General features: G+C 37.8%; 3 protein-coding genes and 1 long non-coding RNA gene across 12 annotated transcripts; 2 read left to right on the forward strand and 2 right to left on the reverse strand.

The window, feature by feature from the left end:
• Nucleotides 1-432: 432 nt before the first annotated feature.
• On the reverse strand, nucleotides 433-92042 carry LOC105463133 (zinc finger protein 475). Of its 5 annotated transcripts, none has more exons than XM_071098553.1 (4): nucleotides 91885-92042; nucleotides 72430-72610; nucleotides 69556-69684; nucleotides 433-452 (listed from the first exon to the last, which is right to left on the reverse strand). In XM_071098553.1, the coding sequence occupies exons 1-4, from the start codon at nucleotides 92020-92022 to the stop codon at nucleotides 448-450; spliced, it is 453 nt and encodes a 150-aa protein (XP_070954654.1). In that variant the 5' UTR covers nucleotides 92023-92042; the 3' UTR covers nucleotides 433-447. The 5 variants fall into 5 exon arrangements, with proteins under 5 accessions (XP_070954654.1, XP_070954653.1, XP_011708378.2 ...); XM_071098552.1 differs by lacking the exon at nucleotides 433-452 and adding an exon at nucleotides 23631-23701; XM_011710076.3 differs by lacking the exon at nucleotides 433-452 and adding an exon at nucleotides 60082-60152.
• A 47-nt stretch (nucleotides 92043-92089) lies between these two features.
• On the forward strand, nucleotides 92090-148328 carry LOC105463132 (uncharacterized). Of its 2 annotated transcripts, XR_011624728.1 has the most exons (6): nucleotides 92090-92260; nucleotides 96144-96224; nucleotides 121014-121122; nucleotides 137068-138869; nucleotides 145791-145869; nucleotides 147017-148328. It is a non-coding gene; the product is annotated as an uncharacterized lncRNA (long non-coding RNA). The 2 variants fall into 2 exon arrangements; XR_011624729.1 differs by lacking the exons at nucleotides 121014-121122; nucleotides 137068-138869; nucleotides 145791-145869; nucleotides 147017-148328 and adding exons at nucleotides 97325-97491; nucleotides 98883-98979.
• On the reverse strand, nucleotides 97363-122626 carry LOC105463131 (zinc finger protein 474). 4 transcript variants are annotated; one of them, XR_011624727.1, is made up of 3 exons: nucleotides 122442-122626; nucleotides 100331-100423; nucleotides 97363-97599 (listed from the first exon to the last, which is right to left on the reverse strand). XR_011624727.1 is itself a non-coding variant. In XM_011710071.2 (2 exons), the coding sequence occupies exon 2, from the start codon at nucleotides 100234-100236 to the stop codon at nucleotides 99142-99144; it is 1095 nt and encodes a 364-aa protein (XP_011708373.2). In that variant the 5' UTR covers nucleotides 100237-100423; nucleotides 122442-122603; the 3' UTR covers nucleotides 99077-99141. The 4 variants fall into 4 exon arrangements, 3 of the variants coding, with proteins under 3 accessions (XP_011708373.2, XP_011708374.2, XP_011708376.2); XM_011710071.2 differs by lacking the exon at nucleotides 97363-97599 and having other exon boundaries at nucleotides 99077-100423; nucleotides 122442-122603; XM_011710072.2 differs by lacking the exon at nucleotides 97363-97599 and having other exon boundaries at nucleotides 99077-100423; nucleotides 122421-122603.
• A 24501-nt stretch (nucleotides 148329-172829) lies between the features above and the next one.
• LOC105500045 (lysyl oxidase) lies at nucleotides 172830-188052 on the forward strand. Its single transcript, XM_011772944.3, has 7 exons — nucleotides 172830-173787; nucleotides 174142-174250; nucleotides 175611-175748; nucleotides 176970-177126; nucleotides 180639-180734; nucleotides 181078-181193; nucleotides 184490-188052. Exons 1-7 carry the CDS (start codon nucleotides 173157-173159, stop codon nucleotides 184494-184496), a joined length of 1254 nt encoding a protein of 417 aa, XP_011771246.1. The 5' UTR covers nucleotides 172830-173156; the 3' UTR covers nucleotides 184497-188052.
• The last annotated feature ends 31589 nt before the right edge of the window (nucleotides 188053-219641 follow it).

Consider the following 219641-nt stretch of genomic DNA (forward strand, 5'->3'; position numbering starts at 1 on the left):
GTCAGGGAGGAGAAGGTGTATGGAAAATCTCTGTGCCTTCTGCTCAATTTTGCTGTTACCCTAAAACTGCTCTTAAAAATGGTCTATTAAAAAAAGAACATCTGTCCTACATTTTTAGTGTAAATAATTAAAATAAAAAGGACAACACTATTGCATACCACAGTGCAGGACCTTGCTACTTGAAGTGTGTCTGTGGACCAGCTGTTAGGACAGCACCTGGGAGCCTGTTGTAAATGTAGAAGCCCAGGTTCCCCCCCCTAAGACCAACTGAATCACAGGTTGTGTTTTGAAAAGTTCCCCAGGTTATTTGTATGCACATCAGAGCTTGAGAAGCACTGGTGTGGAAAATCAGCAATTAAACTGAGTGCAAGAAGAACCAGGTTCTTTTCTTACCTCATCCATTCAAAAGTTGTTTAGCATTGGACAATGTACTGAAACTGTAGGTTTCTAGTCTGTAAAACAAGAGGGTTGAACCAGGTCAAAGTTCTTCACAGTGTGGCTTGTAGAATAGCAACATCAGCATCACCTGGGACATATTGGAAATGCAAATTCTATGGACTCAGAAACAATATGGGTGAGCCCATGATCTGTTATTTAACAAACCCTGCAGGTGCTTCTGAGGCAAACTGAAATTGAGAACCATTATTATGGCCTCTAAAGTTAGTTCTTTCCAATATAAACTTTTTATGATCGTTTGGACAAATGTAAATGTCACAAGATCATATATATATATATATACACACACACATATATATATATTACTTGAAACTGAATACTTAACACGCTTTAAACAATAAACTGGCATTGTTTCATTTTCAGATCATGCCTTTACCTATTTAAAATATTTCTTATATTTTTCAAAATATAAATCTCTATTTATATATAAATATATAAGTTTCTGTTGAAATTTTCAGGTACGAAATCAGATTCCCTGGACTCTGATGCAGAACAATTGATTTGAAGACACCCTTCAGACAAAGAAACTCTGAGCTTGCTGCTCGTTAAGGGATAAAGAGTTTAATCTGACATAATAGAGGTTTTTTTTTTTCCTTTTGTAATTAGCAAACCACACATATTTAGTGCCAGGATGGCTGGCTAGGGTCATTTTCATTAACATAGTTCCCACTGAATGCTAAGGATGTCTCTTTCATCCAATAAGAAAATCTAAAAAAGAGGACAAGGTAAACTTTAATTTGGGTTAATCACAGATAAGAATGTCATGATCACATACTAAATTGTGAATCAGGAAACAGCTGATAGGATTCAGTAAGAGCACATGAAAGCAATAATTTTTTGTCTGATTCAAGTAGGATGAGAGACTGGTTGCATTTGAAATTCTGTTAAGAACGACACAGACAAGTACTATTTTTAACTCCTACTTCTATTGTAAAATAATTCACAGTGTAAGAAACAAACAAAATTTTAAAAGAGGGGAACTGTGGGTATATAATCCAGCAGCTCAGTTTTCTTTTTCAGACAGTTGTTAGTGTTACTATGGGGGAAAACATTTGCGTTCCAAGGTTGTGAATTCATAGGGCCATGTTTGCATTCACTTTATGAACAAAGCACCCACAAACACAGATCCAAAGGGCTTTTTCTCCTAGAGTCTGACTGTGGACTATTTACTAATATAATTAAACAGTAATGGGGGATGATGTATTTGCATGCCTTAAACATAATTTACTTTAACCATTTCATCTCTGATATATAAGCCCTGGTAATTCATCGATGCTGTCAGTTGCTGGCTCTAACATCTATCTAAACCATTAGAGACAGTAGACACAGCATTGCATTTGTTGTTGTTGTTGTTTTCTCCTAAAGATTTTCATTCTCTTGATCTTTAGAGTCTTGACGAATAGAACAATTCCACCAACATCTCTGGCAAGAGTTTCAAAGAAACAGCGTTCAATTTTATGAGAGCAGATTGGCTTTTTACCTTTTTGCAGGAAACAATTACTTGACTTTAAGCATAAATCAAGCAGGAACCTTAAAAATGGGAGGCTGTGAAAAGGGAGGGCTTTTGAAAATCTGGCCTAAACGTGTTTCTGATGACAATAAATAAATAGGATTTTGATTTCTAATAACGTGTTTATCTCTCTAACCACTCTACATCCTCAAAGGGAATTGTGTTTGGACTACAAAGGGTCAGCATGAACCAAAGATGAAGCCTGTGGTAGGGCAAAGGATGTGACCCCTGTGAAGAGCTGGTGAAATAGGCTCTGCAGAAAATATGCTTGGAGACACATCCATCCCCAAAGTATCCATCCTAAGGAATCTCAAATGACTAACCCAAGCAGATGAGAGAGGGACAAGAGGAATAGAGAGAAGGGAAGCTATGACAAAAGAAGGGTCAGGGGATGAGGAAATAGAGAAGGTGGAGGAAGAAATAGAGAAAAAGAGGAAGAAAACATGGGGAGGAGAACAAGAGATAGAAAAAAAATTAAAAGGAAGTGAGAGAAAGGAAACAGAAGTCTGAGGAAGGGCCCCAGATGAAGAGGAGGCAGAGAAGGAGAAATAGTAAAAGAGAGAGGGCTGAGGTGGGGGTGTTTTTATATGGGGAGGGTCCTCATGGGTGTGGTTCTGGAGATTTTTCCAAATGAGGTTATGATAATTGCACATTAGACAACATACAGAAGCTTTTCCCCAGCATTTATCAGCAAATGCCTCAATGGTATGGAAGAAATTAGCAGAAAGTCAGGGTTATTCTCCTGAGATATACTGTTTTCCTAGGTCACAAGGTGAAATTTTTTTTTTTTTTTGCTGTAGTCATTGGAAACTAGTAAGTATAGTCGGAGGGAGGATTCTGCTATAGCAATGTCACATCCCAATTAACCTAGAAAAATGTCTCAGCCACTGTATAATTGTTTTCCCTATTACTCTTCCCATAATGGATTTTTGGTCACTGATGGAGTCAAGCTTTCCCGTCGTTTAGGGTTTACAGTGTTGCTTGTGATGGAACACAAAGACACTATCAAAGCCTTACTCATAGCTTTATGGATTCTAATTTAAATTTTTTAATTAACATTTTTAAAATTTAAAATATTTGAATGGTACAACATAATGATTTAAATACATATACATTGTATAATGATGATCAATCAGCTTTGTGTTCGCTACATATATATGTAAACTGTATTTTTCTGTTATTTGTTTTTAGGACACAGAATGAATGACACGTTTTGGGAAAGAAGTCCAGATATTTTCTTAGGTTTACTTATGGTCCAATAAAATTGAATTTACTTCTGTTCAACCTGACTATAAAGTTGACATCCTATATATATTAATCACTGTTACATTTGGGCTACATCTAAGTTTACTAAAAAATGGGGTTTGTGACTCATATATTTTATGATATTATCAAATTTCTTTCCCCAGCTATTTCATACCTGTTTTCTCCAACAGAAAGTCTTTTATTGCGATGAGCTGACTATTATCTCATCTAATAAGGATTAAGTGTTCTATAAATAAAAATATTTCCTACTAAATTTTCTTTAATATCACTGATTACTTCTTAATAATAATATTCCTAGTATATTTTAACTTGTTTTCAGGGAGTTCTCCTGAAATGCTAGAAAAGAAATGTCTCTCAATAAAACACCAGTTACATAAACCCTCAAAAGCCTTTGTTTGATTTTTGTTAGAAGGTACGTACTCCTACTTAGGATATTTGGAATGTGTTCAACACAAGTGTGAATCATTGGTATGTCATCTTGAGAATATATTGAAAGAAAAGTCCTTACAGAAAAGAAAATACTTTAAAATAATCTTGTAGCATCTGGTTTATACCTGGAAAAGTAAATTTTATAGTTTAGCATTGTGATGATTTTAGAAATCTAACGTGAACTGTCCTTGGATTTTTTGTTTTCTTGTTTCAGACTATTTCCATGAACAAAACTAGTTTGACTATTTTGAGCCTTTTTGTCCACAACTGAACACCTGAAGTAAAAGTAGCAGAGAGTAATGAATTAAATTACCCTGTGGCATTCATATTACCCTGTAGCCAGAGTTAGTGTGTATGACTGTGCAAGTATTTATTTGTAGTACTACAAACTCAAAAGTTTATAATCTTCACTCTCTTTAGCCTATAAAGTCTTTAGCCTAAAAGTGTGAACACACCTACACTCAAAATTTGTATGTAAAGCCTACTTATTCAGAGGAGTAACATATGAGGTACTTTCTAAATAATGCCAAAATATTACTGAAGTTCAGTATAGTATGACTTTTTATTCTTTTTCTTTTTTGTACTGGCATGGTTCCTGAATACAATCCTAATTCATTCTTTCATAATCTCAATTAAGGTATATAGGAAGGCATTCAGGAGTCTTTTTTTTCTTTTGAACTATCAGTTCTTAAGTTTTGTGAATACAGTCTTTTTTTGAAAAGTGAGAACTTTCTAAATAACAGCTAATATTTTTCAGATCATGTCACACAAAGTTGCATATATAATTTCCACATTATCTTTATTGATGGATCCTCTTCTCTCTGTCTCTCCCTTCAGAATCCCTTGCTTACGTTTGTCCCATCCACTTAATTCCCTCATGTGTGTTTGTTTACTCATGTGAACTCATAAACAGGTCTATAAACATGTGTTTTCTACACACACACATGACTAGATATTTCACAACCAGCTTGGAAGGTCTGTGTGCTGAGCCTTTATATCAAAACTGTGTGCCCAAAATTTAGGTATAAAGCCTGTGTGTGTATATTGAGCCTATGTACCCAAAGCTTATATGTATAACCTGTATATCCAAGGCCTGTGTTTCCCTTGGCCTAGGGCGTACAGTGTAAGGTATATGGATGTGCTGTGGTCAACAATAGGCCGAGGCCGACATCAGGGCCAGAGTGACTCAGCCAGTTCAGAGTGCAGGCATAAAACTCCACTTGTAATATAATCACTGCTATGTAGCCATAACATGGGAAGGTGCATCACCCAACTTTGAGCCACTATTGTTTGTAAAAGGTATAACTGCCCTACTGATGCTGTACATACAGCACAGCTTGGCTTGTGCTGAGAGAGAGAATGTGAAGCTGCTCACCCTGTAAGGGAAAGCCGGCCTTGCAGGCCAGGGAATGTAGCTGCAGGAGTGGAAGCAGAAGGAGCTGCAGAGTCAGAGCAGGCAGCTGAGACAAAGGCAGACAGTATAAGAGAGCTGCTGAATAAAACCATCTTTCACCTGTCTATGCGCCCCCCCGCCCAAGTGTTATGTCAGCTATCTGCCACCTGTCCACCCACTCCCTTTAGACTTTGACATGGACGGGAAACTGAGGCTTGGCATGACACAGGTTCAGATCCTTTCTTCTCTTCTAGTCATTTTTTTACTGATATTTCTTGCCCATATCCTACCACCTAATGGCTGGGATAAAGCTAGGTGATGTGGTGAGGAGGCCAAGATTGAATTGAATATTCCCCTTTCTTTGTCATCTCTCCCATCTTTCACTTCTCTCACTTAGGGCTCTCAAACTGTACCTTAGGGGTCTCTCTTCCTAGCTATGTCTCCCTACACATGCACACACTCTGGGAAGCACCTCATATTTCTTTTTTCTTTTATAAATTATTTTTATGGAATATAGAATATATTACTTTGAGAGAAAATTTTATGTCTTTACAATGAGAGCTCAATGTTTCAAATAATGTCAATGTAGTTACAATATATTTCAGATTAATATGTTATTTTGCTTAACATGGTTGACTAGGGATGTCAGATGGCGGTTGTCTTTAGAAAGATCAAAGTTACAGGTGAATAACTAATCCAAATGGAAAGTTGAGGCAAGGCAGCCAGGACCTATTGGAGAGCCAATGGGAAGAAGCTGGGATGCAGAAAAGTAAAGCAGCAAGAGTTGGCAGAGATTAACCCTTGAGGAACTCAGAATCACACAGAAATGGTAGGTGGAGGTACCTCCCTGCTCCCCTCACTCTTGAGACACACTGCTGATTGCTTTGCTTTCAGGGAGTCCCTCTACGCTTGCAACCCCAGGCAAGCTGTTGGTGGCAATTTAGGAACTTCCCAGGGGCAGAGCACCATGTGGCCAGCTCATGCTGGTGCACTCACATTCTGCTCAGGCCCTAACAGAGACAGTAGGTGCTGTACTGGTTGTGCACCTCTGTGGGCCACTCCTCTGCTGGGGGAACCTTAGCCCTTGTGTTGCCACATTACCAAATGCCCTGCAAATATATTTCACAACCTGCTCTGACATTAGCAACCACAGGGGACCAGTTGCTCCCCAGGAAGCTACAGGATTCCCAAACATCTAGCCTACAGCACTGGGTACTCCTAGAAGAGGGAGTAGTGCAGTCCACCAAAGTCTCCCTTTGGGACAAAGGAAATTCAGGTGTGGTGCTGATTGCTGAAGGTGGTTGGGAATAAATATGGAATAGGGGTCACCTCTTGCTTCTCCAACCACTGTTGCAGACACATAGAGGCTTTCCCCTCTCAGGGTCAGCTTAAGTGCACTTAGATATGAACTTTCCAGTGATTTTCATGGTGGCTACACCCGCTGTTGAAAAATCCCACTCTGCCTAGGCTTGCATGAAGGGCAGGGCCCCACTCTCCCTCCCTACACAGAGAAGCAGCATTCCAGCAATAGAGGGCATACAAGCTGCAGAACTGTCTGTTCTAGACTGAGGGAAGAGACTCTGCCCTGAGGCTATTTTGGTGGTTGCCACCAGAAGAGTATTTCCACAGGGATGCAAGGATAGTTCAAAATATGCAAATAAATAAATGTGTTTCACCACATAAACAGAATTATAAACAAAAACCATATGATCATCTGCATCTCAATCAATGCAGAAAAGGCATTTGATAAAATTCAATATTCCTTCATGATGAAAACCCTCAACAACCTAGGCATTGAAGGAATATATCCCAAAATAATAAAAGCTATATATGACGAACTCACAGCCAACATCAAACTGAATGTGATCATGTTGGAAGCAATTCCTCTAAGAACTGGAAGAGGCAAGGATGTCCACTCTCACTGCTCCTATTCAACTGAAAGTTCTAGCCAGAGCAATCAGGCAAGAGAAAGAAATAAAAGCATCCAAATTGGAAAAGATGAAGTCAAATTATCTCTGTTTCCTGATGATGCAATCTTATATCTAGAAAACCCTAAAAATTCCTCCATAGAACTCCTAGATTTGATGAATGACTTCAGTGAAGTCTCAGGCTTCAAAATTAATGTACAAAAATCACTTGCACTTCTATGTACCAACAATACTCAAGCTGAGAACAAAATCAAGAACTCAATTCCATCTGCAATAGTCATAAAAAATTAAAATACCCAGGAATACATTTAACCAGGCAGGTGAAACACCTCTATAAGGAGAACAAAACACTGATGAAAAATCACAAATGACAAAAAACATTCCATGTTCATGTAGGGAAAGAATAAATATTGTTAAAATGCCCATATTGCCCAAAGAAATCCACAGATTTAACACTATTCCTATCAAGTTGCCAATGTCATTTTTTACACAACTAGAAAAACACTACTCTAAAATTCGTATGGAAACACAAAAACAGTCCAAATAGCCAAAGTAACCCTAAGTACAAGGAAAAATCCAGAAGCATCACATTACTTGACTTCAAACTATACAAGTCAGTAGTAATCAAAACAGCATGGTACTGGTACAAAAATAGACACAGATATCAGTGGAACAGAATGGAGAATCCAGAAATAAATTCACATACCTACAACCAACTGATCTTTGACAAAATTGATGTAAATAAGCAATGGGGAAAGGACACCCTTATTCAAAGAATGGTTCTGGGAAAACTGGCTAGCTATACGCAGAAGAATGAAACTGAGCCCCTACTTATCACCATATACAAAAATTAACTAAAGATGGATTAAAGACTTAGATGTGGAAGGAGATTCAAGATGGCCAAATAGGAACAACACCGGTCTGCAGCTCCCAGCAAGATCAATGCAGTAGGTGGGTGATTTCTGAATTTCCAACTGAGGTATCCAGTTTATCTCACTGGGACTGGTTGGACAGTGGGTGCAGCCCACAGAGGGTGAGCCAAAGCAAGGTGGGACATCACCTCACCTGAGAAGCACAAGGGGTCAGGGAATCTTCCCCACTACCCAAGGAAAGCCATGAGGGTCTGAGCCTGAGGAACTCTGGCACAGATACTGTGCTTGTCCCATGGTCTTCACAACCTGTAACCAGGAGATTCTTTCCAGTGACTACTCCGCCAAGGCCCTGGGTTTCAAGCACAAAACTGGGCGAGCAATTAGGCAGACACTGAACTAGCTTCAGGAGTTTATTTTTTATTTTTTATTATTTTTCTATCCATACCCAAGTGGTGACTGGAACACCAGCAAGACAGAACCGTTCACTCCCCTGGAAAGGGGGGCTGAAGCCAGGGAGCCAAGTGATCTGGGTCGGCGGGTCCCACCCCTATGGAGCCCAGGAAACTAAGATCCACTGGCTTGAAATTCTCACTGCCAGCACAGCAGTAACCTGAGATCCACGTGGGATGGTGGAGCTTGGTGTGGGGAGGGGCGTCTGCCATTGCTGAGGCTTGAGTAGGCGGTTTTACAGCCACAGTGTAAACAAAGCCACCGGGAAGTTCAAACCGGGTGGAACTCACTGCCACTCAACAAGGCTGCTGTGGCCAGACTGCCAGACTGTTCCTCTCTGGGCAGGGCATCTCTGTAAAAAAGACAACAGCCCCAGTCAGGGACTTATAGCAGACTTAAATGTCCTTGCCTGACGGCTCTGAAGAGAGCAGCAGACATCCTAGCACAGCATATGAGCTCTGCTAAGGGTCAGTCTGCCTCCTCAAGTGGGTCAGTAACTCCTGTGTATACTGACTGAGAGACACCTCCCATTTGGGGCCAACAGACACCTCATACATGAGAGCTCTGGCTGGCATCTGGCAGGTGCCCTGCTGGGCCGAAGCTTCCAGAGGAAAGAACAGGCAGCAATCTTTGCTGCTCTGCAGCCTCCACTGGTAATACTTGGGCAAACAGGGTTGGGAGTGGACCTCCAGCAAACTCCAGCAGAGTGGCAGCAGAGGGGCCTGACTGTTGGAAAAAAAACAAACAGAAAGGATTAGCACATCCACTCAAAGACCCCATCCAAAGGTCACAAACATCAAAGACCAAAGGTAGATAAATGCACAAAGATGGGGAAAAACCAGCGCAAAAAGGCTGAAAATTCCAAAAACCTGAACGTCTCTCCTCTTCCAAAGGATCACAACTCCTTGCCAGCAAGGGAACAAAACTGGACGGAGAATAAGTTTGACAAACTGACAGAAGTAGGCTTCAGAAGGTGGGTAATAACTAACAACTCTGAGCTAAGGAACACGTTCTAACCCAATGCAAGGAAGCTAAGAACCTTGAAAAAAGGTTAGTTGAATTGCTAACCAGAATAACCAATGTAGAGAAGAACATAAATGACCTGATGGAGCTGAAAAACACAGCATGAGAAGTTTGTGCAGAATATACAAGTATCAATAGCCAATTCGATCAAGTGGAAGAAAGGATATCAGTGATTGAAGGTCAAGTTAATGAAATAAAGAAAGACAGGATTAGAGAAAAAATAACGAAAAGGAATGAACAAAGCCTCTAAGAAATATGGGATTATGTGAAAAGACCAAATCTACATTTGATTGGTGTACCTGAAAGTGACAATGAGAAAGGAACAAAGTTGGAAAACACTCTTCAGGATATTATCCAGGAGAACTTCCCCAACCTAGCAAGACAGGCCAACATTCAAATTCAGGAAATACAGAGAAAACCACAAAGATACTCCTTGAGAAGAGCAACCCCAAGACACACAAGCGTCAGATTCACCAAGGTTGAAATTAAGGAAAAAATGTTAAGGGCAGACAGAGAGAAAGGTCGGGTTACCTATAAAGGGAAACCCCGCAGATTAACAGCAGATCTCTCTGAAGAAACCCTACAAGCCAGAAGAGAGTGGGGGCCAATATTCGACGTTCTTAAAGAAAAGAATTTTCAACTGAGAATTTCATATCCAGCCAAACTAAGCTTCATAACTGAAGGAGAAATAAAATTCTTTACAGATAAGCAAATGCTGAGGGATTTTGTCACCACCAGACCTCCCTTACAAGAACTCCTAAAGGAAGCACTAAACATGGAAAGGAACAACTGGTACCAGTCACTGCCAAAACATACCAAATTGTAAAGAACATCGACACTATGAAGAAACTGCATTAATTAATGGGCAAAACAACCAGCTAGCGTCATAATGACAGGATCAAAATCACACGTAACAATATTAACCTTAAATGTAAACTGGCTAAATGCCCCAATTAAAAGACAGAGACTGGCAAATTGGATAAAGAGTCAACACCCATCAGTGTGCTGTATTCAGGAGACCCATCTCACGTGTAAAGACACACATAGGCTCAAAATAAAGGGATGGAGGAATATTTAGCAAGCAAATGGAAAGAAAAAAAAAACAGCAGGAGTTGCAATCCTAATCTCTGATAAAATAGATTATAAACCAACAAAGATCAAAAGAGACAAAGAAGGGCATTATATAATGGTAAAGGGAACAATGCAGCAAGAAGAGCTACTATCCTAGGTATATATGCACCCAATATAGGAGCATCCAGATTCATAAAGCAAGTTCTTAGAGACCTACAAAGATACTTAGACTCTCAAACAATAATAGTGGGAGACTTTAACACCTCACTGTCAGTATTAGACAGATCAACAAGACAGAAAATTAACAAGGATATTCAGGACTTGAACTCAGCTCTGGACCAAGTGGACCTAATAGACCTCTACAGAACTCTCCACCCCATATCAACAGAATATAGATTCTTCTCAGCACCTCAGTGCACTTATTCTAAAATTGACCACATAATTGAAAATAAAACACTCCTCAGCAAATGCAAAAGAATGGAAATCATAACAAACCGTCTCTCACACCACAGTGCAATAAAATTAGAACTCAGGATTAAGAAACTCATTCAAAACCATACAACTACATGGAAACTGAACAACCTGATCCTGAATGAGTACTGGGTAAATAATGAAATGAAGGCAGAAATAAAGATGTTCTTTGAAACCAATGAGAACAAAGACACAATGTACCAGAATCTTTGGGACACATTTAAAGCAGTATTTAGAGGGAAATTTATAGCACTAAATGCCCACAAGAGAAAGCAGGAAAGATCTAAAATTGACACCCTAACATCACAATTAAGAAAACTAGAGAAACAATGCAAACAAATTCAAAAGCCAGCAGAAGACATGAAATAACTAAGATCAGAGCAGAACTGAAGGAGACAGAGACACGAAAAGCACTTCAATATATCAATGAATCCAGGAACTGATTTTTTGAAGAAAAAAAAAAAAGATAGACTGCTAGCCAGACTAATAAAGAAGAAAAGAGAGAAGAATGAAATAGATGCATTAAACAGTAATATGGGAGATATCACCACTGATCCACAGAAATACAAACTACCACCTGAGAAAACTATAAACACATTTACGCAAATAAACTAGAAAATCTAGAAGAAGTGGATAAATTCCTGGGCACATACACCCTCCCAAGTCTAACCCAGGAAGAAGTCAAATTCCTGAACAGACCAATAGCAAGTTCTGAAATTGAGGCAGTAATTAATAGCCTACCAACCCAGAAAAGTACAGGACCAGACTGATTCACAGCCTAATTTTACCAGCGGTACAAAGAAGAGCTGGTTCCATTCCTTTGGAACTATTCCAAACAATAGAAAAAGAGGGAATCCTCCCTAACTCATTTTATGAGGCCAGTGTCATTCTGATACCAAAACCTGACAGAGACACAACAAAAAAAGAAAATTTTAGGCCAATATCTCTAATGAACATTGATGTGAAAATACTCAATAAAATATTGGCAAATTGAATCCAGCAGCACATCAAAAAGCTTATCCAACATGATCAAGTTGGCTTCATCCCTGGGAGGCAAGGCTGTTTCAACATACACAAATCAATAAATGTAATCCATCACATAAACAGAACCAATGACAAAATACACATGATTATCTCAATAGATGCAGAAAAGGCCTTCGATAAAATTCAACACTCCTTCATGCTGAAAACTCTCAATAAACAATCGATGGAACATGTCTCAAAATAATAAGAGCTATTTATGACAAACCCACAGCCAAGATCATACTGAATGGGCAAAAACTGGAAGCTTTCCCAAGAGGAATGCCCTCTCTCACCACTCCTATTCAACATAATATTAGAAGTCCTGGCCAGGGCAATCAGGCAAGAGAAAGCAATAAAGAGTATTTAAATAGAAAGAGATGAAGCAAATTGACTCTGTTTGCAGATGACATGATTGTATATTTAGAAAACCCCATTGTCTCAGCCCAAAACCTCCTTAAGCAACTTCAGCAAAGTCTCAGGATACAAAATCAATGTGCAAAAATCCCAAGCATTCCTATATACCAATAACAGACAGAGGGCCAAATTATTAGTGAACTCCTATTCACAATTGCTACTAAGAGAATACAATACCTAGAAATACAACTTACAAGGGACGTGAAGAACCTTTTCAAGGAGAACTGCAAACCACTGATCAAGGAAATAAGAGAGGACACAAACAAATGCAAAAATATTCCATGCTCATAGATAGGAAGAATCAATATCGTGAAAATGGCCTTACTGCCCAAAGTAATTTACAGATTCAATGCTATCACCATCAAGCTACCACTGATTTTCTTCACAGAATTAGAAAAAACTACTTTAAACTTCATATGGAACCAAAGAAGAACCCGCATTGCCAAGAAAATCCTGGGCAAGAAGAACAAAGCTGGAGGCATCACGCTACTTGACATCAAAGTATACTACAAGGCTACTGCAACCAAAACATCATGGTACAGGTACCAAAACAGATATATAGACCAATGGAACAGAATGGAGGCCTCAGAAATAATGCCACACAGCTACAACCATCTGATCTTTGACAAACCTGAAACACAAAAGCAATGTGGAAATGATTCCCTATTTAATAAATGGTGATGGGAAAACTGGCTGCCATATGCAGAAAACTGAAACTGGACCCTTCCTTATACCTTTTACAAAAATCAACTCAAGATAGATCAAAGACTTAAATATAAGACCTAGGACCATAAAAATCCTAGAAGAAAACCTGGGCAATACCATTCAGGACACAGGCATGGGCAAAGACTTCATGTCTAAAACACCAAAAGCAATGGCATCAAAAGCCAAAATTGACAAATGGGATCTCATTAAACTAAAGAGCTGGGGCCCAGCAAAAGAAACTATCATCAGAGTGAACAGGCAACCTACAGAATGGGAGAAAATATTTGCAATCTATCCATCTGACAAAGGGCTAATATCCAGAATCTACAAAGAACTTAAACAAATTTACAAGAAGAAAACAAACAACCCCATGAAAAAATGGGCAAAGGATATGAACAGACACTTCTCGAAAGAAGACACTTATGCAGCCAACAGATATATGAAAAAAAGCTTATCATCACTGGTCATTAGATAAATACAAATCGAAACCATAATGAGATACCATCGCACACCAGTTAGAATGGTGATCATTAAAAAGTCAAGAAACAACAGACACTGGAGAGGATGTGGAGAAACAGAAACGTTTTTACGCTGTTGGTGGGAGTGTAAATTAGTTCAACTATTGTGGAAGACAGTGTGAGGATTCCTCAAGGATCTAGAACCAGAAATACCATTTTACTCAGCAACCCCATTACTGGGTATATACCCAAAGGATTGTAAATCATTCTATGATAAAGACACATGCACATGTATGCTTATTGCAGCAATATGCACAATAGCAAAGGCTTGGAACCAATCCAAATGTCCATCAATGATAGACTGGATTAAGAAAATGTGGCACATATATACCGTGGAACACTATGCAGCCATAAAAAAGGATGAGTTCATGTCCTTTGCAGGGACATGGATGAAGCTGGGAACCATCATTCTCAGCAAACTGTCACAAGATCAGAAAACCAAACACCACGTGTTCTCACTCATAAGTGGGAGTTGAACAACGAGAACACATGGACATAGGGAGGGGAACATTGCATACCAAGGCCTGTCCAGGGTAGGGGGCTAGGGGAAAGGTCACATTAGGGGAAATACCTAATGTAGGTGACGGATTGATGGGTGCAGCAAACCACCATGGCACGTGAATACCTATGTAACACAATGGCACGTTCTGCACATGTAACCCAGACCTTAAAGTGTGTGTGTATATATATATATGCTTTATATATATATACTTTATAGTATATATATACTATATAAATGTATATACTATATAAATATATATATTTAAAGTATATATACTTTATATATACTTTATAGCATATATACTTATGTATACACTTTATAGTATATATACTTTATATACACTTTATAGTATATCTATAATTTATATATTTTATAGTATATATATACTATATAAAGTGTATATATATACACTTTAAGTTCTGGGTTACATGTGCAGAACGTGCAGTTGTGTTACAAATATATACATATATATATATTTAAATACTTAGATGTAAGACCTGAAACTATCAAAATCTTAGAAGAAAACAGGAAAAACTCTTCTGGATGTTGGCCTAGGCAAGGAATTATGACTAAGACCTCAAAAACAAATGCAACAAAACCAAAAATTGACAAATGGAACTTAATTAAACTAAAGAGCTTCTGCACAGTAAAAGAGCAACCAGTAGTGTAAACAGACAATTTAGAGAATGTAGGAAATATTTGCAAACTATGCATCTGACAAAGGACTAATATCTTGAGTCTATAAGGAACTCTAGTCAACAAGAAAAAAACCGACCCTCTTAAAAAGTGGGCAAAAGACACAAATAGACATTTCTCAAAAGAAGACATAAAAGTGGCCAAAAAAAAAAAATTAAAAATACTCAACATCACTAATCATCAGAAGAATGCAAGTGAAAATCACAATGAGATGCCATCTCACAGTCAGAATGCCTATTAGTAAAAAAAAAAAAAAAAAAAAAAAAAATACCGAAAAACAAAAACCAAAAACCAACCAAACAAAAAAACAAGTCCCCAACAGATATTGGTGAGGAAGCAGAAAAAGAGGGATGCTTGTACGCGGTTGGTGGGAATAAAAATTAGTTCAAATGCTATGCAAGACCATATGGAGATTTCTCAAATAACTAAAAATACAACTACCAATTAACTCAGCAACCTCACTACTGGGTATCCACCCAAAGGAAAATAAATCATTTTATCAAAAAGACACTACACTCATATGTTTAGCTCAATACTAGTCACAATAGTGAAGTCATGGAATCAACATAAGTGTCCATTGATTGGATAAAGAACATTTGGTACGTATATACCATGGAATACTATGCAGCCATAAAAAGAATATAATCATGTCCTTTGCAGCAATATGGATGGAGCTGGAGGCCATTATCCTAAGTGAAATAACTCAGAAACAGGAAATCAAATACCACATGTTCTCACTTACAAGCGGGATCTAAACAATGGGTACACATGGACATAAAGATAGAGATAATAGATACTGGGGGACTCCAGAAGGAGGAAGTCTGGGAGAGGGGTGAGAATTGAAAAATTGCTTCTTGGGTACAATGTTTACTCTTTGGGTGATAGATTCACTAGAAGTTCAAACCTCACCATTACACAATATATCCATGTAACAAACCTGCGCATGTACCTCCTGAATCTAAAATAATGGAAAATAAGAAAAATACATTATTTTACTATAATTGAAATATTGGTATCAGTTCTGGGAGGCTATATTTTTTATATTTAAATTTGGGGCTGGATATGAAAAGTACATTATGTGAAAGGTATCTGATTAGACTTCAGTTTACTAGTATTAATTAGTTTTACTTTGGCACTTGGACAACTTGTAAAACTTTAGTGTCATTTTTTCACTCTGTTTTCTTATCTGTAGGGCCAGAATCTAATTAATCTTACTATTAGTGATTTTAAAATTTTAGCTATTCTGTTTTATAGACAAGAGGTTTCATAACTCTATAAGAAAAGAAGAAAAGTTATCAATGGAACAGAATAGAGAGCTCCAAAATAAATCCAATCAATTAATTTTCAAGAAGGACGTTAAGAAGGCACAATGGGGAAGGGATAGTCTCTTTAATAAATGGTGTCAGGAAGACTGGATATTCACATGCAAAAGAATGAAATTGTATCTCTTATGCCACACAGAAACGTCAACTCATCAAAATGGATTAAAGACCTAAACATAAGACCAAAACTGTAAAACTCCTAGAAAAAAACATAGAGGAAAAGTTCCTTGACATTACCTTAGCAATAATATTTTGGATATGACATAAAAGCACAGGCAGCAAAAGCAAAAATAAACAAATGGGACAACATCAAACTAAAAATCTTCTGCGCAGCAAAAAATTATACACATATATCAACAAAAATGAAAAGGAAGACTACAAACGGGGAGAAAGTATTCATAAAACATGTATCTGACAAGAGTCTAATCTCCAAAATACGTAAGGATCTTACAAATAATCCAATTTAAAAAAGGACAAAGGACCTGAATAGATATTTCTCCAAAAGAGACACAAAAGTGCCCAAAATGTCTATGAAAAGGCGCTCAACATTACTAATCGTCAGGAAAATGTAAATTAAAACCATAATCAGATATCGCCTCATATTTGTTAGAATGGCTATTATCAAAAAGAAAAGACATAGGTGTGGTGAGAGTGTGAAGAAAAGAGAGCCCCTTGTCTACTCTTGGTGGTCATGTAAATTGGTACAGACATTATGCAAAACAGTATAAATATTTGTCAAAAAATTAAAAATAGAACTACAATTTGACCTAGAAATCTCTGTTATGGATATATACCCAAAGTAAATGAAATCAGCATCTTGTAGAGATATCTATAGTCCCATGTTCATTGCAACATTGTTCACAATAGTCAGAATATGGAAACAACCAAAGTGTCTGTTGGCCAATAAATGCATCATCAGATGAATGGATAAAGAAACTACAGTATACGTACGATGGAGTATTATTTAGCCTTAAAAAGAAGGAGATCCTGTCATTTATAACAATATGGGTGAAACAGGAGGAAATTATATTAAGTGAAATAAGCCAGATACAGAAAGATCAATATTTAATGATCTCACTCATACATGGACTTTAAAAAAAGTCAAGTACATAGAAATAGAGTGTAAAATGGTGGTGGCTGGAGTTTGGGGTGGGGAATAGGGAGATGTAGAGAATCTCATGTTTCTGAATATTCCTTAGTCCTGCAGTCCAACCAAATGCATCTACTTTGTGTCAGAGAGTCTTGGTTTTTGGTAAATAATGAGCAGCAATGACTTAATTATAAAACTACACCATCAGTGTGAAAGTGAGGTAGTACATTCCCCTTTGCAGAGAGCATAATGTTTTCCCAAGCTGTGTGCCTCTTTCTTAGGTGTCACCTCCTCAAGAAGACTTCCCCTTACCTCCCTCCTCTAAACTATTCTCTATTCCATCACCAGATTTTTTCCTTCACAGCATTTAAAAATTTTCTTCAAAGTATTTAATGTTTACAGAAAAGTATATAAATCTTAACTGTATAGCTTAATAGACTTCTACACAGTAACACACTCCTGTTACTTCCAGGCAGATCCAGAAGTAGAACATTGCCAGTATCCCAGAAACCCACCTCATTGCCCCTTTGGGCCATTCCTCCTCTTCTACTTCAAAGGTAGCCGCTATCATGACATCTGCACCGTAGACACTTTGCATGCTTTTGAACTTCATGAAATAAAATGTGCTTTTTGCGTCTTAACTTTTTTCACTTAACATAGTGTTTATGAGATTTACCCATGTTGTTGCATGTTGTTGAGCTACAGTTTGTTCATTTTCATTGCTGAACATCCTTTCACTATAAAAATACACCACAATGTATTTATTTATTTTACTATAGACAGATAATTTTATTGCTTCCAATTTGGGACTATTACAAATAATACTGTAAAGAACATTTTTATTCATGTGTTTTGATACATCCATGTGTGCATTTCTGTAGGTTTATATATACCTAGAAGTGAAATTGCTAGTTCGTAGAATGAAAAATTGTTCATTTTAATTTATACTGCAGACAAGTTTTCCGAAGTGGTTGTATCAGTTTAAATTTGTACCACGAAAGTATGAGAGCTTCACATTCACATCAACACTCATAATCATTTAAAAAGTGTTAGTCACTCTAGTGAATATTTTGGATATTCTCTTTCACGAAATGCCTGCTCAAATGCCTTGTCCATTTTTCTACTGTATGGCTGTCTTTTTTTCTTGCTGATATGAATTCTTGTAAGATATACCTATTGCAAATATCTGCCACATTCTGGATTAACTTTCCACTCAATTACTGATGTCTTTTGATAGACAGAACTAAATTTTGATGTGTTCCAATTGATAAATCTTTTTCTTTATTGTAAATATTTTATATTCTGTTTAAAAAATATCTATTCATTTCTCCAAGTCAGAAAGGTATGTTCCCATATTATCTTCTAAAAGCACTGAGGCTTTGCCTTTCACATTTAGGCCTACAATCTACCTGGAATTGATGTTTGGGTTAGATATGAGGTGAGAATCAAATTTCCCTTATTTTTATATATGTAGATATCCATTTGACTCATTGTTTTCTGAAAAGACTGCCCTTTCTCCACTTCTGAGAGAGAACATTTTTGTCGTAAATCGAAAGGTCTTTTGGGTGTGGGCTTGTTTCTAAATTCTCTACGATGTTCTCTTGATTTATCCTTTTTTCAAATACCATATTTTTTAAATAATTGTAGATTTATGGAATGTCTTGAGATCCACTGGTGTAAATCTCCCGACTTTGTTCTTCTGCAATATTGGTGTGGCCATTCTTGGCCTTTGGCATTACCATATACATTTTAGACTTAGCTTCTTCATTGACAAACATGCACGCACACACACACACACACGCACGCACGCACACACACAGCTCCTGAAGAATTTTAAAATTGAGAATTCAAAACCTGACAAGAGCATGTCAATAATGAAAAAATTCCTTTCATGAGCATATAGTAAAAACATCTAACATAAAATTTGACAAACCACTATATATAGCAGACTTCTACATAAAAATGTGGTCTCTGACTGGCACTCACATACTTGGGCAAGCTGCCTAAGATTTCTGTGCCTCTATTCTGTATTTTCCAATTCTCACTCGTTATTGTTTTGTGAGATTCAAATGAAATAATGTATAGAAATCACTTGTAATACTGGCATATAGGGAGCCAATAAAAGTTGGATATTATTATTGTGCTTCTATCACAGCACTCCTTCATTTAATCTCCCACTAAAATTCATGATTTATATGTCTGTTTCCCTTGCTAAATTACAAGCTCTGTGGTGGTACCATCCTTGCCCTAAGCAAAAGGGGCCCACGACCTAGGATCCATGCTTTAGTGAGCCCTATATATTGCAAACATCAAAAAGAATTTGAGATTCGACTCTGAACCCTGGCACGATGTCGCCTATAATCCTAAAACAACAGCTCCCCTGACACAGCTGTTCTGGTCCGGGGAAAGACTTGCCCACATTTTTTTGTCCTGTGTCCTCAAAATAAAGTTGATTGCTTGAATGTTATGAAGGTTTGTTGTCTGTGCTACTGCCCATGTGAGAAGCAAATGCTCCTTTGAAGTAGGAGCAGAGCACTTAGGGAAGAGAAAAGCCAAAGTTATTAGCTGTCAAATTCTTCCTTTTCTATAGCATGAATGTAATATAGTTTTGCATAACAGAGAATCATTTCTCTCTAGTGCCAAGAGTCTCTTTTTTCTACTATGTGCTCCAATAAATGGCTCTGGTGGCATGATATTCACAACAGGTGCCTGTGGTGACTGAGGGACATTTTGAAATATTAATTCACGTATGCAGGTCTAGACATAACATGCGTGGAGCAGGTTACTAATTCTTTACATTGGCAATGAAAGAGATAATTCTAGAAATGCAGATATTTTATTTTTATAAAAATATTTAGGGACATTCCATTGTTTTCAAAATTCAAACTTTTTCAGCTTTACTTAAATAATTTTGATTTCAAAAGTTAACTTATAGTTTTAGATATTTTGACATGTGGTGTGTGGACTTCCATCTGTACCCTTGACAGGGCCTGGCAATGTGAGATAGGTCTCTTCCTGAACTCAAAGACTATGTCTTGTTCTCCCCTGTTATCATTCATAAATGCCAAACACAAAATTTGCTCCCCACCCCAAATGTTTAATTAATAAATATATTCTTGTTGGGTGAATTTATGGTGGGACTATCAGGTATTTCAGAGCTGATAAACCTTTTGGCACATCTAAATTATACTTTTAGATGTCAGGATTTTTAGGCACTATCTATGAGGAAGGTGACTGCATACTCAGACACTCTGCCAAGAAGTGTGCTTCTTCCTTCTTAACCGCTTCCTTCCCCAACGGCTCGGGCACTCCTCAGAATCCATCTCCTGGGGCTATCAGATTAAACCAAGCAGGAAAGCTGGTAGAAAGGTTAATATGATTCGATCCAAAACTTGGAATGGTCTAAATTCAAGGGTTTAGTTGCTAATTTTAGTTCCAGGGTAGGATATTCAAAAAGTAGACTGTGCCTCTGTTTAAATAATCTTCCTTAATGATGATGGAAAGTGAAATAAATTGGTTTTAAAATGTCCTGGAGACAGACAAATTTTTTTTTTTTTTACTTTTTTGGTTTGTGCTTATGCCCACTCAGACTGGGTATAAATGAACATAGCCACATAGAGTTGCCGTTTAGGAAAAATTGACAAATACGGTTTTGGATTTATTATAAAAGGTAAAAAATATGATCTAGACCTCCCACTGAGTCGCTCTGAATCAACTTAGCCATTTTTTGCTTACCCACAGTGGCCCTTCTTTTTCTATAACTCTTTTCCTGCCTCCTCCCCTCTTAACCTCCTCTATCTCTCACGCAGAAAAATGTATATAAAATAAGAGTAATAATAGTTTTGATTCTAAATCTCTTAATTTGTTTTACTGCTTTAGCATAAGTTATTTATTCAGGATCAACATATTATTCCCATCCTGGCCCATGGTATAGCATTTATTTTGCAATTATCATCCTTATTTAGTTAAATGCTTTCAAACACATAGCTCTATGTATGATACCTTCTTTTCTGAAGTAATTGAAAAATACTCTGTGCATGGCTTCAGCTCTCAGAACATCTCTATTTTGGAGTTTTAATAGTCTTTCTGCTTTTCAGCAGCACAGTATTTTGTATTAGGCAAGATATGCTTTAGAAGCCAATAAATAAGAACAACAATTGTCTTCATGTTTATCAACTCAGACTCTTTCACTCTTGTCTTCATCATGCATTTTGCCACTTAAGGCAAAATCAAGGACTTGCAGTTTGCTTATATTTATCTATTGCCTGCCAAATGGTCCTCCGCTCTCCTACTCCCCAGCCTCCCGCCAACCAGGATAACAAAATAAGTTTAAGCTCTTCTTACTTGATGGCTTTATTTGGTTCTTTTGTATTTCTGAAGCTTACTTTTTATGCATAAAATTTTAAATCGAAGTGAATGCCACCTTTGTTTTTTATAATTAAACCCTCATTTAATTAAATTGAATTTCACCAGCAGGACTTCAAGGCATAACCTTCCACTTATTATCACCATCTTTTGTGATTCCTGCAGTCATTACTTCTGTGGCAGATGATTGTGATTTATGTTTTTTGTTGTCGTTTTTTAAATATATGTCCCTTACTGTTCTTTGGAAAGTGGCCATTGTTAAGATGGAGGTTCTTCCATACTTCCAAGTTTACGCTTGTCAGACGCTCTAGAATAAATGATTATTCAAAACATATTTGAAACATTTTTCTTTTCTTCTATAGCTTAAGTTTGGTATCCAAAAAAATCAATAAATTAAAACAGTTTTCTTCTTACATATTTAAAAAATAGTCACATGCATAAGTGCAAGGCTCTTCTTTTTCTATCTGTAGGCAATGCTATTGGCATTAACTCTACAACTCCAGTAGGGTCTCCAGTATGCTGATGAGGAACTGGTGTGTCATCAAAGTGCCTGAGGGAAAGAGAAGGAATATAGGGGAATTTCCAAGCCACAGGAGGGCAATGTAAGAGTCTGTTTCTGTCATCAGTACAGCAAGGCTAATGGCAAAACCTATACTTTAGGATTTTGGCTGCCATCACCAATGGTCAACCCAATGTCCAATGTTAAACAAATGTAACTATTTTATAGAAAAAAGGACTTGTTTACCTTGTAAATGTGTTTAAAAGGAGAATTTTGGGCTACTAAAGCACTGTCTCTGGCAAACATAAATGTAGGCTGTAGTGATTCTTTTCTTCATTAACACTTTTTTGGTCTCATCCATTTCTTGTTATTATGTCACTCTGTCTTCTCAAGTGCCAGTAACTTTCACAGAGGCATAGACAAACAAGTAGAAATGTGAACAATGCCTAGCCAGTGGATCTCAATAGGAGCCAGAGAAGAGTTGTGGGTGCTAAGTAAAGCCTGAAAGTTCGATTAAGCAAGCTCCTATAAGATAAGGAACTGAAGTATGCAGTTGGGGTCATAACAAGGGCCCAAAGAAGATAACATGGTAGCCCCCACATCATATTAAAAAATACAGGTGGTGGCCAGGCATGGTGGCTCATGCTTGTAATCCCAGCACTTTGGGAGGCTGAGGCAGGTGGATTACATGAGGTCAGGAGTTCAAGACCAGCCTGGCCAATGTGGTACTTGGGAGGCTGAGGCATGAGAATTACTTGAACCCAGGAGGTTCCAGTGAGCCCTAGATTGCACCACTGCATTCCAGCCTGCGCAACAGAGTGAGACTGTCAAAAAAAAAAAAAAAAAAAAAGAAAGAACAAAAAAGAAAACAAACAAACAAACCAACCCATAGGTGGAAACTCAAGACTCAAGACAACTGAGATGCTTCTACATAGGTAAAAACGATAGCAGAGTGTGATGGTTAATACTGAGTGTCAAGTTGATTGGATTGAAGGATGCAAAATATTGCTCCAGGGTGTGTCTGTGAGGGTATTGCCAAAGGAGATTAACATTTGAGTCAGTGGACTGGGAGAGGCAGACCTACCCTCAATCCGGGTGGGCACCATCTAATCAGCTGCCAGTGCAGTCAGAATGAAAAGCAGGCAGAAGAACGTGGAGAGATTACACTGGCTTAGCCTCCCAGCCTATATCTTTCTCCTGTGCTGAATGCTTCCTGCCCTCAAACATCAGACTCCAAGTTCTTCAGCTTTGCGACTTGGAATAGCTTCTTTGCTCCTCAGCTTGCAGACGGCCTATTGTGGGACCTTGTGATCATTTGAGTAAATACTCCTTAATAAACTACCCTTTACATACACATCTATCCTATTAGTTCTGTCCGTCTAGAGAACCCTGACTAATACACCAGAGCTACCACTTTGGAATTACCTGCTAGTGCTAGAGTCCCCAGAAACAATTCTGGTTCCTGGGGTAAACTGAAAGGAATGTCCCAAACCAATTGAGGCAAAGAGAAAGGTGCTTCTATTTTATGCTTGCACATGTGCGCTTGCTCTCTCTCTCTCTCTCTCTCTCTCTCTCTCTCTCTCTCTCACCTTAAACAAAGCAGACTTTTGCTCTTGATCTTGGTTCCCAGATTCCATTCTTCTTAGCAGGGTGGAGAGGAACTGATAAAGGGCCTGGAGTTGGAGAGGGCATATGAAGCTTAAAAACAAACAAATCATTAGAAATGTTTGTAACCCAGAGTGAATTCATATCCAAGCACAAAAATTGGCCTTGGACAGGTGAAATGGCTTGGGTCTTCAGACGTTATTGGTGTTGAAAGCTGGGGCTGGGCTGTAGCTGCTGTTCAAGGTCATATAGACCCACAGTGAGGAGGAAGAGCCACCATTTTGCACAAGTGGGAATCTAAATTTTAAAACACACTTTCTTCAAGAGACATTCTTAGTGCCTTTCTCCTTTTGCTCTACAAATTATACTAGTTGACAGCAATAAAGCAAAAACTCATGGCTCTTGAGTTTGCCCTTGACAGAGCACACTATCAAATCTCAAACAAGAAAAAATGTTCAACACAATTCCAGTGTAATTCAAAGTTGAATTGAGTAATCTTTCGTTCCAGAACAAGAAAAATAGCATTTAAGACAGCAAGAGAGCATTTTCTTTCTTATGGCATAATATAAAAACATATTTAACATTATATATTAGATGGTGGGAAAGAAAGTTGGAATATCTTCTTTCTTTTAAGATGAGGTAATACAGAATCAACTGTTCTTAATTTTGTTTTACTTAGCCCTAAATAGAAAAATAGTAGCATATACAAATAAGCCCAGAATAATTGAAAACATTTTAATATATTTCTAGTTTTAATAAAATATGCAGAAAATGGTTGATTTAATTCTTGACTTGTCAGGAAAATGTTATACAGATACTTGTTTTTCAACATATGATCTGTGGAACTGCAGCATTAATATCACCTGGGAGCTTGTGAGAAATTACAAGCCTTGGGTCCCAACATGGACATAGTGGGTCGGAATCTGCATTTTATCAGATGTCTAGGTGACTCATATGCACATGAAAGTTTTCTAGGCACCGATCTAAATAAAACTATTCATCAAAGGCAACATCTCATAGGCTTTGGAAAGCTGCTCTTCCTTCCAACAATTTGCCATCAAAGTAAAAATTGTGTTTGCTCTACAAATATAACTCAAGACCAGTCCCCTAAAACTCTCTTCAGACATTCTGGAGCCACTACATATTTCTTTACTTCTCCACTTCCTTCTCTGAAATGCTTCCTAGGATAAACATTTTCACTTCACACGTTCTTTTACCTGTGACTTTGAAAGTCTGAATAACTATGGAAACACAACAAAAAGAAGTGATACTGAGAGGTTTGTATGAAAAAAATATGTAAGTGAAAGACAAGGTAGAAACATAAAAGAATAAAAATAGCGTGAAATGAAGAATAAATATCTATATATTTTATTTTATTTATGTTGGAAATAGATTATTTGTTTACATATAAAATGCTGCATGGTAATGGTTTTTCATAGTTTTCACTAGTTAAAAAATGGTAGATTCCCAAATAATACATTTAAAAAAATTTGTTAAGAAACAACATCATGAAGGGAAATTTTTCTTCTGTTGTTTTAGTGGCCCGGCATACATTTACTCTTCTACAATTTTCCTTTAGAAATACTCCTCCTAGGGGAACATCACATACCGGGGCCTGTCAGGCAGTAGGGGGCAAGGGGACAGAGAGCATTAGGACAAATACTTAATGCATGTGGGGCTTAAAACCTAGATGATGGGTTGATAGGTGCAGCAAACCACCATGGCACATGTATACCTATGTAACAAACCTGCACATTCTACGCATGTATCCCAGAACTTAAAATAATATTTTTAAAAAGGCATATGGTAAAAAAAAACCAAAAAAATAAAAAAAGGAAATACTCTTCCTCTCCCTCACCCACCCAACTCTCAGGCCACATGCCATAGGGGTAGGGCATGTGACATGGCACACAAAGCCTAAACCCATCCACAGTGTTGATTTGAGTGTAAGCACACGTCCCAGGTTAAGCTAGCCAATGACCAATGAATCTAAAGCTTTCAAATGAATAATCAGGAAAATATTTTTCTCTTTCACGCTGGTACTAACATGGAAAGGAGGAGAGGTAAGGACTATAACAGCCATCTTGTCACCATGAGGAGATATCCTGTTCTGGAGACAGAGCCCCCAGAGAAAACAGGCAGAGACTTGGGAACAAAGTGGGAAACTGACTCCTCTTGATGACCTCTTTGAAGCCTTGAAAAAGATGGGCCTGAAGATATACTTTTCAGCTATCTGAGCCAAAATGGTACTCTCTTGCTTGAACTAGTTTAAATTGAGTTTCTGTCTATTGCAAGGGAGACATAACTTATATATGATTATAAAAGTTTGTATATTTCCATGTGTACATATCCATACATGGATCTTATTGTGTACAATTTCATAATCATTATTCTTTACTCACACTTTTTAAAGATAATTTTTTTAGAGCAGATTTAGGTTCACAGCAAAATTGAGAGGAAAGTACAGAGATTTCCTATATACCCCGTGTTCCCACACAAGCATAGGCTCCCTCATCATCAGCATGTCTGTAAACCAAAATAAAATTCAAAGGCCCCGAATCATTTGAACGGACCCCTCCTCTTGGCCAAGGGCATTCTGAAGTTAACCTGAAAATCTAGTTCAGGCCATGATGGAAGAGGGGTCAGACACGTCTCATTATACCCCTCCAGAATTAACATCAACACGGACCTTAAGTTGGTAAGAAATGTTTACAGTCTATTCTCTTGGAAGCCTGCTACTTGGAAGCTTCATCTGCATGTTAAAACCTAGAACTCCACAACCCCTTATATAACCAAGACATTTCTTTCCACTGATAATAACTCTCAATGAATTGTCAATCAGAAAATTGTTAAATCTACCTATGACCTGAAAGCCCCAGCTTTGAGTTGTCCCACCCTTCCAGATTGAACCAAAGTAAAATGTGCATGTATTGATTGATGTATTATGCCTCCCTAAAATGTATAAAAGCAAGCTGTACCCGGACCAACTTGGGCACATGTTGTCAGGACCTCCTGAGGCTATGTTACAGGTGTATCCTTAATCTTGGCAAAACAAACTTCCTAAATTGACTGAGAACTGACTCAGATATTTTGGGTTCACATATCCTACCAGAGTGGTACATTCGTTGTTACAACTGATGAACATACAATGACATATCATTATTATCCAAAGTCCATAGTCTGCATTAGGGTTTACTCTTGGTGTTGCATATTATATGAGTCTGGACAAACGTATGATGACAAGTATCCACCATTTTAGCAAAATACAGAATAGTTTTATTGCTCTTAAAAAAAAAAAAGCCTTGCACTCTGTCCTTTTTCTCTCTCCTAACCTGTGGCTTCCACTTATCTTTTTTTCATATGTAAAGTTTTGTCTTTTTCCAGACTGTCATATAGTTGGACTCATAGAATACATAGCCTTTTCAGATTGGCTTCTTTTACTTAGCAATGTGCATTTAAGATTCCTCTAAGTCTTTTGACAGCTTAATAGCTTATTTCTTTTCAGCATTGAATAATATTGTATGGACATGTAATAGTTTATTCATCTATTCACCTACTGAAGGATATGTTAGTTACTTTCAACCAAGATGGTTGCTTGGTTGCTTTAGGGTTGTTTTCATAACTCAAAATAAAGCTGTTATAAGCATCTGTGTTTAGGTTTTTGTGTGCATTTAAGTTTTCAATTTGTTTGCATAAATAGCAAGAAACACAATTTCTAAATTGTATGGCAAGAGTTTTGTAAGAAACCTCCATGCTGTCTTCCAAAGTGGCTGTACCTCTTTGCATTCCCAACAGTAATAAGTAAGAGCTCCTGTTGCTCCACAACCTCACCAGCATTTGCTGTTCTCAGTGTTCTGGATTTTTGGCATTCTAATAGGTGTGTGGTGGTATCTCATTCTAATTTGCATTTCCCTAATGATATATGATGTGCAGCATCTTTTCATATGTTTGCTTGATATTTGTATATACATTTTTTGAGGTATTTGTTAAGGTCTGATCCATTTTTAAAAATCAAATTGTTTGCTTATTATTGAGTTTTGAGAGTTCTTCGTATACTTTAGATTACAGTCCTTTATCACAGGGATCCCCAATCCCCGGGGCTGTGTACTGGTCCCGGGTCTGTTAGGAACTGGGCTGCACAGCAGGAGGTAAGCAGCTGGAGAGCAAGCATTACCACCCTAGCTCCACCCCCTGTCAGATAGCAGTGGCATTAGAATCTCAGAGGAGCGCAAACCCTATTTGAACTGCGCATGCAAGGGATGTAGGTTACACATTGCTTAGGAGAATCTAATGCCTGATGATCTGATGAGGAAGAGTTTCATCCTGATACCATCTCCCCTACCCCCCATCTGTGGAAAATTTGTCTTTCACTAAGCCAGCCCTTGGTGTGAAAATGGTTAGGGACTGCTGCTTTATCAGACACAGCTCTTGCAAATATTTTCTCCTAATCTGTAGCTTCTCTTTTCATTCTCTTGACAGTGTCTTTCAAAAAGCAGAAAATTTTAATGTAATGCAATCCATCTTATCAATTCTTTTATGGATTGTGCCTTTGGTGTCACATCTAAAATTTCATCATCAAATCCAGGGTAATCTAGGTTTTCTCCTATTTTATCTCCCAGGAGTTTTATAGTTGTGCATTTTATATTTAGTTCTGTGATCCATTTTGAGTTAATTTTTGTTGAAGCTGTAAGGTCTGTGTCTAGATTAATTTTAGTGCATGTGGATATCCAAGTTGTTCCAGTAGCATTAGTCGAAAAGAAGATGTTTGCTCCAATGTATTGCCTTTACTCCTTTGTAAAAGATCAATTGACTGTAGTTATGTGGGGTACCTACTATTCTTTAATCTGCTTTTCTCAACCAAATATATGTCAAGAGATCTATATTGTTATTTTATTGAATACATGGTTTGGACGATAATTTATTGAATCAGTTCCATACTGAGAGACATTTATAGATTGTTTAAATACACTAAAGAAAATTCTCATACACATATTTTAATTTAACCTACACAATTATCTCCTCCAGTTAAATTTCTAAAAGTAGAGTTATTAGGCCAAAAGTTATCTAACTTAAGATTTGATACACACTCCCACACTACCCTTCAGAAATCTTCTATATAATTGCATTCCTGCCAATAGGACTTATCTCGACAAAAAGAGTCAAACTCTGTAAAACGTTCTAAGAGATTCATTCTGAACCAAATATGAGTGACCATGGCCTGTGACACAGCCCTCAGAAGGTCCTGAGAACATGTACCCAAGGTGGTTGGGGTGCAGCTTGGTTTTATACAGTTTAGGGAGGCATGAGACATCAGTAAAATACATTTAAGAAATACATTGGATACATTGGTTTGGTCCAGAAAGGTGGGACAACTCAAAGGGGTTGGGGGTGCAGGGGTGGGGAGGGGGATTCCAGGCTATAGGTAAATTTAAACATTTTCTGGTTGACAGTTGGTTGAGTTTGTCTAAGGACCTGGGATCCATAGAAAAGAAATGTTCAGGTTAAGATCAAAGATTGTGAAGAACAAGGTTCTTTGGAAGTCTTATAGTGGCTGCCCTTAGAGACAATAGATGCCAAAAGTTTCCCATTCAGATCTTTAAAAGGTGCTAGATTCTTAATCTCTTTGGGATTGGGAGGGTCTGGAAGAAAATATCTAGCTATGTTAGTAGAGATTCTTTACAGATCTAAATTTTTCCCCACAAAGGACAGCTTTCCAGGGACATTTCAAGTATGGCAAAGACACATGTTTTGGGGTAAGGCATTTTGATTTTCCTGTTTGTCTTGTAATATTATGCCAGAGTCAGGTTGGAAAGTAAGTCACAATATATAGGGTTAAGTAAAACCCATCTGATGAGAATTTGTGGTTTGTGGGGCATGACTCCCCAGACCCCTTAGATAGGAATTTTGGCAAGGTTAAAAAACAACAGAGCTTAGTCCTCACTTAGATGTTTCAGTGACTGCTACAATCACATAAACATCTACTAATTTAATGAGTAAAAAATAATAGATCATGTCTTTTCTATTTATTTGTGAGAGTAACTATCTTGTAGATGTTTTTCAGCCCTTTTTATTTCACCTTCTTTGTACTGTCTGTTGTTTTCTTTACCCATTTTTCTGTTGTAATGGTTGAGTTTGTCTCACTGATTAGCTAGAACTCTTTACGTATTAAGTGTATTAACTCTTCCTTACATATATCCCAGTTTGTATTTTGTTTTTGGACTTACTTCAAAAGCTAATATCATGGTTATAAATGTTACATTATTATGTAATGAAACTTACCAAAATGTTATTATGGACCCTGAATTTCTTACACTGCTTAGACTTAGTTTTAAGATTATAAAATTATTCACCCATTTTTCTAGTATTTTTTAATTTCTTTTTGTCCTTTCCTTTTTTCCTCGTACACATTTAAACCTTTAATCCATCTGGAAGCTATTTTCCCATAAAAGAGTCAACTTTCTTTTCCCAAATATCTGACCAATAATCCCAGCATTATTTATTAAAAATTCAATTCATCTTCTCACCAATGTGAAATGCCATCTTTATCATATACTTAACTACCACATATCCTTGAGTGTATTTCTGGCTCCTTTATTCAATTTCAATTTAGTCTATTTCTGTGCCTCTGTGGCGGTTCTGTTTTAGATATTGTAATTTATAAGTTTGAAGTTTGGAAGTAGTTACAAACTCAATATTGTAGGTTAAAAGTTTATATTTCCTTTTACAGAAAATTCTTCCAATTTTTTTGACTTTTTTATAGATCTGTTTAAAAAATAATTTTAGAATAATAATAGTTTTATAAGTTTCTAAAACATATTTTGCTTCACTTTTGAATAAAAATGCATAGATATTATAGGTTATTTTGAGAAAAATAAATAGACAATTGTCTTAAATATTGAGATTTTGTAATCAAGAACATGACATATGTTTTCATTTATTAAATTATATTTGGTTAATGCTCTTTAGGTTTAAAATTGTTTTTAAGTCAGGAATGTCTGAATTTAATCAAATACCTTTTATATCTACTGTAATATGACTGTAAGAATCTAATGGATTTCCCAATTTTGAATTTGATATATTCTTGGAGTTAAACCTGGTTATGCTGTATTATTCTTTTAATGCATTGCTGAATTACCTTTTCTAATATATCATTTAGATCTTTGAGAGAGAGAAATGTGACAGAGAGAGATAAAGAGAGAGAGAGAGAGAGAGAATCTGTTAGATATTGCTACCACACATATGCTCTGTCATAAAATAATTTCAGATAATTTTTTCTTTTGTGTTGCTCTGGAAAAAATTTAAGTCATATTGGAGTCATCTGTTTCTTGGAATAATGGAAAAACTACCAAAGACACCTTTTAGATCTGAAGCCTTTTGAGAACTTTGACAACATTGACAATTTCTTCCACAATTTGTAGTCTATTTCTTCTTGGAAAAAAAAAGAAAGTTTTAAAAGTTATTAATATAAGTTGTAGAGTGTATTTTTTATGATAATTTTCTCATCATCTGCATTCATTTCCTCTTTATGTTGCTTATTTTATACATTTGCGTATTTATTAACTATAATATTATTACAAACATTGTTATTGAAATCTTCTGTATTTTGAGCTACAAAAAACTGAAAGTGAGGTATCATTTTTCACTATAATTGTATTCTTGTAAATATATTCTTTATCTTCTGTTATTTCTGTTATTTATGTTTTATTCATAGTATTTTTTACTAATGAAGAATTACACTAATTATAACTTTTTATAGATTTTAACTTGCATCAATAACTGATTTAAGATTTTTGACTTGCATTCAACTCTGCTTGGTATTAGTATAAAGCCTCCTGCTACCATTTTGTTTACTTAGTTGATTATTATGTCATTTGTCATTTACTTTTATCATCAAGCCAACATCTTAGGATATTAAGATGTTTCCATATCTTGGCTACTGTGAATAAGGCTGCAATGAACATGAGAACACAGATATATTTATAAGGTGATGATTTTATTTCCTTTTGGTATATGCCCAGAAGAGGGATTGCATGGTAGTTATATGTTTAATTTCTTTAGAAACTTCCATACTGTTTTTCCATAATGGCTATATTGATCTATATTTCCATCAACAATGTATAAGAATTCCCTTTTCTCCAGACACTAACCAACATTTATCTTTGGACTTTTTGACAATAGCCATCCTAACGGGTGTGAGGTGGTATCTCACAGTGATTTTGATTTGCATTTATTTGATGATTAGTGAGATTGGCCACGTTTTCATGTACATGTTGGCAACTTTTATGTCTTCTTTGGAGAAATGCCTATACTTTTTTTTTTTTGCCAATTTTCTAATTGTGTTTTTTGTTTTTCCACTGTTGAGTTGTATGTGTTCTTTATAAATTTTGGAGATTAATTCCTTATCAGATATATGGCTTACAAATATTTTTTCCCAATCCACAGTCTGCCATTTCATTTTGTTGATTACTTTCTTTGCTATACAGAAGACTTTCAGTTTGATGTAGTTCCATTCACTTATTTTTTACTTTTGTGGTCTGGGCTTTTGGTGTAGTATCCAAAAAATCATTACCAAGGCCAAAGTCCAAGAGATTTCCTCCTATGTTCTCTTTTAGAAGTTTTATAGCTTCTGGTATTATATTTAGGTCTTTTTTTTAATCAATTTTAAGTTGACTTTCTTGTATGGTGATCTTTTGAGCATGGAAATCTAGTTTTCCCAGAACCACTTATGAAGAGACTATCATTTTTCCATTGTGTCATCTTAGTGTTCTCATAAAAAATTAGTTAACCATATACGTTTGGACTTATTTCTGGACTCTCTAGCCTGATCCAATGGTCTATGTGTCTGATTTTATGCCAGAACCATACTGTTTTGATTATTATGGCTTTATAATATAATTTTAAATCAGAAAGTATAATGCCTGAAACCTTGTTTTTCTTTTCAAAAGTTGTTTTGGCCATTTGGCGTCTCATGGTTTTATATAAATTTTAGATTTGTTTTTTTCTATTTCTGTGAAGAATGCCATTAGGATTTTGATAGGTATTGTTTTGAATCTGGATATTTGGGAAGTATAAGCATTTTAATGATGTTAATTCTTCTAATCCATGAGCATGGGATATATTTTCATTTATTTGTGTCTTCTTTAATTTCTTTCATTAACATTTTATAGTTTTCAGTATGAAGATCTTTCATTTCTTTGGTTAAATTCCTAGGTATTTTATTTTATTTTTTGATGCTATTGAAAATGGCATTTTTAAAATTTCTTGAGTTAGGTTGTTATTTGTGTATAAAATGCTACTGATGTTTGTATGTTGATTTTGTATCCTGCAACGTTATTGAATTCATTTATTAGTTCTAAAAATTTTCTGTAGAATCTTTGGGTTTTTTAATATATAAGATCATGTCAACTGCAAATAGAGATAATTTTACTTTTTCCTTTCTGATTTGTGTGCCTTTTGTTTCTTTTTCTTTACGATTACTCTTGCTAGTACTTTCAGCATTATGTTGAAAAGAAGTGTTGAGTGTTGAGAGTGGTATGCTACTCTAGGTATACCTCTGGCAGAAGATGCCTTCAACCAAATCTTAGTGGAAAAACTTTCAGTTCTTTTTTTTCCATTGATTATAATGTTAGCTGTGGGTTTTTCATAAATGGCTAATGCCTTTTATTTTGTTGAGAAACTTTCCTTCTATACTGAAACTGTTGAGTTCTTATTGAGAAAACATGTTGGAGTCTGTCGAATGCTTTTTTCACATTAATTGAGATGATAATGTCAATTTTATTTTTCATGCTGTTAATATGATGTATCACAGTGATTGATTTACATATGTTAAGTCAGCCTTGCATGCCAGGGGCAGATCTCATTTGGCATGATGTATAATCTTTCTGATGTGTTTTGGATTTGGTTTACTACTATTTTATTGAGGATTATAGAATCAATGTTATTCAGATAAATTGGCCTGTCACTTCTTTTCTTGAGATTTATTTGTCTCATTTAGGTGTTAAGGTGATGCTGACCTCATAAAATGTGTTTAGAAGTATTCCCTATAGCTCTACTTTCTGATAGAATTGAAGTATTAGTATTAATTCTTCGAATGTTTGGTAGAATTCAGTGAAGTCATCTGGTCCTGGGATTTTCTTTGTTGAAAGGTTTTTGGTTACTCCTTCAATATATTTGCTATTGTTCTGTTTGGGCTTTTTATTTCTTCCTGGTTCAATTTTGGTAGGCTGTATTTTTTTAGGAATTTATTCATTTCCTCTAGGTTATCCATTTTGTTGGCATGCTTTGGCATTCAGTTGTTCATAATAGTCACTTATGGTCCTTTTTATTTCTGAGGTATCTCTTGTAATTTCTTCATTTTCATTTTTATCTTGTTGGTGTCTTCTCTTTTTTCTTTAATTAAAGTTTTGTAAATTTAGTAAATTTTGTGTATTTTTTTGCAAAAATCAACTTTTATTGATTATATAGTTTTCTGTTCTTCATTTGATTCATTTCTGTTTCAGTTTTATTTCCTTCTCTCTACTAATTTTGAGTTTAGTTGTTCTTTTTTTCCTAGTTTCTTGAGGCATAATGTTAGACTATTTATTTGCAATCTTTCTTCTGTTTTGTCAAGTAGGCATTTATTGCTATAAAGTTCCCTCTGAGAACTGCTTTTGCTGCATCACATAGTTTTGGTGTGTTGTGCTTCCATTGTCATCTCTCAATATATTTTTAAATTTCCCTTTTGATTTCTTCTTTGACCCGTTGGTTATTCAGGAACATGTTGTTTAACTTTACATACTTGTAAATTTTCAAGATTTCTCCTGTTATTGACTTCTATTTTCATACCATCATTGTCTGAAACAATGCTAGGAGTCTGTTGCTCTGAGGCACACTGGTTCAAGGGGCTGAGATACAGCTGTGGTTCTTCTGACCCTTATAGGCAGGGCACAGTACTGATACAGCTCTGGGGAAGAAGGAATGCCCTGGGGAGCAGGGCACAACTGCAATTCAGGACCTGGAGCCAACAGGGCGTAACAGCAGATCAGGCTCTGGGGCATGAAGTACCAGGCGGTGGTGACTCTGAAGCCTGGGATGGTGGAACAAGGCAGTAGCCCAGGCTCTGTGAGGCCAGGTGCAGCAGCAGCAGCAAGGTCCCAAGAATGGCCAGATGCTGCCAGGGTTTGGGCCCTGGAGGGTGAGAAATGGTGCTGTGATGATTGCATCCCAGAGAGGTGGGGTGTCTCAGCAGCTCAAACTGTGAGGGCTAGTCCAGTTCCAAGTCAGTGGGGCATTGTAGCTCTTTGGCCTAGAAGTCAAGGTGGCATGGCTCGGCCATATCTGCTCAGCTCCAAAAAGCACAACAACACATCAGTGTAGTGGGGTGAGTCTACATATCAGTATATTTTCAGTGGAGTCTCTGGATTCCAGAGGGTGGGATCAGTGGAGCCTCTGGATTCTCGGGTGGTGGGGTGCCATATCAGTTGTGGTGCTGGAAGGCACAGTTTCTCTGGTGTGCAAGAGACTCAGCTCCTTCAGGTGGCGGGGTGCTGCCTCCGCTATAAAACGGGGTGAGTGGCAATTGCTTTGGGGTGCTGGAGGTGCCTAGGGGCCAGGATGCTGCCTCAGTTATAGTGCTGGGGCATGACTGCTTCAATAGTTTGAGGCCTCAGCTCTCTGTGGCCAGGGCACCAATTTAGCTCAGCCCTAAAGGGAGGGTGCACCAGAAACTAGGATGGGGGAAATGGAGCGGCTCTGCAGTAGCTTGGTCTACACAGGTAGGGCATAGCAGGAGCTTGGCTGGGGGTGTGGAGTTGGGAAGGGATGGTAGCTACTGGCAGTAATAGCTGAACCTTAGGGATGGAGGAATGCAAAGGGCTACTCGCCCCCAGCAGGACACTCTAGGTAGCTTTGGTTCCCATTTGTTACAGAGCAGCACAAGCCAGGTGGAGGTGGAGTGGCAGGGTAGGGCACAGCATCTACTCCTTTTCGGAGTGTAACTCAGGGTATGGATTGCAGGGAGCTCCCTCAGCAGGGCTCAGAGCCTATGAGGACTGCAGAGTCTCCAGTAGCAAAGACGGCAGTTGTCCACAGTGGCAGTAGGAGCTGCTGGGATCCTCTTGCTTACCTTTTTTCTACAGGGAGAAGCCCCTCCTGGTTCCTAACTGACCCTGCCTGGGGGATGGGGTGGTAAGGATGAACCCTTTCCTTCTCTTATCTGTGTGGCCATCTTGAATTTCTGTGCTCTCCAAGATTTCTGCTGTACAGTTGTTTTGCTGTTCACTGGCGCTCTCCTTTAGTTATGTTGGTTGTAATGTAAATTGTTTGTTATTTCGAGGCATTTTTGTGTGTGGCTGGGAGGAAAGTTCTAGGAGCTTCTAGTCGGCCATTTTGCTGATGTCTCCTATAGTTCTTAATGTATCAATTTTAACTTAAAATACTGCAACGGCTCCTCACTTTGAGAAACTAGAGAATAAATGTTAATTTTGGCAATTATAATTTTAGTATCTAACTGCATCCTCTTATTTTCATTGTTTCAAACCTAGAAAGACTGACGCACAATTTTTTTTTGTTGTTGTTATTTTGTGCTATAACTATACTCCTAAGTTCATTGTCTGAAGATACATTGGTTACACTGCTAAAAATGCAACCAAGGAACTAGCAACCCATAGTTACTGGTCAAGAACACAAATGTAAACATTTAAGTTTCTAGTAGACCACTTTATTTCCTTATCTTGAATGACAAAAAGGAAATTTTGCTTCAAAGCTGAAAATTATTAAAATGAAAGAGCGGATCACGAGGTCAGGAGATTGAGACCATCCTGGCTAACACGGTGAAACCCCGTCTCTACTAAAAAATACAAAAAACTAGCCAGGCGAGGTGGCGGGCACCTGTAGTCCCAGCTACTCGGGAGGCTGAGGCAGGAGAATGGCCTAAACCCGGGAGGCGGAGCTTGCAGTGAGCTGAGATCCGGCCACTGCACTCCAGCCTGGGCGACAGAGCGAGACTCTGTCCCAAAAAAAAAAAAAAAAAAAAAAGAAATATGTATTCTTGCTTTGTTCCACTTCACCTTCAGGGAGCATCAACCACTATATTTTAATTTCCAATCCCTCTTCTCATTAAAATGCAAAGAAAGGAATAAAGGTAGTCAGTCTAACTGCTGTACATACAAACAACAGGAAAACAAATCCACTAGAGGGTGATGCTCCTTTCCACTTTGACAGTGGAAACCTATCTTATATTGATTAAACAATTATGTAGCCGAATTTTTTTCTTATTTTTTGAATCATAATGTCCCTTATGGCATTATATTAAAAATTAGCCATGGCAAGGAAATAAGGGAGGAGAATGGAGTATATTTTTCCACTCACCCAAATTGTAGCCAACTGGCAGAAAATACCAGACATGTCAGCATATCACCCCGCTCTGGCTCAGAAGAGAAGTAAATAGTCTCCATTCCCATGCAGTCCCCAAACACCAAAATGAATTCTGAGGATAACGCCATTTTCTCTGCAGGATTGCCCTTCTGGCCGTGTGTGTGTGAGTGTGTGTATGTGTGTCTGTGTGTCTGTGTGTGTGAACTCTCATGCACACACAGTCTCCAGCACGCAGAGACTGCTGGATGTGGGTTGTTTCAATTCCTCCTTTAGCATGTGATCATCAGTCTGTCTCACTACTTACAAAGAGTTCTGGGAAGTGAGCCTTTGCAGTACCCTGTGCCTGCCTTAATTCAAAGTCTAAAGATCAGGTGACGCTAACTCTTCTAAAAAATTTATCAGGATGGGGTGGCAATGAAGTTTGCCTGGCGACAGAGTGATTTAGGAACAATGCATGGGGTTTTCTTTCTGCTTTGGAAACTGAAAAGATTGTTTTTCTTTATTTTTTCTGTTACTGGTAAATTTTATTAATAATATCTAAAGTACTAGAAATCTTTGGATCTGATTATGATTCTGGTCCAGAAAATGTGTAATCCCCAATGAAGAATATGTTAAAAGAGCCAACTCCTTTCCAAAACTGAATTAATCAGATGTTAGCATATGGACTGGCTAGGAAACTTGTCCCTTCACCCAGCTTTTTTCACTTAAGTCATATACTTTAAGAGTAACTTGTTTCCTTTATCAGTCAGGGTCCTTGCAAGAAACAGCTGCCACATCAAAGCATACAATTTGAGGATTGTTTAAAAAAGAGACCATTTACAAAGATATAGGTAGGACACAGAGAAACCACAAGGGATGGTGTAGTACTTGGGGTAGATAATAGTAGGTAACCACTTTCACCCTAGTCCTAACGGGTTCGGGGGAAGAAACTGCTACTGGAACAGGGAAGAAGAGAGAACTGGGTGAAAGGTCTCCCCTTAAGAGCTGGGATCCTCATTTAAAGAACATGGCCAGCCCACCACAACCAGCAAAGAGGAAATGTGGGAAACAAATGTCTGGACCTCATTCTCCTCCTTCCCTGGGTCTCCTACTAGTGTCCCCACTGGCCAACCCTACCAACTCTCCCAAGGCCAGGGAGCCCAGTGATCCCGTGCTTACGAGATTTAGCACATTTATTTTAAATCAACTAGTATTTATGCAACAGCTACATTTGAGGAAATTCCCATTTCCATAACTTTATCATACACATGAATTGAAAGCCAAGGATAACTGTCCCACAGAAATTTCCTCTCTAGGTTGTAAGGGGTTGCTATGATGAAGTGTAAATAACTTGAAATTTGCAATCATAACGTGTGTATTCCAATATTGGCTTCATCACGTATAAGTCGTATAACTTTGAATGAGTCACTTCTGATTCCGGGTACTCAGTGGTATGTATCAGAATGGTGATGATAGTCATATGGCTTTTTACTTCTGTCACAGAATTGTTGCTGGTACAAAATTATCTAGTGTATATAAAAATACTCTATGAACAATAATAAACTTTAATTTTAATTTGCTTTGGAAAATTTCCTCTGGATCTATGACATCTTTACTTCTTTACAAGTCAAACTTCCTTTTTTTGAAAAGGAGATACTATTGTCAAAGTTGTTTGGTCATTTAACAGTTTACAAATCTGTATTTTATGGAAGTAAATAAGTGCCCAGAGTGTATACAAAGACTTTCCCCAGGGAATTTCCAATTTCTTCCATCACATCAAGTACATCTTGCAAATAATGTCATATACAGAAAGAATGCTTTGCTCATTAATTACATGCAGTTACCTTCAGAGAGAGGGTCTGACTTGCCACGTATACTACAGATCTGGCTTCAGCTGGGGAAGCAAACTGATGATGAAACAGGCATTGCATTAAGGACCTTTGGGCATTGTCTTCCCAGCTCTCTCCCTCTGAAACTCTGAGTTGGTTCCAGAGGTTGTGGAAAGTCATGGAAAATGCAATACATAGGTATTTTGGGATGACTATTCTGGGAGTAGTCCCGCAACAAGGGAGGATTCTAATTTGGGAGACTTTAACAAACCTCTCTCACAAATACAACAGATAGACAAAAAATATGTATGATTATATAGAAGATATGGAAAAAACAATACATCTAAACAAACAAATATGCATTTGTGAAAAGAACATTTTTTTTTCCAAACACAGAAAGTTCATTCAAAGTAGTAGATCAGGTATTCAGCTAAAAATAAAATTTTAATAAATCCCCCAAATCAGAAAGTATAATGTCACATCTTCAAACCAGAACGTAATAAAATAAAATTTAAAATTCCTAAAGGATAAATAAAAAGAGAGAAACCAAGATGAGAAAGTCAATTCACTTCGAAACTTGAAAACATACACATGATAATAATTTTTTAAAAATCTAGGTTTAAAACTATATAGTAAAATACAAATTAAATTTAAATAAACTAAATGTTATAAGCTCATGAGTGAATGGAAAAAAATACACCTAATGTAAGAGAGAATACAAAAGATAGAAATATAAACTAATTAAATAGGAAATAGAACACGATAGAATACAGAACTAATGTAAGTAAAGTAAAAGGTTGCTGTATTAGTTCATTCTTACCATGCTATAAAAAGCTACTTGAGACTAGGTAACATATGAAGAAAAGAGGTTTAATTGAGTCACAGTTCCACAAGCTGTACAGGAAGTATGGCTGGGAGGCCTTGGGAAACTTACAATCCTGGCAGAAGGTGAAGGGGAAGCAAGCACATCTTCACATGGCATATCAGGAGACAGAGAGCAAAGGGGAAAGTGCTACACGCTTTTAAACAACCAGATACCCTAAGAACTCACTCACTATCATAACAACAGCAAGGGGGAAATCCACCTTTATGATCCAATCACCTCCCACCAGGTCCCTCCCTCAACATTGGGAATTACAATTTAACATGAGATTTGGGTGGGGACACAGAGCCAAACCATATCAGTTGCCTCTTTGAAAATGCCAATAAAATAACCAACTTTTGGCAATCTGATTAAGATTTTTTTAAAAAATTAGATAATAATAAAAACAAAACTACTAATTCAGGAATTTGTAAAACGGTAAGAGAATATTTTTATACAAAGTAATTTTAAAAAACCAAAATAACTGACATTCCTGGAAAAGTATACATTAATGAGGTTTGCATCAAGAAATTAAAAATCAGAATAAACCAGTACCACAGACAAAATGGAAAATATAGTCAAAAGCCAGGTGCAGAGTATTTTATGAATGGATTCTTCAAAATCAGACCAGGACACTAAAAGAAGAGAACACAATAGACTTCTTATAAAACTAGATGCAAAAACATTAAATAAAATATTAACACTTTCAATGGAGAATTTCACTAAAAAATAATATATATCATGATCGAAAGGGTTTAAAATAGTACTGCTAAATATTGAAAAATTAATAAACAAATAAGTCAATAGAAGAGTATAGAGCATCCAGAAATGCATGCATGGATATAAATATAGTTTACATTAAAAGAAGCGATTTCAAATCAGTGAGAAAATGACAGACTAAGCAAAAAGTGGTATCAGAACAACTGAATAACCATTTTTAAAACTTAGATTACTACTTCATACGATGTTTACTTTTTCAAATTTTGTTTTATTGTGGTAAGAACAGTCAAAATGAGGTCTACCTTCCCAGATTTTTAAGTGTACAATGCAGTGTTGTTGACTATAGGTACAATGTTACAAAACAGATCTCTAGAACTTGTCTTACTTAACTTAACTGAAACTTTATGCCCTCTGATTAGTCATTCCTTATTTCTCCCTCCCCCAAACTGAGCCCCTGGCAACCACCATTCCACTCTTTGATTCCAAAAATTTGATTATTTTAAATACCTCGTGTGAGTAAAATTATGCAATACAGCAGATCCCATGAATGTGGGCTGTCTTTCCATTTGTTTGTGTCTTCTTTCTTTCATCAATGTTTTGTAGTTTTCAGAATGCAAGTCTTTAACCTTCTTGGTTATGTTTACTCCTAAGTGTTTTATTCTTTTCGATGTTACTGTAAATGGTATTGTATGCCTAATGTCCTTTTCAGATAGTTTGTTAGTGTATAGAAACACAATTGATTTTTGAATGTTGATTTTGTATCCTGCAACCTTACTGAATGTGTTTATTTTAACAGGTTTTTAATTGAGGATTATTTATACATAAGATTATGTCATCTACAAACAGGTACAATTTACTTCATTACTTGCAATTTGCATGTCTTTTACTTATTTTTTTCTTGCCTAATTGTTCTGGCTGGAACTTCTAGCACTACATTGAAGAAAAGTGGGTAGAGTGGGCATTCTTGCCTTGTTGTTGATCTTAGAGGAAAAGCTTTTAGATTTTTGCTGCTGAATTGATGTTAGTTGAGGGCTTATCTTATGTGGCCTATGTCTTGTTGAGTTACTTTCATTCTATTCTAAGTTGGTTGACAGTTCTTATCATCAAAGAGTGTTAAATTTTGCGACATACTTTTTCTGTATCTATTGAGATGATCTTATGACTTTAATCCTTTTTCTTTTAATGTGGTATATCACATTAATTTATTTTCATATGTTAAACCATTCTTGCATCCCAGGAAGAAATCCCACTTATTCAGGGTGTGTGATCCTTTTAACATACTGTTGGATTAGGTTTACTAGTATTTTGTTGAGAAGTTTGCTTCTATATTTACCAAGAATATTGGCCTGAAATTTTCTTTTCTTGTGGTATCTTTGTCTGCTTTGGTGTCAGGGTAATGCTGGCCTCATAAAGTGAACTTGAAAGCACTCCCTTCTCTTCTATTTTTTGGAAGACTTGAGAATAATTGGCATTAATTCTCCTTTAAATGTTTTGGAAGAATTCACCAGTGAATCTACCTGGTCCTGAATTTTTCATTGTTAGAAAGTTTTTGATTATCAATTGTATCTTCAAACTAGTTTTAGGTCAGATTTTCTATTTCTTCATAAATTAGTCTTGGTAAGTTGTATGTTTCCAGGAATTAAATCCATTTCTTGTAGGTTAACCAGTTTGTTGGATATATTTGTTCATAGTAGTCACTTATGATCTTTTTATATTTCTGTGGCATTAATTGTCTTGTCTCCTCTTTTCTTTCTGATTTTATGTATTTAAACCTTCTCTCTTCTTAGTTAGTTTGGTTAAGTGTTTGCAAATTTTATTTTATCTTTTCAAAAACCAACTCTTAGTTTTGCTGATTTTTTTCTATTATTCCTCTATTTCATTTATTTCTACTCTAATTTTTGTTTTCTTTCATCTCCTAATTTTAGGCTTAGTTTGTTCTTTTATTTCTAGTTCCTTATAAAGTTAGCTTGCTTGTTTTCAACCTTTCTTGCTTTTATTGTAGATGTTAATCGCAGTAAATTTCCCTCATACTATTACTTTTGTTGCATCTCGTATTTTAGTATGTTGTGTTTTCATTTTTGTTTGTCTTGAGGTATTTACTTTTTTTCTTTTTGATTATTTCTCTGACTCAATGGTTGTTGAAGAGTATATTGTTTAATTTCTACATATTTGTGAATTTCCCAGTTTTCTTCCTGCTATTGATTTCTATTTTCAGTCAGAAATGATACTTGGTGTTATTTTAATCTTATTCAATTTGTTAAGGGTTGTTTTGTGACCTAACATGTGCTGCATGCTGAATAAAGTTCTGTGTATGATTGAGGAAAATGTGTATCCTGGTGATGTGAAGTGGAATGTTTTCTACATATCTGGTAGGTTCATTTGGTCTATGGTGTTGTTTATTGATCTTCTGTCTGGATGATCTATCCATTATTGAAAGTGGGGTATTGAGGTCTCCTACTATTATTATATTACTACTTACTTCTTTTTCAACCTGTCAATATCTGTTTTATATATTTAGGTGCTCTAATGTTAAATGCATATATGTATTTATATTGTTATAACTTCCTGGTGGTTTGATCCTTTTATCATTATATAATGTCTTTCTTTGCCTCTTGTGACAATTTTTTTACTTAAAGTCTATTTTGGATAATTTAAATATAGCCACCTCTACTCTCTTTTGGCAACCATTTGCATAGAACACCTTTTCTCATTCCTTCATTCTAGTCTATATTGTTCTTAAATCTAAAGTGGATTTTTTTGTAAATAGCATATAGCTGTGTCTGTTCTCATTAAAAAAAAATCCATTCAGCTATTCTGCATATTTTGATAGGGGAGTTTATTTCATTTGCATTTAAAGTAATTAGTGATATGGAAGGATTTACTATAACTATTTTGTTAATTGCTTTATGTTTGCCTTATTTTTCTTTCATCTGTCTTTTCATCTCTTGTTGTCTTCCTTCGTGTTTTACTGATTTTTTTTGTATAGAAATGCCTTGAATTTTTCTCTTTTCCTTTGTATAATTTTTATTTATACATATTTTTATTTTAATTTTTTAATTTTTATGGTTACATAGTTTTGTATAGTCTATTCTTTGTTTTGTCATTACCTTGGAGTTACTTAAAATATCTTATAGTTATAGTGGACTATTTTAAGCTGATAACTTAAATTAAATCACATACAAAGTTGATCAATACATCAAATTGATCAACAGAATGAAATGCAACCCAGAAATAAATTCATGTATGTGTAAATATTTAAAATAAATAAATAAATAAATATATAAATATATATTCGATTTATACTTAAAAGTGGCACTTCAAATGAGTGGAAAAGTTATGTACTATACAATAAATGGTCCTTGGACCATTCATCATCTATTAAAAAAAAATCAAAGTCACCCCATGACAAAACCAAAAACCAAAAAACAAAAAAGAAATTTGAGAGGAAGAAGTAGGTAGTTATGGTTTAATGGGTATAGAGTTTCAATTTTGCAAGACGAAAATATTATGGAGAGTGGATACACAACAATGTGAAAATATTTGACACTGTGACACTACTAAGTTGTACATTTCAGAATGGTTAAGAAACATATTTTACCACAACTAAAATTTTTTACAAATAAATTGTATTTGGACAACTAAGTAAACTTAAGATAAAATAAACAAACAAAACCAAAGAACTTTGAAAGTGCCAAAAGAGACAAAATAGACTATATATAATAAATAAATGTGTGTGTGTGTGTGTGTGTATTTCTCCTACCTTGTGGTGAAAAAGACCTTATTGAACAAAACACAAAATGTATCCTGGTGAAAATACTAAAGTTTTTATCTATATAAAAATTAAAAACTTTTTGGGTTTTTTGGTATTGGCATAGCACATAAATTCATTATATTCCGTCCCTCGCACTGATTACAGCTTTAAAAACTCTGTAGAAAATACAAAAACAACTACCTGTAGCCCTATTTGAAAGAGAATCAAATCTTGGAGAAGCCACTACACAGAGATGGTTCTCATTTTTTTCTCTTTCCTCTTGTGGGTCTGCCCTATTGGTAGGCTCTGGCCATGATCTGCTGCAGTAGAAGCAGTAAAATGCCAAGAAATATCCCACATTTCTGGCCAGAGGAAGGAGGAAAATGAGTTTCCAGAAGCTGGAGAGTGAAAAGAGAATTTCAGAAAGAAAAGCTGACGAGGAGCAAAACGGTAAGCAAGCCATGGATGATGAGAAAATATTGGCAAAACATATATCAGACAAATAACTTGTATCCAGCATAATGAAAGCACTCATATATCTCAATTATAAAAACTGAAGACCCAATAAGAAAATGAGCAATTTGAAAAGTTACTTAGCAAAAAAGCTACACAAAAAAATGGCCAATAAGCACATGAAAATGATGCTCAATATCAATGGTCATCGGAGAAATGCAAATTAGACTCACAATGAGATACAACTATGTCCTCACTAGAATGGCTAAAACTAAAACTGACCATACCAAGTGCCGGCTGAGATGTGGAACAACTGAGACTCTTAGACTACTACTGGCAAGTACATAAAATGGTATAATTACAGTTGAAAAGATAACTACTGAGTAATGAACCTTATCTGTTCCCATTTATAGTAATAGTTTTTAAACAGTATATGTTTGCTCTCCAAATTCTCAGTTTCCATTCCCACTCTAGTCAAGCTTTTTTTTTACCTTTATACTTTCACCTAAACCTTCCTTGCCAAAATGACCAATGACCTTCACGATGGTGAAATTAGCAGTCAGTTTTCCGTCCTCATTTTCATCAACATTCAATTTGACATACATGAGCACTTCTCAAAAGGTTTTCTTCACAAGGTTTTGGAATACCACATTCACAGTTTTCTCCTACCATATTATTGTGTTAGTCTGTTCTCACACTGCTGATAAAGACATACCTGAGACTGGGTAATTTAAAAGAAAAAGATGTTAAATGTACTCACAATTCCACATGGCTGGGGAGGTCTTACAATCATGGCAGAAGGCAAGGAGGAGCAAAGTCATGTCTCACGTGGCAGCAGGTGAGAGAGCTTGTGCAGGAGAACTCCCATTTATAAAGCCATCAGATCTTGTGAGACTTATTCACTACCATGAGAACATGATTCAATTATCTCCACTTGGCCTCGCTCTTGACTTGTGGGGATTATTACAACTCAAAGTGAGATATGGGTGGGGACACAGAAAAACCGTATCAACTGTCTTCTCCTACTCGGTGTCCTTGCAGGGTATTCTCCCATCCCAAGCTCCAAAATGTTGGAGGATGCCAGGGCTCAACCCTGGACCTCTTCTCATTTCTATCTCTAATTATTTCCTAAGTGATCTTATACAAATCTTGGCTCCCTAATTTAAAACTTACCCCAGACTCTCCCCTGTATTTCAGATTCATATACCCAAACTTGAATGTATAATGGGTATCACACATTTAATTTTTTCAAAAGCTAACTTTTTATCTTCCTCTAACTCGCCTCCAAGTTCTCAGCTCAATAAGTGGACTTCCATTCACCCAGGTGCTCAGGCCAACATCCTAGAAATTTTCCTGACTCTTCTCTTCTTTCAGAACTTACATCCAACCCATCAGGAAATCCAGACAGCTCTATTTTTACAATATATTCTCAAAATGACTACTTCTTGCCACTTTTACTACCATCAACTTTTCTCTCTTTAACTACCTGCAATGGCACCAACATTTCTCTCTTTAACTACCTGCAATGGCCTCCTGGCTGATCAGGTCACCCTCTTCCACTTGTTTTGGTTTTTGTTTTTTCCTCAGAGAGGGTCTTGCTCTGTCACCAGGCTGGAGTGCAGTGGTGCAACCTCAGCTCTCTCACTGCAACCTGTGCCTCCCAGACTCAAGCGATCCTCCCACCTCAGCCTCCTAAGTATCTGGGACTATAAGCACATGCCACTGTGCCCAGTTAATTTTTGTATTTTTGTAGAGATGAGGTTTCACCTTGTTGCCCAGGCTGGCCTTGAACTTCTGAGCTCAAGCAATCTGGCTGTCTTGGCCTCCCAAATTGCTGGGATTATAGGTGTGAGTCAGTGCACCTGGCCTACCTCTCTTGTTTCTTTATAGTTTATATCCAAACAGGAGGTAGAGAGATTCCTTTAAAATGAAAATATTATCATGTCCCTCCTTTGCTGAAAATCCTCCAGTTGTTTCTCATCTCATTGCAAAATAATTCAAAGACTTTACCATGGTCTTCAGGGTTTTATCTAATCAGGTTCCTGGTTCCTCTACTGTATTTCTTTCTTCCATAGGCTCACTCTTTTCCAGACACTCTGACCTGATAGTTCCTAAGTCACGCCACATGTGTTCCTGTCTTAGAATTTTTGCAATTGCTGTTTTATCTCAAGGTCTTTTCCTTCCGGTCTGGTAGCCTTCTTTCTTTTTTTTATATACTATGCTCAAATATGTCTTCCCAAGACACTTTTCTAATGACCCTGTCTAAATTAAACCCTCAATATCCCATCACTCTTAGTTCCTTTTCCTATTTTGTTTTTCTTCAAAAAAATTTATTTTTATGTCCCCCTTCCATCCCTTCAATGAAAGTACCAAGAGTTCTAGGATTTTCTGTGTTTGACCTACTGCTATATTCTCAATATCTAGACAGTGTCTGGAACATGGTAGAATTCAGGAAATACTTGTTTTCTGTTGCTTTAAGAACAGTACTATTAGGCTGGGTGCAGTGGCTCACACCTGTAATTCCAATACCTTGGGAGGACAAGGTGGCCAGATCACATGAGGCCAGGAGTTCACAACCAGTCTGCCCAACGTGGAGAAACCCTGCCTCTACTAAAAATACAAAAATAAGCCAGACCTGGTGGTGGCACACCTGTAATCCCAGCAACTAAGGGGGCTGAGTCACGAGAATTGCTTGAGCTCAGGAGGTGGAGGTTGCAGTGAGCCAAGATTGCACCTCTGCACTCCAGCCTGGGCTACAGAATGAGACCCTGTTTCAAACAAATGAACAAACAAAAAGAACAGCATTATTATTTTCTAAAAAGTATTATATGGTGCACTTTCATTCTGAAATATGTACTATCTCTCCCTGTTGGGGTAGGAGTATACATGCTGCCCATGGAATTCAGGCACAGCTGTTGTCACCTTCTCTATGCAGAAGCTTTAAGAGCCTAGGCATGTTTCACCATATCTTCTTTGCCCCTCTGCCACAATAACCAGCAATGTTCTAAACAGAGGCTTGTTGCAGCCTGAGCCTCAGAGAAAATGCTATGGATCAAAGCCAAAGTCCATCACAGCATGTGTAGTAAATAAACTTTGCTGTATTAAGCCTTTGAGATTTTAGGACTGTTCATTTTCACAGTGTAATCTATCATTAGTAGTCCAGACACCCAGACAACTATGGACAAAGGGAGGGTCTGAGAGTACCTAAGACATATTTGACATATTACATGTTTGCCTGAGCTGGCTTTCGCCTAACAGTCTAGTGTTTGCCACCACAACTTTTTTTGAAAAATAAAAATTATAAAAAGCACTGGGATATTTATTTGGACATGATCAGAGGTCAGTATTTTATTTCCTCATGTTTTCATGAAAACGAGGAAAAAATAACCAAAGTATCTTAAGAATTTGAAAACTATTTATCAAACATGGCACACCTTGCAATTAAATGCGAGTCTTATTAACAACACTGATTCCAAAGTTGTGTCTCAGGCTGATGGAACCTGAATCCTTGAGACTTCAAATCTGTGTCTTCAAATCTGTATTATTTTAAAAGTTTCCCAACTGACTCTGATGAAGCCTGGTCAAAAATCAGTGGTTGAGATAAACATCTCTCTACTTAAGACCCTGGGAGACACAGAGTGACATACAGACCAACAAAAGCCCTTAGTCTACCCTACTGAAAAACCCATCTAAAGATATTCTTTCATAACCTCTCATTGGATCAAAACACTTCAAATTGCCAATGGAAATTTTTGCATATGTAGGATAACTTTCTCTAGAAGATATCTTTTCTTTACTTTCAGTTGTCATTAAATGGAAATGGTTGACTCTATACAAAATTCTCAAGGCAGTTTCACCTAGATCCATCTTTGTAGAAATAGGACTAAGAATACCCTCACAATATGGTACGATTGTTCTCTGTTTAGGAAATGTGAGACTGACTTTGCCTCAGGAGAACTTCCTTCATTAATACCATATGAGGCAATTGCTTATATTATTTTATAAGAGGTAATTCAGGTAAAGTAGTAGCAATCATCAAGACTCCTACAGAAAACACCAGGATTTTATTGCTAGGTGTCAGAAACAGCCAGTGTTGGATGTGAAGAAAGAAATCGAACACCCTGTGGATATTTCTAAATGTAGACAATACAATCAATAAAGTCTTCGTTCTGTTATACAAAATGGCTTTTTTACCCAATCCATATCTTGCCCATAGTTCTCTCCCTCATAGGATAGAGAAGTGAAAGAAAAGGCTGCAGACATTTGAACCTTTTATTTGACCTTGATGGCAGGAGTGAAAGTCTCGTAAAGTCAACATGTTGAAGGAAAGGACGGTTGGAGAGTTAGAGAAAACATGCTTCTCTAACAATGCTGTAAAATAAAATCAGAAACCGTATACTAATTTGTAATGTATTTGCTTTTAGGAACAAGAGAAAATAATATTGAACAATACCTCTCCAAAATGAGCTGTGTAGTAAGGGTCACCAAGTCAGAAGCAATAGCTGAAAGCAATGTGGTTTGCTGGATTGCAAGGATCAGTTCTGTATGCCTTGGCAGCAAGCCTCAACCTCAACCAGATATACATGCAGCATTCAGAGGGAAACAGATAAACATCTACCATTGCTGACAGATGAAGAGAACTGGTCTACCACATCTTGGCTTCTTTACCTTCATTTTCAATAATGCAAACACAAATGAGACTTTTCTTTCCCATGAAGTAACTAATTACTAGGTAAGTTATTTCAAGTCCTAGCATTACTACAAAGAAAAACAAATTCCTTTCTGGCACCACCTCAAAGGAAGAATTTCAATTGGATTAGCTTCCTTTCATCTAGATGAACATAATAATACCTTCTTTTTTTTTAACCATCCTTCCGTCAAATCCATTCCTCTTCCATCCCTTCTTCATTCTCACTTAAAAATAGTCTTTGGGACTCAAACACACATGTTTGAATTATTTGGAAAACCAAGGCAATAAATACAAATCACTTTACATGTATACAGGGAGAGAAAGGTAGAGACAGACAGATATGATAAACAGAATATTCCCTAAAGCTCTAGAATACCGGTTGATCCTGTTTTGTAAATTTTTTGCTCAAATCAAACCTATGAATTGAATGAAGTGAGAGTTGCCTGTTGAAAGTTTTATTTAGATTCTAACCATCGCTTTATATGTGTTTTCCCCCCTCCCTTATTTCAACTCGCTTATTTTATAAATTAACAGATTAGGCATTTGTCATTGCAGGGTGTAGTCACCTAAATGCAGTCTAAAACATTGCTTGGAAAAGTGAGAAAATTGTTCCAGGTATTAAGTCTTTCTTGTAAGTAAAGCCTGCGTCTTTTTTTCTCAGATTCCCTTCAGCTTCTAATTCCTACATAATAGCCAATAAACTTCTCAAAGATTGTCACTGAAGCAATTTTTTCTTTCTCTAGAGATCTTCATGAAACCTTTCAAAAATCCAATTTACCCAGGGGAAATGTTCTTTTATTTGGGTAAAATTGTGAAGAACATATATTTTAGTTCTTATTTCTTGTTTACCTGCTAGATCCAAGCCAAAAAAAAAGAAAGAAAAGAAAAAAAGCTTTACCTGCTAGATCCAAGCCAAAAAAAAAAAAAAAGAAAGAAAGAAAAGAAAAAAAGCAAATGAGGATCTCAATTTCTCAGTTGTTCAAAAATTTTGTGTTATTTGCTAACTTGTGCTACTTTTGATAATAAAAACATCCCCCATTACATCATTTTGTATCATGCTTCATACATTTCATAATATTTATTTCCTTCATAGTATTTGTGACTCATTAAGTAATTTTATGTAATTATTTCTAATATTTTCTGCCCTAGAAGTCTATAATTTCCATAAAGACAAAAGCTATGTTTATCTTATACACCTCTGTGAAAAATATTTTTAAAGTTAATGCATAAATTGATTGGCATAAGTGAATGTGTCAGAATGACTGGCCCAATCTGTACAATGGGAGCAGACACACCTTTTATGTTATTGCTAAACAAAAATGGTCCTGTTCATTTACAGGGCCTTAATCCTTAGTCTATGGATCAAAGGTGTGATAACATTTAGAAAGTTGTCTGATGGTTGCTTTTTTGACATCTTTTAAGAAAGTTCCAGAAATAAGGATTCAAGGAGAATGCTGATGGAGTGCAGCTATTTTTGTACACACATGACAGAATAAGTTTTTTAGAATTTGAGAAAGCTGTGGGACAGGCTGAGCATGTATAGCATTGCAGTGGTCAACACATTCAGAATGCTGGCAGAAGACACAAGACTCCTGCACAGAGGTGAAGAATAGTTTATTAGACGTAACAATAGCAGTAACAACATTTCTGTGCTGGTCCTTGAGCCCTACTTCCTCCAGGTCAATGTGAGAAGAACCATAATACACCCACACTCACCGTGGATTATATTATAGGACGGGAATCTCGAGCTCAGGGAAACGGAATCTTCTATAATGGCAGTAAGCATGCCTGCCCTTTGCTTTAAAGGGAAACATTATATAAACATTTAAAAAGCTGTGGCCAGAAAAAAAGACAATCAGTACATCTTTTGCAAGATGTTCAGACAAGTGAGACACATGGAGAATTGTCCCCCAACACCCTATCTCCGGAAGGTGTTCTCCCTGCCAAGGGCCTTTATTAAATTAACTGATACCAAAGATGCATACAGAGATATCCTCTAGTATCGACTTGGCTCCCACACATGCTGAGTCAGGAGGGTGGAATAAGGTGAGCGAAGAGTTAGAAAGCAGATGTCCAGCTAAGAAAGAAAGGGCAGCTGGGGAATACCCCTTCTATCACCTGGTTCTAATGCATTAGGTAGGAGTTAAAGATTGATGCAGAAAACAGGGTTGAGAAAGACCCCAAATATGCTATTCCTCTCTCTTGTCAGAATATATTATCATTTGGGGCAAGCTAAATCACTTCTCTTTCATTCCTTCTTATCCGAAGCTTATGAAAGCCAAAATAACCCTTTCAAAGGCTACTTAATCTCTGCTTAATATGCAGCTTCTTTGTTATCCTTAAAAGCTGAGAAAACGCAAGAGCAAGAGTTCAGATATGTCAGGGGTTGCAGGGGTGAAGGACAGCAAAGGAAAGCCATTTGTCACCTGTCATGTAAGGACCCAGCAGTGCTGACACAGAAGTCCTGTGAATCTGGCTTACTCCTGTTCTTGCTAATGCATTTGTGCTAAAATGAACAATAGTTTCAAGGTTTGGAGTAGAAGAGAGCCTTAGTTGTCCAGGACAATTATGCTTGTTATTTTTATTTTTTTAAGCATTGCCTGCCTTTGTTCTTTAGAGTGAGGACTCTTTCCATAAAACAGGCCCTCAGGGCACAGGTAATAAGTGTAAAGGTTTGTTTTGTAGGGAATAATAAAAAGATCTTGAGGATTTATAAACTGTTCCATCCATCAGAAACTATGTAAACCTGGCATTTAGAGTGAATTATTCTTATTAAGCAAAAACTGAGAAAATTGCTTAAGTCTCACCAAAAGGTACCTGCAGTCTATCAGATACTAAGACACTCTATAAGCTATAAACTTAAGAGAAAAGAAATTGCATGTCCGCGTGGGTGTCTGCAGCAAGATGAATGACTCCAAAGAGAATGTATCCCAGCTTTGCTCCTCGGTCTGCTTGTGCTGGGTGGTTTTTTTCCATTCTTATCCTCTAGAGAACTTAAGGAGGGCTTTTGCAAGGGTTACAGCCCAAGAAGAGGTGCCCCTTTTCATTTCTCTGGTGATATCCCTCCCGGCACCATTTCCACCATCATATACTACATGTAAATACATTCAAGGACTTTTAAAGAGTGCCAGGCATTATGTGGAGCAGTCTACATGAATTATTTTTATGAATTTCTAGTAACCATCTCATGAGGTAATGTATTAACCTCATTATACGGATGTGGAAACTGAGAGGTGGGGAAATTAAGGAAACTAGCCAAAGTCCCATAGTTGTAGTGATAGATATGGGATGTAAACTCAGGAAGGCTGACTCTAGAACAGATTCTTCTAACCCCTCCATAATGCCACAATGTAGCTCTGCTCTCAGAAGTCACAGGATCACCTTAATTAGAGTTACAAAGGACTTTTAATGAGCAGGTTTTTCTCATTATGGCCACTTGGTTCTCCTAATTTTCTCAATTACAAATTTTAATATTTTCACCCTTTTCTCTTTTACATTTTTCCCTCATATGTCTGAATTCACAAAGCTTTACCAGTTCTAATTCTTAATAAATGTGCCAATACACCCCTTGCAGTATTTGGCACAGGGTAGAGGCTTAAGAAATGTTTTTTAGCTGAGCTTAGAATGCAGATCATTCCAATCTTACTGGGTTCATTCGTGCCAAAACCATTCATCGTACGCATTCTGCCTTAGGACGTTCCACCTTTCCTCTTTCCTCTGAACAAATTCCCACATTTACACTTTACAGCGCCTGCTCCGTCTGTCTGGGAGCACCAATATAGCATGCCAAGCTCACTTGAACTAGTGGCACTACTATACAAACATGTTGGAAGAGTCATCTTTTTTTTCCAAAGTTTTTATTTAAGTGTTCAATCAACACTTCCAGAATAGCTCCAGCCAAAACAATCATTTCCTAAGACTCCATTGACAATATTTATTAGATTTTCCTATAGTTTTTGTCGAATGAATATTATCATAACAGTAACTGGCATGTCAGACATTATATCCTGGTACTTCCAGTGTCACGAAAACCATCTTTAAGACAATAGTTAAGAAATCAAAAGAAAGTTGGGAAGAAAGAAAATGTCTTATTATTATTCTAGAGAAAATATCTTAAATGTTATATAAGTTCTGCCTAGAAAAGTTACCATGTCAACAGTCAACAATTTTCACTGATCCGTATTTTCTACAGTTTGGGGCAGCCGTGCTCATCTCTTCAAATAAGGATGAAGTCTTCCTTTCAGTTGCCCATTCCTTCACAATCCCAGTTTCGTATTGTAAAGGATTACAAAATGCTGAGATTTTCCTCCAGAAACCTAGAAATCACCCTTACCTCTGGCTACTCCTGAACTCATCTGTAGTCAAATGATTCTACTTTAAGTTGAGCTGAAAAAGGAATTTCACTTTCTTTTATTCATCAGACTTGTAGTTCAGCATCCTAAGTGGACTTCGAAATAGCAAACACATTCCAGGCAAATGTTCTGGGGTCTAGACAGTGGCATTGCACTGAAGTGCTGCATAGACAGCATCACTGGCAGAATTCTTGAGAGCAATATCTGCCTTTCCAAATATAGTATCTTTGCCTCTACCTAGCCTTGATTCCATTACCCAGCCCCAATCCTTCCCAGACTCTCATTCTCTTTTGAGAAGTCGTTCGTGACTCTCTTTTATTCCTGCCCCGACAAGTCAAAGATCTTCCTGGCTTTTGTGACCCTCGATTAATTTGTCTCTTCCTTGCTATCTGTTGCAGAGCAGATTTTGAGGTGGAAATTTGCATGCAGTAAGTGTTGAGCCTACTTTGGGAATCCATAGCTATGGAGAAGTGATAGAAGCAGATTGGGCAGTGAGATATGTTAGGCTGTGATGCCATCACAACAGAAATTTCTGATTATTCCATAGAGTGCCCCGAAGCTGGGATGGTCTTGCAGAACAATCCCTCTATTGAAGCAAGAGGGCCCAGCTTTTATAACTTAGCATCAGTCAGTCATTGGATATGGCTGTCTCTGGAATGGAGATGAGAACTTGGGCCAGGTGGCTTTCTTCAGCTGTGGGCAATTTCTGGAGTGGTCACAGCTGAGAGACTTCAGTAGTCACCAGTCCCAGCAGTTGGGAGAATGAGGACTTTAGTCTTGAAGGGTGGATACTATGACATCCACTCTCCATTTATTTTTCTTTCTCTTCTCCAACATATGTTTTTCTTCCAGTCTGACCTATCTCACTAACATTTATAGTCTTACATCTAGAACTCGGAACCCTGGAGTCTTTATGACAGCAGTTTCACTAACCTTTCTATCTAACCCACTACCTGGGTCTCTTTCTCTAACTCTTGAGATATCTCTTCTTCCTGTCCCAGTGGTTTGCAGCCCTCTGAGCACTCTGTTGTCTGAATGCCTTCTCTATGTTGCATACATTAGAATTTAAATATAGAATTTCTTAGTTGAAGCAGCAATGTCACTGGTTTGTGTACCAGGGGATAGGTGTGGACGAGATAGGAGACAGGTGTATTTGTTTCTTTATTTTGGTTTATATTCTCCTTGCGAGCAAAGACCATGGTTTTAATCTCCTATGTTCTCCACAATGTATGCAGAGGGCTATGCATCTTGAAAATGTGCAGTATCTTAATAAAAATATGTAAGCACTTACTTTGTGCCAAGTAATATTCTAGGTACTGACATTTCAATGGTAAATAAGATAGATGAAGACTCTACTCTCAAAGGAGATTACAACCAGTTTATTAAGAACTAGAAGTCAGCCTGCTACTTATTTTATCTTGACATTTGATTAGTCATTAACTAGAAATAGCAATACCATATTCATAAAGAAACTCTTAATAGTCAACTGTTAACATCTTCCTTACATAATGAAGCTATGTTATGGCAATAAATTGGCTCTGAAATCTCAGCGACTGAACACAATGTATGTTTGTCACCCTCATCATGCCCTGGTGTGGGCTGGGTGGCTCTTCTGCATCTTGGAGGTATATCATTTGAAATACGCAGCCCCCAGGTTTTCCTCATCAGGGAAAGAGAGAGCTCAAAGGCACACTGGCTCTTAACTGCCTCCATCCCTCTGCTCCAGTTCATTGGCTATAATTAGGCACATGGTCAAGCTGGGAAATGTAAAAGAACAAATAAATAAGCAGTGAGCACTAATTGTCTGTGCCATAATAGGCAATATTTGTTGAGTAGTTTTTTATGACAATACTGTTCTAAGTGCTTTACATCTATTACTCACAACCCCATGAGGTAAATATATAAATCCTATTTTACAGATTAAAAAAAAAAAACTGAGGTACAAAAAAGACAAGTCATTTACTCAAGATCCCACAGGTAGTAATTGATGGAAGTGGAATTTTAAACTCAAGCTCTAAGCTCTGAAGACTATTGTTTCCATTAACTATACTTTAAAAATGAAATAAAAAAAAATCCCAATAGAAATTCCTGTCTCCTTTCTGGACAGATCTTTGAGAAACATTGTATAGAATAATCTCTTCTTTCATTAGTGTGATCTGGAAATACTAATCCAACCTGTTATAGAAGTTTTCCTCTTCCAAATTCTCCTAAGTTGATAGAGGAGAAGTTCTTCTTATGAGTAACATCTCAGTTTTCTCCCTGCTGTGCATGAAAACACTTGATATTTTAAATTTTTCAATCTTTATAACAGTCATTAATAGTTCAAGGATTTCAGTGAGCTCCCTTTGAACTAATAAGCTGGATGAAAGTCAGCCAAAAGCCTTACTATTAAGCTGGAAGCTATTGGTGATTAAAATTGTATTGTCACTCCCCACCTAAAAAAAAAAAGATCCTTACAATTAGTATGTTCAGAGCCTACTAAAACATATGTGTTCTTTCTAAATAGGCATCTTCAGCGATGTGGGAAAGCAAAGCCCTTCTCAAGGGCTCAGATTTTCTGTACAAGCTTTCATTCCTCCTACTCCACCCTGAATCCTCTCATCCTTATTTCCGTGAGAACAAGGGGACCATAGATAATTGAAATTAGGTTTGCCTTAATGATGGGTTAAGAAGAGAGATGACTTAAAATGCCTGGACATAGGGAAGAGAAGAGCCTCTATTGCCACCTACTGGGCTCCTTGTTTTTATCAGCCTATCCAGTCCACCATCTCTGGTTTCAAATCTCTGGCCTCGAGCTTCTTTTGCAAGCTAACTGCCCTCTGACACGTGTCAATCTTTCGGTTTCAGTTTGGATGGAAAAATGCTTATGAAAAAGAAATTAACATTTTAGCTTTCAGCATCAACTACTCTTTAAACTTATGTTAATTTATAAACAAGGATAATAACTAACCACTTCTCCATAGCACTCAGTTGCTTCCAAGTGTTTTTCATTAAACTTAAGTGAAAACATTTCTCAGGATGCAATTTTAAGAGACTATTATTAATCATATGCCTTGATTAGCCTTGAACAGTGGAATAAGTAAACTGGCTGAATAAAAATTATTTTCTTCTTTCTGAATATCCTTATTTTACAAGCTGGGTATGGCTGAAGGTTTTGGTTGCCTTTAAAAAGTGAGCTATGTGAAGTGATTTTCCAATTGTATATTGATTTGCAATGATGCCTAGCATATAATTTTATATGGCTTTATATTTTAACCACTTGATTATAGGGAAGATATTGATATGGACACCTTCAGGGTCTAAGGCAAAATGTTTCAAATCTTTTCTAGAGCACTTAAGAGAATAAACAATTTGATAGCGTAGATTTAAGGAATGAACAGAAGCCCTTAGCACTTAGAAAATTTCATGATATAAAGGTTTTACTGTTCTCAAATTCTTTACTCTCTATATATTCATGGTGGCTCAGAGTTATCTGAAAAACACACATGACTTTTAAAAGGGAGATGCCAAGGGTCCCACAAAAATGTGCAAAAAGATTGAGTTATTGGTAAAACAAATTAGCATGAGTGGATGAGCAGAATTCAAGATTGAAGATTTATTGTTTAAAACGTAGATTACATATTGTGTTCCTGAGTAGAAAGAGTCCATATTGAAAAGATGCTGATTATTACTAAAAAGAATATATTAATATGATTCAATACAAATCAATACACTAGAAGAATTTTGCAATGTTATTTGATGAGCTTGATTCTAAAATTCATCTAGAAGAAAAAAGGAGTAAGAAGAGCCAAAAAGAAAAAAAACTTTGAAAAAGAAACTGGACTTTTCTACACAATATAAAAATGTACTCTAAAGATATAATCATGTAAGCAATGTAATAATGTTGCAGACTTGGGAAAATAGATCAAAAGAACAGAATGGAACATCCAAAAATGAACCTATTTATATATAGGATAAATTAATAAATTATACTAGAAAATTTCATTGGGGAAAAAGTTAGATCCCTAATATGCACCTAATAATAATAATAAAATTTCAGGTAGCTAAGATCTAAATATAAAAACTAAAAATTCTTAGAAGAAACTTAGGAGACTATAGTTTTGGAAGGCTTGAAAAGGCTCTTTAAGCTATACATTATAATCAGAAAGCAGAAAACCAAAGTCTAACATTTTACTACATTGAAATGTGTGATTGACTCTAGGACTTCTGAGAAGACAACTTCTCTTCCACATGCAAGGTTACCTACAGTGAGACTGGAGGCTCCCAAAGCTCCCTTAATCCTGCACCACACTTTACACTTAAGTCTAGAAAGGAAATGACTAAGCGCCAAATGCCCCTGAAGCTAAGTGAGGCCCCAAATGCCCCCATTTAAGCCTCCCGGTTACCGACCCACAGAATAGTAAGTGCTCTCTGAACACTGCCTCCCTCCCAGCATCCCTTCTCTCAACATCTCCACCTTGTCCTAGAAGGAAGCTTCAGTTAGAACTGAACAAGCATTCCCTAAAAGACCCCCAGTACTAATCTCATTGGGAATTATATCTCCACTTAATTTAAGTGCCACCAGAAATTCTGGCTTCCCAGAGCATTATGAAGCCTCATATCCACAGACAGATGTGTAAATTCTCTTGTCTTACATTACTCAAACTTCTCCCTGACCTCCAGCCGTGTAATTTGCAGAGCCTAGTGCAAAATAAAAACATTGGTCTCCTCGTTAAAAAATTATTAAGAATTTCATGATGGTATCAGCTAAACATTAAAACCAGCATGGGGCCCTTCTGAGCACAGGGCTCTGTCTGACTACATAGGTTATACACTCTGAAAGCCAGCCATGCTCTCTACTCCCAACCCCTTTCTTTATTGCCTTATGGCCTGTCATCAACCAAATCTCCCGTGTCCTCAATTTCTTCTCTAAATGTTTGAAAAAATTCTCTTAATCTAAATAAAACTCAGCTTTCCTTTGAGGACACTGTTGAATTCCCATATTCCACACCACAGGACCCAGGGATGGAGTAGGTACCCTCTTTAGTCCTCATTGCTTTCCCTTTTCAGAACTTTTCCTTCCTTCTTCAAAAATCATTTCTTTCAAGCCCATGCCACCACCTAGACCCACTCTCTCTCCTTGTTGAAGTCATCAACACATCGCTCCATTGTCCAGCTAGTACGTGACACCTCATAGGACCTCCGTAAATATGTATTGAGACAGTTAACACTTTCTTGTCTTAACTTGCACATTTTTTAAACTTGATAGAACACAAATTCTACTTGCCCAACTGCCTAGTAGGAGCAGGCATACTCTAAGCAAAGTATCTGTTTTGCCTGAATACACCATATACTTTCTGTTCACAGTATGTGGATATTTGCATTCTATATGCTGTGTAAGTTTCTCATGAAACTAGCCAAAATGTGGCCTGTTATTAAGCCAACTTGATATTTATATCTTAAATATTTATGATTATTTCTTTAAAAAGTTGGGAGTGGGGAGATGAAGGAGTCATTTGATATGACTCCAGAAGAAATGCATGCTCTTTTCACAGTTCGCTGCAGCCGTATGAAAAAAAGAGAACCCATCAGCCTGTTAATGCCTGTGCCTGCACCATGAGGATTTCTACGTTCAACACTTCCAAATACTGCCCTCTTCTGGCTAGAGAGTGCTTATTATTAGAGTTGTATGAAATGAGCCTGCTTCTGAGAAGAGAAATGGAATGAATGGGGATAGAGACAATGCGATTGTGAGACAATGAAATTAGAAAAAAAAAAAAAAATATGGGAACAAAAATGGGAAAGGTAGATTTATAAACTTCCTAATCTTTAGGCCCACCCACACTATTCTTGTAGAGGTCATCTTGTCCAATGACCTCCAGAATGAAAACAGATAAGTCAAACAACTTGTCTGACTTGTCTTCGTACCTGTGGAAAGTTAGGGGCTTGAAAGAAATGAAGCCATAACTGCTATGATCTTTTTGTTGTCGACAGCCCTATCATTCCTTGTATACAGACCCTGGTCCTGCCCTTCATCCCTGCTTCAGCTGTTCCTCTGATCTGCTGCCCAGTGTTGGTTGGGCTTCCAGATAACCTGCACACACAGCATGGCCACTCTTAGATACCCCCAGAGCCTCCCCTTATAACCCAGCTATATATGGGTTTTCTTTCTATCCTTCATTGCTAAAAGGTATATGGAATTGCTTCATCACCTTCTGCATCTGGGTTCCTCCGCTCTCTGGAAAATACTGCATTGGTGATATAAGAGGAAAATGAAGCAAGTAAAAAAAGAGAGGAAGAGAAATAATACCTTTAACTAGAGTGAGTAAAACATTAATATTGATAACTTTTTAAAAGTTGACACGACGTGCATTTGGATTCCACATTCCATACAGTCTGGAATGCTACTATACTTTTCCTCCCCATGGTCAATGTCACTTACTAGCATGTAGGCTGCAGAGCGTCCCACCATGTTTCACTTTACAGCATCTAATGTACATGCTAATACACAAGCTAGTGTTCACCAATGAGGCTGCTTATAGCCAGAGGTGAACACCACAGGTCCTGGAGGACAGCCTGGAGAGCCAAAGGGATTAATGTGTTAGCACATCAATAATGGGCACATTGGTTAGGAAATTGTGGTCTAGAAAATATAACAGATTAAGGCAAAGTAACATGCGTTATCAAATTATCAGGAAATCCTGTGGACAAACCCAGAGGATTACAAAGAAAAACAGGCCAATTAGAGTGGAAACAAAACATATCCAACCCTGCAATTCATGGAGTATCCCACAGTTTCTATGGGTTTTTTCCTTGGGGTGTCTTCTAGCGCCCCTGCTGCCTCTACCTTCTCATCCTTTCAGGGTCAGATCCAAATTCCCTCTGCAGTGAGGTTTTCCTAACAACTTCAGTCCTCCCATCTGCTTTGGCTGCAGGAGGTAGAGCCCTTACAACACCATTTGGTACAATTACACTGAGTCTTGTGTTGTTCGTTGATTTTTTTTTTTTAAAGACAGGGTCTTGCTCTGCTCTTCAGGCTGGAATGCAGTGGCATGATCATGGATCAGTATAACCTCCAACTCCTGGGCTCAAGAGATTCTCCCACCTCATCCTCCTGACAAGTGGCGACCACCACACTTAACTAATTTTTTAAAAAATTTTTTTGTAGAGACAGGGTATCACTTTGTTGCACAGACAGGTCTTGAACTCCTGGGATTAACTGATACTCCTACCTTGACCTCCCAAAGTGTTGGGATATTTTGTTTGAATATATTTAACCATATATCCATTCTTTGGCCTTCCATGGTCAGATACACGTTTGCTAGCCAAGAACAACAACAACAACAAAAAAAACGCCAAGATCCAAACCCTTGTTGGATGATCTCACGAATCCTAGTTCTCTCCTCAGGTGACTCTGAGGATTTCTGTAGCTGTTGCTTGCCATATGTTGCTTCTAACTGCTTTTTTGCACGTTTCATAAAGTTTCATAAGCATAGCTAATAATAGGCCAGAGTGAATAATAAAACTGTACTGAGGGAGGAAGGTAATATTCAGAATTAGAATGCAGAAAAGGAACACTTAAAACTTGGTAATAGTGACCACTGCTCTTAAGTCTACTGGTCTTATCCCAATGTAGAGTCCCACCTGCTGTCTCATCTCAGTCTGTATTGCTGATATGTTGCTATGGCTTATGGTTTCAGTCCCTTCTCATATAGGTGGATGTTCCTCTTGATCTTGTGCTGAGTCCAGAGCTCCAATTTCTTTCTGTCAGACTCCAGACAGAGGATGAAAAACTAATTTACTTCATAATTACCCAGAGTTGGAGCTCTTTCCACTCCAAAGGTGGCCATTCATTATTCACATTCTTTTGCAAAATTGTCTCTCTCATCTTGGCCCCAATGAGACTTCTCATTTATGAGACTAAACCCAAGATTAAACTTTGCATAACAAAACACCTCTAAAAGTGTTTCCTCAAACAAATACATTGATTCTCTCTTTCAAAAAAGAAATGATGCTCCTATGCCTAATATATGAAAATGGCTGCAATTTTTTAAAGTTTCACATTTTTTGTCTTTATTTGCCAAACTTGTCTGGCAAGACAAGTTGTTCTTGATGGCAAGAACAATGCCCAAATATTGTTGGTTTTCTGTAAGAGGGAAAGTAGTCCCTAAACAAGAAGCCAGAAATAGATTCATGTTTGAGCTGCTTGGAGACACCATTAATTAGTCCCCCAAATTCTTGTGCAACTCTCCTTCCTGAAGCTGCAGAAAGAACACAGTTCTCATCCTTTCTTGCACTTAGGCACTACCATGTGGCTGAGATTCAGCCAAGGAATGTTAGTGATATGAGGAGCATTTCTTCCAGACTGGGCCTGTACAAAACTGCCAAATGGCTAACTCCTTCATCTTTTCTTCTGGCAAGGCTGAAAGGAAAGCCCTCCACCTCCCCCACTCCCCCACAACTAGGGCAACTTTTGAGTGCCTCATATGGAATGTTGAAAATAGAAACTTCATCAGCCTAGGACCCTGACTGATTTTATGAGAAAGGGATAGCTTACTAACTGCTCACTTGCCCAATGCTCTTTTTAGTGCAAGAAATAATTTTCTATCTTATTTAAGCCATTATACTCTTTTGGTCTTATTTATTGCAGCAACTAGCTTGTCTCAATACAAGCTATAAATGGATACCCTATAGTCAGAGAAGCCCCTACTGAGATGGAAAGTTAGCACAGGTCTGTGTGGTGGGTTAAGGCACACCAGTGGTTAAGGAGACGCTCACTCCCCATGCCCTCTCAGCCCCCATTTCAATACCACTGTCTAAAATTCCACCACATGGATTTCATTACTTGGGATAAAGACGTAATACTTCCAGGAATCTTCTTTTAAAAGAACTATCACCTGAAAGAGATAGCACATTCAACCATGATCTTCCATGAATCTATTAGCATAGATGAGTTTCTCAGATGTCTTTGCAATGAAATACCTAGTGAAAAGTTGACAAAGGGATACAGGCAATAAAATGTTAAAGGGAAGATTAGGGGAGATGAAGGAATATCTTTATCATGGAGCACTTGAGTTTTCACTCCAACAGGAACAATGGAGCTGTTTTTACTCCACTGCGCAGAGGTAGGCAGAAGGTGGCAACGGAGACTGCAGAAGAAACCTTGATGGGGAAATTGATGCAGAAGGTTCAAAGATGGGAGATGAGGGCATTGAAGGTAAGTTTGATAATATAGATGAACTCTGGTCCTCAAATCAGGTGCTTTTGAACACCCTTTGTCTACCCGGTAAGCAGTTATTTTGATGGTCCAGGCTACTTTTTAGATCTGTAAATGGCTCCTTAGGAAAGCCCCAGTGAAAATCTTATGAGAATTTTGGAATTTGTTCAAAACATATGTGCATTTCCAGAGCTCAGATGTTTTGATTATTTTTCAGTCAGTGCCTTATTGAGAGGTTCCTATAACTGCTTACCATTCCTGATTATGCAGTTATTATCTTCTTTCTGCAGCTAATGGAAAGGAATATGACTTCTAGTACAGACAGGTGGGCAGGGCAAGGGCATGGAGCTATTGGTGCCAATAGTCAATCATCAAATAATTCAACTGCATTTGTCCATTTATTATTACTTTAAAAACAAGTATGTACATATGACAGAATCAGCTTTGTGATTAAGAATATTAAAGACAGTATTTTTCCTTAGCATAACATCAGTAATCTGCAACTAAAATTTATACACACTGCAAAATAGTTGTGTATTCAATGGTGGCAAATCTTGGAGCCAGTTTTTAATTAGGGTATCTGCCCCTCCAGAATGTTATCTAGTTGCTCTCTCACTAAAACAAGCTGTGGAAGTAGCCAGTAACCTTTATGGGCTTGAGAGCTGTATGCCTCTGATCAATAGGCGATTTTATTGGTCCTACTTTACACCACATAGATGCATCTTGCATTCTTTGCCTGTGGTTGCCATAACAAATTACTACAAACTCAGTGGCTCAAACAACACAGATATTCACACAGTTCTGTAGGGTTAGAACTTCAATCCTAGGCTCCCCTGATGCAAAACAAGGTGGCATGGCTGCATTTCTTTCTGAGGCTCTGAGGGACCATCTGTTTCCTTGCTCATTCCTGTTCTTAAAATAATTTACTTTGCCACTTGTGCTTGTGGAACTGAGGCTCCTGTTTCCTTGCTGGCTCTCAGCTGAGGGTGGCCTTTAGCTCTGAGGGGCTTCTCTTACTTCTTGTACGTAGCTCCCTGCAGCTCAGAACCCGCAACAGTGTTAAACCCTTCTTATGCTGCCATCTCTCTCACCCACCCTTTGCCTTCTTCTACTTTTTAGAACTCATATAAGGTTTCTGCATCTCAGGGTCCATAACTTAATCATATCTGCAAATTTCCCTTTGCCATTTAAGCTCCTGTGTTCACAAGTTTTAGAGACTAGGATGTCAACATCTTTGGGGCCCATTATTTTGCCTAACACATTCTCAGTTAACTAAAAGACATCTGAAAACCCTTGGCCTCTAGGGTGATCAGTGTCAACAATGATGGGACCCAGCCCCAGGATGCCTAGGGCAGATTTCACATTCTTATCTCACTCACAGTAAGCTTATGACCATGCTGGCTTAATTTCATGTTCCTGTAAGGAGGACTGAAAGGCATTGTCAGAGATACCCTGGAATCTTGGGATCCCAGCAACCCCTCCCTGCCATCTTCATCTTCCTTTTAATTAAAAATAGTAGTAGTTGGAATTTAAACCATTCAAATTCAACCTCAGTGGATGTCAACAACTAGGTTTACCTGGATGTAGAGAACATGAGACTTCATTATACTTTTCGCAATGAGTGTATCTGTTTTATAACAAAATTTTAAAAGAGCTTAGCAAAAAGGTCTACCATCCTGAGATAACCCAGCAGTGTTTTTCCTGGTATATATTCTCTCCACAGCACCCAATTTGGCCTCTACTGGAAACTTCACTGGTTCTCATTTGTGTGGTTTCCTCCAAGTGCAGAAAAGCTTCATTTTTCATATCTTACCACAGTGCTCACAGAGAGCAGGCAGGGCTAGCAGAAACAGGCATAGCAGTTTGAGTGGTCCAGACAGTGAGTCAATATGAAAGTCATAAATGATAAGGGAAGTGGGACCATTGCCAGAGGAGGGAAAGGACCTCTCAGGAGTGGGGAAGGAAAGGGCAGGACTTCCCACTCTGACCTGATATGGGATTTAAGCCATATGAGTTGGTCTCAGAAAAGAGTATAAAGAAGTGCTACTCATGCCAGAAGTAAATGAATACAGAAAGACCAAGTGCTGTTATCAGGTTTGCAAAGGAGGGTACTGGATATTTATTTGCCATATAGAGTGGTGGCTCATAGCTCACGCCTGTAATCCCAGCACTTTGGGAGGTCAAGGTGGGTGGATTATGTGAGGTCAGGAGTTTGAGACCAGCCTGACCAACATAGTGAAACCCCATCTCTACTAAAAAAACAAAATTAGCCAGGTGTGGTGGTGCATGCCTGTAATCCCAGCTACTTGGGAGGCTAAGGCAGGAGAATCGCTTGAACCCAGGAGATGAAGGTTGCAGTGAGCCAAGATCGTACCATTGCACTCCAGCCTGGGCAACAAGAGTGAAACTGTCTTAAAAAAAGAAAAAAAAAGAAAAAAAAATACTTGTTAGAAAATACTATGGTATATGCAGCCAAAAAAGAGTCCAAATAGCCAAGGCATTCTTAAGCAAAAAGAACAAAGCTGAGGGCATTATGCTACCTGACTTCAAACTACACTACAAGGAAACAGTAACCAATACTGTATGGTATTAAAACAGACAAATGGATGAATGAAAGAGAGAGAGAGCTGACAAATAAGTCTCCACACTTACAATCATCTGATCTTCAATAAAGTCTACAAAAATAAGCAATGGGGAAAGGATTCCCTATTCAATAAGTGGTAGTAGGATAACTGGCTAACCATATGAAAAAGATTGAAACCGGACCTCTTCTTTACATCATATACAAAAATCAACTCAAGATGGATTAAAGACTTAAATGTAAAACATAAAACTATAAAAACCCTGAAAGATAACCTAGGAAATACCATTCTGGACATAAGACCTGGGAAAGATTTCATGACAAGATGCCAAAAGCAATTACAGCAAGAACAAAAATTGACAAATGGCACCTAATTAAACTAAAGAGTTTCTGCACAGCAAAAGAAACTATCAACTGAATAAACAGAATCTACAGAATGGGAGAAAATGTTTGCAAACTATGCATCCAACGAAGGTCTAATATCCAGAATCCATAAGGAACTTAAACAAAACTATGAGCAAAAAACAACTCCATTAAAAAGTTAGCAAAGGACATGAACAGATACTTTTCAAAACAAGGCATACATATGACCAACAATCATATGAAAAAATGCTCAACATTATTTATCATTAGAGAAATGCAAATCAAAACCACAATGAGATACCATCTCACCCCAGTCAGAATGGCTATTATTAAAAAGTCAAAAAATAACAGATGCTGGCGAGGTTGCCAAGAAAAAGAAATGCTTATACACTATTGGTGGGAATGTCAACTAGTTCAGCCATTGTGGAAAGCAGTGTGGTGATTCTTCAAAGAACTTAAAACAGAATTTCCATTCTACCCAGCAATTCCATTATTGGGTATATACCCAAAGGAATATAAATCATTTTACCATAAAGACACATACACATGTATGTTCATTACAGCACTATTCACAATAGCAAAAACCTGAAATCAACATAAATGCCCATCAACAGTAGAATGAATAAAGAAAATGTGGTACATATGCACCATGGAATACTACACAGCCATATAAAAGAATGAGATCATGTCTTTTGCAGCAACGTAGATGGAGCTGGATGCCATTATCTTAAGTAAACTAATGAAGGAACCGAAAACTAAATACTACATGCTCTCACTTTTAACTGGGAGCTAAACAACAAAAACACATGGACACAAGAAGGGAAACAACAGACACCAGGACCTACTTTAGGGTAGAGGGTGAAGGGAGGCAGAAGGGAGAAGATTTAAAAACACTATCTATCAGATACTGTGCTTATTACCCAGGCGATGAAATAATCTGTCCACTAAACCCCCGTGACACACAGCTTACCTATATAACAAATTTGCACATGTATCCCTGAACCTAGAATAAAAGTTTTGAAAAAGGAAATACTATAATGAAGCTATCTAAAGAGCCCCCATAATGGATCTGAGAGATTGACATGCTCACTCAGGGTAAGAGATTTCCCCTCTGCATGCCCCTGACTAGAACATTCTTGTTCAGCCCCCTTCTGGTAGGACGGACCCTAAAAGTTTGATGTTAATTGAATGCAAATGAGCATCAAGAGATCCTGGAATTCTTCCTATAACTTTGACTAGAGGGGAATTCAGTTAAACTTTGCGCAGTGCCAAGTAACAGAATGGTGAGGAAATTGCATTGTTGTTGATGCCTGTAACAGCATTACGTCCCACACCCAACAATAATGGCCTGGGTTAGTGTAGACTTCCTAGTACCTTCATCTAGTATCTGCTCTTTATAATCTAAAACAGTATCTATGGGAACTATTTCAAGGTTTGAATTCATAGTTCATGGAGGTGCCAAGCATTGTTAAAGAAATTATTTTATTTTGAGAGTTACAAAGAGCTGTGCAGATGTGAACACACTGTGGGAAGGCCATTGGCAGAGAAGGTGAGTGCTTTCCCATTAATAGAGAGACTTTAATGACTTGCCTTGATCATAGACCAGAACTCTTGGGTTGATGTCATTATAACTGAGCTTGCTCCAGATTTAATTCCATGGAACATTTGTAGGCCAGCTGAGGTGGAGCCATCGTGGAATCTCCATACTCAGCACCTTGATGTGTCTCAAGCTGGCTCACAGTTCCTCATGGATATGATGATTTCTACAAGAGCTCATTCTTTTCAACCACTTCAAGAACTCACAGACTTAATGCTTCATACACATAAGGATGTTGGGTTTTTAATTTTTATTTTTGTCATGCTCAAAAGTCACTTATTATGACCTGAGTGGCAACTCATTTCATGGTTGAGGCCAGAATTTTTTATATTCACTGCTACTTGATTTCTGAACATCAGCAAAATGCAGAAGTGTCTTTTGAAAAACCTAACACTGTCCACTTCAAGCTTGTTTTCACCTCAGTCTAAGTTAAACCCAAATCAGCAGCAGAACTGCACGTATGCTAAGATTCCCATTTGCTTTGTTACTTAAATAATGTACAAAATGTTTCAGATTTGTCAGATCAATTGTGTTAGTATAGGTAATCTTATTAGTGATGAAATCCAGCATACATATAGCAATGGATGAGTGTGGAATTGGAAGTCCAGCAGTCCTGAGTTTGCTTCCTTCACTATTCCTTAACTCAAGCTCAGTGTGACCTTGAGTTAGCTGTTTAGACCAAATATCAGTTTTCTGATCTGTAAAATAAAGATAATGATATCCTTCTGTAGGCTTGACATGAGATGTATATAATGTAACATATATGAAGCACTTAGCACAGTGCCTGACCCACAGTAAACTCAACATCTATTTGATGTTTTTGTCACTTTGGTTAATAAGGTAAAACAACTAAATCATCAACTATGAGTCACTAAATGCCATGATTTTTCACAAGATTTTTATTTGAGGGTATCTAAAGACTTAAAAAGTTCATCTCTTGCTTCCTTTGAAGCAGGCAGAAAAAATAGAAAGATTTGCACAATTATCCTAACCCAACCCTGTGTTATAAGTAGAAGTATGATCAAAGTATTAGGTAGAATAAATTAGCCTGTGTAATTTGGATCTGACTATGCTGTGTAAAGTCATGAATGTGAGGCTTGCAGGAACCCACTGGATCCAGAATGGCCCTGGAATTCCGCCATAAAATGAACAAAGATCTCAAGCAAAACCACCGGGAGTCCAGGCAAAGCAGCACAGCCTGGGGGAGCAGAATTTCCTGGGCAGAGTCCCTCCCTGACCCTGGCATCCTCCCAGGAGAGCCCCACCTCGATTAATACACATTCAAGGACTCTAAAATACTAAGCAGTTTCACAACCCACTTACTGTGCATGAGCCTTGGGTGGGGAGGCACAGAACTTTCTGGCAGGCATTTAGACCACAACAATAAAACACCTATAAACCCCTATGACGGCATAAAGAATTCATGCTGGACTTCTCCTAAAGAAGGAAGGAGCTAGCTAGCTTCCACCTATTTTGATGAATTGTATTGCAGCAGTCTCCTGATACATGAGGCTGGCAGTGGCTCTGAAATATCTTGTAGCATTTCTTGCCATTTGAAAGCGAGAATGAGTTAGATATGGTTCCGGTACTTTGAGTTCTCAGCGATGTTTTGAGTGTCTCTGCTGTTGAACAATCTTATAGAGAAAAGAACTGCCCCAATCAATAACTCAAAAAATGTCCCTGGATAAAAGGACATGTGGAATGACAGGTTATTTCAGAAAGCTCAGGGAGAGGAAGGAATCCAGTTCTTCCTGGGATTAAAGAGTTGCCTGAAGTTGCCTCTGGAGCCCTTGTGCACTGAATAAGAGCCCTAATTGTGAAGTTCAAAATCTTGTTCAGGAAAGAAAATGGAAGAAAAATGGGGACGGTTGGCTCTGAAATTTCTTTTAGACAAAATCCCAGCTCTGATGAGAAGCAGCCTGCTTGTAAATCTGCCTGACAAAAGTGTGAAATGGTCCCCAGCGTGCCTATGCACATACAGCTGCTTGTTAAAACCAGAGCATTTGCCCAACTGCATAATAGTGAGCAACGCTTACAACACCAAAGCGCTGAGCTGGGCCTCCCCTGCTAGAACAGCCCTTGGTCAATTGCAGTTTTCCTTGTTTCCCCTCGTCACCTCCTTTTTCTCCTTCCCACCCTATCCCAATCTCTTTCAAAGGGATTAATTCCTGTAACACTTCAGTAGAGAGAAAAGGGCTTTACTTGGCGGCTTTGGGCTTACAAGATCGTTGGTGAACAATCAGTCTGTCTGGCAGGAAGGTACGCCCACAAACATTACAGGGAACCAACTGGCTCTGGGCACTTGTCCAAGCAGCTTCATTTAAAGCATCAAGATCATAGAAGCCTTTGGCTGGAAAGTTAAAGGGAAAAAGCAAAAGGAAAAAAAGGGAAAAAAATACCAAAAACAAAAAGGAAAGAAAAAGGTAAAATGAATCAGTTTTTATTAGGGAGAACCATATTCTACTTTCTATGGAAAATATTTTCAGGAAATACCTGTTCACTGAGTATTTTAAACAAATCATATTACTTTTGCCTCCAAAAAAGAAAGGGCTGCTCGCTCTTTCAAGGGTTGAGTAAAGTTAGCTGGGAATCAGACAGAGGTTTTCACTCTTCGGATTTTAAAAAGGAAAGACATTGTTTTACATGGTATGATATGCATTCTTCACTAATTATTAACATCTTTGCATATACATCCTTATTTTGCAAATCTAACTTTTGGCCTTCTTTCAGTTGACTCTAAATATAAGCTTACAAAGGGGAATCAGCATGTATTTGTATTTTCCTTTTCTGTAATTCTTCAGTGGAATGTTTTTAGAAGCCAAACTGACAGTTGAGAGTGAATTTAAGATGAATTGTATCTTAAAAACTTATCATCTCTTCATGGTCATAAACTCAGATATTCTTTAAGTAATCAAAGTGGAGAATGCAAACAGAATAATCTGACAAAAAGATGTGTCCTTAAGAAAATAACAAAGACAGATGAGAAATGTATAATCTTCATTGGCAGAGCATGGGGAAAAAAGCATATGGCTTTATTTTAGAGAAACAATGTGGGATTTAGCTTTAATAAACCTTAGTTAAAATAGAATGACTTTAGTACATTAAACTGACTATATCTTAGAACCACTGAAAATAGACCCCCAAAATGTAACAAGGCACTCAGAAACATATTACTTAGTTTTTATCTTTGGCACAGCATCGATTACTTCGTTAAAGCTTAGGCAATTCACATACTATTTCTATCTAATGGTTCACACAACCACAGTGAATCTTAAATTTTTTAACATGTCTGCTCCTAATTCTTACTTTTCTGCTCCATGGGAATTTAAATCCCAGCAAAATCTAGTATTTCTTCTTTGGATATAGCAAACGTCACTGTCTATGTGGGATATGAATGTGTATTTTGAGTGCTTTGAAAAATGAGAAAAGAATGATGCTGACTTTCTCGTTACTCATATGAGTTTTAAAATGAATTCAAAAATTCCAGAGTAGTCATTGACTCTCACTTGAAGGTGATTCATCACATTTCTAAGTGTTTTTGCATAGGGCTTTGATTTCAGATCAGGAAGAGGGGTTAGTTGAACCCTATGACTACAATGAGTTCATGAGATAAAAATGGTAATGTGAAATATTTTTACCTAGAGAGGAAGGGCATCTTCAGAGATAAATAACGTGGGACTGAGAGGAAGACAATGCAGTTATAGGACCTATCTTTTCCATCTGTAGGCAGTAACAGAATGGTGAACCACCAGGGCTTTCAGACTAATCGTTCCTCTTACTTCTAGCCTTCTGGTAGTTATGGTCAAGCAGAGAAAGTGATAAAGATCAGAAGGGAAGGAAACAGATTTTGACACCAAGTGAGAAATGCTGGAAAGAGAGTTTCAATGAAATAAACAACCTGTTTGTGGAAAATTCTCTAATTTCAGTAGCTGGTTGTATTCATCTTCAGCTCTTGTCCCACCTGTATGTAAAGCCCTCTTTTTGGCAAGGACTGTGAACAGCTAGGATCTAGCAGGATCTAGAATTTATCATACAATCTAGGATCTACTTTGTAGGTTGTTATAAAACTCTCCTTGTGTCACATCTCTGACACAAGTGCTTTGGACTAATTGACATTAAATGACCCCCCCAAGGTACTTTTCAGCATTGCAAATCTATGGTTACATAGGACAACGGATAAATTGAAAGATACTCCTCTTAAAACCAACATTGTCCTATGAGATGGTTTAGGGGATCTACTGAGAAAATGACAATGGTAAAAATATGATAAGTCTGAGCTTGCATGGCAAAAATATTTTCTTAACTATTCTCATACCCTAAATGAATAAGCATGAGGCTTTGTGATGAGGCCAAACATGGCAGTGTAGTTTCAGTTTCATTTGGTTTGCACCAGGCTTTACAAATGATTAAATGCAAAAAATTCTGGAAACTTAAAATAGATGTCTGGATTTCTAGTTTGTTTTGTGTTATTGAAAGATATGAGTACATTGGACTAAATTTCTTAATGATAACACCAGCTGGAACTGGGCAGCGGCCTGTCTCCTTTAGAGTGATCTGATGCTCCACACCTCATCGTAGTCCTTACTTCCCCTTTGTTGTACACACAGACCAGTTTACTCAATGTCATAACCTGACTAGTGGACCTGGTGAAAATTCAAGTTTGGTACCCCTGCTCTGTGAACACCAAGACACATTCATATTTGGAAACATGACTTTGGATGTTCCCAAAGGTTTTTTTTAAGTTTCATATTTTTTTAAGTTTTATTTATTTTTATTTTAAAAATATTTTATTATTTATTTTACATTCAAAGGGTTTGATGATATATGAAGGAAACTTTTGGGAAATAGAGCAAATTCCTATAGGTCTCTCTCATGCACAGTGTTGCCAGGACAGTGTCTTTATGTCTCAGCATCGGAAGATAATACTTTGGATAGGCATTCCAGAACTGTTTTTCTTATTTGTCTTTAACCAAAGCAGGAAATGTTGCTGATTTTGGTCGTTTGAACAAGTAAAAAGAGAAAATACTTCTGCTCTTATTAGTTTACAGAGAAAAGTCTCCCCTTATACACTCAAATCTTTTTTCTAGGAACTTACCAGTAATGGTCCTGACTTCTGGTTTTTTAGGTACTGGTCTCCTTAACTCTTTAGGCAACAAGTTGTTTTCATTATGCCATTTTTTCAGACATTGTGGCTCATGAATGCTAATAGATTTTGTTCCATATTCACGACCACAAATGTAGCAAACAACTGTTGGTGGACGCCGTATCATTGCTGGCTGTAAGTAACATAAAATAAATCATGAGTGAACTCCCATTCACAATTGCTACAAAGAGAATAAAATACCTAGGAATACAACTTACAAGGGATGTGAAGGGCTTCTTCAAGGAGAACTACAAACCACTGCTCAGGGAAATAAGAGAGGACACAAACAAATGGAAAAACATTCCATGCTCATGGATAGGAAGAATCAATATCGTGAAAACGGCCATACTACACAAAGTAATTTATAGATTCAATGCTATCCCCATCAAGCTACCATTGACTTTCCTCACAGAATTAGAAAAAACTACTTTATATTTTATACTGAACCAAAAAAGAGCTCATATAACTAAGACAATCCTAAGCAAAAAGAAGAACAAAACTGGAAGCAGCATGCCACCTGTCTTCAAGATTACAGTAACCAAAACATGGTACTGGTACCAAAACAGCTGTATAGACCAATGGAACAGAATAGAGGCCTCAGAAATAATGCCACACATCTACAACCATCTGATCTTTGACAAACCTGACAAAAACAAGCAATGGGGAAAGGATTCCCTATTCAAGAAATGGTATTGGGAAAACTGGCTAGCCATATGCAGAAAACTGAAACTGGACCCCTTCCTTACACCTTATACAAAAATTAATTCAAGATGGATTAAAGACTTAAATGTCAAACCTAAAACCATAAAAACCCTAGAAGAAAACCTAGGCAACACCATTCAGGACATAGGCATGAGCAAAGACTTCAGGACTAAAACACCAAAAGCAATGGCAAGAAAAGCCAAAATTGACAAATGGGATATAATTAAACTAAAGAGCTTCTGTCCAGCAAAAGAAACTATCATCAGAGTGAACAGGCAACCTACAGAATGGGAGGAAATTTTTGTAATCTATCTATCTGACAAAGGGCTAATATCCAGAATCTACAAGGAACCTAAACAAATTTACAAGAAAAAAACAAGCAAATTTACAAGAAAAAAACAAACAACCCCATCAAAAAGTGGGCAAGGGATATGAATAGACATTTCTCAAAAGAAGACATTTCTGCAGCCCAAAAACGTGAAAAAAAGCTCATCATCACCGGTCATTAGATAAACGCAAATCTAAACCACAATGAGATACTATCTCATGGCAGTTAGAATAGTGATCATTAAAAAGTCAGGAAACAACAGATGCTGGAGAGGATGTGGAGAGTGTAAATTAGTTCAACCATTGTGGAAGACAGTGTGGCGATTCTTCAAGGATCTAGAACCAGAAATACCATTTACTCAGCAACCCCATTACTGGGTATATACCCAAAGGATTGTAAATCATTCTATGATAAAGACACATGCACATGTATGCTTATTGCAGCAATATGCACAATAGCAAAGACTTGGAACCAACCCTGATGTCCATCAATGATAGACTAGATTAAGAAAATGTGGCACATATACACCATGGAATACTATCCAACCTTAAAAAGGATAAGTTCATGTCCTTTGTAGGGACATGGATGAAGCTGAAAACCATCATTGTCAGCAAACTAACACAGGAACAGAAAACCAAACACCCCCTGTTATCACTCATAAGTGGGAGTTGAACAATGAGAACACATGGATATAGGGAGGGGAGCATCACACGCTGGGACCTATTGGGGATGGTGGGCTAGAAATACCTAATGTAGTTAAAGGGTTGATAGGTGCAGCAAACCACTATGGTACGTGTATACCTATGTAACAAACCTGCACATTCTGCACATGTATCCCAGAACTTGAAGTATAATTAAAAAAAAAAAAAGAAAAAAAATCTGTTAGATAAAGCTTAGATTTGGAAATCATAGTTTAAAATTATATCACATTTAAGTTAACTGGAAAATCAATGTGATTAAAAAAAAATCCCCACTAGTCAGGTGATGTTATCTTTTTGCAATTAAAAGATTAAACTATATTATTTGAGTACTTGGGATTGGGGTGAGGACATGGGCTTCGGAGGAAATAAAAAAGAGCTAACCAGAATTCTTCATATTGATACTATATAAATTATATTTTCTCATTTAATAAATATTGATCGATTGCCTTCTGACTATTATATCCAAGTTACTATGCTGGGAGAATACAAAGATAAATCAGGCATAACTACTCTTCTCAATAACACCAGGCTCTAGTACACCCATATATCTGAGAGGAAAAGTAATAAATGTCAGTGGAAAGTTTATAACAGACATTGTTAACACTATTATGCCTGCCCACATTGGAATCATGTCAACAACTTTCTACTGCAAGCACTTGTGATTCTTTGCTTTTTTTGATCGGGAGGAGGCTCTGCCCACAGCAGAGCAGCTCATCAATTGCAGATGAGACTCATCGAATACATATCCAGCTTCCTCACCAAGGTTGATTCCATATAGTCTTCCAGAAGTCCCCAGAGTGACTGGACCACAGTCACTTGTTAACACACTAGCTGGGCTTTGTTCTCTTCACTGTCTCTCTTCCTATTCCTTTACTGGGGTATCCTGAGATCACCTCCCAAATAAACTACTTGAACTAAAATTCTTAGTTTTCTTGTTCTTAGGAAGAACCAAATCTACGGGAGAGTTAAGGATAAGATGCAATAGGGAAATTCGGTTTCTGTCTAAGATACAGAAAAGCAGAAGAATCATTGCTTCCACCTAAACAATGAGAACAAATTGAATAGCTTACAGAATCATAATTTTTGAGTCCATTGGAGACTCAAAGTTGCAAGATAAATAGATGAACTAAAAGGCCTACCTAAGTTTGAAGATAGATCAATAGTACCAAGAAAAAGCCTCCAAGCTCCAAACTTTATATGAGACATAATTGTCTGCCACAAGAAAAGGGCAGAGTAGCTGAGCGTAAGCACCTTTAAGGGGCAGGCACGCAGGGACCATCTGTGTATACTCTCCTACCCACCAAGTCTTACACCCAGTAATAGGAGGTAACAATCTGACATTGGGGAGAGGACTGGGGATTGACAGAAGCCTCTACCATTTTAGGAACACAGGACCTGTCTAAATCTGAGGATAGAGCTATAGAAAAGCATTGCACAGAGTACAAATAAAATTTATAAATCCAAAAAGGTAATTTAGGGAAGGAGAAAAACATTTTGTTCTGGATCTGTTGAGTTTGACATAATTGTAGAATTTAAATAAATAAATCCAGCCAAAACAGGAAATACAGGCCTGCAAATTCAGTATTCATTTATTTCAGAGCTATTCACACAGAAAAAAAAATGTTTAAAACCATGTAAATTCTATAAATAGGAGTATGTAAAGAATATATGGAGAAAAATTATTGGGAGAATATTTATAGTAGGGATATTGGACACGGGAAATTATAGCCAGAAAACACAGAGAAAGGTTCAAATTTGCAGTTAAAGAAACAGGGCATGCAGACAAAAGATTCCATTCAGAATTCTGGAAACATTTCTGGTTTCCAGAAATATGGTATCATCAACCCTGTCAGATGCTACAAAGAGTAATGAGGGGCTGAGAAAAGGCTATTAGATGGAGTTATCAGTGGATTCCATAGCAGGAACTTTGAGAGATTAGTTCCAAAGGAGTGGTAATGGTAAAGGCTAAATTGTTAGGAGTTAAAAGTTATGTCAAGGAGGAGAACAACATACTTTCAAAAACTTGCAGAAAAGAAACTTGAGAGATAAGCAAAGTAGAAGAAAGGTTTGTTTTGTTGTTGTTTATAGGATAGGGATACCTTAGGTAGAGAGGAAAAGATTATAGGTCCCCAATGAAATAGGATAATTAAAAATCACAGAGGAGGCAGTAGAAGATGAGATTAAGGGCATAATTGGAGGTGTTAGCCTCTGAGAAAAGGGAAAAAAGGAAAGCTAGAGAAAGGGAAAAGGTGTTGCAGAGAAGTGAGGAATTGGTGGAGCTCACATACGTGGACTTAGTCTTCTAAGTATGAGGCAAAGTGATCTTCAGAGAATGAAGAGATTTGAATTCTGGGAAATAGAATAGTGAAAGATGCTGGGATTATGCACCCTGGGGAATGTAGTAATGATTCAATTAGGGAAGAATATTCATTGAATAATGGAAAAGACCTAGTTACCTGAAGCTGCAAGAAATTTTGTTGGAATTAAATGACTTTTTTTCAATATGCTCTTTAGTAGCGCCAGGTGGCATGAAAACAGAAACAAATTAAGCTGATTGTGTGGTCTCCTTTGGGGAAATAAAACTAGGTAGATGTATATGTCATATAATCAGCCTACTTTTAACTGTAACTATTGGGACTTTCACCTTGCACAGAGCAACATCAAAACCAGAAAGAAACACATTTATGATTTCTGCTTACCAGACATAAAAAGAGATGTTAGGTGAATAAATCCACAGTTACATAGACCAAGCAAAAAGGGAAAATAAAGTGACTCCCTGGATGATTGAAGTTTTTATAAAAAGAGTATTATTTGAAGTGGAATATTTTATTCTATTATTCTATACTAACTTATGCCAATAAACTGTCTACATTTATCAAAATAACTAAATAGTTGTTTATCCTTCTTTTCTTAGCCATATGGTGGGTTCTAACAATTTAAAAGTGACATTAAAAATATTTGAGAAATTCAAGAAAGACCTAACAGAAAGTACAAAGCATAAGCAAAAATTTTCAAGACATTTAAATGTTTCTTACTACTTTTTTACATGTTTATTTACTGGAAAGGTTAATTAAATGCAGATTTTTTAGTTTAAAATGAGAAGTTATTCTTTTTACTTTGAAAATAGTGAATTTAATAAAATTCCACATGGAAAGTATGAGCCAAATCCAGTATTTAACCAAGCATATAAGCAAAATAAATGGCATGGGTCATAAATGAAGACATTTGTGTCACCGTGTCAGAAGATTTCCTCTGGAAGGAAAGTTAGAAGAAAACAGGCAGACACAGAGGTCAGAAGACATCTACCAAACAACGGAAAGGGATGTGGGGGAAAATTAATACCATAAAAAGACGAAGATGGTCTATATTATATTTTCTAAAGCTTGTCCCATGCTCTGTATTTGTGGTTGAACTTCCGTTGAACCTGCAATATACTCCATATTCTTATGTTTTGAGCATCTTACTCCTAAGCCATGCTCTAGTGAAGCACAAACAACCCAGCCACAGCAGAAGAGAAAAATACATCCACATGGGTCTGAACAGAGATAAGAAAACCTATTTTATTTTTCACTGATTTTACAATTGTCAGTCTGAAACTTCCAGGGAAAGCTGAGCAATCTCCAACTTGTGGTTATTGCCACTGCCCCAGCTGCCAAGGTTTTCCTGTTTGGCCTCTTTTTCCAGTCCAGGGTTTTCCTATTTGGCCTTTTTCAGATAGAAGTGGATCTGTGGGGGATGGAAAGAAGGAACAGAAAGAAGGGACTGTAGCTCTGGCAGGACCAGCAGAAGGCTCCCTCTTAGCAAATGCGCAGGCTGTAGCTTTCAGTGGCATGGCATAACAGAGTAAGGAGGGCAGTGGAAGGGTGGCTGAGGAGGTTATGTGAGGGCAGGGGGCCCTGTCTATGGAGGCCCTTGCCAGGACCAGCCAACTTCAGGAAAGTGTTATCAAAGGAAGGCAAAGAGGAAGTCGATAAGTCTGAGGTTGCTGAAGAGCAAAGAATTAGGTCAACAGTTTTCCTGTAACATTTCAGATAATATTTTGCTGGTGTGGCATTACTTTTCGAACATCAAGGTAAAAGACATTTTTTACAAAAAGTTAATCACTAAATCTATGTAAGTGTGCATAAAAGTCTGTCAGGGCTCATCACAATTTTGTTTTGGTCCTCTCAGTTTCCTGGGAAAGTTGATTTAGGCTAGATATAGGCAGGCACTTGAACACTTTAGGGAAAGCTTTTAACTTGAATCCACTAACTTTTCATATGCTTTCAATTATTTTGCTGGCCACTATTGGAATTATCATATTATTTTCCACACAGCATCTTTTTCTTTCTGTTAATGTCTTTTCTCTGTCAGGAACACTTCATGTTCAATGTTTTAGGCCAGGTTTGTGTAACACACAGGGAAGTGGATATTTAACTACTTTTATCCTAATTATTGTATATATCACCTGGCATCCATCCATTCATTGTTACTGTTTGAAATAGTCGTAGTATCACTATTGAAGCAGGGGAGAAAGATTAAGGACCAAGAAAAGAGACTGATTTGTTGGAGAACCTTAAGAGAGGTTTGGATAAAAGAGGAATGGACATAGTTGTTTCAGAAAACCAAGACTAGAATACCTATATTTCAGATAGGTTCAAATTTCTCTAGATGACCTCTCTGATAGTACAGGCTAGAAGGAAACCACTGTGAAATACACAATTCAATAACTAACAGAGTTTGCAGAAAGAACTATGACAACCGATCAGAAGGAAAAAAATATTCCTAGCACTAAATTTATTGCATGAATTTATGAATTTTAATAAAAGATGTAATGAAAACTAAAATGGAAGTCATTACTAGCAGTTTTACAAAATATCAGAAACACTCCACATTTGTTTATTTCTTTTCTTTTCTTTTCTTTTATCTGAGATGGAGTCTCACTCTGTCGCCGAGGCTGGAGTGCAGTGGCGCGATCTCTGCTCACTGCAAGCTCTGCCTCCCGGGTTCACGCCATTCTCCTGCCTTGGTCTCCTGAGTAGCTGGGTCTGCAGGCGCCCGCTACCACGCCTGGCTTTTTTTGCATTTTTAGTAGAGATGGGGTTTCACTGTGATAGCCAGGATGGCCTCTATCTCCTGACCTCGTGATCTGTCTGCCTCGGCCTCCCGAAGTGCTGGAATTACAGGCGTGAGCCACCACTCCCAGCCCACATTTGTTCACTTCTTATACTAATTATACAGAAGATATGAAGTGATAACTTATAGTGTGAAAGCATAGTTCTGTGATGTTATTTACAGGGGAGTTCAGAGAATGTGATCCAAGCATCACCTTATGAAATAGAAATTGGTAAGAAATGTTTATGGAGCAATAGTCTTTGAAAATCTGATTAGTGTCACAGTGATCTCCCCAGAAAAATGCATATGTATACAGAATTGTGGATATGGTTTCAATTGATTGGTAGATTCCCTAAAACTCATCTATTAGCCCCAGGAAGTGAGCTACTGGGCCTTTAGCCAGAGCCAAACTTTTTCTTCCAATAGATAATTCGTTGCTAAAGGGGCCATTTGGCACTGTTTAAATGGCTCAGAAAGTTCTGAGTTGAAGCATTCAAGAGCTTATAAAATACACCATATCTGGCTTTAGGGTGATTCTAAGCACTGTTTTGCCTAGAATAGTCTTATTATTTACCTGTTGTCTTTGCTAATATTAATAGCTCTTCTTTTGCTCTCTAAAATGTCCCTGTATAATAAATACATGATATAGCCACTCTACCTCTGATTCTCTTTGAAAAACATTAGTTAATACAAGAAATCAAGGATGAAACAACAAAAAAGCTAAAAAATATAGAGATTGTGACTAAAAGAGTGGCAATTAATCCACTTAAATCATGGGAGGCAAAATAACTATAGAAATTGTAGAGGCTGTGCCCAGTGGCTCTTACCTGTAATCCCAGCACTTTGGGAGGTCAAGGAGGGTAGATTGCTTGAGCCCAAGAGTTTGAGACCAGCCTGAGCCTGAGCAGTACAGTGAGACCCCATCTCTACAAAAAATGTAAAAAATAGCTGGGCATGGTAGCATACGCCTATAGTTCCCAGCTACTAGTAGCCTGAAGTGGGAGGACCACCTGAGCCCGGAAAGTTGCGGCTGCAGCGAGCTGTGATTGTGCCACTGCACTCCAGTGTGAGCATCAGTGTGAGACTCTGTCTCAAAAAAAAAAAAAAAAAATTATAGAGAAGAGAATATAAAATTATCAAAATTAGTAGGGGAAGGAGCAGTACAAAGAAGTTAATGACATTAAATTCCTCAGTTTTCATGTGAAACAGTCAATTGAAGCAGTGTAAAATTAAAATTTGAAGTTAATGTTTTTTTTTTTGTTTTTTTTTTTTTTTGAGACGGTGTCTCACGCTGTTGCCCAGGCTGGAGTGCAGTGGCGCGATCTCGGCTCACTGCAAGCTCCGCCTCCTGGGTTCACGCCATTCTCCTGCCTCAGCCTCCTGAGTAGCTAGGACTACAGGCGCCCGCCACCGCGCCCGGCTAATTTTTTGTATTTTTAGTAGAGACGGGGTTTCACTGTGGTCTCGATCTCCTGACCTTGTGATCCGCCCGCCTCGGCCTCCCAAAGTGCTGGGATTACAGGCTTGAGCCACCGCGCCTGGCCTGAAGTTAATGTTTTGCAAATCCTTGAATAATTACTTTTTTCTCAACTTTAGTAGGTCCTTTTAAAAACTAAACTTTTAGTGAAGAAATATTATCTTGAAGTTCAGCAAAATTATTAGTTTCACTTTGGTGTCTTTTTGTCAAAAGCAAGTAAATTAAATTTATCTCTACTAATAATCTCACTGATATGAAAACATATACATGTCTACTTATGTATGTCTGTGTACACAGATGCCTGGAATGGTATCCACTAAGGTCAAATTAGAGGAGTCTGGGGTAATTTTTATACTTTCCTAATGGCTTGAATTTTAAAATGAATTTGTATCATTTTTATAATAAAATAATAAAAAAAGAGTATCAGCTCTGGAGTCAAAAGTTAATCTGGATTGGGTAGTAAAATCAGTCTTAAAGGTAAAATAATGCAGACTGAATTACTTTCTGAAAATTCCTGAAATAACTCATAAAAGATATTCCAAGATTATGTATATAACATAGTTTAGTATTATAACAAACTAGTAGTTGGAATTAGAGTTAGTATTAGGAATGAATACAGTTTTGCATAGCATAAAATTACAAGGCTGTGGCATAATAAGAAATGCATATTTGGTCTCTGCACCTACTTCCTGACACAGAGCTCTCAAAATCCTTGTAACTTCTTGAGTGATAGGGTTGATAGGGGCTTTTAAAATTGTGTTTGGTCCTTTTCCCGTTTCTGAAACAAGAGCTTCTAAGACTTTTGGAATCCCCGGGAGTGATGAGTGTCTTTTTGTATGCTAATGAATGACTGGTGGCTGGGACCCGTAGACAGCTTAAAGATTAAGGCTGGTTGCCAGAATGACCAAGGCCTGATGAGAGGGCTGGAAATTTCTGCCCTACTTGCTGACCTCTGAGGAGGGAAGAGGGGCTGGGGATTGAGATAATCACTAATGTTCAATGATTCAATCAATTATTTTTATGTAATGGAAGCTCCATAGAAACTCCAAATGAAGAGTTTCAGATAGCTTCAAGCTTGGCAAATCCATTGAGGTGCTGGGAGGGTGGTGGCCCCAAAGGTTACAGAAGCTCCACACTACCCCCAACCCCATACCTTGTCCTATGTACCTATTCATCTGACTGTTCATCTGTAATCATTTATAGTAAACTGGTAACATAAATAACACGATAAAATGTTTCCCTGAGTTTTGTGAGCTGTTAGAGCAAATTATTAAGCATGAAGGCAGGATCATGGGAAATTCAGTTTTTAACCAAGTTGACAGAAGTGTGAGTAACCTGACTTCCCAGTAGTTGTGATTGGCTTCTGAAGCTGGGGGGCAGTCTTGTGAGACTGAGCCCTCAACTTGTGAGGTCTGCGCTAACTCTGGGACAACACTCAGTTGTCTGGAGAACTGGAGAACTGGTTGTTGCTGTAGGGGTAAAAATCCACACATTTGGTGTCAGAAATGTTGTCAATAGAAAACATTTTCCTTTTAAATACAAAATAAAAATACTTATAGTACTTTAAGTTGCATTATTCCAATACTATTTTATTTTGCTAATTGTTTGTAGTTGAGTACATATCAGTTAAATACTTGTATGGCAAAACATAATTGAAATCCTAGAATTCTGCTCCATTACTTTAAAAAGCAGTAACAAATGTCTGGAAAAATAATCTGAGAACAAGATTTAGCCTGAGTCCATTTCCACCATAAGATAATCCTAAATGCAACTCTTACAGATATTTTAATTTTGTCTAGGCTGTTTCCCGCGCCTGAACGCATTAGTCAAAAAATGAACTCACAAGCAACTAAGTGGGGCTGTGTGGTGCTAGTCATCTTATTTTGAAAAGTGGCGGTCAAAAGGATAATTTGGTGGATGGATGAACCAGGCCATCCTTTGGATCCTGTATTGCCCATTCTAGATGGATTGACATATCGCCATATAATTTTCATCTTCTCAACTATCTCCGCCCCCACCCCACTTGACTGTTTTGTGCAAACTTGGCCTATCTAACATGATCTCAGTAATTTTATGGTTCTCTGTGGCTACAGAGTAAAGTCTAACACTTCATGCAGACTTCAGCCATGGCCAATCTTAGCCCCACGAAACACATCTTTGAGCCACACCAAACTGGACACTATTCCCCAAGCTAGAGGCCACAGTCCTCAACTTTGCTGTCTCCATGCCTTCATTCATCTACTTCCTCCAGCACCAAGCTGGAGGTTGTGGGGAATCCCAATCCTTAACTCTCTGTAGTTATGGAGGCAAACATATAAACTATTAATTTACAAGCCAAAAGGTGTAAGTATCATGATATGGGGACATAGTGCCACAGGAGTCTGAAGCAGGAAGAAAAGGAAGTGTTTTGATCAGAAGCCAATGAAGTGGATAATATCTGAAGTGGGTTTATTGAATGGTAGAACTGTACTGGAGAGAGGAGAACTCCTTTAGGCAAGCTGCTAAACAACATGACCTTTTCAACAACTGTTTAATAGTACTGTAGTATGTGAACATGAAAGCCCTAATGCCCATAATGGAAACAAGAAGTCTGCTTAGAGGAAGTATACAAGTGAAGATCAATCTGTTCCACATAGGATGGAAACACGAGTGGTTAGACCTTGAGAAAATAGTTGAAGGTCGTGACCTTTTCTAAGTGTCTCCCCTGGCCCTCTGTCTTTCCACCTTAGTCCAGATCCCAGACTTCATCCTCCTGTTAGAATAGTTGGGTAGAGATTTGACAAATAACACTGAAAGGAAGGACTTTCTATAATAAGAGAGCTGCATCAGTCAAGTTAAGGTGTTATGTTGTTTTGGATAGAGAGAGGGCAATTTTGGGGATTGTGTTGAGCCCTGAATATAAGGATGTGGACTTCATATCTTTGAGACATAATCAGATTAAGAAATGGGCAAGATGGGACAATTTAGAATTTTTATACACTAAACCATCTTGGTTTTCCCATATTGGAGAAATGCAAATTGGTTCTGCCTGCACTAAAGTTCTGAAGTCACAATAAAAAAACATGAATTTGGCCAGGTGTGGTGGCTCACGCCTGTCATCCCAGCACTTTGGGAGGCCGAGGTGGGCAGATCGCCTGAGGTCAGGAGTTCAAGACCAGCCTGGCCAACGTGATGAAACTTTATCTCTACAAAAATACAAAAATTAGCTGGGCATGATGGTGGGTGCCTGTAATCCCAGCTATTAGGGAGGCTGAGGCTCCAGCCTGGGAAACAGAGTGAGACTCTGTCTCAAAAAAACAAAAAAACATAAAATAAAACAAAACACGAATGCAACTGGAAACATCCATAAATAGAGCAAGAAAGTTGAATACAGTCATTCAATGCTCTATTACTGAGCAATAAAAAAGAACGACTGCTACTTGCACCAGTGGATGAAACTCAGAATCATTATGCTGAAAGAAACCAAACACAAGAATACACATGACATGATTGTATTTATATAAAATCCAGACTAATCTGTAGATTAGTGGTTGCCTGGAGGCTAGAAGTGGAAGGTGATAAAGAAATATAAGACATTTTGGAAGGTAATGAAAATGTTCTATGTCTTGGTTATGGTGGTGGTATAATAGGTTTCTAAAACCATCAAAATTCATTGAATTGCTCATGTTTAATGGATGCAGTTTATTGTTTGCAATTTATTTCTCAATAAGGCTGATTTAAAAACACTCGTGCAGATACAGTTTAGTGGAGTATTTTTGCATTGCCATGCTCATGAAATGCAGTCAGTTGAAAGTCAGCATTACACATTGTAAAAGAAATTCCAGAATCAAGTAATATATTTTAGTTATTTTTTGCCGGGACCTAGGGAATATTTCAAATGATCTCTATTCTAAACTCTTTAATTTGTCTCCCAAGAAGTTTTCCTAGTTCAAAAAACAAAGCATATAACCACAAAAGAAAACAAATAAAAACATCAAATCAGAAAATGTTTTATCAAGACTTTTTTTTCAGGACATTACATTTTTGTAGGACAAAGTCCATTAAGAAGCAACCCCATTTACATAAGATTTCTTCAAGAAAAACTCAACCCTAGAGTTTCAGTACCTGAGCCCTGTAGCCAGAGATGAATAACATAAAAGCAGGACTGTCCCTTTGCACCCACGTGCATGGCATCTTGTCTGTTTGAAACATAACCGACCAGTTTCTTGGCTAGCCATACGTAGAAAGCTGAAACTGGATCCCTTCCTTACACCTTATACAAAAATTAATTCAAGATGGATTAAAGACTTAAATGTCAGACCTAAAACCATAAAAACCCTGGAAGAAAACCTAGGCAATACCATTCAGGACATAGGCATGGGCAAGGACTTCATATCTAAAACACCAAAAGCAATGGCAACACAAGCCAAAATTGAGAAATGGGATCTAATTAAACTGACAGTGTGGCGATTCCTAAAGGATCTAGAGCTAGAAATACCATTTGACCCAGTCATCTGATTACTGGGTATATACCCAAAGGGTTATAAATCATGCTGCTATAAAGACACATGCACACATATGTTTACTGCGGCACTATTCACAATAGCAAAGACTTGGAACCAACCCAAATGTCCATCAATGATAGACTGGATTAAGAAAATGTGGCACATATACACCATGGAATACTATGCAGCCATAAAAAAGGACGAGTTCATGTCCTTTGTAGGGACATGGATGAAGCTGGAAACCATCATTCTAAGCAAACTATTGCAAGGACAGAAAACCAAACACTGCACGTTCTCACTCATAGGTGGGAATTGAACAATGAGAACACCTGGACACAGGGTGGAGAACATCACACACCGGGGTCTGTCGTGGGGTGGGAGGAGTGGGGAGGGACAGCATTAGGAGATATACCTAATGTAAATGACGAGTTAATGGGTGCAGCACACCAACATGGCACATGTATACATATGTAACAAACCTGCATGTTGTGCACATGTACCCTGGAACTTAAAGTTTAATAATAATAAAATGGAGACATAACTGACCAGTTTCTTATCTTCCAACATATGAGGAACTTCAAGGTTTATTAGTATATAAGTGTGTGTGTGTGTGTGTGTGTGTGTGTGTATACGCACAAAACACATAAATTCAGTTAGTCTTCATCTACAGTTGATTTTAGGGATACTGAAAGGCTCCCCTTGTGTCACACTATTTATTCCTTTATATTTTCTTTGTGCTTGCCCTTGTCTACTCTCCGGCCTACAATTATTTTCTTTAGGGTCATTCAGCTCGGAAAGAGAGAGCTGAGAACTTTGGCTCTAGAAGGGCACAGAAACAATTACCCATCTGCTACCAGGGAATAGAGGAAGCCTCCTGCAATCACACATTGGAAGGCAGTAATTTGCTGGATTTATTTGTAACCATTACAAAAACACTCTGCTTTTTTGATGAGGTCATTTTAGTGGGCCTTTGCCAAAGAGCCACATCAAAATGTAAACTATGTTACTACTAAATATGTCTGCAAATGAAATGCCTGTGTCCTCCCAAGTAACATGCTTTGTATATTACTTGGAAATATTTTTTTAAATGCAGAAAGTTTAATGGTCTTTTTTATTTTTGTAGGTTGCATCATCCCTACATCAAACCTACATTTTGTAGATTGCATCATCCCTACATCAAAACAGCCATGTTCCCAGTGTTCATTTGAGATTATTCATTAACGTAAGAGTCAAAGAGAACTCAGGGAACCCAGAGGTAAGAGAATATCCTGTAAGGCAAATAGCCCCTGTAAGCCTGAACCGCGACTTGGAGCAAATCAGAAAAAAGGCACTCCTACCTTCAGACACTTTCCAACCATACGGTTGTAATCACTAATCTGTAATAAGACAAGTCACAACATGTAGAATTAAAAAATGGTGACCACGGGGGAGATAGACAGGAAAATCCTTACCCTGTCTCACAACTGGGCCTAGAACTGGCCGTATATGTCAATGTGTACTTTGTCTCTCAGATGGAGTGTGACTGGTAACCGGTACAGTATGCTAGTCCACAAATATCTGGGATGAATCAGATGCTTTTCAATTTCAAAAGCCAACGAAACAATAGGATTCTAGATTTTGATACTGCATTTCCATTGTGAGCAGAAATAAACCAGAGACATCTGCTGGAAACACAGCTGAGACCCACACTAAATGGAAATGCATGTGGAGGAAAGGGCTGTCCCTCGCTAGGTGATTTAATTGAAGCCCAGATATTGTTGCTCAGAAGTATTTTCTGTTTACTGACAATGTGTCAGGGACTGTGCTGGGTACAGAACTGAGAACTAGCCCTAACAGTGGAAATGACTATCTTGAACTCACTACTTTATTTACTTTCTTTTCTTTTTGCCCCTTTCGTCTCAATCCAATCCCTTTATTTAGAAAATATTTTTTAGCTTTGTCCAAAGCTCTATCTCTGAGACAGTATCAGGTTGACAGATCCCTATTTGGCATGTGCTGAGCCCATTCATTTGAAATTACTCAAGATACAGGGGCAGGGTGAGAAGGGGACCTGTTGAGTGGAGGAAGCATCCTGACTTCTCTGCCCACTAACATGTTTGAAGTCAGACATTAATTTTGAAAACTACTCTCCAGATGTGCAGCCTCTCTAGCATCCTTGACTTTTGGTCCTTAAAAATTATCAGAAGGTTTGGCTCCAAGATGTCTGATCCAGAAGAATAGCTTCATTGTTCCAGAGACTCCCACAGGTGATCCACATGGTAGTTGGCTGCTGGGGTGAGTTACCCTATGCTCAGGTACGAAGTGTGTATGCCCCCGGTCCCTGCACACAGCTGTCGCACAAACATGTTGCTTCTTCAGCATCCGCAGCTGTCTTCTCCTGGCCCAGGCCTGGGTCTTTACAGCATCTCACCCGGACTACCCAATGGTACTGCCTCCTCTCGGCTTTATGCTCTGGATTTCAGGTTGCAAGCGGATGGACCAACAGTCATTTTAATCAACAGCATGTTTTAATTGGCCAGGACAATGTTCTTAAAAGTTTTAAATGTGAATATCTTTAGGTGAGGCTGACTCTCCAGTATACCACAAGCTCTGCCACTCCCTGTTGCCCTCTATGCAGCCTGTTCTGCCCCTGAAAGCATTTGAGCTTGTGACTCTGAGCTGCCTATTTTTCCAATTCCTCTCCTCAGTCATATCGCCAATAAAAAGTATTTTCCTTATATCTCATGTCTAAGAAATGAATGTGCCAATGACTAAAAAGGGTTTGTCACCTATCAAGGGAATTTTTGTATTTTAGCTGAGATCTCCTATAGAGTCAGTGTTTTCACTCAAAAGCTGAATCATTGACTGAGGAATTAAAACAAAACTTGCCAGGTAGTAGGATAGTAGGAAAGGTACTTTAGAGGAAAAAAAAAAAAAAAAGCAGAGTGACACAGAGATTGTCACATTGAAGCTTCCTTGTTCCTTTTGAATTTAAGCACGACGACGATTACAACAGAACTTGACAGGAGGCTTGAAGCCTATCCTTAGGCAAAAGAAACTGTACTTTAAGGCATGAGACTGATTTCCAAGACGCTGTGCACACAGTGAGCATGGGTAATCCTTGAGTCATTTACTCTCTGGGGGATTTTTGCTTTCCCTGTTCCCAGCTGGATCCCAGGCTGTCAAAAACAGGGCACATTTTGCCAAGATCTGAGGGAATTATGTGATTGTGTAGATATTTGAATGTGTGTCATTCCATCAACGAGTGTTTCTCTTTCTCCATGATAAAATTAAACTAAAAATTTGGACCTTAGCTTCTGTTTTAGATTTTCTACACTCCAGATTCCTTCCATTAAGCCAAATAATTGAGATTTCTGTGGTAAGTGCACAGGGCATATCATAGAATGCAGGAAGTTTGGATGGAGGAAGTAAGAGTGAGCGTTCTCCTCCCTCCATACTTGATGAAAAAGGCTAAAACCTCTTTTATAAATCCTTATGTATATTGCAATATTAAACATGTCTGACCAAGTGGCATAATGGCAGCTAATTACCAGCATTTACTAAGTAACAGGCCCTGTACTAAACACTTTACGTGCTTTATTTCATTTATTCTCATAATAACCCTCTGGGCAGAGCTCAGTGCCCCTACTTTATAAACCAGGAAACTGAAGCACACAGTGATTACTAAGTGGAAAAGTTGGTTTCTATTGCAGAGAGTTGGGTCTTCTGTAAAGTGGGCAGGGAGAAGCCCACAGATAAAGTTTTGTCAAGCACCATCCCAGGTCCTTTGCAGGCATCCTCTCATTTCAACCTCTCATGATGGAAACTGAGACTTGGGGAGGTTAAGTAACTCGTTCAAAGATATTTGATTTAATTGTGCATCTATGATCTGAATCCAGGTCTGTCTGATTCCAGTTGCTTCTAAAAACATGGGAGATACAGTCATCAGTGGTCAGTGGGGTATCATGCCCTGCCTTACATGTCCAGAGTCAGCCATTGGACAGGACTGGGGAAAAACTAGCAAAACTCCCGCCGTTGCTCTCCCAACTATCTCGAAAGTTTATTCCTTTGGGTCAAACATTACTTTCTCCCAGATAGGTTTTCAGAATGCAAACAGTCCTATGAAAGATGGTTTTCTGTTAAGTTTATAAAATTATCTTGACCCCCTTCCAACAATACCAAGGGGTGGGGGTGGCAGAGGTAGGGAGAGTGCAGAAGGTGCTAAAATGCAAAGGAGATTAGAATATGAGGCGAGGCAACCAGAGACTCATTTCTCCAAATCAGAATCTTGCCTTCAGCCATTTAAAACATAATTTCAACCAACCTGACTGAGTCTGAATGTATACAATTAAGTTTCTACTCTTTTAGTCATGTCCTACATACAAAGTATAAATAGTATTTTAATATATAGGAGTAACTGCATAGTTCAATCCCAAACCTTAACAATTGGAGAGTTTGATTGTTTAGAAACCACTGGTATTTCACATTTACTTCTGGTGTTTTAAACAATTCTCCCCAAATGTCACATCTGGAAGGATCGTTGTTTGAAATTAAATTGTTTTTGGAAATCACTGGATGCCGCGTAAAAGAATTTCCCAATCCGGCCTGTCTATTGGCCAACTAAAAGAGGCTGTTACTTGTGATTTGGAGTTTTGTTTTGCTCCTTTTGACATAAGAAAGATTTGACATTCATTTGGAAATGTTGTTTTTATTAAATTATCTTTATGTATTTATTTTTTAAAAAAGAACTATTGATATTTCAAATGCCTGCTTGACATTTTAGTTATTTAATTGTTAATCTTAAGCTACGAAGCTGAAAAATATAGGTCAAAGAATGAATTCCAAATTAGACTCTAATTTGGTCTAGGTTTCTGAAAGAAACACAATTTCCTAGCTGAAGGTTTTTTTTTTTTTTTTTTTTTTTTTTAATTTTCACATTTGAGATAAGAACCGTTTCTGTTTTTGTTTTTCTGATCTTAGAAGAACATAGTTGGAAGGTGAAGTGTTTGAGGTATTGATTAAACGTCTTGCCAAATTCTTGTCTGAAATGACTCTCCTTGAAGAAAATGGTTGAAGAATGTTCTTAGTGTTTGGTTCTTGTGCTCTTCAGTTTGGATACAGGCCTGACTCTTAGGCCAGTTGGCTTCCAGGTCACAGAGTAAAATGGAGAAACAAGGGAAAATGGAGGAAAGACAAGAAACACCCATGGGCTATGGCAGACACTCAATTTGTCCAGTGCATATAATTAAAAAGATGAAAAAAAAAATGCTCTCTGACCTGAACTTGGACGTTGGGTTTTTTCTAGTGCCTGATTTGTCTACAGCTTACGTGTTAGAGCACATACCGCTCAGGGGTGGAGGCCAAGAAAAGGAGTTTTCCTATAAAAAGAAGACCATCGCCTTGGATAGGCCAGAAAGAATTCTAACTTTAAGATATTTTTAAAAAATTTTCCTATCAGAGTTGACCCCGATCTCTCCTTATCCTTTGCTTCTACTCTCTGCCTCCAATTACTTGAAGTTTTAACATGGGACCAGTGATACCTTTATGTTCCCACCTTCTCTGATTAAAAGTAACTGGGGATATGACAGCAGCATGGGAGACTTTAAAGATGGGATCATGGCATCAGAGCAGGTGCTTGGGCTGAGAATACTGGAAATTTACTGAGTTCCTGGATTTACTAGCCCTTTCTTCAATTTGTAGGTCATTTCTTTCTATGTATAAGACAACCTCATAAAGTAAATGCTACAAAGAGACAAGAGATGTAAGGAAGATGAGCACTGCACAACATAATGGGAGAGAAGAAGATGGAGTCTTAAGTTCTCTCAATTCCCCACCTATCCATAAGGCTGAACTTATGCCTCACATTGAGCACTGAGATTCTGTTTATGGGACAATCACCTCTGTTTCAATAAGGACTCTTTACAGATTGCGTTGCACTACCTTTGTTGGAATTTTAAGAATTTTGGGAGAGACTGTAGTTGTTGACCTTGGAATTTGGATTTTTAAGTACTGGAGCTATATCCATTCACTCACTATATAACGATTCAGTATCCATGATCACTAGGAAATGTGGATGTACATGTGTTTGGGCTGGAAGCAAGTGATGGGGAAAAAAGGCTTTGAAGACATACGAAATTAAGCTAGATTAACTTTTTGAGAGTATAACTATGTTATGGTTTTTGTTCATTTAAGGCCTAAGTAATATTTGAATTTATAATATGTGATCCTCTCCTCTCACAGAAGTTACAGTCAGTGTTTTTCTTTCTAGAGAAGCAGAAAGCCACATAAAGAAGTGCCAGTGCAAAGAAAGAGCACCTATTTTTGCTTTGGGCTTTGGGCTCTGGGAGATGTAGTTGTATCTATCACAGTCTCTCTACCCAGCAATATGTGATATATAATTACAAGTTAAGGATGAGTTTTTAAATGATTAGATTAGACTGTGATTTGTACAGGTGAGTATTATCCTTTAAATTTTTACATTAGAAAGCTATACATCAATTTCACTGATGAGGCTGTTGCTCTAAAATGTGTAACTCTCCCCACCTTCAACACACACATATTCCACACATGTAATACATACACACAAATTCCCTTGGGTTGGCTTCTGGAGCCAACAACATAGAAGAGAACTGGTCCTGTTACCTTAGTGTTGTGGTTTGTTGACCTGAGAGCCATGGGATCATGGAATGCTGCCCTGATATGCAGGCATGGTTGGCACCAAGGAAAGATGAAGAAGCGGCACAGCAAGTTGGGTATTAGTAGTCCAGCTGTCAGCATCATCAAGGGGTAGTTTGTGAGGTCGAGGCTGGTTTTCATGACATCAGCACAGCTGAGGAGGTGAGCTAGGACCACTGAAGATTATTAAAATGGTTGGATCTACAAGTAGGATCCCACTGAATATTTCATCTACCACCTCCAAAGAAGCGGAGATCACAGAGGGAAAGCATTCTAAAAGACTTAGTCTTGATTTCGGGAGCTCAGTTTAACAGAAGGCATGGAGAGACAAAGGACTAAGAAGGTTCTTAACATTAACTTTTTCTCTCTCTTTATACCTCTCTTTCTCATCTGATAGGCTTGGTAAGATTGCCTGATATTTCATCAAGAAAATATGAGATTCAAGCTAACAGATAGTAGTTACTTTATCTCCCCACTAATAACCTACAGTCTTGCCTTCATCTGTATTAATCATTCTCCTGAAACAAAGAAGTGCCCTCTCCTATCGAAGTCCTTCCTTCCACACACATTGGTGATCCCATCTCCTGGTGCCTATTTTTTCTCCAGGTTTTGCACCATCTCTGATCACCTCTCTTGCTTCTTCAACCTCCTTTTCTCCACTGGATCATTATCCTAAGTATTAAAACATAATCTAGAAGCTCCCATCTTTCAAAAATACCTCTCATCCCAATATCTCTATTCCTAGCCTACCTACTATTTCTATTCTAGTCTTCAAAGCCATACTTCTCAAAACACAACCTATCTTTATTCTCCATACACTCTGCAGATCTCACCAGTCCACTATGTTCTTTCCAAGGTTAGCAGCTGCATCCACACTGCCAAATCAAATATTTTTTGGTCCTCATTCTACTCAACCTCTTGGCATAAAACACTGTTTTCAACACCCTTATTTACAACATTTGTTGGATCTCAGTTTTCATGGCACCCTACTCTAGACCTTTCTCTTGCATCTCCAGGCCTTCGTTCTCCAGCTTCGTCCCCTCTAGTCCCTAAATATTGTATCTCAGGACTCAGCCCTGGACCTGTTTTTCTATGAGTATTCATTCTGATTGCTTTAAATATATGTTAATAATGCATAAATGTATATCCCAGCCCAGTCCTCCCTTCTGAGTTCCAGACTCATAGATTCAGCTTAACTCAAAAATCTCATAAGCATTTTGAATTTGATATGGCCAGAATTAAACTATAGATCTTTTTTTTTTTTTTTTTTGAGTCTTGCTCTGTCACCCAGGCTGGAGTGCAGTGGTGCTTCTTGGCTTGCTGCAAGCTCCGCCTCCCGGGTTCACGCCATTCTCCTGCCTCAGCCTCCCGAGTAGCTGGGACTACAGGCGCCTGCCACCATGCCCGGCTAATATATATTTTTTATTTTTTAGTAGAGATGGGGTTTCACTGTGTTAGCCAGGATGATCTCAATCTCCTGACCTCATGATCCACCCGTCTCGGCCTCCCAAAGTGCTGGGATTACAGGCGTGAGCCACCGTGCCCGGCCTAAACTATAGATCTTACTTCCCCAAATCCAACCCTTCCACAGTATTCTTGATCCTAGAAAATGGCACTACTAGTGCAGTTGCTCAAGGTAGAAATCTGGGAGTCATCCTTGACCTTCTTTCTTATCCTCCACATCCCACCTATCACCAAGATCTGCCCATTGTACTTTATCTTTATCTCTGCTACCAACATGATAGGCCAAGCCATCACCAGCTGTCACCTGGGTTCCTGCAGTAACCAAACAACTGATGTCCCTGTGTCCACAGAGCAGCTGGAGGAAACTATGCTACCTCTTCAGCCTCATCCATGTGCCTGTTCCCTCTAGTATTAGGCTCCGGCCACATGTGCACTCTTTCATTTCATTATAAGATCTTCCTTACCTTAGAACCTTCATACATGCTGCCCTTTATCCGAATGTCTTTTTCTCTAACCATTCCCTTCCTCCACATGTTTCCTCTTGGCTAATGCTTTCACACCTTTTATGTCTTAGCTGAAATATCTTCCTCCCGTAGGTTTTCTCTAGCCAAGATCCTGAATGTCTGTCTTCCGCCATTCCACACCGTCATAACACAATTTTAAATTGTATATATTTTTAAAATTCCATACAATTTCCTCAATAGGACTCAAAACTCCATGAGGTCAAGAACTATGCCTATATTTTTATGACTCTATATTTAGTACTTAGTCCAAGGCCTAATGATAAGTATTAGTGAATGAATGGAATTCTGTCCTCTTTTTCCTAACACTCACAGGTTGGCAGGGTAGCAATACCCATTTTTTATATCACTTCTATGCCCCTTTTATAGTGACATGAAAATATATGAATCTGTGGAATTAGACAGAATGACTCTGACAGCCACTTGCGAATCCAGTGTACGACTTTAAGCAAGTTGCTTAACCACAGTCTTCCAACCTAGAAAGTCAGAAAATAATGTTTATCTTATAGTAATATAATGAGAATTAAAATGGCATCATGTATATAAAGTGCTAATCATAAAGTGTTGCAGTTTCAATGGTGGTGTCTCCTCCAAAATTCACAGTGGATCATATTTCCCAGTGCAACAATGTTAAGAGGTGTGGCGTTTGTGAGGTGATTAAGTTGTGGGGACACCACCTTTGTGAATGGGCTTCACACCCATATAAAAGGGCTCAAGGTTAGAAGAGGGAACACCCTTCTCGCATTTCCATCCCTTCCACCGCAGCATTTCGCCCCTCTGGAGGATCTAGCAACTAATTACCGTCTTGGAAGTAGAGCATTCCTCACAAGTTCATAAAAATCCTGCTGGTACCTTGATTTTGGACTTCCCAGCCTCCAGAACCATGAAATATAAATTTCTGTTCTTTGTAAATTACCCAGTCTTTGGTATTTTGTTATAGCAACACATATGGACTAAGACATAAAATTATTCAGTAAAAGTTAGTTCCCTGTCTTCCACGCCTTCCCCTAAATTCCAAATTCTTCTTACCCAATAGATACACATGCACACATACAGAATTTGAAAATATGAGAATATCTATCCCGCCCTCCTGGGTTTTTCTGATTATGCTCTTCCTACTGCGAGTTTTGCCTGTAAAGAATAAGATACTTACCCAGAGAAGAACATTTGTAGCTTTAAATCAAATATGTAACTCTAGCACTAAATAACTGGAGTTTATCGAATAAGGGCACCTTCTCCAATACATTTGGGGATATTATTGAGGAAAAAGTCAATAATATGATTTGATAGCGCAGAAGACATTACTTTAAAAGAAAACACCAGATGGCAGCACCAGATGCTGGAGATGTGTCTGATGGGGCTTTAGCTCAAACCTGAGCATTGAGGATGCTGAAAGTAGCTTAAAACTGTGTTCAGAGAGACAATCATTATAGAAAAGATAGTTCCCCCTTAAGAAAAATAATACATATTTTGCAATATAGAATAAGGTTTTAGGAAGAGTGTTTCATAGGTTACAAGTGAAATCCTAGGAAAATAACCCCAAGCCGTAACTAATAAAAACTTATTAGGCAAAAGTTTCATTTTGGTTTATAGTTATATTTAACGAACTCTGTTCTGTTCCAATTAGCTTGAAAGGGCCTAAAGCTAACGAATGAATTACAATCAGCTTCCAAAAACAGACAAAATTTTATCAACTATTAAATGCAATTATTAAAATTTATTCATTCATATTAAAATAAGAATAATTACTTCTATTATTATATTCCTCAGCATAGCTGGGAAAATCATTTACTAAAATAGACATCAAGAATCTCATTGAATAGATATGACATTAAAATTTAAAATGTTAACATACAGTTTGATCCATATTATGAATCACAATTTTATCTGGAATTGACACCACTTTTAAATTTTTGCTAAATTGGGTATTACCCATCCAGGCTTTTTTTTTAGAGGAAAGAAAGGAAGTGTGATGCTGCTCATTACACCATGAAATACATATACACAGTCCCAGGACCGTTCCATCTTTTAAATAAAAATCCACACCGAAGGTTTTATTCCTCTTAAATACTGTTTAGGGTCCTACACAAGTTTCCTGGGAGATCAGGAAGAGTGAGTTCAGTCCTATACTTTGGATGTGAAACAATGAGACAATTCAAGCCAGCATATTAGTTAGAAGGCAATGCAAAATGCCCACTGAGATCTTGGAGCAGAACTTGTCTAATCGGTGTTTGTGTTTAGATTTGACAGAAGGATCAAAGGAGCATCTGTGCCATAAGGGACCTGAGCCAATCTATTTTGGAGAAACATTCCGAGGGAAAGGTAATTCATTCTACCAGTGAAACAGTGACTGTGGGGTCACTGGAGTGAATTGTTTTCCAACTACTATGATCACAGTTCTGAAACTATTTCTCTCACCTGAATTCACTACAAGATTGAACCCCGTGAGAACATAAGGCAAGATAGCTGATTCTAATCTGAAATGAGACCAAGGATTCCAGAGGGAAATCTGAATTGTAAGAAGGAATGTATGAGTGTCACAGGCTGCCAAAAGTCAGCTTTCACAGACAGATGAAATTCTGAAATCTAATAATCATTACAGTAGTGTTCTTTATGGAAAATGAATAATTCATAGCACTATCTAAAATTTAAATGAAAGAAAGAAAAATATCCATAGGCAGGATCAAATCATAACTAAACTACACAGTGAAGGAAAGGCTTTCTGCTGAAAGCACTATGGAATGGTAAATGTCTCCTCTAAGGAAGGACTAAAGCCCACTGCTTTGAAAGTTCTCATGCTCCCTGGAAGCCTGAGAGTTTTCTCCTTCATAACTAACCCAAGCTTATTTTAAGTCTGGCAGCCAAAGGGACCCTATGTTGGATGACCTTTCTATGCCCTCTACTGAATCTTGTGTGGTCCCCAAATAGGCCAGCACACATCTGACAGTGGTCGGGGCCAATTTCTCATTCACATGTGTGTTCTCAGGCCTGAGAGCAGGGTTGGGTGTGCTCTGACATAGCCATGTCCTCTAGACCACCACCCCCTACTCTTGTCTAAATGCATAAGTCGAGTCACTGAAGGACCATCGCTGGCCTCTCCTGACATTCTCCCCTCCAGATGACCGGGTGAGTCAGGAAGGTGTCTCCTAGGGAAGCTGGGTGCCCAAGCCAGCCACTTGCAGCCATCATGACTGAGTGAGAACATGCTGTGCTCAGCCTGTTGGCTCTACTCTTGAGCACAAAGTATGTGTTATAACAACAAGCACAAGAATCCTGACCACACGCTTCCCTATCTCTAGATCTGTAATGAGAACATTTGAAGTAAATGCATACAATCAAGAAACAGTGCTGTAAGGCAGAAAGTGAACAGAGTTTCTGATTTGTGACCCTGAGACACAGATTCTTATATTCTCTGAATCCAGACCCCACACGTTATGGAAGAAAAGCAACAGACAGAAGATAGGAAAAACAGGTCATGTTTATGAAACCAGCTTGAAGACTATGCCACACTGAGGAGTTTGGTTTTTCATTAGGCAAAGAAACGAGCTGTTTTTTCTTCAATGTTCATCGGAAAACTTGCCCAGCAGCTGTGAGTGACTCTTCAGCTTTCGAATCATTGTCTTGGAATCTTCTAAACCAGCAAGACCATACTCATTTTATTTTAACATAGAATTTAGGAGCAAAGGACTAGACAGTCCTCAAAGTAATAAAATAAAAGAAAGAAAAATCAAATTAGAAACAAAGAATGCCCCTTTCCCAACCAATTCCTTTGGTTTAACCTTTTACAATAGCTTGTGTAATCTTAGTTCTCTTTCTTTCCTCTTTCTTCCCTCCCTCCCTCCCTCCCTTCTCTCTCTCTCTCTCTCTCCTTCCCTCCTTCCTTCCTTCCTTCCTTCCTTCCTTCCTTCCTTCCTTCCTTCCTTCTTTTTTTTTCTTTCTTTCTTTCTTTCTTTCTTTCTTTCTTTCTTTCTTTCTTTCTTTCTTTCTTTCTTTCTTTCTTTCTTTCTTTCTTTCTTAGTCTCGGTCTGTCAACCAGGCTAGAGTGCAGTGGTATAATCTCAGCTGACTGCAACCTCCAACTCCTGGGTTCCAGCAATTCTCCTGTTGCAGCCTCCCAACTAGCTGGAACTACAGTCATACGCCACCATGCCCAGCTAATTTTTGTATTTTTAGTAGAGACATATTGGTCAAGCTGATCTTGAACTCCTGACTTCAGGAGTTGGCCTCCCAAAGTGCTGGGATTACAGGCATGAACCACTGCACCTGGCCTAATCTTAGTTTTCTGAAGAATTCATTATCTCTGCAGGCTGGGCTTTTCAAGTAGCAAGCCATGGAAAAAAGACCTTTACCACTTCCTGTTTCTCATGATTTGATATTCTGTAAGGTTGACACAAGACAAAGCAACCACAATCTGGTTTAATGGACAAAGAACATGAACCAGGCCCTATCTTGCAGGTAGCCACCCTCGTAAGCATCTCTCTACAATCCTTGTCCATGATGAAACTTTAGATAAAACCCTAAAAACTCTTTGCCATTCAAGCTGGGGATTCCTGGGGTCATGCTTGTTCACAATGGCCCACGTGGGGGGTCAGGGCCTTGTCGTCAGCCTGAACACAGGGCACAGAGCAGCAGCAGGAATCAAGCACCTCCCAAAAAATAACCTAGTTGCTTCATTGTCTACACTGGGGTTAATTTCCTACTTACTACAACCATATAAGTGTCAAAAGAAAAAATAGGCTGTATTTACAGACTATGTGTATTTTTGCAAGTTCTTCAGTGTTTAATTGTTACTAAAGTCATTTGGGGTTTTTGACACAGATTCTATTTTAGTAAGATAAACTCAGCATAACCCAGCAGTGCCAAAAATGAATTCCTAAGGTAGATGACTAAAATAAACCAGCAATAAATATTGGCTGTTGGAATGGGAATTATATCTCTGTGATGTAGACACAGCATTAATGACTCATTTTCAAATTACAGTCTCCTGGGGATTATTTGTATCAGGGATCAGGGAAGAAAGAAGTCCATCTCTTCTTCTTTTAGACAGCAGAACTGAAGAGGAATATGAACCCATCAGGCAAGGATGTTCTTATATCTATTCAGCCAAGAGAGATATAGGCCCTGGAGTTCCACAGGGAGTTAACTTGAACAGGCTGCATTGAGGCTGATGTAAGGCATTGATAGAAAAAATACTAGGGGGTGAGGTGACTGATTCTAGGGATAGTTTTCTCTCGTTTCCCTATAGGCAGAGGGTGCCACCAGGTTCACCTAAAGCCTCTTGTGTGGCATGAATTACCCTATCAGTTACACTGGGTGCTGCCCTGTTCCTTTGCTGCTTGGAATTAGTGGACTCTTTTAGGCCTCCTTTACTCCCTAAGGTCAAATTCTGATCTTTTGGCCCCTGAGGCTGAGTTTTACAACTTCTCTGGTGTACCAGAAGGCGGTCTGAGGTAAAGGTTAGGCTACAATTTGGGCAGGACACAAGCTGAGCTTGACTTGGTCCCGCTTGGCTGGACTGTGCAGTCGGAAGGGGCTGAGGCTTCCGTGGGAGTGGCTGGTGGAGCTCCACAGGGAGCCGGTCATTTTCTATTTTCCACTTTTCCAGGCATTTGGGCTCATGAATAGGAAGGGACAGGGTGCCAAATTCCCTACCACAAATGTAGCAGATAACAGTCCTTGGTCGGGCTGGGGTTCCACTACAAGCTTTCTTGAGGCCAGTAAGATGATCAGAACTGTTTGATTGTGGTGCTCTGGCACCCTCACCCTTTGGCTTGCAGCTTCTCTGATGAACAAGAAGATTATCTGGCAAGAATGTGCGGCCACAGGATTCACAGGGCAGCAGCTGAGCCTGGGCACTCTGAAATGCAGCCTCATTACTTGCCTGAAGACTGTAGGACCCACTGCCGCTCAGAGACTGTGGTTTGGAGGGTTCTGGCCTCCTCAAGTGCTTGGGCAACTTACTGTTTTCAATATGCCACTTCTGCAAGCACTGGGGTTCATGAATGGCAATTGACTGGGACCCAAATTCTCGACCACAGATGTAGCACACCCGGAATCCAGGCCTGCGGGCCGGGATCACAGGGGGGCTAAGCTGGCTTTCCGATATAATTCTTCTACCTGACGGTTTTGATAGTATCACAGTCCCAGGTCTCTTTTTCTGAGTGTCTGTCTTAATCTTTTCACCAGGATTAACACTCTCTGTTTCTGGCAAAAGGCTAGAATAGGAGTCACTAGAGAGAAACCCAGCTTGGTTGATAAGGAAAGTGGGTTCTTTAGAATGGTGAAAAGTTTGTTGTAACTTATTGGAAATTCTTTTCTTCTTTCCTCTTTCCATTAACAAAGATTTCAGGCCAGACTCACTCTGGGCTTCTGCTTAGAGTGAAGGTTAGTGAGGTTAGTTGTCCTGGGGTTCACACTGTTGCCAGTACCTTAGCCCCACAGACCATGACTCAGAGCTTCATTGCAGGACAGCAGTCTGGAATGCTGGAAAGTCCTCATTAAAGTTGAGATGTCTGCAAGATCTGTGGAGGGGTGTGGGAGACATAAGAAGTTACTATGTATACACACACATACACACATATTTGGGCTGTAAACTGATAAAGGGCCGTAGTTTTTTTGTGTTTTCCTTTTTTTTTTCTTTTTTTTTTTTGCTTGTTTTAAATATTGACCTTGTATACTTTTTGACTAGCATAATAACCAGCATATGGGATTTGGTCAATAAACTGACATAAACCTGAGGAAATCTTCCATCATCAATTGCACTATCACTATTAAAAATAGTGTTCTGCCCAAAAAGTTAACTTGACAATGACAGCACATCATAGATACAGATGATGCAAACCTACAGAGGCTGAGACCAGGGTGGTAAGACCATAGAAGAGAAAACTGCAAACTGTGAAAATTAGATTAATGAGATCAGCAGGTCATACAAAAAGACCCCCTGGGCCCCACAGAAACTTCCACTACGTCAGAGATCCTTAACTTGTTAGTGACATGGATTCCTCTGACAATTCTGTGTAATATGTTTACAAGCAAAAAATTAAAATTGTTGCTATCACAGGGGAAATCAATATTACTGAAATAATTTGTCAACTGTTTCTAGTTGTGATATACATTTTAATCGAGATAAAGTTGTGTCACAGACTTCTTGCGTGTCCATGGACCTGAAACTAAGAACTCTTGCAGAAGAAGTAATTCAAGAATGAATCTTAAGAGGATTATCAGGATAGCCCTCAGAGGGACATAAACTTCTTGTGACACATCATGTATTCACTTTTGTTTATTATGGGAATACAGTATTAATAAGTGGAGCTATAATTCTCCAGCAGAGTACAGCCTAGGCTGGCACCCATCCTGGTGAGATATCTGCAGATCTTTCGTGGAAAGATGATACACAGATGCTGCTTGAGGCTCTTTTTTCTTAAAGGTATCATACCTACTTTCTTGTTTTATATATGTATGACTTCCAAATATTTTTAAAATATAAAACAAAGGCACTAGATTCCCCAAGAATCCCCACCAGAAGAAGTGGCAGCTTAGATATCCATTTATGGGAAGAATCCTAAATTTTTATATTGGGAAAAGTCATGAGTAAATTTTACCATGGGTTTATAATCTGGCTCCCCAAAACGATTATTTTCAGAAGCCTCAGGACCTTTTTCATTTCCTGAAGGATGACCCAGATCAGGGTGATAAACTCTAAAGCATCCATTCTTAACCACAGAAGGAGCAGCCCTGGTGTGAAGCTGGATCCTGCACATCACGGCAAACACTTCAGTTTGGGCAGTGCAAGGCCAGCAGTCCTGGGAATATGGAAACCCCAGGCACTGGATTTGATAAAGAACAAAAAGAGCTGTGATCTTTGTGCCCAGCTCCTGACTTAGGTGCCAAGAAAGGTCTGAATCCTTGCCTTTAAGAGTATCAAATCAGGTCTGGCAAGGAGAAGGAAGTTATTCTTTATTTTGACAGATTTTAAGACAGTAATGTTAACAGATGTGACAAAAGTATGTGTTGGCCCCAGAGTGGCCAGCCTAGAAAATGAAACAGAGAAATTTATCACTTGATTAGTACCATCTAAAAGAGAAAGTAGATCTATGGAACATAGGAATAGGGTAAAATTATTTCATTAGGTTTTTAATCCAGCCCATGGGTTATTTCCATAAACCACTCTGCTTCATTGGCTCTGTTCACTGAGGAATTTTAGTTTATCGTTTTCCTTGATACTAGGAAATTGCAGACACTAATATGATTTAAGAAGGCAGATTAGAAAAATCAATGCAATAAAATAAGCCTCCTTCCCCTAAGTTTTCTCTGTCTCTGTCTCTCTTCCTCTGTCTCTGTCTCTCTGTCTGTCTTTCACACACACACACACACACACACACACACACACACGAGTCAATTCTGTTCCCAGCAGATTAAAATACTGAGAAATCTCCATGACTTTCCATAACAACCCCTCCATCTCCCTTTTGATAAGGTAAGAGAGGTAATATTTATTGAATACCAATTATGTGCCAGATATGGCACTGATGTTTTTGTAAACATAATTTTAATTAATTGTCAAATAATTATGAAGCAGGTATTATTATTTCAATTTTATAAGTAATGAAAATGACTCCGAAAAGACAAGTAATTTGCCCAAGGCTGTCAGTGTCTAAATGACAGAACTGTGAATCAATTCCAGCTCTCTTTGGCTCCAGTATGTGGCTCTTTCCATTATTCATTCTGCCTAAATTCCTCCAGCAGAGCTTCTTCCCTTTAGTTTTCATCCCTGTTTTAATGTACTATCCATATGCCTCAGGGAAAGGTAACTAAGCTCTCACCAGCTGTTATGCTTCCTTTTAGGAGAAAGAAGAAGCAAAGAAAAGGAGGGCAGACAAGGCACAGAGGAGAAGCCTCTGAGAGGGACAAAGCAGAAGAGGGAGACTGGGGCTATGGAACACAATGTTTTCAATGTTAAGTGACAGGGGCCATTTTTTTTCAACTTTTTTTTAATAGGTTTGGGGGTACATGTGCAGGTTTGGTATATGGGCATATTGTGTAATGCTGAGGTTTGGACTACACATGAATCTATCTCCCAGGTAGTAAGCATAGTACCCAATAGGTAGTTTTTCAGCCCTCCCCCTGCTTGCATTCACTGCTGTCTGTTGTTCTCATCTTTATGCCTACATGTGCTTGACGTTTAGCTCCCACTTATAAGTGAGAATGTGTGGTATTTGGTTTTCTGTTTCTGCATTAAGAATCACTTTTGCCAGGCCAGGTGCAGTGGCTCACGCCTATAATCCCAGCACTTTGGGAGGCCGAGGTGGGCAGATTAGCTGAGGTCAGGAGTTCGAGACCAGCCCAACCAACATGGTGAAACCCCGTCTCTACTAGAAATACAAAAATTAGCCTGGTGTGGTTGTGGGTGCCTGTAATCCCAGCTACTCAGGAGACTGAGACAGGAGAATCACTTGAACCCAGGAGGCAGAGTTTGCAGAGAGCCAAGATCGCGGAACTGCACTCCAGCCTAGTTGACAAGAGTGAAACTCCCCCCCGCCCCCGCAAAAAGAATCACTTTTTCCATATACAGTTGTTTTCTAGATGTAATTTTTCCTGAGTGATGTGCAGTACAGAGTCTTGTCTTAATTTCACCAATATCTTCAGAAAAATCTACATAACCAGCAGAGGTAGGGACCAGTTGGGGGAATGGGGCAGACCACCAATGAATGATGTGTTTTGTCTTTCTTTATCATGGGCACAGGGTAAAAGTGAAGGCTGCCCCAAGAGGCCAGGTAGTGCTCAGTTTGAAGCCATGTCACCATTTTGATTAGGGATAGATCTTACCGCACACGAACATTTGTGCACTGCAAATATTTTCTCTGCAGCAAACACGATGAAACATCACAAAACGTCCATTTGAATCTTCAGCTTTTCTTTTTCTACCATCCCTTTCCTCCTCCAACGTTCTCCTGAAATTTTTCCCTTATTGTGACTAAAGGTATCAAAATATGAAAGATGAGGTAGCTGGAAGCCAGTGAAATTTTTGGGAACGGAGGTGTCTTATGGAGAAATGCATAATGTTTCAGCCAGTGACTGTGCAAAGGCAACATGCCACGGCACAGCAGTGTTGGTTGCTCTCCCTTTATAAGTTAGCTCTAAAAGCAAAAGTACTGGAAAATACTAAATACATATACTTAAATCACCTAAGAAATTGGCCTGTCACCCAAAACATCATAAAGCAATGTTGCTGGTTTATAAAGAGAATCACTTTGCAAAGCCAGACAGTTTTACCTCAAGCATCTCTGGAGAATGTTCACTCAGTTGGCCTGGATTATTCGTTTTGACCATATCTGCACATAGGACATTTAAAGAATGTCTTGGAAGGCATCACTTTTTATCAACATGATGCCATTTTTCCATTCTCTTCAGGGTTCATGGGAAGGGAGAGACAAACACACAAAGATAAATGTAATAACCGTGGAAATCCAAAAACCATCTTGGCATTAGAAGGTGTCTCTCCAAAAGAGAGGGAACAGAACACAATCAAAAGTGTGATCATATCTTTTAAAAAATAAGCTAGTCCTTTGAGGATGAGTTCCTGTCCTTTGCAGGGACATGGATAAAGCTGGAAACCATCATTCTGAGCAAACTATCACAAGGACAGACAAACAAACACTGCAAGTTCTCACTCATAAGTGGGAACTGAACAATGAGAACACTTGGACACAGTGCGGGGAACATCACACATGGGGACCTGTCATGGGGTGAGGGGCATGGGGAGGGATAGCATTAGGAGAAATACCTAATGCAAATGACGAGTTAATGGGTGCAGCAAACCAACATGGCACATATATACCTATGTATCAAACCTGCACGTTGTGCACATGTACCCTAGAACTTAAAATATGAAAAAAAACTAGTCCTTTGAAACAAAAGAAATATGGTGGATACATGATATGACCCCTTCTCTATTAGTATGGAATTCAAATTCTTTAAATGAACAAAAATATAAATAAGAAAGATGGAGGTGGGGCTGATCGTGGCTCTGGCAAGATTCTAAAAGAGAGGAGGTTCATCTTCAATATTCTTCACCCACCCCATTCAGTAGCCTCCACTCTCCAGCCTAGTATTCTTGTATGCTCACAGTCTGTCTTACCTATGAAATCTTGCTTTCAAAAAGGAGCTGATGGACTCATTCACACCAAGGCTTATAATTGATGAGGTAATGTCCCTTCCAATGTCTGGCAGAGACAGTTATTTCCTTACCAATAGCCATTCTACTCAACACCCTCAATTAATAGGCCCCAGTTTTCAGCTGGGCACATCTACAAGCTCCTTTGTAGTTAGTGAAAATATTGTGTGGAACTTGTAAGAATAATTCTTGAAAAGATAGAAGAGAACAACTGCTTCTCTTACTTTCCTTTTTATTGATGCTTAGAAGATGGATGTGATGACTGGTGCTTTAGCAGCCAGTTGAGAACAGATTTCATCTATGTAACCCTTGATATGACAGAGCAGAGACCTGCATGGACTTGGGTCCCTGATAATGCTGGAACCATCATAGAATCCCTGGAATGCCTTCCTTGGACTTTATTTACATAAGAAAAATAAATTTTTATTTTTATTTTAGCCATTTTAAAACGTCTGTTATTCACATAGAAACCTAATAGTAATTGAGAGATATCTGTATTTTAATAGTGGTGATTAGCACAATTAATTCTAATAATGTTATTTCAAATTTCAGAATTTTTTGATGAAGGAATTTTTTTTGAGGGAGTAGAGGTTTGGGTGCAAAATTGACTTATTAAATATGTACTTCTTAAAAATCAAAAATTAAAATTGATACTATAAATACTGGATCAATGGTTCTTATGAAATTGATCACAACACTTCCTTTTTTAGAGATTCTTTTAAGTGAAAAAATTTAAAGACTATTTTTTCTAAAAAATAGCCCATTTTTTCCACGAGCTTCTTAAAGAGCTAGCGGAGAGCAATATTGTGCTAGTTGTTAACTTATTGTCTCTATACTCCCAATCTTCTTTATTTAGCTTTATGATATGGGTACTGGGACTCTGCACAGCCCATTTCTGCTTTGCAAGCTGGTTCTGTGTTATGCTCTGCCAACAGGAATAATGGAAGGAGAATGCAAGAATTGGGGAGCAAGAGGGCATTTAATCCTTTTAAAGGCTTCCTGTGTGTGTGTGGTCGCTGTGAGCATTATTCCAGCAACACTTCTCTACTCCTGAAGCAGCAGTTCTTTTCAGCAGCAGCAGCTGAATCCAACCAAATTTGTAAAACCAGACGAACTGACCCTACCCCACCAGATGCAATCACCAGCCAGTCTGTGTCCCCTCCTTGGAGATCTGATTTTCAACTCCATCTTCTAAGTTTCTAAATTTTAATAATTCAAACGATGTAACAACCCTCAAAATACAAGTAATAATAATCTGTGATATTCAATCTGCATATTACTTAAATATTGCAATAAATATAAATGCAAATTAATTCTTTCATAGCATCTTACAAAATAAGATGCTTACCTGAACATTTAATCCTCAACTCATGCAGACCACTGAAAATGCATGTTTGTTATTTTTACACTATCACCGTGCTTTAAGAGCTAGAAAGTATTGTTCTTCCATTTTCCAGTAGCTGTACAAATTTCATAAGGGAAACCTGCGTTCTAAGCATGCTTGTATTTTGCTAAATTTTATATGACACTCTTCACCTGCTGACCCCCCAGCCATAAGGCTACCACTGCCACAGAGGGAGCCACAGCAAAGCGATCCTACTCATAGACCAAAGGTGACCAGGAGCGTTGAGGGCAGCTGGGCAGCTGGTCTGGCTCATTCTCACTGGTTCTGCACACTCTCTTCTAGGCAGCATCTGGTCCCGTGGCATCTGCAGACCTTAGCCAATCTGATGTGAGTGGGAAAGGCCATGTGAGAGCAGCTGGGACCTAGAGGCAGTATGGTTTAAGAAATATAGGAGCAGCATTTGAAAGGTAAAAAGTGGAAGCATTTTCATAAAAGCCACTCAGCCTGAGGCATGGCTTTGAGAAAATATTGGCATTTCTAGACTGATTATAAATAACTAATGAAAAAATTCCTTTTCTTTGTCTCTCCTTCACTATGAATAATTTTAAGCCAAGAAAATAAGTTCTTTCACTTTCATTCGATCTAATTGTCAAGTATGAACATAATACTTTATGGCGTTAGAAAAGCTATGAAAAAATTTGGAGAAATGCACTCTTTGTGCTTCTAACTAGAGCCCTCTGCAAAAGGCATTTTATGTTGTTAAGGCTTATAATATCACTCTATGAAAACTATTGTTAGATCAAGCCTGTAATTTTCACTCTATATTGAGCATCCAAATTACAGAGTACCCAAGAGTCATGAATGCCACACAGGTATGATCATATAATTGTAATATTGACATTTGCAGTGGTGGAGCACTGGTTCTACAAACTGTCAGTAGAATCACATTAGAGGCCTATAATACATAGAAATTTAAAGGATAGCCCAAAAAAGAAAAAAGTGGGAAAAAAAAGAAAAAAGTCTTCAAAGGAATTTCACATGCCATATTTTCTCACATTTAGGATAATTTTATTCCAACAGAATAGCTCTATACCAATATGTTTTTTTCAAGATTTTTTAAGCATTGGCTCATAGGCACATCTGGTCCATAGCTATGTTCTTTTTAGCCTGCAGAAAGTCAAAACTGCTTGACTTAGTTCCCATTATTTTAAAAGTGGGAGACGTCGCATAAAATAAGGATTTTTGGTTTCTCTTGAAAAGTGGAAGAGCTGGCCGAACAGAGCCCACATTCCTGTGTGGCAACATCCAACATGAGCTGATGGTGAGTAAGAGCTGTGCCTGTAGCTCAGAGAGCCAGCCTTTACTCTTCCAAAGCTTCTCACTAGTTGGATTCACTAATTTATAGTTCATGCTTCTTGCTTGAAAGTGTCCTGTGGGGACATTTTTCTTCTTAATTAAATATTGAAAATCACTTCAAGGAACTGAGAATCCAACTGAAGCCTTATAGTATATAATTGTTATAAACACAACATGTTTATTATTAAATATTTAGAATATTTAGAAAGGAATCTTCCGACTGAAGGTAGATTAGGGCTGAAAAGCTTTGGTCTAGGAGGGAGGGTAAAATCCAAGAAGAAAAGACAGAATCAGTGACCTAAGAAGGAATTTTCGTAAGTTATCAAAGGGTTATAGAAGACGATATATACATAACTTCAGAGGAAAAAAATAAAGCAGCCAATGTTTAGAACAGCTACAAGTGGGATTATAGAAGAAAGCAAAAGAAAAAAGGAAAACAGAAACAGACAAAATTGTGTTTTGTGGACCATGTAAACTTTTTAGAGGCATTCCCATAATGATCTATTGATCGGTTGATAGCATAAGAGCTACTCTTCTATTTAAGCCAATGGACCTTGCTTCACCATTAAATGACTCCCCAGATGAGGACTGTTAGATGTTTTATATTATTAGTTTAAAGAACTAATCAGCCAATTAAAAGAACCGTAAATAAGCTATTAGCAATGTAGACCATAGTTGGGTTGTAAAGATTTGCTCTGGAAATACTTTATAAGAGAATTATGGGGCCGGGCGCGGTGGCTCAAGCCTGTAATCCCAGCACTTTGGGAGGCCGAGACGGGCGGATCACGAGGTCAGTAGATCGAGACCATCCTGGCTAACACAGCGAAACCCCGTCTCTACTAAAAAATACAAAAAACTAGCCGGGCGAGGTGGCGGGCGCCTATAGTCCCAACTACTTGGGAGGCTGAGGCAGGAGAATGGCGTAAACCCGGGAGGCGGAGCTTGCAGTGAGCTGAGATCCGGCCACTGCACTCCAGCCCGGGCGGCAGAGACTCCGTCTCAAAAAAAAAAAAAAAAAAAAAAAAAAGAGAATTATGCTTCCTCATGGGGATTACAGGATTTGGTATACTTTTTCTTTCTGTCAAGCTGTCCGTTTTGTCAAGAAGTAACTATAAATTACTTTGAACTGAAAATGTATAAGAACAGTACAGTAGCCCCTTCTCAACCTAGAATGAGATCTATAGCCATCAAGTGTCTAAAATGGATATATTATGGTTTTTAAACATTGGATGGAAAAACCCACAGATAACCGTATTTTAGTATCTATGTTTTAAAAGAATTGCAAATAGATGCATATGTTTGCCAGCCCCCATTATGTGATATGTTTGCACAGAGTTCCCACGGTCTTTATACTCTTGATTTAGTTGAACTCAGTGCGACAATTTTGGCACAGACTTCTGAGCCACACTGTGTTAGTATCAGAAGTGTGGTCACTTCTGTGTGTCCAGGTGGAAACAAACACGATGAAGAATATAATTGTGCATGAACGGAGCTGCTAGGCCAGGATAAATTGGCATAAGAGAGATGGGCTCTCCTCTGAATTCAGGAGGAACCTTTCTAACATATCACCCACTTACCTTACAGAGGTCTCAAAGTTGTGCCTTATTTCTGTCCACCTCCAGGAGGTCAGTGCCTCCTGGAGCCTGGCTAACACTTACACTGATTATCAATACCATTCATTACAGACATCAACACCCTTTGTTAATAATGTGCTCTCCACCCAAAGCTGTTTCTGAGGAAAATGCCTGGGAAGGAAGTCAAAAATAGCAGAGGCCATAAGGCAGGCGGGGCTTCTGCTGTGTGCATGAATGAATGTGCCTCTATTTTCCGATATGCTCGCCATGACGTGCCAGGCGGTGACTCTGGAGACCTGGTAGCTTGTATGTGCCCACAAACTGAAGGCTGTTTCTGAACATGGGCTTTTGGTTGTTGTTCTCCCCACACCTCTCATCCTTCTATGTGACTAAGTCATCAAAATACTATTGTCATACCATTTGACATCGCTGAATCATGGCAACAAGGCACTCTTTCATGGGTCACATAGTTAGAGCTCACTGATGGTTCAGAATCCTCAGCCCTACAAATTCTCATTTCCCAGGAAAGCTTACATAAAATATTCCCTGCTAGAGAAAACCACCAGAATGAGTCTCCTGGTGTCTGGGGGAAACTTGCTCATTCTTTGTGTCCCCAGACCCAATGATGGCTCATTTAAAAACCTCTTCAGCTTCTAGTTTAAATTTTTTTGTGGTTCAACATTTATTGAAAGCCTCCTTCCACCCCATGACCAATAACTCTCGACTGCCTTGTTCTGTTTGCCTTTAGTAAACACAAAGGTCACATGTATATTTTAAGTCACACATAGGATTGGAAATATTAGGATATTGGATGGGAAGAGTTTAATTTAAAATCAACTTTGTGGATGTTGATGTTTCCTATCTTTCTTGTGTTTTCAACAGGGTCTTTTTTCCCACCTTCTGGGTTCTATTTCACTTTGTTTCATTATTTCCATTATCTATCTGAGCTTTAAGTTTAGGACAACCCAACAAGAATACCCAATAAGGACAAGATGCCATTAGAAAGAGAGTGAAGAATATAGCATTCCGTGGTTGACACCAGTGCTAACGTCCTCTGGATTTTCCATCTGGCTGGAGATATAAGGCAATGCCAACAATTCCAGCTCACTACTAGAAAAAATGTGGCTTATATTTTAACTTTGTTATATTCTGGAGAAAGCAGCATTAGAAGTGAGCGGCCCAGTCTAATCACATGAGTCATCAAATGTGGAGAACTTCTTCCCCAGTCAGTGAGAGAGAGACAGCAGCAGAAAAAATTTGAAGTGTGAAAAGGCCTCAATTAGCTGTTCAAAGGAGTCTAAGAGCCAAAAAAAATGCAGGCACCTCTTGAAGCCAGGAAGACCAAGGAAATAGATTCTCTTCTACTGCCCCCAAAAGAAAGATGATCTTGCTGTGAGCTGGGTGTAGTGGTTCATGCCTGTAATCCCAGCACTTTGGGAGGACGAGGTGGGAGGATCACTTGAGGTCAGGAGTTCAAGACTAGCCTGGCCAACATGGTGAAACCTCATCTCTACAAAAAATTAGGCAGGACTGGGTGCAGTGGCTCACGCCTGTAATCCCCGCACTTTGGGAGGTCGAGGTGGATGGATCATGAGGTCAAGAGATCAAGAACATCCTGACCAACATAGCAAAACCTCGTCTCTACTAAAAATACAAAAATTAACCAGGTGTGGTGGCGTGCTCCTGTAATCCCAGCTACTTGGGAGGCTGAGGCAGGAGAATCGCTTGAACCCAGGAGGCAGAGGTTGCTGTGAGTCAAAATCGCACCACTGCACTCTAGCCTGGCAACAGAGGGAGACTCCATATCAAAAAAATATATATATATATAGCCAGGTGTGGTGGTACACATCTGTAATCCCAGTTACTTGAGTGGCTGAAGCATGAGAATAGCTTGAAACTGAGAGTTGGAGGCTGCTGTGAGCCGAGATTGTGCCATGGCACTCCAGCCTGAGCAACAGACTGTCTCAAAAAATAAAATAAAATAAAAAATAAAAGCTGAAAACACATTTCCATTTTGTGGTGTCATTTCCTATATGGAATCCCAACCTAAAATTGATCTCCCATCCTGCTGTGCCATAACACTTGTGTGTAACCCCATTAAATGTCCCCTTGGCATCAGTAGCTCATGGTCATTGCTGTTTATCTAGCTCATACCCATTCCGTATGCTCTACATAAACATGAGCAAAGTGAGGACAAAATTTGGAATATACTGTCAAATAGCACAAGAACATTGGAGGTGCTGCCTGTGGTATACACACACATGAGTACAATACATACACATGAGTGCAAATAAAATCGAGGTATCAGAATCCTCAATTTTATTTGTACTCATATGTGTGTATTAAGCTCTATATAATTGTATCAACTGTTTAATAAATATCCACTACTTCTGTTTTTAATGAGAATTTATCACATTGGTAGCATCTGAATTTTGGTTGGAATTAAATTTCAACATGAATTTTGGAAGGGACAAAACATTCTACCATAACACCTAGGGTTTCCAATTCCAGGGTCCAGAAGAGCGCTTCACCTGTGAGGGTCTTGTGTGATGGTTTGAGGTTAGCACAGCTTCTAGGTAAACTTTTCAGAGAATTCCACTGGCCTACGTTCATAGGACACCAATAATAGGCATCAGGAGCATCCTCTTTTTTCACTCTTCTCCTTTACCTTTCCTGTCCATTGTGCTTATAAGTCCTCTCTTCAAAGACCGCTCCTTTAAATGCAAATATGGCAAATAATTCCTAAGCTGCCTTAAAAGGTTTTTTCTTCTTTACCTTGAGAAATAATGAGTTTACTCTGGATCCCAGGGCCGGAATGTGCAGATGTGATGTCATGTCCTTATTTCCTTTCAACAGACATTAACAATTTCTTAATGTTTCACTTTTATTCAGTCACTGCTCTTTCTTCCCAATTTAAGTGTTATAAGCTGGTTTTCATCTACTTGTTCGTCATGTTCCTTGTTTTCTAGTTTTTCAAATACCAGAATCTTATAGTACCATAATTGTATGGAAAAAAATGCATAGAATAGGCTGAACTACCTGAAGACATTTTGAAATCAATATTTGAAAATTCATACATTTAGGATTTTTCCTGTAAATGTCATGAAATAATGGCAATTTTTTAGGTCACAAATCTTGATCCTTTTTAGTTGACTGTAAAATTCCAGGTACAAAATTGACAATAAAATAAATTTGATTACATGAAAGATCATTACATTTTTAGGGAATGATAATGAAGCCTGTTTCATATAGGCAAGGAATGGATAATGTTCATTTAAGTAATTTTAGCTAAAATAGCATTCCTGTGCTACTTCTGGGATCTCTGTTGAAAACTTTATTTGGAAACTGCTTAACACCCATAAGTGCCCCAATAGTTCAAATAATAAAACTCTATTTGACATGGTGTTTTACATCAGAAACAGGTTAACTGAAGGGGAAAATGTGGTTTTAATTTTTGTTGATGAAATGTCATATGTTTCCTATATAAGATAGTTCACTTGGAACTGAATAGATACAGCAATCCAAGATTTATCTGATTTTAATGTTTCACAATCATTTAGTATTTCTGAGTGGAAATGCCATGAACGGATTCAAGGAATGTTATTAACTTTTATTACCCATTAATGATTTTTAAATGAACCAAAATGGAAAAAGTCTTTCACAAAATAATTATATATTTTTCCATTCTTTCAATGGATATGTATACTTTATTGTCAAGAAAATAGAATTTTTTCAGTTATATTTATTATCACCTTACTGAGGACTCTGCTTCCAATTGTTCACACACATGAATACACATACACATACACATACACACACACACATACACACATACATCATAGACCTTATACATTCCTCTCCATATTTCTGCCGGGTCAAGTGGATGCATTGATAATCAATGTTATAATCTTCATTTAGTAATTAATCCATGCCACAATACCAGTCCATCTGACACTTATGATATATGGTGATGATATGCTGGATTGTAACTAGGTCATATGGTACTAATAAGGACAATTGTTGGCTGAGAGTCTAACTGAAACTCGAGATTCGAGTCTTTGCCCAATTGCGTTTTTCTTCTATTTCCAGTCCTCACTACTCTTCATTTTGCTCTCTGTTCATTTCACAATAATTTCACTAAAATAACCTCTTGAACATATCTTTGAACTTGGGAGAAGTCACACTGATGGTGAGGCCAGGCTGAGAAGATCATGAGGATGTTTTCCTTTGCCTCAGCTCTTCAAGTAGATTCCCCGTCTGATTGTGGGTTTGCATGTGAAATGTAGGGTAAGGAATTAGACAACGAGGGAAAAGGGAAAAGGCACTGACAGACACTCTAAACAATATTTAGCATGTTTTTGTTTCCTATGTGATTACCCATTAATAATTTGGTAGAAAAAAATCTTATCTTATTCTATCATCTTCTTATATTTTCCTTCTGCTCCCCTTCTCATCTTAGTATTTGCTGCCTTTGCATTTTAATATATCTCCTTTCCCATGTTTTTTTATTCTTGTCTTCATTCTACCCATCTGATATTGGATAACCTCTTGTGATATTACATCAATTTATGTAGAAGCATTTCCACATCTAGCATTGAAGTGATTGGTTATTCCTTTCGACTGTTTTGCCTGCACTCGTAAATCTAATGCCAGGCAGGTGAATGGGCGTGCCTCCCATCTGTGGGCTGTTTCAACCATGTAGGTGAAGAGCCACTTCCGCTATCAACCCCCATCTATCTTTTTCAGAGCAGTCACATTTAACTCCTTAAGCTACAATCACAACTTAAACCTCTGTTGCCTAACTGCTCCATGGTTGTCCCACTACTCTCAAAATAAAATCCAACCTCTTGACCTTGAATGCCCTCTGTAACTTTGTACCTCCCTCAGTTTCTGCCCATCTCCTTTTGCTCTCCCCTTTCTGCACTGTGCTCCATCCATGTTCACCTCTCAGTTCCTCAGACAAGTCAAACTCTCTGTCACTCTGGGGGATATTCGGGGAGGGACTGGAAAGAGGCTTTGCACATGCTCTTGCCATTGCTTGGAATCTTCCTCCAGTTCTTTGCTTGGCTTTCTTATTTTATACTTCAGGTCTCTATGTAAATATTGTCAACTCAGGCCTTTCCAAACTACTTTTTTTTTGGGGGGAGGGGCGGGGGACAGAGTCTTACACTGTCTCCCAGGCTGAAGTGCAGTGTTGTAATCTCAGCTCACTGCAACCTCTGCCTTCCAGGTTCAAGCTATTCTCCTGCCTCAGTGTCCCAAGGAGCTATTGCAGGCATCTGCCACCACGCCTGGCTATTGTATTTTTAGTAGAGACAGGGTTTCGACATGTTGGCCAGGCTAGCCTTGAACTCTTGACTACTCTTTTTCAAGTAATTTCTCTCCCTCTCTCCTAAACACACACACTTACACATCCACGTGCACCCATACACGTGGACATACACATGCCCATTTATGTTCATTCATGGAACCGATGTCACCATCACCATCATAGTTATGTTCAGTGATGCCACTGTTTATCATCTTTACAGCACTCAGCACCTATGTTTTTGTTTTGTTTGTTTGCATGTATAATATTTGTCTCCTTAAATTGCATGTAAACTTCAAGACAACAGAGGGTTACTTGCTCTCTACATAGTTATATCCCCAGCACCTAGCCCAGTGCCAGGAACATTGTAGGTCATAACAAAATAAATTTAATGTTGACTGAGCTGAGTGAGATTAGCTTGATTTTATATTAAATTTTTAAACAAAACTGAAATTCATTGTTTATATGAGGAATAAAAAACATAAAGGTGCTTTTGCAAAAGAAGCGTTAACAGACAGCTTTGTAATATTTTCTCAAGTCTTACGCATATGTGACCATTTAACTCTTGTCATTTTTATAAAACTATCTCAAGGAATTAGCATAATAAAAATATTATAGCTTTAAAAGCATAACTATACTGAATCTAAGAGAAATGAGAATCTCTCCAAGGACCACGAACTAGACCAAGCACTATACCTCATGGTAAAGTTTATCAAGTAGTGAGCAACCAGAATAGATGGGCTGGTGCTCCCTAGAGAATGGACCCAGACAGGCACACCAAAGGTGGCCATATGAGCAGCTAGTCACATGTGCTGGGGGCACTGCCTAGCTAGGTAAAAAGCTGAAGGAGAATCACAGAGTTTGACTTCCCCGAGCTAAGTTTATTCATACATTGTTTTTCTTGACCACATATGTTCTGAGTGCTAACGACTTTCAAAATTTAATTCCCCTTGGAAGTCAGATCTTTTCTTTTTTAAATTTTTAATTATTATGAATACATAATTGTTGTACATATTTATGGGATAGGTATGATATTTTGATATAAGCATACAACATGTAATAATCAAATCAGGGTAAGTGGGATATCTACCTCCTCAAGCATTTATCATTATTTTGTGTTGGGAGCATTACAATTCTACTATTTTCATTATTTTGAAATATTTACAATAGCTTATTGTTAACTATAGTTGCCCTATTATGTTCCTGAACATTAGATCTTATTCTCTCTAACTATATTTTTGTGCTCATTAACCAACCCCTATTTATCCATTTCCCATTACCCTTCCCAGCTCTGGCAACCATCATTCTACTCTCTACCTCAGCGAGATCTAAATTATTTTATCTCCCACATTTGAGTGAGAACATGTTCTACTGTCTTTCTGTGCTTAGCTTATTTCACTTAACATAATGTCCTATTACCCTTCCCAGCTCTGGCAACCATCATTCTACTCTCTACCTCAGTGAGATCTAAATTATTTTATCTCCCACATTTGAGTGAGAACATGTTCTACTGTCTTTCTGTGCTTAGCTTATTTCACTTAACATAATGTCCTCTAGTTCAATACATGTTGTTGTAAATGACATGATTTTACTCCTTTTATGGCTGAATAATATTCCATTGTGTATATGTGCCACATTTTCTTTATCCATTGATCCACGGGTGTACACTTATCTTGACTCCATACTTTGGCTCTTATGAATATTGCTGCAATAAACATGGGAGTGCAGATATCTCTTTGACATACTGATTCCGACTTTTTTGGATATATACCCGGCAGTTAGTTTGCTGGATCATATTGTAGTTCTACTTTGAGTTTTGTGAGGAACTTCCATACTGTTCATAGTGGCTGTACTAATTTACATTCCTACCAACAGTGTACGAGGGTTGCCCTTTCTCCACATCGTCTCCAGCAATCAATATTGCCTGTCTTTCTGATAAAATCCATTTTAACTGAGATGAGATGATACCTTGTTTTAGTTTTGATTTGCATTTTTTTGATGATTAGTAATGTTGAACGTTTTTTGACTGTTTGCAGGTCTTCTTTTGAAATATCTATATAGACCTTTGGTCCAGTTTTAATTTTTTTCTAAATAAAAAATGTTTTTGAGATGAAGTCTTGATATGTTGCCCAGGCTGGTCTCTAACTTAGGTCCTCAAGTGACCCGCCCACCTCAGCATCCCGATTAGCTGGGATTATAGGTGCATGGCACCAAGCCTGGATTTTTGCTCATTTAAAAAATGTATAATTTAGTTTTTCACTATTGAGTCGTTTGGGCTCCTTATATAATCTGATAATTAATCCCTTGTCATATGGGTAGTTTGCAAATGTTTTCTCCAATTTATAGGTTGTCTCTTCATTTTGTTGATTGTTTCCTTTGCTAGGTAGAAGCTTTTTAGCTGGCTGTGATCCCATTTGTCCATTTTTGTTTTGGTTGCCTGTGCTTTTGAGATCTTACTCAAGAAGTCTTTGACCAGACCAATGTATGAGAGTGTTTTCCCAGTGTTTTCTTCTAGAAGATTTATAGTTTTATATCTTAGATTTGCTTTAGTCCTTTTTGATTTGATTTTTGTCTATGGCAAGAGATAGGGATTTCGTTTCATTCTTTGGCATATAATTATCTCTAGTCATCTCCCTTCTAAAGCGACCCCCGCAAGTACCAGGCACTCAAGAAGAACATTTTCAAGGCCACAGGCCTTTCAATATCAATGTATGATTTTTGGAAGGTATCTCATCAGAACTTCTTGAACATTGGAAGGGCTGACAAACTATGGCCCCCAGGATAAATCTGGCCATTGTTCAGCTCTTTTGTAAATAAAGTTTTATTGAAACACAGTCATGTTTATTCATTTATATTTGTCGTTGACTGCTTTTGCTCTACAATGGCAGAGTGTATGACTTAAAAGCCCTTAACTATTTACCATTTGGGCAAAGACAAGAACATTTTCTAACCTTTCCATTAGACCATTCAAACTAGATTTCATTTTAACGTTAAGACATCAAGTTATTAATCAATGTGAACTTACAGTACTCAATGCAACCAGAATCCTACTAAATGCCATCTGCACAGAACTCCATAAGGCTCCTGTTAGAGTCTTCTCTCAAACAAATGCTTGGCTGCATTGCACCTTGGACGTTGTATTTGCAGTTTGCCATCCTTTTTAACCAATTAACAACTTGCCTTCTTTACATTATCCCTCTCTGCTGCCCCCAACATAGTGTATTCCTATTGCCATATTTGTGTGCTATGATATTTAGAAATTGCTTCTTCAGGTTTGTAAGACTCCACAGAAATCATCACTGATTACTCAGGAAGGATGTTTTGGAATGGTTCACGTTCCTCACCATTTACAACTTACGTCTAGAATTGCATATAATCCTGAAAATGTATCATTCACCAGATACTCTGAGAAAATGAGTTAAAATAATGTTACATATTTATTCAAATTATGTAGACCCAGAGAAGAAACAGTCATATGGAGGTCTAGTTGGTAAAACAAAAAATTCTCTTAGAAAGAATAGATAATATTTAAATTCTAAAATAAGCTGGAGCTGGGCGCTATGGCTCACGCTTGTAATCCCAGCATTTTGGGAGCCAGGGTGGGAGGATTGCTTGAGCTCAGGAGTTCAAGACCACCCTGGGAAATACAGTAAAATCTCATCACTACAAAATATAAAAAAATTAGCCAGGCATGGTGGTGCACGCCTGTAGTCCCAGCTGGGTATTCGGGTAGGAGGATCACTTGAGCCCAGGAGGTCGAGGCTGCAGTGAACTGTGATTGTGCTGCTGCACTCCAGTCTGGGTGACAGAGCAAGACCCTTTCTCAAAGAAATGAATGAATGAATGAATGAATGAATGAATAAAGTAATCTGGAAAATGCAACTAATAGAAATAATAGTTTACATTTTAGTCTCAAAAGAAATAGGTATCTTATGGAAGTGATAGAAAGATTTGGAAAGGCTGGAAAATATCTTTTCTTAGTTAATATTTGAATGTTTATAATTTTCTGTCAATTTGTAAGAATATGTGATGACATTTATTCTGACGCTTATTTTACTAGGTATAGATTTTTTTCTGTAATTGTGAGAAATATACTGTTAAATAGGAAACAGAGTTGATGTTATAAATAATGTTTTCTTGCAGAAATTATGAACAAATAAATATTCTCCTTCTGCTTTTTCCTGTCTAGAACAGTGTCTGGAATACAGTAGACGCTCAATAAATTATTGAATAAATTAATAAATAAAATTAAGTTGAAGTCACATTCTATATTAATGGTCTTGAAAAATACTAATTTTTTTCACTGGGATTATGATTCCTGAATAAGTTTGTGACTATATTTTTGGCTTTCGCTTATTACAGAATCACTTAAAATAAGGTTGCTGCCTGGGGAAAGATTTGGGCAACATGCAAGGAGGATTGCCCAACCTGATTCTAATTCTTGTGTATGGTTCACTAGTAAGCAGTCATGGAAGGACTCAACTTCCATATTTATTTTGAATACTTGTTTCAAGTATTCAAATAATATAAGTTGGCTTATTAAAATTAATATGCCAATAAGGATAGACAAATAGATTCATGTAACAGGATAGATAGTCCAGAAGCATATGGTCAATTTACATACATGATCAATTCATTTTTCATGAAGATGTCAACACAATTCAATGGAGAGAGGAAAATCTTTTTAACAAATGAGAGTGGAACAACAGGATGCACACAGGGAGAAAATATCAACTCCTAACTTTCACTGCACACAAAAATTAACTCAAGATGGATCATGGAACTTAATATAAAAGTAAAAATGATAAAACTTTAAGAAGATAGTATCTATGATCCTAATATTTGCAAAGATTTGTTAGACAAAACACAAAAAGAACTAAGTATAAAAGAAAAATATAATAAATTATACTTTCTCTTAATTATAAACTTCTGCACATTAAAAAAAAATTAAGGAAATTAAAAGGCAAGACATAGATTGGGAAGAAATGCTTGCAAGACATATATTTAAAAATTGGATTATCTAAAAATTTAACTCGATAAAGTTAAACCTATGCCTACCCAATGATATTGACATTTTAAATAATTACCTAAGAAAAATGAAAGTATATGTCCACAAAAAGTCATTTACAAATGTTTACAGTAGCTTTACTCATAGTAGTGAAAAACTGGGAATAACATAAACATACATCAATAGATAAATGAACACAAAATTATAGCATATTCATACAGTAGAATGTTGTTTCACAATACAAATGAACAAACTACTAATATACACTACATGGATCCCTTTGAATAATGTGCTGCTAAAAAAGTCAAACACAAAAGAAGTATAGGTACTGAATTATTCCATTTATATGAAACCCTAGAATAAGCAAAGCTAATCTGTAGTGACAGAAAGTATATCAGTGATTGTTTGGTGGGTAGGTGCATGAATGGAAAATTGACTACAAAGGTTATGGACACTTCCTTTTATTTATATCTTTGTTGGTGACATGGATATAATCATTTGTCAAAACTCATCAAATCGTGTACTTAAAATGGGTGCATTTTATTGTATGTGAGTTATACATTAATGAAAAAGACATTAAAAAGAAAAAAATGTTAAATGGGTAAAAGGTATGAATAGATAATTTTTAAAAAGATACAAATCTCCAAGAAGCTCATGAAGAGTGCTCCATTAGTCATCAGGAATATGCAAATTGTGACCACTGTGAGATGTTATTCCATATTTATCGCAAACATCTACCCTATCACTCATTAGTTTCACTCCTGGGTCCAAATCCAAAATAAATAAGGACATATATCTACTAAGACTTGTGCAGGCTTCCTTTTCCCCTCACATATAAGTGAGATCACACAGTGTTTGTCTTTCGTATCTGGCTTATTTCACTTAGTATAATGTCCTCAAGATTCATCCATGTTGTTGAAAATAGCAGAATTTTCTTCTTTTTTATGGTTCAATAATATTGTATTGTATGTTTATACCACATTTTCTTTATCCATTTATCTGTTGATAGATAATTTGTTCCTATGTATTGACCGTTGTAAATAATGCTGCAGTTAACAAGGGAGTGTAGATATCTCTTTTATATACTAATTTCATTTTCTTTGGATATATACCCAGAAGTGGGATTGCTAGATCTGATGGTAGTTCTCCTTTTAACTTTTTGAGGAACTTCCATATTGTTTTCCATAATGGCTATATTAAATTACAATCCCACAGACAGTGTATAAGGGTTCCCTTTTCTCCACATTCTCACCAACACTTGTTATCTTTTATCTTTTTAACAGTCATTCTCACAAATATATGGTAATATCTCTTTGTGATTTTTATTTGCATTTCCCTGTTGATTAGTGATGGTGAGCATCTTCCTATACCTACCTGCTGAGTGCAATAATGGTTACCATGAGTGGAGGATGAGGTGAAGGGAAGATAGGAAAAGGGTACAAACCTTCAGCTATAGGTGAGTAAATGCTAGAAACCTAATGTACAGCATTGTGACTATAATTAAGAATTATTATAATTAATAATTGAAATGTGTTAAGATAGTAGATCCGAAGCATTCTCACCACACCCAAAAAAGGTAACTATGTGATATGATGAATACTTTAATTAGCTTGATTGTGGTAATCATTTCACAATGTCTACAGATATCAACACATTTCACGATAAACCCCAAATACGTGTGATTTTTATTCGTCAATCATACCTCAATAAAGCAGGAAAAAAATTAGACATAAAAAATAAAATTAGGAGAAAAATACTTTGTGCAAGAATGTTTATAGCTGCTTTAGCTATAAGAGGCCCAAACTAGAAAAAAAAATCAATATAATAAACAAATGTAGAATACGCATATAATGCAATTATACTTACCTTTAAAAAGAATTGTACTACTGACTTTAAAAGTCACATTGAAATGTTTGAAAAAACATTCTGCCAAGCCAGAGACATCAGTCCAACAGTATAATATATATGGTATCATTCTATTCACATAAAGTTCATGAATGGCCAAGTATTCTTTGGGGATAGAAATCAAAACAGTGGCCACCTATGGAGGGAAGACTGGCTGGAAAGGATGTGAGGAAACATTCTGGGGTGAAAGAAATGTCCCTTGCCCTGACTGAGGTGACCATGACACGGTTGTATGTACCTGTTAAACACATTGCTTTTAGAAACTTGAATTTAAGAACTCCAGAGTGGTTACAATTTACCCCACATCGATTTTATCTCAAATAATTAAAAAAAAAAAAGCCACGACAATTGAGTAATTATAGCCTTTAACACCCCTTTTCTGTCACAGATAATCTGGCTAATAAGCATATAGTTCTGAATTAATGTTAAAACCCTACTTCATCTACTTTTCTTTGAAGAAAGTTATTTTAAAAATCATTCTTTTAAATACAATTTTATTATCTTTTAGTATTAGAACATTTAATCCATAGTTAATTTATCATTGCCAGCATCCAAAGAAGTAAAATGACATTTATTGTTTTGTTTAGTAATACTTGAGATTTTTCACTTAAGAACCAATTATTATTATTATCATTTGGATTTATTTTCTATAGCAAGGAAATATTTACTGAATACTGGTGAGAAGCCAATGGAAGAGACCAAGAATGTCTAAGAGAAGCAGTTGTTATTAGTTGAAAGGTTTGAGATTTAAGACCTACCAGACAACAGAGAATGCACACAGAGAATGCAACAGAGAATGCAACCGAGAATGCACCAGACAACAGAGAATGCTCTCCGCGAGAGCCTCACCTTGTGACGTTTGTTCTTTACCTTTTTAGTTTGGTTTTTAGTGTGGCATGCTGAGCACCTCTGAGTTTTCAGGGAAGGAGCTGATGGAAACAGGAACAGAATAGCTGGGACCTCCAAGATTCACATTCCTTGCAGGAGTTGGTGTGAGTTTTTGAGGCTGCTGAGTAACAGGAACCGCAGCCTTTGTGGCCTGGATGTATCCTGGCAACCTGTCAACAAAAGGGACGGGACTGAGTTCTCTAGTAACTGATGGGAAACAGAGAGCAAAGTAGGTATGGATTTCAGCTTTCTTTTAAATTGACTCCAGGAACTTTGCCGACGGACTGAGCAACCAACAGGGACAGATAAATTTAAGTCACAGGCTCTTCTTGCTGTAGAAACACAACATTTTATTTTAAGGAAGAAAAGAAAACAATGTTTACTGATTATCTTATTGATCTTTTCTAGGGACTTTAAAAATACTGTGATGGTTAATATTGACTGTCAACTTGATTGGATTGAAAGATGCAAAGTATTGTTCTGGGTGTGTCTGTGAGGGTGCTGCCAAAGGAGAATAACATCTGAGTCAGTGGACTGGGAAAGGCAGACCCACCCTCAATCTGGGTGGGCACCATCTAATCAGCTGCCAGTGCGGCCAGAATAAAGCAGGCAAAAGGTGGAAGGACTTGACTTGCTGAGTCTTCTGGTCTTCAGCTTTCTCCTGTGCTGGATGCTTCCTGCCCTGGAACTTTGGACTCCAGGTCTTCAGCTTTTGGACTCTTGGACTTACACCAGGGGTTTGCCAGGGGCTCTCGGGACTTTGGCCACAGACTGAAGGTTGCACTGTTGGCTTCCCTACTTTTGAGGTTTCTCTACTTCTCAGCTTGCAGATGATCTATTGTGGAACTTCACCTTGTGATTGTGTGAGTCAATACATCTTAATAAACTCCCTGTCATATATACATCTATTCTATTAGTTCTGTCCCTCTAGAGAACCCTGACTAATACTAATACCATCTATATAGAAGAGCTTGGGCTGGGCGCAGTGGCTCACACCTGCAATCCCAACACTTTGGGAGGCTGAGGCGGGTGGATCACTTGAGGTCAGGAGTTCAATACCAGCCTGGTCAACATGGTGAAACCCAGTCTGTACTAATAATACAAAAATTAGCCAGGTGTGGTGGCACACACCTGTAATCCCAGCTATTTGGGAGACTGAGGCAGGAGATTCGTTTGAATCCTAGAGGTGGAGGTTGCTGTGAGCTGAGATTACGTCATTGCACTCCAGACCGGGCGACAAGAGCGAAACTCTGTCAAAAAAAAAAAAAAAGGAAGGAAAGAAAAAAGAAAAAGATGAAGATCTTGTTCTCCTCTAAAGATGGATAGTCTCTGTGACTCTCAAAGCGTGTCCTATGCTTTGATCTAAAATGCAAGCAACTACAAGATGCAGAAGCTATGCTTTCTATTTTTCTAACATGTCCTAAGACATAGAAAACATTTTAAAAACTAAGGCCAGTATTTAAAAATACATCTGAAGTAGTGTTTACAAGATTCATATTTTAAAATATTCTGAGATATTAAGATAATTGTAGTACAATTCCACAATGAAATACTCTGCAAGCATTAAAGCTTATGAGGCAATAGTTTATTGACCCGGGAAAAAGTTTACAATGTATTGCTAAATGAAAAAGAGAAGCTAAAAAACAGAATAAATTGTATAATCTCATCAAATTATTTGTGTGTGCTCATGTGCACACAAACACACAATTAACTCAAAGAATATACACCCCAGTGTTAACAGTGGTTACCTGTGAGTGGTGAGATTAAAGAACATTTCACTGAATGCTCCTTACTGGTTAGCAAAAAAAAAAAAAAAAAGAACAAAAACTTGACCTCTAATATTCCCCAACCTTGCCTCGTGTCCCCAGATAATGTAATTGGGATGTGGAGGTAATTCACAGGACTCTTAATTCTACTGAAGTGACTCTTCAGTCTACACAGTCTAGAGATCCCAAGGGACAGTAGCATTTCATATTCTAACTTGCAGTACTGCTCTAACTATTCTAGATACCTAATTTATGATATAATATAAAATATTTCTAATTTAGATGCTTCTGAAATCATAAGATACCATATACAAATAATAATACATGCATACAATGACATAGAGCTGACATAATATCAGTGAGTAAATGTTGAGATGGGGCAAGAAAACCGTTTTACATGTTGCCTTTTACTGACCTGTAGGCCCCTAGCTAACACACTTTTCACCTTACAAAAACTGCATGTTTTATCGGCCCTATTGTGAACTAAATGTGATCTTTCTCAAAAGAAAGTGCCCAATAAATAAACATTATTTCAAATGCACACCCAATATTCAGTCCAGTGGCTGGCTATTTGGGCCAGATGGCGGAAGAAGAGACAGGAAGTGTTGGCCTATGAGAGGACAACCTCAGGAAAACATCACGAGAGTGGATATTTCTGAGCTAAAGCAGGGCAGAGTCTCTATCCTGGCTGGAGCAACTCTTAGGAGGCCCAAGAATAACAGAGCTTGCAGGCTTTGTTAGCTGTAGCTAATGGTGCACTCACGACCCGCTCTTCCCTGGTGCGGTGGCCGAGTTGCCAGCTGCTTTTCTGTATTCATCGAAGCTGCTTCTAAAACTGGCTGGAGTGGAGCCTTTGTTTCTCAAATTCTGGACTCATTTTTAATTCACGGGTTTGTAGTTTCAGTCAGAATTGAACTTCTTGGTGTTCAAATGTATTTCATCTTGGCAAAACAGGCATTCCTAGGTGCTCTGTCTCTCTCTCCTTCTCCCTGTCTCTGTGTCTCTCTGGTCTTTTCGAGTGACAAAAACTTTTAAGCTGCTCGTATTTTTTTTAAAGCATGCGCAGAGGCATCTTGGACATCAAATAGCTCTTACAACACACAACCTTTTGATGATTTAAGTGTAAATGAAGCAGAAACATATGGATTCTATTTTCCATAAATCACACACGGTCCTAAAAAATCAAGGAGGGTATGTATTTTGCACGATGTATTCTGTTTAGTTGAACCCAAAACATCTGAAGAATACTTGGAGATTGATGAATCCAAAATATTTACCCATCCCTATTTATAACATTGTGGGGGAGCCCTTGATTTATGGTGACAACTAAACTGCTTACATCTGTTGAGTGGGCAACCAGCAACCAGTGTGAGCTTCAAAGATAACCGTGTTCCTTCTTCTGTTCTGGCTCCAGGCATTCAAGTCAGCCTTAGATCAAAGACACTGAAGCCTTTACTTGAGCTGGTCTGGTTTGCTCTTGCTTGAGCTTTTCTCACCTAAAACAATTGCCAGTTATTTCAAGTTATGTGATATCCAATCATGCTTGTGTCACTGTGGGATGATGCCAACCTCCAGCAATAATCCAGATCTGACCCCTTGTGGCAGCAGCCCCACCATAAGGAATTCTGGATTATTTTCCCTTCATAAAACCACAGCTGTTGTGCCTGCACAAGCCCCTGACTTTTTCATTAAAGGAATAAATCTCATTTTCATGGAGCAGGAGAAATGCTTCTCCTTGCTGGTATCTCTGCCCATCCTCAAGACTGTTCATTGATGCAAAGTCCAAATCTTACTTTGCAAGCTACCAATAATCCTTTGGAGTTTATTTAAACTTGGCAGAGACTACATGCTGTGAGAAAAAAAAATTGCAATGGCAGCAGCAGGGATCCAAACAGGATGTTCGTGAAGTCTGGCAAAATAGGTCCACTGAGTGCCTTGTTCTCGTCTACCCAATTATTGTTTACTTCATTCTTATCACCTAACTCAGAAGCAGCAGGTTCCAGCCACCTGACATCTGTTATCTCAAATCCTTTAACCATCCTACAAGGTAGGCATTAGTATCCTTGTTTGACAGATTAGAAAACTGAGGCTCAAGAGCATTAAGCAACTTGCCCCATTGGCAAGGCTATTCCAAAGCAAATCTAGGATGGACATGTTTGTCTTTCTGGTGCCCAGATGGCTTCCCTTTGCTGCCTTCTGCTAGATCTTGCTGCCATATTCCCATGCCCAGCTCATAGAAATAATATCTTCTATGAGTTGCCCAGACTAGTAAACATTTAAAACATTTAAAACCTAGACCCTCATGTCCCTGAAACAGGATGCTTGAAGAAACACTGGAGAAACATTATATAAAACACTGAAGAAACATTCCCTGTCCCTAGGAAGGGAGATCAAAAGACAGAAATCCTTCTATCTGTCCTGGCAATGTTTTTATGATGAGTCCGACCTCAAAAGAGAGAGTCATTTTTCAAATATGCCTTTTGTCACAAGAACAGCCTTTGTGTAAATTGAGTTTTATATGCTGTACTAGACTGAACTTTAAAATGTCTAAATTTAAAATAGTGCAAAAAGTGTCTTGTGGTAGATTCGAAGGAAAGGAGGAGAGGTGCATTTTAAATACTTTAAAACTTTAAAAGTTTATTGTATTTGATGCACCAGAGTCCTGTCCATCAGATCTTAAATCCTCAAGGAATCCTTGCCCTAAGATAGTATTTCTCAGCCTTTTTGTGTTAGTATCCCTCTGCCACAAAGACTTTTAAGGTTTATTTTCCTAATCTTCCCTCATCCACTGTGAAATTGTAATATATCACAGATATACCTTATATCTATTTATGTACTGTGGTTCTTTGGCCCGCTACAAACAAATGCAGTATCTAAGATTATGTCACCCTTGAAACCAGTTTTCACTGCTTCCATGGGGAATGCATGCTGAGGGTCATACATCCAGAGAGCTGACAGTGTTGGCCTCAGATGATCTCATGGCCAAGCTGATGTACAGAAAAAGTAGCCAGGAGGCTACAGAAACCATGGTAATCCTCCACAGATTGCCTAAACAAAAGAGAGCAGCAAATTTTCCCTTAAGTGTGTTCAAGAGAAAAATGGACTTGTTTGAAAAAGGGCAATAAATTTATGATATTTTCTATGTATTTGAGTGGTTTTATCATAGAAATAGAACTCTTGGAGCTGAAGTGGACTTCAAAATTGCATCAAGTCCAGCCAACTGTTCTCAGGCAAAAAGATATTTTTGGTCTGACTTTTTAAATTGATGAAGCATTTAAGTAGAGAATATTAAGCTATTTGTTTATGTGGCACAGATTTAAATTCTAACACCAAGAAAAAAAATATTATCAGAAGACGCCTTTGCTTTATCTTTGCCATAAGAAAAACATTACCAGGACAGATAGAAAAATTTCTGTATTTTGATCTCCCTTCCTATGGACAGGGAATGTTTCTTTAGTGTTGTATCCAGTGTTCCACAGATAATAAAATATTTTGTATATACTGTGTTGTAAAGCCTCCTGTTTCAGGGATGTGAGAGTCTAGATTTTAAATGTTTGCTGTGAGTCTGGGCAACTCATCACAATCCTGGCTCTCCAGGCTGCACTGGCTCAGTTTTCTACCCTGGTCTTCCACCTCTTTTCCTAACTTTCCCAACACCCCTAAATCAGGACCCAGAGCAGCTTTCCATAGTAGATTCTCAGTGATTATTTGCCTACTATGCTGGGCACACACCTTATTTTGTTAAAAGAGATAATAGTGACAAGTGGGTTGAAGATAACCAAAGTTACAAGATGTTAAGACCAGATTCACATTTAAAGATTTTTACCTTATAATGTTAACATTTTGAAACAATTTTGTATCTTTTTAGAGATTTGGCAGAAGTCCAAGACCTTATGGCATGTGAACAATAAATATTTAATCAGTAGTTTATCACCCAAAGGTTTCTAAAGCCGGTTTAAATTAGAGTGTTCATGGCTGATAATAGTCTAATATTTGACGTTTTCATGTGTGTTTTATGAAGTGCTTTTCAACTCCTTAATTAAAGATAGTAAGTTATAAGGAAATTCCTTCTAATTGTCCTTCTTTCCACCAGTCTCAGAGAAAGGGATATCTTTCTCTCTGGTAATTTGCCCCCCCTAGTTAGCCTCTCCTCTCTAGCACCTTTAGTTTCTTCTATTCTGTTGGCTTCTTACCCTCGACTTTAAACAGACTCAGTTGTCCTCTATCTTAAAAGAAAGTAATCTGCATTTTCTGTGTGTTCCTACCTACTTCTTGAGTAGAAGAGATCCAAGCCCCTGGTTCTATTTTACACACACACACACACACACACACACACACACAATTTAATCACCTCTCTACCCCATCATTTGGTTTCTATTGCTTTTCTCACTGAAGCGTCTTCTGAGAACATCACTGGTGTGCTCCCAGTCGGCTCAGCCAAGACCTTTTCCTGGTTTCTCTCACCCACCATGACTTTGATACATTTAACCGTTGCCCTCCCACCCACTAGAAATTCTCTTCTCCTTTAAACACCTCATTGATTTTACAGGCAAAAAAATGTAGCAAGTTTTTAGACTGACTTCAAGACCTGATTAGTATGAATATAATCCATCCAAGAAGTAAAGAGTTCAAGACCTAAGTCACAGCCACAGTGCTTGGTGTGGACGCTGTCTGTCACCACTGTGAGTGAGTGGAGAGAGAGATGACAGCTGGTTAGTAGGGAGCACTGTATTCTGAGATGTGGAGATTATTCTTGCCGCATGCCAAGTCTTGTACCAGGCAATTTGCTATTGGGATCACCCTTTGCTATAATAGGTGGAGTGTTCTGTCTCTCTTCCTTTCCTAATTTCCTGCAGATCTTTGCTAAAATAGAAACTTGGTCAGAGTAATAACACATGAAGTTTTACCAAGAGATGATCAATATCAGCAAGACTAAGTCTATTTACCTTTTAGAGGCTTTCCTTGAACCCTGAAAGCCCTAAGCCGACTCAGGTAAAGACCTGTACCATGCCCCTCTAGTCCTTGCTAACTACCTAATGAGGCTGAGTTCAGGGCCCATGGTAAGGAATGAGGATGCTGGAAAAAGAGAATACTGTACAGACAATCCCTAGGCTGACTTCATATGAACCAAAATGAAACTTAATAGGAAAACATCCTCTGGATCAGTGATTCTTAAATGGTGATAATTCCTCCACCCCAGGAACATTTTGCAATGTCTACAGACATTTTTGGTTGTCACATATAGGGTGAAGGGGAGCGCTGCTAGTGGATAGAGGATAAGATGCTGCCAAACATCCTAAAAAGCACAACTAACTCCTCCACACCAAAAAAAATTATCTGGTCCAAAACATCAGTAAATGCTAAGGTTGAGGCTTGTGCACTGAACTCTCAGGTATAAAATGGACTCTGAGTGGCAATGTTTTCTTTCTAGAACAGGCAGAGTCAACCGGCTTTTTCCAGATTCATGGTTCATAACCAAGGAATTCCACTGCAAACGAAGCAGCAGGCACAGAGAGTCTCTATAGCTTGTTCATATTTCTACAGCCAATATGTGAGGACACCTTGGAAATGTGCACGCTGGCCCTGCCTGACTCACTTCACGGCCCACGCTTTTTTCCGTATCACCTGCCCCAAGCAGCTGAACTGCAGACATTCAGTTGTATGTGACTAAGGGCTAAATCACTTCTGCAATGCAAAAATTAGCTCGAGAAAATGCAAAGACAGAGAACTGAGACGAAGTGTTCCCTGTGAAGTTTGTAATGGAGTTAGAGTGGGACAGAATGAAGCTAGGGGTTGTCTGATATGTGGGCAAGTACAGACTCTGAGGTGTGAGGTCAGAGCCAAGTTATAGGAAAATAAGATGAGGTCAGCTGGCTCCTAGATAAAGCAAATGACTGGTAAAGGCTTTTACGAAAGTGATGATCCCAGCCAGGTGAACCTGGTCTTTACCAGATTCTCTCTTGCTTATGCCCTATTTGTTATATCCTCTGGACCTGGAATTACCCAGCTCTCCTGTCCTCCCCAGTTTCCACCACAAGTCACTTCTCCTTTCCCTTTGTTCTCCTCTAAAGCTCCTTCTCAGAGCAGCTCTTCAATAAACAACCATGAATTTTCAACTTTTTGGCTAGTAAGATAGTGCTTATGTTTCACATTGTTATTATTAACAATATATTATCTCTCCAACATCAGACTCGGAATGGAAAATTTTATTTATACTATTGTAAAGTCAATGCTTTGGGAAATATTAGCTATTTTTGCAGACGAAACTCTATTCCATCTTATTTTGGAAAAGAGGCATCTGAAGTCCAGAGGGGAAAAAATTATCCACCCAGTTTAAAGTAGAGCCAATGAAAATATGGCCTTTCTTACTCTGTCTTTTGTTATTTATTGTTAATTTTCTTGGATGGACAGTATGTGCACACACACACACACACACACATATATATATACACACATTACAAAACTGAAAAATAAAAATAAAAATTCTATTTCCACCCCTGACTCACCAGGTTCCCACTCCAGGACCCTACTGTAGCAGCAGCTTCCACTACCAATTTCTTGTGTATCCTCCCAGAAAGTCTATGCATTTACAGATGTACATCTATGTGTGAATATTGCCTCCCGGCCTGGAACCAGTGCCCTTCCCATTCCTCTTTGTGGCCACCACAGCTTCTATTGCTCAACACAAGCCATGACAAAACAGATGACACATTTGTGCTGTTGAAGGAAAACTCAGTGACTCAGATAGACACAAATTGTTCCATGTACCTTTCATCCTCATTACCAGGTAACTTTGCCAAGGTCAAGTGGTGACATTCTGATTTACCACTAAACTGACTGGACGTAACTCACATTTGATGAGAATATGAAATTCAGATATCAAAAAGGAAAAAAAAAAGCTTAGATTTTTGAGTTTCATAATTAAACTTGTTTTTATTGCTTTGTTGAGAATATTATTTCTCATTTAGTTCAATGGATGCAATCTATCTGAAAAGTTAAAAATAGCATTTCTCCAAAATTGCCAATTCATACCTAAATCTTTAAATTTAAGGTCCAGAATCATCACATTTCTGAAATTTTCCTTTAGCATCTCAGGTAAAAGAACCAAAAGGGTCTCATTGTTTTAACTGGCCAGATTAGGCTGAGCTTAATCCAAGCTCCTGGTATGAAATGCAAATTTGGCTCACGTGGCTGTTCCATTTACAAGAACCTGCATTTGAATAAACCAGGAATACATTTCTCTTGGCTCTTATAGAGCCCTTTTGATAATGACTCCAGCCCTCCTAAGGTTTTTATCCAGGTTGCCTGAAAGTGGACAATTTTTACAAGTTTGCTTTGGCACCCATGGCATGGATTTTTATGGAAAGTCACAGTTGTTTTAGTGGGCGCCAGTTTGCCAGCAGATCTCTGTGGGAGCCTCCCAGCCAATTTGATGAGAAGTATATACACCTAAAACATGCCAAGTGATGTGAGGAGTGACCTGTTTCCAGTTCTTTGCTCTCCTGCATATGACCATTGATACATCTTTGCTCTCAATTTAAGGACACACTATTGAGTATGTGCAGTATTTCTGAAGTCAAACAACCATTTCTATATGGACGCCTCCTCTGCTTTTTCTCTGCAAACATGTCTGTTTCTCTGGGATTAGATCCAATTTATTCTATCATATCAAACTGTTAAGGCAACAATGATACATGTTCATTGGAAATATATATTCTCCATGAATGAAACAAAATGAGGATTTGGTTAGGAGAAGGTGGATATGTGGCCCAAGATTAATTCTCAACATGCCTTTTAATAACCAGCAGAAAAAATCACTCATTTAGGAGACTTCTAAATGAGTGTTTGATGTATTTATGCGACCACATGTAAATCATGATGTAATCACCAGGAAGTCAAACTGAGATTGACTTAGAGTTTACAAGGTTCTTGCCCCAAGATTAAGATGTGTCCCACATTTTTCCTTTATTTTATTATTTTTTCTATCTGCCATTTTACTCTCATGTTTTATTACTTTGTATTATTGGAAAGCTTATTACAGTTTTACTTTATGAAACACTTAAGAAGACTAAGTTTATTAATGGCTTAATTTAGAAACAATGCAATTCTCATTTAATAAATTAAACTAGAATTCTGTAAGCCAGTTATTTCATATTCATAAACAATACTCTTAGCACATTTTTTTCAATAAGGCCAGAAAACTAATGTATAGCAGAGAAAAAAGTGTACATGAGAGTAGATTTTATGTTTCACGCAAACCAAAACTCAAAGGTAACCTGTTATTTTACAATCTTCACCTTCCCTTCAATTATACCAGCTTTAATATTTTTCCTTTGAATTCCCCTGAGTCAGATGGTTCTCTTAAGCTTCAGGATTATAAAAACAAGAAACCTTTCCAAAATCATATGGTTAAAGTCTCAACCTGCCGTTAAAAATACTACTGGTGAGGCCAGTGCTGCATTCTCTGGACAGCTTTCATAGGCTATATGAACTCAGAGAGTCACAGTGAACTGTAGGGAGCATGGCATTCTGTACCACCCTGTCCCTGGAAAAATACCATGGCAGACTCTGGGAATTGTCTACCCAACATGTATTTCCTGCCTCACTGGCCCTTTTCTCTTTCCAGTAAAGAGGCTGAAAAAAGATTACTTTCCCATCTTCCCTTCCATCTGGGGGTAGCCTTGTCACCAATTTCTGGCTAAAAAGACATAGGAAAACATCATTAGTGTAGTGCTTTTCAAAATCAGCTGTGTATAGGTATCACCCGGAGATAGTGCCAAAATGCTGAATCGGAATCAGGCAGAGCCAGGGATATTGCATTTTAATAAGTTCACTAGTGGTGGGTGATGCTGTGATCTGAGGACCACAATTTGAGTAACAAAGTCTTAATGGGCTTCTAGCAAGGATTTTCCTTCTTGATTTGGGCAGCAGGGAGAAAAAATCCTCTTGTTCTCCCTTCTGGCTTCCTGCTTTCTAATAGAATTGAAGAAGAACATAAATTTGGAGTGGGGTGACCCATCTTATACCTAAGAGTAATGGAAGCTAGCATGCTGAGAATAGCAGAATAGAAGAATAGAACATGTCTAGGACTTTGATGATGTCACTATGCCACTGAAGTCAGCTAATCTTGGCACCTTCTACTTCTAGACTTTTTAAAAATGGAATAAGAAGTATCATTATGACTTAAGTCGCTACTTGTAATATTTTCTACTATATGTAACCTAACAGTTCTTATATATTACACAAACTAACCTGGTACATCCAGAGCCAAGTTTATAACCTATTAGTCCTAAGGCAAATCCCATTTCTTATAGTCAGTAGCCTACAGAGAGTAACTGGGCCTGAGGAATGGTAATTCTTTGGCTGCCAAGTCTTCTGGGAGCAGAGAACATTCACTCATGTGCTGCTAGATGAAAAAAATATATATTCTTAGGATTGTGGCAATTAACCTGTGGCACAAAAATGGGGGAAAAGTGAATGGAGAGAGGCATAAGATTTGGAAGTGTTTCTTGTGTTTTCTTATTCTCTAATTAAACTATTCTGAGGAATGACAGAACAAGTGGTTTCCTATGAGTGAGCTCATAAAGTGAAGTTTGCTGCTGAAACTCATTGGTATCCAAAGGCATTTTTTGGTATCTAATACTGAAGGTATGGGTTACAGAATTATAGTAAATTAACTAATGTGTACTATTTTGGAAAAGCATGACACTTGCTTCTCCTAATATTAAACAAATATAGGGTGAATATAACTTTGTTAACAATGCATTTTGAATTTGTTTGCTCTATCTTTAAGAATATTTTACCCCCAAAGTTCTGATAGTTCCAATTCTGTCCAACTCTTTGATAGCTTTCTCTCTCACATATTAATTTTCTCCTAGTATTAGTTAAGTTACAATCTTACCTGCTGTGAAAAACAAACAATAGTAGCTTAAATTAGATACAAAATTATGTCTGCCTCATCTGACATCCAAAGACAGATATGGAACTTCATGGTCAGCTCCTTACATTTCCACATTCTCCATTGGCTATTGAATGGATATGGTTCAATGCAAGTCCATTGGATTTCATCTTCCACTGCCTAATGTTTCCACATGGAAGAGATACACCTCACTTTCCTTTTCTTCCCATTAGCCAAAGCAAGTTACAACTTTATGAAAGTTAGGGAATCACAATAACCACATGCCCAGAAGGAGGAGAATGAGAATATTTTTAAAGAGCCAAATAACTGCCACAGTATTTAAACAGTGAATTGCAAATGCCATGTAAGACTAGAAATGCTAGTAATCATGATTGCTAGAACCAAATCAAAATTAAATGACTCCCCCTAATTTGGCTGCCAACTGTGTTAATCGCCATCCTCCCTACTTTGTGCAGTTTTTTTTTTTTTTAATGACTTTCTCAGATACAGGTCATACCTACTAATGTGTGGTCTAATAGCCAGAGTAGAAAGGAAACCATGATTCTGTTGGTCTATATTACATTGAGAAATTTGTCATGCAGCTAAAAGTTATCACCTTTGATGTTCAAAAAAAGGTATCTTTCAAAGCTATTTTTCATATTCCTCTAGAATTACTACTTTGGACAGTGCTGGAACTAGGAAAAAATGTGAATAGGGTATGATTTAGAGACAGTTTATAACATTTTGAAGGTAATAACCCCTTTCTACTCTCTATCTTGCTTTCCAAGTCTTCTGTAAGTCCAATACCAACACCTAAGTTTTCACTTTCCAAGGAGAAATTCTTATTCGGACTCAATTCCATCTCAAAATTTATCATCAAAATTTAACTCCACTGTGATCTATTCTTTAAAGACAAAGGTCTTTGCTAATCAATATGAAAAAAAAAAACGTATTACAAAGAGTTCGTGGTCAAAAGGAATTGAATATGTAATTATTCCAACTAATAAATTTGTAAATTTACAAGGGCCTTCAATACCTTAAGCCAAAGGAGAAAGAATAGGAATCTCAGTGTTCAGGAAAAGAATTATGGAAGATCTCTTTGAACAGATCTTCCCTGGGGGTTTCCCTTAAATCACTCCATAGGCCTTAAAATGCTTGTTATAAACATGAATGATACATCTTTTTTATTATCCTGCTATTAAAGTAACCTGAATGATACCATCTGATGTTGGCGAAGATGCAGTTTAACTGACCTCTAATACATTGCCTTGTATTGGAATGGGATGACTTCTGTTGAAAAGGCAGTTTTGTTGATAAACTCAATCAATTAATCTAAGATTATGCATTAAATGTGACTGCTGATGAACGTTAGGCAAAATGCAAAAGAAACATTCAATGGTCCTATACACAGTCTCTTCTCCTGGCATACTGCCTTCTTTGAGTTCCTCTAATACATATATGTCCCTTTGCTTTCACGTGCCATTAGGTTTCCTGAAATGCACTCATCCCCCTTTCTCTATCCCATCTTACAGTTTTGCTGACTAATTCCTCATTGATTATGCTTTATTTCAATGCTACTTCCTCTAAGAAGTCATTCAAGGCTCTATGAGGAGGGGATTCAGTTTCTTCTATGTGTTTCCATAGGACCTCTACTTCCTCAAAGTACTAGTCACTCAGTAGGCTAGTCTGTACTACCCATAATAAGGAAAACCCCAACAAGGCAGAGACAGTGGCTCCCTTGGTGCTATGGTCTGAATGTTTGTGTGTCCCACCTCCACCTTGACCTACAAATTTATATATTGAAATCTTAAGCCCCACAGTATTTTAGGGAGTTTGGGACCTTTGGGGAGGTGATTAGGTCATGAGGGCAGAGCTCTCGTGAATGTAACTATTGCCCTTATATTATAAAATAGGCTTTAAAAAGCTTGTTTGCTCCTTCCACTCTGTGAGGACACAATAAGAAAACAGCCTGCAACCCGGAAAAGGGCCCTCACCACAACCTAAACATGCTGGCACCCTAATCTTGGACCATCCGGTCTGTGGTATTTTGCTAGAGCAGCCCAGTATACCAAGGTACTTGGTCACTCTTGCCTTCTTAGTACATCAGAAATAGTATCCGTAGTACTGCTCAAAAGCATATTTTGAATAAATTAGTTAATATATTTAGCATTGTAGAAGACTGTCTCTTTATAATGTACTTACTGGTTTTACCCTTGCCCGATGTTAGGGTTTCAAAATTTAACTGTTGTAGGAAAGCAATAAGAGATACAGAGAGATCTACTCTGTTATATATAGATCTAGGTAGATTAATACATTACCTAGAAATATGTAGACAATCTCACTATTAGGTGAAACAAAATATGTAAAAAACTATAAGCACAAAGATGTGCCTAGCAGTCTTCTTTATCTTATCAAATATCAGTGTATTCCAAATGTTCCTAAATAGGGGAATGTTTAAATTAATTATAGAATTATGCTTGAATGGAATAATATGTACCCATTGAAACGATGGATATAAAAAAGGACGGTTGAGGAGACTATGTCACAACATGGAAACTCCTTATAATAAAATGTTAGTCAATTACAAAGTAAGATACTAAATCATGTGGACATCATTATTGTAAGTATGTGAAAACGTTTGTATGAAAATAATGATTGCATTTAACTAAAGAATTGTGGTTTTTTTGGTTTATATTTCTATTCATGTGATTATGTTACTTTTATATAAAGTATGTAATAATGATATTTGTAACTTTAAATGCAATAGAATCTGCATTATGGGTGACAAAATAAGAGTTGGTCTAACCTTTGTGATCCAAAGTTTAAGAGATAAGATACAAAGAATGAAAACCAATATTGACTGGATCAAAAAAGAGATTTTACTTCATGTGATTAGTTAATAGGAAATAAATTGCTAATTCAATAAAACTTGTTTCTTTCGCAGAACTCTTTTTGCCCAACAGAATGTGGACAGCAGAACTGTTCCATAAGTGGCGAGGAAGGCACACCTGGAAGGCAGTGATGCTGGCGCAGTGGGAAATGCATCAGTGTGTACAATTCTTCTCTGGTCTTTGTAAATAGAAATGCTCACTTTCTATGTGAAACACCTAAATCATTCGATGTGAAATTCAGAATAAATTTAAAGGTAGAACAAGCAAATAGCTAAACAAAGGAGTGTTTCAGAAAGGAAATATATCAAGCTTTGGCTCAAAAGCAAAACAATCTTTTCATGAAGGGACGTGTTCACAGCCTCTATTAAATGCATACTCAATCACAAAAATAAAGCCCATCTGTTTAATATTAGCTTTTGTAATAAACATTTTAAAGAAAGGGATGTAGAAGGCAAATATGTATTGTAAAACAAAATGTGTACTCTTGGGATAAGTAAAACTTCCTCTGAAAGAACTCCAAAGCTTGTTCTTTATACCAAAAGCAATAACAATTAGTTGCATGACACCACAATAGCAGAGGCATATTCTACCCTTTGAGAGGAAAGGATATTAAGCTGAAAATTGAGCATATGATCCCATAGTATAGAATGCCAAACTTCCTTGGATGCAACTTACCAAAGCAAAATTATATAGCTGAAGTGTATCCTAAAATTTAGAGACAGAAATGATATGTTTTAAAATCATGACTTAGATATACTAAAGTTTCTGGCTACATTAAGAAGTTAATTGTCATGTACTTGGATACAGAATCAAGATGTACTAATTTTTATTGGTACACTGGCATTAAGTGAATGTATAGCATATGTTTAAAAGGATGTATCTGAGAAAACAAGGTTGAGGGGAATAGAATACTGAAGTCTAAACTGAGGGTCGTTTCAATATTTTATTAGCCATTTTATGCATATGAACACAGACCATATTAGATATTTAGCAAGCAGGTGGAAAAAACCTGTTTCTGTCAGGGAAAGAATTACCTCTATTGAGAAACACATGTGAATAGGTCTGTCTAGTTTGGAAGAAGTTGCCTCTCTTGGTCAACATTGGATGGTAGGGAGCTGTTCTATCCAATGTAACAAGCACTGGCCACATAGAGCTATTGAAATGTACATGGTAAATTAATTAAAATCTAATGTCACATTTAATTCATTAAGTGCTTAATAGCCATATATGATTAGTGGCTACCATATTATGTAGTGCAGATTACAGAACATTTCCATCATCATAGAAAGTTCTGTTGTATAGGACTGGTCTGGGTAAAGTTTGAGAGACAGAGAAAGTACTCCACGGGAATCTTGGACTTAGAGGTGAGTAAAACTTTCACAAAGTGGCAAGGGGATCTGAACAGAGAGGTGACAATTTCAGTGTGATGAGAAGCTAGAATCTTGTTAGAAAAGAGGGACTGTTGACTACAGAAATGTCTGAAGTGTTTTTTCAAAAACGAATACCTAATATTCAATGCTCCACCTCCTCCCACTGATACCTTTTGTTACAAATCTTCAGGAAACCTAGAATGGAACAACACAGCAAGGGCTGCTGCCTGGGCATTAGAAATAGAACACCACACCCAATGGCTAAAGCTGGTGGCCAGAGATAAGAACTTAGAGGCATCTCTCCTGCCTACCAGACTGGGCCCCCTGTTTTCCCGCCACTTCCTTTAAATAAACGACTCAGGCATTTGCCCATGAACTTAAAGCTGCCACTCTCTCTTTCTCTCTGCCTGACCTTTCATTCCTGCCTCACGTGATCGAGGGATGGAGAGCTGCCCTCCAGATTCATGGCACCCTCCCTGCCCAAGGTCTGTAAGTAAAAAGCTTTGACTTTGTTTCTTTTTGTGTTGGTGTATTGAATTTTCACCTTCCATCTGAAGAACCAGCGACTATCCTAGACTGGATTTTCCAAGGAAGGCCAGGATGAACACAACAGCAGGCTCCCAGTGCTAAGGCCATGGTCAGTAGGCATAAACTGGACACAGGCCAGGCAAGAGTCTCAAGGATATCTGGCAATATAACCAAGTTCCCCATGTGAGGGACATCCTGGTCTCAGGTCAGACAGCTAGGCATTAAGCCATCTGGTAGGTGAAAGAAGTGTTCTATGAAAGGCTCCTTTTCATTTCCTGTTAGGGCAGGATTGCTAGCCTCTCTGATACTGGAACCACAGTTTAGCTAGGGGCTCTAAAAACAACTCTCCTCCACACATAGCTATGGGTCAATGGTATCTGGGGCAGTATGGGTCAGTATCACATTCAGCAGATGGAATGAAGCATAGAGATTAGAAATTCAATAGAAATAGCAACTTAAGGTCAGAGGTGACCAGGTAAGAAAAATAAGACACCGGCCCCACCTCAGTACCCCAACATTGCCATAAGAAAGGATCCCCAGAGAGCTGTCTAAAGCAACTTGTATTAAATTAATCTAAGGCGACTTCAGTTGATTGTAGAATTACTTCAATTCTCCAACTGATACAAGTTACACACATGTGAAAAAAATTATAAATTACTATTCCTTTGTCTTTATTTCCTGACAGGCAATAAACATTTTCTTAGGCATTAAGAAGCATGAAGTAAAGAACCCAAATGCATTCTCCTCTATTTATTCAGCTCAGAAAAGGCTTAAGTTCAAAAGACCTAGAGATAATTTTTATGAGGTGGAAATTTCTTGACTGACAATGAGAGATCGATCATGGAAACTTCTTCTCACCCTTCCTTTATCTTTGTCGGCTCTTTGCTGCTGTTTTCAGATGTGTTAGGAATAGAGAGAAACTTCTGGCAGACCTATTTTGTGAGGTAGATATTCTAGCTCGGAATAAAGTAAAGGTTTATGTCACCAGATTTCTTGGTCAATACTAGGAAGACGTTTAGCTTCTTGGGTGGGTGCAAGAGTAACTGACTGTTCTTTTGTTTTCCAGAAACCAGTAACATCCACCGTATTAAACAAGAATTTGTTGTTTATTTGTGGATTTTTTTAAGTCTTTTGGTCAGCGCTGCAAATAATAAAGACGTCTAAAATTAAATGAATACCAAAATAACTATGGCATTTCCTTAGTTAAGCATAATGGCTTCTTCAGAGCAGACTCACTGCATAAACACTGAACATTTTCTTTCCCGCCAGTAACATCTGTGAACAAGTTCACCACTTGGGAAAACAAGAGACTAATAACTATGTCCAGACACGGGTGGGCACAGGTGCTTCAACAAACCATTCCACAAACACACCCCAGTTCCGACAAGTGAGCTATTTCTGACTGATCTTTGAGACTTCCAGTCACACTGTGTGTTTGGCCTGGGAGCCGGGTGACCCAGTGGCAGGGCAGTCAGCATCATTAGCTCAGGGGATGGACTTTACTGGCAGAGTGCCTTCCCTGAACATATTGACTCTCCCAACAGAGAACGGCAGCCCAGCGATTTATTAAAAGCAATTGTGTGTTTCCTTGGTCTAGCCAAACATTTGGTGCATGTTACACAACCCTCCAAGACCAAGCTTCAGTCTGACTCCGAAGAGAAGCTTTCCCCCACTAGTCCCAGTTATAATGAACCACTGATCTCCCACAGCGGCCATTTTCTGGGATGTTCATTGGATACTTAATCATGTACTGCCTTGTGAGAGGTACTTCTTCCACTTGTAACAAACATTTTTTATTTTTCTCATTTAAAATGTTTGCAATTTACCCCTGTTAAATTAAATTTATGGGATGGCATTGTATTGAGCTCAGCTTGTACGCAAGGCCCCAAGAGACCAGCCCAACCCGGAATGGAGTCATGCGTGCTAGGTGCCACATAATCAAACTGATCATGGCTTTTAAAAAGCCAGTTTGAACAACAACAAAAACAAACCAGATTTTCAGCAACCAATCCAAACAGGTCCAGTCATCCTAAGCTGGCATGATAAGGAAACTCTCTCTTCCTTAACCCTGTAAGGAAAGTAACTTTTAAACAATGAATCCACATTTTGTTTCTTGTTTTATGTCCTTCAGCCTTTCTGCCTATAAAGCCTACTCCCTCTGCTCAGCTCATTCGAGTGCCTTTCTGTTTTGTAGATGGAATGCTGCCTGATTCACAAAACACTAATAAAAAACAATTCGATCTTTTCAACACAACTTGTTGAAATTTTGTTCTTTTTCACCCTTAACTAAATTTCATACTCTTTGATGGTAGACATTTTTTAAAAAAAAATATCTGATTTGTAGTAGTATTAAATGTGACAGCTTATGTCTAATAGGCCTTAATCTATTTTTGTGAATTTGAAAATAGATTTTTAACACTGGAATTTAGAAATAAGCATAAACTCCTAACCCCTTATAAAATTGTTTTGGGTAGCAAAATGTCATTTATCTAGCATTCTAGTAGTGTCAGAGGGAGAGAAATTCTCTTTTATTAAAGCTGGGGATTGGTGAGTGTGTGAAGAGAAAAGGCAGAACAGATACTCTAAGGCTCGGGAGATCCAGAGTCATTATTCAATGTGCTAGCAGAAGGAAATCCGCTGAATCAATTAACTACTCAAATGTATACTGCCTGTCTCTAGAATCATCCAGATAAAAATCAAATGCTCTTCTCTGCTTCCTAACACCCGCTGTATGGAGGCTGGTTATTTTATAATAATGATGATGTTCTGGTCATAGACACAGAGTATCTAGATTTTGCCTATAAGTGCCACATTTTATGCTCACATATCGAATGCATCAGCTAAAACATGTTCAACGTTTAGCAGGTCAGTGCCTTTAGAATACAAAGTTAGCAAACAAGCTCTTTTTTCAAATGACATTTTACTTCAAAGACCTGTGAGAAGTGAACACAACCTATTATTCTTGAATACTCTAAAAAAAAAAAAAATCCTAGAGAATTAGAATTATTTGGCCTGTGCAAAAGACAGAAAATTTTGAGAACAAATTAGCTGTTCTCAACCTTTTCAAAAAACAAAGCGGAAATGCATACATAAAATGCCTTTAATACATGTATAGCAAGAGGGGATTTTTCTTTACTTTCATTTTTGAGAATGACAAGCATGTGTGTTTTTATTAAACCGGAGGCAGACTTTGTTACCATAATGGTGTATCAAATATATGTACACATGAAACCATTACTATAATCATGATAGTGAACACACTGATCACCTCTGAAAGTTTCGCCATGCTTATTTATCTCTCTTGCCTGTCTCCCAACCTGACCTCACCATCCCCAGAGGGACACGGATAACCTTCTGACACTATAGATTAGTCTGTATTTTCTAGAATTTTTTATAATTGGAATAATATATTAGGTAACCTTTTTTGTTTGGCCCCTTTGACTCAGCATAACGATTTTATGATTCATCCATGTTGTGTTCAGTACTTTTTATTGCTGAGTAGTATGCCATTGTGTGGCTATGTCAAAATTTGTTAATCCATTCGCCTGTCGATACATTTTGGGGGTTGCTTCCAGTTATTGGCTATTATCAATAAAACTGCTAACATTTGTATGTAAGTCTTTGTATGGGCATATACTTTTATTTCTCTTGGGTAAATACCTAGGAGTGGAAAGGCAGAATCATATGATAGGTGTATGTTAATCTTTTTAAGAAACTACCAAATTGCTTTCCAAAGTGGTTTCCATTTTACATTGCCAACAGCAATATATGAGAGCTAAATTTCCTCTACTTCCTTGCCAACATTGATGTGATTATACCTGTAATTCTAGTTATTCTACTAGATGTGTAGTAAAGTTTTGTGGTTCTTTATATTCACCTTATATGTGCAAATGCCAATTTATAGAATGATATTCTCAACTCACTATGTTTTAAAACTACATCTTTACCAGTAATAATCACAGTGTCACTGGCCATAGGGGCCTGGTAGGATTCAAAACCATAAAGCAATCAATATCCAAGTGGAGGCGTCTCATCATCTTGTTGACTTCATGGTATTTATAGTTGAGTGAATGCTGGATCACCAGTGTGTCTGTCAATTTCTCTTTGGAAAAGACCTAGTGAAATTGTTGTCATATTATATGAGAAAACACCCATCCGTGGCACTGTTTTCTTTAGGTCTGTAATTTAATGAGCAAAAGAGACAAAGAAGAGGTTCTTAAGCTACTTTGTGTTTTACACTTGAGAGAGATGTGTAGGATCAGGAAGGGGATGGACTGAGTATAAAGGGCCACACTGCCCTGTTTTCCCAGTCCTAGAATAAGAAAGCTTATGTAAGAGGTAATGCTTTCAGAATCCATCAGTCATATCTCACACTGGATAGACTCTACCTTCTGGTGTTTTTATCACTCACTGTTTCAGTTCCCTTTTAGCTCACTCAGGAACCCAGTTTCCTAGGGATTTTTTATTGCTGTACCTTGGACTAGAACAAAGCATGACTTTGGGCAGTTGTGTAGCCAGATAGAAACAACAGGGCTTGAAGAAGGCAGTGGGTTGTATCTCACCAGGGAAGAATTTATTTAACGGGAATTTTAATATTTGATATATTCTCCCTTACAGTAATACAGTTTTCCGTTTTCCCTTACTGCTCTTCAACAATTAAGGCCAGACTCAGAGTTTTATTATTCCAGGAAAATAATGTATAGATATTCCCTGGATCAAAAATGCCACTCTTCAGATTTGAGTCTAAAATCAGATTTTTAAAATATTTTGTGAAACAACAGCATTAACATTCAGACCCTGTTGAAACAAAAACTTTTCAAAAAAAGAAATTCCAAACTTTTCTTTATATATCAAGATCAAAACATGGGAGTGTGAACCTAAGTATTATAAGCCACAGTAAAGAAAGGAACGAAGATATGGTGTAGGGAAAGACTTCATCTAACAGAAATAAAAAAAGATTTTTCTAATTGCTGTGAAGCAGAGCCAAGAGAGGGTGAAGGTTTGGCAAGAGGTCATATACAAGTGTCCTAGCTCCTCTCTTAGTACCAAAGTCCCTGTGATGATGGGTAGAAAGATACCAAACAGGAACAATTCAAGGGTATTGGGGCTAATGGACTGTGTCCATAGAACCAGTCTGTGAGACTATATTCCTTAGCAAAAACCTATGTTCTGTTTGGTCTTGGTGTCTGAAGAGAATAGCAATCGCTGAGAGAAAGGCCTTGAACTATCTCACAGAATCCTGCATGCTGCAGCAAAATGTGGAGGAAGCAGGCAAATGCTCCGGGCTTCCCTGTGGGGCACTGAGGTACCGGACCTGCCGCCCAAGGAAGTCTGTGGTACAGGGGTTAATGCACAAAAAGGCAATGATGAAGTCCATGGCCAGTTATGTGTGAATTTCAGTACAAGTGCATAGCACCAGTCCAGACAAGGACAGCCACCACTAGCAGGTGTCTGCCTATCCCTCCCAGTAAGGACAAAATACGGCATCTCAGAAAATGCTGAAGACCAGAGGATGGCATGAGGAAGAGATTACCCTCCCCAAATGCTATAAAAATGCATTTGCTTCCACTTATATCCAGAGGTCAGTTTGGACAGAAAGAAAGGGAGTAGAAATTTTGAAACTGAGAACTAATCCTGATAGGAAATTAAAACTAAGAAAATAATATACCTTTGATTGGCAAGCACAATTATTTTTTCTGCTATCATCAGCAGGAATGGGGTTTCCAAGATAAGATGAGATCAGTTTCTGGATATAAAGAAACTACATTTTGTTGCAGATTTGAATTGTACTGTGTGCTTTTTACCAGCTCCCCCGACCCCAATCCCCAACAACCACTGCACCACACGTTCCTATGTGTTAGTAGTGATCCCAGGCAGAATTCTCCAGGGAGAGCCTGGTCCCTCAGCCTCATGCAAATGCTTCTGATCTCCCTGAGTCCCAGTCTAGAGCACCATGGCTACTCCTTTCTCTGGGAAAATGATCCTGTTGCCTTGTGCAGAATACAAATCTCCTGGAATAAATAAACACATATAATGATGCTTTGTTGATTCAGGTCATCTCACCCTTTCTCCTATAGAGGGGAGGACAAGCGAATTAGACACTTGTTTTGACTCTTCCTCAAACATAGATAGTGTATATGAAAAGGAGACACAAAGCAGGTTTATACAAGTCTCCTATTCTGTTAGTCTTATATATAGTTCTATAAAAAACACATAAAAATGACAGAAATAATAATTTTTAACTTCTAATTGATTCTAATAATCACATAAAGTAGAAATCTTGACACAATCAGGAATTATAGTTGGTCATTAATTAAAAAGTCAGTTAAAACACCTACTTATGAAAGTTATACATACCTTTCCCTTTTAAATTAAAATATGCATTTATTCACCATTATACAAATTATACAAATGAATGCACTTTTGCTTACCAATCTTTTGATTTAAAGCCAATAGGTCAAATGATTAAACACATGCTGTTATTCTTAATAAACTACTTCACTGTGTATTATTTATAATTTATAATTTTTATTTAATCCACTTATTTAATGTGAATTGAGCTCTTGAAAATACTTGTGAAACAATTTCGGTGTAAAATCATTCTAGAGTAAGATGATTCTCCACTCTATTTTTTACACTAACTATCCACAGGTAATTCATTGGTAATTTTTAATTACTCATCTCTATCTGATTTTGAATAAGTTTTCCACTTAATTTTCATAGAAGCAACTTTTAAAATGTTTTCATTCATAGTTTATTGATTTATATAACATGTGTTTAGTTTACACATTTAATGTTATAAGTACAACTGGCATAAATTGATTTGGAAATAAACACAACTGGTTATGGTATTGGTCAACATATATCTCAATTGGTAGGTGCTTGCCAGAATAAAGGCTGCCAAGAGTGAACATTCAGCAAGCCATGGGCAACAGTGTGCTGGAATGGAAAATACTGGTTAGTACGGAAAGTTGATGAATTGGTCATAAAGTAATAGAGTTTATTACAAAACCATTCCCAGCAAATTCATATTGCATTACACAGCAATTTTTTACAAAGTTCACCAGAAGCATCCTTTATCAATGAAGTCAATCAGTTTTCATGTGCTGCTTTGTAGTGCTCAGTAAGGCACTCTCTAATATGATTTGTTATTTTTGTCTTCATACAGGTTGAGCATCCCTTATCTGAAAATCCAAAATCCAAAACTGTTTGAGCACTGACATGACTTCTCAAGTAGAAAATTTCACACATAAGTATTTAATACAAACTTTGTTTCATGAACCACATTATTTAAATAATGTGTAAAACTACAATAGATCAGGCTATGTATATAATAAAGGGTGTATAAATTTCATAATAAATATGAAATAAATTTCATAAATGAATAACGTAAATAACAAATGAATTTAATGTTAAGAGGGGTCCCATCCTCAAGATATCTTATTATATATATGCAAATATTCCAAAATCTGAAGAAACTTGAAATCTGAAACACTTCTGTTCCTAAGCATTTTGAATAAGAGATATTCAGCCTGTAATCTATTTATTTCCTACCTGGTCCTCTAGCTTTGAGATATTGAGTAAGTCCTGGGTTTTTAATGTACATAGGAAGCTCTTACCTTGGCATTTTAGTTAGTTCTATTCTGCTTTTCTGCAATTATTCCTTATTTTCTTGCCACTGTTTTGCCTACTTTTTATCAATTCCCAAGATCAGTTCTATACCATATTTTAAATAAGCAAATTTTCAAATTGTTTACCAATCAATAAAGCCAGGACAGGGACACTGTGATGGTTAATTTTATGTGTTAACTTGACTGGGCCATGACATGCCCAGATATTTTGTTAAACATTTTGTCTGAGTGAGAGTTTCAAGAAAAGATTACCATTTGGATCAGACTAAGTAAAGCAGATTTCCCATCCTAGGATGGGTTGGCCTCATCTAATCCGTTGGAGGCTTGAATAGAACAACAGGTCTCCAGTAAGGAAGAGTTTGCTAGCTCAACCTAAGGAAGAGTTTGCTAGCTCAACCTGTTTTCAAGCTGGGGCATCAGTCTTCTCCTGCACTCAGACTGGAACTTATATGATTGTTTCTCCCATTTTTTAGGGCTTCAGACTTGGACTGGAGCTACACCCCCACCTCTCCTGGGTCTCCAGCTTGCAGAAGAAAGATTGCAGGACTTCTCAGCCTCCATAAATGCATAAGCTAATTCCTTATAATAAATCTCTCTCTCTCCTCTACACACACACACACACACACACACACACACACACACACACACACGTATCCTCCTATTGGTTCTGTTTCTCTGGAGATCTTGACTAATACAAGCACCTTTCAATCAGATTGGAGGCTGCCTAATGCTGGAAGTGGGCCATCCATCTCTACTGTGCTAAATTTCAACCTTTTAGTTGCCTGATCACGGAGAGGTCTAGGTGGCCTAGGTAGCAGAAACACAGTCAAAGGCTTAGAACAGCAGCTATTTGTCCTCATTTATCTTAATATTTTAGCAAGTACAACTCTATCTGTGTGTGACAACAAACTACAGAATTCTCTTATAATTCTAAGGCATTTTTAGTGTGTGTGTGTGTTTGTGTACACAAATGCATATGCACACTAACATAACTCCCAGAAATGATTTCCACTGACAAGTCATAAAGAGTTGCAAAAAAAAAAAATGACTAATTTAGTACATAATACTAATTCTTTTTAGACTTTTCATCACAGGGGGTCAAATATTAATAATTTTACCATAAAAGTGGAGGTAATCGGAAAATATTCTTACTTCTGACGGAATACTTTCAAGTTGAAATGGTGTTATGTTTCAATTAATAGCCTGGATCTCGTTAAGTCATTAACACATTCTAAATTCAGGGACACAAATTTGAAGTAAAGCAAGCGGGAAGGAGGAGGGATCTTTAAGCTTTAAAATATGTCCCTGCTTTAAGCTGAAGTTAAAGCTGACCATATAGAAGACATAAAGTACTTTTTAGTGTGAAATGACGTTTGTGGTTATGTTTCTATTTGATGAAAAATGTTGTTTGTGAAAATCATCCATCCTTATTGTGAAATTTTATTTTTATTAAAAATGTGGGTATTACTCAAGTATTCGTAGATAAACTCATGTGCTATCATGAATTTGTTTCAAAAGAATTCAGTGGACAGGTGGAGGAGTAGGAAGTATGGATAAAATGAGATTGGCTGTGTTTGATAATTATTAAAGCTGGTGATGGGTAAATGGGGGTTCATTATATTATTCTATTTTTATGTATGTTTGAAGTTTTCCACAGTACAAAGTTTTTTTCTCTCCATTTTCTATTTTTTTACTTTAGCCATAATTATACTTGTGTCTCTAATTCGTATTTTAAAATGTAAAATGAAAGATCATTAACATGGTATGTATCCAATGAAAACTAAAATAAATCATAAAATAATGAGCCCTTTTTCATAGCCATTCCATTATTAGTCTTTTAATCATGATAGTGTTCTTTATGGGAATTGGAGAAATTACTTTCGGTTCATCATTAGAGAGTTAATAAAGTTTAGAGAATTTCTGTTTGTTAATTCATTTAACAAATATTGAGTACCTCCTTTGTACCAGAAACAGTGTGGGAGGGTTATCTGCACTGAGTGAAAATATATTTTTTTCATTCCCCTCCAACAGACAATTATCAAATCTATGCTGCATTTTAGCTATTTTCTTGTTTATCAGCTCAAGGCATACAGCATCCCTTATGAAAATATTGCCGAGTTTTGCTTTCTGCTAAGAAACTTACTATTTTTAGAAACAACACGTTTTCATATTCTGAGTATTTTTTAATTTATTGATTTCTATAAATAGTCCATCATCAAAGTGGGATAGATCAATAGATAAATTAACTACCTTTTGGAACTGGCCTGGTATCTAACATATGAAGAAGGTAAAAATACTAATTATAGAATGGTACAGTAACAACCTTGTGAGAGGCTAATGTCAGGTCTGAAATTTTATTTTACTCTACTTACAAACTATTAAGTCAGACTGTTATGATTTCATATGAAGTTGTAGACCCTTGGATCAGAAACACAGGAGTTTATTAAGCATAACACAGCAAGCAGTGTGAGGTTCTTCCTGCTCAAGTCCCACCAGCATGACTCAATGTGTTCAGATGTTTGGGACACACAGTGGGTTTGCATCGCAGCTAAGGAACACTGAACTTGGAGAATCCACTGCTTTTATAGCAAACAATAAGCAAGCCCATTCTTTTTTCAGTCTGGGGGAATATGCTTACCTCATCGCTCAGAAGAGATTAAAAATATTCAGTGTATCCCAGACAAGGAACTGGGCTAGAGGACGTCTATAGTCACTCCCATCCATGATGTGCTAAGCAGTAAGCTGTGTTCTGCAACTGTGTTTTTCTGTTGCCCATTAGACATGAATTAGACATGAGAATCCCTAAGTCAATCATTCAATAACAGTTGTTGTTGCTTTTTTTTTTTTTTTTTTTTTTTTTTTTTTTTTTTTTTTGAGACAGGATCTTGCTCTGTAGTCTAGGCTGAAGTGCAGTGGTATGATCATAGCTCAGTGCAGCCTTGCACTCCTAGCCTCAAACAATCATCTCACCTCAGCCTCCCAAAATGCTGGGGTTACAGGTGTGAGCCACTGTGCCTGACCTGACCCCAATCACAGTTTTTAAACAGAATAAAAAGATACAATTTTTCAGTAATAAGTTTCTCCTTCTTTTTGGACCCCATTCTTTTATGCTAAATACTTAAGATAAAATAAGTAAAATTCCGTGATTTCACAGCTATTTTGGTTTTAACCTTCAATGATGTTGGGGCCACTGCTTCTCTGGGGTTTGATGCTCCTAGGACTTACATAAACTAATGCTGCTGTGGTGGGAGTGAGGATGAGGAGAAAAGGAAAATGTTGACCCTGGTCTGCTCAAGTTCTAGGCTGTATTCTTGTTTTACACATCATTTCTGTCATGTACATACAGGCCATTTGCAGGACTTTCTTGGATTTATGGTAAGTCATAAAGAAAAAAAGGAGTACATCAGTTAACAAAGTATTACCTCCATCACACCAAGCTAATCAAACATTGCTTGATGACTAAAAGCATCTATGTGTAGAACGAAAGTAAGAGTCTAACTCTTGTAAAGTTAAAAGCCACTTGTCTTCAGATTTTTCTCCCTCCTATGTGAAGCCTAGCATGGAGTGTATTGTACAATTGCACATATGTTTCTTGGCAATGTAGAATCTAGAAAGAGTAAGCTACTAAACATTACTCACTATGACCAGGAGAGGGCACCTAGCACAAATGAATAAAATAATTCAGTCAACACCAGGTTTTATTTAAAGATTCCTTTTGGACTTTACCATTTGCATTTTACAGACCAATTTATTTTATGTGTCCACTTTAAACTGGTTTTGATCTGATAACTTTGATTACACATTCTTCCTGATGACCATCTCCTACAATATATTATCCCAGGTGGCTGAGATACTGATTTTTTCTATACAGGATGATACTGATTTTTTCTATACAGGATGCAAGAACAACAAGTCCACACAGATAGGAAACAATTACAGAGGAAAAAATTATTTTTGTAGATAATTTTCAAAAATTAATGCTCTAGAGGAATTAAAATGTGTTGAAGCAATATTTCAGAAGAGGAGAAACTCATATATTTACTGAAATCTTGTAAGGAAAGACTTCTTGTTCTTTTTCTTTCCTCCATTTCTTATGCATGTACGTGGTTTGGTCTAGATTGCAAGCCATGTTCAAAAAATTACCTTTGAACACTCTCAAACATGGGAAAGAATATTATTCTGTCATAAAACAAATGGAACACTATATTTCCCAGAAAAAAAAAAGAAACTTGAATTTTATGTATTTCCTTTCTGGCCTAGCAGACATAAACAATACATTGGCCAACCATGTTCTTCAGGCATATAATTTTCTTTCTTCCTACAGTGGACATGCCCTGGGAAAATACAAATAACTTCTAATTTCAAATCCTTTCAACACAAAAAGAAAGTAGGCCACCTTGACCAGAGCACAAAATAATCTTTTCCAAGAGGACTTGAATGAGTACCTCATTCTCCAAGGGAAAAATACATACCAGGAGTTTTTACTGCTTTATTTTGTTTCATTTTTAAATACTTTTTATAGCCATGAAAAAAAAAACATATTGATGAATTGATTTTTCCAAAACAAAATCAGCATGTCTTTTAAATTTAGCATGAAAGTGGCTTCCCAGCTCCAGTATTTTTGAGAGTGGTTAAGAGACTTGCTTGGAGGGCGTTGCCCAATGTTTTCAGTTCAGGGGTAATAGTTCCACTCATGAGGCATTGATCTTACACTCTAAAGTCACCTAAAAATACCAAACTGTTTCTGTCCTACTAGAACAGGTTATAGGAATAAAGAATCCCTGCAATTCAACAGACTATGGTTCAATTTACATGATAGTAACTATAATCAACTTTAGTCCAGGAACCTAACTCCTTCCCATTCAAAGGAAGTACATTTTGCTTTTGGCTGACAATTCACTTTTAATTCATTAATAATAATAAGCAATATCTTTATTGAATGACTGCTATGTGCCATTATCCTCTTAACTATCTTCCAAGATAGGTTTTGTTATTCCTGTTTTACAGAAAATTGAGGAGGTTCAGAGAAGTTAATGAACTATCCCTCAGTACAGAGTAATTAGTGACAAAAGCAGAATTGGCATGTCTGGCTCCTAAACCTATGTGGTCTCCATTAAACTTCACTACTTAATTGCATAAATTATTTTACCAAATTGAAACGCAAATCCCACTTTCTTTTAATAGCCATGGTAACTGCTTTCCCACTTTTCTATTTTTCAATATGGAAGAGAAAGGAGTTATGAAGCAAATTAATTTTTAGTTCCCCTAATAAGAAAGTACTATGAATTCTTATATAAAACACACTTAAATTACTAGGCTGAGTACACAGTATAATATATATTTTCAGAGATCTTGTTATTAATACAATATTGCCATTTTTTTCTATTTACTCACATATTTTGTTTTAAACCCAGGTATAAATCTTGTTGTTAGATACAACACTTAATGATCTAATAATAAAGTTCTTGAGACAGCAATATATAGTTATCTGTGATAAAATATAGATTTTAGCAAGTTTAAGTAGATTCTGATACTCTGTCCATGTGCAACTCAGAGTCTCACACAAGTTTTAAAACTGCTTTCATAAAGACTTTAGAAAACCTAGGACTTTTTTTTAAAGATTAGACACCTAAAATCTCAGAAGCACATACAATTTTTCCAAACAGTTGCCAGCTTTCTGAGAGTCATCAGTGTCAAAACAACAGGCAGAATTTTTCATATGGTTACTCACAGCCTGACTCATTCTTTGACAGGAGTGTTCAAGAGCAGTTGAATCTTGGGGAAAATATACAGAAGATGAATAGATAGATGGTAAAATTCTGGGGGCTCCAAGCCCTGCCTCTGGCTCCTTGCTTCTCCCCTGGTGTGTAGCAGTGACTGCCCAGAGCGATCTCTATGTCTGTAAGAGTCTGTGTAAGGGCTGCTGTGTGGTCGGAGTGCTAGTGTGCCCAAGTAGATGCAGGGGTAGGCATTCCCTGTATGTCTCCCTGCCCTCCTGTGGACCTGGATGAAGTCCTCGTCTTCCAGCCAGGGCCTGGTCCAAAGGCTGCTTAGCTGGTGACAATAGTGGGATCTTGCATTCCCCTTTACCAGTCAGCCTATTTGTCCTTTTCCAGTGAACTACCCTAATGCTGTGAGAGATAGAATCTACCACATCTTATCCTGCCGCACCTGACCCTAGCACTGCTCTCTACACTGGGGTTGCCTTACAAGTGGGAGCAAGAGAGATAGCTGGCTGTGGGGAGATGGGGTCCAGGTCACCTGAGTGGCAGAGTTCTCCTTGTCTTCTCATTCTACTTCCATCTCAGCTTGCTCAGCCCTGAGGCCTCTGACCTCTGAAGCCTCCAGTCTTCGCCCTTTCTAACAGTCAGCATGGTAGAGTGGTTCCAGCCCCTGCTTTTGCTCTTACTGGCTGTATGACGCTGGAAATCAATTCACCTCTGAGGCTCTTTTCTCATTTATAAACAGAGGAATAGCAGTTCCTACCTTCTTGGGTTGGTGATTATATGAGATACTGCATGTATATCACTTACCATAGTTCTTGGCAAAAATAAGTTCTCAATCAATATTTAGTTTTACCTTCTATCATTTCCATTTAATTTTTTTTTTAATGCCTACTTTTGTTTTCCTAGTGATCGGCCATGCATGGTCTTCACATGGTCATGGATTCTTGCATAGCATTGGCTGCAGCAGTCACATGAAAACCATGAACACTTTAACCTGCCGGAAGCATTCATGAGTGGTTTATAAACAGACTTGATAATTCTGATTTTTTAGGAAAATTGGCCTCAGAAAGCAGCCGACTTTTTATTGACTCAACAATACACTGAGACTTCTAAAATAAAATAAATAGCAATATATTTACTAATAAAAAATATTTTTAGGCTAGGCCTGGCGGCTCATGCCTGTAATCCTAGCACTTTAGGAAGCCAAGGCAGGAGAACTGCTTGAGCCCAGGAATTCAAGACCAGCCTGAGCAACATAGTGAAACCTCATCTCTACAGAAAAATAAATAAATAAATAAATAAATAAATAAATAAATAATTAGCTGAGCGTGGTGGTGTGCACCCATGGTCCTAGGTACTTTGGAGTCTGAGGTGGGAGGATCGCTTCATCCCAGGAGGTTGAGGCTGCAGTGATCCGTGATCATGCCCCTGCACTCCAGGCTGGGTGACAGAGCAAGATCCTGTCTTTAAAAATAAAAATAGGCCAGGTGCAGTGGCTCACACCTGTAATCCCAGCACTTTGGGAGGCCGAGGTCAGTGGATCACCTGAGGTCAGGAGTTTGAGACCAGCCTGGCCAACATGGTGAAACCCTGTCTTTACTAAATACAAAAAATTAGCTGGGCGTGTTGGCAGGTGCCTGTAATCTCAGCTACTCAGGAGGTTGAGGCAGGAGAATTGCGTGAATCCGGGAGACGGAAGTTGCAGTGAGTCAAGATCACGCCATTACACTCCAGCCTGGGCAACACGCCGAAACTCTGTCTCAAAAATAAATAAATAAATAAATAATTTTAAACAACTATTTTAAAGCTTATTATTTTTGAACCAAAAAAAGAAAGGCAGTTAAAAGAATATTATTTTTAACTTTCCTTTACATACACAAAAGGGTTTTTTTGTTGTTGATCATCAACTGAATTACATTAAAAAAATACTGTTGCTAATATAATTAAGCATAGCAAACCATGCTTGTATTATCCACATGGGATACCAACTCATTGAAGCAGCAATGTTGCAGGTGTGAGTAGCCCTACACCCCATCAGATTGAGGGCAGCGTGAGACTTGGTAAAAACATAAGTTTCTCTTGGTGGTCTTCCTGCCTCTACATGATGTGCAAACTTCAGTGTCTCTCAATCACAAGCTGTAATAAAAAATAAAACAAATCCCAACTGGGAGGCAGCAGCTTGAAAGGCACTTAGGAATGACTGGACCTGAAGGGCACATGGCTAATAGAACGGGTAAGATGTCATGTGTGAAAACCTTCTCAAGAAAGCAATCTTGAATACTTGTTAAAATTGTGGGTTTTGTCATCTGGATGGGAAAACAAAAAGAGATTCCAATCTCATTCTTTACACACACAAAAAATGCCATACTTTCAAATACAACAGTGGAAACCAGAAACATACAAACATTTCTGGAAACCAGAAAAAAAATTATGGGAGAATATTTTTGCACTCTTAAAATAGGAAAGGCTTTCTTAAGCCTGTCAGAAAAGTAAAAGATCATTAAAAAATAAAAAGTAAAAAATAAAGTCACTCACATAAAAGTTAAGTAAACTTTACTTTCTGCCTGGAATAAAAGTACTATAACCAAGTGAGAGCAATATTTCAACATACAAGACAATTTAAAAAAAAGCTTATTCCATTATACAATTAACTACCATAAATCAAATGGAAAGGGCTGGCAATCCAGGAGACGAATGATATCAATGCTTAACAGGAATAAAAATACAAATTACATTTACAGTTAAAAAGTGCTCAAAATAACCCATAATAAAAATGCAAATTAAAGCTATAATGAAACATCTATTTCTATTTATCTAGTTGATGAAGATCAAAACATCTAACGAAACCCTGAATTGAGGAGGATATAGAAAACTGGTGCTTTCGTATGCTGTTGATGGGGGTGCAAATAATTCTTTTGGAGGGCAATTTGGCAGTGACTAGCAAATGAAAATTGCACATATCTTTTTATTAAAAAATTCTCTTTCTAGGAATGTATCATACTTAGATGAATAGGAACTCAAAGCTACATATACAAGTGATACAGCTCGGATGAGGGGAGGAACACCAGGGTTCTAGGTCCTCATGCCGGTTTAGATAAAAGGACATGGACACACGTGGAGTGGTTTAAGGAGCAGAGCGCTTAATAGACAAGACAGAAAAGGGAAAGCAGAAGATAGAAGCTCCTCCCTACAGAGACAGAAGGAGCAGGGCTCCAAAGCGAAAGAGGAGACCCCAAGTAGGGCGGAAAACAGCCAGGTGATTCAACAAACCATAGGGACAGATTTTGTGATTGATTTTTGGCTACATTAGCTCAGCAGCCACAAGATAGAAGATTCTTTGAAGGCTAAAAATTCCCTGGCTCTCTCACCACATTGAGCGGGTAATTTAAAGCCCTGAATTTCTCATTTCTTTTTAAAATCTCTCCAGCGCAGTTTGCAGCAGCCAGTTTACCCTTATTCATCATATCCTCTTGCTGTGCCATGACCATTATCACTCAGTCCATCAAAGCCTGGTTTTCTATAGGCACTCATTACAGGTGATACACCACCAGCTGCCCAAAATTACTACTTTACTGTTTCACCACCTGCTGCCAAAAATTACAATTATCCCCTTATTTAAAGATAAGTAGGGTGCGGAGGCTCACGCCTATAATCCCAGCACTTTGAGAGGCCAAGGTGGGTGGATCACCTGAGGTCAGGAGTTTGAGACTAGCCTGACCAACATGGAGAAACCTCGTCTCTACTAAAGATACAAAATTAGCCTGGCATGGTGGCGCATGCCTGTAATCCCAGCTACTCAGGAGGCTGAGGCGGGAGAATTGTTTGAACCCAGGAGGCAGAGGTTGTGGTGAGCCGAGATCATGCCATTGCACTCCATCCTGGGCAACAAGAGTGAAACTCCATCTCAAAATAAATAAATAAATAAAAAGGTAAGTACTGCCTTGCTTGCATCAATCACAAGTAGGTTAAATACCTAACCTATTGTCTCGAACATTGTTATCAATCAAGATTCAGTTACAGATAACAAAAAACACTCTATTTCAAGCAGAAATAATTTAAATTGAGAAATTACATTCTTATAAAATTATTGAAAGAGATGGAGTATTGGAGTCTAGCCTGCTCTCCAGAAATAATTGCAGGAAGATTCTGTAACACTGGCTTACCAACGGAGCTGCTACCTCGGCCACATTTTCAGTGGAAGTTGGGAATCTGGAAGCCGCCCCTGGAACTATGGCTCCAGTAACACATACTTTAGCTGGAATCCAGGGATCTGGAAGGTGCAACTGTCAGCTCCAGAGATGTCCTGCAACTCCTAGACCCTGCAGTACACCCTACACCCATAAAGCTATTGAATGGACCCTGGAATGTCCTCTGCAGCTGAAAATCTCAATTCCCGCACAATTGTGCTTGTCAGCAAAATCAGCAAAAACTGAAAAAGAAGAAACTCTGTCTTACTTCAGTTTCAAATTTTGTACATCTCATTTGATTTCAGAACCTAATTATCGAATCCTGGCTTCAGGGCACTCTGAGAGGTGTCGATTTTAGCTGTCCTACCTCTGCAGTTTAGGAAGGCACGCGAGGGGGGACACATGACCCACAAAGCCTCAAATCAAAATGCTAACATTTTGTTTAAGCTAATTTTAAACTCAAAATTTAGCTTATTAACATTTTGTAAATATGAAGCATGCAAGAACCATGTTTATTACAAATCCAAGCTTGTTAGAATTTTTCTGTGCACTTGGGCACATCTTAACTAACACTTTGGAGATGAACCAACTTATTCACAAACGATTTTTAAAAGTTAACTTTTGTACTTACGGTGTCCCATTTGCAATGTATTTGCTTGCATTTAGGTTCTGCATTTCTACAAATTGGTTCTACCCATTTCCATCTTGGAAAGAATAACAAGGACATTCAGTTTCAACTCAAAGAAAGAAGAATGTCAAAGCCTGTGTCTGGGCATTGTGGCTGAGAACTCTGCCTGCTGTGGTGCTTGGTTGAGCAGTGATCCTGTGGCCCTCTGCTCCCTAAATTTGTCTAAGTTCCTCATAGCTTTGTGGTCATTTCCAGTACATGTGTGTTCTCAAATAACTGACAACTCCCGCCCACTTCCTAACCTGACTTGAATGTGACCTTTGCATTTATATATTCTAAAGAGTGTAATTTAATAGATGGTTTATCACCATGGTATTTTAAAAAGCATGAAGATAAAAGGAAAAAAGAAACAAACGGGCCTGGCACAGTGGCTCACACCTGTAGTCGCAGCACTTAGGGAGGCTGAGGCAGGCAGATCATCTGAGGTCAGAAGTTCAAGACCATCCTGGTCAACATGTTAAAACCCTGTCTCTACTAAAAAAATGCAAAAATCAGTCGGGCATGGTGGTGGGAGCCTGTAATCTCAGGCTTGGGAGACTGAGGCAGGAGAATCGCTTGAACTCTGGAGGTGGAGGTTGCAGTGAGCCAAGATTGCACCACTGTACTCTAGCCTGGGTGACAGTGAGACCTTGTCCCCCCAAAAAAACAAACAAACAAACAAAAAAACAAAAAGGAAAGAAAAAAGAAACAAACCATTGGTTAGGAGAAGGGGAAACAAATAGTACAGGTTAATGAAATTTAATGTTCAATTTGAAGAAAACATACACCCTGTGTTTCTCAGATCTGCCAAGTGAATCCACCTACAAATCTCTTCTTATAGCATATAGTCTTGAACTAACCCACCAACTTTACAACAGACTAGTGTCTCCACCCAGCTACTCATTCCAGAGTTATAGTTATTGAGTCAAATGCCTTGGCCATTCTAAGAAAATTCCACAAGTAACAATTACTGTACTTGGCAGAAAGCCTGGTAATACCCAGCTAGAACTTTATATTTTTGTTGAATTAAAAATACATTTCTAAAATATTTTTCAGATTTATTGCTACTTAGGAAATTGTATTATCCAAATATAAAGTGAACAAAGAGCTAAAAGAAGTAATTTAGGATAACAGATAATAACATTCCAAATCATTATACTAGATAATTGTATTCTAAAGATAATTAAGTTCCTGCCCCCAAATGACCTATTCCTCTATAGTCAATAAAAGCATTTGGAATCTTTACTAAGTCTCTTGGTGGGGAAAATGCCTGAAAACAGACAGCATATTGTTAATATAAGCCACATGACTTAACATTCTTTGCTGGATAGTTTTCTTATTCCTCATCTCTTTACAAACTCAACTCAGTCCTCTGAAATGATCCAATCACTGGCACCCTTTCACTCTCATCTTCCTTCCAGAACTGTCCTTTTACTAAGACCACTTCTTTCCCAATAGCTCCGGCTGCCCACAGTGACTTTCCTTGCTGTATGCAGCCCTCTGTCAAGTTTATTCTCCTCCTATGCTTTGATTTTTTTTTCTCATACAAACCATCTCATCACCCCACATTCTTCATGGAAAATGAAATCCAGCCAGTAAGATTTTTTTTCTCCTGGAAGAAAACAAAGGGGCAAGAGAGACTATAAATGTTTGTAAATTAATACTCTTTCCTCTGTCACCCTTTCCCCCCATTAGTTCTTCATGCAGCTCTACCAAGAAGAAAATGTATGTGTTCGGACACCACACTCCCTCCTCTCAGCACTCTAACATGATTTTTCTCTTCTTCACCTAGGTTAGGCAGGCTTACCAACAGGTACCCTGGAAAGCTACCACACGTATGTTAGTCCAAGTTTCCACTAGAACATAGGAAAGGCAATATAGTCATCCCTTGGTACCTATGGGGGACTCATTCCAGGACCTCTCACAGATAACAAAATCAGTGGATACCAAGGTCTCTGATATAAAATGGCATAGTATTGGCACATAACCTGTGCATATCCCCCCATATACTTTAGATCATTTTTAGATTCTTTACAAAATCTAATACAATGTAAATGCTACCTAAATAAGAAAAAAAAGTCTGTATGTTCAGTACAGACATATTTCTTTTTCCTAAACATTTTCCTCCATCAGTGGTTGTTTAATCCATGTATGCAGAACCCATAAACAGGGAGGGCTGACTGTATATCAGCATTGGGATTTTACTCCCCACCCAGCCAGGGTCCGTATTTTCGTAATATGAGGACGAAGATAACTTCACAGAGTTCTTTCTATTATCTGAGCAGTTGACTGCTAGGTGAGCTGCACCAACAAAACTAAAGCAGCATGATACAGGCCAAACCACCAAAGTTTTAGGAAATCCAAAGTGGCCTAGGAAAAGTTCTTCTCCCATCCTGGGTACTATAAAATGTAGAGAACTGAAGAGCTGAAAATTCATACTGAAATTAAATAAAAGCACACAGTCCCTAATAAAGCCCCTGGCAAGATGGGCTCCTCAGGGTCAGAAGCCTCACGGGAGAGCATCCCACTTCAAGAGCCTGAATCAGCCTTGCTGCGTCCATTCCTCCTCTCATCTTCCCAATTCTGGGGTTCAGGCTCCATTCATTTGTAATGCACTGGCAGGGCAGTTACACTCATGCCTTGGTCCACCTCAGTGCTGTTCAGCCTTACCACAAAAAATCAGGGAGATTCTTAAGGGGCTGTAATAAAGTTGAACCAGCCGAATGTTTTGTTTCAACTGTAAGACAGTTCAAGAATTCTTCATGACCAATCCTTTCCTCAGAATCTTGATCCCGGCAATTCTGAGCCTAAGTCATACTCTATTGCCCCCTAGAGGATGACTCATTTTTGTCGTTTACTGTAGGAATTTTAAGTAGAACTTCTACCCACTCAGTTATGACCTTGACATATGAATTCCAGTATGTCTCCATCCTACCATACATTCATTCTAGAGAACTGAGGAAGTCCACCATGAAAGGAAAGTATTTCGTGGTTTTGAGTTCACTAGACCTAAAGGGAATATTTTTCTGTTTCCGAGGATTTATCCCAATGCAGTTTTAAGTCATTCACTACCCACATCAAAAATTCCATTTTTTTTGGGTTCCTGGTGAGGCACCTCCCATGAATTTCTCAAATTCATACTAGCAAGTAACCTCTGTCAGTAAATCCTAAAACCATTTGACTTGCAGTTTCCCAGTGAGGAGATATGGGGTTCTCGGAATGGGAGTCGAGACATTAAACTTATAATAGCATGTTTACTAAGATTCTCTTTCCTCACGTTACCGCCTAAGCTCTGCTTCCTGTCAGATCAAACATGGCATTAGATTCTCATAGGAGCATGAACCCTATTGTGAACTGTGCATATGACGGATTTATGTTGCGTGCTCTTTATAATAATCTAATGCCTGATGGTCTGTCACTGTCTCCCATCACCCCCAGATGGGACTGTATAGTTGCAGGAAAACAACTGATTTTACATTTTGGTGAATTGTATAATTATTTCATTATATATTACAATGTAATAATAATAGAAGTAAAGTACACAACAAATTTAATATACTTGACTAATCCTGAAACCATTCCCCCACCCTAACCCTGGTCCATGGAAAAACTGCCTTCCATGAAACTGGTCCCTGGTGCTAAAAATGTTGGGAACTGCTGCAATAAACAATAGACAATCATCCTTATAGTAATTAAGCAATTAGAAACTTCACTCAGTCTCCAAGAAAAATACCAAAATAGAGAGTACATACTTAAGCATGTCTTCATTCAAAATGTCTTTAGACATAATCCTCAGTATCAATCTCTAGCTAATGTGAAATAAACATTGCATTTTTAAAACAGATCACTATTCTCTTACAAAGTGTTATGGCCTAGTCTCTCAGAAATTAACATGGGGGCTATTATGAAAAACATATTTTTTAAAAAAGATGATTATGATTGTGTAATATACTATAGCAGTATTTTATTTTGTAGTTACTTAGTATTATTAGGAAAATATATTATTTACTTCCAGAAATATCAACTTGATAATATCCATTAATAATAAGGAAATTATTGAATTGTATCAGTGTTGTTCTCACTAATCACTTGTTTATATAACTGATTATTAGTACAGGGTTATAGCATAACATAAATGTGTTAATAAAACAGTAATTTCTGTTTCTGTTTTTTGTTGCTGTTCCTATAGCTAGTCGTAGGTTTTTTTTTTTTTTCTTTTTCTAAAAACCTTTAATGGAGACACATAGGATAAAAAGCCTATTTGATTGTGTGTATGAGTGTTAACATAAATAAAGTGGGCTGTAGTAATTTGTAGTAATTTGGACTGCAGCTGGAACTGCTTTTAGCTGGCGCCCTGTTATCTCCCAAACTGAGTCACGGCATTTTGAAGAACCCTATCTCAATGCTCACACATGCATTCTGCCACATAAACCTTAGAATTTAGTGTTAGATCATCTTAAAGTATTTCCTCTCATCTCATTCACAATTTGCCACGCAGTCATTGTGGAAATACCTAAACGCCATTCTCAACACAGGGTACTTCATAAAAAAACCAGAGTCCTAACAAGATGTAAAAAAGACTGCTTAGTTACATTAATTATTCAATTTACAAATGAAAATTTTCAATGGGATAGCCCTAAATCTATTTACTGTACCACAAAACTGTTTTGTTTACAATGAAGTTACTTTAACCCCTTTAAAATTAAGAAATGTAGATTTTTGGTGCATGTAAATGTGAGGGCCGACTAAAGCCAGATTGGTGTGGTCAAGCATTGGGCAAGATTCCCCATTAACTTCTGCCAAGACTGTCATTTTAATGAGATTAAGGTTTCAATTGCTTCAGCCCAAGACCTCTCTAAAGCACATGCTCTGCTATTCTGGTTAAATTATGCCTATGTCTCTCCAAAATGAGTAAATACTTAAGTTCCCATGCTGAGAGAGCTGAAGTGAATTTTCATTTGGCACACAAATTCTGAGAGTGTAATGCATGTTTGTTGAAACCATGCGGAGCTGGAACAAAGTGTCTTTATGATTACTACTTATTAACATGTATTAAGAGCAGTTATTGTACTTGGTCTACACAGAATACATAGAGGAAGTCATCATTCCTACAGATGGAAATATACAGCTTGGATGAATACGTTACTGATGAAATTTATATCCTTATGGAAATTACAATTTAGTTGAGAAGACAGACATTGAATACATAATTACAGGTGAGGGTGGATTTACAAAGAAGTGCAGTATGCTATGTAAGGGTGAAGAGAAGGGGCTGACTTTGTCTCCAGGAAGCAATGACATTTAAACTGAGGCTTGAAGAGTGAAATGAAGTTGGCTAGATAAAGAGCAGAGGAAAAAGTAGTTCATGAAAAGGGAATAGCAAAGGAAAGGCCCTGAGGCCCTCAAAGAACATGACAGTTTGGTCTGGAATGTGCAGTTAGTAGTAGTGTAAAGGAGGTGAGCCTGTGTAGGGAGATGAAGATGCTGGTGGTATTCAAAATGCAGAAGTAGTCAAGAGTGGGGAGCATTAGACCATAGTATAGATTGTTTACTTTACTCAAAGGTAGTGAGATTCCCTAAATTGTTTTGATGACAGAAGTGGCACGGTCAGATTTGTGCTTATGAAAAGATCATCGTGGGTGCAATATGGAGTATTTGAGGGGTGGGTGGACATGAGTGGATGTGGGGAAATTGGTTAGGAGGTTATTGTCTAACGGAGCGATGGCTGGTGACTTGCACAGGGGCATTTGAAATGGAGATAAGGAGGAGCAGAAATGTCCAAGAAATATAAAGGAGGTGCAATGAACCATATTTAAAAATGGATTGGATGTTGGGGTAAAAGACAGAGTGAGCTGAGTGATGAGTCTCAGGTTTCTGGAATAGTCAGCTGGGGTTATGGTTACCAAAATAAAGAACAACAAAGAAAAAATCTTGGTGCAGGCAATCAGTTTGGACATGTAATGTTGCATATTAAGAGTTTTAAAACCCACACACACACAGAGCTGTATGTTTGTATGAATGCACTATAATATTTTATTTAAAATTATATCCCTTTCATCTATTATTAAATGAATAATGCTTTCATATATACAAATATTTCTGTCTTCTATGAAGCAGCTCTGTTACTGATTTTATGACAGGTTAACTTTATTTAAAAAAACAAATAAAATATGCTATATTTTTTGCTTTTAAATTTTTATTAGTCACCATAATTGATGCAAAAGTATTAATCTTTTAAATTAAATAGCAACTGAATATTTTTGAAGTGTCTAGTTATTTCTAATATTGTGAGATGTAAAAGAAGTTATTCATTGTCTATTCAATGGGCATTTTTGGGGTCAAAATTATTTTCCCCAATAAATTGCTCTGCTCACAGATAGAAAAAAATGTATATCACATATAATTCTGAAACAAAGCTATAGCTGAATGTAGCTATATAAGGGAGCCCAGGTGATAACAGCAGAAGAACCACTCAGCTAGCCTATAGGATTGTGAAATAATATTATGTGTTTTAGGCACTAAATTTTGAGATGTTACATAGCAGCGGTTAACTGTTATGGCCCTGTTTTTATAATTGTCTTTTTTCCAGAAGTTTTTATACAGAATCATTCCTTGTGTCTCTTGATCTTGTTCTCTTATTTGTGTCCTTCAGCTCTCTTTTGAGGTCTTGTATTATTCTCCTCCTTAAATTTTGATGAGAGAAAGTTTTTAAGAGGATATAAAGTCAATATATAAAATAAATTGTCTTTCTATAAACTAGAAACAAACAACAATAAGCTTTAATTTAAACATTTTCCTCTATGATAATTTTAAAACAAATAAAATACTTAGAAAAAAAATAACAAAAGACATGCAAGCTTTCTAGATTAAATACTATAAGATATTGCCAAGAGAAGTTAAAGAAAACCTGAATAAAAGGAGCAATATACCATGTTCATGGATTGGAATATTAATATTGTTAAAATGTAAATTGTCTCCAAATTTACATACAGATTTAACGTGGCCTGAGTCAGAATTCCAGCAGTCTTTTAAATGGAAATTGACAGGCTATAATTAAAATGTATATAGAAATGCAAAGGATCTAAAACAGAATACTTTTGGAAAAAAGCATGAAGTTGGAAGACTTTCACTACCTGATTTCGAGACTTACTAGAAAGCTACAATAAACAAGACAATATGGTATTGGTATAGGAATAGGTAAATGGATCAGTGAAACAAAATAGAAAGTTCTGTTTCACTGATTTGTTATATCAATATTTGTTATGTGAACAAATATTACCACACATATGAAGTAAATTGATTTTTGACAAAGGTATTAAGGAACACCTTAGAGAAATACTAAACCTTTCGAAAAATAGTTCTGAATCAACTGGATATTCATGTGGAAACAGATAAACCTCAACTCCTACCTCATACCACATACAAAGTATTTTGAAATGGATCACAGACCTAAACATAAAGCTAAAATCAGAAAACTTCTAGAGAAAAATATGGAAGAAAATTTTGTGGCCTTGGGCTAAGAAAAGATTTCTTAGGATACAAAGAACACTAATAGTGAAAGAGAGCAAATTGATACTGGATATATCAAAATTACAAACTCTATTCTGCAAAAGACATCATTAAGAAAATGAAAAGTTAAGTCCACAGACTGAGAGAAAATATTTGTAATACATTTATCTTATATAAGTCTGATATCCTGAATGTATAAAAAACTTTTACATATCAATAAGAATATAAAAAATATTAAAAATCGGGCAAAAATTTGAACAGATATTCCATAAATATGTGAAAATGAAAAAAATGCTTAAAATCTTTAGTCATTAAAGAAATTCAAATTAAAATGGCAATGAAATACCATTTCACACTCAATGGCTAAAGTGGAAAACACTGTAATACCAGAGGTTGATAAGGATGTGAAACAACTAGAACTTTATATGTGGCTGGTGTGAATGCAAAAATAGTACAATTAACTATAAAAAGATTTGACAGTTTTGTGTAAAATTAAACACGTACCTACTCTAAAGATGCAGCAATTCTATCTCCATTTACAAAAAGGAAATGAAAATATACATCCATAGGATAATCTGTAGATGAATATTCATCGCAGCTTTATTCAAAAAGGCCCCAATCTGGGGGAAAATTCTCCCCCCCGCAAACTGAACAAATATGATATGTTCATAGCATGAAATACTACTCATCAAGATTGAGTAGCAACATGGACAAATCTTACAGACATTATGCTGAGCAAAAGAATAGACACAACAGAAGAGCTACTGTAAAATTCCTACTAACTTGAAGTTTTAGAGCAAATAAAACATCCAGGTGAAAAAAATCAGAACTGCGGTTACCTGGGGCAAGGGTAGAGTGGGCTCAAGAAGACTTTGTAAAATTATGGAAAGATTCTGTATCTCGCTTGTGGTACTGGCTACAATGGCATATACATTTTAAAAAATTTATCGAACTGCACACTTGAAGGTTGTGCGTTTTATTTTGTATAAATCATATCTCAATAATTTCTTACTGATTTTTTTTTAAAAAAACCTGCCTGCCTCAAAGTAGCAAAATAGGCACTTTAAGAAGTAAAGAATGTTCCTTTTTCCTTGTTTATAGAAAATGCCTTTTTGCATAATTGTATACAATTGTCTTTGTCAACTTTTAAATACTGACGTCCAAGTACCAAGTAGTAATTACTACCATTTATTCATTGCCAAATATAAGCTAGATGCTCTGACATGCACTTACAAATATTTCATTCTCACAACCCTAAGATAGATTTTATTATCTTTATTTTTGGTGCTGAAACCCAAGTCTCATAATAGTTAAATAATTCATCCAAGTACTTATTGTTAGTAAATAGTAGAGGTGAGAGTTATCCAAGGACTGTCTGTCTCCATTGTCAACGTTCTTTCTACTACTTGTCACCTTCCCAGCTAACTTGTATGTCACACGTATCCCACAGCCATTTCCCCGTAGGCACTAGAATGACAGTCATTGCTAGTCTAATTATTTAATTGACCTGGCCACAATCTCCTTGTAATGTAAACTTTAATGAGTCACTCAGCTTATTTTTTCCAGTAATTAAACAAAGAAAAGAAAATGAAAGAAACAACTACTTACCTTCTTTCTGCTTCACATAACAGTTTAATATGGTGCTTATAACAGGCTAGTCCCGGGTTCAAGATCCAGCTCTGCCAAGTTTTAACTGAGCATAATGCTTTATCTCTCTAAGCTTTATAGATATGTTCCTTATCTATAAAATGAAAATATTAATAACCACCTGATAGGGTTATTGTGAACATAAAAGTGAGATAATACATTCAAGCACGTTGTATAGTTCCAGGAGCATAGTAAATGGTAAGAAGCAGAAATTATTATTAGTAATGAGAGGACAGGTATTGTCCTGTTAGAGAGGGAGATGAAACTGGGGGAGTTTTTATAATTACTTGTTTTTGCTTATTCTTTAAATTATTTCTTCCCTTGACTAGGCTTCTATTTAGCAAATTGGAAAAGACCCTGTGTATTCAACTCAATGATTCAGGCATTGGAGACTCCTTAACCACAGATCATTTAAAGCTATATAAATTCATTTTGATGTTTTCACTTAATATTTTCTTTTAATCAATGCATTTATTATTTTTCAATATGCCATTGTACTATAGGCTCTTATGTTAACCATTTCAAAAACTTATATAGACCATTGAGAATAAAGTATAAAAGATATCTCACTGGCAGACAAGCCTGTCTTATCCACATAAGTAGCCTAGAAGAGTGGTCAAAGGGTCCAGTGCCATTATGTGACCTATGGGAGACACAGTTCCCACAGACTTCATGACACAGGGCTTAAGTTTTTTTCTCTGTGCCTTCTGAAAGAGATAACTGTGATCCATAAAATAGTTGAAATATTAGAAAATAAATAAAAGCCAGAGAAACCCATGTTTACTGCAATATAGTTGCAGGACTAATTATAACTAACTGAGCCTGTTTAAAAGACTCACGGCTTCAAGAGCCATTATATAAAAAAATTTCAGGCCGGGCGCAGTGGCTCAAGCCTGTAATCCCAACAAGCACTTTGGGAGACTGAGGCGTGCTGATCATTTGAGGTCAGGAGTTCAAGACCAGCCTGGCCAACATGGCGAAACCCTGTCTTTATTAAAAATAAAAATAAAAAAATTAGCTGGGCGTGGTGTTGCGCACCTGTAATCCCGGCTACTGGGGAGACTGAGGCAGGAGAATCACTTGAACCTGAGAGGTGGAGGTTGCAGTAAGCTGAGATTGCACCACTGCACTCCAGCCTGGGAGACAAGAGTGAAACTCTGCCTCAAAAAATAAAAAAAAATTCATTGTTTGATTAAGGTGCTATATAATCAAGAGTAGCATTCTAATCATAACAGAAAGAAAAAAAACCGATTCTCAAAGTTGACCTCAAGCATAATTGTGAAACAAGTTTTCACTTCCACAGCCTCATCAACATTTTCCTTCCATTCTGCCTTCACTCCAAACACACATAACACCATCAAATATTCTGAGATCTATCATTTTATAGGAGAGAGGGACAAAACAATTAAATCTCAGATAATTCCCATTACGATGTTAGTCATTCGTCATCTTGTTTTCCCTAGGCCTTAAGAGAAGGCAATGCACATTGAGTTAAGTTAAAGCACAGGAATGATTGTCTAATAGCAAGATTGCAATTGCTGCATGCGATAGGCAGAAGAAGAATATAAGTCAGGACTTATACCCCACGATTTTGGAGGATTATGCCTAGGTTATTTTAAATGACTTTTAGGGTATTGGGACAGTGAAACTGAATCCAGCAAGAGCTTAGGAGCAGAAAATAAGTCCAGAGGTAGAACTAGGAGCACACCTCATTCTATCAATTAATAACAAAAATGACCCTACACACCCCACAGCATGAAGAACGTTGCCATTTTGCCATTGGACTGTCCATCAGAACCAATTAAATCATGTGGACTTTACTTGTAAGCAATTTTGCCAATTAGCTGAACCCTTATTTTTATTGTTAATAGAATTAAATTACTCTGAACTCTGATTCCCGGTACTTCAAAGACCCATTCTCCTATCATATCACCTGTTCTCATTTTCCCATTCTGTTTCAGTAACTAACATTCTTTACTTCATCACATATGAACATGCATTAAGGACACCAGAATGAAATACTTTTCTATTCCTTAGAGTTAAAATTTGCTTTTCCATTCCTTAGGTGGCCCAAAGGAATGGGTAACCAAGCCAGATATATTTAAAAGTTATTATTTCTGGAATTCTTCTACTCAGTTTGTTTATACATTTTTTTTTTCAGTTCGGTCTTGACACACAGTCAAGTGTGTACCCAACTGTCTACTTTTTATATTTGGGTGAATACCTGGAAGTGGTATGTGGCAGAAGGCAAGGATGAGTAGTAGAAGGGAACACAAGCACACTGTTAACTTTAAGGCTGACTTACTTCTCTTCTCCATTTCACTCCAAGTAAAAGATTTCTAGTTCTATGTTTCACTCTGTTACATTTCTTAATTACTTTTTAAGTATCCTCAATGTCCTAATTCAACACTCAGAGTGTATTCTCCTTTGTGTTAGATGGTATTCTGTTTTCTCAATCATTTTCCCCTTACACACCTCCAACTTTCCACTTTTTAAATTTTATTATCTATGCTGTTTTGTTTTCAAACCACATGGAACCAAAGCACATACAACTATTAGTCTTTACCAAAAAACAAGATTCGTATGAGCTTCTTGAGCCCCAAACAAAAGAATTTACACTTGAACCTGATTGCTTTGACTGTGGCATTACTGTTCTGGCTTTTGCAGTTCAGAGGCCCTGCTTTATGGTTTTGGCTTTCTGTTTTCCATTTATATGAAATGTCCCACAAAAATAAATGCATTTAACAAATACCAGGAACATGGCATTACAACAACTTTCACTTCTCGACCAATGGGCCAGACATTGCAGTTTAAATATTTGATATTGATGGACAAGAAACCCAAAAAAATAATTAGCAACACTCCTTTTTTTCTCTTATGGCACATACTGCAGAATTGTTCACAAGAAGAAAATCTCATGGTCAAAAGTCCAATCAGCTGTGGATCTTATCAAAGCAAAAAAGCTGTTTGTATCTTGATGTAACTGTGGTTTATTATTATTATTGTCATCATCATTATCATCACCGTTTTGAGTGGAAAGGAACTATGGTTTCTCCAATTTTGTGAATAATAGTTTTGCTATTGAACAGGGAACACAGTGTGTGGCTAGTTCATCTCCCGCAGGGCTTGCAAATACTGTGTTGTCCCCAAATGTGGTAGCCACATGTCTGTTTTTCAGCTGGCAGAGTCCTAAGCCAGAGAGATTTTAGAGGAAATGAAGGAGAGTGAAAATCAACTAAACTTTTCATTAGCATGTGTGACAAAGGGCAGTGTGTTTTTCTCTTTTGGTAGTGTGGACATGTTTTAAATAATAAATATTGCACGTCATTACTGCTCTAGTTAGTTATTCACACTCTGATAAGAATTTTAAAGTCTGTTGGAACAAATTTGGAAAAAGAATCAACTTCGTTCAGCTCTAAATTTTTAGTGCTCATGTGTGCAAGTCACTATTATGGTATACTACACTTCAGAACATATATGTGTTCAAGAAATGTTTGTAAAACAAATAAATATATATTGAATTTCACTAATGGAAAATATGTAGAATGAGAAAATTGCAGTCTGCAGATTCTAACATCCAATGTTTTAAAGCCCAACTAAAAAATTATTCGATTAAATATTAATAATCATAATGAACACATTATAATTAATGAATTGAAAGCAACTGGAATAACCTGAATTTTCACAAAAATCAGAGATTTTAAAACTAGGAAACATATTTTAGAAAGAATTTGGTTAATCTTTGAATCTTAAATATAACAAAAGCCCGAGAGAGTAGATAAACTCTCCAAAGATATACAGCCTTTTTTTTTTTTTTTTTTTTTTTTAAATTAGAGCACTAGGATTGGAAACAAGGGCATTTTATCTGGGATCCAATGTAAACTTTCTACCCTCCCATTAGGGGTGCTGCTTTGGTCTGCCATTCTGACACTATGTCTGGCATAGCAGAGGTCTTCCCTCAGGAACCTGTGGTCAAGTAATAGCAGTTTCAGGCTTCTCTCGTCTGGGGAATAAGCTGTTCATGGGCACATGTATAGCCTTTTTCAGATGAGGGATAATTACACTCTTTCGCTTCCTGCTTCTCCTGTAATTTGGCCTGTCCATCGAAATTATAATCTATACACCTGTTTCTTCTTTTTCACTCCATCTTTCTTAGTGGGTTTGGAGGAGTTGAGTAGTTTAATTTTAAGCACTGCAGCAAGTCTGTAAAATGACAGCTAGGGGTGTCTCTGACCCTTATAGGGCGAGTGAGATGTCACTGTTGACTTGCCATCAATGGGAATTGCACTTGAATGTTCACCTTCAAGTGCAAATTATCATGTAAGTAATAGATTTGCAAACCCATTGGCAAGCTTCCATGTGATATTTCCCTGTGACCAAGGATGCTGTGCAGTCATGGGTGGGGGAAATCTAACTTGACTCAAATTGAACCAAACCCATCACCCTGAACTGAGAATCATGTGAACCAATTAGCTGACAGAAGCAGCCACACCCTGTTCAGTGTCAGTCAGGGTTCTTAGGTGGAAAACAACAGAAATTGACTCTGACCATGTTCAGTCACAAAGGAATGTATGGGGGGGTGGGGAGGAAGAAAGAAAGAAGGAAATGCTGAAGAACCAGGTCTCAGAATGTACTCACCTAAAGTAGCTTGGGGGGCGGGGTGGGGTGGGGATTAATGTAGCAAGACATAATGGGCACTTTTTTGTTTGTTTGTTTGTTTTTTAGATGGAGTCTTACTCTGTTGCCCAAGTTGGAGTGCAGTGGCGGATCTCCGCTCACTGTAACCTCTGCCTCCCAAGCTCAAGCAATTCTCCCACCTCAGCCTCCAGAGTAGCTGGGATTACAGACATGCACCACCACACCTGGCTAATTTTTTGTTTGTTTGTATTTTTAGTAGAGACGGAGTTTTGCCATGTTGGCCAGCCTGGTCTTGAACTCCTGACCTCCAATGATAATGATCTGCCTGCCTCGGCCTCCCAAAGTGCTAGGATTACAGGCATGAGCCACTGCTCCCCGCCTGGGCACTTTTCTTTAGTAGTTTGAGGAGCAACATTTTTGACACTGTCCTTCTGCTCGAGATTCAGTTCCCAGATAAAATTAAACCATCTAGAGAGATGGCTTGATTAGCCAAACTTGGATCTCATGACCTCTTCTTGAAGTGGGTAAGTCTCATAAATGCTCAGTCCTTCCACTCTGCAACTGAGTGGGATGGGCGGGAAGCCCCTCAAAGGAAAATCCAGTTGTTCTCACTAGAAAGAAAAGGGAAATGGATGTGAGGCAGTCAAATCAGCAGAGTTCCACCACATCACCAAAATGCAGTGATTAAATACGGAGAGACAGAGACTAACAGAGGTCTATGAATATTGAAGTATGTCTGAACAACAGCCCAATGACGAGACCAATAAAATGGTAACCAAAATCTGGTTTTGAGTAGTAGTGTTAAATCAGACCATTTAGTAACCATTTTTTTTTTTGTTGCGAGGTTTCTAGCACTGCCCAAACCCTGAGTGGTATATGAATAACTGGTCCATTATGTATCTCTTTCCAGTCAACATAATTTATCCCCTCCCTACCTATATTCTCTTCTGACCACTCCTACTTCCTTCTCTTTACCAAAATCTGAACTCTAAGGCTGTTTCTTCAGCAACTCCCTTGTTTAGATTGGAAGATAAATCAAACAGCAAGCGATGTTTTACTGACTTTCAGTATTTAACAGAGATGATTTAATTTTTTTTTAAACCAAAGTCAAACCTCTTTATAAATAAGATGAAGGAGAAAGATGTCTTATAAAATGCATATGTGAAGATGCCTTCTGAGTGCTTTCTCGTGCAGACTTGTTCTAGTCTTTAGTAAATCTTCCTTATAGACACTGTGGAGATGAACGATTGCTCTCCACTTCCACTCAAAGTACAAATCAGGCCGGCATTTTGAAAAAGAGACAGGTTTATTCATTGCTGCAGCGTTAGCTGGCTTTGTTCCCTGTAAAATTTCACTTTTGGTTATTAAAATATTCACTGTAGGAAATAAATTTGTAACCCATTTCTCATATTACCTACACACAGAAAAACAAAATTTGATATCCTGGGGTTTATTTGCTGAGGGCGCTTCCCATAAAAGCAAGTGAGTGTGCGTTGGGAAATGTGTCTGGTTAACTCTTCTATGGATAAACTTTAGTCACAATCCTCCCCCGCCCCCCTCTCGCCCCCAGCACCCTCCCAACCTCCCGACTTCCCGCCTCTCAAGGGCTGGTGACCTAATAGCATTTTTCTTCGTGCATATTTTGGCGTCGCCCCATGGCCTGGCTGCCTTCGCCTGTCTGAGTTTTTTGAAATTCCTGCATGTTCGCCCCAGATTAAGCCAGTGTGTCTCAGGATGTGTGTTCCGTTTTGTTCTTTCCCCTTAACGCTCCCTGTGCAACGTGTCTGGGGGGAGGAGGGCAGGGAGGGGAGAAAGGGAGGGGCAGAGGCGAGGAGCTGTCCGCCTTGCACGTTTCCAATCGCATTACGTGAACAAATAGCTGAGGGGCGGCCGGGCCAGAAAGGCTTGTGTAACTTTGCAAACGTGCCAGAAAGTTTAAAATCACTCCTCCTTCCTTCACTCCAGACACTGCCCGCTCTCCGGGACTGCCGCGCCGCTCCCCGTTGCCTTCCAGGACTGAGAAAGGGGAAAGGGAAGGGTGCCACGTCCGAGAGCAGCCGCCTTGACTGGGGAAGGGTCTGAATCCCACCCTTGGCATTGCTTGGTGGAGACTGAGATACCCGTGCTCCGCTCGGCTCCTTGGTTGAAGACTTCTCCCTCCCTCACGTGATTTGAGCCCTGTTTTTATTTTCTCTGAGCCACGTCCTCCTCGAGCGGGGTCAATCTGGCAAAAGGAGTGATGCGCTTCGCCTGGACAGTGTTCCTGCTCGGGCCTTTGCAGCTCTGCGCGCTCGTGCGCTGCGCCCCGCCCGCCGCCGGCCAACAGCAGCCCCCGCGCGAGCCGCCGGCGGCTCCGGGAGCCTGGCGCCAGCAGATCCAATGGGAGAACAACGGGCAGGTGTTCAGCTTGCTGAGCCTGGGCTCACAGTACCAGCCTCAGCGCCGCCGGGACCCGGGCGCCGCCGTCCCCGGTGCCGCCAGCGCCTCCGCCCAGCAGCCCCGCACTCCGATCCTGCTGATCCGCGACAACCGCACCGCCGCGGCGCGGGCGCGGACGGCCGGCTCATCTGGAGTCACCGCCGGCCGCCCCAGGCCCACCGCCCGCCACTGGTTCCAAGCTGGCTACTCGACATCTGGAGCCCGCGAAGCTGGCGCCCCGCGCGCGGAGAACCAGACCGCGCCGGGAGATGTCCCTGAGCTCAGTAACCTGCAGCTGCCCAGCCGCGTGGACGGCATGGTGGGCGACGACCCGTACAACCCCTACAAGTACTCTGACGACAACCCTTATTACAACTACTACGATACTTATGAAAGGCCCAGACCTGGGGGCAGGTACCGGCCCGGATACGGCACTGGCTACTTCCAGTACGGTAAGTACCCCCAAGTCCGCTGGAACCACCCGTGCACCTGGTCCCCAGCTATGTGGCTTCTCGACGTGGCTGCCTGGGCGCGGCGGGCCCCGGTCCTCGCAGATCCAATCCCTCCCCCAACGCGCCTGCAGTGGCAGCCCTGGAATCTAGTGCAAACCGCGCGTCTGGCCCCTCCTGCTTCCTTTTCACATTGCTTTGCAGCCCCGGGAGTCCCCAGTTCTCTTGCTGCCCCCTGCTCCACTCTGCAGTCCCGGTGGGAGAAGGGTGAGGAGTAAGGGACCTAGAGGGGTAGGGAGTTGGAGCGGGGGGCGCCGGGTTGTTTCACTGCTGCGCCCGTCGCCTGCTGACGTTTAGGTCTCCCAGACCTGGTGGCCGACCCCTACTACATCCAGGCGTCCACGTACGTGCAGAAGATGTCCATGTACAACCTGAGATGCGCCGCGGAGGAAAACTGCCTGGCCAGGTACGGGCTGAGATGTCTGAGGCCCCGCTCCCCGGTCTTCCTTCAGGGGGCGCTCTGGTGCCTGCTTCTGACTGCTACTGTTCCGCGCAGACAAGTGTTAGGAAGTGGGACAAGAGCTGGGAAGTGGGACGTGACCTCCTGGGCATGCTGACCTGGACGGAGAGTTAATATTTTGAAGATTTCTGTGGGTTCTGTCTCAAACTGCAGCACGAATCAGAGAGGTGGCGCAAACCCTTATCCTGGAGACTGAAGTCTCATGCTCTTTTTCCAAGATACTTAAACTTGGGAGTCGATTGTTTCCAATCACTTTTCATAAAACAACTATACAGTAATTCAAAACATTGATTGTAATGAAGGGTGTGTTAATACCCCCTTAAAAGAATGGGGGCAAATTTGCCATCGTAGCCTCATTGGTAAAGACTAAGTTTTCCTCTTTTGTTTGAGACCACGATGAACTTGGTTGTTTCGGTATTACTTCAGCCAGAATAAGATCATGAGCAAGAGCTTTGTTCTTCCACTATTCTAAAATAAAATAGTAACTCTGAGATTGGGGTTCTCTGAGTTTACTGCTAGGAAACAGCAGAGGGAGCAAAATATGTTTTAATAAAAATTTAATCAAAAATGTAAAGTGTAAAATAAGGTCATCAATACCATCTGAACATATAGCCACACTAAATATATTAGTAGGAACACAGTAATGTTTATTTGTACATTTCTTCTACTTTGACCCTTTACAATTGTCAGGCTAAAGGAAGTGAAGACATCCAAGCTCATTTTCATTCCTGAGTCTTGCATCACTCACACCATTGAACTCCCTATGATGTTTTTACAGTACTGCCATTGTTTTGGGGTAGTGAAGTTACAAAATTATTAATTTAAATCTGGGTATGCTCTTCTAGAGTTATTTCCTCAGTTTGCAACTTATTAACTATTTTGAAAGTTTTGCTAAATTTGAAGTTCGTAATATCTGTGAATTATTTTTTATTGGGGGATTATTTCCACTTCAGTTTCACTCGTTCATATGATCAAACTTGAATTGATTCTAGACATAAAGTTTACTTCTGACATTTAGATTTTTAATGCTTATTTATTATGTTTTTACTGTTAAAATCTGTGGATTTCCATAGTTGTTATTCATTCACTTATTCACCAAATATTCATTGAGCTCTGACTGCTCCAAGACTGTTCTAGGAGCTTTTCAGCAATGAACCAAATAAACTAAATGCCCTGGCCTCTTGGAACTGATAGTCTAGCTGGGGAAGGAGGATTGTCACTACTATATAATGGAAGTTTTATTTGTAGTTTTGTCTTTAGTTAATATTCTATGAATATAATAATTTTTCTTTTTTCAAAATCACAGTACGGCATACAGGGCAGATGTCAGAGATTATGATCACAGGGTGCTGCTCAGATTTCCCCAAAGAGTGAAAAACCAAGGGACATCAGATTTCTTACCCAGCCGACCAAGATATTCCTGGGAATGGCACAGTTGTCACCAGTAAGTAAATGGGCCTCCTGAGTACTTTTGAGTTGCTTTTCAATTTTCGGGTGATTTTTGACATCACAAATGCAAGTCTTATTTCTTACCTAAAAGGAGAAAATTGCTATTATTTATATTTTGATTTTTTCTCTATGTAATTTGACATAACCCATCTACTACAGGATCCTGTTATCTTTTGAAATAGAAAATCTGAGGCCCAGCTTATTAAAGCTGTTGATAGGATACAGCAATTGACTTCAATAAAATTTACTCCAATGCATTACAGATAGAATTTCTTTAAAAGTCCATTACAGCCAAGATCATCTACAGTTAGTTAGCATTAAATAGCCTTTCATAAAGACCACACATTTTTTATCACAAGGATTCAGAAACCATTCTCAAAGAAAGATGTAGATGATACACTCCCTAAGCTCAAAAAGACCTGTATCAAACCCAAGGTGGTTGCCTGTTCTATCCTAAATTTAAGGAGTTTTACATAAGGTAATTCTATCATTTGCCTTAGTAACTTGCCTGGGTGTTAATTGTCAGGAAATCCTGATGTGTAGCCTTAAACTTACTTCCTGAAATCCAAGCCAGTCCTCGTTGTTTTTCCTTATGTGGGAAGATGAACAGCTCAGCACCTTCTGTTTAATGAAATGACAAAAGTAGATATAAGTCACCCAATTTCCTGATAAAATAGGAATACTTTACTTCTAAATAAAAGTGTATACTATTTAAATAATAATGGTGGATAAAACATGCCATGATTTCTCCTTTGCGTTTCACTAATGATTTTAAATATGTGAGAACTCAATTTTTTAAAAAATCTCATAGAAACCTTGAAAAAGTAATGTGCTGCTATTTGGAATGAAACATCAGCAGTGGCAGCCAAGAGGAATACACTAGAGAACACATGGCAAGTTTCACTTCAGAACAGATAATTTATTGTCCATTTCTCTGTAATATTCAAAGACAAAACAGGGTGCAATAAGAGAGCAAAATAATGAACTAAGTCTTTTGTCCTAGTAGCAAAGTTAAACCTTGCAATTTTGATAGATTTATGTCCTGGGGGGCGGTAGGGGGGGAAACCCTAGCATGAATCTCTCTTTTAGAAGATAAATTTGGTCTCAATTTTAATGTGAAAACAAATTTGTGAAGCCATGGGGGAAGTCATTTAATATCTTCATTGCTTTCTCTGTATGTAACTGACCACCATCTTTTTGTTTTGTGGGACGTTAGACATTACCACAGTATGGATGAGTTTAGCCACTATGACCTGCTTGATGCCAACACCCAGAGGAGAGTGGCTGAAGGCCACAAAGCAAGTTTCTGTCTTGAAGACACATCCTGTGACTATGGCTACCACAGGCGATTTGCATGTACTGCACACACACAGGTATGTTGGCACCCTGAAATCTGGAACCTCAAGCCTCAGAGAGAAACAGGTCATCTACCATTAGTTAGCATTAAATAGCATTTCATGAAGAACACACATTTTTATCAAAAGGATACAGAGACCTTTCTCAAAGAAAACTGAAGATGATATACCCCATGAGTCTAGCATTTTCTTTCCTCTCACCTCTCTTTTGTAAAGCATTCAATTTGAGGTCCACGTTGTCAAGATGGAAAATAATTGGGAAAAGGAAAATGACGGCTTGATGATCCAAATTACTTTTGAAATATTTCCCATTATGCATATAGCCCCTATTCATGAGCACAGGTCAGTGTGGGTCCTTGTTATGTTCCACAATGAAGAACAGAAAATTACTCTCTGAAAAAGTCTGAATAGTCAACAACATATGCACCCATTCTGTATTCCTTAACTGGCTTAGTAAATAACTGTAAAAAACAAACAAACAAACAAAAAAACCAGATATCTCTGTTTTTTTCACCTGTGAAACCATTCCTTCCTTCTGTTTTATGCTGGAAATAGAATAGTGATTGGGGTTAGCAAATGAAGGAGAAATACATTTCTTTGAAAGCACTTTAAAAAGTTGTCTCTTTTAATAATGCAAATTAGAGCAGAAGGACACCATTTCTTTCTCCACACGTATATATTTAAATCTACAGTATAATTGATGTCAGATGTTGTTGGGATGGATTTTTCTAAAGTAGTGCTGAACTAAGCAGTTTGTGTGTGTTTTATCATAGGAAAATGCGTGTCAGTTAAAAGCTATGTCAGTATTTCCATATGAAACCCTAATTTGTAAAAGGACATTATAATTTGACTCCCGCCCAGATCTTGGCAAAGGGTAGTGAATGTACATAACTCAGGGTAGAAAGGGATCAGCAGTTGGCATCTTGGGAAGCAAATTCCAGGGCTGTGGCAGGAAGCTGTTTGGTGACCTAAATGTTACCATTGCTTTTTTCTCTGAGCTTAGAACATCATAGCAATTGGAGGGGGAAAGGTTAACTTCTACATGCCTCGGGACAGTATTTATTTAAGAAAGAAGAAATGTAACTTACCCACACATTATTCATGTGTGTGTATAGAGATTCCCTTTTCAGTGATCTGCAAGTCCTGTGCAAGGGACCTAGAGTTTATTCGCCCCATTTATAAAAAGAGGCACTCTGGACAGCTCACTCTGAAATATTTGAAGCTGGGATTTGGACAGCTCACTCTGAAATATTTGAAGCTGGGATTGTAGACATTATAGCACTTCTCGTCCCCCCCTTCTTTGGGGTAACCCCATTTCATTTTATATGGTAGCTTTCTTGTTAATCATCTTCCATATATGTTCTTTTTAACCGTTATTCACCAAATTTTGCATTGAGTGATTTATATATTTGATTTTTTTTTCATTAGACCAATTTCTCTTTCACATGGCTTCATTTAAAGGAAAAAATAATCTCTCAATCACCCAGTGATGACTTAGATTAGTTTTACTGAATGCTGCTTAAATGTATTCAAGCATAAAACTAGGTATAACTTCTTTAGATTTATACTTGTATATATTAATAACTCCTGCATTCTGAGATAAAAATTTACATATTAAATATATACAAAACTAAAACAGCTGCATTCACTTATTAATTTAATGTAACAAATAGCATGTATTGCTAAAACTCAAATTGCTGATTTAGAGAGTCTCAGCTAACATTCTACATTTAAACTGTTTTTATATTTTGACTTTGCCTACATGAAATGCCTGATTGCCTTAGTAACTCTAGTTTTGGTTTGCCTATGCAAATAAGCAAAGCTTATACTTAAATTCTGCCAGCTGATGAATTCTAGAGTGCCAATTTTGGCATTTTTAAAGGTCTTTTGTCTATTTGAAGGCAAGATAAGCATTGAAGCATTGTTTAAACCCATCTTAAATGAATATCTAATCCAATGAATCCTTTACAATGTCATGAACATTGTGGTAGTAGTAGAAGTAATAGCTAACACTTATTGAGTATGTATTATATGCTAGAATCAGAATTGTATGCTGGAATCAGACCAAAAATTCTTCATTTTATATTGACTACTCAACATACTGTTAAGTGATGTATGGATCAAGGTAGGAATCTAGACGATAACAATAGAATATGAGTCTCACTGCTGCAACACTGACCCTTCTGAGTTTGACCTGTCTGTGCTATTGTGTGCTGTATGACAGCACAATTCTCCCCTGCTCTTCCTAAAACAAGCTATAGCTAAACCAGCATTGGCAGAGCATGCCAAGGTGATTTTACTCTCTCTTGGGTGACCAAAGTGATCTTAAACAGTAAAGCAATATTGGTTGCTAGAATTGAGTGACAGTATTGAGTTAAAGTGAATCTAGCACGTACTTTTAAATTTAAATTATTGTTAGAATGAAAATACAAGTTAAAACATTTTGTGAAGAACTAATGGAATCAAGAATATACCTACAGACTCCAATCTGAGGAAACTTCTCCAGATTATAACATTCTTAAAAGCAAGGATTGTATTTGTTGTATTTTTCTCCTCCCAGCCTATAGAAGGCACTCATTTACTTATTGACGTGAATGTTTTAGCAAGTGGAGTGATGTGGCATTCATCAGTTTCGTCATGCATTTACCCCTTCAACAAAATATGTCATGTTTCAGTGACTGTATGAGAAAGAGTATAGTGTGGTAGTTAAGAACAGGGACTCTGGACCTTGATTATCTAAACTCAAAACCAGCTTAGCCACTTACTAGCTGGATGCCCTTCGGTAAGTTATTTGATCTTCGTGTGCCTCAGTTTTCTCATCTATAAAATGGAGATAGTAATAGCACCTCATGTAGTTGTGAAAATTGAATTTTCATATGGGTGTGTGCGTGTGTATATATCCACACGCACACACACATATATATATTAAAATGTTTACAATTGTTCCTGCCACATACTATTTAATAAATGTTAGTTATTCAAAGATGCAACATAGACTCCACCCTTAGGGAACTTGCAACCTCTGGTTAGCTATATTCTTACATAGCATGATTATAATGCAGAGCAAAAAGGGATAAATACTATAAAAGCTACCCACAATAAAAAGTATCATGGCTGTTCAAAGTACAAGAAGGTAATTTCCAAAAGGGGAAATTGAGGAGGATTTCACTGAGAAGAGGACATTTGAGCTAAGTTAATTATTATGTGCCCTTTATTCTTGAACTGTTAAAATTCTAGAATTTTGATAGAGAACTATTTTGTTCCTTCAGATTGCATTTATCTCTGGTGATATATGACACTTTTAAGAAGTGAGATGTACTACTACTTATATTAGTCCTATATCTTTTTTAGCTGGAGGTGCTATAAGGCTGAGTAATAAATACTTCTCAAGGGAGATGAAATATAAGTATAGTTTTATGTCAGACTCTTGTAAGTACTAACTCAAAATTTAATTTGCAAATAATAGCATATTATTTAGCATAGCCCGACCATATACCATCATGTAAAATTTTGTATGTTGTTTATTTTAGGGATTGAGTCCTGGCTGTTACGATACCTACGGTGCAGACATAGACTGCCAGTGGATTGATATTACAGATGTAAAACCTGGAAACTATATCCTAAAGGTGAAGACCTTTGAAAATACATCATGTATTTATATTGCAGATCAATAGGCCTTCCTTTCTGGATTCAAATGTTAAATAATCATGGTATTGGAAGCAATTATACATCCTCAAACTATTTCTAAACAATCTAATCTAATCTAATCTAATCTGTCTTATTTTAAAGAACTTCAGGGGGAAATACGCAGTGTCCTTCCATAATATCTCCAGAGTTTAACCACTTAAGTTAAAAATCCCTTCCCTGCTTGATTTACCTAAGTCCCTCATTAACAATTTCCTTATTGTAGCCCTATGGAAAAAAAAAATACTGAGGAACTCTAACACAATTGCTGTTTGTATTGTCCAGGTCAGTGTAAACCCCAGCTACCTGGTTCCTGAATCTGACTATACCAACAACGTTGTGCGCTGTGACATTCGCTACACAGGACATCATGCGTATGCCTCAGGCTGCACAATTTCACCGTAAGTGTTATTTGCTTAGCTAAGTAATTGTCACAAATAATTTTTGTTCATGCTCAAACATTATACATGGAATGTATCTGTTTCTACTACTACAGCAGCTTTCTTGTAAGCAGACCAAAGGCAGAAAATGGTATGCAGTCTGATTTTCTTTTTTCTTTTTTTTTTTTTTTTTTAATAATGGAAGGCAAAGGAGAATGTACTAAGGTTTTTAGTTTTCAGGAGAAGCTTACTTTTCAGGAGAAGACATAAACAGACCACAGTGTTTACCCAGAAGGCATTTGTGAAGACCCAATACATCAAATTGCTCAGTATGTAGAGTGGGTGAGCTTGTAGAAGCCCCAGTAGTTGCTTCCTGCCCCTTCCTCACAGTCCCTGAAAGAATTGCTAGGATTCTTCAAAGTACATTTTGAAAACCACCGCCATAAAGTAAGCAACTGAAGAGATCAACCCCCCTGGTCTGTACAAATTAAGATGTCATATATTTGAGTTCTAGAACCATGGATACTAGGAAAATACTCTGCAAAAGATTGAGGTATGTGGAGGTTTCTTCATAATATTCCTTCTCCTGAAACTCTTCTTTGAATGGAATCTTGAAAGATATCTATTCACAGGGAGGTGCTTTGATGAAAATAATGAAAGAAAGTTGGGTAGGTTTGCCTGCGTGCCTGTCTGTCCTGCCCCATCTCCTTAAGCACTACCTCCCCAAGTGTTGCTGGGTGCTAGATTATAATTACATATGCCACTTGAGTTATGGCTTCCCAACAATGAGAATACTATTTCCATTGGAATGATACTCAACACTCAACAGCTTTGCTTTGTCACTGGGGAACCACCAGTGCCACTGGATCATACAGACAGGTATAGCACAGCTCTACTAGAAACTCATAATTAATAGAAATTTCTGCCTGATACAAAACCCAGGACTTTATACATAAAGAAGCAGAGACTGTGCTTTACAAGTGTTGTCACAGCACTAGAGATAGATGAAGCCTATGATAGCAAAAGAATAGCACTGAAAAAATAGTCACATACATTCTTGTGAACATGCCCACAGCACAGAAAACCTGGCAGGTTTTATGGCCCATATTGTGTGGAGTTGGTTATAGTATAACTAACCCCTGCCCCCCACCGCCAGAACACCTGTATAATTTAAGCTAAAATAATTTGCACTTAAATAAACAGATTAGTTAATTTTTCTTAATTTTTATAATTCCTTAATTTATTCATCCATTATCCATTTATTTATTCATTTGCACTCTCATTTTTGTACTGTTTGTTGATGCCCTGAACCAGATATTACTGAATAATGCAAACATAAATAGGACTACTAATCTCTATATTGCTGTAGCCTTATTACACTATTTTCAGTTAATTACTTAGGAATTTCTTTGTTTAATGTCTGTCTCCTGCTCCAGTCAGTGATGGCTGGGATCTAGTCTCTTGTCCACTGTTATATACCCGTTGTCAGGTACAGTCTGCCACCTTGCAGCCTCTCACTCACTGCTTAATGAATTTCTTTCTCAAATAATTTGAGTAAAGGCATTTGGAGTAGGGGAAGTGAGAGAATTACACATATAACTGTAATAGAGATAACAATATGAAAAGTTTAAAATAAAATGTGATGGGATCAGAAGGACCTTTGTTATAAGTTTGGTAACTCCCAAGTATGTCTTACTGACTTCCCACTAGAAATAGGTCCGGAGTGGTCTGTTCCATAGAATGTCTCTTGCTTTTAATCAGTAGATTCTGTTGAATTGGATATTGCCAGGTATTTAGAAGAAATAAAAATTGTTGTATTGCTCCAGCAATATGATTGTACAAGAGGGATTCCTGATGTGGTCACTCATATAGAGTTGGGTTTTTTTTTCCGCTAGTTATTACTGAGTGTAACAAACTTCAAGAGTGGTTGAAGTTGGAATGTTTATAACCAATATAGATAAGATGAAAATATGAAAAAGTGAAATTACTCATAATTAGTGATCATAATAAAATATCATACTTATTCTGAGTGGAAATATTGGGGAAAGTATAGAATATTTGAGAAAAAACCCCACACCTTCAGGATAATAATGCTCGCTTCTTATATTCTGACTTTCACATCAGGCCTTCCTTCCTAGGAATCAGAGTTCAGAGAGAGGAGAGGTGTCTTTGGGCTGAGTTTCAGGAGTGACTTTAGGATACATTTGAATTGGGCCTTGAAGTCTGAGGGATGCACTGGGGAGCATTAAGGAAAGGAAGCCCAGGGCAAGTCAGCATCACAGGCAACTTGCATGGCAGGAGGAAACTGCAGGGCATGTTTGGAAAAACAAGTCTTCTAGTTTGGCTAAAGCATAAATTTCGTGGAGTTAGGAGTTGGAGAAAAAGGATGGAAAAGTAAGTTGGGGCCAGATGGAAGACAGCCCTGAAGAGCAGGCTAAAATTTATTCTGGAGGCAGTGGGAGGCTGAAGCTTTTTGAGCAGGAAGTGTAACTTGCCTAAGGCCCTCAGGTCATTCTGGTGGCTGTGTAAACAGCAGTGAGTGTCACTCTGAAGACATATCATTTATCAGTTCACTGATTTCTTTTCCTGCCAGATATTTAAGAGCATTCTGTTGATGTGTAAAAGCCACCCAGTAAATAAGTGTGTGCTGTTAATGTACCCTCTCTCCTTCATTTTCCTCATTGAAACAAAATGTATGGACAAGGTGACTCTGAGGCTCCTTTCAGTTATAAAATACTGTGTAAGTTTTTTTTTTTTATTTTTCTCATCACAGAATTTACTGTTTGGAAATTGATAGCTTATGATTTGGCATAAGTGCATTTTTACTTCCTTACATGAAGATCTATGATCGCATTTAAATACAGTAATATTTGATTGATCTTTTGGTCCAGTTTCTGCCTATTAATGTATTATTCTATATCCAAAGTCATGCTGGAGAAGGACTAATTCAAGATGGAGCAGAGGCCTTGACTCTGCTTCTTGGTGGATGTGCCACCCTTGTTCCATGGAGTGAATTCCCCTGGTCAGGGCTGCTGGTGCCAGAAGTCCTGCTGTACTCTTGAGTGTTTCAGAACTGGTTTCTTGCCGCTAAATGTGAAGAGTGTAGGCATTGGGCATCTCTGCTGTTGACATAGTCACTATCTTCAAACCATTATTAAAATGATATGCTACTGCATAATTTCACAACATGATTGCTGCTTAGATGGAGGGAAACTGTTGCATAAAGTTTTTAAAAGGTTGACTTTAAATTTGTCTATTGTACTCATTCATTATATTATAAGGTTAATAATTTGTCTTATTTTGTCTTCTTAATCTAGGTATTAGAAAGCAAGGCAAAACTCCCAATGGATAAATCAGTGCCTGGTGTTCTGAAGTGGGAAAAAATAGATTAACTTCAGTAGGATTCATGTATTTTGAAAAAGAGAACAGAAAACAACAAAAGAAATTTTGTTTGGACTGTTTTCAATAACAAAGCACATAACTGGATTTTGAACACTTAAGTCATCATTACTTGGGAAATTTTTAATGTTTATTATTTACATCACTTTGTGAATTATCAGTGTTTCAATTCTGTAATTACATATTTGACTCTTTCAAAGAAATCCAAATTTCTCATGTTCCTTTTGAAATTATAGTGCAAAAGGGTCAGTATTATTTAAGTGAATGAGCCAAAATGACTTTGAAGTGAAACTTTTCTAACGTGCTGGAACTTTAGTGAAACATAATAATAATGGGTTTATATATGTCATAGCATAGATGAATTTAGAAACAATGCTCCTACTGTTTAAATACATATGGACACATCTGGTGCTGAGAAAGAAACAAACACATTACCATTGGTGTCAAGAAATATTACTATATAGCAGAGACATGGCAATACATGTATTCAGATAGTTACATCCCTATATAAAAATTATGTTTACATTTTAAAAATAAGTAGATAACTTTCTTTCTTTCAAATGCACAATTTCATTTTGACTTGAGTCAACTTTTATTTTGGAACAAATAAGTAAGGGAGCTGCCCAATTCCTGTCTGATATTTCTTGAGGCTGCCCTCTATCATTTCATCTTTCCCATGGGCAGAGAGGTTGTAAGTGGGATTCTTAATATCACCATTCTTGGGACTGCTATATGTAAGGCAGCCACGAAACTGGGAAGTCATTTTGATGACTGATGTGATACATCCAGAGATAATATGCATTTAAACATATTAAAATATTTGCCAAAGATACAATTTTCTTGCTGACATAAAATCATACAAACAAGTCCCCCCCAAACCACAACTGTCTCTCAAATAACTTAAAAAAATTGAAAAACATTTTAGGATTTTTCAACTTTTCTAGATTTTAAAAAGATGTTCAGCTATTAAAGAGAGGATTGCTAAAAATTTTATATTATCTAGAACACAGGAACATCATCCTGTGTTCTATTCAGGCTTATTCAGGAATCAGTCACACACATGTGTGTGTCTGAGATATAGTCTAAATTAGCAAAGCTCATAGTATTACATACTTGAGGGGTTGGTGAACAAAGGAAAAATATACTTTCTGCAAAACCGAGGATCATGCTGCGTAATGAGACAGGTGTGATTGCATTTTAAACTGTGAAACCATGTGCCATAATAGAATTTTGAGATTTTCGCTTTTTCCTAAATTCAAGAAAATGAAATTACACTTTTAAGTTAGTGGTGCTTAAGCAGAATTTTTCCTACATTAACCAGTATTAAAATCTCAAGTAAGACTTTCCAGTGCCAGAACACGTTAGGTGGAATTTTAAAAGTGCATTGGCATCCTGTATTACATATCATAGAATTGTAAAGTCAACATCAATTACTAGTAATCATTCTGCACTCACTGGGTGCATAGCATGGTTAGAGGGGCTAGAGATGGACAGTCATCAGCTGGCGGATATAGCGGTACGTATGATCCTTATCCACCAGGGCACACGCTTACCAGTAGACAATATAGACAGAGCTTTTGTTGAGCTAGTAACTGAGCTATGGAATAGCTTCTTTGATGTACCTCTTTGCCTTAAATTGCTTTTTAGTTCCAAGATTGTAGAATGATCCTTTCAAAATGTAATCTTTTCTAATAGAGATATTTTAATATACTTGCTTTCTTAAAAAACAAAAAAAACTACTGTCAGTATTAATACTGAGCCAGACTGGCATCTACAGATTTCGGATCTATCATTTTATTGATCCTTAAGCTTGTATTAAAAACTAGGCAATATCATCATGGATATATAGGAGAAGACATATTCACAATCATTCATTGGGCCTTTTATCTGTCTATCCATTCATCATCATTTGAAGGCCTAATATATGCCATGTACTCACATGCTATGCATTGAGACATAAAAAAGACTGTCTATAACCTCAATAAGTATTAAAAATCCCATTATTACCCAGAAGGTTCATCTTATTTTATTTTTAGGAAATAAAATTACATGTCTATAAAATTTCAATTTTAAGCACTATTGTTTTTCATGACCATAATTTATTTTTAAAAATAAATTAAAGGTTAACTATATGCATGTGTGTATTTCTAATAATTAAAAATGTGTTCAATCCCTGAAATGTCTGCCTTTGAAATATAACACCTACTACTTGGTTAATTACAATTTTTTTTTCAATTAGGAAGCTAAAAATACTACTTTATTCCTTATGTGAACTTTCATTCCCCTCCTGGCACCTCTAAACACACCCAAGTAACTCACAAGTACTGATTTAACACTCAGTATTTTTGAACTTCTTTGAATTATTTTGAATTTTGAATCTCTTCTCTGAATAACTGCCAAAACTCAAAGATAATGATTAGTTGATGGAGGTTATCAATTAATAAAATAAAGAACACAGTCGAGTCTTACCAAACTCTAAATACATTTTAAAAACTAGGAACTGGCAATGATAAAAAGAATGCTGAGTACTGACAGGAGATTGGCTTTTACACTAAAAAAAAAAAAAAGAAAGAAAGAAACGGACTAAATAGGAACATAATTTCGGAGTTTATGAGTCAGTTTACAATATGCCATATTAGTAATCTCATAATGATTCAGACCACAGTCTGGGTTAAAGATGTCTTGACCTCTGAGGCTAGCACTCAGTCTTCCAACAGTAGCATAACATATATGAGTATACAACTTGCCTATTTCCAGAAAATCTGTATATTTTTATAGAATAACTTTATTTACAATTTCTATCATCCAATTACTCACTAGGCATTATCTGTAGTAACTTTTTTCGGAATATTCAGATGCTAGAAGAAATGCAATTCACTAAAATTTTCCTGGCACTGAGAGTTAATCTTTAGCAGATTGCATGAAAATACTGAATTCCTGGTAAGGAGATACTTTGTTTATAAAATAATGTGTTTTGATACCAGTCAGTGTATTAACTGCTAACTAAAAAGTACCCTTTTTTCTATATATATTTTTTCTTTTGAACTCATATTCACAATCAATATATTGAATCAGTGAGTTAAGTCTCATTCCTAGCTACCAAAATTCCTGGGCCACTTTTAAACACTAAACATTTCATTTATCCTCTAACCTGAGATGGTGCTGAATTATTTAAATCTGAATGTAAGATGCATTAAATCTTAGCTGATGGTATATAAACATTTAATTAATATAAAACTGCTTGCTATAAACTAAGTAACATGTCATTTGGTGTTATGTTTTTAATGAAGTTTTAGCTTCCCCCAAAGTTTTCAGGAATGTTATTTGTAAGACATTTGTAACTTTTTTGAAGAACTCTTATTTTAAATGCTCAGACATTGGCTTGATATTCTTCTTTGCATTCTCATATTCTTTTATTATACATCTATACTATGATTGCAAGATTTTATAAAAATGCCTTGAATAAATGATTTCAAGTGTCTATAGTAGTCATTTGTTGTTATATAAATAAATCATCTGAAGTTCATTTTAGGTTAAAATGTTATAAGCCATGGATATGGTTGGTAGTTTTTCTTAATTGCCTTTTGTATTCACAAGTTGTTTAATAAGATCACATGACTGGAAATTTGTCTATGATGGATAAAAATTTAGCTGATGTTTTGTGTAGACACTGTGGTCATACATAAACTTTTATCACCATTACCAGCTACTTATAAGGACACACAGCAGGCATTGCAAGAACAATCACACTGCTTTAATTAGGGTTTACAAGAAATATATCTGACTATAGATGTAAACACACACATATGTACATATTTGTTTAGGGAATACATCTAACTCTAGCTATAAACTATTTACGTAAAGAGATACGTTGCTGTCATAGTAATTCGTATTTAAACCTGCATCAGATTAGCCAGAAATCTCGCAACCTGAGAGGGCAAACAGGCCCAAACTTTGGGCAAGTGTTTTTGGGGAACAACTCACAAAATTAACCCACAAAAGCAATTCATCCTTAAGGAGTCTTGCAGGTAAAACAGATGTAGACTTGTGGCTGGCAATTTGCAGATTCGAGTTGCAGAATAACAGTGATACTTAAAACCACAAATTTCCTGTTTCTATCTCCTGCTCAAGGCAAAGCATCATCATTGCAAAGATGATTTCCTTTGTCTCATCAGTGTACAGTGTTTCAAGCAGTGTTCGTTAATTAGCTCAGTAACCAAAGATAGCAGTGTGTAGATCTTTCCTTTTTGTCTGAAAACTTGTCTGTCTTTATGTGACTCATTTGTTAATATTTCTACTCCTTACCACAGATGTTACTAGAGGATTAACACACAGGTTGAATAAATCACTAATCATAGCAATTTGTAGCTTAAAATCAGAGGCCTTTCCCCATACTTCTTTTTAATTTGAAGAGTAAATAATATTTACATAGAATTAGGAGAATATTGATTTCCTAAAACATGTACTAAAGAGTTCCAGTTTCACAAGATACTCAAAAAGGATCCAATATTAAGTAAGTATGGGAAATGTTATCTTTCCCATATTTTGGGAGATTCACAATACTTTTTAGCATATATAAGTATCTGAGAAATCCTGCGGCAAAGAAACCACTTCGTTATCTAGTGTTTCTTAAATTTGTTTTGTCACAAGTCTTTTTTTAAAATAGCTCTCACTATCCTAGTATACAATTTTTGTTGGAAAACTCTGGGATACACCAACTTAAGTAATTTTAAATTTGTAGAAATGAGATCATTTGCAAAGTATTTAAAATAAATGTGGCAGCATTTGAGCTATAGGACACAAGGATACTGGATATCCAAAACTCACTAATTTACTGCCTGCCTCACTTTCTAAAAACTACAGAACATGGTTAAATAAGACCTTTTCAGTAGAAAGGATTATTTAACTCTCTAAATCATGTTCTATTTTAGAAAAAAATATAGGTTTTTCCTATTTGTTAGATAACTTGAATGCTTTTAGGTAGCGCTTATTAAAATCTCTTCCCTCACAAATCTTAGTTGTTTATAACACTAGAGTGAAACAATCATTTTCTTCATGGTTCATTCAGTTTGTATACTTAAAAGTATATTATGCATAACTGCATGACTTAATTTTCAATTAAAGTTTTGTACTTCCCATTGTGGGCAGAGAAAAATGGGATTGGAAATAAATGGCTTGGAAGGATGTATTCATATATTTATAATTTGCTACCAATAACTTGTTTGTTTCTTAATTATGCGAAGTAGCCACAAACTTTGGAGAGAGAAAACAAATAGAGCTATACAACCAAAAAGAGAACCATTAAAACAATTACCAAGAATATGCCTGTGTCACTGTTAGAAACAATATCGCCAGTTCTCAATTTATATACCAAATCAAACCAGAGCTCCTGACACAATTGTATAAGTAGGGGCTAAAGACAAATTTAATGATAGAGCCTGATAAGAGATCATTCGTTTTTAAAAAATGAATCAAATAATATTGGGTCTCCATTATATATGTCTTTAGTGACTTAATGCACGAATCTTGAGTCTGACAATTTGAAGCCAATATTACCAGCTAGTCATTTGCAAACTGATGAGCTAAACCCTTGCCATACAGCTAATATTGGAGTCAAGAATTTTCAATTATTATTTTTGACATTATTTTTTAGAATGATGGTATTAGAAAAAAACCTTTTAAACTGATTTATAGTTGGGTTAGTGCTGGGGCTAAGATTCTTGAATAAAAAACAACCTGGTAGCTGCGATCACTTCACATTTGTGTTAGGATTCTAGTTTCTGCTGACAGGCATATATCTTAAGCTTGCCTGGTCAAAAGAGGAATTTTGGGTTCATGTAACCAAAGGACAAGGGTGGAGTTTGCTGTAGGAGCAGATGGAACCAGGAAATCAAACACCAGCAAGATCACATTCTTGCTGCCCATGCTCTGTTTCTTTGTGAATCAACTTTATTTTCTTGGTTTAATTGAGGTTTCATGAAGATGCAACCCTGGTTGCCTGCAGACCGGGGTACATGTGTACACAGCTTATTGACCAGAAAAAAGTGGCGTGAACCTGTGCTCCAATTTGAAAAGCTCAGGGGAAGGAATTTCATAGGCTCAGTTTGTGTCATTTACCAATCCTTGATCCAATTGTTGTAGATACTATAGCTGATAAAAATCGAGTCAATTGCCCTTATTTTATTAATCACTGAAGTCAAAAAGGTGAGGCCAAGTAAGAGGATGCTTCAATCCAAATCACATGACTGCATTTTGGCGTATGTGTGGGTATGATGGGAAGGTGGAGAAAAGGAAAATGATGCCCCAGACGGGGGTGAGTTATTATGGATATTGCCAATGAGAAAATTACCAGGACCATCAAGCCGTCATGTTTATGTCCAGAAAAAAGATTAATAAAATCAACATCTACATCATCCAACTCAAACTCTTTTCTTCCAGGCTGCTCACCTACCTGATTTCTGTTGAGAACCCCCTTTCTCATAGTATCTAAGGCCTGACTTTCTCTCCAGAAAGAACTAATGCCACCATCTTCTCCACTTCCGTGTTACTTGCCTCCATTGGCAGGTCTAACTAGCCTGCTCATTCCCACCTCATCTTCTGTGTTTCATGAAGTCTTAGTAGGGCATTTTAGGAGGAAAACCCATTCTTACAATTGAGAGAAGATCCACATTCCTTATTATTCAACAAGTCACACTGGAGTTCCAAAAAGGAGGGTCAAGGCAAACAGAAAAAGAATAAGAGCAAGAAAGAACTATTCTTTCAAACTTTTGCTTCTACAACTGCTACTCTTTCCCACTGACCACCTTCACCATCCCTGTATCCTGTTCTTTGTCTTTGACCATTAGTGCGAGTCTCCCTCTGGAAGGAGCACATTAGCGTACATTGTACTCTTTACTTCTGTTGGTTATAGTGTACTCTTAACACATTTACAGACACTATAGAATGAGTGCAGTCCAATGGCCAGGTAGAGGGGAAGGGAAAACTTCAGAGAATAGTGCAGCAAAATACCCATGTTCTTCAAGAACTGCAGGGGTCATGGGAAGCTTGAATGAGAGAAACAAGTAGTCAGCTATATCCATCCCTCTCCCAATATTATCTCTTACTACTCTCACCATTCCTTTTAATTAGGGGTATAGAAAAATTTACATGTAGTTTTTTGCTGGGGTAAAGTGGGAGATGTGTGCAGGAGTGACAACTCATCCCAGACGTTCCTAAACCTGAGTCCGAGAATATCTGTGACTGCATTAAATTTGCATTGCAGATCAGAGATGTAAGGGGATGAGGTCAGAGGGATGGGATAAAAAACACATACATGGTACAGTTTCCTCACTAATTTAGGCAACCTGCTCTCTGGGAAATAACAGACCTCCAACCTCAAGAAAATAACTTTCTCCAAGGTCTAGACTGACCAGAGATGCCTTTTAGTCCACAGGGAGTTACCCTGTTATTCTTTCAGAGTTTGAGAAGGCTTTTCAGGAGTGAGTCTCACAAAGCCTTGTTGCCCCATCCCCTACCATTTTCTCTGGGGGAATACTTCTGAGTAAAAGAGACTTGGAAAAAAACTACATATTCTTCTTTTCTCTGTCCTCATGTATAGGGTTTCACAATTTAACTACAGGGGACCCTCTGGCATTCTTTCTATGTCAATGACCTGGCAACACGAGGCCAGTGGGAGTGCTTTAACCTCAATGTTGGTCTCATTTGAATTTTCCAGAAAAATCTAAGAATTGGATTTTGCCCATCAGTATGTTTTAGATCTTCATCCTGGTTTCACTGAAATAATTTTAGTTGGTTAGCATAAATAAATAATGCTCATTTCACTGAGGTACCATGCTACCAGTGCTTCACAAACACCATCAGTTCACAGAATCACAAATTTACCACTGTTTTGGGGCTTACCTAAAAAATATTAAATCAAATGCCCCTATAAACATGAAAGGCCGAGTTTTTACAATGTAGTCCCATATAAAATAACAATGGACAATATCTTTAGAAGCTAGTTAAGGGGAAGTGTGTTAGCTTTTGTGAGAGAGCCCAGATATATAACGATAGATATTAAATATTTAATGAATTGTTACTAGGTTCTAGACATAGGCCTTTATACACATACACACACACAAACACACACACACACACTATCTCATTGTCTTCTCACAGCTATGAAGTAGGATCTATCATTTTCTTCATTCTACAGATGACTGGGAGGCTTCAAGAAGCTAAGCCATTGCCCAAGTTATGACAATTCCAAAGAAAACCCAAGGAAATCAATCAAATATCTTAGAATGTATATAAATCCAAAAAACTAGGTAAAAGATACAAAAATTTTCTTAAGCCAGTAATAGCCAATTAAAAATGTACTTTTCAAAATATTTTGTTTAAAACTATAAATAATCTTGAATGGTGCTCGTGAAGAAAACCCCAAATATTTGTTGAACAAATAGGGAAGTGTACTATGTCATTCTATAGGAAGACTGAACGTTGCAAATAAATCATGATTTAAATAATATTCCCCCATAATGCTATCAAGGCAGTGAGAGAATAACACTTTGATAAACTGCTTGAGGTTAAATGGACATCATTTGTTATGTAAATAATTTGACAATATATATCACGAACCTTAAAGAATTCCTCTTGGGCAATAATTACAATTCAAGGAACTTCTCTTAAGAATATAATCAAGGCCAGCAGACATGGTGGCTCATACCTGTAATCTTAGCACTTTGGGAAGCTGAGGAGGGAGAATTGCTTGAGTTGAGAGTTCGAGACCAGCCTGGGCAATTTTGAAAAGACTCTGTCTCTACAAAAAATTTAAAAACTAGCCAGGAGTAGTGGTGCATGCCTGTAGTCCCAGTTGCTCAGGAGGCTGAGGTAGGAGGATTGCTTGAATCCAGGAGTTGGAGGCTGCAGTGAACTGTGATTGTACCACTGCACTCCAGCCTGGGTGACAAAGCAAGATCTTGTCTCAAAAAATTTTTTTTTATAGATACATAAAATTTTATAATATAATCAAATACACAGATAATCTTTATCTCTACACAGATAAAGATTTATGAAGCACAATCAAAACAGTTTAATCATTAGAAATAACCCATGTAAATAACTGTTTACTTACAATCCTACCGAAAGAATTATGGTGCAGCCTCTATAGACTCTGTTTTAAATTTGGGGGTAAGAGAAAACGCTCTGCTGTAATATAAAAATAGTAGTATTGGTTTACATTTTTCTATATGTGTGTTTTGAATGCATTTATATAAAAAAAGAGACTCACAGACAATGCAACGAAAGTTTAGTAGTGGTTAAGTTTGAAACCTTGGATAATGAAAGATTTTATTTTTTCCTTCATTTTTTTTTTGCATATTATGAATTTTCTCTGGATAGCATGCATTATTTTCTAATGGAAATTATCAAACATATAAACATTATAATAATCTGTTGAAACTTCATGTACACATCACTCAGCATCAGCAGTTATTATCAGTAGTTATCAACTGATTATTCCTTTATCCACTACTTCTAAAGCCCCATGCTCATTCTGTTATTTTAAAGCAAATCCAAGATGTCATGTAATTTCATCTAAATTCCTCAGTCAGTATTTCTAAAAGAATAGGAATCTTTCTAACAGAATCACCATATCCTTATCTCACCCAAAAAAAGTCATAGTTCCTTGATATCATCGAATTTCTGGTTAGTATTTAAATTTCACTAATTGTCTCAAAACTGTTTTCTTTTTTTAAAAAGTTGGTTTGCTTGAATCAGGCTCAAACAAGTTCTACACACTGAATTTGGTTTTTATGTATATTAAGTGTCTTTAAAACATATAAACGGATGTTTTCCTTTTATGATTTTTTCCTTGTCTTGCTAATAATGTGTGGGGAAAAAAATAGGCATTATGTCTTATAGAATTCTCCACATTCTGGATTTGGCTGTTATATCCTGTGATGTCATTTAACACATTCTTCTATTCTCTGTGTTTACTAGTTTAAAAAGTCATGTTTAGAGGCTTAACCAGATGTAGGTTAGGTTTGATTTTAGGAAGCAATGAGACTTGGTGGTATGGTGTTGTGCCCTCATAATTATATCACATGAGGAAGCCCATAATGTCTCTGGCTATCTTTTTGTGATGTTAAGAATGATCAGTGGGTTCAATGTTGTCAGTCTGATCCATCTACTAAAAAATTCCCCATCAGAGTTTCACTTAATCATTTTAGCAGCCATTAGTGAACATCGCTAGATTCATTATCAAAATCAGTATTTTTTTTTTTTAAGAACTGAGAACAGGCCAGGAGTGGTGGCACACACCAGCAATCTCAACACTTTGGGAGACTGAGGAGGGAGGATCACTTGAGGACAGGAGTTTGAGACCAGCCTGGGCAAAATAGTGAGATCCTCATTTCTACACACACACACAAACACACACACACATACACACACACAAAGAACTGAGAGCAATCCAAATGACATATATGTTTTTTTTCATTTGAGCTGGACTATTTGTTTCTTTCATTAATGAGCTTCATTAAATAATAATCTGAAAACTTGATAATAAACCTTTCCTTTTCTTCTGATAGTAATTTGAGATAGTTTTGGAATCTCATGAAAGATATTCAAGGTGCTGTGCTCTTTCATGAGAAAAGCCAAAACATTGTTTTTGGAGCTGTTTTTGTCATGTGCATGTGTATTTTTCTCCCATTATGGTCAAGTGTAATTTTAACCTTATACAAATGATCTGTTGACTTGAAATATCATGGGAAAACTTTGACCTAGAACATTTTCAAAGAGGTTAGTTACTGGAAAGACAAGAAAGTTAAGGACATTTGGCAAGGTGGTTATATTACATGCTTTACATAACATTCTTCTTCCTCAGATTTTTCAATTTTAAATTTGGTTTCTCAATTTCCTGTAACTAAATTTCAAGCACCCTAACTGACATTAAAGGCCTTCCTTTATCTGGTCCCAATTGCCCTCTTCACTGGTTTCATATCCCATTGTTTTTCATGTATTCTTTCCTCTGGCCATTCTAGACAACTATTTCCCTTAGACCTCTTATTTCCCCAGGAGTAAAGTACATGCCCTGTGGATACAGAGGGACTTTACCTTTCTGTCTGTGAAGGTGCTTGATTACTTTGTGTAGATTCACATAGAGGCATCTTCTCTTATTCAACTTGTAAGGGACAGCTACAAGTCTAACAAGACAAAGTGTTTCTTGGCTAACAACTTGTCTTCTTACTTTTTAAACAAAATTGGCACCTTAATTTCCTTTTGGGAAGACACATCCCACACATGGAATTGTTAATCATGATGTTCCACACCAAGCAATAAATAGCTCCAGGTTCAAAGCTAGATAAATTGAATTAGTGCTTTCTCCCTAAAATTTTAATTCTATGTAAATGACTAAAAGATTGATGATGGTTAGGAATGTTTATTGGCAGCCAGATGAGTTTCTCAAGAATTAGTGGCTGATATTTACTGAGTGCTTGCCAAATTGCTCTAACCGTAAAATCCTACTTGCAAATGTAGCTGGGCTACGTTTTAGTATTTATTTGATTGATTTCTAGTTGTTTCCCATCCTCTTTTCTTCCTTATTTATATTCAGCTGGTCATTGTTCTACCCTAAGTTCATAACCACTCAAGAACAAAGATTCAAAGAAGATCAGCCCTAAATTGCCAGACAAGTTCTTATGACATACTTGTAGGGCTATTTTTTCTGCCTCTAAAACTAAAACTGGGACAAAGAGAGAGAGAAGATAGAATGGGCAGTCAAATGAGAGAGGGAGAATGGACAGAAAGAAAACGGACAAGAACTTTCAGAGGTTTGGGGAACAGAGTGAAAAGTTCTCTAATTTTTTCACCTATGAGAAACCTGTTATTCAACAATCTTGGGCAGTTTGAGTCCTGAAGAAAGTGGTTAGGGAATTCAGATACCTTAAATAAAAATGAAGGCATATACAAAACAAAACTCTTACTCCTTGACCAAACAGGAAACAAGTAAGATTAGTGGGAAGTTCCCCTACAAATAAAGAGAGGTAGCTTCAATGTTAATTTTATTTCTTCCTTTCACTGGTTTCAACTTTCACACCACCATTAAGTGAAAATGGTAATAGCAACCATCCTCCTTGTGTTTTTAATTTCCAACATGTCACCATTAAATACAATATTCACTATTTGTCTAAGACACAATTTTCATGTTGAGAAATCACCCTTCTTTCCCTAGATTTATAATGCTTTTCTTAGAAATCAACTGATTTTACTAAATATGTCTTGGTTTTTTATTGGGATGAAAAAATATCTTTTATTGGTTTTACTAGAATGATATATTTAATCAAATTTACTTTCTAAAATTTAACTAATACAATAATGCTGGACAACTTCTAAAATTGTATAGAATTTGGTTTGCTGTATTATTCATTTGTCATGTTCACATCTACATTTATAAATGATTGGGCTCCTCCCACCCCCACAATCTTTGTTAGGTTTTAGTATTGGGATTTTTCTAGCTTCAGAAAAGTGTGGCTGCTATACAGTCTGAATGTGTTTCTCTCCTCAAGCTTATACGCTGAAATCCTAACTCCCAAGGTGATGATATTAATAGATCATTGGGAGGTGATTAGATGACAAGGGAGGAGTGCTCATCCGTGGGATAAGTGCCTTTAAAAATGAGGTCCAAGGGAGCCTGTTTGCCCCTTTCACCATGTGAGGACTCAGCAAGAAGGCATCATGAGTGAGGAATGGGCCCTTACCAGACACTAAATCTGCCAGAAACTTAATCTTGTACTTCGCAGCCTCCAGAACTGTGAAAAAGAAAGGGTATGTCATTTACAAGCCACTCAATCTATGGTATTTTGTTACAGCAGCCTGAACAGGCTAAGACAATAACAGTTGTCAACAGCAAAGTTTACTCAAGTTCATATCCTAGCTTCATCACTTACTGGCTCTGTGATCTTCAATAAGCCACCTGACCCACAACGATGGGGGTGCTGTTACAGAATGTAAACGTCATAAGCCTTCATAAGGTAGAAATGTCATAACAAAGAAATTTGAGGGGAAAAAAATGAAAAGGTGTGTTCCATTTCTTCATATTTTTATAGCTGGGGTCAAAATATGCAATTTAAAGCAAATAAATACATCCATTTTATAGTTTACAAAATAAAAATCTAAGGAAGATAATGCTGCCAATTAATAGTAGTGGAGGAAAGGAAGCTGAGAGAGAAATATATTAATTTAATCATTACTCAGAAAAGGCAGTAAAAGGTACCATCTACAGCAGGTGTCAATAAATAGGAACCATGGGCCAAATCTGGCATACCGCCTGATTTTGTAGATAAAGTTCATTGAAACACAGTTACAGTGTGTTTCAAGCCAAGATGGCAAACTAGAAACAGCTCATGTATGCCACACTCATGGACAGGAAACAAAGGGCTAGTGAACATGGACCCTGCAGGCTGATGATCTGAGAAACCACACTGGGGACCCAGGAAGGCAGCAGGGGAACACAAACAGCAGAGAGGAGCGAAGCTGGGCACCAGACTGTCTGGACTTAGCTCAGAGTCGGGAGTACCTCTCCAACATGGAAAAGGTGAGAGAATGAGAGCCCCTAGGAGAATTCATGTTCTCCACAGGAACTGTGCAAGATGGAACAGGAGAATCCCCCTGGACCTCCCAGACACCCCTAACACACTTCTAGACTGAGGCAGGGAGCCACTCAGATGTTTTGTGGGGGCAACAATCAAGTCCAAAGGGACCTCTACAAGCTTGGGCCCTGGAGCAGACCAGCATCAGTGCAACAGTCCCACCAAAGGCTGCAGTTGTGGTGCCTGAGAGCAGAAAGATTTCTCCATTTCACACTGCTGGATGGGGCTTGCTGCCAGCTTCTGGCCCAGCAGTTCTGATTCAGCCTGAACTTGGCTGGCCACTCCACCTACCCTGCCACTGGTAGTGAAGTGGGCAATGCTTGCTAGAGCTTCCAGCCCAGTGGCACTGTTTTTGTGTGAACTCAGCTGGGGGGTACAGCTTCCCGATGTACCAGAAAACACTTGGGTGGCAGGGCATGTGACTCCACCTACTCCTGCCACCGATAGCCAGGAAGACAATGCTTGCTAGAGTTTCTGGCCCAGGGGTCCTGCTTCTTGTGTGAACTCATCTGGAGGGTATAGTTTCCTGTTGTCCTGGAAACATTTGGACAGCAGGGTGCATGACACTCCACCTGTCCCCACCACTGGTAGTCAGGTGGGCAACACCTGCTAGAGCTTCCAGTCCAGCGGCCACACTTCTGTGTGAATTCAGCTGGTGGGTGCAGCCTCCTGTTGTCCCAGGAAGCGCCCACATGGCAGGGCAGGTCAGCCCACCCAGCCCTACCACTGATAGCCAGGTAGGCAATACCTGCTAGAGCTTCTGGCCCAGTGGCCCCACTTATGCATGAACTCAGCTGGAGGGGGCAGCTTCCTGTTGTCCTGGGAGACACCCTAATGGCAGGGCACAGGAACCCACTGACTCCCAGCACTGGAAGCCAGGCAGGCAACACCTGCTAAAGCTTCTGTCTCAGAAGTCTACTTCTGCGTGAGTTTGCCAAGGGGTGAAGCCTCTTCTTACCCTGCAAACATCCAGAGGGCAAGGCAGACAACTCCATCCACCCCCGCCTCCTATAGCCAAACAGGACACACCTGCTAAAGCTTCCAACCCAATGGTCTGGCTTCCACCAGAACTCTGTGACCAGGTGCAACCCTGTGTTTTCCGAGGAAGCACACGGACAACAGATGAGGGCTGACTGGGCAAGGACATGGCTTGTCTGCCAATAGTGGCCCCTGCCTGAGGCAGCCCCATGGACCAGGACACCCAGCAAAAGAAACATGTGTATGGAGACAGTAATTAGAGGGGGCTCCTCCAAGACCCAGGAGCTGACTAGAATCAAAGCGAGTCAGCCAAACCCACCTTATACCATAATCAAATCCCCAAGGGAATTGAAGAAAAAAGAAAAGCAAAAAATCCATCTAAAGGACAGTAACTTCAAAGACTAAAGAAACGAGCCCACACAAATGAGAAATAACCAGCACAAGACCTCTGGTCACTCAAAAAGTCTCTTTCCTCCAAATGAGTGCACTATTTGCCCAGCAAGTTTCTTCACTGACACGAAATTACGAAATGGCAGAAATTGAATTCAGAATATGGATAGTAATGAAGATCATCAAGATTGAGGAGAACATCGAAACTCAATCCAAGGAAGCTAAGAATCACAGTAAAATGATACAGGAGTGTCTGACAGATGAAATTGCCACTGTAAAAAGAACTAAACTGACCTGATAGAGCTGAAAAACACACTACAAGAATTGCATAATGCAAACACAAGTGTTAACAGCAGAATAGACCAAGCTAAGGGAGGAATCTCAGGGCTCGAAGACTGGCACTCTGAAATAATTCAGTCAGACAGAAATAAAGAAAAAAGAATAAAAAAGTAAAAAGCAAAACCTCCAAGAACTATAGGATTTTGTAAAGACACATAATCGACAACTCATTGGCATCCCTGAAAGAGATGGGGAGAATGCAAGCAACCTGAAAAACATATTTCAGAATATCATGCATGAAAACTTCCCCCACCTCACTAGAGAGGTAAACATTCAAATCCAGGAAATGCAGAGAACTTCTGTGAGAGATTACACAAGACCATCTCCAAGACACCATTATAATCTGATTCTACAAGGTCCAAATGGAAGAAAAAATGTTAAAGCCAACTAGAGAGAAGAGGCAGGTCATCTATAAAGGGAACCCCATCAAGCTAACAGTGGACCTTTCAGCAGAAACCCTACAAGTCAGAAGAGATTGGTAGTCTAATTCAGCATTCTTAAAGAAAAAAATTTCCAACCAAGAATTTCATATGTGGCCAAACTAGATTTCACGAGTGGAGGAGAAATAAGATCCTTTTCAGACAACAAAATGCTGAGGGAATTCATTATCACCAGACCTGCCTTACAAGAGCTTATAAAAGGAGTGCTCCACATGGAAAGGATTGTTACCAGCTACTACAAAATCACACTGAAGTATACAGACCAGTGACACTATAAAACAACCACACAAAAAGTCTGCATAATAACCAGCTAACAACATGATGACAGGATCAAATCCACACATATCAATATTCACCTTGAACGTAAACGTGCTAAATGCCCCAATTAAAAGGCATGGAGTGGCAAGCTAGATAATGAAGCAAGACCCAAGAAGGGTTTTCAAGAAACCAATCTCACATGCAATGATATCCATAGGCTCAAAACAAACGGACGGAAAAAAAATCTACCAAGTAAATGGATAACAGAAAAAAGCAGGAGTTGCAATCCTAATTTCAGACAAAACAGACTTTAAATCAACAATGCTTAAAAAAAAAAAAAAAAAGATAAAGAAGGTCATTGCATAATGATAAAGAGTTCAATTCAACAAGAAGACCTAACTATCCTAAATATACAGGGAGCCAAAACAGGACCACCTAGACTCATAAAGCAAGTTCTTAGAGACCTCTACAAAGACTTAGATTCCCACATAATAGTAGTGGGAGACTTCAACACTCCACTGACAGTATTGGACAGATTATCGAGGCAGAAAAATAACAAAGATATTCAGGGCCTGAAATTAACACTTGACCAAACGGACCTAACAGACAGAACTCTGTCAAAAACAACAGAATATACATTCTTCTCATTGCTAAATGGCACATTCTTCTCATTCTGAAATCAACCATACAATCAAACATAAAACACAATACTCAGCAAATTTTTTTAAAAAAAACTAGAATCATAGTAAACACACTCTTAGAATAACAGTGCAATAAAAATAGGAATCAATACTAAGAAAACCACTCAAAATCAAACAATTACCTGGAAATTAAATAGCCTGCTCCTGAATAATGTTTGGGGAAACAATGAAATTAAGGCAGCAATCAAGAAATTCTTAGAAGCTGATTTGAACAAAGATACAACATACTAGAGTCTCTAGGACACAGCTAAGACAGCATTAACAGGTAAGTTTATAGTTCTAAATGCCCACATCAAAAAGTAAGAAAGATCTCAAATTAACAACCTAACATTACAACTTGAAGAACTAGAGAAACAAGAGTATGCCAATTCCAAAGCTAACGTAAGACAAGAAATAACCAAAATCAGAGGTGAGCTGAAGGAAATTGAGACATTAAAAAAATCATACAAAAAGATCAATGAATCCAGGTTTCGGTTCTTTGACAAAATTAATAAGAGAAATAGACCACTGGTTAGACTAATAAAGAAAAAAGAGAAGATTCAAATAAACACAATTAGAAACAACAGAGGACTTTACCACTGACCCCACAGAAATACAAACAAACAAAAAAAAACCAAACAAATAAAACCCAACAGAGACTACTATGAGCACCTCTATACACCCAAACTAGAAAACTTAGGAGAAATGGATAAATTCCTGGACACATACAACCTCCTGAAATTGTATCAGGAGAACCTGAATCCCTGAATAGACTCATAATAATTTCTGAAATTAAATCAGTAATAAAAACCAACCAACCAAATAAATCCCAGGACCAGATGGATCCACAACCAAATTCTACCAGATGTAAAAAGAAGAGCTGGTGCATTCCTGCTGAAACTATTCCAAAAAATTGAGCATGAGGAACTCCTCTCTAGCTCATTATATGAGGCCAAGATCATCCTGATATCAAAATGTGGCAGAGAAACAACAAAGAAAGAAAACTTCAGGCCAATATCCTTAATGAACATAGATGGAAAAATCCTCAAGAAAATACTAGCAAACTGAATCCAGCAGCACAGCAAAAAGCTAATCCAGCACAGTGAAGTGGGTTTCATCCCTGGGATGCAAGATTGGTTCAACATATGCAAATCAATAAATGTGATTAATCACATAAGCAGAACTACAAATAATAACCACGTGATTATCTAAATAGATGCAGAAAAGACTTTCAACTAAATTCAACATTCCTTCATGTTAAAAACCCTCAATAAACTAGGCATCGAAGGAACATATTTTTAAATAATAAGAGCCATCTATGACAAACCCACAGCCAACATCATACTAAATGGGCAAAAGCTGGAAGCATTCCCCTTGAAAGCAGGCAAAGACAAGGATGTCCTCTCTCACCACTCCTATTCAACATAGTATTGGAAGCTGTAGCCAGTGCAATCAGGCAAGAATAAGAAATAAAAGTTCTCCAAATAGGAAGAGAGAAAGTTAAAATATTTCTGTTTGCAGATGACATGATTCTATATCTAGAAAACCCTGTCATCTCTGCCCTAAAGCCCCTCAATATGATAAGGAAAGTTTCAATATACAAAATCAATGTATAAAAATCAGTAGCATTCCTATACACCAGCGACATACAAGCCAAGAGCCAAATCAGGAACACAATCCAAATCACAATTACCACAAAAAGAATAAAATACCAGGAATATAGTTAACTATTGAGGTGAAAGATCTCTACAATGAGAATTATAAAACATTGCTCAATGAAATCAGAGATGACACAAGTGGAAAAACATTCCATGCTCATGGATAGAAAGAATCAATATTGTTAAAATGGCCATACTGCCTGAAGCAATTTACAGATTCAATGCTATTCTTACGAAACTACCAATGACATTTTTTGCAGGATTAGAAAAATCTATTTTAAAATTCATATGAAACCAAAAAAGAGCCCAAATAGCCAAGGCAATCTTAAAAAGAACAAAGCTGGAGGCATCACACTACCTGACTTCAAACTATACTACAGATCTACAGTAACCAAAACAGCATGGTACTGGTGCAAAAACAGACACAAAGACCAGAACAGAATAGAGTTGAGAAATAGTGTCACACATGTACAACCACCTGGTCTTTGACAAAGTTGAAAGAAACAAGCAATGCAGATAGGACTCTCTGTTCAATAAATGGTGCTGGGATAATAGGCTAGCCATATGCAGAAGATTGAAATTGGACCCCTACCTTACACCAGATACAAAAATCAACTCAAGATGGATTAAAGACCTAAATGTAAAAACTAAAACTATAAAAACCCTGAAAGACAACCCAGGAAATACCACTCTGAACATAGGACTTGGCAAAGGGTTCATGACGAAGACACTGAAAGCAATTACAAGAAAAACAAAAATTGACAAGTGGGACCTAGTTAAATTAAAGAGCTTTTGCACAGCAAAAGAAACTATCAACAGAATAAAGAGAAAACCTATGGAATGGGAGAAAATATTTATAAACTATGCATCCAACAAAGATCTAATATCCAGAATCCATAAGGAACTTAAACAAAGTTACAAGGAAAAGAAAAAAAAAAAAAAACCCTCCATTAGAAAATGGGTAAGAGACTTGAACAGACACTTTTCAAAAGAAGAAATAAATGCAGCCAACAAGTGTATGAAAAAATGCTCAACATCACTAATCATTTGAGAAATGTCAATCAAAACCACAATGTGATAGCATCTCACACCAGTGAGAATGGCTATTATTAAAAACTAAAAAAAAAAAAAAATAGATGCTGGCAAGGTTGTGGAAAAAAGGGAACACTTATACACTGCTGGTTGAAGTGTAAATTAGTTCAGCCATTGTGGAAAGTAGCTGGGACAATTCCTCAAAGAACTTGAAAGATAATTAATATTCGACTCAGCAATCTCATTATTGGGTATATATCCAAAGGAATATTAATTGTTCTACCTTAAAGACTCATGCACATGTATGTTTGCTGCAGCCTTATTCACAATAGCAAAGACATAGAATCAGTCTAAATGATCATCAATGTTAGACTGGATAAAGAAAATGTGGTACATATGCCCCATAGAATACTGTGATGCCATTAAAAAGAAAATGAGATCATGTCCTTTGCAGCAATGTGGATAGAGCTGGAGGCCATTATCCTAAGCAAACTAACACAGGAACAGAAAATCAAATACTGCACGTTCTCACCTGCAAGTGGGAGCTAAACAATGAGAACACGTGGATACTAGGAGAGGAACAGCAGACACTGGGTCCTACTTAAGGGTAGAGGGTAGGTGGAGGGAGAGGATCAGAAAAACGACCTGTAAGGTACCATGCTCATTACCAGGGAGACAAAACTATCTGTACACTAACCTCCTGTGATGAGGAGATTACCTGTATAACAAACCTGCACATCCACCCCTAAAACTTAAAAGTTAAAGAAAAAAATTAATGAATAATTTGTTTCTATATTATCCATAGCTGCTTTTGTGCTACAATACCAGAGTTGAGTAGCTGCCACAGAGACCTTATGGCCTGTAAAGTCTAGAATATTTACAACCTCATCTGTTACAAAAAAAGTTTGCTTACCCTTGTTCTAAAGCCATAGAGTATTACTAGTATACAAAATTACAACTGTAAAGAGAGCCTCTGTAAAGAAATACAATTGTTTCATATTGTAAAAGAATCAGTGACACACAAGAAAGTTGCCTATAAAATGACAATGGGACCAAGAGCTGACTTAACAGAAACAAAAGAAAGTCAGAAAACAGTGACAGACTGGGACAGACTGTTTACAGTGACAGACTGTAAACAGATTACAGATGGTGGCTCACGCCTGTAATCCTAGCACTTTGGGAGGCTGAGGTGGGCGGATCACTTGAGGTCAGGAGTTTGAGACCAGTCTGGCCAACAGAGTGAAACCGTGTCTTTACTAAAAATACAAAACTTAGCCGGGTGTGGCAGTGCATGCTTGCGATCCCAAGCTACTCAGGAGGCGGAGGCAGGAGAATCGCTTGAACCCAGGAAGCAGAGGTTGCAGTGAGCCAAAATCGCGCCACTGCACTCTAGCTTGGGCTATAAAGGGAGACTCAATCTTGAAAAAAGAAAAGAAAACAGTAAGATATTTTCATAGTAATGGAAGAAAATAATTATTATTACCCTATTAGACTATTATTTAAGATTGAGACTATACAATGCTGAAAAATACGTACTTAAGAAAGTAGAAATATAATATTAGAAAGAAGGATGGAGACAAAGAAAAATTGATGAACACAGAAACTGGTAAACGTGGGTAAATCTACATGAACATTGACTGTTTTAAGCAATAATATCTAGTAATTAAAATATTTGACACAAACGCATGCAAGATAAAAGAGCGGCAAAAGACTTCTGAGGCCTATATATTATTTGGTAGGCCTGTAGAGTAACTGAAATTCACTTAGATTTTAAGAAAATACATACTTTTAACTTTAAATGTTAATACCGAAAGAAATTCTAAAGTAACAGAGAAGCAAAATTGAGAAAACAGTTGAAACGAAATTTTGAAAAGGTAGAAAAGAGAAAAACAGTATCCTCAAAATCACGATGCATTGGAACCTATGGGATATGGCTAAAAGAGCACACAAAGAAAAACTGTATACCTTCCTTAGGAAAATTGTTAACTAACTAATCTAGAAAAGAAGTATAAAACACAAATATGCAAAATAAGAAAAAGGGCAAAGTAGTTCAAACTAGCAGAAGTTATTTTAAAAGTCAAGAGGTGGTTCATGCCTGTAATCCCAGCACTTCGGGAAGCCAAGGCAGGAGGACCACTTGAGGTCAGGAGTTTAAGACTAGCCTGGGCAACATAGCAAGATGTTGTCTCTAGAAAGCCAGGTGTAGTGGCATGTATCTGTAGTCACAGCTACTTAGGAGGCTGAGGTAGGAGGATCGCTTGAGCCATGGAGCTCAAGGCAGCAGTGAGCCATGATAGTGCTATAGCACTCACCTCGGTGACACAGTGAGCCCCTGTCTCAAAAAATAAAAAATAAATTTAAAAAATCAAGAGGTTACATTGTTTAGCTCTGCAAATAACATATAAAACAGGGACAAAATTGTTACTTTTAAAGAAAAATTTAAATTGAGTTCAGATTAAAATAGAAACAGATAACTTAATATAGAAAAAATAGAGTTGTCAAAATGCACCAGGCACAAATGCTCTTTCAGAGTTATTCCAGGAAATGTTTAAAGAACAACAAAAAATCATATCTTCATTTTCACAAATGTTTAAAAGGTAGCTGATAAAGCTCAATGCCTATTCTTGAACTGAAAAAAAAAAATACATTTCAGTAAGAGGAATAGATCTTAACACCATATCTATCTAAATTTAAAAGTGAATTTCATGCTAAAAGCAAACACTAGAATTATTCTCATTAAAGCCAGAAATAAACAAGGTGGGCCATTATCATTGCTATTGTTGTATGTTTTACTGGAGGTACTAGCAATTCTAATTAGGCAAGAGAAAGAGTTGTGAAAATTAGAAAGGGATAAGTAAAACTATTAATGTATTTAGATGATACAATTCTGAACCTGGAAAAATACAGGAGAAACAACAAACTATTAAAAATAGTGAGAGTTTTGTAAGGTGGCTGAGAAAATTATCAGTATATAGCAGTTCATAATCTTCACACATACCACCAACAGTCAATTAGAATGTAAAAGATCAGATCACATTTATAACATGAATAAAATAAAATATTCTGTTTGGAAAAAAATTAAAGCTAAAAGGTAAATGACAAAATGAAAATTCTTTGCAAGTCATGGTAGGCAAAGGGCTAATTCCTTTAACATATGACGCGCTCCCACAAACCAATAATGAAAAAGATCAAGAGCCCAAAATAGATATGGTTAAAAGAAACCACATATCACAGAAATAAAAATACAAATGCCTATACTGATTGCTTTCACTTTAAATCAATGACGGTAAAGTTCAAATGGGCCCCATATACTGCCCAGTAATCATACTGTTTCTTATTTCAATTACTCTACCATACTTTCCTTAGGGGATTGATTCATTCCTTTATCTATAATCAAATAGCCATCACTCTCCCTCCCATTCTCATTCTCCACTGCTACTACTCAAGCCCAAGCCACCCTATCTCCCATTTAGATGATTCTAAGGCCTCCTAACTGGTGACTACAGCTATTCAACCATGTGAGTCGTTGATAAACTGAAAAACTTATACATATTTTAGAAAAAGCAAATATTTAACTGAGCACTTACTATGTATCAACCACTGTTCAAAATTGGGACATGGAGAAAAAGAAAATAAGTCCCTAAACCCACAAATCTTATATTCTAGATGGGGGAGGCTGAAAACTATATAAACATATATGTCAGGTGATGATTGCCACAGAAGAAAAAGCAAAGGGGGAAATAACCTGTTGATACTTTCTAAGTGAAGTCAGAGAAGTTCTAACAAGATGACCTTTGAACAGAGATCTGAAAAATTGAGGGAGGGAGGCTTGCAGGTATTAAAGTGCAGAACATAAATTCAAGCACTCAAGAACATTGACTTTAGGTATATTAATTGTGTAATTTTAGTGCTTGTAAATTTTTAAAAATTTTATAGGGCCTGACAACCTCTCCTTTATCACAGCTGGTATACCTATGATATCAACTAATCCACATCTATTTCGAATATGAGCTAAATTGCTTGCTTGTTGGTGTATGTGAAGGCTGTGAACTTCTGTTCAGATAGAGAGCAAAGCTAAGCATTGAGTATTCATTCCATGGTCAGTTGAAAAATAAACACAAATACCCTCCTCCCTTTATTGACTCTCTAAGCTTTGGCTGTCTTTACTGAAAAACACCCTTTTAATTTTATCCTGAAAACAACATGGAGAATGACTTTCTTTCAAAACAAGTTTTCCCTTGAAGAGAAACACATGTTCAAAGTACAAACAACATTCCAGTATTCAGCTTAAGGCTACTTAATTTTTGAAGGATGATATCATACTTAGGCTACTGAACATGTTCCTGTACATAAAATTTGTTCTACAATTCTATAGTATGGGCCCAATTCACAGAGGCAAATCCATGATTTTATGCAACTAATTAGAGAGTAACAAAGAGAGATGTTTGAAATACAAATACTTCCCAGGTTACAAATAATTTCTAAAAGTAATAAAAGTAATGACCCAACATAATTTAAAAAATAAAATTTCACAAATTGATTAAAAAATTATTTGTAAAGAAAAGGTATAAGAATAGCTAAGAAAATTTGGAAGGAAAGATTTATGGATAAACCAAGCTACTGGTTATCTGGTAAATATAAAGTTATAATAGTTTAAAATGTAATACTGGATCAGATAAAGAGATAAGCAAAAAGAGTGTCCAGGAACATTCACATGATTATATGATGACATTTCAAATAAGGATAACCCAATTACTCAAACATAGCATTAGAACATGATTCATTTTGGACAAAATAGAATAGTGAGATCCCAACCATATATCAAATACATGTTAGGATAATCCTAACTACAGTAACAGATAAACTCCCTAAATCTCAGTCACTTCAATACTCATTCATTTTCTGCTCCATGCAATTATTCAGAGAACCTGGCAAATAGAAACTTCACCATCTTGAAAATTCAATCTTGAAAATTGCGCAGTATGTCAACGCCTAGCTGGGAAATAATGGAAGAAGTGCAGAAGATTACCTGGAAAGTTTTGTCAAAATCATGTAATCATTTTACTTATGTTCCACTGGCCAGAATTTGCCTAACTTTATGGAGGCCGGGAAATATTATTTGCCCTGGTGCCTAAGGAAAGAAGAAATAGATTCAGTGAACACTTAGCCAGTTTTTAACCTACTATGTCCTTCTGGTTACCGAATATCCTACCACACCTAGAATATACTCCCTCCTTCCTCAACAGAGGCAATTCAAAGTTCCATCCAGTTATTGTAACTAGCTCAAAGTCCAAGATCTCTGAATGAAGCCATGGTTCTTTCCATCAATTCTGGATACATCTTCTTAAACACCAGTTATAGAAATTTCTCCCCTGCCACCAGGCCCAACATATTAGGGTGAGCAAGGACAAATTTATAATAGAAGCTGCCATTCCCATTAGGGAATGTGAGAGATGCAGAGGGCACACAGTTCTGTTATAGTTATGATATCTCACTAGCAAACATTTTGAAGTCCTCTGATCCAGGAGTGAGGGCATTTCCTTGATTTTAATTTTGCTATCTGGAAGGAAGTACTTGTTCATTGTTTTTCAAAGCACTAGAGCCATCCTCTTGGAGATTTTCTTTTTTTTTTTCGTGATTACCATATGCCACATTTGAAATAAATGATGGAGAGTGTACCCTCCTTGGGGGTTTTTATGGTTTTTGCATCCCACCTCTTCCCTGAACAAGTTTGGGAGTCCCAGAGTATGTTTAATGGTAGAACATTCAAAGGCTGATGGAGTCCAGTCTCACAATTACTTTGGGAACAAAAATAGGCAAATGACTCTAGTGTTTGAGAGGAGGGTGTTTATTCTATTACATACATTGGTAGCATGTCTTAAAGTTCTTTCCTAAATAAAGTTTTCAAGCCTGCCTTGCATTTTCTTTCCTTTGTCCTTATGCCTTAAAGGCTACCATGTTTGTAAAGAAATTGCATACCCTTACTCAGGTCTGTGCTGGAGCCAGGAGTCTCAGCGGATGTTTGTACACAATCTCTTATCACTTGGGACTGGAAGCAGTGATTTTCCGTCCTTTGCTTTTCATTTTTGTTTTGCTTGCAAACCAGCAAATGATTCCCACAACCCAACACTCACTAATAACCTTCCATTTTCCAGTCTTTTTTCCTAGAGCTACAGGGTTAGGAACCACGTGGCCCACCTTCCAAAAAAATTGCAGATGACCATTTTAATAATTGTTTTATCACTGCATGACATGAATCTCCAGTTTTTTAGCCCTGGGTAGTCATTTTCCTCCTGACCCTGTGCCAGACCCTGTAATTTGGACTTTTGGGCTTCTTCCCTATCCCCCACCCCCATAGGAATATCATTTTTCTAGCACCAATTTCTGTATCAGAATAGTGCTACTTGTACTATAACAAAAAATTCCAAACTCTCATTGGTTTAACAAAACGGATGTTTATTTGATGATCACTTAAGTCCAAATGGCTTAAGTGGAGGAGGTTCTTAGTTATTTAGGTTGATGGTTGTGATAACTATCCCTTCATCTTAGAAAGGCAGGCCTCCATCTGAGACATAAAAAATGAGTGGGAAATTTGAGATTGTATGGGCCACACCTGGAGATGGCTCACATAGTCTTCACTCATGTTCCACTTAAGGATTAAGCAATTCCTAAGTCACATGACCCAAACCTAACTTCAAGAGAGTTTGGAAAATGTAGATTAGCTGTATACTAATTGGTTTGATCAAGCAGTTTGCAAATCTCTGCCAGAACACATGGGGGTAAATCCTGATGGATTAAGAGCTACATTCAGGCCAAGCACTGTGGCTCATGCCTATAATCCCCGTACCTTGGGAAATCAAAAGTGGAAGGATCACTTGAGGCCAAGTGTTTGAGATCAGCCTGGGCAACATGGTGAGGCTCCATCTCTACCAAAAAAAAAAATAAAGAATACAAAATAAAAACTAGATAGCCAGGTGTGTTAGCATGTGGCTGTAATCCTGGCTACTTAGGAGGATTCCTTGTGCCCAGGAGTCCAAGGCTGCAGTGAGCTATGATTATACCACTGCCCTTCAACGGAGCGACAAAGTGAGACTCTAAAAATAAAAAGAGAAGAGCTACATTTAAACATATACCTATAAAAATACTAGAGGAAAACACAGAATAAGTTGAAGATGGCAAGAATTCTATGGGGAATGGGAGTTTACCCTATCTGCAAGCTACTAAGTTAGCCTGCAACGATTTTAGGGATGCTGGCAGAAGACATGTGATTTCCTGGATTAGAGACAAATAATTTTATTAGTCATGGCAAAAACAATAGGCACAGTGTGAGCATGATGCTTGTGTCCGTTTCCCCGTTGGGTTGGGGGTCCCTAAGACCCCCCTGAGGCTCAATGATTCACTAGAAAGACTCACAGGAGGCTGGGCGCAGTGGTTCACACCTGTAATCCCAGCATTTTGGGAGGCCGAGGCGGGCAGATCACCTGAGGTCGGGAGTTTGAGACCAGCCTGACCAACACAGAGAAACCCCATTTCTACTACAAATACAAAATTAGCCAGGTATGGTGGTGCATGCCTGTAATCCCAGCTACTCAGGAGGCTGAGGCAGGAGAATCGCCTGAACCTGGGAGGGAGGCAGAGGTTGCGGTGAGCTGAGATCACGCCATTGCCACTCCAGCCTGGGCAACACGAGTGAAACTCCATCTCTTAAAAAAAAAAAAAAAAGAAGACTCATAGGAGTCAGAAAATGCTGCTATACTCATAGTCATAGTTGATCACAGATTAAACGGTATAAATTATAATCAGCAAACGGAAAAGGTACATGGGGCAAAATCTAGGATGAAACAGGGGCAAGCTTCCAGGTGTCCTCTCCCAGCTGGGTCATATGGACACACTCCTAGAAATGACGTGTGAAAACATGTACTAATGTGTCAACCAGGGAAGCTCACATGAGCCTTGGTCCTGAAGGTTTTCATAGAGGGTCAATCACATAGGCGTAAATCACTTACAGGACTGAACTCAGGTTCTCCGTCTCTACCCTCCCAGAGAAAGAAATGTTCACCATAAATCGCATTGTTAACATAAACTCTTTGATCAAATCGGTACCACGTTTGCAAAAGTCTCAGAGGTCATCTCCCAGGAGCTGTCCAAGAGCCAGTCACCAAAACAGGCGTTTCTCAGGATATACTTATTTCTCGCAGCACAATGTGTGACAACTTGTGCAAAGTGTTGCCAACTAGGATGCTCACCTGATCTTTGCTGTCTATGGTTTTTAAAGTGGGTGGTGGTGGTCAGTCACATAGATATAAATCACCTGAATGATGACCTCAGTTACTCAGACTCCAGTCTCCCAGAGCACAGATCAGTACTCACCATCCATCACTTAGATAAACTAGCTGATCAAACTGGTATTAGAAGGTCCAAGGCCTTATGCATACAAACATGCTCTTATCAGGAAGAATTGTTAGTTCAAAGCTCATCTCCCAGGAGCTGACCAAGAAACAGTCTGGAAGACAAGCATACCTTGGGAATGTGCAGAGTTTGAGCAACCCTGGCCAGCTGAATTAACCCCTTCCTGTATACTTGTATTCTCCCAAGTCCTATGGAGGAAACACAAAGGAACACTGTTTGATACCTATAGATTCACTGTAGGAGAGGAGTATTGAACTTGACTGATTTTTGTCCTGTAGGAGATGTTACTCATTCCTCAAGCTTGCTCAGTGCAAATAAAATCCTGAAAAATTACCCAGGTAAAAGGTGAACAGGGCTTTGCCCTCTTGGTATACTTAGCGAGCACCTTCAGGGAGGCTCAAGGCTTATGGCACATTGCATTGTCCAACAGGGGTAGGATCTCTTAAATAAGATAAAACACAGATGGCAAATTGAAGTGATTGATAAATTTGGTTACATAAAAACACTTATACAGCACAAAAGATACCATAAAAATGAAACTGGGGCATAGAATATAGTAAGCCAGAATGATCATTATTTCCACTCTAAAAAATTCTAACAGAAAAAATTACAAAATCATAACTTTTCTTGAATCCAACAAAGAGACAAGGTGGTCGGAAAACCAAGCAGCCAGAGATCTAGGGAAGTACAAGCACCTCCTAGGAGCAAGATTTAAGAGCACTGGCTCACTTGTGACAGAGCACAGAAGGAAAATGGGGTTGCCATAAAGGTAAGAAGTATTTGATTAAAGTTTCTGATGAATTGCTGCAGCTGAACGTGGGCTAACTTGAGACTATGAAGCTCTGAGAGCTGCTGACATAAGGGGAATTTGCATCTAATCTTAGGCTCATGGATATGAGCCTACACTGGACACTCAGGAGAAAGATGGGAGTCAGGGCAGATAAAACTGTTGAGGATGTAGGCCTGAAAGAGGAGGGGCTGCTGCTATAGGAAAGATACAAATCTCCACTAGGACCCTTTTTCCCTACTGGAAACAAACAAACAAACAAAACTTAAGACACTGTAAGGAAGGAAGGACATCAAATACTGTCACTCAAGACAGGTGAAGACTCACTGTGACTTGTGAAAGGGTAAAAGAAACAACAACAACAACGACAACAACAACAAAAACCCTGTATCCCTGGAAAGGGGCAGAAAGCTATCCTGCGCCCAGACTAATAGATAGATCTCCTAATCGGGAAAGGGGCAAGAGACACTCCTGGAAAAGATTTATCAAAGATACATTGAAGAGTTTTGCTGTCACAAGGAAGAGTGGCAGGATCACTGAGAGTTACAATCCCAAGATTTAGCCATGGTTCATTAAGTATCAAAACGACAGAAAAACTTAAACATCAAGAGCTCAAAAAATTCTTTCCATGAGTCTTTTTTTTTTTTTTTTAAGAAATCTGCTAGAAAATAAACTTTATTCAAACAAAAAAATGACTAGAGGAACTTCAGCAATTTAGCATTAAAATATACTTAATTGCAAATCTAAGAAAAAAATTAAGGTGAGAACGGGGTAGAATAATAATAGGTTATATGATAATGCTATTTGTTACATGCTGTATGTTCTGAAGAATAAAAAATTAGGCCGGGCGCGGTGGTTCAGGCCTGTAATCCCAGCACTTTGGGAGGCCGAGGCAGGCGAATCACGAGGTCAGGAGATCGAGACCATCCTGGCTAACACGGTGAAACCCCGTCTCTACTAAAAATGCAAAAAATTAGCCGGGCGAGGTGGCGGGCGCCTGTAGTCCCAGCTACTCGGGAGGCTGAGGCCGGAGAATGGCGTAAACCCGGGAGGCGGAGCTTGCAGTGAGCCAAGATGGCACCACTGCACTCCAGCCTGGGAGACAGAGAGAGGCTCTGTCTCAAAAAAAAAAAAAAAAAAAAAAAAAAAAAAAAAAAAAAAAAAGATGCAACTAAAAATGGAAAGAGAAGGTAGATGAAAAGAGGAAAGTAGGAGAAACTCAATAACTGGTATTTAAGCAATAAGTGAAAGTTAAAGAATGTTATTAAAGATGGACAATATAGATTCCAAATAAAAAATGGAGGGTAGGGGGCGCCGCTAAGGGCATTAAAAAAAGTATAAGCAAAAGGATAACAGAAACATAAACCTTCCTAAATACCAAATTTAAGATTTTGTTTTTAAAGGAGAACACAGTAAACATAATGAGAAACACACTAAATGTGATAAATGTAACAATTACAGCATAAAATAATCTGGCAGGGTTGATAGCAAACATTCACTTTAACACATGTGAAAGGGCTTACTTCAATTATTAAATGGAAAAGATCTTCATTTTGGTTCATAAAGAACCAACTATACACTCTATTCAAGAGAAACACCTAAAACAATTATTTAGAAAGGCTAAAAATAGGCTGGGCGCGGTGGCTCACACCTGTAATCCCAGCACCATGGGAGACTGAGGCGGGTGGATGACCTGAGGTCAGGAGTTCGAGACCAGCCTGGCCCACATGGTGAAATCCCGTCTCTACTAAAAATATAAAAATTAGCTGGGCATGGTGGCGTGTGCCTGTAATCCCAGCTACCCAGGAGGCTGAGGTAGGAGAATTGCTGGAACCCGGGAGACAGAGGCTGCAGTGAGCCAAAAAAGACTAAAAGAATATCTGAGGTCTTCCAGGCAAATGGAAACAAAAAAGCAGAAGCACTGGCCGGGCGTGGGGGCTCACACCTGTAATCCCAGCGCTTTGGGAGGCTGAGGTGGGTGGATCACCTGAGGTTAGATTTTGAGACCAGCCTGGCCAACATGGTGAAACACCATCTCTACTAAAACAATAAAAAAACAGCCATGGTGACAGGCGCCTGTAATTCCAGCTAATGGGGAGGCTGAGGCAGGAAGAACTGCTTGAACCTGAGAGGTGGAGGTTGCAGTGAGTCAAGATGGCACCACTGCACTCCAGTGAGACTTTAATCTCAAAAAAAAAAAAAAAAAAAAAAAAAGAAAGAAAGCAGGAGCACAATACTGATACAATACTGATATTGAATGAAGCAGCAAGCAAAGCAAGCAAACTATTGTAAGGAAAGATTTTTGAACTATTTTTCTCAATCCATTTGTAAAAATGGAATAAAAGGATATAAAAAGAGAAACTCATGCGTCTGATTACATGGCAGAAATAAATGGCAGAAAAAAATAACATGATAGAAAAACAACATAAAATAAAGATAATTGACAAATTGGTAAAAATATTTGCAATACATAAAATAGGTAAAGGGCTACTATCCCTAATATATAATCTTAAAAATTAGGGGGAAAAAGAAAAAAAAAATTAGGGGGAAAAAGAAAAAAAAAACCCTCACCAGTGGAAAAATGGGCAAAAAAATATAAAAAATTCAAAAAATTGATACAAAAGTGGTCCTTAAACATTAAAAAGTATTCAACTATCCTGCTAAAGAGTGAGTAATACATAGCCAAATTACACAGAGGTAACATTTCTTACCTATCTTACTATCACAAAGAGGTCATGGGAAAATAGGCCTCTGTCATACACTGACTGCAGTGGGCATACACATTGGTACAACCTTCATGGAGGGAGTCTTAGCAATTTTCAACAAAACCACATATGTGTTTACATTCTGACACAACATTCCCACTTCCAGAAATTTACCCTGTAGACCTGCAACAACATGAAATACATAGTTTTTTCATATATTTCCTTTGCAACATTGTTTGTAATTGCAAAATATGAAAATAATCCATATAGCCATAGATAGAAGAGTGGTTTAGTAAGTCCTTATACATTTACCCAGTGGAGTACTATAAGACAATTTTTTTAAATGAGGAAGATCTCTATGAACAAATCTGCAGTGATTGCCAGGATATGTTTTAAATGAAAAAGGCAAAGTTCACGTAATCATCTAGAGACTGCTAATTTTTGCATAAGAAATAACATGAGGTAAGAAAATAGACATATATTTGTTCATCTGTGCAAACAGGAACACAGGAAGCATTTACCAGGGATTAATGAGACTTACTGTCTACAGGGGATGGGCGGGAATGGGGTGGAAAGAACAAACAATGGGAAAGGAGAGAGTTTCCACTCCTCTGATTATAGTATTTTGTGTAGCTCTGACTTCAGGAACAGTGTTGCCGTTTCACATAAAGCAAAAAACAACAACAACAGCAGCAACAAAAAACTAGCAAGGATGGAGGAAAAAATCATTAAAATAAAATACTGTCAGAACCATATAAACTTCACTACATTTCAAATGAAGTACTACATATACTGAAGTGAGGAGGGAAACCAGTATTCACCCAGGGAACTTTATATTATTTTTTAAATTGAGATAAAATTAACACAATATTCACCCTTTTAAAGTGCAGTTCAGTGGATCTTGTATATTCACAAGGTTGTATAATCAGCGCTAATTCCAGAATACATTCATCTTTCTAAAAATAAATGTCAGACTCATTAGCATGCACTCACTATTCTTCCCTCTCCCAGCTCCTAGCAATCACTAATCTATTTTCAGTCTCTATGGATTTACTTATTTTGGACATTGCATATAAGTGGAACCATATTGTGTGTTTGGCTTCTTTGTTAGCGTGATATTCTTAAGGCTCATCCGTTCACGTTGTAGTCTGTATCAATACTTCATTCCTTTTTATGCCCGAATCACAGTCCACTCTATGTATAAACCACACTGTTTACTCATCATCAGATGATGGATGTTTGGGTTGTTTCTTTTTTTAGCTATTATGCCACTATGAACATTCACATTCAAGTTTTTATGTGAACATGTTTTCAATTCTCTTGGGCATGTATGGCTATGGAAAATTCTGGGTGACATGAGACTTTCATCATGCCTATGTTGGTACATCTGATAGTGTCCCACAGGTCTCTGAGAATCTGTTCATTCCTTTTTGGCTTTTCTTCATAATTTCTATCTCATTATTGATATTCTCTATTTGGCAAGATGTTGTTCTCAGACTTCTTTTTAGCTCTTTAGGCAGTTTACCTTGGCTCTTTGAACACATTTAAAATAGTGTCTTCAATGTCTTTTTTGAGTAAGTCTGAAGTCTGGGCTTCCTCAGGGAATTTCTATTGCTTTTTATCACCCCATCAATGCATGGACCATTCTTGCTTGTTTTTTGTGCATGTCTCATAATTTTTTGTTGAAAATTGGACATTTTAAATAACATAATGTTACAACTCTATAAATCAGATTCCCTTCCCTCACCAGCTTTTGATGTTGTTGCTGTATTTTGCCGTTTAGTGACCTTTCTGAACTATATATGTGTAAAGTCTATATTCTTTGTTGTGTATGAAATATCTGATTCACATGCTTAGTAGTGTGTTAATAATTGGACAGATTTCCTTCAATGCCTGAAATCAATACTTCTCTTTGTATTGGGGACTCTGTGTGTTGGGGGCACACCTTTAATACTTAGCCACAGTTAACAGCTTCTCCTCAGTCTTCACCTACTTATGCAGTGCCTCAAGGTCAGCCACTGGTGGGAGTTTAGGGCCTTCTCAGCTTTCTTCTGAATACGTACACAGTTTTATGCATGTACATAATCTCCTTGATTTCAAAAAATAAGTCATAACTTATCAAAGTCCCTATCTTTTAGTTGTTTAACCTTTCTAACTATTTGTGTGTAAGGTCTATATTTTTTGTTGTGTATGGTCATTGAAATCTCTGATTCATTAAGCTTAGTAGTGTGGTTATTTTGGTTAAAAAGAGTAATAGAAAAAAAAACAATAGAAATTCCCTGAGGAAGCCCAGACTTCAGACTTACTCAAAAAAAAAAAAAAAAAAAAAAAAAAAAAAAAAAAAAAAAGACATTAAAGATGCTATTTTAACTTACTTTTTGGTTAAGTTACTGTTTACCCCAACTGTTACTCACTGCCTAAGGTAGTCTTGATGTTTAAAAAAAATAAAATGCCTCTAATTGTTTTTGAAAAACAATCTCTGGGAAAAAGCTTCTCTCATTGGGCAAGCTGTAACTCAGATGAAACAAATATGGCATTGCAAGTTAAGTCTTCCAGTGAACCATCGATCAGGTCAAATAATGACAGTTCTTAGGGAATGTGTCTGAAGAAACTCTAACCCTGTTCTGAACTCCCTCCAGTGGCTGCCAGGCTGCTGGTTTGCACTATGATCATGGGCTGTTGGTTTTCACAGCTACCATGAATCTCGGAAGCAGAGATTAGAATAGGGCAAAGCTTCACAGTGATCTCTGTTCTCATCAAGATTTAGATTCAAGGTTCAAGATTTAGATATTTTTTCTTTAGTAAATACTTCTTGGATTGCTGCAAGCCTTTGGTTAATTCTAGAGTTCTGAAAAGGTTGATTCTGATAGTTTGGACAGTTTTCTTATTGCTTTCATAGAGAGAAAAAAATTTGGATGTTCTTATTCCGCCATTTTAGCTGTTATTACCCCTGTCACTTTTAAAGAACTCTAAATAAATATTGAACCCTTTGGCTAGTAGGCTTCTGTTTTGCAGAGCTATGACTTAGCAATTCTGAAACTAACTTGTGTATGTATTTTAGGGTTGAACTTTCAAATATGTAAATATATCCTCGATAATGGTAATCAATTTTCTCACGATTATACAAAGAACTTACATGTTAAAAGGACACAGGAGACAGCTTGTGGAGGCTCCCATTGGCCAAATTAAGTAGAATTTGAGCATTAAAATTAAGAAGGACTTCAATTTTTGACCGTTATAGAATAACAGGGACTGGATTTGCCCTTCTATATTAAACAACTAGGAAACTGCACAAAGTACACCAACCAGTTTTCAGACAATGGAGAAGAGGTGGCAAAGGATAACCATACCTGACAGAAGAAAAACAAATGGGTTTGAGTGCTACAAGTATACCAGCTTACTGCATGAAGTTTCCAAACTACAGTGCAGAGAGAACCCCAAAAGAGCTAAGTGGCCTTACTGAAATTAGAGACAGACTTCAGAGTTCAGAAAAGTCAGTGTGGTTAGAATTTGTGAGGCCAAAATACTAGAGGAAGGAAATACACAGAAAGAGAAAAAGTGCTCCAAAGATCTGTAGAAGGGTTCTTTCAAGTCTTTAGTAGAAGATCAACCTGCGTGAGGTGTACAAAGAATATACTAAGGCCAGGAAAAAAACCAAACACTAGAAAGGAGTAAGTGGATGGAACTAAGCCTTACACAAGCCCAGGTATAGTTTGTGTTCTGACCAGCTATTGCAGAAAGATTTCCTGATAGACACAGTATCAGA

The sequence above is a fragment of the Macaca nemestrina genome, chromosome 6 (assembly GCF_043159975.1).
Source record: "Macaca nemestrina isolate mMacNem1 chromosome 6, mMacNem.hap1, whole genome shotgun sequence".
Classification (NCBI taxonomy): domain Eukaryota; kingdom Metazoa; phylum Chordata; class Mammalia; order Primates; family Cercopithecidae; genus Macaca; species Macaca nemestrina.

Coding starts and splice junctions, on each gene's coding strand:
- LOC105463133 (XM_011710075.3), bottom strand. CDS start 92,022: ATGATGCTGACAGCTGGACTACTAATACCCAACTTGCTGTGCCGCTTC. Junction 72,611..91,884: donor CAACAAACCACAACACTAAG/GTAACAGGACCA, acceptor TGTTACTTACAG/CCAGCAATGATACGGCGTCC. Junction 68,033..69,555: donor GATTGTTCACCAACGATCTT/GTAAGCCCAAAG, acceptor TTTATTTTACAG/ATCAGAAAACTGATATTTGG.
- LOC105463131 (XM_011710071.2), bottom strand. CDS start 100,236: ATGGAAAGAGGAAAGAAGAAAAGAATTTCCAATAAGTTACAACAAACT.
- LOC105500045 (XM_011772944.3), top strand. CDS start 173,157: ATGCGCTTCGCCTGGACAGTGTTCCTGCTCGGGCCTTTGCAGCTCTGC. Junction 173,788..174,141: donor CACTGGCTACTTCCAGTACG/GTAAGTACCCCC, acceptor GCTGACGTTTAG/GTCTCCCAGACCTGGTGGCC. Junction 180,735..181,077: donor CTGGAAACTATATCCTAAAG/GTGAAGACCTTT, acceptor TGTATTGTCCAG/GTCAGTGTAAACCCCAGCTA.